At 42.3% G+C, this 288,358-nt stretch overlaps 1 pseudogene; it reads left to right on the top strand.

Annotated features, from left to right (window-relative positions):
* The first annotated feature begins 19,307 nt into the window (after positions 1-19,307).
* On the top strand, positions 19,308-19,425 carry LOC126425045 (5S ribosomal RNA; annotated as a pseudogene).
* The last annotated feature ends 268,933 nt before the right edge of the window (positions 19,426-288,358 follow it).

Here is a 288,358-nt window from a genome sequence, read left to right as displayed (position 1 = left end):
GTGTGAGAATGTTCACGTGACCACTGATGCCAGTACCATTGTACAACTGGCGCAGTACGTCCAACTTGTGTTCTGCGAAAGGACCATTACACCATTCGGAAGGCAAGATTTTGGCCTCTTTCAAACTCGCTCGTTTGGCTCTGGGAGGCACAAGTGCATCTCCTTGGCAAGATCGCCTACCTGGCTCACGATTTTGCATAACACTGAGCCTTTTGGCTGTGAGCATACCCTATTAAAGGGTAGACACAGATGGTAGACATAGATGGCGCTCTGGTAGCTGTTGGCGGACGATATAGAAACTATTATCTGTATATCTGTTATCCCATACCGGCATCGGATAAAAATCGACATCATCTTTGCAGATGAACTAATTTTGTTTTCTGGCAGTGTATAATAACGGTACTACATTGTAAGGTACACTACTGGCCATTAAAACTGCTACACCACGAAGATGACATGATACACACGCGAAATTTAACCGATAGCAAGAAGATGCTGTGATATGCAAATGATTAGCTTTTCAGAGCATTTACACAAGGTGGCGACACCTACAACGTGCTGACATGAGACAAGTTTCCAGCCAATTTCTCATACACAAACAGCAGTTGACCGGCGTTGCCTGGCGAAACGTTGTGTGTCTCGTGTAAGGAGGAGAAATGTGTACCATCACGTTTCCGACTTTGATATAGATCGGATTGTAGCCTATGACGATTGTGGTTTATCGTGTCGCGACAATGCTGCTCGCGTTGGTCGAGATCCAATGACTGTTAGCTGAATATAGAATCGGTGGGTTCAGGAGGGTAATGCGGAACGCCGAGCTGGATCCCAACGGCCTCGTATCACTAGCAGTCGAGAAGACAGCCATCTTATCCGCCTGGCTGTAACGGATCGTGCAGCCACGTCTCGATCCATGAGTCAACAGATGGGGACGTTTGCAAGACAACAACCATCTGCACGAACAGTTCGACGACGTTTGCAGCAGGTTCGGTTTACAGCATCATGATGGTCGCATCCGTGTTTGGCGACATCGCGGTGAACGCACATTGGAAGAGTGTATTCGTCATCGCCATACTGGCGTATCACCCGGCGTGATGGTACGGGGTGCCATTGGTTACACGTCTCGGTCACCTCTTGTTCGCATTGACGGCACTTTGAACAGTGGACGTTACATTTCAGATATGTTACGACCCGTGGCTCTACCCCTCATTCGATCCCTGCGAAACCCTACATTTCAGCAGGATAATGTACGAGCGCATGTTGCAGGTCCTGTACGGGCCTTTCTCGATACAGAAAATTTTCGACTGCTGCCCTGGCCAGCACATCCTCCAGATACCTCAGCAATTGAAAACGTCTGGTCGATGGTGGCCGAACAACTTGCTCGTCACAATACGCCAGTCACTACTCTTGATGAACTGTGGTATTGTGTTGAAGCTGCATGGGCAGCTGTACCTGTACACGCCATCCAAGCTCTGTTTGACTCAATGCCCAGGCGTATCAAGGGCGTTATTACGACCAGAGGTTGTTGTTCTCGGTACTGATTTCTCAGGATCTATGCACCCAAATTGCGTAAAAATGTAATCACATGTCAGTTCTAGTATACTATATTTGTCCAATGATTACCATTTTATCATCTGCATTTCTTCTTGGTGTAGGAATTTTAATGGTCAGTAGTGTATTTTGCAGTAAAATAACTCTAAGAGGGACCGATGACCGTAGCGGTCTGGTCCCTTCAGTTGCACAAAGCAACCAACCAACTCTAAGGCTTTCGTGTACAAAATTTATCGAAAAAGCTGTAACAACTAGGTCCAGTGCCCAGCAAAGTTTCAACTTCTACAGCCACGTCTAGATGGATTCTCTGCAAATCACACTTAAGTGCGTGGCAGAGGGTTCATCGAATTACTTTCAAAATAATTCTCTACTATTCCAATCTGGAATAGCGCGCGGAAAAAACGAACACCTATACCTTCCGGTGCGAGCTCTGATTTCCCTTATTTTATTATGATGAACGTTTCTCCCTCTGCAGGTCGGTGTCAACAAAATATTTTCGCATTCGGAGGAGAAAGCTGGCGACTGAAATTTCGTGAGAAGATTCCGCCGCAACGAAAAACGCCTTGGTGTGCTCCCCAAGTCCTCTATCATGTCAGTGGGACCCTCTATTTCGCGATAATACAAATCGTGCTGCTCTTCTTTGAACTTTCTCGATGTACTCTATTAATCCTATCTCGTAAGCATCCCACACAGCACAGCAGTACTCCAAAAGAGGACGGACAAGCGTAGTGTAGCGGTCTGCTTGGTAGGTAAATTGTTCGTAATTGTAATTCCTAGGTATTTAGTTGAATTTTCGACCTTTAGGTTTAACTAATTTATCGTGTAGCCGACGTGTAGCGGATTCCTTGATGCACGTATTTGGATGACCTCACACTTTCAATTTTTTAGGCTCAATTGTCAATTTTCGGCCGGCCGGAGTGGCTGAGCGGTTCTAGGCACTTCAGTCCGGCACCGCGCGACCGCTAAGGTCGCAGGCTCGAATCCTGCCTCGGGTATGGATGTGTGTGTCGTCCTTAGGTTAGTTAGGTTCAAGTAGTTAAAAGTTCTAGGGGACTGATGACCTCAGATGTTAATTCCCATAGTGTTTAGAGCCATTTGAACCATTTTTGTCAATTTTCGCACCAAACAGATATCTTTCCTAAATCGTTTTGCGATTTGTTTTCATCTTATGATGTCTTTACTAGTCGATAAACGACAGAATCATCTGCAAACAACGGCTGCTCAGATTGTCTTCTAAATAACTGAAAAAAAAAAAAATGTTACAATTGGGCCTGGTCTCCCCTACAGTTTTAATTTGTCACGAATGTCCGTTGCACTGTGTACTCTATCAACTAAAGAGTAAGAGCTTGTCATCTCAGACATAAACTGTTCTTCAACGTGTGGCAAACACGACGGAGAAGAAGAGTTTTGAAGAAGTGAATTCATTACGGTGTATTGAAGGGCTCGACAGCTGCAGCAGATGCTGCTTGGTGAGTCTCCTTGTGTTTGTGTGTGTGTGAGTGTGTGTGTCTGAGAGAGAGAGAGAGAGGGAGAGAGAGGATGGGCGGGAGTGTGTGTGTTTGTATTTGTGTGTGTGTGTGTGTGTGTGCGTGTGTGAGAGAGCACGGCTGTGTTTAGCCGCGGAGAAGGACGCGGGGTTGGCGGCCAGGTTTGTTATGAATAGCAGCTCATTACGAGAAGAGCGCGGGAGAAAGGACGCGGACAGAAATTTAAATTAAGCGTCGCAGCAGGTACGCCCCGACCGGCTTCACATATTTCGCCCAACTTTAATAACACGGCTCTTTCGGGTCGGAGCCCTAGAAGGTGGACCATTAAAAATGTAGATCCCAGAAGCTTTGTTCAAATTGGAGCCTCGTTCTTGCGCCGGTTAATAAAATTTCAGGGAACCGGCACGTTTTCTCCTACACTTTTTTTAGAATTTTTTTTATTTAAAAAAAAAAGAAAAAAAAGTTCGCGCGCGTAAGCACTGACGCACACGCGTACCCATTCGCGTCGGCGATAAAATTAGCAGGCAGAATGCAGGAGGCAGCAAATGCGCGGTATTAATGTCCACTTTACATTAAAACAATGTAACGGCGGCGGCGCGGCCGGTGGAGCAGAAAGCGCCCGGGCCTAACGCGATTATCAGAACAAATGTCGCTGCCGACTCGCATTTGCTGCTCGAAACGCTAATTTATAGAGAGGGCCCTAGTTTGTAGCGCCGTAATCGAGTTCGCACCAACTGCGCAGCCGTCAGATGGCGTCACGGTTTTATGTAAACATGAATGAACACTAAAAACTCACCAACTTGTATAAATTCCAAAGTATGTGTATATAATCAGGCACGGATGGTGAGGCAAGTGATGATGCATCTGTAGTTTCATCGCATGACTGATGAATGATGTGCTTTTGGGTTTCCAGCCAAGTTAGTGATACCATTTTTTTTTTTTCCTGACGTTTCGTTAAGCGACACAACGATCTTGTTCAGGTGTTGTGCGTAACGCTATTGTGTAATCGACTGCCTGAAGTCCAACGAGACTTAGTTACTGTTGGTGTTCATAGCTAAGCTCGATTCCAGGTGTTCGCTAAGCTTTTGCCTTTGTACCTCATTTCTTGCTCTTTTCTTTTTTCAAAGCCCACTCTGTTATTCCATGAAAGACACATTGTTTAAGCCATTTGCAACTCTGACGCATGAGTGCCGGATCCCAAGCGATGCTTAGACTGAGACCTGCGTAGTGACAAGGTTTTCTGCTATCTTATTGCCAGCCGTTGTGGTCGAGCGGTTCTAGATGCTTCAGTCTGGAACCGCGCGACTGCTACGGTCGCAGGTTCGAATCCTGGCTCGGGCATGGATGTGTGTGGTGTCCTTAGGTTAGTTAGGTTTAAGTAGTTTGAAGTTCTAGGGGACTGATGACCTCAGACGTTAAGTCCCAAAGTGCTCAGAGCCATTTGAACCATTTTGCTATCTTCTTTTCCATTGTCTCGTTAGTTGCGTTGTCCCAGGAAATTGACCTTTATACCACGACACTGGTCTTGTCCCCTAGACGGAGAATATTTCTGTACGATTATATTATATGATATTATTGAAATTCTCCCTTTTTTGCTCAATAGCGGCGTCAAATATTTACTTTGGTTTGAGAGTGGATTAAAAACTGTTACAACGTATGAACAAATTTAACTTCACATAAATTATTAAGAAAATTGAAGATGAACGAGATAAACCATCCAGAGATCTATTTTTCGCATTGATGGTCTAACGTGTGATACTCGTACATTAACGGAAATGATTTTCCTTACGTTTGCTGTTTGAAGGAGTGTTTTCTCTGTAAATCGTCTAATAGGTAAGCTTAGAGAATTTAATCACCCAACGTGTCGAGCTTTTATGGATTATGAAATGGTGTTCGACCGGTTGATAATATTTAAGTTTTGGGAAATTATAGGGGTTGTGGCGTCTCCTGGAAGCCTATCAAATGTATGACGCGATTTATTCAACTGCTATGAATGAAATCTAAAAAGAGAACATAAGGCCTGTGATATTATAAGTCATTCTGTCGAGTCCAATAATAACCTGTGACAAATATTGTAAATATTTCCCATTAATCGCAAAGATAAAGGATACTGTATTTCAATACGTTCCATGAAAGCATGGAATTTCAAGCGTAATATATATATATATATACATAAGAGCCATGTGTTTCGCCCCTGTTTGTTCTCTGTTTTTCGTCCGTTTTGTTCTCGCTCTTCTGTGGGACCATGTGTGTATAAAGCGCTGCCTGTATTTTAATGTTACAATATATTGTTAATTGAAAGTATCTTATGTTTCCTTTCAAAAATACCTCTCCCTCCACGTGAAATTTATTTAAAGATAATAATAATATTGCTGTCGATTGCCCATCTGGCTTCGACTGATTCGGTGGCGCTGAGTCCGCCATTCGTGTATTGAAAGATATTTCAGTGTATGCCAGCTTCACTCGCAAAGAAAAATAATTCTAGCGGCGTGTTGATTTCATAAAGTCAGTTTCGAATATTAAAGTTAGTTAATATTTTTGATTATGTAACTTATTCAGAGATTTAACACGGCAAGGCTTAGGTGAGGCTTCACCTCAGGTTTAAAATATTTTAGTTAATTCAAAGGATTAAAGTTAACTCAATTCCTAAAGACATGAAATTAAGGTAATTCTTTGCAATTATTTCCATAAAACGCAGGTGTTTGTACCATTCTTTCTTTCTGTGTAACAATAGATTAATTTATTGCTGTCATCTCAACGTTGTTAACTATATCAACAAAGAAAACTAGAGTTATGTCTTTTAGTGGAAAGACCCTCTTAGAACTAAATCAACAACAAAATATTTGAGCAAGTCCGTATTATAGAGTATTCAACTACCTAGGCTCTGATCTTTGTTCTACATAACATAACGATGCTGAAAAGAAACTGGATACGTGGAATACTTGCACGTGTTAGGTACAGTTAATAGAAAGCTCCTGAACAAAACCAGGAAATCATTTATATTCTATGACTGCGCCGTTACTGCTCTATGGGCCCAAAGTATAGACTTCAGAAATGAAAGTTCTAAGACGTTTGGCCGGTTACTACGTGTGGATCAAAGCCAGGTAAAAGGAAACCTATAACTACAGATCCAGGGATGGAAGAAAGATAGGAGGACCACGAAGAAGATGGTGCATAGTCAAATGAAAACGATACAGATGAAAAAAAGTAAGTAAAGTATTTATTGTTTCAAAACTAATCGTCGTTACTGTTAGCACATTTATCGCACTGTAAGACAAGACTGCCAATGCCTCTTTGTGAAAATGTTTGCGGTCTCCTGTGGAAACACGATTACACCCACCCGTGCGCCTCTTCGTCTGAAGCAAATCGACGGTGACGAATGTCTTACTTCAGGGCTCCTAAAATATGGATTCGCATGACGAGAGATCGGGACTGTATGGAGGACGTGTAATGACTTCCAGGCAAACTTGTTCAGTGTACCCAGAACAACCTTGGTGACATTTGAGCCCTCTGGAAAGCCCTTACAACCCTCCATACAGTCCCGAGGTCTCCCCATATTTTTGTACCCCTGAAGAAAGAGATTCGTGGCCTTCGATTTGCTTTGGACGAAGAAGTGCACGCCTGGATACAGTCTTGGTACTGTAGGAGACCGGAAACATTTTTGCATAATGATATTGACCGCCTTGTATCATAGTGCGATAAATACGTTAACTTCGTAGAAGCTCTCCTGCGAACGTTGCTGAACTACTACTCCTGGAAGCAAGGATATTTCATTCTGGAACAGCTCCTATCCTCAAGTATCTTCAGTCACACTAGGGAATCACAGAAAGCTGTTTATAAAAGAAATTGTGTATTTACGATCCAAATTTAGTTTGAATAAAACAAAGAACAGTTTATCCCTCCTGGGTGCTGTTATACAAAATCATGCACACAAGCGTTAGCGTTCACGCTTCCCACGCCCGGGTTCCCGGGTTCGATTCCCGGCGGGGTCAGAGATTTTCTCTGCCTCGTGATGACTGGGTGTTGTGTGATGTCCTTAGGTTAGTTAGGTTTAAGTAGTTCTAAGTCCTAGGGGACTGATGACCTCAGATGCTAAGTCCCATGGTGCTCAGAGCCATTTGAACCATTTGAACCATGCACACAAGAACACACAATACATACATGAGTCCTAAATGCGGAACAACTTGCCCAAGTGCGCATTTTGCATAGTTCTCGATAAAATAAAACATCCATCCATCACGTATGTCCTCAATACACTCTCTCACTCTCTTCACATAATCCACACAACGAAACGTAACTGAATAATAAATTTCAAAGTGGTTACTATTAGGTCAGCAGCTACTGTAATGAATACAAAGTCTAGAAAAATAACGTGTGTGAACTGAATCCTGTTCATTCCTAATGATATAGTAAATGAACGCATTACAATCCGTAACTCAGTTTTATTACACCCGAGAAGTTATTAAGCGTTGTAGGTAGTTTTTTATATCTCAGAAAGTGTTGAAGATACTGATCTGAGATTTTTACGGTATAGTTGAATCATTAATGCAAATCTGTATGTGAAATATGAAAACTATCCAATAAAATTTAATACTATTACTTTAGATTCTTAGGGAGTGTGCGTAATGTATGGTACGCACGTGGTACATCTACATCTACATAGATACGTTGCAAATCGCACTTAAGTGCCTGGCAGAGGGTTCATCGAACAAACACTTATATCTTTCTGTGCGAGCTCTGAACTCCCTTATAATATTATGGTGATCATCTCTCGCTATACAGGTCGGCGTCAACAACACATTTTCGCATTCGGAGGAGAAAACTGGTAACTGAATTTTCCTGAGAAGATTCCGCCGCAACGAAAAACGCCTTTCTTTTAATGATGTCCATCCCAAATCCTGTATCATTTCAGTGACTATTTCGCGATAATACAAAACATGCTGCCCTTTTTTGAACTTCCTCGACGTACTCCATCAGTCCCATCTGGTAAGGATCCGACGACGTGCAGCAGTATTCTGAAAGCGGGCGGATAAGCGTGGTGTAGGCAGTCTATGCATTTTCTAAGTGTCCTGCCTTCCCCACAACATTTTATACGCATTCCTTCCAATTTAAGTTGTTTGTAATTGTAATTCCTTGGTATTTAGTTGAATTTACGACCCTTAGATTTGAGTGATATTTTGTGTAACCGAAGTTTAACGCATTTCTTTTAGCACTCATGTGGACGGCGTCCCACTTTTCGTTATTAAGTAACCTCAGACGGCTGCTCAGGTTGTCTCCCAAATCGTTTATATAGACAAGGAACAACAAAGGGCCTCTAGTACTAACTTGGGCGACGCCAGAATTAATTTCTGTTTTGCTCGATGTCATTCCGTCAGTTACTACAAACTGTGACCTCTCTGACAGGATATCACAAATACTGTCATATAATTGAGACGATATTCCGTAAGCACGCAATTTCACTACAAGCCACTTGTGTGGTACAGTGTCAAAAGCCTTCTGGAAATCTAGAAATAAGGAATCAGTTGCAAATCCCTCGTCACTAGCACTCACCACTTTTTGTGAGTAAAGAGCTAGTTGTGTTTCACAAGAACGATGTTTTCTAAATCTGTGTTGACTGTGCGTCTCTAGACCGTTTTCTTCGAGGTAATTCATAACGTTCGAACACAATATGTGTTCCAAAATCCTGCTGCATATCGACGTTAATGATATGGTCGTGTAATTTAGTGTAATACTCCCACTACCTTTCTTGAACATTGGTGTGACCTGTGCATATTTCCTGTCTTTGAGTACGGATCTTTCGTCGAGCGAGCGGTTGTATATCATTGTTACACTACTGGCCATTAAAATTGGTACACCAAGAAGAAATGCAGATTATAAACGCGTATTCATTGGACAAATATATTATACTAGAACTGACATGTGATTACATTTTCACGCACTTTGGGTGCGTAGGTCCTGAGAAATCAGTACCCCGAACAACCACCTCTGGCCGTAATAACGGCCTTGATACGCCTGGGTATTGAGTCAAACAGAGCGTGGATGGCGTGTACAGGTACAGCTGCCCATGCAGCTTCAATACGATACCACAGTTCATCAAGAGTAGTGCCTGGCGTATTGTGACGAGCCAGTTGCTCGGCTACCATTGACCAGACGTTTTCAATTGGTGAGAGATCTGGAGAATGTGCTGGTCAGGGCAGCAGTCGAACATTTTCTGTAACCAGAATGGCCCGTAAACGACCTGCAACATGGGCTCGTGCATTTATCCTGCTGATATGTACGGTTTCGCAGGGATCGAATGAAGGGTAGAGCCACGGGTCGTAACACATCTGAAATCTAACATCCACTGTTCAGAGTGCAGTCAGTGCGAACAACAGGTGACCGAGACGTGTAACCAAACGCACCCCACACCATCACGCCGGGTGATACGCCAGTATGGCGATGACGAATACACGCTTCCAATGTGCGTTCACCGCGAAGTCGCCAAACACGGATGCGACCATCATGATGCTGTAAGCAGAACCTGGATTCATCCGAAAAAATGACATTTTGCCATTCGTGCAACCAGGTTCGTCGTTGAGTACACCACCGCAGGCGCTTCTGTCTGTGATGCAGCGTCAAGGGTAACCGCATCCATGGTCTCCGAGCTGATAGTCCATGCTGCTGCAAACGTCGTCGAACTGTTCGTGCAGATGGTTGTTGTCTTGCAAACGTCCCCATCTGTTCACTCAGGGATCGAGATGAGGCTGCACGATCCATTACAGCCATGCGGATAAGATTCCTGTCATCTCGACTGCTAGTGATACGAGGCCTTTGGGATCCAGCACGGCGTTGCGTATTACCCTCCTGAACCCACCGATTCCATATTTTGCCAACAGTCATTGGATCTCGACCAACGTGAGCAGCAATGTCGGGATACGATAAACCAATAGGCTACAATCCGATCTTTATCAAAGTCGGAAACGTGATGTTACGCATTTCTCCTCCTTACACGAGGCATCACAACAACATTTCACCAGGCAACGCCGGTCAACTGCTGTTAGCGTATGAGAAATCCGTTGGAAACTTTCCTCATGTCAGCACGTTGTAGGTGTCGCCACCGGCGCCAACCTTGTGTGAATGCTCTGAGAAGCTAATCATTTGCGTATCACAGCATCTTCTTCCTGTCGGTTAAATTTCGCGTCTGTAGCACGTCATCTTCGTGGTGTAGCAATTTTAATGGCCTGTAGTGTAAATATGGAGCTATTGTATTAGCACACTCTGAAAGGAACCTAACTGGTATACAGTCTGGGCAGGAAGACTTTGTGTGATTTAAGTTGCTTCACTACACCGACGATATAGACTTCTGCGTTATTCATGTTGGCAGCTGTTCTCGGTTCTAAATATGGAATATTTACTTCGTCTTGTTTGGTGAACAAATTTCGACAAGAAAAAAAATTCATTTGCTCTTTTCCCGGCTACATGGCAAGACACTTTTCCCAAGATCGCTTACTTCACTGCAAGGTGGAAAGACTCGGAAGAATTTGCAGCACACAGAGGCTATAAGCCACGATGGTGTACTCGGTACGGCAACAGGCTTAGCATTAAGGCTACACTCACGGAAGCTACAGTACCATCGTGCAGCTGGATACACCGGACTGCGCTAGACCCGGTTAATGCGGGGGCAATCTCCCGCACTCGGCGACCTCTGGAACACCACGGACTGGAGACCACAGACGGCGCTGAGGCCTGTCCAGATTACTGCGGACAGAGCCGGGCGCCAGAGGCAGCTCTCAGTTAATGGTGCGGACGCTGAACGCCGATGACGCGGGGCGTGGCTGGTTGGCGCAGTAATTATCCCCCACCCTTCTCCCGTCTTCCCACTGCAGACTGCAGCTGCGCGGCGCTACAGACGTCCGACATCTTAGCTCCGCCTGTTCCTCTCACACAGTCCTGGGGAGCTCCCGTCGAAGGCATAGCTACAAACTCCCTCGCTTTCTGCAGGCTTTGTCGGAGTGTGCTGCAACAGCTTCTCCAACTTTTATTAACTGGGTTAATGGTAAGGTTATGAATGGGGGACGTACATGAAACACGCGATATTACAGATGAGGAAGTAAAATTTTATGTGTTGGTTCGTAATGGGCTAATACAATTTCAAATTCAGTTTTCAAAAATTTTATCCGAGTTTACAAACTGTTATAAAAGTATAAATTTCGTTCCTATTCGTTATACACTGCTGAAGCAATCCCTGCCAAAATGAGATTTTCACTCTGCAGCGGAGTGTGCGCTGGTATGGAACCTCCTGGTAGACTCGACCGAGACTCGAGACCGAGACTCGAACTCGGGACCTTTGCGTTTCTACATCTACATCTACATCCATACACCGCAAGCCACCTGACGGGGTGTGGCGGAGGGCACCTTGAGTACCTCTATCGGTTCTCCCTTCTATTCCAGTCTCGTATTGTTCGTGGAAAGAAGGATAGTCGGTATGCCTCTGTGTGGGCTCTAATCTCCCTGATTTTATCCTTTTATCCTCACGGTCTCTTCGCGAGATATACGTAGGAGGGAGCAATATACTGCTCGACTCCTCGGTGAAGGTATGTGCTCAAAACTTCAACCAAAGCCCGTACCGAGCTACTGAGCGTCTCTCCTGCAGAGTCTTCCACTGGAGTTCCGTAACGCTTTCGCGATTACTAAATGATCGTGTAACGAAGCGCGCTGCTCTCCGTTGGATCTTCTCTATCTCTTCTATCAACCCTATCTGGTACGGATCCTACACTGCTGAGCAGTATTCAAGCAGTGGGCGAACAAGCGTACTGTAACCTACTTCCTTTGTTTTTGGATTGCTTTTCCATAGGATTCTTCCAATGAAGCTCAGTCTGGCATCTGCTTTACCGACGATCAACTTTATATGTTCATTCCATTTTAAATCACTCCTAATGTGTACTCCCAGATAATTTATGGAATTAACTGCTTCCAGTTGCTGACCTGCTATATTGTAGCTAAATGATAAGGGCAAGTGCTCTACCAACTATTTTTTTGATCTTATTTTGTTCGTGATTTTTCATTCTATTTGTTCGGGGCTGACGTCCCACGACGCTTGTTCAAGTTCATCGTAGTTCCATTAACAGTTTTTTTTTATTTTTTATTTTTTTTTATTAGAGAGGGCGGCTAACCCTCTGACCGAACACGCTGAGCTACCGTGCCGGCCTCAACTGAGATACCCAAGCACGACTCACAAACCGTGTTCACAGCTTCAATTTTGCCAGTACCTCGTCTCCTACCTTCCAAACTTCACAGAAGCTGTCCTGCGAGCCTTACAGAACCAGCACTCCCCGCCAAAGTTTATCTGTCTCTTGTCTACATGAGTATAAACAAGTGTTCCCAAGCAATTTTGAATGTTTTTGACAAAAATATTTCGTCGTATGTTACATCTATTTGCTAGGACTTCGTGTGGGAGTCTGAGCACCTTCATCTACATGTCTCAGCTTAAACAAAGCTTTTCACAATTTGGCTCTGCATATTTGTTTGTTGTACTGCGAGAAATGAATGGGTCAAATGTTAAGGCACTGTATTACAAATGTCATGAGAAAAAACGCGCAGTGTTACAAAGTGCAATTTCTGGGAACATGTATTTATGTTTACAGGTGGTGATATTCAGCCGCCAAATAATTGTCAAAATTCATGGTGAAACCTTCAACTGCCACTTATTTTGCACAATTAGCTACTAGTTTTGGCCAGTGAGCATTATCAAACCTAGTTGGCATAAACTACAATGTGGACAAAAGTAGTTTATTCTTTTAAGCCCATCATAGTACGTAGCCGGCCGAAGTGGCCGTGCGGTTCTAGGCGCTGCAGTCTGGAACCGCGAAGCCGCTACGGTCGCAGGTTCGAATCCTGCCTCGGGCATGGATGTGTGTGATGTCCTTAGGTTAGTTAGGTTTAACTAGTTCTAAGTTCTAGGGGACTAATTACCTTAGAAGTTGAGTCCCATAGTGCTCAGAGCCATTTGAACCATAGTACGTAAAAATTTCTCACAATAATAACTGTACGATAATTATCATCAAGAAGCAAGTTCACAATGACAGCTAGTAACACACTGACATCTGTGGTGGGATTAAAAGAGCAAATTACTTTTGTTCAAATTATGGAATAATTTTCCTGCCGTTTATGCCAGCTAAGCTTGATAATGGTCATTAGCAGAAATTGTAGCGAATTATGCAAAATAAATGACAGCTGAAGTTTTCTGGCAAAATGAATTAAGTGGCTGAACTTCCATTTTCTACATTTATACCTTCTCGGAATGCTCCGGGACTGCACTCAAGATCTTCTTTATCCTCAAGACTTCTAACTTCTTTTCTTTTGTCTTTGCTAGGTCCAGAAGAGAAGTTTCAACTCTAAGCATAGGTAAACGACGGCGGTAAATTTCGTTCGAATAGGTTGAATGTAGCAGCCTTGAAGAGTAAACACTGTAACACTTCTGCTCTCCCTGTTTCCACCATTAAAAACGATTACAGTATCATATGTTGCATATTTTAAGCTTTAGATGATCAAAAGTTGACTTGGGGCAACGTTTCCAAATAATAGCATTCAGAGACTCATTTGGAGTTTGAGATTTGCCATGAATACACTTCCTTAGTAGGTCAAGATTTTCCATGCCCCTAAATGTGGTCCTGCCAGCAGTCATTAAATATTCAGAAACGCATTACCTGCGGGTCCGTCGGCACAGCTGCAAATGTAAGTGTCGCCGGAAGACATTGAACAACATAGACTTTTTTTCATCACGTCCCAGGCGATTTCGAAAATGAAACTTTGGGAAACAGTCGTCAGTAAATTTTGCGACTGAATGCAAACAAACTTGGAAAACTAAATTTTTTGTCACTTTTGCACTCGTCCTCCATTAATTATGAGCTTATAGGGTAGCAACTTTGTGTTTCAGAAGAAATATAACGGTCGACATACAAAGGTTTAATTACTCCCCGCGAAAAAGTTAATTTCAAATTGTTACTGAGTGATGGGAGAAGGGCAGCAACTGCAGAAAATTCTTTTTTGTAATAATTTTTGAAGAACTTTGTTTCACATTCTCTTCTAAGAACGTCCGAGCCACCACTGATCTCCACGATAGGAATGCAGTGGGAGCCCGTGACAATGCTCTAAGAGGCATGGGATCCACAGCACGCTATTGAATATGCAACATAACTATAAACCGGTAATAATCGGTCATTGTATTGTATTCCTTTTGGAGTGACATATATAGAATTGCAACAGAGCCATTCAAGTTATCACTGACTGTTAGGAAGTTGTTTCTATGAGGTCCAATGCCTGTAATATTTCAAATATACATTTTAGTTCAGTGATCGGTGGTTTATTTTGCTTACTAAACTGATGTGATATGAAATTCTCCATAATTTTAAGGAGTGTGCAGTTTTCTTTTGAAGTCGTTACGTGAAGATGAGACAATACTTACTCTTTGTTTTAACATTTGGCATTCATTTTTTTTTAGCGGCAGCACATTTTTTTTAAATACAGTCAGATGTGTAAAATTAATAGTAGGGAGCCATCACAGCAAGGGGTTTCAAGGATTTAAATATGTGTCTAGCATCATATCGGGAGACGAAACAAGTAACTGGGAAATACAACAGCGAGTAGACCATGGGAAAGCAACAATCCAACAGCTGAATCCTCTGTTAGGGTCTTCTAAGACAGTTTGGAAAGTAAAGAAGCTGCTCTATAGAATCACTGTAGAGCCCATAGAGACCATGGACGCGAGTGCTGGGAGCTTACTGGAAAAAAATAAAAACAAATTGAGAACTGCAGAAACGGACTATCTAAGAAGATCGTGTAGAATAATCTCGGCGAGATCAGGTAAGAATTTAGTAGGCAAATGACTTAGACTCAATAACACATCGCAGATAGAGTAGTATCTGGTGGATGGTATAGAGGTACAATGAGAAAGACAGATATGACAGAGAACACTTGGCCAAAGGAGATCTTGGTGTACCGTCCTCATGGAAGAAGGAGACAAAGAAGGCTGAAGGTTTTCTCGTTAAATGGGGTAAACGAGGTTATGAGAAGAAGAGGAACAAAAGCCGAGGTAGTATTGGGAAGTAGAAACCGACGGTGACAGATATGTGGGATGCAGTGACATCTATAGGAGCTATACAGAAGATAGAGAGAGAGAGAGAGGGAGAGAGAGACAGAAAGGAAGAGAGAGAGAGACAGCAAGGAAGGAAGAAAGCGAGCGAGCGAGAGAGAGAGAGAGAGAGAGAGAGAGAGGGGGGGGGGGGGAGACAGAAAGGAAGAGAGAGAGAGAGACAGGAAGGAAGGAAGAGAGCGAGCGAGAGAGAGAGAGAGAGAGAGTAAATTAAATTTTCCAGGGGATGTTTTAGGCCTGTTATAGCGCTTATTCACTCCAGACAAACTGTAATAACTAAATTATTATTGCTCCTGAGGGTATTTTTGTTTCGTCGTTACAAGCATAAGAAAATGGGTTTCGTTTTATTGAAATAAATCATTGTCAGTGGTCTGTAATTAAAGACATTTCCAATTTTATTTGTTTTCTAGATCGAAAACCGGTTGGTTAAAAATTTTCGGTTTTTACTTATTGCTTTCTTTATTCGTCACGCACTGATAATTGTGGTCTAATATTACGCTGCTTTGAAGTAATATGCATTTTTCACGTTTTACACAGCATACTTTTTCGTATAGCAATATTTACTGTTTATTTGTATACTTGTAAATGTGTATTAGAGTACAATTATCAGTGCCTAAAAAAGAAAGATATGAAAGACGTGTTGTTAGACTGCATCTTCTGATGCAGGCGAAAATTTGCAGAAATTTCCATAAGTAAAAACCAACAATATTTATCGAAATGTTTTTAGATCTAGAAAACAACTAAAACTGTAAATATCTTTAATTACAGACCACTGATGATGCTTTACCTCAATAAAGCGAAACGCCCCTGATGAAAAAACCAGCATTTTCTTGTAGTTGTAACGACGGAACAAAAATACTGTCAGGAATTATAAGGCAGCAACGGACTATGAGGCCACACACATAAAGAAATTAAATTATTATTGAACTATAAGTCTCTGAACTGAATAACATTTAACTAACTTCAAGACCCCATTTTTAAGATGGGAGCCGCCACAGAATATCTAATAATTTTGATTTGACTCAGCTTTTCTGAATAACGATACCTAAACGTTTCATTTGAATTTAATTCAAAATAGCCACATCTCCCATAAGGTGACGTGTCCAAATATCTATACATAAACATAATATGTCTTCGTTAAATTTCAGTACTGGCTGGTAACTGCACGGAACACACGGGACACAATGATCTCAGTCACCCGCGTTCTCACGTGCGCCGTTACAAGAAGGCTGTCAGTCATGCTTGCACTCAAAGTCTGTGGGCTAGTACTACATAATAAATATTAAAATGTTAACTTCTAAGCGTGGTGTTAGATCGACCTTCCAAAACAGAACGCGTAGTGAAGTTTCAAACTGAAAGGCTTGGTCGTCTGAAGGAAAGGAACTTAAAATTTCTCAAGTGACCACTAGGCTACCAGAATGAAAAAAACTAGGCAAAAATCGTAAATCACTCACATGCAAAGCCAAACCTCAGAATGAATCGATGCAGCAGCATTTTGTCTAAAGAACGCGGACTATCGATGTGTTAAATTTCATAGCCAAAATGCAGGGTGAACAAGAATTCCACAGACAAACTGAGAGCATGGACCGCGTGGTATTATGGCGTGGACAGAAATAAGAAAAAAAGAGTCTAGTAAACATGGACTCTTAAGTTCATACCTTAGGAGCTGTGAGTATTCGTTCACCTTCAATACAGTGAAACACATCGCTTCTACTATCATGATTTGGGAGGAGATTGTACGGAGTAAAACAAGAAAAATACGTTCCTTACAATCGGACCTAAAACGCGTAGCTCAAGATCTATGAGTTCGTGTTTAGTACAAAAGATGTTTTTCACAGAAGCGAAGATGAAAGAGTTCTCATAGCTCATAGTTCTCTAGAGCCTATGTTTACTGGACACGTTTTCTTGTCTTGGTCCATAATACCACCTCTGAAGAGCTGTCGGTGGAGTTCTGGTGCACCCTGTGTATACAGGGGATAGGCAAAGTAATGTGAACATCTGTACTTTCTTGGGAATGGTTTATTAATAATGGGTTTGACTCCCATTTGCCCCAAATACAGGTGGGATTCTTCTTGGAATACTGCCAGTCTCCAGTAGAATGTTATGCCTCTCTTTGATCAGAACCTCTTCTAACCCCTATAGTGACGAGGAAGGCTGAAATCTGCTCCGGAGTCTGCGCTCCAATACTACCCACATGGATCGATGATGTTCAAGTCTGGGGACTGTGCTGGACAGGGAAGACGTTGCAGTCCAGTTGCATGCGCCTCATAACACGACTGTGCTGTCCTGGCTGTGTGAATAGGTGCATTATCGTCCTGAAATATGGCACCATTTTTGGGGAACAATGTTTGGATCATGGGGTGAACCTGGATCACCTAAAATGTTTACATAATGGTTGGCTGCAACACTGCCTTTGGGAGTAATGATGGGACCAGCAGAATTCCCATGATATGGCTGTCAACACCATCACACTTCCGCCTCCATACTTAACCGTTGGAATCAAGCAATGAGGATTGTAGGCTTCTTTTGGCGTTCTCCTGGTGTAAACATATCCTGATGTTGGAAATAACGAAAACGTTGACTCGTCGAACCTTAAGACGTGTTTCCGCTGATCAGCCGTCAAGGATTTATGCTACTGACATCATGTTTTACGCTTCTTTTAGTTGGCTGCCGTCACTCATAGTTTTGGTATAGCAGGTCGTTCATGAATATTGCTTTATGGAGTTCTCGGCGGACAGTATCGATAGATACAGGATCTCGAAGATGGCTATTGAGCTCTACAGTCACTTTAGCCGCGGTACTTGTGTGTTGTTTCAACGCAATTCGTGTTACTGTACGACGATCTCTGTCATTTAGTTTTGATTTGCGCCCACTATTACGTTTGCACAATGATGTCTTTCCATGTTTTATGTGGGCTGTCACGACTGTTGAAACAGTTGCTCTTGAAACGTTCAATAAGTTGACTACCTTGGCTACTGATGCTCCAGCTAATCGCGCCCCCACAATCTGCCCTCTTTGGAACTCTGTTAGGTCTTTCATTGCACGTCGACCTCGGCCTCTGAAAGTAAATACGAAGTGTGCACTACTCGTAAACAAAATGGGTCAAATGGCTCTGAGCACTGTGGTCATCAGTCCCCTAGAACTTAGAACTACTTAAACCTAACTAACCTAAGGACATCACACACATCCATGCCCGAGGCAGGATTCGAACCTGCGACCGTAGCGGTCACGCGGTTCCAGACTGAAGCACCTAGAACCGCACGGCGACGCCGGCCGGCTACTCGTAAACAACTTGCACTGATGCCTAATCCATGCTGAACACACATTGTCCAGCGCAACACGTGCCTTACCTGCGTTGTTGACCGTCAAACACAACCATTCCATTACTACCACTGTTCACATTATTTTGCCTATCCCCCGTACATTTTCACTCAACAGAAGTCACTAAATGACCGATACGTAACTTAATGTATATGTGTGCTGCACTAAAATGTGTTACTAACCACTAATTGTTTCAAACAGCACAGTCTCCAAATTGCGTTCAAATTTGTAAAAATACTTTTCGAACACTGGGCAAAACATTTTTATAGAACGTTACTAGACTCATTCGTCTGCTGTGCGGGGTGCTTACGTAAGAGCGTGCAAAAATATAACTGGACACATAGGATGCTCCCCTGAACAATTTGAGGAAGGACACATGGGTTCAGAGAAGCCAGCTTAAGCAGATAATAGGAATGAAATCACAGAACGGTGTACTTTTTTATTTACATTAGTTTCAGTTAACTGCAAATACCATCACTGACACAATGAACGCACCGTTTGTACTATACCATACAAAATACGCTGAAACTGACGGCCATCAACCTCAATTCTAACATGACTTCGGCGAACAAAATTCTGACGCACCCTGACTAATATCCCTGGGTGCTTCGAATCACATCACAGGTAGCTATAGTTCTGGCAACTAATTCCTCGGCTGTCCCGGCGGAGGTTCGAGTCCTCCCTCGGGCATGGGTGTGTGTGTGTGTGTCCTTAGGATAATTTAGGTTAGGTAGTGTGTAAGCTTAGGGACTGATGACCTTAGCAGTTAAGTCCCATAAGATTTCACACACATTTTAACATTTTTGAACTAATTTCATCTCGGCAACGGCCTTGATGCAGTGGATACACCGGTTCCCGTCAGATCACCGAAGTTAAGCGCTGTCGGGCGTGGCCGGCATTTGGATGGGTGACCATCTGGGCCGCCATGCGCTGTTGCCGTTGTTCGGAGTGCACTCAGCCTCTTGATGCTAATTCAGGAGCTACTCGACCGAATAGTAGCGGCTCCGGTCAAAGAAAACCATCATAACGACTGGGAGAGCGGTGTGCTGACCACACGCCCCTCCTATCCACTTCGCCAGCTGAGGTTGACACGGCGGTCGAATGGCCCCGATGGGCCACTTGTGGTCTGAAGACGGAGTGCGTTTTAAGTCCATCTCTGTACCCACTGGGATCTCAAACACAAGTGACTTTAGATATCCCATAGAAAATAATCGAGGGGATTCAGGTCAGGTGACCTCGCAGGTCATTGAATAGGACTTCCCCTTCCAGTCCAGCGACCAGGAAATACTTCCTAGTAACCAGGCTCGTTCTCCTCTTTTCCTTGCAAGAAGTGAAGAATGTACATGTAAATAAACAGAGCCGGCCGCTGTGGCCGACCGGTTCTAGGCGCTTCAGTCCGAAACCGCGCTGCTGCTACGGTCGAGGTTCGAATCCTGCCTCGGACATGGACGTGCGTGATATCCTTAGGTTAGTTAGATTCATGTAGTTCTAAGTCTAGTGGACTGATGACCTCAGATGTTAAGTCCCATAGTGCTTAGAGCAATTTCAAATTAACAGCATGGCACGTGTAATATTGTACGCGTGTTAGTTCTAAATAATCTAGAAAACAGTAATGCTAGACAAAACGGTACACAAGTTGAAATCCATATCTCCCAAGTCGGCTTCTCCGACTACACGTTCCTTACGTCAAATCGCTCAGTGGAACGTATCCTATGTCCTGTTACATTTTTGGACGATCTTACGGAAACACCCCGTATACCCAACCAGTGAGCCATAGTAAACATTAGCTATTTTCGCAATCCACTTCGTGTACTTTCAACCCAATAACGTATCGTCACCACAGCAAGGATTGTTGGCTACCACATCGTAAATTGACTTTTTGTGCTAAGGACAACCTTAATGTGGAACAAAGGATGTCACTTTCACTTTTGGCATTGTAATTATGTACATTATTGTTTCTTTTGTACTGCAGTGCTTCATTTACTAGCTTCATGAGAGCAAATATGATAAGCTGTACTCAAAATTCCTAAAAGAAATTTCTTCAGGGACATGATGTTTATGAAGAATACGATATACTATTTTTACCGCGGTTTTAAGCACCGAAAACTTTCTTTCTTAAAGATGAGTTGCACCAGAACATTATTCCATATTATGTTATTTAATCAAAATCTGTAAAATTTGCTGACTTATCGATTTGTGTCTCCTCAAAATTTGAACTGTTCAGAAATCCAGATGTGGCTGAACTAAGGTGTTTTAGTTCGAATTTATATTTCGGTTGAAATTTTCAGTATGGACACCAAAAAAGTTTTGAAGTTTCCTGTTAGTTTCTCACCGTCTGCTACATTTAGCATTCGTGTAGTATCTCCGTATGTGTAGAGCTGAATGTGCCGAGTATTTTTGTTATTGAGAGTGAGACTACAGGGTATTTGTAAAATTCCACTAAGTGATGCTTTTCAGACCATTACTTACCTTTTCTTCTTTTGGCGTATGTATATTTTGATGATTGTAATACTAGAACTAGTTCTGCTCGTTGTATGTTAGACAGAAGGTCAAATCGTTTACATACACTACTGGCCATTAAAATTGCTACACCAAGCAGAAATGCAGATGATAAACGGGTATTCATTGGACAAATATATTATATTGGAAAATAACGGCCTTGATGCGCCTGGGCATTGAGTCACACAGCGCTTGGATGGCATGTACAGGTACAGCTGCCCATGCAGCTTCAACACGATACCACAGTTAATCAAGAGTAGTGACTGGTGTATTAATACGAGCCAGTTGCTCGGCCACCATTGACCAGACGTTTTCAATTGGTGAGAGATCTGGAGAATGTGCTGGCCAGGGCAGCAGTCGAACATTTTACGTATCCATAAAGGCCCGCACAGGACCTGCAACATGCAGTCGTGCATTATCCTGCTGAAATGTAGGGCTTCGCAGGGATCGAATGAAGGGTAGAGCCATGGGTGTGTGTGTGAAATCTTATGGGACTTAACTGCTAAGGTCATCAGTCCCTAAGCTTACACACTACTTAACATAAATTGTCCTAAGGACAAACACACAAACCCATGGCCAAGGGAGCACTCGAACCTCCGCCGGGACCAGCCGCACAGTCCATGACTGCAGCGCCTTGTAGAGCCACGGATCGTAAGACGTCTGAAATGTAACGTGCACTGTTCAAAGTGCCGTCAATGCGAACAAGAGGTGACAGAAACGTGTAACCAATGGCACTCCATACCATCAAGCCGGGTGATACGCCAGTATGGCGATGACGAATACACGCTTCCAATGTGCGTTCACCGCGATGTTGCCAAACACGGATGCGACCATCATGATGCTGTAAACATAACCTGGATTCATCCGAAAAAATGACATTTTGCCATTTGTGCACCCAGGTTCGTCATTGAGTACACCATCGCAGGCGCTCCTGTCTGTGATCCAGCGTCAAGGGTAACCTCAGCCATGGTCTTCAATCCGATAGTCCATGCTGCTGCAAACGTCGTCGAACTGTTCGTGCAGGTGGTTGTTGTCTTGCAAACGCCCCTGTTTGTTGTCTCAGGGATCGAGACGTGGCTGCACGATCCGTTACAGCCATGCGGATAAGATGCCTGTCATCTCGACTGCTAGTGATACGAGGCCGTTGGGATCCAGCATGGTGTTTCGTATTACCCTCCTGAACCCACCGATTCCATATTCTGCTAACAGTCATTGGATCTTGGCCAACGCGAGCAGCGATGTCACGATACGATAAACCACAATAGCGATAGGCTACAATCCGATTTTTATGAAAGTCGGAAACATGATGGTACGCATTTCTCCACCTTACACGAGGCCCGCCGTCTGCTGTTTGTGTATGAGAAATCGATTGGAAACTTTCCTCATGTGAGCACGTTGTAGGTGTCGCCACCGGCGCCAACCTTGTGTGAATGCTCTGAAAAGCTAATCATTTGCATATCACAGCATCTTCTTCTTGTCAGTTAAGTTTCGCGTCTGTAGCACGTCATCTTCGTGGTGTAGCAATTTTAATGGCCAGTTGTGTATATGGGAAACAATAGTGGTTCTAATATTAAACCTGGTGGAACGCCGTATCTCATTTCTTCCCAGTCAGAGTAATCTCTCGTGGCTACATCAGTTGAATTACTATGTAAAACATTCTCTTTTATCTCAATATTATTCACAGCAGTCACCAGATCCCATCAGGCCATGACTGCAATTCCTAAGAATGCCACCGTGCAGCTGATAAACTGCAAAACGACATTTGGAGGAGAGGTGTTTATCTTTGCCTCAATTTGTTATTCCCTTTGGCGACTGCACGATCCCGGTAGCGAAAGAGAAAGAGGGGAAAAAAATATACATCGAAGAGACGGAGTGGCAGATAGACGGAACTAGGAGGCCAAGTCAGGCGCGCTTCCTTTTGTTCCACTGTGCCCAGCCCCTCCCTCCGTGCCCTCGGTGCAATTTAAATGAGTTCCTTGAGGAAACAGGGCACGTCTCGCAAATGAGAGCGGGGCCGCTCCTCGCAGGCGACGGCTGGGACTGCGACGCAAGGCGGGCAGCGGCGGCGCGAGCGAGCTAACGAATTTCTAATTTCTGTTTTCCCTGGCGCCCGCCGGCAGCTGCACTCTACGTGCGCAGCGACCCAAGAATCGGTCGCGCGTTCGCACTCCGCCGTGACCTACACAAGGGACGGCGAAATAACGTCGCCCTGGCAAAAGTTGTTCTCCTTTTCTTTGTTTTTATAGCGCCGCGAGTTCGAGGAAAGAAAAGTAGCTCTCGGGGATTACTTTTTCTTCTGTGGAATCATGAATTTCTCTTCACATTTCCGTCCACAGCGTTACCCCGCACCCTACTCTCTTTCAAAAAAATCTATCTATTGCAGTCGAGATGGATACGAACCAACCATAGTGGATGATATTTTTAAAAATAAAACCAATAATAGAATCACTACTCGTGGCACTTCTCTTAATAACGGACGCCATGAAAAATTTTTTTTCCTTCTATTCCGTCTTTAGGGCCTGTATCTCGCAGAATTTAGAGTCTTCCCCAAAAAAAGTACGACTGAAAAGTAACATTTTCTACTAACAATGGCTCAAAAATATAATAGTATTCAAAATTTCAAACTAATGGATTCTCCCTTACAAAACACAAATTTCTATAAAATTAGCTGTGAACCACATCCAGCTTATTATACATGAAGGTGATAAGTCATGGGGTAGGGATATGCACACATACAGATAGCAGTAGTATCGGGTACACAAGGTACAAACTGACGGAGGTACCCAGGTGATCCACGTGAAAGATTTCCGACGTAATCATAGCCAAACGACGGGAACTGATAGACTTTGAATCCGGAATGGTAGTTGGAGTTAGACGCTTGGGACATTCAGTTCCGGAAATCGTTATGGAATTCAATATTTCGAGATCCCTAGCGTCAAGAGTGTGCGGAGAATACAAAATTTCAGGTGTTACCTCTCACTATGGACGACGCAGTGGCCGACAGCCTTCACATAACAACCGAGAGCAACAGCGCTTCCGTAGAGTTTTCAGTGCTAATAGACAAGCAAGACTGCATGAAATACCAGCAGAAATTAATATGGGACGTACGACAGCATAGACCAGCGAAATATGGCGTTAATGGACCGTGGTAGCAGACGATCGACGAGAATGCCTTTGCTAACAGCACAACATCGCCTGCAGCGCCTCTCCTGGGCTCATGACCATGTCGGTTGGACCCTAGACGACTGTAAAGCAGTGGTCTGTTGAGATGAGTCACAATTACAGTTGGGAAGAGTGGGTGGTAGGATTCGAGTGTAGCGCAGACCCTACGAAGCTATGGACCCAAGTTGTCAACAAGTCACTGTCAAGCTGGTGGTTGCTCCATACTGGTGAGTGCTGTGTTTACGTCGACTGGGTCCTCTAGTCCAACTGAACAGATAGTTTATGTTCGGCTACCTGTAGACCATATGCAGCCATTTGCGATGTAATTTTTATGGACGACAAGCGCCATTTCACCGGGCCACAATTATGTCCGTTTCATTTGAAGAACATTCTGGACAATTCGAGCGAATGATTTGGCTACTCAGATCGCCTGACAGGAATCCCATCAGACATTTATGGGGCATGATCGAGAGGTCTGTTTGTGTACAAAATCCTCTACTGCGATCAATTTCGCAATTGTGGACGGCTCAAATGGTTCAAATGGCTCTGAGCACTATGGGACTTAACATCTGAGGTCATGAGTCCCCTAGAATTTAGAACTACTTAAACCTACCTAACCCTGCCCGAGGCAGAATTCGAACCTGCGACCGTAGCGGTCGAGCAGTTCCAAACTGAAGCGCCTAGAACCGCTCGGTCACACCGATCGGCAATTGTGGACGGCTATACAGGCAACGTGGCTCAGTATTTCTGCAGGGGATTTCCAATGACTTCTCGAGTTTGTGCCAAGTTCAGCTGCCGCTCTATGACGAGCAAAAGGAGGTCCGACACGATATTAGGAGGTGTTTCACGACTTTTGCCACCTTAGTGTACAGGACAAGCAGAACGAATGATTGCTGTTATATAAAGTGAAGGAGGTACAAATATATATAACTCGTCCTTTGCCGACGATTTATTACTTACATGCCGTAAACCTATAGAAGTTCATTACGTCAGTAGCCTGCACTCATAGTGGAATCGCTTAAGTCTTGGTATCCTTGGAGAACCGGAAACTTTCAAATACCTTCCTCTTAATGACGGTTTAATTCTGAATGAACAGTTCTAGTTACGTAATAAAACTTCTTCAGGGGTATAAAGCCCTTACTTAGAAATGCCTAAAGTTGGCTCCTCTTCATCCTCGGGGAAGACTCTAAAATGTCGTCTTCCTCTCTCCCTTTTAATTATCACATTGTGACCGTTTTCATACAAAATGTACAAAATAGTTGCTATTGCAATGTCCTGTATAAATTTCAGTTGTCATAATACTGGCTATTGACTTGTGGGATGAATACTTATATGCTGTTTAATATAATTTTTGCAATTTAAGTAGCTGATTTCTTCGATTGTTAATAGATGGTGCGATTTTTTTCGTGTCCACAAGTTAGACCCGAGAGCCTGTTAGTCAGACGCCACATGTAGTGCTTGTTTGATCTTACAGCCTTTAGCGGCCTACAGTGTGCTACGCTCGGTAGTTATAATTTAACTGACAACTAACAACTTTATGTCACTTACATTGTCTGTAATTTTATATGGTTTAAATATTTTGTGTGAAGTATTTTATATGAGTAAAACATTTTGCTTTTAAATTTGTTCATCTGTTACTACATCTGAGCACTGTCACTACATATACAGGGTGTTACAAAAAGGTACGGCCAAACTTTCAGGAAACATTCCTCACACACAAAGAAAGAAAATATGTCATGTGGACATGTGTCCGGAAACGCTTACTTTCCATGTTAGAGCTCGTTTTATTACTTCTGTTCGAATCACATTAATCATGGAATGGAAACATACAGCAACAGAACGTACCAGCATGACTTCAAACACTTTGTTACAGGAAATGTTCAAAATGTCCTCCGTTAGCGAGGATACATGCATCCACCCTTGGTCGCATGGAATCCCTGATGCGCTGATCCAGTCCTGGAGAATGACGTATTGTATCACAGCCGTCCACAATAAGAGCACGAAGAGTCTGTACATTTGGTACCGGGGTTGCGTAGACAAGAGCTTTCAAATGCCCCCATAAATGAAAGTCAAGAGGGTTGAGGTCAGGAGAGCGTGGAGGCCATGGAATTGGTCCGCCTCTACCAATCTAAAATGAGCTCTAACATGGAAATTAAGCGTTTCCGGACACATGTCCACATAGAATCTTTTCTTTATTTGTGTGTGAGGAATGTTTCCTGAAAGTTTGGCCGTACCTTTTTGTAACACCCTGTATATGTTCGGTATAATAAGCGTTTATTCTTGACGTTTCCGTGTGTTAATGGTTCTGAAACCTGGGGGATGTTTCCAGAATGAGATTTTCACTCTGCAGCGGAGTGTGCGCTGATATGAAACTTCCCGGCAGATTAAAACTGTGTGCCGGACTGAGACTCGAATTTGGGACCTATGCCTTAGCAGGCAAGTGCTCTACCATCTGAGCTACCCAAGCACGACTCGCGCCTCGTCCTCACAGCTTTACTTCTGCCAGTACCTCGTCTCCTACCTTCCAAACTTTACAGAAGCTCTCCTGCGAATTCACATTTTGGAAACATCCCCCAGGCTGTGGCTAAGCCATGTCTCCGCAATAGCCTTTCTTTCAGGAGTGCTAATTCTGCACGGTTCGCAGAAGAGCTTCTGTAAAGTTTAGAAGGTAGGAGACGAGGAACTGGCAGAAGTACAGCTGTGAGGACGGGGCGTGAGTCGTGCTTGGGTAGCTCAGTTGGTAGAGCACTTGCCCGTGAAAGGCATAAGTCCTGAGATCGAGTCTCGGTCTGGCACACAGTTTTAATATTGTAACCTCCCCACGAAAATATAAAATAAATAATATGAATAATGATTCTAATTTAGTGTAACCCCAAAACAAATTTCATTTACATTTAATCTCCCCACAAAATTCGTTCCCATTTAATGTAAGCTCAAAATTCATTCACATTTAGCGTAATCTCAAAACAGAAAAATTCCTAAACCTCTCAACAGTAAAAATTATAATTATGTCGTTCACATTCAGTATAACATCCCAATAAAAAAATAAATTCAATAACCTGGTAATAAAACAATGTAACTAACCTCTCAATTAAATTGTCACTCACTTATGACTTTTCAATAATTCACTGTGAATTTAACCTGGTAAATATTGGACGACAGCAGTGCTGCGTCATGGCCCTGAAAGATCATTCTGAATAAAAAAAGGAAAAATTCTTGCCTCAATGAAGTCGCCGGATATATCTGCTCTTACAATAAATTTTTCCGGCACAGCTCTGTGCAATGCTGGCCGACCTATCTGTCATTTATGAAAGGAAGTAACTGATTTTTCTATTGCAATAATCGGGATGATCATGGATGGGAGAAATTAGTAAATTCTTTAAATTGAAATGAATGGTTGTTAAAAGTTACTTTTTATGAGGAAGATTATTATTACGAGAGTTTTAAAACATTTACATGCGACTTGAGATAACATTACTACATATGCGCGAGGCTGCTTTTTACCTTGTACAATAATACTCAGGCTCCGGCATCGCTGCACCGCGACCAGGCCAGCCAACACGATACACCATACCAGACCAGAGCAGACTCCAGACTAGCAACAACTTACTGCTACAGCTACACAGTTCCTACTGCAGTCAACACTGCTCTCTGGTCAGAGACCTTGCATTTCTTTGACGTTCCTGACATGGGCGTCATCCTTAGACGCTGAAGGGAGTCGTGGACGAGGGTCATCTTTAACTTGCGTCCGGCCATTTTTAAACAGTGTAAACCATTCGAACGCCGAATACGACTTAAGCACTCATCTCCGTAGGCTTCCTGCATCATTTGATGTGTCTCTCTAAAGGTTTTCTTGAGTTTCACAGAAAAGTTAATGGAGACGCGTTGCTCCTCTAAGTCTTGACTTGCTTGACCTATTTCCTGTTCTTCCTGTAGGATCATAGGGTAGCAGTGAAGACCTTCCGTCTGGTTCTGTTGGCAGCCAAACATTTCACTTCTCTCCATGTCTTACCTGCTTTCAGACTTCTTCCTTCACCGTTCTTTTCCATGTCTTTTTCGGGCGGCCACGTCTACGTGTTTCTTGTGTGTTCCAATCCAGTGCTGCTTTTTCAACAGCTCCTTGTTGTTTGCGTATTGTGTGACCAGTCCACCTTCATTTTATTTCCTTTTCTTGTTCATGGCTTGGTCGCTGGTTTGTCATCTCCCACAATTCGTCATTTGATGTAACATCTGGCCACCTGACATTTATAATCTGCCGAAGACACCGGTTTATGAAGAGTTTCAGCTGGTTTACAATCCTGTTTGTTACCTTCCATGTTTTACAACTATACAGGGGGACTGACTTTACACTGCTATTGAACAAACGCAGCTTGGTTCGTCTAGAGATGTTCTTATTACACCGGACAGGATACAGTTGTACAAAGGCTCCATTTGCCTTCTGTATCCGACTCTTTACATCCTCCTCAGCCCCTTATCTTTACAGACGGTACTTCCTAGATATACAAAAGAATCTACTTGTTCCAATTCCTTTCCATACACTGTTAGCTTCGCTTGTTTTTCAGATCTCATTCTCATTTCCTTAGTTTTCTGAACATGTATTTTAAGTCCTGCATTTTCTGCTTAAGTCAAGGTCTTCAAGCCTGTCTTGCATTCCCCACTGAATACCTCTTCTCCTGCCATCAACAACGCTTTTCATTACGCTCTTCAGTACCAACAAGAACAAGGCTGGTGACAGAATACATCCCTGCCTCACCCCAACATTTGTTTGGATACATTCAGTAAGTTTTCCTTTGTGTAGCACCCTACATTCATATCCATCGTACATGGCTTTAATAGTATTTATTATCTTTGATGGTATTCCATATTATTTCAAGGCATGCCTCATAACTCTTCTATTAAGAGAGTCAAATGTCTTTTCAAAATCAATAGATGTAAGATAGAGTGTGTGCTGCCGTTCTGCACTCTGCTAAAGTATTATACGCAGTGTGTTGATGAGATCGACACAACTTCTGTGCTCTCTAAACCCAGCGTGCGCTTTTCTCAGTCGTGCCTCGACTGAGTCCTTGATACGAGTTAGCATTAATCTATAGATTACTATACTTGGTACAGATAGGAGGATGATGCCTCGCCGGTTACTACATTTGGTAGTATCCCTTTTCTTTGTCAACTTAATAATCATCCCTTCTTTCCAATCCTTTGGTAATTTCTCTTCTGACCATTATCTTCTCAAACAATGGATGTACTAGATTTACGGTGGTGTCAGTGTCTGCTTTTAGCACCTCAGGTGCAATATTATCCATTCCTGGAGCCTTCCCGTTCTTTATCTGTTTGAGAGCTATTTTAATTTCAATCTTAGTCGGTGTGTTTACATTGATTCTGTCACTGGCATCTGGAAAATTACATTGGCTCTCCCTTTCTTCAGATTGCTCTCTGTTTAAGACTTCAGAAAAATGTTCTCCCCATCTTCTGAGTTGGTCTTCTTCTGTCGTCAACAGTCGACCCTCCTTGCTTTTCACAGGTCTGTTCTTGCTGAAACCTGTTTTGGACATCATTTTGGTGATGCGGTTCAGTTCTTTTCAATCACCCCTTGCTGCTGCTGCCTTTGCTACCAGAGGTTGCTCATCCATCCGCTTTCTCTTGTGATTCCTCACACTCCTCTTTATTTGAGAGTCAGTAGCTGCATACTCAGCTGATCAAATTCCATGTACGCTCAGACATCCAATCTTTCTTCAAATGGTTTTTAAAGCCAAGAACTTTTTTGCTCACATTGCAATAGACGTCCTTAACCTGAGTCCATGTATCATCAACACTATTTTCATCATTTTCCTGTGCTTCTCGGTGGCCTCGTAGCGGTTCCTTAGCTCAATACAGAAGGCTTCTTATTTTGCTGTTATTCTAAGTTTTCACACATCATATTTTTTGTTCGTTCGAACTTTCTATTTGTAGCCATGATTTTTAGTCTAAAATTTGCAACAGTAAGATGGTGATCACTGCCAACATAAGCCCCATGTTTATTTCTCACGTTCATCAGCGACCTTCTAAATTTTTTGCTTAGCGTTATGTGATCAATTTGGTTTTCCGTTCTGTGATCAGGCGATACTCATGTAACCTTATGGCAAATGTCGTGTGGGAATAATGTACCTCCAATCACCTCTAAGTCTGCTATACCGAAATTTGCAAACTGTGAGACACAACGTTCTACTCAACACAGCACTGAACAATGATTGGCAGACATACAACAATGAAACTTCCGGTAGTTACACATTAAACACAGGCGTGAGTAAAGATGCCAAGCGCATCTCGCTGCGACACACCACTGGCGCGAAATTACGAATTTCGGAATTTTTTGAACAGATCTCGTGTTGCGCAGCATGTTAGGACACACATTTTTAAAATATCAGTGTTGTTGTTCTTCTTGTCTTCAGCACGAAGACTGGTATCATGCAGGTCTGCATGCTAGTCTGCCCTGTGCAAACCTTCCCCTCCCTGCATAACGACTGCAACCTACAGGAGGTGGACAAAAATATGTGAACACCGCGAGAGTTGCTTGCCTGACCGGAAATTCGGATGCTGGCCACGCCTGCAGGTTGCTCTGCTTCACCACGAAAGACACCTCTACAATGCCCTCAATACACTACAAGTGTCAGTCGTGGCCAGAACTGTGTTCTGTGTTGTTGTGAGTGCACTGGGGAAATTGTTGGTGATCGTATGGTGGCTGCTTCCGTAACCAAGGGAGTCAAAGAGTTCGGTGTTTCAAGAGGCACCATATCGAAGATCTATACCGCGTACGGGGAAAGCGGGTAAACGTCATCCGCTGAGTCACAACACAGAAGGAAGTGTTAGTTGAGGACTATGATGGAAACATAGCAGGGCGACAGCTGCAAAAGTCACTGCGCGGCTGAATTTCGTATTCGCGAACCCACGTCAGCACCAAAATAACAAGAATGGAGCTCGAGAAGCAGGTACTTGCACGGCGAGATGGGATTCGAAAACTATTCTTCAGATACAAAACCTAGCAGGTGTTGTTGCGCAGCTGTCCTCCTGTGATGTATTTGCCACTGCAGATATGTGCTGAGGACAGTGATTTCAAAACCGCTTAGCGAAGGATTGCTCTTCGCCACCTACCTGATAAGATACATTTGGAGCTCTACGCTGTTCATTTTCATCTTCAACTAGTTTACCAATATGGAAGCATATTGTCAATAAATGTTACTGTGCGATAATTTTTCCTGTATATTACGCGAGACACAGACAGAATTTTGGAATACGGCTTAGGTTGTAGTGTTAACAACATGTCGTCTTTTTTGACTTAGTATTTTACCATTCTATTCGTATGTTCTTTACGTTTTTAGAAAATATTTTTTAGATTCTACTTCGTACCAACATAATTTTGTAATTTTATACCAGTTGCCACATTTTTATTATAATTACATATTTATATTTGCAACTGACGACGACAGCAACACATAAGCTGTCTCTCAATATCGTCGTTTAACAAATTTCGGGTGTGCAAGCATTTTGTCAGTAAACCTTACTGTTGGATTATTTTCATTTACATCTGACGTTGTACAAAGATAGAATTTTGAAGTACGACTTTGGCTGTAGTGTTGACGACATGTTGCTTTTTTCAACTTACCGTTCTATCTCCATATTGTTACGTATGTCCTTTTGTTTGTAGACAATGTTTTAGCTTCTACCTGCTACAAAAAAAAATTATAATTGTACACCAGTTATCACATTTGTATTAAAATTACATATTTCTGAAATATATATTGGAATCTATTTTAAACTACATATTTAGCGGCACTAAATCTCAGTACATTCTCTAGTAACTTCGGCTATTTTTCAGTTCAGCGGCGCTCTTGGATGAATGATGCTCTACTCTGCGATCTGTAATAAGTGACGGATGCACGAGGTAAAACAGTTTTTAAATACTGGTTTTAACTTTGAACATATTGTATATATTGGTTTAACTATGACATGCCATTGCATCTTATGTCAACTTTCCGGTAATTAAAATTTATGGTTCAAACTGGTCACATGTATTAACCTACACAGACGTTTGTGTAATAATAATTCAGTCTATGTTTTATATTAATGACATGTACGCTACGTTTCATAACGTAGTATGTTTGACAATTTATGTACACTGTTCACAGATCAGATGATGTTAAATCCATATAGCGAAACCAGTCATCTTAAATAAAGGTTTCACAACTGCGATCTTGGTTGAAAAGTTGTCCTTTAAATTGAAAGCTCATTTGGTTGGATGAGTCGTGTTGCACACTGTTTCTAATATCTGGCCAAGTTTACTTTCCAAGAGTGAAATATGGCGGGGTTTCGGTGATCATTTAAGTTGGTATACCGTGGTATTCCATGGGCTCCATACTTGCTCTGGAATGTCGCATTACTGCCAAGGATATGGGTCCATTTTGTATGATCAGCTCCATTTCATGGTATAGTGTTTGTTCCCAAATGGGGATGCTGTGTCCAAAGAAGACAGGGCCCTTTTCACACATCTCGCATCGTCCAGGACTGGTTTTGTGAGCACAAGGATATATTGTCCCATCACCCATGTCCACCAGTCACCAGATCACAATATTATTTATCCTTTGTGGTCTACTTTAGAGATAAGGTTGCATCATCACTATCCAAAACACCGTGTTAGACGCGGTAATGTGTTGTGTTTTTGGTATTTCCCTATTTTTACCCATTGCCTGCATATCTTTTTGAACCGGTTCTCTACATTCAAGTCTTGATCTCCCTCTACAATTTATCAACAACTATTCCTTCCATAACAAAAATGACAAATCCTCGTCAGACTCCGAATGTGTTGTATCAACCATCTGCTTCTTTTAATCAGGTGATGCTATTTTTTTCCCAATTCGATTCAGTATCTACTACTTGCTAATTAGAAATACCCATCTAACTTTCAACATACATTTTTAGCACCACACTTCAAAAGCCTCTGTTCTCTTCTTGTCTCAATTATTTATCGTCCACCTGTCCGTACAAAGTTGCTCTCGATACAAATCCCTTCAGAAAAGACTTTCTATTATTTACATTTATACTCGATATTAACAAACTTCTCTCTTTCAGAAAAGCTTCTTATACTGTTGCCAGTCTTCATTCAGCATTCTTTCTGCTTCGATCATCGTCCAGCATATTGCTGCCCTAGTAGAAAAACTCATCCACTACCTTGTCAGATTTCCTAATCTAAAGCCACGTTTCCGTGGGCATGACTTTCTTACACTTGCATACCCCCACCACTAGCGCATAAGTTAACTTACATGTAGAAACACCCAACCTATACACTATTGTGCCAACTTACACGTAAGTTACAAACGTTGAAAAGCATTCTGATTTCTTGTACGATGTCGCTTTCCCCACCATGGCTCACGAGCTTCAACAGTAGTCAGTGCGTGGATCTGCTCTCATTTCGCTCTTGACAGAGATCAAAAATCGTTTGTTTATGTACGTGGGTCCCCAGATTAAATGCCTTAGTCTTCAGGTAAGTAAATAAATTCTTTCTGTAGTGGCAAGGTGTTCTTAAACCGTGCGACAGGAATAAGATCCTAGCATTCACCAACTCCTTATATTCACTATTTGTAACAGAGTAACACACCATCGTCTGAAGTAACGAAATTGATTCAAAGTACTGAAATTGAGTGTGTGAAGTTGCCGGGATATTTTTTATTTCAGTATAATTATAATAATTTTTTCTTTGGACTTTGAGTGTAATTATTACTGTGAAATGGAAATTTATATGTGGCTTTGGAGATTTAAGATAATTACTCTCGACTCTCATTAAAACTCTGTGTAAATATAAGTTTCCTGTCGTCGCTATCATTGAATAATGATTGTTCTGCAGAGTACTGAAATGTTTAGTTAGAAAGTTAAGTACCACACCGATTAAAGAACGTGTATTTATAGGCTCTGTGACCGTTTAGGACCTTGTCTACCTTGCAAATAAAAACAACTGTTGAGACAAAAACCTTAGTTTACGGTGTACCTTCAGTGTATTGTAGATGACATCAAAATTTAGAACTAGTGCGCTTCAGGATGCAATACTTATATCACAGTGATTCAAGTCACCATATATATCAGTGTTACTTGTAATTTAATGAGAGCTGGTGCTTCATCTCCCATACGTGTATTGGACGTCTGTACAGTTCCGGAAATGGGGCTCAAAAAGATTTCAATATTGATTTTATTCATTCGAAAATGGTTTTGGAACGAAACAGCGTCCTCGTAAGATTACACTTCATTAGCGTCTTTGATGTTCCCAAACGGGTCCTACGAGATGCTGATTTCCATATCCAATATCTGTGGGTACGTTTTTTCTTCGTTAACGTCACTATAAGCCTTTCGCCCACAATTCCCGTGTGAACAGTCCGACTTTCTGCCATCTTGAATGTCGTGTAAGAAGCGGTTCCATCTCCGGCAAATGGAAATCTGTGCGTGTAAGGGTTGTGGTCATTAGATGAACGTTTAAGAAATTCATGTCTGTGGAAACCCTGCTTAGTCAGCATCAGCCGCTTTAATTCGGCGACATTCCATTACCGTTGTTGCACTTTTGTTGATATTCAACTCATGAACTCTTTTTCCAAGGCCCTATCCATTTCGTTCAGCTACTCTTGCAAGCCTTTTCCTGTTTCTGACAGGAGTTAAATGTTATTAGCAAACCGCAAAATTATTATTGCTTCTTGATGAGTTGTAATTCCTTTGTCAAATTTGTCCTTAGTTCCCATCATTGATTGTACAGGTTGAATGGCATCGGCGAGAGATCACAACAGTTTCTCGCTTCCTTTTCAGCTCCTGCTTCCCTCTCACTCTACACGACTGTCATAAATTCAGTCTGGTTTCCATACAAGTTGTAGATAACTTTTCACCTTCCGTGTTTTGTCCTTGCTACATCCGCAATTTTAAACAGTGTATTTCAGTCAACATTACGAAATGCTTTCTCCGAATCTACAAACGCCATAAACATAGATTTGCCTTTCTTCAACGTATCTTCTAACATAAGTAGCTAGGCCAGCATAGCCTCACGTGTTCCTACATTTCTTCGAATCCCAAAGTGACCTTCATATGGGACGACTGCTGCCAGTTTCTCCATTCTCCTGTAAATAATTCGTGTCAGTATTTTACAGCATGGTTTATTAAACTGATGGTTCGGTGATATTCACAACGATTATCACCTGCCCTCTTTGCAACTTGACCTGTCACACTCCTCCTGAAGTCTGATGGTATTTTGTCTGTCTCATATACCTTCCATACAGTGTGGATCAGGTTTGTCGTGGGTGGTTCTCCTTAGGATCTCAGTGATTCTCGGAGAATATCTTCTACCACCAGTCACGATGTTCTGACAATTCTCCAAAGATAAGGCAAACTTCCTTTATACGAGGTTCACTCCAAAAGAAATGCACACTATTTTTTTTTTTTTTTTGAAAATACAGTTTTCATTTTGCATGTGTGAAAGTTTCGCAGTACGTAGATACATCCTTCCCGCTTGTTTCCAAACTTACTTCAATCTGTTCCCGTACGTGGCGCCGTCAAAGCATGGTTTCAAGATGGCTGCTGCACTTGACGTTCGTCAGAAGCAATGTGCTATCATAGAATTCCTGTGCTGTGAAAAAGAGACAGTGGGAAATATCCACAAGATGTTGAAAAAGGTGTATGGAGATGCTGCTGTCGATCGCAGTACAGTTAGTCGGTGGGCAAACAGGTTACATGATGAAAGCAGGCACGGCAGTATTGAGGATTGCCCTCGCAGCGGCAGGCCTCGTACTGCACACACTCCAGACAATGTGCAGACAGTTAACGAATTGGTGACTGCTGACAGACGCATCACAGTGAACGAATTGTCACGCTACGTTGGGATATGGAAGGAAGTGATTGCAGAATACTTAAAGTGTTGGCGTTAAAAAAGGTTTGTGCCAGGTGGGTTCCCAGGATGTTGACAGTGGCTCACAAAGAAACAAGAAAAACGGTATGCAGCGAACTTTTGGAACAGTAAGAGAATGGTGGAGATGACTTTCTTGGAAGAGTTGTGACAGGTGATGAAACATGGCTCCATCATTTTTCACCAGAGACGAAGAGGCAATCAATGGAGTGGCATCATGCAAATTCACCCATGGAAAAAAAATTCAAAACCACACCTTCTGCTGGAAAAGTTATGGCATCGGTGATTTCCAATTCTGAAGGACTCTTGCTTGTGGACATCGTGGCAAGTGGAACCACCATAAATTCTGATGCATATATGACGACATTAAAAAAACTTCAAGCTCGACTGAATCGTGTTCGACCACATCGGCAAAAGCAGGATGTTTTGCTGTTGCACGACAATACGCGGTCACATGTCAGTCAGGAAACCATGGAAGCGAGCACAAAACTCAGATGGACAACACTGAAACACCCGCCTTACAGTCCTGACCTGGCTCCATGTGACTATCATCTCTTTGGGAAACTGAAAGACTCTCTTCGTGGAACAAGGTTTGAAGATGTTGACTCCCTTGTGCACGCTGCCAAACAGTGGCTCCAACAGGTTGTTCCAGAATTTTACCGTGCGGGTATACAGGTGCTGGTTCCAAGGTGGCGTAAGGCAGTTGAGAGGGATGGAAATTATGTGGAGAAATGAAAATATTGTTTCTAAAGGATGTATCTACACACTGTAAAACTTTCAAACATGTAGAATAATAGACGGATTAAAAAAAATAGTGTGCATTTCTTTTGGAGTGACCCTCCTAGCACTCGTTGTCCATTAAATATTTTTACAGTTTCAAAAATTTACTAGAACTGGAACTGATGAAATAACTTCATCTGATTTGTACTGTGCACTTAGCGCTTATTGGAGATTTTCATCATGTTGTATTTATGTGCATCAAGAACACTATTAATGGATCAGATACTGTGAAATGCATTCCATACAAAGTGGTTACTCAGCAGTTACGGGCCAGACATACAAGGATCAACCAGAACATTATGACCGCCTACATAATAGCCAGTATGTCCACCTTTGGTACGGATAACAACGACGATGCGTACTAGCAAGGGACGAATGAGACTTTGGTAGGTCGCTGGAGGAAGTTGGCACTACATCTGCACACAAAAGTCACTTAATTCCCATAAATTTTGGGGATCGAGGCAATGAGCTCTGACGCCACGTTCTATCACATCCCAGATGTGCTCGATCGGGTTCAGATCTGGCAAGTTGGAGGCCTCGCACATCAACTGGAACTCGCCATTGTGTTCTTTGAACCACACCATCACACTCATGACCGTGTGAAAAATACCACTGGCGTCCGGAGACATGGTCATCAGGAAGGGATGTACGAGATTTCAGACAGATGGATATCCTCGTGAATATTCCCTGAGGCATAACGGAGACGTCGCCAGTCTGTCTCCGTCCCACATTACAGGTGTCAAGGATGGTTGGTGGGTTGGTTGGGGAAGGAGACCAGACAGCATGGTCATCGGTCTCATCGAATTAGCGAAGGATGGGGAAGGAAGTCGGCCGTGCCTTTTCAGAGGAACCATCCCGGCATTTACCTGGAGTGATTTAGGGAAATCACGGAAAACCTAAATCAGGATGGCCAGACGCGGGATTGAACCGTCGTCCTCCAGAATGCTAGTCCAGTGTCTAACCACTGCGCCACCTCGCTCGGTAGGTGTCAAGGAGTTGTTCCTCCTGAAGACGACGGATTCGCACCGTCCACTGTCATGATGAAGAAGGCATCGGGATTCATCAGACCATGCAAACGCTTGAGTTTCTAAATGAAAAATTTCGTGACTGGTGGATTGGAATGGTTGGCCCAATTCTCTGGCCACATCTTTTACCAGATACCATTCTTCTAAAATTCTTTCTCTCGGATTGTGTTAAAGATATCGAAGAACAGTACAGGATATAATTGCCCTCAAACATAGAGTTACTGATTCCATTGCCGCTAATGATGAGTGTCTGCAAGCTTCATGCAGCTATGTTGACCACATAGAGGGGTCTTAATTAGGACAAAAACACTCATTTTGCAATAAATTTTACTAACGTGGCTGTCCATTTAACTACGTAGTAAATTTTTGAATTTGCAAGGAGCTTTGCAGGTGAAAAGTTTCTCAGTAGCTCAGTAACTGTTTTGGGAAACTTCAGTACCAGCTACTCGTGCAAAAGTGAATAGTTATCTCCAAAGTATCTTGGCTGTAATCCGCGCTGTCCTAGAGATTATAGACAGAATTCATGTAGATTGCAGACTGGTACTGCAGGAAACATTTTCTCGCTTGAAATTGCGTTTTGGGAATCACTTTGTTATTTTATTGATGATCTTTCAGTGCACAAAATGTGGTCATCTAAACATTTACAGTAGTGAATGGCCAAGTTCACGCCAACCGAAGACCGAAGATATCAGCCACAAATTTTACGTAGTCTGTTATGTGGATGTACACAGCTTATCTCTATCTCCTCACAATGACAAGTAGTTACCACCATAAGTTGTTGCTTGCTTCTAGTATTCCACTGAAAGGAACATGTCGTTTCTGGCAACAGGGGACAACTCTTGAGTGACGTTATGCTTATCTCAACGCAAAATCAGACAGATGGCTAAACAAGATGATGAAAGTATTTTAATACATTTTCAATTGAATTTTTAGACACACTCAACTGACGGAGAGAAGTTTTAACAGCGTATGTGATAAAAATGACTAATTAATGATTCTAGGACGCTACCAATGGAAAAGAAAGTTTATCTTTATTCTCAGTACTCCAAAGAAGTTACTTGTTACCTAATTCAGTGTGGAGCTTGTGGGTACAATAGCGTATCGAAAAGAACCCAGTACCAGTTACATATGGGTATACTCACGGCAGAAGGCGAGTGTCGTGTGATGGATGCATTGTCCGACAGGCGTGGCAACAACATGACAGACTCTTGTACATATTTGATTAATGGGGTAGCGATGTGTCGTTTGCTCTCACAGATACGCACCCACCCCATTGCGGATCGTGAGCCGCCAGGACGACAGTTTGCTGCCAGAACTATTGCTCTATAGACTTGAAGCCGCTAGACGGAATTTCACTGACTAATATGTCTTACTGAGTAGCGTTAAAAGGATACGATTGCGGAATATGAAGTCAAAGCAGCAGGAAGACTCTGAACAGAAGTGCCATCTGTTCTTGTCTTTTTCTCATTTCCTCATCAGTGCACATATACTATAGACAATTTTCTCGACAAACCCTTCTGTATATTCTAAACTTCTCCGCCGCATCATATCAATCACATACTCTTCCACCCCATGCTAAGTTAACTGTTCCTGAATGGTTTAGAAATGACGAGATTAACTTGTACGTTCTTCTCATTCTCTCATTAACTTCCGACATTACGTGTTGGCTTATTTTTTGGAAATTTTCCGTGGCAGTATTTTTCAATTATTTAGTTGTTCTCGACTTTTCTGAAGTGCACGTTTCATTTCCATTCAATGTTGTGCTACAGATATACCGTTTTTTTTTTTTGTCATCAGTCTACTGACTGGTTTGATGCGGCCCGCCACGAATTCCTTTCCTGTGCTAACCTCTTCATCTCAGAGTAGCACTTGCAACCTACGTCCTCAATTATTTGCTTGACGTATTCCAATCTCTGTCTTCCTCTACAGTTTTTGCCCTCTACAGCTCCCTCTAGTACCATGGAAGTCATTCCCTCATGTCTTAGCAGATGTCCTATCATCCTGTCCCTTCTCCTTATCAGTGTTTTCCACATATTCCTTTCCTCTCCGATTCTGCGTAGAACCTCCTCATTCCTTACCTTATCAGTCCGCCTAATTTTCAATATTCGTCTATAGCACCACATCTCAAATGCTTCAATTCTCTTCTGTTCCGGTTTTCCCACAGTCCATGTTTCACTACCATACAATGCTGTACTCCAGACGTCCATCCTCAGAAATTTCTTCCTCAAATTAAGGCCTGTATTTGATATTAGTAGACTTCTCTTGGCCAGAAATGCCTTTTTTGCCATAGCGAGTCTGCTTTTGATGTCCTCCTTGCTCCGTCCGTCATTGGTTATTTTACTGCCTAGGTAGCAGAATTCCTTAACTTCATTGACTTCGTGACCATCAATCCTGATGTTAAGTTTCTCGCTGTTCTCATTTCTACTACTTCTCATTACCCTCGTATTTCTCCGATTTACTCTCAAACCATACTGTGTACTCATTAGACTGTTTAGCAGATCATTTAATTCTTCTTCACTTTCACTCAGGATAGCAATGTCATCAGCGAATCGTATCATTGATATCCTTTCACCTTGTATTTTAATTCCACTCCTGAACCTTTCTTTTATTTCCGTCACTGCTTCCTCGATTAACAGATTGAAGAGTAGGGGCGAAAGGCTACAGCCTTGTCTTACACCCTTCTTAATACGAACACTTCGTTCTTGATCGTCCACTCTTATTATTCCCTCTTGGTTGTTGTACATATCCTATGAAAGTGTCTTGATTTTTCTTCATCCTTGCTCCCATTATTAGCCGTAACGTCAGAATTGCCTCTCTCGTCCCTTTGCTTTTCCTAAAGCCAAACTGATCGTCACCTAGCGCATTCTCAATTTTCTTTTCCATTCTTCTGTATATTATTCTTGTAAGCAGCTTCGATGCATGAGCTGTTAAGCTGATTGTGCGATAATTCTCGCACTTGTCAGCTCTTGCCGTCTTCGGAATTGTGTGGATGATGCTTTTCCGAAAGTCAGATGGTATATCGCCAGACTCATATATTCTACACACCAACGTGAATAGTCGTTTTGTTGCCACTTTCCCCAATGATTTTAGAAATTCTGATGGAATGTTATCTATCCCTTCTGCCTTATTTGACCGTACGTCCTCCAAAGCTCTTTTAAATTCCGATTCTAATACTGGATCCCCTATCTCTTCTAAATCGACTCCTGTTTCTTCTTCTACCACATCAGACAAATCTTCACCCTCATAGAGGCTTTCAGTGTATTCTTTCCACCTATCTGCTCCCTCCTCTGCTTTTAACAGTGAAATTCCCGTTGCACTCTTAATGTTACCACCGTTGCTTTTAATGTCACCAAAGGCTGTTTTGACTTTCCTGTATGCTGTGTCTGTCCTTCCGACAATCATATCTTTTTCGCTGTCTTCACATTTTTCCTGCAGCCATTTCGTCTTAGCTTCCCTGCACTTCCTATTTATTTCATTCCTCAGCGACTTGTATTTCTGTATTCCTGATTTTCCCGGAACGTGTTTGTACTTCCTCCTTTCATCAATCAACTGAAGTATTTCATCTGTTACCCATGGTTTCTTCGCAGCTACCTTCTTTGTACCTATGTTTTCCTTCCCAACTTCTGTGATGGCCCTTTTTAGAGATGTCCATTCCTCTTCAACTGTACTGCCTACTGCGCTATTCCTTATTGCTGTATCTATAGCGTTAGAGAACTTCAAACGTATCTCGTCATTCCTTAGTACTTCCGTATCCCACTTCTTTGCGTATTGATTCTTCCTGACTAATGTCTTGAACTTCAGCCTACTCTTCATCACTACTATATTGTGATCTGAGTCTATATCTGCTCCTGGGTACGCCTTACAATCAAATATCTGATTTCGGAGTCTCTGTCTGACCATGATGTAATCTAATTGAAATCTTCCCGTATCTCCCGGCCTTTTCCAAGTATACCTCCTCCTCTTTTGATTCTTGAACAGGGCATTCGCTATTACTAGCTGAAACTTGTTACAGAACTCAATTAGTCTTTCTCCTCTTTCATTCCTTGTCCCAAGCCCATATTCTCCTGTAACCTTTTCTTCTACTCCTTCCCCTACAACTGCATTCAAGTCGCCCATGACTATTAGATTTTCGTCCCCCTTTACATACTGCATTACCCTTTCAAGATCCTCATACACTTTCTCTATCTTTTCATCTTCAGCTTGCGACGTCGGCATGTATACCTGAACTATCGTTGTCGGTGTTGGTCTGCTGTCGATTCTGATTAGAACAACCCGGCCACTGAACGGTTCACAGTAACACACCCTCTGCCCTACCTTCCTATTCATAACGAATCCTACACATGTTATACCATTTTCCGCTGCTGTTGATATTACCCGATACTCATCTGACCAGATATCCTTGTCTTCCTTCCACTTCACTTCACTGACCCTTACTATATCTAGATTGAGCCTTTGCATTTCCCTTTTCAGATTTTCTACTTTCCCTACCACGTTCAAGCTTCTAATATTCCACGCCCCGACTCGTAGAACGTTATCCTTTCGTTGATTATTCAATCTTTTTCTCAGGGTAACCTCCCCCTTGGCAGTCCCCTCCCGGAGATCCGAATGGGGGACTATTCCGGAATCTTTTGCCAATGGAGAGATCATCATGACACTTCTTCAAATACAGGCCACATGTCCTGTGGATACACGTTACGTGTCTTTAATGCAGTGGTTTCAATTGCCTTCTGCATCCTCATGTCGTTGATCATTGCTGATTCTTCCGCCTTTAGGGGCAATTTCCCACCCCTAGGACAAGAGAGTGCCCTGAACCTCTATCTGCTCCTCCGCCCTCTTTGACAAGGCCGTTGGCAGAATGAGGCTGACTTCTTATGCCGGAAGTCTTCGGCCGCCAATGCTGAGTATTTATCAAAATTTAAGCAGTGGCGGGGATCGAACCCGGGACCGAAGACGTTTACGAAACTTAATTTTCATGTCACTGTTTGGTAGCAGTGGACATGTTTTGTTGGAGAACCCTTTCATCAAATGCATTAATCGATTTCTCATGTCTCCATAGGTGTACTCTCCTTCAGTAATCATCCTTACTAAACACATTACCTGTAATGCGTTTTCCACAATTTCTATGTTTGGTAAGTAACTATATTCGTTTCTGCGTCTCTTCGTCATATTGGTCTTTGTTACATTTACAGAATTATTCAGGCTGTAATGGCCACTAGTTCACATATTGCCTGTAGGCTTCTGTCTCTGGTTCTTCAGCCGACGTTTGTTTCACGATTTTTCTGACTTTTCACCAGCACCAGTGGCTGGCATTGTCAAAGTTTTTCTGGCAATTTGCATAGTCCATCCTTTGCTATGTTTTCCTTGATTTTAGTAATTGCATAGTCTTTTTATATTCTCAAAATTCTACCTGCTCTGTTCACTCACTCATGTATTCATTTCTCAAATACCACCATTGTTGGAGTCCAGCCAAGGTCCAGAGATTATACAGGTTCTAACGGATATAAGTGTAGATATTTCTGTGCAGTCAATGTTACCCACAGATGTATTAGAATTAATAGCATTAGACTGGACTCTTGTTGAGAACATTGGGAGGTTTCTGCAATATTCTAGTAGCAGCTGATATTCTTTTTGAATTCATTAAATTATACCCAATGAGAAAGCCACTGGTGAAACTGTGCATGATATGATGATTAAGAATGATTTTGTAAAAATAAGCAAACCACGGTATCTTATAACGGTTCTACTTATTTCCAGGAAATGGAAAACTAGTACAGAAGTGCAAGGAATCGGACTAAAATACATTGCCACTTACAATATAGGTAGTAATCCAGCAGCAGGGCCTCCTGCAAGGGAGGGTAAGCCTGACAAATGTCAGTGGGTCCTGTGTTTTGGGGAACGTGTGGAAACAATTATATCTCTGTATATATTTTTCTTCCTTATTCAAATGAGATTTCTTTGCAGATTGAAAATTTTACTGAACTCTTTATGCTGGGCTATCGAACAAGCATATACGGTCAGCCAACAAAACCCAACATCCAATGTTTGGCGTGTTTGTCAGTGACAAACAATGATAACTTTTCAAAAGATCAACTTGCACAATGTCAAGGAGAGAATATACTTTGTGTCCACCTTTAGAAAATGTTGTAATCTAGTCAGTTATTATGTATTTAAAAATATTTATTGCTTTTAATTAATTTTTCTACCATATTCCATATCTGTTGCAGATTTTTCAGTTAAACTTAATCCAAAATTTAAGTCTCAACAGCAGATGCTGCTTACTCTAGTGATTGTCGTAATCAGTATTTCCAGGTTCACGATCTTACTTACGAGTCGGTATCTTTTTGAAGTCAACAACGATGAACAAAATTTAAATTTTAATTTTTTTGTGATACGTACACAGTTGGTACTAGACCCTACATGTTACTGAAAGTGCCTAAATATTGCTAAGTGTGTGCTAAAAGGTATTTTTAGATTTTGAACTCTACTTACACATCAGTACCTCTTTAAAAGTGTGTTAATACAATTCAACAAAAAGATTTTCATTTTTTAAATTCGTTTTGGGTGGGTATAAAGTACACCCCCTCCTAGTAAAGAAAGTTATGGAAAATGCCTTGGTATTGCTGGGGTTAAATAAGCATTTATATATGGATTGGGAGACTTTGTAAAACTCCTTTGGTGACAAGAATAAAGTTTACAACATCGATAAATGGCCTACTGTACCTTAGAGACTGTAGCATTGTGATTGTGCTGTTTTCATAGAGACTGCATTGACAACAATACCGACGAGCGTTTTCCCTCTTGGCTCCACTGCCAGGGTCCTGGTGTTTTATGTACAGTGTGTTTCAAATTTAAGTGCTGCTCTTATTTTCATTTATTCAGTTGATGCTGAGAGTGACGGCAGTGTGCAAGATATTTTCGTGGAAATTAGCCTTCCTTTCTCGTGCAGGCACTACAGGTATCCCGAATCTACCCAGTAATTATATTTATGTTAATTTTAATTTAAGGTAGTTTCCAACACTAATTTAGTACCACTAATTTCACGGTTATTTAAAGTTTTCGTTATTCGTGTAAACATATTTTAGTAAGTATCTTAGCTATTTATTTCCAGGATAATGATGGGTGACGTGCGTAAATCTGGTACACGAAAGCGATCAGAAAAAACATAAACGCCATGAAAAATTTGTGAAACAGGTAAAGAAAATTAAAAAAAACTAATAGGTAGCTCCTTTTCTTTCAGAAAGATAATCCAGTGTCGAATGTCGAATCAGCAGAACCGGAAACTTGTTATGAGGAATTAAACTAACAGCATCTGATATAGGCATTTTGCCACTAGACGATGGAGAGGTAAGCGATGTGGTGACTGAGTGTAATCCAACTGATCCTAGGCAAATCCTAGGCAACGGTCATATCCATAAAATAATAGTGATAGAGACAGAATTGTTAGGAAGGGCTTTTCAAATATTGACCTTAGAACAGTTCAACATTTAGTAGACAAAGTAGAAAATTTACAAAGCAACACTTGTATTCTAAATGTTCTAACAACAAATTTGGAGTAAGAAGAGATTAGTTAGAATGGAATGAGAGCTAGAAACTACTCTTCTGTTGGCCACACATATTACTTCAGAATGATCCCGAAAAGCTTGCTATGTCTAGGTTAGCTAAAGTAGATGAATAATTTGAACACACGGATACAAAGTGGAAAGAGCTATACTCCATTTTTCCTGATCACGAGGGTAATTTGTTGAATAAAAATAATTATTCATCATGGAAATATTATGAATAAAGCCTAATAGGATGTAGGGTACATTTCACGTTTCAGGAACTATGGCTCAAAGAAAGAGGCTTTTGATGTGAGCTGTTAAAAAGAATTGTAGGTGTTACTATCTTCTTACCCTAGTGAATTCTGCCTTTTGGGGGAGTAACTACCAGTTAGGAGAGCCAGATAATGGTAACTTACTACAGTTAATTGGGCTATTGACTAAATACAACCCATTCAAAACAGAATATATAATTTATGTTTAAAGTTGTCACGTGAAACATGAAAAGATAAACCACTGTTTATCTTGGAAAACACAAAATGAGCTTTTATCTTAGTCATAGAAGAAAGTCACGAAGTTCTGTTCCTTCATTTATTTGCGATGTTACTCGTGATGTATCTAAGATTGAACAGAATACGAGGGCAGTTCAATAAGTAATGCAACACATTTTTTTTCTGAAACAGGGGTTGTTTTATTCAGCATTGAAATACACCAGGTTATTCCCCAATCTTTTAGCTACACAACACTATTTTTCAACGTAATCTCCATTCAATGCTACGGCCTTACGCCACCTTGAAATGAGGGCCTGTATGCCTGCACGGTACCATTCCACTGGTCGATGTCGGAGCCAACGTGGTACTGCATCAATAACTTCTTCATCATCCGCGTAGTGCCTCCCACGGATTGCGTCCTTCATTGGGCCAAACGTATGGAAATCCGACGGTGCGAGATCGGGGCTGTAGGGTGCATGAGGAAGAACAGTCCACTGAAGTTTTGTGAGCTCCTCTCGGGTGCGAAGACTTGTGTGAGGTCTTGCGTTGTCATGAAGAAGGAGAAGTTCGTTCAGATTTTTGTGCCTACGAACACGCTGAAGTCGTTTCTTCAATTTCTGAAGAGTAGCACAATACACTTCAGAGTTGATCGTTTGACCATGGGGAAGGACATCGAACAGAATAACCCCTTCAGCGTCCCAGAAGACTGTAACCATGACTTTACCGGCTGAGGGTATGGCTTTAAACTTTTTCTTGGTAGGGGAGTGGGTGTGGCGCCACTCCATTGATTGCCGTTTCGTTTCAGGTTCGAAGTGATGAACCCATGTTTCATCGCCTGTAACAATCTTTGACAAGAAATTGTCACCCTCAGCCACATGACGAGCAAGCAATTCCGCACAGATGGTTCTCCTTTGCTCTTTATGGTGTTCGGTTAGACAACGAGGGACCCAGCGGGAACAAATCTTTGAATATCCCAACTGGTGAACAATTGTGACAGCACTACCAACAGAGATGTCAAGTTGAGCACTGAGTTGTTTGATGGTGATCCGTCGATCATCTCGAACGAGTGTGTTCGCACACTCCGCCATTGCAGGAGTCACAGCTGTGCACGGCCGGCCCGCACGCGGGAGATCAGACAGTCTTGCTTGACCTTGCGGCGATGATGATACACGCTTTGCCCAACGACTCACCGTGCTTTTGTCCACTGCCAGATCACCGTAGACATTCTGCAAGCGCCTATGAATATCTGAGATGCCCTGGTTTTCCGCCAAAAGAAACTCGATCACTGGCCGTTGTTTGCAACACACATCCGTTACAGACGCCATTTTAACAGCTCCGTACAGCGCTGCCACCTGTCGGAAGTCAATGAAACTATACGAGACGAAGCGGGAATGTTTGAAAATATTCCACGAGAAATTTCCGGTATTTTCAACCAAAATTGGCCGAGAAAAAAAATGTGTTGCATTACTTATTGAACTGCTCTCGCACTTTGGTTTGGTGGTATTTTCTTTTTAACAAGTAGGAAAATAAAGAGCAAATTCATAAGAGGTTTCTGGAATATTTTGATTTGAGAAAAAGACAGGTTTTGCAATTAGTAATGCTAACATACATGTCATTAACAAACATGAATTTTATTTACAGCACTGTCTTAGTGATTTGATAATGGATTAAATATGGCTGGGCAAATGAAAGGTCAGCAAGCAAAAATTAGGGACAGTTATCCACAGGAAACATTTTCTACTTGTGGATCTCATACTCTGAAATTAGTAGGATCAGATGCTAGAAGAAGTAATGAAGTAGTAGCTATACACTTCAGCTGTCTGAACCAGACATACAATTTCTTCAGTGCAATCCCACTAAGGTGGGAAGGGTTATTAAACTACAGTGGTGGTCGATCTCTTCATGGCCTTTCTGAAACAATATGGAATGCAAGAATTGAGGCAATGAAGCCCATAGCAGAAAAATTACTAGAAGTAATAAAAGCTTTAAAATACAAAAAGTCAATGCAGTTTGTTCCATAATAGAACAGCCAAAGTAAATGGACTGATAATTATTTCTTCAAGTTTGAAGCACTGATTATTTTGAATTTTTGGAAGGAAATTTCAGACCATATAAATGAGAAAGTTCGAATCAGCAGTCAAAATTTTTCCCTTGTTACTGGAATGAAAAATACTGATGATATTACTGTTGCCATAGTTAAAGATGTAAGAGCTCTATGAGCTGAATTCTTAAGCAGAGCTTAAAAAAGGGTTACTGAATTGGGACTGAGGTAGATTTTTTAAAAAAAGAAGATGGGAAAGGAAGGTTTTCTTTGATGAATCTGATTGGGATATTAGACCATTCACTTCTGAAACTCAAGCAAGATCAATAACTTTAAAAAGAGATTTATGACATAGTCATAAACAAGATTGTTTCACAGATGAATTCTTGGTATGAGGAAATGAGAAATATTTGTACGACTTTTGAAGCCACTCTCAGAATAAATAGAAATTTTGATGATAGTGGATTAAGATATCAATTATAACTTATCCTAATCATCTAAGTGGCAATCTTACCACAGAAATACAGATGATCAAGTCAGTGAGTGCAGCTAATTTTCCAGACTTCACAAGGCAGCAGAAAACAAAAGGCTTCCATTTCTTCTTCTAAATGAAATTTGTATTCTTCCTCACCTTAGCATTACACTCAGGATTTTCATTCTCCTTCTCTGTGGCCGTTGCTTCAGTGGAGAGAGGATTTAGTGAATTAATGTTCGTCAAAAATCATTTTAAGACTAACTTTGGGTCAAGAGAAACTTACTCATCTAACATGTTAACAACAGACCATGAAATTGCTTCTAAAATAAGCTTCTGTGACGGAGTCGATAACTTCACCAGCTGCAAGAATAGAGATTCAGGGTGCCATCTCCCGTGGTTCATAGCAGTTTAAATGGCACTCAAAGTTTCAACCAGACTTTTGAAATAAAGATAACGAAGTTTGCTGCATAGTTATCTTACTAAATCTTAGGTGTGTCTCTTTTAGAGCATTCTTTTTAATACTGTGCTTTTTATTATTACTGTGTAGACTAACATTTGCATTTATTCACATACGGAACATAGAAGTAATAAATAGATAATTCACTGTGTACACACCATTTATTTACCGCTCAAGTGTAAAACAAAGTACTGGAGAATCAATATTTGTCATAACTAAGTCCTATTTGCTGAGAAGGTTTGGTGGCCCTCACAGACGTCGGTATAGGGGCCCATGAAATGTATGGGCAGCCCTGCCTGCAGAACCTTATTTGGGAGGGAATAAGAGGCTTTTCTGGACATTTTACCATTGGGGAAGATATGTTCGAGTAATTTAAAGTATATTACGTAATTTTTCTGTTGGTTATTCAATCTTTTTCTCATTGTTACCTCCCACTTTGCCATCACCATTCAGAACCTGAATAGGGGACTAGACCTGAGAATTTCGCCAATGGAGAGATCAGCATAACACTTTTTCATTTACGGACATGTCCTGTGGATACACATTATGTGTCCTTAATTCAGTGGTTTCCATTGCCTTCTATATGCTCATGTCATTGATCGTTGATGATTCTTCCATCTTTAGGGGCAGTATCCCACCCAAAGGCAAAGAGAGTGCCCTGAACATCTGTCTGCTCCTTTGCCCTCTTTGACAAGGTCGTTAACTGACTTCTTGTGCCAGAGCTCTTCAGCTGCCATTGCCCGTGACTTTTATTCAGATATAAGCAGTGGTAGGGTTCGAACCTGTGACCGAAGATGTTTTCATTACTATTCAAAGACAAAGGATGTTGGGCTTGAGAGTACAGGAATTACACCTATTAAAATTTTGAAAGGAATAAAAGAGCCTGACGTTAAACAAGAGAACATTAAGAGTGACATCTCACTAACAGCAAAGAAATGGCTTGACTGGGAGCTTTATAACCAGAAAGAAAATACATGATGAAAAGGGAAAACTAAAGTACAAGTAGGGGATCGCATGTTGGTGAAGTTAGTTAGTTAGTTCGTTGTGTGTTCCATTGATCAATCGCACGGTACGGTAGCCATTGTGATGTAAAACATGTCAAGTGCACAAGAAATGCACATATGAAACTAGATTTTTTAATATATATATATTACAATACAGAGCTACCTTGAATGGCACAAAATGCATATACTATATTTATAGATTTTCTGCTTCACTGTGATGTGGGGCAGGAATTCTTCGTTCGATCTGCCGCCATACTCACGACAGCCAAGGAAACTGACTCTGGTCTAGGCATTCTCCACTAAAGACCGCACAGGCTCTGCACCAAACCAACTTTAAAATAAATGACCGATGGAAAGAGGAATGAGAGAGCGTTTCTGGATGAGGTATCGAATATATTGCTTCCCCCTACTTATACCTCCCGAGGAGATCACGAATGTAAAATTAGAGAGATTAGAGCGCGCACGGAGGCTTTCAGACAGTCATTCTTCCAGCGAACCATACGCGACTGGAACAGGAAAGGGAGGTAATGACAGTGGCATCTAAAGTGCCCTCCACCACACACCGTTGGGTGGCTTGCGGAGTATAAATGTAGATGTAGATGTAGAACAGCAGTAAACTGCCACAGTATGCCATGCATCTTTAGTAAACCAAAAGGATTTGATTGCCCTCGCAAAGTTTGGTCAACTCTTAATTGCATCAGAACCAACTGTGGGAGATGCACAGATGGGGAAAACTTCCTTCGGCCGCTTTCGTCTGTGGCGCTGAGAGACAGACGGTCAAACACATCGTGCAGGAATGCCCACTAAGGGCATATGAGGGTGACCCACAGGATTTCCTAATGGCGACCCAAGAGGCAATCGACTATATATTATCTAAGCTGGATGTCTGCTTGTGATTGCTCTTCTGTTAGTGTAAATTTACAATTGGTGGTGTCCTTATATACAAACTGTTATTTATTGCTCTGTTTATACATATGTAATTTTTTTTAAATTGTGTTGTATCTGTAATTTTTACTGTGATGTTATGAGCCATGCGGTAAATAAATAAATAAATAGATTTTCTTATTCCTATTCAAGAATTCATCTATGGTATAGAAGGAGTTCTCAAGGAGATATGATTTCAATTTATTTTTGAAGCTATTACTGCTGTCTGTCAGACCTTTTATTTCATCTGGTAATTTGTCGAAAATTTTTATAGCAGAATATTTTTCACCTTTCTGTGCCAAAGATAGGTTTAGTAAAGGATAGTGTAAGTTTTTCTTCTTTCTGGTATTATAATCATGAATGTCGCTGTTGTTTTTAAAGTGGTGCATGTTGTTAAGAACAAATTTCATTGGTGAGTAAATGTACTGTGAAGCTGTTGTAGGACTTCCCAATCTTTTAAGAAATTCCTACAAGATGTGCGACTATAAACCCCACACATTATTCTAACCACTTTGTTTTGAGCAGTGAATACTTTTGTCTAAATGTTGAGTTACCCCAAAATATTATTCTGTATGACATCAGAGAGTGAAAGTATGTGCAGTAGGTTAGGTTACTAATTTCTATATCCTCAAAATTGGCAAATATTCTGACTACAAAAGTTGCTGAACCTAGTCGCCTTTAGAAGATCTAAAATATGAATTTTCCAATTAAGATTCTCATCTATGTGTACACCCAAAAATTTAGTAAGATCTATTCTGTCAACTGACTTATGTTGTTGTGTTATATCAACTGAAGTTACTGTACTTTTTCCAGCAGAAAATTGGATGTACTGCGTTTTTTCAAACTTTAAAGCAAGCCCATTTGCAGAAAACCCATTAATGACTTTTTCAAAGACCTCATTTGTATCATTTTCAATTGAAATCTCTTTTACTGGATTAATAATGATGCTCATATCATCAGCAAACAGTGTCAGTTCAGCTTTCTGTTTCAGATAGGAAGGGAGGTCATTCACATATATCAAGAACCCATGATTGAACCCTGTGGAACACCTAATGCAATTTCACCCCTGTTAGATGAAGTGGCAAACATATTTAAATCACTTGACCGATATAAGGAAAGTTTTTGCTTCCTGTTCTGTAGGTACAACTTAAACAGCTCATATGCTATTCCATTTATACCATAGAACTGTAATTTCTGTAACATAATGTCATGGTTCACACAATCAAATACTTTGGACAAGTCAAAGAAAATTCCTATTGATGACATTTTACTATTTAAAGACTATTATGTGGGCAATGAAATTACATATTGCTGTCTCAGTGGAACAGCACTATTGAAATCCGAACTGTGATTTACTAAGTATCCTCTTACTGTTGAGATGGCTAACCACTCTTGAGTACATTACTTTCTCAAAGATTTTTGAAAATGCTGATAGAAAGGATACTGGCCGATAATTATTGACATATGTGGTGTCGCCCTTTTGTAGAGTGGGCAGACAATGGCATACTTTAACCTGTCTGGGAAAATACATTGAGTAATGATTCATTACATATGTGACTCAATACATCAGCTGTAATTCCTCACATTGTTTTAATATCTTATCAGAGATGTCATCTACACCAACAGGAAAGATTGAATAATTGGCTCTGAGCACTATGGGACTTAACTTCTGTGGTCATCAGTCCCCTAGAACTTAGAACTACTTAAACCTAACTAACCTAAGGACATCACACACATCCATGTTCGAGGCAGGATTCGAACCTGCGACCGTAGCGGTCGCGCGGTTCCAGACTGAAGCGCTTAGAACCGCTTGGCCACCAGCGGCCAGCTTGAATAATTTTCCTTATTTCACAATAGGTTGTTAGGTGAAACTTAATCTGACTAATTTTTTTTCAAAATACTCTCTTCCCTGTACTGGCTGGCTTTTTGTTTCAAACTGTTCTCACCAATTTTTTCTCCTACACTTCGGAAATCGTTGTTAAATACATTAGCTACTTGTGAACTGTTGGTTAGGATGGTCTCGTTCTCCTTAATAGTAATACTACCTATCCCAGTGGTTACTTTTCCTGTCTCCCTTCTAACAACATTCCATACTGACTTTATTTTACTGCCAGAGTTGTTAATTTCTTCTCTATCATACATATTTCTTACAACGTTTCTCATATGTTACAATAATTTTTATAGTGTAAAACTACTTCTGGATGTTTACTAGTTTTTGCTGTCTCATAAAGTTTTCTTTTTCTTTCTGAAGACACTTTAATACCTGTAGTAATCCAAGGTTTCTTTGAAAAGTGTGTGGTGTTACATTTAGTAATTTTCTTTGGGAAACAATGTTCAAAACAGGATATAAATTTATCAAGAAATAAGTTGCATTTATCATCAGCATTTGGCTCATTATATACATCTCCCCAATTAACATTTCTTAATCTTTCTTTGAAGTACGCTATAGATACCGGGTTGAGCGACTTACAGTTTTACTTAATTGTTTCCAAACTGTACACCCAGTTAGGTTTTGTAAGTTAATCATTTGTGCATCATGGTCTGACAATCCAGGGAAAGCATGTTTTTGTTTTACAACCTCTTTCTGTACAAATACTTTATCTATTACTATGCTATTGTCTTGAGCTATATGTGTAGGGAAATTGATCACTGATTCTAAATTATATGTTGTTAATAACACTTCTAGTTCACTTTTCCTCTCAGAATTATTTAGAAAGCTTACATTGAAATCACCACACATTAATAACTTCTTCTTTTTGTCTGACAGGCAGCATAATAGAGAGTCAACCTTTTTTTTATGAATAGCTCCCAGTCTCCTAATGGGGACCTGTACACTGTTGCTAATATCAATACTACATTATCTAGCTGAAGTGCACATGTACAAACCTCAAAGTGCTGATCAACACAAAATTTGCTTACTTCAACAGTTTTGCATTTATACCCTTGTTTTATGAAAATGGCAACTCCTCCTTTATCCATCCTAGATTTACAAGTGTTAGATGGTAATTTATACCCACTTATACTGACACTATCCATGCCCAGAGTTACATGGTGTTCAGACAGACAGAGTAAATTAAAATAAATTACCTCTGAAATTTGTAACTCTTTTCATAGGTGGCTGATATACCTCATCCCAATGTCTGTTGGCGGATTGTGCCTAAATGCAAAACAACATGTAAAGTAAGAAATATATGGGACTTAAAACAATATAAGAAATGAATACATGAGCAAGTCAATATAGTAGGTACAATTTTGTGAATATAAAGAGACTATATACATATTAAAATAGAGAAACTGTAAAGACAGTACTGTGCAAATAGCCATAAAAGATGTAGGACAATGTTGTAAAAAATTGACTGTGGTTATTCAATCATAAAACGATAACAAAAGCTTATTCTCAGTATCAGAATTTTTTAAAATTTAGTAAAGTACAATCAGGGTATTACTAAACAAGAGGAACTGTGAGAAACTCAGTTTAGAATCTAGGGTTGACTGTATAGTTATTAAGATATATTGTATATATTGTCTTTATAATGGTAGGATTTCAAGTACATGTTCTTTGTCTATTTTATACCTCTCGTGTTAATTTTTAACACCATTGATGGAATGGAGGGGAATATGTAACAATACAAATACTGCCAACTCCATAAAATTCTAAAAATCGCTTTTAATTTCTGGGTCTCTGTCTGAATGCAAATGTGAAGTGGCTACTAGCTTTGTGCATGTTTACACCATCTAGTGGCAACTGTGAGAGTTAATGACTGAACTGTACAGTGCTACCACCTAGTGACAAATACTATAAATAACTAGATGCATAGATTATCATGTTTCAAGTAGTATTTATTTATAAGAAAAATGTTTCATACTTAATCGACATTGTGTGTAAAATAAATAATAAATGTTATTATTAAAGTATAAATGTAAAGGCTGTAGGGAGAACAGCAGTGTATGTCAGTGAAGCACCCATAGATAACGAGTTACTATAGCACCTTTAAAGCCTTCTTTGTGACTCTTCCTCATGAAGTTGCCAACTGTGCTTGTCAGTGAGCAGAAATGGACTCAGCCTCTGATGTATCATATGAAAAATGATATTGATGCTCTTCGGTTAGGTTGCACCAGAAGGCCAACGTCGTTTCTATAGTGGTTTAACTAAACTCAGATAATGATGAAATGAATATCACAATTTGCAGATTACATGAAATATGAGTTTATTGTATACAGATAGACATCTAGCCTACTGTAGGTATCTCAATTAGATAACATCTACAACAGAGACACCATGCTGGTCATTGACATGACGACAAGTCTGAAGCATATTTATCACAAGTCTTGTGCAAACAGTGAATTTAGCCACAGCCATTCAGAGTTAAGTGTTTTACTTTGTGGAGTCTAGCTCTCACAATTGTGAAGTGTTTTTTGTAGTATTTAATGCCCTTGGTTTTACATATTTCACTCAGTAGATAGTGAATGATTCTCAAACAAGTATTCTATGTGCTTAAGTCAGTTCACATTTCACAGCAGAAGCTGGTACCAGATAAATTAACACATCCAGTATCTGAGAAATGCAATGGATGTTTGATGTAAATAATAAACGAGTTTTAGGTGACAAATGTACAATATGCTGTGAAAGAGGCAACAAAGCTAACTTCAAATGGTAACAAGATGAATTCATCATTATTCAGTAGATGTGCTGTGTTGAATTAATTACATTGAAAACAGTTTCTTTCACTACATGTGACGTGGTTTGAATATTAATTGCACAAAGTTTACATTTCAGTTACACATTCAGTTATCTTTTGGTTTTCATGTTAATTACTGTAAAGTAAACTATTCAAAACCACGATTTTCAAATTGAAATGTTGCGCACATAAATACTCAGATGACATGCTACCACAATGTGTATTGTACTTTTTGTGCAATGCAGCTTGCTCATATATTTAATCATAGAATATTTTTATATAAATGTTCTTCATTATTATGTGCTTTACATGTTAACATCACCTGTTAATGTACATGCTTATGGGCTGAATTATTCCAGTTAGTGTGTCCCATTTGTAGTGTTTTTTCCCCGTTTCCAGTGATCTCGAACTTAGAATAAAAATCTCAGTAAAGTTAGCATCCTATTCACTCACTGTAGTTTCAGTATATCATTTCAAATGTAATAAATATCATATACAATCTCATTATTATGCCTATAGTGCAACATTGATTATCGAGTAGCTTCCACATGCATTCGTTACCACTTCAGTCTGGTGACCCATGGTTAAAAAAAGTAATTTGTAATTGAGAAAGGACTAATTAAGTGAAACAAAATAATAGTGCTATCTGACCATTCGTATATGTCGTAACCTGAAGGTAGCTCGATCTACTACAACTAAGATGAGCTACCTGGATGAGAAAGCGTTTTGGAGTTTCTTTTATCTCTACAGTAGGAGTCTAGTCAGACACAACCAGCTTCTGTGGCTACGTTGAGATTACTACACTTACCGAGTGTCAAAGAGATGTTAGGTGTGTAGCTCAGTTCTAATACAGTTCCTCTGTTTAAAATGTTGTTTTTCATTGACAACTACATGTTCGCCAATAAATCACATACTCATTAAGACACGAAGATACTTTTAAAATACATTTATTAGAAAACTGATATGAATTTACCACTTACAGAACTGATTGGAGACTGGTGTACTGTGACCTCTGCCACACTTGTATTTATGCTTCACATTTTCAATATTCTTGAAGTGATACGTAATTAAAATTGCAAACAAAATTGACTAGTTTTCTTAGTTGTCAATACAAAATATGCACTCACATATTTTAGTGACAGTTTTAAAATATCCGACATATTGAAATAAATCGATTATCAAATCGACATTTTATGAAATACGTACTGTAAACAATTGAGTAATTACATTCTTTAATTTATTTGGAATTAGGTTACGACTTTCGGTGTTTTTTGGGGTCTTGAGATCGAGTACTGTCAGTGTTACTACTGCTTTCCGCATGCTGTGCTCACAAATAATAATATTAGTGTGTATTTACAGTTGGTCTAACATAGTTTGAATTTACAGTGCAACATTTGCATGAGTTAATTAAATTTGTGCATTATATGCCTAATTTCATCACAAGCTAATCAGCTTTAATAAATGTGCCAAGTGTAAAGGAATAAAATTTAATTTTTGTACGTACAAGGGCGTGATGAAAACCAGAGCCTCCGAATTCTTTATTGCTTCATATTTCATGTCATGCATATTACTCGGTCGACTCCCCACTTTGCTGCTGCAAGTTTCAGCCCTCTGCCGCTAAAGGGATGTGGATTACAATGCCCAACATGGTGGTGTATAACGTAACTACGTCGGCGCGTTTCTAATCGCAGATAACGTGCCCGAAATTGAAATCCGTGGAAGAACGAAAACTGTGTACGTGACGATTGTATAGAAATCGCTAATGTGTGGCATTGGGTTGTTCGTGCTCACTGTCATCAATCATCTTGCGTACTTGGTCCCATCGGGTTTTCGTCTGTTTCCATAACTTGAAGAACAACTTCGAGGTCGAAGCGGTGAAAGCAGAAGTAGGGCTGTGGCTCCTTCGGCAGAGTAAACATCCTACCGTGACGGTATCAACAAACTGGTCCCTCGTTGGGAGAAATCTGTTAGTCAAGAGGGTGACTATGTTGAGAAACAAAGACGTAGAATTTTAGTAAAATTTGTGTTATTTAAAAACGTTAAGATCTTTCAGATAAAAAAGATTCGGAGGTATTAATTTTCAGCACACACTCTTATACAGGCTTAGTCACGTAAGACGTAACACCCATTTTGCTTCCTGATATCGAAATGAGATTTTCAGCATTTGATAATATGCTGAGCGGCACACAATGTTTAGTATGGATGATGCTCTGAATTTTGATATCAACCGCGATACTGAAACAAGTATGCTTTGGTTTTTTACAGTAACCGTATGCTTTTCGTAACTTCGTTCAGTAGGTATTAGAAAGATGATTACAGCGATACAGCGCTCGTCAATATTGACGTCGAAACCTTTTGCAAAAAGAGTCTCAGAAAGGTACTGAAATTGGAAAACAATGCGGGCAGAGTCTGCTGCTGCGCCAAGCAGAGATGTAAAGCGAAGCTCTGTCATTCTATGCAAGACAGGCATACACTACTAACAAGGAACTCGTTGAGTGCGAGGTCGCAAGTTCAATCTACAGTAAGACTCATTTGAAACTGTTGTGTTAACAGCTGTAACAGGAAAAATATTAGCTGTTAATGATTCACGATGTGGATCAGGAGGACGACAGAATATGAGTGTCCGTGAGTGTCTGGAGGGTGGGAGGGGGAGGTGGTAGGTAAGGTGGGGGGGGGGGGGGGTGTTGCAGATATCAGCCGTGGATGTACGTATTAAACTTCAGAAAATTGACATCATCGACATTCAAGAAATGTTCATAACAGACAATTAACTTGCATCATGAGCGCCGAATGCAAAATGAAGCGTCCCAATGATCACAAAGGTTCCCACCATCAAGTCGAAGGCGATTCCTTGGGAGCTACAAGCCATGTAGGACGTTCAACTAGGTATCCACTCTTAAAGAATGCATATATAATCATACTGGTGTAACGGGGTGATGAGAACTGATGGGATATGATGGCATGCAACCGAATGCGAAACACTCTGTCGTTGAGCTTATCGTGACACTGGCTATCTTTTTAAGGCGTAGCTGCGGATAGTGCGATGATACATTTCACAGGCGCCGAAAAAACGAACATCCTGAGGCTGTATCTGGCCAGTGGTACAAGCTGGTATGAGCTTCCATGTCACACACTTTTCAGGAGGGGTTATACGCAGACAAGGAATCAAGCAAAAGCAAATTGTTTTGACTAGCTGTTGGCCAAAAGCAGTGCTCCTACCATAATAGTATTTCTCTTATACCCATTTACCCACACTTACTTGGAGTGATGTTATAATTCCCTATTGCTCTTGCAAGATCATGGACATGAAAAAGAATTAAAGGGGGCAGAGCACCTCCACCTTCTCGAACCACAGTAAATAACTTTTACCATCCACATTAATAGTCGGCATAATTTTATATGAATGCATAGGTTGATCCTGGTACAACTCTCTTAATACCGCTAATTTCCAGGGTTCCTTTCATACGCATTTCCTCTTCAAATCCTGATTAACTGGAGTTGAAAATAAATTCTTCAAATTCTGTAGCACTTCTTGAAGTTGTGCAGGCGTCCACTGCTCCCCGTGAAACGACTGTAATCTATGCCACGCGCAGTTTGATGAGCATAACGTAGTAGGTCACTATCATGCACATCCCGTACATTGTACCGAGCATCCTTGAAACGCGCAACACTTTTCGCAACAAGGGCGACTTGTCCTCCGTTGAATATCCGTACATTTTCTTATGCGGAATTACACTAAAGAACTGCATCTTCAGGCCACAAGTGGCACAGCGGGACCATCCGACCGCCATGTCATCCTTAGATGAGGATGCGGATAGGATGGGCGTGTGGTCAGCACACCACTCTCCTGGTCGTTATGATGGTTTTCCTTTACCAGAGCCGCTATTATTCGGTCGAGTAGCTCCTCAATTGGCATCACGAGGCTGAGCCCACCCCAGAAAATGGCAATAGCGCATGGCGGCCCAGAAGGTCACCCATCCAAGTACCGGCCACGTGCTTAACTTCAGTGATCTGACGGGAACCGGTGTATACACTGCTGCAAGGCCGTTACAGGAATTATTCGAAATTGTTCATAATTTTTTTTACTGTGCTGCGGAATATCTTCTATGTGTGTAATTATGTTTGATACCCGCTCCTTGGACAACGACTGTCCTTTACCACGTTTCACTGCAGACGGTAGTAGTGGTTCCCTCCTCCGACAAGCAGTCGAGCACATACGAGACCACACATCCGACTGACTCGTCTTGTAGATTGCCATTCGTATCAACGCTGTAGCACTGTTGTGAGTTACTCGTCGACCAAGCAGTTCAACTACACTCCATAGCCTCATACTGTGCTCACCATTGGGTACCTCCGTCCCCCCCCCCCCCTCCCCCCTCCTACTTCCTCCTTTTGCCATTAGCTGCGAATATTGTGCTTGCACGGTAGACAACATGTGGGGCGTCGAATGTTCTAATTTTCATTGACCTTTTGCGACCTCGCACTCAAGGGGTTTCCTATAAGGTAGAACCTCAGTTCCAATACGTCGTAGATACAGGGTCAGCTGTGGCTTCTGTACTTGTATCTATGGCATATATTAGCTTCTGGCGCATCAGGTGGGGCTTAGGAGAACTACTTCAGATGTGCATACGCTTCCAGATTTCTGTGGAAACAACTGTAGTTTCACCAGGAAGTTTTCCATTACCATTTCGACAGCATTTGTTTCACATTCGCAGTATAAAAGTAGCATGTTTAACTTCTTGTCAGTGGTGCACACAAGTAAAAGGTCTAAAGGCTTCAAACAACAGCCTAGCCTGGCATGAGTGTGTTTACAACGCAACGGTCGATTTCGATTTTAAAATGTTTTTTGGATACTTTTGCGAAGAATTTCGACTTCAAAATTAACAAGCATTGCATCACTATACTCGTCTTTTCAAGCACTTTCAGATGCATTTAAAAAAAGTACATAATTCTATTTAAGGAACTCATACTTTCTTCAATACCTCGATCGATAGAAAAGTCATGATTCTCTGTCAGATAACAAATTACATGCCCCTCCGTAACATCATCTGCTGGAAACCTCGTTTCGATGTATGGAACCGTTCATCAAATAAGAGGGGTGTGATGTGCTACTTGACTCACCATGTATAACATCGCGTAGTAATGTCGCAGTTTTGGCATAGATCTGTTCATTACGTGCTGTTCCATTCCGCTACATTGCACGAAAATCAAGTGACGTCAGATTCGTTTTAAATGGGTTTGAAATTTAAACGCAGGTGTTTCACAATGTGTGATGTGAAGTTTCTATGAAACTGTACACTGAAGTGACCAAAGTCGTATGATACCTCCTAATATCGTATCGGACCCCTTTTACACGGCGTAGTGTAGCAATTCGATGTAGCATGGACTCAACAAGTCGTTGGAAGTTTCCAGATATGCTGCCTCTCTAGCCGTCCATAGCTGCGAAAATGTCGTCCGTGTAAGATTTTGTGCACCAGCTAGGCTCTCTATTACGTCCTACAATTGTTCGATGGGTGCCCAAATCATTCGCTCGAACTGTCCAGAATATTATCCAAACCATGAGATAACAGCTATACCCCGGTGACATGGCGCATCGTCACCCATAAAAATGTCATCGTTGCTTGGGAAGATGAAGTTCATGAATGCCTGCGTGTGGTCTCCACGCAAACGAACATAACCATTTTCAGTCAATGATCGTTCCAGCTGGACCAAAAGACCGAGTCCATTCCATGGAACCACACCCCGCACCATTACGGAGACACCACCAGCTAGCACACTGCCTTGTTGACAGCTTGGGTCCAAGACTTGGTTGGGTCTGCACAGCAGTCGAACCCTACCGTCTGCTCTTACCAATTGAAAGCAGATCTCATCTGACCAGACCATGATTTTGCAGTCTTGTAGGGTCCAACAGAAATGGTCACGAGTCCATGTGAGGCGCTGCAGGTGATTTAGTGGTAGCAAAGGTATTCACGTCGGTCGTCTGCTGCCATAGCCATTTAACGCCAAAATTCGCCACACTGTCCTAACAGAGTCGTTGGTCCTACGTCCGGTATCAATTCAGGCTGGTATTTCACGCAGTGTTGCTTGTCTATTGCTTGTCTATTAGCACTGACAAATCTACGCGAACACTGCTGCTGTCGGTCGTCAAGTGAAGCCCGTCGGCCACTGCGTTATCCTTGGTGAGAGGTGATACCTGAAATTTGATATTCTCGGCGCACTCTTGCCACTGTGGATCTTGGAGTATTGAATTCCCTAACGATTTCCGAAATGGAATCTCCGATGCATCTAGCTGCAACTACCATTTCGCGTTCGGAGGCTTTTGATTCCCGTTGTGCGGCCTTAATCACGTGACAGACCTTTTAACATGAATCACCTGAACACAAATGATAGCTCAGTCCTTCGCACTACCCTTTATAACGGATCTTTTATGTTGAGATAAATTTATTTACTTTTTGTTAGATGTTTTCGTTAAATAACTGAATTAATTGTAATTACGATTAATTTAATTAAGCAAAGTAGAAAAGATAAAGTCAAAGAGATGTTCATTGGGCGGACACTGTCGTAATGTAACGTCATTGCGTTGTTCGGTTGTTAAAACAAGTCGTTTGTGTTCTGCTGATCGGTCGTGCGCGTATCTGAAAGGAATTAATTCGGGGACTATAATAAACTTTCGCATAATAGTTACGATTCGTTGTTCCGACAAAAGGAGTAAACGTCAGTGTTAATTTGAAGTAAGGGTGACGGGATTACTTTTGACAGATACGTGAAAACGGACGTAACGAAAATTGTCCGCATATCATCCTTGAAAGTGACTTTTTATTTAATTAACGATTGCGGGCTCAGTAAAAGCTATTATGCTTCGGATCAATCCCTCTTTCCTCCTAGATAGTGATCATTCATGTCATTTATGACATAAGAAAAATGATTATTAATAAAAGTGATGTTAAATGACAATTACGTGTTATTCCGTTAGTGTGGAACCGACGTAATATCTCTGAAATGACATTGACATAGAATATGTGTTAAATACTGAACTGAGATAGGAAGTAAATTGACATTAGTGAACATTTGATACTGAGACTATAGAAGCAGAAGCGCTTAAGGTTTCTCTTCTCTAAAATGGCAAAATAGGTACGAACTTTAACTCAATAGTCGACATTAAGTATTGCAAAGACATTAGCATTTCATATTTATTTTGACGACGCGCTGTTAAACAAAGGAACGTTGAGTCTCTGTACTTGTAATAAAATTAAAACTAAAAACATAATTAATAACGGCGAACTCCGCTTTAACAAACTGTATTGCGTGTCGTCATCGGGCAATAACTGCTCAACCTTGGAGACTTGTGTAGTGAAATTAGAAGTCGAGCATATAAAACAAACTTAAAAATCCATTCAAGCTACAGTGGAGTGTGGACAACACGACGTGGGCAGTTACACCTTTTATACCTCGCACAGGCGATTCTGCCGCCATCTGCATATGTGCATATCGCTTTTATGACCTCAGTGTAGTTATTATTATTGATTTATTATTGCAGTTCGTAATTCTGTTGATGGTATGATCTGTAGCCTGCGTCTGGGGTAGTAGACAGTCCATTAGAATGCAGTCTCCTGAAAAGTTTCGGTGCAAAGCGAAATGCGAAGTGCACTCCACTCTCCAGCACAGTAATTGCTCGGTTCACGACGGCCGCAGGTAATTACCTCCCCTTTGCAAGAGCCGCGGCGCTTGCAGAAGCAATCACCTCGCCATCCTCTCTCTATCTCTCTCTCTCTCTCTCTCCATAGAAACTGCGTGTTAAACGTAAACAGGGCGAGGTCGCCTGGAAACATAAAGGGAGGTGAGCGGCCTTCGGGTGCTGCGGTGTCTCGAAGAAGACGGAGGGGGGGCAGCGACGGAAGAGCAGAAAACAAAGGGCTGCTGCAAGTTGCTCCTATTCCAGGGGGCGAGCAATAAAGCGAGTGGGCTGCAGCCGAAGTAGTGGGGTGGGGGAGGAGGGGCGTTGCAGCTGCAGTGGGGATGGGGGCGGCGTCGAAGCGGGGAGAACAAACGGGCGCGGCCTTCTTTTGTTCCCCGGGACGGCGCGGGGCGTGATTAAGACTCGCCGGCGTGGATAATTGTCCCTGAACGACGCTTATTCCTGCCCAGGAGGAGCTCCGCGGCAACTTCAACTTCCCGGTGCAGGGAAGCGTAGTCTCTCGCCGGCTGTTTCCCCAACACGAGCCGGCGACCAAACTGCGAGTGCCATCCGAATACTTTGCGAGCATACGAAATTTCTAGAACTTATTATGTACATCATCATCATTATCTTTAGAGAACTAGGCCTTACCGTCAGTTGCAATCTCAGAAGTCGGTTGACCACCCCACAGGCTGTCCGACATTTCTCTCTTCCTCTTTTGTTACTTGCTACTGGATCTTACAGTACTGCAACACTGCAGTCTCTGATCAGTTCTAGAAGGCAGTTATGGACCGTCAGTTCACAGCTATCTGCGTGTTACTCTCGGCTAAGATGTGAACTAAAATGATGGTGAAGAGTTCGTTTTAAAACAGGCAATACAAAAAAAATCACCTGATGAAACAAAAAAAGTTGACATGATTATGTAAAAATTGCTGCCAGCCGAAGTGGCCGAGTGGTTCTAGCCACTATAGTCTGGAACCACTACGATCGCAGGTTCGAATCCTGCCTCGGGCATGGATGTGTGTGATATCATTAGGTTAGTTAGGTTTAAGTAATTCTAAGTTCTAGGGGACTGATGACCTTAGCAGTGAAGTCCCATAGTGCTCAGAGCCATTTGTAAAAATTGCTACGAAGATAAACTTAAATGCGAGCTCTTTTAAGACTAAGACACGAGAATGCAACGGATATGAAAGTATTGTTCCATGTAATATTGGATATTTCTGATGTGTTTTGCAGTTCACGTAAATTAATTACATACAGAATTTACTTTCTACAAACTAGGAAAATTCAGTTTCATCTACAACAAATATGAAACATTCATCCACGTTATCAACACAAACTGGAGCTGTTCACTTTCTTGTAATACATACGAAATTTTCATTTTGGGACTACGCCAGTAGCCAGTGTTGCCTGTATATGAATTTATTTCAGTCTTCCTAGTAAACCTTCTACTGCCCCCTCTCCCATTCCATCTTCTCCTCCCACTCTCTGTCCATCTCCTCCTCCTCTCTCTCCCTCTCACTACCTGCACCTTCTCCCTCTCACTCTTCATTTCTCCCTTCCCTCTGTCTATATACATCTCTTGATCTTTCCTTTCTCTGTTCATCTCTCGTCCCACCTCTGACTACCCACTTCTTTCCCCTCTTTGTATCTCCTCCTAATACTCTAAGTCGATTGCCCACTCTCCCTTATAAGCATTTCTCCTTCTAGCCTTCCTTCTGTCCAACCCCTCCTTCTTTTCTCTCTGTCAATCTCCTTCCATCCAATCCTCCTCTCTGCCTATCTCCTTCCCCACTTCCCCTTGTCCATCTCCTCCTACTCTCTCTCTATCTCCATTTCCTTCTCTTCCATCTGTCCATCTCCCCTCCCCCATTTTGCTCCTTTCAGCTCTATCCCCTCATCCCCCAGGGGGATCACAGTTCTTTCGTGAGTTTGTGCTTGGGACATTTGGGCCCCGAGCAATTGCAGCCCATTCTTTATTCCCTGGCTGCATTTCCTTCACCCTGCACCCTCCCTCCCTATCCTCACTGCTTCCCCATTGCCACCTCCTTCCCCCTCTCGGTTTTCTATGTCGACCTGGCTATCCACCTGGCTTCTTGTATTGGTTGCAATTTTGTTCCTTCTCCATGTGCTTTCATCCTCTTTTGCATTTAAGTCCCCACTTAAGGTTTGACCTCCGCTTCAAAATTTCCTGATTTTAGTGTGAACCATATGTGGAAGAACCCCCTTCCAAGCATCTATGGTTTGGATTCCTCTGCCCCCTTCCTTCTCCTCTCCCTTTCCCACTGTAGCCCCCTCCCATCCTGCTCGGTCACCAGAATGTGTAGCTAGTCCTTGTGGTGTGGCTGTTACATACCCATGTGGCTGAGCTCCCTGACAACACAGGGATCACACTACTGATATCTGAGCTGTTGCCTCCTCATGTACGCCAAGGAGTGGATGCTTATCTTCTTGAAGCAGATGGCAGTACCAGATGGCCCTTGCTGTGGCTGGGTGGCACCCATGGGGAGAGCTCCTGGTCGGAGTGGTTGGGTATCAGGTCAGATGCTTGGTGCATGAATCGTATCAAGCTGCAAAAATCGTGCCGTTCTCAAACAGCTGTCTCTTCAAATGGTGAAGGACCCTCGACTCCTGCTTCATATGGCCTGGCAAACTACTCTTCCCTAGCTACACTACCGAGCGAGGTGGCGCAGTGGTTAGCACACTGGACTCGCATTCGGGAGGACGACGGTTCAATCCCGTCTCCGGCCATTCTGATTTAGGTTTTCCGTGAATTTCCTAAATCGTTTCAGGCGAATGCCGAGATGGTTCCTTTGAAAGGGCACGGCCGATTTCCTTCCCAATCCTTCCCTAACCCGAGCTTGCGCTCCGTCTCTAATGACCTCGTTGTCGACGGGACGTTAAACACTAACCACCACCACCACCTAGCTACACTATGTGAGGAGGGCCAGGCTCGCCTCTTGGGATGTAAACCTTTCCCCATTACCTCTTCTGTACTAGGACAGATGGGGACACATCATCACAAAAAAGCCATTGCTTTTCGTGGAAAATACTGAGGACGAGTTTGGTGAAGTGGAATCTCTCAGTAAGATGCGGTTGGATTCCCTGTTAACCAAAGCTTCTTCTGCCATGCAATCTGCAGGTCTTCACGCCAGTGATCACCCTAGCAATGTCCCGGTGTCTATCACTCCTCACCAATCTCTGAATATGGTTCGGGGAGTAATTTTTCATAGGGACCTTATCCTGCAAACTGATGAACTCCAGGCTAATCTGGAGTAGCATGACAGTCATTTTGTTTGATGTATGCAGAAGGGTTGCAAAGACAACTGCACCGACACTGGCACCTTTATTCTGGCTTTCTAGGGTTATACCATCCCAGAAAAGGTCAAGGTTATGTGCTACAGATGTGACATGATGCCATATGTCCCTCCACCTATGCAGTGCTTGCTGTTTGCGCATATGTCTTCCCGCTACACAGTCCTCTCCAACTTTTCGTGGTTATTGGGGATTGTGTTGGATCCGTGCTGGTTCTGGGAAAGCATCTGGTGGGGTCTGCACTACGGTTCACTCTGATGTCATTAGTGACTGGATCACCCTACATACCAACTTGGAAATGACAGTGGTTCGGGTACAAATGAGTCTGGCAGTCACCATTTTCAATGTCTACCTCCCTCCAGGTAGGCCACCTCCTTTTTGTGGCGGACCCTTTGTGTTGTGACTGTGGCCACCAAATCTATGAGGGAAGCCCACGTGTTCTGCCACCTGTGTGTGTCAATTCTGCTGACCACCACTCCCCTAGCTCACTGGATTAACTGGCTTACAAGAGAGAAAAAGAAGATCCAAGAACACAAGTCCCTGGATCACCTGACTTAGGTTGAAGCTCGCCAAAAGTATGAGAGACTCCATCCAGTGTCCTATGTTCAACTTTTGCCCCTATTACTTCATTTCCTCCTCCTCCCTTGTTCTTACCCCAGTCCCATCCCTCCCTCCCCTCTCCCTCCCCTGCAGTTCCCATGGCCTCTAATCAGGGAGCCACTCCCGCTCCCAGCCGAAGGAGTGCCCCCCTTCTTCAGCATCTGCTGGTGATCAGCTCCCTCCCAGGGCCCGCCTCTCAGGCCAGAAGACTGTTACCACCACTCAGCCATGAGGTGTGCATCTGTGTACCCCAAGGTCGCCAGCTCTCTTTTGGTTCCAGATCTTGCAGAAGCCTGTCCTCCCCCTGTGCACTGTCCTCCTCCTCCTCCTCCCAGGGCCCGCCACTCAGGCCAGAAGACTGTTACCACCACTCAGCCATGAAGTGTGCATCTGTGTACCCCAAGGTCGCCAGCTCTCTTTTGGTTCCAGATCTTGCAGAAGCCTATCCTCCCCCTGTGCACTGTCCTCCTCCTCCTGCAAAAACATAAATCCCTAGGTAAGGCGGTCCTGATGCCCCTGGAGGTGCCGTCCCCCGCTTACAATCTGAGTCTCAGATCTTATTTATGGATGTTACCTCATCCTTGTTGGTGATGTCTACTGACTGAGTGGCCTTTGGATTCTTCAGGACTACCTAGGACTCTCGCCACACGATCATCCAGTGGCACTGCAACAGATGCTATCGTCACTTACTGAGAAGGCAATGTCTTGTCTCCACCTGTTCTGTGTTGTGTCTTGTTCTTCAAGAAACCCATTTCTGTGATGACCACTCGCCAACTTTTCATGGTTATCATGCATTCTTTCTGTCAGAACAGTGCTGGCCCCAGGGTAGCATCTGGTGGGGTCTGCACTTTGCTTCACTCCGATGTCAGTATTGACTGGATCCCCCTACATACCAACTTGGAAGCGATAGTGATTTGGGTACAAACGACTCTGGCAATCATCATTTACTATGTCTATCTCCCTCCAGGTAAGCCACTTCCTTACATTGCATTGTCTACCTTAATCCAACCATTCCCACACCCATTTATCCTCCTCGGGCACTTCAGTGCCACCACCCTCTAGGGAGGTGTCACTTCAACAGGTAGGGGTATCCTAATGGACCAACTTGTCATGGAAATCGATTTGTGTCTACTCAATGATGGTTCCCCTACCCACTTTAGTGCCACTCATAGCACCTTCTCTGCTATCGATCTCACGATCTCCTCCCCTGCCCTCGTGGCTTCCCTAAATTTATCGTCCCATGATGACATATGTAACAGTGACCACTTTCTGGTGGTTCTGTCGTTCCCCTGCTGCTGCCAGGCAGACAGGCCCCCACGTTGGGCATTCTGCAGGGCGAATTGGCCTTATATTTGTCTACTGTCCACTTTGACACCACCTTCTCCAATTCCATTGATGTTGTCATGCAAGGCATCTCTGCAACTATTCTTCATGCTAATGGCACTGCTGTTCTCCTACCTACTGGTCCACCTCGTTGTCGGCCAGTACCATGGTGGACCAAGGATGTCACAGTTGCTCACCAGGACAGCCAACGGGTGCTGCAGCAATTTAAGTGACACCCTTCACAGGCCAACGTCCTCACTTTTAAGTGTCACTGTGCTGAGGGTCATTATGTTACTAAGCGGAGTAAAAAGGAATGCTGGGAGTGCTGTGTTTCCTCCCTGAGGATGTTGCCCCTTCATCACAGGTTTGGTTCAAGCACTGTAGCCTTCTGGGCTGCCAGCAACGGTCAAATATTCAGGGTCTGAACCTCCAAGGTGCTCTATACACTGATCCGTTGCTTCTCACAGATCAGCTCATGACACACTTTGTGACAGCATCGTCGTCCTCTTCATACCCTGCTGCCTTTCTCTCCCAGAAACGCAGAGTTGAACAGACACCCCTCTGTTTCATCTCACACCACATTGAGCACTATAATGCACCCTTCACTGAATAGGAATTGGTGCTGGCTCTTAGCTCACCATGAGACACTGCCCTAGGCCCAGATTCCATCCACAACCAGATGATCCAACACTTCGACATTCCCCAGAGGCAACAGCTCCTCAGAGTTTTCAACCACATTTGGCTCATGGGTGCTTTTCCATGACAGTGGCGAGACAGTATAGTTATTCTCATCTTTAAGCCCAGGAAAAACCCAACGTCTCTCAACAGCTACCGCCCAATTAGCCTGACAAATGTACTTTGTAAGATGCTTGAAGGGATGGGCAGCTTCAGATTATGTTGGATACTCGAATCTCAGGGCCTTTTGTCCCCATATCAGCGTGGCTTCCAAGTAGGGTGATCTCCAAATGACCATTTACTCCGACTGGAATCAGCCATCCGATGGGCTTTTGCTCACCAGCGGCACATTGTTGTGGTCTTCTTTGACCCACGTAAGGCGTATGATGTAGCTTGGCGCCATCACATTTTAGTTTCCCTCCATGAGTTGGGTTTCCATGGTCCTCTTCCGATTTTTATCCGCTAGTTTTTATCTCACTGGCTCTTCTGGGTTCGAATTGGCACTTCACTTAGCGCCCTTCCGATTCAGGAGACAGGCATACCACAGGGTTCTGTGCTAAGTGTGACATTCTTCCTCATTGCCACCAATGGGCTTGTAACTTCCGATGGGCCTCTGGTCACCCTGGCATTGAATATCGACGATTTTTGGATCCGGTGCAGCTCCCACTCGGTAATGTCTGCTGAGCGCCAGCTCTAAGGTGCCATCAGACGGGCCTCTGCGTGAGCCACCACCCATAGCTTCCAGTTTTCTCCCTCCAAAACGCGGGGTACGCATTCTTCTCGACGACCCAAGTACACCCCAATCCAGAACTTCATTTAGGCAACCAGCTCCTCGATGATGTATCACAGTCTCGTTTCTTAGGCCTTAGTTTTGATAACAAGCTCACATGGGTGCCCTACATTCGCCACCTAAAGGCTACATGTATGCTGAAGCTTAATGCTTTCCATCTCCTGGCCCACACACCTTGGGTTGCTGTTCATCATTGTAGGGTGCATCTGGCTATTGATGCCTTTCGCACTAGTCCTGTTGATAGTCTCGTCATAGAAGTGGGGATTCCCTTCTAGACATCTGACATAGCTAACTCCTTGTTTCTTATGCAGTCGCCATTTGCCAATTCCCTGACTATCCTGTGTACCCTGTGCTCTTCGCCAATGAGCGATGTCTCCCTCCTAACACCTGCCCATGTGTGGGGTTGCTGCTTGCCAACTGTTGAGCCTGAGAGGTTCTAGGTGCTTCAGTCTGGAACCACACTGCTGCTATGGTCGCAGGTTCGAATCCTGCCTCAGGCATGGTTGTGTGTGATGTCCTTACGTTAGTTAGCTTTAAATAGTTCTAAGTCTAGGGGACTGATGACCTTAGATTTTAAGTCCCATAGTTCTTAGAGCCATTTGAACCATTTTTGATTGCCGCTTGGCAAGCATCTCACTTCCTTCTGTTGGTATCTCCATCTCCACTCACTGGACTGCACCCCGTGTCTTTCATCCCATACCCCTCCCCCCCCTCCCCAGACGATGGATTAGGACTGATCTATTCCAGGGTCCTAAGGTCTGTGTTGCTCCCATGGTTTTCCAGCGTCTTGTATGTGCCATTTTTGTAGAGTTCCAGGGTGCCACCATCTTTTATGCTGATGATTCTAAGGCAGTCGATAAGGTGTTATATGCTTTCACATCTCCTACTGGCTTTAAACACCATTTACTGCCAGGTTCATGTAGTGTGTTCACAACAAAGTTTCTAGCCATTCACAGGACTCTCCTTTTTGTTTCTAAAGCCTCCCTCCACAGTGTTTTAATTTGTTCAGACTCCATGAGCAGCCAGCAGGCTAGCGACTGACGCTACTCTCGTCACCCTTTGATCTCTGCTATCCATGACCTTCTCTCTGCTTATGAGCGTGCTGTCTGTTCATTTGTCTTTCTGTGGGTCCCAAAGCATGTGGGCATCCCAGGGAATGAACTGGCTGACCTTTTGACGAGAGGAGCAGATACTTACCCCCCATTTCCTTTCATGATTCCAGATGTGGACGTGCGGATCTACGTCAAATGTCTCTTTGCTCAAAAGTGGAATGCCAATTGGAGCACTTCTGCTCATAGCAGTAAACTCAGCATAATCAAGGAGTCTACTGCAGTTTGGCACTCTTCCTTCCATTCCTCTCGGAAGAATGTCACTCTTTTTATGCCATTTATGTATTGGTAATACCTGGCTCACCCATTGTTTCCTCCTACATAATGACCCACCCCACAATTATTTCCACATATATGGTTCTCCTTTAGTCTTGGAGCAGGGCAGGCTGGTTGTGGTTGGTACTTCTTTTACAGTCTTCTCGGTATGCGACTCCATGACTGCTGCCCTTTTTTCCAGTTTTTAGATTTGGTCTCACCTTTTGTGCCTTTACTGTGTGTGTTTAATGTTCATTATTTTATAATTAGACTCCCCTGACTGGTTCTGTCCACTTATAGCAGACCTTCTTTCTGCTGTGACTCACTTCAGAATTGCGGGACTGGTGAGCGCGCTGTTTAGTCCCATAGCCCCTCTCAATCAATCAAACATCTCGTCCATCACCTCCTCCTCCAGGTCCATATCCTCCTCCTTCTCTCTCTCTCTGTTCATCTCCTCCTCTAACCTCTCTCTGTCCATGTCTTCCTCTTCCCTCTCTCTACCCACCTCCTCCTTCTCCTTTCTTTCTCTGTCTATCTCCTCCTATCTATGTACATCTCATTTTCTAACTATTTCCCACTGCCCCTTCTCTATCCCTCTCCTCTCCCCCTTATCCATCTCCTCCATCATCTACTCTGTCCTCCTCCTCCAACCCCCTTCTCTCACCACGTTGTCACCATACCAAAATAGCGGGTTACCAGTTCTTACACACAAAGCACATCTCTCCAGCTGGTAAGCAGTATATGTACGACATCTGGTTGAAATCGATCAAGAGGCTTATGAGGGATTTTTACCTGTGGCTTTGCCCATGTACAGATGTACTGAACTATGTGTCGTACAGTGATCTAATTTTGTAAGTACATTGTGAAGGCATATGTGGATACTGCCTGCAAAAAATATTGCGAATAGTATTAATAGCAAATTAGTAATAAATATAAATGTCATGGTTGATGTGCAGTTTTCACATATCTCAATATGTATGACATGAAATATCCTGAACTATGTGTCATACAATGATATAATTTTGCAGATACATTCATTACATCCATACTGTAGGCAAGAAGAGCCACAAAAGAATAATAAAACAAATAATAATATTAATAAAAAGAATAATAAAACATCATGCTTGATGCCGAATTTTAATGCATGAACAGCGAAAATGTAGTAATCGTAGAATTTTTTCGGTTTATAATTATTTGGGGTTGTCAGAGAGCAAAAATTTCGTAAACGGTTGAAATTATATGTAAAGTTTATTGCAAGTCTCTAGGTGCTCTCATTCTCAAATGTAGGATGAATATAATCCGAGTATTTGCACATTATGGGCTACAATACTTTTTCAGCCCCACACCTACCTCCTTCACAGATATGGAGTTCTTACCCCTACAGCGATTCTTTCCAGGCAGTATGAGATGTGCATACCAAGTTTGGTTGAAATTGACCCAATGGTTTACCAGGAGATGTGGAACATCTATACACACATACATCAATTGTTATAATATATATGAATAATAAATATTCTATCGCAGCTGCTGAAACTCTGCTATTTAATTTATCTGATTCACTGTGGAAGCCCTTCCAAACGATATATAAACAGAGCCCAAAATCATTTCAAGAAGAAATTAAAATCAGTTTGTGTTGCTTAAAATAAAAATTATGTTCTTATTAATTCAAGGTGTGCAGTAGCTTTGCCACTTATTTTTTATTCTTTTATACATATATATTTTTTTAATTTTTTGCTTAATGACAAATTTGTTCCAAGTTGTTAACGAATATGTCAGCTATGGTTCCAACAACGCTACATCCCACCGCGAGTCCATCTTTTTCTGTATATATTGTATATGTATTGTATTACTCGATGTAATTCTGGTGTAAGATAAGTTTTGTTGGTTGTAAAATTTCTGTAGAGTCTCGTATTGAGATTTTTCGGTATTTGATTAGGCTTTGCTCTATGATATCTATTGTTTCCTGGATAGGGATGTTCGTGTATAGGGTTTTGTAATGTCGAAAGATACACATCTTCCATTTGGGGGTATTTATACGTCTTTGATATTGTCGCAGAGAAACTGAGCAAACACAGTAAACGTTGTGTAGTGGTTATGACACTAGACTACTGCATGGCGGGTCACCTGAACTATAAAATTAATTTCTATATGCGGTTCGAGTACATTCTAGAAGTATTCAAAAATGTCAAGAATCATCGTACTGGAATGTTCTGTAACTGTGTACAGGGTGGTCCATTGATAGTGACCACGAAATAAGCATCAGACAAAAAAAAAAAAAAAAAAAAAAAAAAAAAAGACTGCAAAGAACGAAACTCGTATAGCTTGAAGGGGGAAACCAGATGGCGCTATGGTCGCCCCGCTAGATGGCGCTGCCATAGGTCAAACGGATATCAACTGCGTTTTTTAAATAGGAACCCTCATTTTTATTACATATTCGTGTAGTACGTAAAGAAATATGAATGATTTAGTTGGACCACTTTTTTCGCTTTGTGATAGATGACGCTGTAATAGTCACAAACGTATAAGTATGTGGTATCACGTAACATTCCACCAGTGTGGACGGTATTTGCTTCGTGATACATTACCCGTGTTAAAATGGACTGTTTACCAATTGCGAGAAAGGTCGATATCGTGTTGATGTATGGCTATTGTGATCAAAATGCCCAATGGGCGTGTGCTATGTATGCTGCTCGGTATCCTGGACGACGTCATCCAAGTGTCCGGACCGTTCGCCGGATAGTAACGTTATTTAAGGAGAGACCCGGGCCCCTATCTCGACCATGTTAATTCACCAGTGTTAATGACCCATGATCTCAGAGACTGTTGTAGATACGGATTTGAAATTTCTGCCATATATTAACTACTGATTCTTTATTCTACTGATCTACGTTGGAAGGTTTTGCATCAAAAGAAAATGTTTAAAAAAATTTTTACACACTGCCTGTATTTTTTCAAAAATTTTGTTGCCATATACATAAAAATAGCAGAGCTGAACGTATTTTCTTGTTTGTAGATCCATGGCTTACTGGGTAGTTGTGCAGGACGCTGTAAAAATTTCAGTGCAATAGCATGAGTAGTTTCTGAGGAAACGGGGCATTTGTAGTGAAAAATGTATAAACTGAGAAAAGGACGTTTAAAGTTTTCGTATGAAACGTCTTACCTTTATTGTTACGTGAAGTTATTAAAAACACCCTGCTCCATATTCTAGGTCATCTTCACCACCGGTTCTATTAAGTAACAGCTGCCTTCTCCTTCTCCTTACCTCTTTGGTCACATTTTTTGCTGAAACCTCAGTTTTTTCACTCTTCCGATGTCCACTTTGTGAAGACCTTCCACCGTATGCTTCCCCAAAATCTCACCCAGCTTCTCAAGTACTCTGTCTGCCACTATATCCATTATTAAATGTGATTACAGTGTCTACGTTCCTAACTGTAGGGTCTTCATCCCAACAAATACACTTTTTGGTATGCCAGTCCAGAGAAGATTATTGAAAGATTCGTTGACGTTTTGTGTTTTCCCATGAAAACACCTTTTCAACAGAACTGGATGGGTCAGATTTCTAAATATAGGCTTCAGAGCCTCCATTACTGCTTGAAGCACACTGTTTTTATGATTAAAATCTGCCAAAGATACTTCAGTTTAAGATTTTCTATATTTGCACCATGTCTCAGGAGGAGGAGGACACAAACAATGTCTGGGGTTGTTATCAGTTGAAATTTTATGATAGTAGATAGCCCACACCGCTATCACCATCTTGTGCAAATCATTGGTGTTGTCCCTGATAGCTTTGCCGTAATAATCTTGAAACTGATCTATCACCTTGTTAGTCAGTCTGCCAGGACCTTTTATTGTTCTACCATCTGATAGCTTTGCGTTGACAAGTTTTATTTTCAACTTTCTGAGACGTGCACTCACGCTCTTTTTCACATGGCCTACTACCTCTAGTTTAGTTATGGGCACACTGTAAGGTTTACTGTCCACTACTGCTTTGAAAGACTTGCTGTCTCCATCTCCCAAGAACTGAATGTACCTAACTCCCCTTTCTTCCTCAGATCGCTGAAAAATATTTACTGCAACAGCCACTTCAATCCCTCCACTTGTTCCCTCATAATTTTTTCCACAGTTTGGTTTATGGGCTTCTACTCTCTCACTATCCACGCCAGCACATGTGCATCCTTGACAACATTTTGTCAAAATCTCAAGATCTAGGACTTTTCCTGTGTCAACACTTGTTGCAATTGCAACTCCATTCTTAGATTTGTGTCCTCGTCTCTGCCAGGAATCATCAAAGGCAATACTGATATCAGTGCAACCATAATTTGCTTCCACTGCTTCTCTTGTTGCAGATACCATGGAATCTGTAGCCACTTCCTTTACACAATCACCAATGACATTTGTGTAGTGTTCATACTCTGTAGGAGGATCTGGCAAATTCATGATGCTGCACAACATTTTCCCAGCTGCCCGACCCTTCCAAATGCACCTTAGTCCATATACTAATCTTACGTTATTAGTATACAAGTTGTTTTTGCACTTGCTTGATGTGCAAAACGCTTTAAAGAATTCGCAGTTCTGACAGGAAATACGTAAATGACAAACAATTCCTTTCCTATCTGATTCATCTTCAGACAGTGTTACTGCACCACCACAAAGAGAGCAACTCACTGCTTCACTTAGAACACGAGCCAAAATATCGAACTCCACAATTATCTTTGTATCCATGTCTTTTTCTACACTGAGCTCTTCATAAACTCTAAAGTCAACTTTCCTTTTTGAAGCACTGGGGGGAGAGGGTGTAGGCACTGCACTTTTATTATCACTGCTGTCGCTGGTAGTTCCCTATGATATACTCAAACAAGCTTCATCAGCTACACATTTTCGGTAAAACCTGTTACCTTTGTTTCTTCGCTTCTTGAATATGCCGTGTGGTTTTGTCATTTTTCTTCTGCAAAATGCTGTCAATGTGTGCTTCGTGCACGAACTAAAACCCACTAAACAGAACGTTTTTCACGAAACAATTTGCGCCATTCAAACAAAGAGCTTCAGAAACAATACACTGTGTAGAGCAGAGTGTCAACTACAAAACAACAAAACCACATCCTTCTATAGTAAATAGTTTCGGAAACATGACCATTCAAATGAGTCACTGTAAGTCGCGAGGAGGAAAACTGACAAAGCAGATGTACAGTAAAGGACGATAATAGCAACAAGATAATATTTACACCAAATAAATAATATATCAGAATGTTCAGGAGATTCTGTAGATTTTAACGAAACAAAAAAATTATAATTAATTTTTTTTCGATTTTTTGCCCCAGGTCTCCCCTTAAGGAAACAGGAAGTGTTCAGTCACATGTGAAAAGTCAACCACGACGTGCAACAAATGATGATAATCAAGTAGGTGTTTTAGCTGCTGTCGCGGCTAATCCGCACATCAGTAGCAGACAAATTGCGCGAGAATCGGGAATCTCCAAAACGTCGATGTTGACAATGCTACAACATCGATTGCACCCGTACCATATTTCTATGCGCCAGGAATTGCATGGCGACGACTTTGAACGTCGTCTACAGTTCTGCCACTGGGCACAAGAGAAATTACGGGACGATGACAGATTTTTTGCACTCGTTCTATTTAGCGACGAAGCGTCATTCAGCAACAGCGGTAAGTTAAACCGGCATAATATGCACTATTGGGCAACGGAAAATCCACGATGGCTGCGACAAGTGGAACATCAGCGACCTAGGCGGGTTAATGTGTGGTGCGGAATTATGGGAGGAAGGATAATTGGCCCCCATTTTTCGATGGCAATCTAAATGGTGCAATATATGCTGATTTCCCACGTAACGTTCTACCGATGTTACTACAAGATGTTTCACTGCATGAAAGAATGGCGATGTACTCCCAACACGATGGATGTCCGGCACATAGCTCGCGTGCGGTTGAAGCGGCATTGAATAGCATATTTCATGACAGGTGGATTGGTTGTCGAAGCACCATACCATGGCCCGCACGTTTACCGGATCTGACGTCCCCGGATTTCTTTGTGTGGGGAAAGTTGAAGGATATTTGCTATCGCGATCCATCGACAACGCCTGACAACATGCGTCAGCGCATTGTCAATGCATGTGCGAACATTACGGAAGGCGAACTACTTGCTGTTGAAAGGAATGTCGTTACACGTATTGCCAAATGCATTCAGGTTGACGGGCTTCATTTGGAGCGTTTATTGCATTGATGTGGTATTTACAGGCAATCACGCTGTAACAGCATGCGTTCTCAGAAATGATAAGTTCACAAAGGTACATGTATCACATTGGAACAACCGAAATAAAATGTTCAAACGTACCTACGTTCTGTATTTTAATTTAAAAAACCTACCTGTTACCAACTGTTCGTCTAAAATTGTGATCCATATGTTTGTGACTATTACAGCGCTATCTATCACAAAGCGAAAAACGTGATCCAACTAAAATATTCATATTTCTTTACGTACTACACAAATATGTAATAAAAATGGGGGTTCCTATTTAAAAAAACGCAGTTGATATCCGTTTTACCTATGGCAGCGCCATCTAGCGGGCCAATCATAGCGCCATCTGGTTTCCCACTTTAAGCTAGGCAAGTTTCGTTCTTTGTAGTTTTTTCGTTTGACGCTTATTTCGTGAGATATTTGGCCCGGTCACGATAAATGGACCACCCTGTATATACCGTATGTGTTCTGGCCAGAGGCAGTTCGTTCCGCGCTTTTGTATACGCAAGTGCTGATGGACCTTCCTTAAGTGAAGTTAGTGGTCGTCATTCATCTGATTATATCTTTTTCTACGAGACAATATTCTTAGCTAATATTCTAGAATGCCTTATTGTATATTTTTTTTGTATTTGTAAAACTTATTAAGGTGGTTGTTTAATGTCTTGTTTATGTAATATGTGGGACTGTTAATATTTTCTACTGCAGGACATATAGGAATGAATTGTTTGTGTATCTTAGGGTGTCCACGGAGCTTTGGTGTCATTAAAAGACGCATTTTGCACTGCTGGCCCCAAAGCACAAAAGTTCTTGCTAAATGAAAATATTTAAAAGGTTGTTTGAGAACGGCAAACCTTTGAATCAGCATTTACAGAACGTTTCCATTAACCGTATTATACTACTACAGCAACATTAACACGTTCACGTAAAAGAAGTGTTTCGGTAGTAAATAGCCAAACCACTGACTCAGATTTCACGGGTTCGGTGCCAAAAACTGTAGAATTTTCATGTGCTACTTATCACTACGCCCACCTTTGGGTGTGTTTGTTATCCCTAGGATGCATGGTGCCGAAAACACACATGAATGCATATGCAGGGCCTCCAAGGCCCTGTCCTAATTTAAAATTTTCCTCTTTTCATATAATCATTCTTTGGAGTTAAATTTATTTCTGTCAAATTTATTGTCATATTGAAAGATTCCTAAGATACAGTAACAGGATCTGGTGGGCCTCATTAACATATTATTAATTTTTTTAAAAAACTCTAAGAGTGAATTTTTATTAGTTACATCCATTTACATACAACATATACTAATAGTTTTATTAATTCACTTATAAGTTGCAGTTTACATTTTATAACATTTATTACAACTAATTTCTTCAATGAAAATATACTCATTATTCACAATATTATGTATACAGGCAATATTTTGACAAAAAGTTATTATTCATTGTTCACATGAAATTGCATTTTTATTAGTTTTCAACATGTGACAAACAAGAAGCACAAAGAATGCCATTATGTTCCTTGCAAATGTTGGTTTTACATTTAACGCATGTCATAACAATTTTACTGTGTTTATTATATGACAATAATTGCAGCTTCTTCTTTTTCCTGAAACAGATAGTTGGTTCGGCAATATGACATCTTTTTGAACACCACATCTTTGCATGGCATCAACGATTTTCTTTACAAGATTAGGGACCTGAATACGAAGTTCCATTAGTGGTCCTCTGCTAAATCTCTTAGGAACAAACACCTTTTATCACTTCTTCCACTACGGTAAGTCAGATGTTGGGCGTAAAATAAAATTTCACTGTTCATTGCTGCGATGTCCATCATATTCATCGATAATGCAGGTGGCCATCTTCTTGTTTGTCTCTTGTAAGTGTAATAACGAATTTTCTGGTCCATTTGATCTACTCCACCCTTTGTAGAATTATAGAACTTCATTATATCTGGTTTCTTTTTTGCATGAGTTTCATCAATGTTCCTGTCGTGATGCACTGTTGTAATGAGAAATACAGACTTTTTCTTTTTGGGAACATAACTCACCATTGTAATATCACCTCTAAATGCAATCAAAGAGGAATGAATTGCTCTTGCGGCAGATGGTTTCATCTCATTAGGAATTTGTGGTATATTTTTTTTTTTTTTATTGTTCCCACCACTGTAATTTGCTTCTGAAGCATCTCTTCTGCCAGCTGCACACTAGTAAAGAAGTTGTCAACAGTAATATTTTTTGAAGATCCTTCAATGCTTTTAGCAAGATCTTTCACCACATTCAATTCAAGATTTTTCTGAATAGGTTCGTGGGGCTTCTTTCCCGTGTAAACAATTCCGTCTAAAGCATATGCAGATGTGGCATCACATAACCAAAATATTTTTATGCCATACTTGGCTGGTTTAGAGGGCGTATACTGGGTGAAGCTGCATCTTCCACGGAATGGGATTAGCTGTCCGTCAACTGTGAGCGAATCGTTGGGAATCATTCTACTTCTACACTTGTCAGGAAATAGTTCCCATACATAGCGAACAGCTGCAAGTTTGTCATCTGCAGGTCGAGCTTCACAGTTACGCCTGTCATCAAATCTAATCATTGTCCTTATGTCCCCGAATCTATTTACTGACATGGTGGCCTTATATGTAGGATTTGCCTTTTCATCCAAGAATAATTCTCTAATAGGGACATCCCAACTCTTCTCAACACCAGAAAGCAGTAAAAGGCCAAGAAAACCCTCCATTTCAGCAAGCAAAACGTTTTTCCACGTTTCACCACGTAAAGCAGCCACTGTTCTGCCTTCAGTATTTGTGCAGTTGATGATTTCCTCTAGTATTTCCTTGGAGGTGAAATAGTCTCAGGCATCCTTAGGTTTACAGGTTTTCAAACCACAGGCTAGACCAGGTACCTTCTTTACGACATTATGCACAGCCGTATGAAAAGTTGCAGGAGGATCTAATTTCCAATGTGTGGTCTTCTATACCTTTTTGTGGTGGTTCTTCATTTTCAGACTCTGATGAAGTAACATTATTGGAAGGACTGTCATCTGCCTCAATATTCACATCTGCAGGTTCATTGGCTGATTCTTCACTACTTGCACCTTCAAAAATATTTCCTTCCTCGCAAGAATCATCTTCTTGAAACCACTGAGCCACAACACTTTCAAAATTGGCTGCATTTGAACGTACTGGCTCTTTTCCTTTGCGTGTCGAAGCCATAGCAAAAGGTTTGCCTCTCGAACAGGAGCTTGTGCAGCGCTAAACGAGTCATACTCGTAACAATATGGACCTTGCAGCAACAAACAAACTACAGTAACAATGAGGCTGACAAGAGCAGCACAGGATAACAATACTATGCAATAATAAAACATTTGATAGCAAAAAGATCAATAATACACCTACATCGCCAATATGTGAAAGTAGTGTGTATTATTTTTTAGTTATACTATTACTACTACAGCTACTGCTGCTGTTGGCACTCCTGTTGCTGGAAATACCTCTACAGTTATTGTTGAATTAATAACTGCTCCCAAACAAATGTTGAAGACAATATAGGCTAAAGAGCATTTATAAATGTGTGAGGGATTCTGAAGCCCTGCTTATGCATTCACGGTGTATGGGTAAACGTATTGAATTATACAAAAAACTTAAAAAGGTATTTCGTTCATTCGTGATACGAGAAATGTCACAGTGTTAGTGAAAGAGTACTGGAAAGCAGGTTGAAAGCAAACAAAAAATTGCAGAATTTTTTTTAAAAAATGAAGACATACAAAGGCCTTGGAGGCCCTGTATATGCATCCTAGGGTTAACAAGAAGAAAATGCGGTGTTGTGTGGTTCATACTTACATTAGAACATAGGTCCTCCTCTAGCTGGCTAGTAAGACAATTCAAAAGGAAATCAATAACAGACCATCGCCAGCAAAACATTGGCTAGTAAAGCATTGAAGCGTTCTATGCAATCTTTGGGCTAATGAAAGCTTTCCTTTTTACTAATATTGTGCTGCATTCTTTTAGTATGGATCTCTCATTTGTAGCTGTACAGTGTAATTCGTTGATCGCCTTTGAGGTTTACTGGTTAATGCTGGTGGCTACTGGTACGGGACTGCTAGCTGGTGTTCCTGGTGACTATCATTTTTTGTCTTTATATGATCTCAAATAGGATTCAGTTATCCAACTGAATTCCACTGAGAATCTGTTTGGTTTGACAAACAGCAACACTGTCAGTTAAGTTGCCAAGAGACATCAAGTGGTACGGCATACAATTGTTGCACAGCTTGATGGCATATAATTACTGCTCAGAATGGTCTACAACATCGATTCTATTTTGAATTCGACATTAATATCGTGACTGACAAGTCTATCTAATCTTGTGCAACATTTTGCATACCACAGAACTCCAGAAATGACTAAACAAATAATTATTTTCAGTGTTGACTTTCTCTGGAATCAGGAACAGAATAGTGGCCTATCTCGATGTTATTTAGTCATCATATCGACAAAGTTGTGGTGGAAACCACTACATATCATGAGAGGCTGCTACTATGCAGGCATAGCCACTCATACTGCCACCGAAGGCACCAAACCACAATGTGTCATGGACACACACATACACACACACACACAGTTCCACTCCAGCGATTAGCCAGTTCACACCAGCCATTAGACAACACCATTCAGTGCTTGCAGTTAGCGCAGACAGTACTCTATAGATTGTCTTCCAATGCAGCCATCGCTATTTATGGAGAGCTATGATTAGTGACAGAGTGTATGAAACTATCACTATCAGCAATACAATGTCATAGACTGCCAAGAGACAGTAAAGTTAGTTTGATACCACTATATTGAGTATAGGGCATCAAGTGCCATTTATCAAACTGTATCAAAGCAGCATTTGTAACACAGTCTTAATGATTGAATTACAAATTGTTGAAAGCAAATAAGTAAAAATTTTCAATTTTCGTTTTTTTTTTTCACTGAATAGTACATTTAAGAGTATAGCCTATCGTTTGATGTTGAAATGAAACACGTCATGCTTATTTCGTTTCAACATATGCTGCTCGTTCGCGCGCAAAATCTGTCTTCCACCAATACTCCACATTGTTGGTAAAATCATCCACTTTCTTTGTTGTGGCACTGTCACTATTAATGTTATTTGAGCTGCGATTGGTTGTATCAGTGGCGCCGACTTAGGGGGGGCAACGTACTTTGTGTCCCCCCCCCCCCCCCAAGAGTTAAAACTAGGGGCCTCGCCCCCTCCCCGCCCCAATATTCAAACATGCATTTCCCATCGCTCTCTCCCCCTTCCTCATCCTTTGCTGGGAAATTTGTTAAAACTTGCACATACATTTTTGCATAATAGTATGTAATGATTATGTAGGAAAAAAAATACCGATTTTACGAGCTATTACGTATTCTTTTCTGCTACTCCTCCAACCCCTGCGTATGACGAACTGTTGTGACAGGGTATGTCCCCTGCATCTGTACTATTCGCACACTTTTACTGTACGGAGGTATGCGGGGAACGAAGGCTCACCCCGCGCTTTGGCTGCTAGGACAAACTCCACTTCCTGCCACAGCAGCCTGCTGGCAGCTTGTAAAGGAAACTAATGGGCATTAGTGACACCGAATTTGGTGGCGATCGCTAGAAGGACTAGGTAACGTTAAAGACTCTTCATTCATTTTTGTAAATTCTATTGACAATCACTAGGTACAACACCACACAAATCAGCACCGGCTCCAGCCCGTGCGAACATGTCTAGCGCCCCCCCCCCCCCCCCCCCCCCCAACGTCCCTTTTTCCACAGAGTCAACATTTCCCACAATATATTTTATGCATGACGCCTTATTTTCACATATCACACTCATTCGTCTCTTTGTTGTGAATATGTCTTTAAGACTAAAGCAGCAGCCAGTGATACGTTTACAATGCAATACATTTTAAGCCATTTTTCTTGGAGGAAACGTTTCTTTCGTAAATCGGAGCACACTGTTTCTGCACCATAGATAAGTTTCAGTAAGACCCTTGATTTTATGAATAATTTATATTTCCAATTTATTCTCACATTCCTTCATTTACACAAGATGGATTTGCCGCTCCCAAAAATCTGCCGTCCTAGGCAATGGCACGGTTCGCCCCTCGCCCCCTCCCCGCCCCCTCCCTAGAGCCGGACCTGACAATAATCAACACTATTGTTACATGGCTACTTCTTGCTAGGCGCACAGTACTGTTACGCAGGCCGCAGCTAATGTTGGCAACGAACGCAAATATTCCGCAGCTGGGCATCGCCAGTGGTCAGTTAGTCTTACTGTGACTTGGTTCAGTTGTAAATCTTACGTCCCTTACTGTCCAGTTTAAAATGGACAAGTTTATAAGCAGGAAGATATGTGACAATGTGGCTAGTGTTGGCGATGGTGAAGCTAGACCCAGTGTTAGTGGTGCTGCGTGTGACAACAAAGACACAGATAGTGACGGAACTGTGGCGGTGACAAAAAACAAACACTGTTCACGGAAAAAAACAACGCTGTTATCAGCCCTCTTGGAAACAGCAATTTGTATGGATCGATTACAATAAGGCAAAAGATGTTATTTTTAGCAAAATTTGCAGACAAATGTTTGAAGAAAATCGTTTTCAGTTTTCTCACAAAATGGAAAAAACTTTCATGGAAACTGGTTTTTCGAACTGGAAGAGAAAGGGGTAGAAAAGTTGAAAGCACATGAAGCATCGGGCTGCCACGGAAAAACTGTACTGAAATTCAAATCCTTAAAATCGAACGTCAATGTATCTAGCCAGATTTCCGAAGAAAAATTGACACAAATGAAAGAAAACCGAGCTTGTTTACTAAAAATCAAATCTTCACTCCGTTATTTAGCAGTGCAGGGGCTTGCAATACGTGGGTATACTGATGAAACAAGTGACTTTGACAATTTATTACGCCTTCGATGTGAAGATAACCAGCTACTTTTGATATGGCGCGAAACTTACAAATGGACATTCCATGACGTACAAAACGATATTTTGGCCATTTTAAATCATACACTTCTTAGAAAATTATTGGAGGATATCAAGAGTGCAAATTATTTTGCAATAATAGCAGACGAAACAACAGACATAGCCACCAAAGAGCAATTTAGTATATGTATAAGATATGTTGATGGTTCGATAGAGATAGAAGAATATTTTTTTAGGGTTATACTCAATACAAAGTTTGATATTATTATCGACATTTTAAGACGATTTGACTTGCCTACATCTAATTGTAGGGGCCATTCACTGAAGTAGGTGACAAATATAGAAGATTGTATTATGAAACAATGGATACATCCATCAGCTTCTTGGAATCACGGTTCAAAACTCAATCATTCATATTTGTAAATCAAATTGAACAATTTCTTCTTGGTGACAACAAACATTCATTCGATATTTTATCTTTCTACGAATTAGATATAGACAAAGAACGCTTGCTTCTCCACCGAAGCATGTTTCATGAGATTATCCAAAGTAGTGATTCTTCGAATATTAGTTCGATGGATGACATAATGAAATATCTAAAACAGGAAAATCACCTGTTTGTCCTACTGCCTGAACTAGTGAAATTCATACGTGTAGTGCTGACGATTCCGGTAACGTCCTGCACCGCTGAACGATCGTTTTCGTGTCTGCGGAGGGTGAAAACGTATTTTCGTTCTATAATGAGGCAGGATCGTCTTAATGCCATCGCCCTTATCAACGCCCATAGAGATGAGTCGATGAAAATCCGCCTTGATGCCATATGTGACGAGTTAATATGCAGGAATGATCTGAGGTGGAATACATTTGCCATCAAAAATTAAGGTATGTTTCTTCAACTTTATTTATGTATTTGTTTTGTACCACTACTGACCTATACTCCGACTGAAATGACATTGTGATTGACGTTTTAGCCAGTCGAGGGATAGGGGCTAGTCGCCAGCCAATCGTAGTTTGCATGATTTTCAGCTGTTTGCGTTTTTCATTATCCTCACAATCTTTTTTTGTTTCTTGAAAGTTGTTATGCTGTGAGGGGAATTTCCCAAGAATACGATAACTCAAAAGGGAAAGTATGCGTGCATAATACACCTCTCTCCTTCAGCACTTGTGTTATTCCATAAAATTCTCAATGCATAGATCATTTTAGATAGCTTAGAGTTTAAGAATGTGATGTGTGAATTCCATTTCAGATTGTCTTGTAAGTAAACAAAGCAATTTTGTTTCAGTGACACTTAATTTTTTGGTTTTCCAAAAAAATATTCGGTTTTAATGGATTTTTAATTTTGCGGTGTGTGGAATTGTATAGTGGCGGTTTTTTAAAGGATTAATCAGTTGCTTATTCCTCACAAACCACTCTGAAATCTTTTCATTTGTGACCACAGCATACAGCCTAAGAGCCTTTCTACCTCCACCTTCAATAAATACACTGGTGTCATCTGCAAATAGGACTGGTTTGGAGTGTCGAACATGTAGATGGAAACGCAAAGTTATCTGTCAAATGTAGCACCTAATAAAATGATTCTTGCCCCCCCCCCCCCTCCCCAAAACATTTTCAAGTCGGCGCCTCTGGGTTGTATTACTATGACTCCAAAAAGGAAGAATAATACTGCAGATTATGATAGAAATAGGGTGAAGACAGCTCGTACCAAAGGAGTGCCTTATCGAAATTACAGAGGCGATTATGTTTCAAGGAAAGCAGTTAGAGAATCTTCCAGGTAAATCTCAGTCTTTCTCCGAAGAACAGTAGAAAATATTTGTAATAATTAATTTCCTTTCAGCTGAAGAATGAAATGTTTTGACTCCACTGACGTAATTCAGCATTATAATATTTTGGCAAAATTATTTGATCTCCCTACCAAAGATGCCCAGGACTTACATCTGCAGAGTCTTATCGAACAAAGGAAGTAAAGCAGAGGCGTCCTCAGAAATCTGATCCAGAATGTTGTGAAAACTGTAGGGATGCAACATTTCCATATAATGCTTGGATGTGAAAGGAAACTAGTTTGCAAGAAAGATTTCCTGCATATAAATGCACTGAGGAATTCGGGCGTGTTTCGAATCTGTAAATTGCTACTTAAGCGAATTATACCTGTTGATAAGCGGGGGAAAAACCCGAAGACCAAGCAGACACCAGACAGTACCTTTGCACTCATTCACGACCATTGAAAATCTTTCTCAACAAAAACCTCACATTATTCGCAAAAATATGCAACATATTTAAACTCTGAACTAAATGCGTCGATAATGCACAGTATGTACAATGACAAATAAGCAGATTGAAATGTAAAATATGATGTTTGTCGTAATTATTATCGGGAAAATTTTAATTATTCCTTTCGTACACGCCAAGTGGACGTCTGTTGTAAATTTGAAGAGCTTGAACTCAAACTGAAAAGCCCACATTTAAATGAAAGGGCCAAGCTTGTCATCAGAGTGAAATCAAATGTTCATAAGCGTCGCAGTCCTAAATTTTACAACTCACTTTGGGATGGCAAAAGAAGAGCCCAGTCTATTGATAATGTGGGAGCCATAGTTTTTGATTATATGCAAAACTTGTCGCTTCCACATAGCACGATCCAACAGATATTCTATCTGCGCGAACTGTGAGTGTACTGTTTCAGCATACATGATTTGAAAACTGAACACTCCACTGTGTACTTGTACCATAAGGGCCTTGGAAAGAAAGATGCAAACGAAGTAGGAGTGTGATCGTGACTTTGGACAATATAAGAGGAAAATAGAAACTCATGGCCTCATTTTCACCCCTTGCGAATTCGTGGAACTGATAATAAGCACTAAAAGGAATGTTACAGTAAAATCAGTTAATGTAGAGGAAATACTAGATTTCGACAACTAGTGGCCAAAATATTTTAGAAAAAAGTGTTGTTTCGTATGAGACAGTGACAGAACAACACAACAACAAAAAATATTCTTCGCTCCTAGTAGCTTCAGAGAAATACAATACCTTGGTAGAGGAGAGATGATTGGCCTTCTGTATATCGATGGATTAGTGAGACGTACTTTCCACTTGAGAGAAAGTCATGTGCCGATCATTCCAGCATTAATGGACAGCATTCCAATGGCCTACCCAACATACCAAGTACCTATTTCGAGAATGAAGATGGAACATGTGTAGAAAGTAATTGAATATGAGCCTGTTGCAGAGAGACCATCCTACGAAGAAGTGCTTTCTTGGCCAATGATTGACTAAAATTATAGCAAATGTACAGCTAATCATTATTGCTGTTGAAATAATTCAGTTTGTTCTATTTTGTAAGATCATGCTAATGTACTATGAAGTGTTCATACAGTTAAATCCTGAAAAAGCAAAAAGTTTGTTCATAAACTGCTGAAACAAAATAAGTCAAAAACTCTGAAATAATTAAATATTGAAATTATATACCCTGAGTTAATTATTTCTGTCTCAATAAAAGCAAAGTGTAACCACTTCCAGTTTAGAAAAATTCCAGTAATGTGGCAATAAAACATTTGGGAGTATTCAGTTTTTTGTTTCTCCTGAAAAGTGTAAAAAAATGACTTATTTGGTTTCAGCAATTGCCGATTCAAATGTTGTTTGTTATTTCTCAGTGTTATAGTGAAGCCCTGTAGACAAATGATCAATAATCACAGCATGAACGACCTCCTTAAGAACTGTAGTAGGTTAACATTTTCCTGGACTGAATTAAGTGCAACGTTCACTTACATTGGTCACAACCGAACCCATGGAAACTTATAAGAAAGGAATTAAAGTCCAAGGAAAATAAATAATAATAATTAGTGCGTCTATGACATTGTGATTGTGTCAAGAGATGGTGAAGGACTTGGGGAAGCAGTTGAGTGGAATCGATGGTGTCTTGAAAGGAGGTTGTAAGATGAATATGAAAAAAATTAAACATAAGTAATGGTAAATGGGATATGGATTAAGAACGTGTGTTATGTAGATGACACAGTCTTAATTGCTGATGATATGAAGGACGTATAACACCTTGTTACTGTAGTGTGAGAATACAGCAGGAATACGGGCCTCAGTATCAACATCAAAAAGACAAAATTTATTCTAGTCACTCGCAGTTCAAAGGAATATCAAAATGTAGAACTAATGCATAACAATCAATCCCTAGAAAGGGACAATAGATTCAACTACTAATACGTACATTAAATGTACACTACTGGCCATTAAAATTGCTACACCACGAAGATGACGTGTTACAGACTCTAAATTTAACCGACAGGAAGAAGATGCTGTGATATGCAAATGATTAGCTTTTAGGGCATTCACACAAGGTTGGGGCCGGTGTCGACACCTACAACGTGCTGACATGAGGAAAGTTTCCAACCGCTTTCTCATACACAAACAGCAGTTGACCGGCGTTGCCTGGTGAAACGTTGTTGTGATGCCTCGTGTAAGGAGGAGAAATGCGTACCATACGTTTCCGACTTTGACAAAGGTCGGATTACAGCCTATCGCGATTGCAGTTTATCGTATAGCGACATTGCTGCTCACGTTGGTCGAGATCCAATGACTGTTGCCAGAATATGGAATCGGTGGGTTCAGGAGGTTAATACGGAACGCCGTGCTGGATCCCAAAGGCCTCGTATTACTAGCAGTCAAGATGACAGGCATCTTATCCGCACAGCTGTAACGGATCGTGCAGCCACGTCTCGATCCCTGAGCCAACAGATGGGGGCGTTTGCAAGACAACAACCATCTGCACGAACAGTTCGACGACGTTTGCAGCAGCATGGACTATCAGCTCGGAGACCATGGCTGCGGTTACCCTTGACGCTGCATCACAGACAGGAGCGCCTGCGATGGTGTACTCAACGACGAACCTGGGTGCACGAATGGCAAAACGTCATTTTTTCGGTTGAATCCAGGTTCTGTTTACAGCATCATGATGGTCGCATCCGTGTTTGGCGACATTGCGGTGAACGCACATTGGGAGTGTGTATTCGTCATCGCCATACTGGCGTATCACCCGGCGTGATGGTATGGGGTGCCATTGGTTACACGTCTCTGTCACCTCTTGTTCGCATTGACGGCACTTTGAACAGTGGACGTTACATTTCAGATGTGTGACGATACGTGGATCTACCCTTCATTCGATCCCTGCGAAACCCTACATATCTGCAGGAAAATGCACGACCACATGTTGCAGGGCCTGTACGGGCCTTTCTGGACACAGAAAATATTCGACTGCTGCCCTGGCCAGCAGATTCTCCAGATCTCTCACCAATTGAAAACATCTGGTCAGTGGTGGTCGAGCAACTGGCTCATCACAATACGCCAGTCACTACTCTTGATGAACTGTGGTATCGTGTTGAAGCTTCATTGGCAGCTGTACCTGTACACGCCATCCAAGCTCTGTTTGACTCAATGCCCAGACGTATCAAGGCTGTTATTACGGCCAGAGGTGGTTGTTGTGGGTACTGATTTCTCAGGAGCTATGCACCCAAATTGCGTGAATATGTAGTCACATGTCAGTTCTAGTACAATATATTTGTCCAATGAATACCCGTTGATCATCGTCATTTCTTCTTGGTGTACCAATTTTTATGGCCAGTAGTGTATGTGAACTAAATCGCAGTTTAATTTTAGTTTAATAAAAGAATGATAAGTCCCGAAGATATGCAGCAATCCGAGCAATGCCATCATTTCACACGTTGTAATTTCTTCCTCTGGAATACTGTACACTTACCTTCTTACTATTCCAGCAATAATTTCCAGGCTAAGTATTGTCCATATAGCCTCTGTTTCACATTTAACCCCTCTGGCAACACGTTTACAGCTAGAATATATTTTTGCAACATTCTTTATTTTTGTTGATGTGATTAAATTAGCACATATTTTATTCCATTTAAATGTTTTAACCCTACCAATGAAAATATCACCACTGGAGAGGGACTGTTCTTGTTAAGAGTGTGAATTGTGATCCCTTGGTTTGATAAGTTCCTGGTTTTCCTCAGAGTCACAATGTCTGATATGGTTTTGAACCCTGGATCTTCGTTGAGTAGTCACACAAGCCTGTTGTGAGTCAGCTTTGATCTCGCCCAGCACAGAGAGACAAGAACCTGCTTGTTACATGTCATATTTTGTAACGACATAAAAATGCAGGTGTTATTACTTACACCACAGGGCGTATTGCGTATTTTGTACAAGCAGAGTTAATATCCGGTTAGCTGTAGTGTCTGACGTCACAGCGACCATGAGTCTTGAGTAGCCGGGCGATACGCCATTGTTAAGGGAGACGTGGCACGGAGGCTGAACCGGAAGGAGATGTGACAAGTGTCGCTCCGTCTTTATTGCTCAGTAAGCTTTGCTAATGCTCCTTCTGGGCTAGTAAAGTGCCTAGCCGGCCGTTGTGGCCGAGCGGTTTTAGGCGCTACAGTTTGGAACCGCGCGACCGCTACGGTCGCAGATTCGAATCCTGCCTCGGACATGGATATGTGTGATATCCTTAGGTTAGTTAGGTTTAAGCAGTTCTAAGTTCTCGGGGACTGATGACATCAGATGTTAAGTCCCATAGTGCTCAGAGCCATTTGAACCATTTAAAAGTTGCCTAAGGAAACTGATTTATGAGTGTATTTAAAGTATGTATATTTGTGCTGGCAGAAAACAGCTGAAACTTAGACGCAATTAATTAATGGTCAAAGCTGATATATGATGATGATGTTTGGATTGTGGGGTACTCAACTGCGCGGTTATCAGAGCCCGTAAAAATTCCCAACCTTTGCTCAGCACAGTCTCTCCACTTTCATGAATGTTGATGAAATGACTATTACGACACAAACACGCAGTCATCTTGAGGTGAGTGAAAATCCCTGACCGCGCCGGGAATCGAACCCGGGACCCCGATCTCGGGAAGCGAGAACGCTACTGCGAGACCACGAGCAAAGCTTATCTGTGTGTGTGGCACATCACTCCCAAGTATGAAGGAAGGTTGTATGCCGCGTACTACTAAGCTGTTAACTACTCAACGGATGCCTTGTATTTTAGTGAAATATTGACAGACTGGATATTGTATCACAGACACAGTCCCTTTGACTGTTCATAGATGTCACTAAACCTATCCAAAGATGTAAACAATCATGCATGAGAAGCGCCTTTTAGAAGGAGGGGGTCTGACAGCCGAACAACTCCTGTCATTCCACCTGGAAGGAAGTACACGGTTTGTGTGGTCTGCAGTTCAACCAAGTCTAGACGGTCGATACCGCGGTTCGATAGCGTCTGCATTGTTACTTTGTGCCAGGAAGGGCTCTCAAGAAGGGAAGTGTCCAGGTTTCTCGGAGTGAACCAAAGCGATGTTGTCCGGATGTGGAGGAGATACATAGATACAGGAACTGTCGATGACATAACTCGTTAAGGCCGCCCATGGTCTCCTATTGCAGTGGATGGCCGCTACCTACGGCTCATGACTCTGAAGAACCCTGACAGGAACGCCATCAGGTTGAATAATGCTTTTCATTCGGCCACAGGACGTAGTGTTACGACTCAAATTGTGGGCAATAGGCTGCATGATGGGCAACTTCACTCCCGACGTCCATGGGGAGGTCCATCTTTGGAAACAAGACAATTCAGCGCGGTACAGTTGGGCGCAACAACATGCGGAATGGACCGCTGAGGATTGGCATCACGTTCTCTTGACCGAAGAGTGTCGCATATGCCTTCAACCAGTCAATCGTCGGAGACGTGTTTGGACGCAACCCGGTCAGGCTAAACGCCTTAGACACACTGTCCAGCGAGTGCAGCAAGGTGGAGGTTCCCTGCTGTTTTGGGGTGGTATTACGTGGGGCCGACGTACTCCGCTGGTGTTCATGGAAGGCGCCGTAACGGCTGTACGGTACGTGAATGTCATCCTCCGACCGATAGTGCAACCATTTCGGCAGTATGTTGGCGAGGCATTAGTCTTCATGGGCGACAATGCGCGCCTCCATTGTGCACATCTTTTGAATGACTCCCTTCAGGATAACGACATCGCTCGACTAAAGTGGCCATATGTTCTCCAGATATGATCCCTTTCGAACATGCCAGGGATAGATTGAAAAGGGCTGTTTATGGACGACGTGACCCACCAACCATTCTTAGGGATCTTCGCTGAATCGCCGTTGAGGAGTGCATCTGGGCCAACAGTGCCTTGATGAACTTGTGGATAGTGTGCCACGCCGGTTACAGGCATGCAGCAATGCAAGAGGACGTGCTACTGGGAATTAGAGTGCCGGTGTCTACAGCAATCTGGACCACCACCTCTGAAGGCCACGCTGTATGGTGGTACAACATTCCATATGTGGTTTTCATGAATCATAAAAATGGCGGAAATGATGTTAATGTTGATCTCTATTCCAATTTTCTGTACAGCGTCCAGAACTCTCGGAACCGAGGTGATTCAAAACTTTTTTTGATGTGTGTATTTTCGTTCTGTTTGTCACCAGCCCAATGGTTATATTTAGAGTAAGAATTAATCTGGCCACTACAGGCTATCAGATATAACACATTCTGACTTGACGTGAAGGAGGCCTCTGCTTCCGCTAGACGGGCAAAGAGATTACAGGACGCTTTTGACTTCGTATCGAAGCGCCTCATTGGTCACGAGTGTTACTTCCTTCATCAGCTGATGTTGCTTCAGCACAAATTAAGGTATATATTTCTGTGTACTTGTACTATACATTTTAAGCTTTGTTTTTAATGTCCTATTATGTACAGTAATTATACATCCACTGTATTATCTATCGACGGTGGTAGTTTCAGAACGACTTAAAAATAACCTGAATGAGAACGTCGGAAATGGCCGTCGAGTTAAATAAATTACATATCAGTAACGGAAGGGGCGTTTCTTTAGTAACACACTAGTGTTCAGTATTGGTGAGATTAATGCCTTATAGTAGAAAACTTTGCTGCCTCAAGAGTGGTCCGCCTGCACGATCGTTGGTGCTTATCGGGCGAGAGAGATCGGGTTCCTTTAATTTGGCTTATTTCTGCAGTTCAAAGGGTCTCCACCAGTAGCTCTCTTTGTGCTCTGCAGAGCCAAGTCCTCTGCAGGCGTGCCTTTAATTAAATGCGGTAAGTCAAATATATTCGTTTCAATGCATGTACTGAAAGAAAGAGGTTTATACGAAAATTCGTTTTTAAATGAATATTTCAAAGCATTTTATTCGTGAAATTTATATCCTCGGCAGCCCTGTTCGCTCATCAATCATTCTTTTATCACGATGTTACTCGGTTATTAGAAGTCACTACATTATTCACAGAAAGCTGATAAAAATGGTGAAGTGCAAACAAAAATAAATAAATTGGCATGAGGTATGCGATGGCATTTTATGTTATTGCTTAGTCCACCGTGGGTTATTTTGCATCCAGTGCATCAGAATTCCTTAACTTAATCTACTTCGTGATCACCAATTCTGATGTTAAGTTTGTTGGTACTTTTATTATGCATTACCTTGACTTCTCTCACTCGACCTCGGCAACATAATTTCGTTTGCTACTCTTGTACAGGATCTGATAGGCATATTACTCCAGTTTGAACCTAAATGTTATCAATCTTGCCCACGGATCTGATGTACTATCTACCCATGTTAGGGGTTTATGGTCAACACATATCAGGGACTTTCTTCCAAATACAAAAGGTCTAAAATATTTTACTCCACTATAAATGGCCAACATCTCCCTCCAAACTGTATTGCATCCTCTTTCTGCGTATTTCACTGTCCTCGAGGCGTACACGTGAGGTAAGTGGCTTCCGATTTTTCCCTGATCTGAAACCGCCTAAATAGTTGGCTCGTTAGTGTCCGTGGTAATTATGAAGTCCTTTCTCATGTCCTGGTACTGTGTAGAGGTGGATTGATTAGCTTCTCTTTCAAATGCTGGAGAGCGTTTTCTTGCTCGACACTCCAGCTATAAGACACTTTGTTCCTTAATAATTCATGCAGCGGATTCGCGATTTTGCTGAAGTTGCTTACAAAACGCTGGTAGAATCCAACAAGGCCTAAATAAGCCTTTAATTGCTTCGTTGTGTTGTGTTTTGGATACTTCTTTATCACCTTGATCTTCCGTGAATCTGGCCTCAAGTGCTGGGCTGATAACATATCACCCAATTACACTACAGGAGATTAAAATTGCTGAACTACGAAGATGACATGATACAGACGCGAAATTTAACCGACAGGAAGAAGATGCTGTGATATGCAAGTGATTAGCTTTTCAGAGCATTCACACAAGGTTGGCGCCGGTGACGACACCTACAACGTGCTGACATGAGGAAAGTTTCCAACCAATTTCTCATTCACAAACAGCAGTTGACAGGCGTTGCCTGGTGAAACGTTGTTGTGATGCCTCGTGTAAGGCGGAGAAATGCGTACCATCACGTTTCCGACTTTGATAAAGGTCGGATTGTAGCCTATCGCGATTGCGGTTTATCGTATCGCAACATTGCTGCTCGCGTTGGTCGAGATCCAATGACTGTTAGCAGAATATAGAATCGGTGGGTTCAGGAGGGTAATAAGGAACGCCGTGCTGGATCCCAACGGCCTCGTATTACTAGCAGCCGAGATGACAGGCATCTTATCTGCATGGGTGCAACGGATCGGCAGCCACGTCTCGATCCCTGAGTCAAAAGATGGGGACGTTTGCAAGACAACAACCATCTGCACGAACAGTTTGACAACGTTTATAGCAGCATGGACTATCAGCTCGGAGACCATGGCTGCCGTTACCCTTGACGCTGCATCACAGACAGGAGCGCCTGCGATGGTGTACTCAACGACGAACCTGGGTGCACGAATGACAAAAAGTCATTTTTTCGGATGAATCCAGGTTCTGTTTACAGCATCATGATGGTCGCATCTGTGTTTGGCGACATCGCGGTGAACGCACATTGGGAGTGTGTACTCGTCATCACCGTACTGGCGTGATGGTATGGGTGCCATTGGTTACATGTCTCGGTCACCTCTTGTTCGCATTGACGGCACTCTGAACAGTGGACGTTATATTTCAGATATGTTACGAGCCGTGACTCTACCCTTCATTCGATCCCCGTGAAACCCTACATTTCAGCAGGATAATGCACGACCACATGTTGCAGGTCCTGTACGGGTCTTTCTGGATACAGAAAATATTCGACTGCTGCCCTGGCCCACACATTCTCCAGATCTCTCACCAATTGAAAACGTCTGGTCAATGGTGGCCAAGCAACTGGCTCGTCACAATATGGCAGTCACTCCTGGTGAACTGTGGTACCGTGTTGAAGCTTACGGATGAATCCAGGTGCTGTTTACAGCATCATGATGGTCGCATCCTTGTTTGGCGACATCGCGGTGAACGCACATTGGAAGCGTGTGTTCGTCTTCGCCATACTGGCGCATCACCCGGCGTGATGGTATGGGGTGCCATTGGTTACACGTCTCAGTCACCTCTTGTTCGCTTTGATGGCAAAAAACCCTACATATCAGCAGGATAATGCAGGACCGCATGTAGCAGGTCCTGTACGGGCCTTTCTGGATACAGAAAATGTTCGACTGCTGCCCTGGCCAGCACATTCTCCAGATCTCTCACCAATTGAAAACGTCTGGTCAATGGTGGCCGAGCAACTGGCTCGTCACAAACGCCAGTCACTGCTCTAGATGAACTGTGGTAGCGTGTTGAAGTTGCATGGGCAGCTGTAGCTGTACACGCCATCCAAGCTCTGTTTGACTCAATGCCCAGGCTTATCAAGGCCGTTATTATGGCCAGAGGTGGTTGTTCTGGGTACTGATTTCTCAGGAGCTATGCACCCAAATAGTGTGAAAATGTAATCACATGTCAGTTATAGTATAATATATTTGTCCATGAATACTCGTTTATCATCTGCATTTGTTCTTGGTGTAGCAATTTTAATGGCCAGTAGTGTAATACTTCATTTGTCATGAATTCCAAGGTAAAAGAATACGTGAAAACATGTCACTCCTCGGTAAAATCTTGGATGAAACAGCAGACAGGCATCAGACCCGGACCATGCACGATCATTAATACATTTCCAAAACACAGTCAGAAGATGAGCCCGGACAGCACGTGACAATTCACGTATGATAGTGTAAGACCATCGTCAAAATCAACGGGAAAAACAAAGAATGAAAAGACACACAATATATAGACATGCATGAAATAGAACTACACGTTACAGCACTAGCCAAGCAATCTTATAACTTGTGGCATGATAATTGCACGCTAATTCCACGACTTAACCCACATATGACTCCAGACAAAAAGAGAAACTAGGCGTCACCACCAGCAAGCGGTCTAGACGCTCATTGACAACGGAGACTGAAGAAAGTCCGTCCAGTCAGCAAACATCTAGATGGCTAACTGAAAGTTCGAATGAGTTATGGGATTCTGCCCGGAAATAATCGAACAAAGACAGGACTTGAATAACTACATTCTTTAACTGCTCGTCTGAGCGAGGATTGGATAATGACTTGAACTCATAATTCTGTATAACGTTTTAGGAGAACAGCCTCTTACTGTGATAAAATTATTTAAAAGCAGCCTTGATCACAGCCGATGTTAACTTCTGACTATTTTAGGCCTTTTAATTATGGACCATCATCAGAGTTTGCACTGTCTCAATGACGGCAATTCAGATGGTGCAAACTCTGATGATGGGAATAATTAAAAGTCAGGAAACAGTCATAAGTTAACATTGGCTGCAATAAAGACTGCCTTCAAATAATTTTAAGGACATGAACGACTGCAATATCCCGTGGAGGGAGGTATGTGGCTAAGGATGACCACGAACATTGCCAGTGCGAACACTACAAGTCCAGACCCTGGGCCCGACCTAGACAGACATCACTCAGGGTCTACTGATTGTCTGTACTGAATTCCCTCAAGGGCTGCGCCACCCCCACCTTTTACGTGTGTGGCAGACTACGTCGCCCCTTTCACATTGGCGGCTCTGGCCACCACCATTTGGGGGCTCAATGTGACCATATATGGTTCCCGTCAATGCCTTGCCGCACCTCGAGATGATACTTCATGAGTACACGTAACATTGCTGGCCAACGTCCAAGCCAACGCCTTTCCTGTGGCATCGCCTTTGTACTATGAGTACTTGCTAGAAAAAACGTATTCTTTCTGGTGTATGTTCGTGATATTTTCTACATATGCGACAGGAGGGTCCGTGATCACGGCGTATTCTCGTCTTCACCTTGTTGATGATGGTCTCTGGTAACAAGGAATTGGCTTTACATTCTTCGATGACACAGTAGGTGGAGACTGTGTTTGCACATCAGCTGATGGACTGAGATGTGGAGAAGTGTCAGTAATCTGGTAATTTTCTTTCTATTGGATCTGATAGTGCAAACTTCTGTTCTCCAGATTCATTTGTATAGAGCAGGAAAATACCACTCATTTCTAACACAGATAGGTGATTTTGCATTGTTGCTGTTCTGTTATATGCAAATCCGAACATCTGAGCAATTTGATACTGGGTTGCCACTGCCGGCCGTGGTGGCCGTGCGGTTCTGGCGCTGCAGTCCGGAACCGCGGGTTCGAATCCTGCCTCGGGCATGGGTATGTGTGATGTCCTTAGGTTAGTTAGGTTTAAGTAGTTCTAAGTTCTAGGGGACTTATGACCTAAGATGTTGAGTCCCATAGTGCTCAGAGCCATTTGAACCATTTTTTTTGGGTTGCCACTGTTCCTAGATGCCTAGTGAGCCATGTCTTACTTTCCTGGTCGTATAAAGAGCTTAATGGTCCCACCTGAAATGAAAATATGCCTCTTCAATAAGGGATTATTAATCAGATTATTAATGAGAAAAATAATCTAAAAACTGGCCCAAAATAATTGTAAATTCTATATGCAATTATTAAATTACAGTTATTAAAACGTTTTCATATAGTTAGCGTACCATTAAAAGCATATAATGGTTACGTCACGCGTATAAGTTACATGTCATGAAGTCATGGGGTGGTATCAGATAGTCCCAGTTATTCGTACGTTACCTGTAAAATTCTTTCTGCATAAAAAATAAGGTGGAGAATCGTTTTACGCGGCATATCTTCATAAAGACTGCTAAAAGTCCTATTCATTGTATCACTAGTGTCAGCCTGTAAGGCGACGGTATAAGTTCCTCATAGAACACGAAATAGCACCAACCAAGATACACCACTACAAAAATTCCACAATTTCCTCAACAACAGCTCGTCTGACTCTACCAAACCTCATAGTATTACTGAAGTTGCCGGTTATCTACATGGTCAAAGACCCAAAAACTTTGTTAGTAAGTCATATAGATGGTTCCTGGTTAGCCCCTTACCCGATTAAACCCCAGTTTCCCCTACATAGCCAAACAAAGTTTTATTATAATATTTAATGAATTCTAGAAAAACTGAACTGGTGCTGCCCTTGCAACAAGCAAATTGGGTTCTTGTATTAGATGTTGAAAAATAAACAAGTAACTGAAGACATCACTACTATTAGCACTTTACAAGTTACTGAATTTGATGAGGAAAATGAGAAATAAAAAATAAATAAAAAATAAAAGGAACTGATTACTCTGATATATGTCACTGATGAGGAATGTTAATAAAAGGTTTATTGTGCTTCTTCTTGTGATGTACTTTTTGTAGCACCCGTAACAGCTCTTCCACAGACCATATATGAGGCTGACAGAAACTCCTTGGCAAGCTTCATGACATCTCTGTATTTCTCAGATTTAACAGCCAGCGCACTTTATAATGCTTTTCCTTTGGAAAAGTCACTGTAGTTGAGGCTTTCTGAATGACCAACAACATGATGGATAAGTTACATTAATGATGCACTACAGCGAACTACATCCATGTACGCAGTTGAGTGTCCTCAAAGAACCAGTTCTTTGAAAAAAATAAAGCTTTTATCACCTCTCCTGATTTTAGCCCGAAAGAGCTCTTTGTGTGGAACAAGAAAAATAGATCTTGTGTAACATTGAGTACAGTGAACGCCTTGGATAAACCCCCCCCCCCTCCCCCCCAACATCCGACGTCGACAAGTCTATTCCCTTTGTTATTCTGGATTGTTCCCATGGCCAAGTCTCACTCTTGCACCGCACGACAGAGCAATTTTCAGACAACGCAGTGGCAGTAAATTCCCATTTTAGGCAAAGAATGGACATACCTAGTTAATGCCACCAATGCCGTATTCTTTTCACACCTCCGTAATGAAGGATTTTCGGATCCATGTTCATATGAACTTCTTCTAATTTTTTTATGTCAAGAATAAATCCATAAACTTCCTGACATGTTTTTACACACTCTGCATATAAACAAGTTGTATGCTCTAAATAATAAAAGAGCCACCACTGCGTATGATCAGAGCATTACACCACACTAAAAGGAAACGTGACATTCATCGTTCAACAGTTTGAACTCAGAAATAAATTTAGTTTTTGTCCTTTGCCTCTGAGAAAAATCATTATGAAAGGAAATTATTCCACAGCTAGTTGTCCCCCAGAGTGAAAGGTGCCGACTTCCGCAGTTTTGTTATTAAAATTAAGGAGGCAGTACAACGTCTGGAGTGGGAGCAGCCGAGATTTACCGAGACAGGCCGCTGCGGAGGACCCAGAAGTTTATCCGTCTAATATTTGCGCAGCGCAGGCGGAGACTGTGGAGGCGGCGGAGCAACGAACTCCAGATAAAGGCGACACCGTGGCGCCGCGAAGCTGACTCGCCTTCTTGGCGCTTTCTCTGCAGAGGTCTTCTCAGGCCGCAGTGCAGAGCTCCCCTTCGTGATTCCTCGATTTCTGCGCTTGAGTGTTCAGTTAGTGACTCGCGTCTCACTACTGGTGAAAAGCAACGTTGTGCACACATGTACTGGTAGGCTCGAGTGAGTCACTTGATCGGAAGACGCTTGCCGATTACTGAGCAGTGATGTGGATGGTTGAGTTTACGTTGTCAGTGTACTTGTTACGCTTAAGGCTATTTGGAGCCATCAAGGGCACACCATGGTAGAAAATCAGAGACACAATGCAGAGAGCAGGAAATAGTGTTAGCGTTTAGGTTACTGGAGTTAAATAGTAATACTAGAGCATTGGAAATTGCTCTGTGTCTGTCCCAAGGGAGATGTTTCACTTCAGAGAATTAACTGGTAACTCCATCCATCGCCTAGACGCTGTCGTAAGGCGTCATTGTAGAAGACGGCCACGAAAAGGCATGTCTTAGCAGAGGCGTCAAGCTTCACGCTTGCTACTGAGAACTCAGTCAGTGGGTTTACAAAGGTTAGAGTGCTACTACAGCAGCCCCACCCACAGAAGGGCGGAGGGCGATCCAAGTGACGTAAAACACTGTTGTTGCTGGCAATAATACAGGGTGGCGCACGAAATGTGTTACCATTTTGTTTTTGAATATAAACTTTATTGTCAATACAATCTGAAAGGAACGTATACTACAATGAAGAGCCGTCCATGGAGATTTGTTCTAACTCAGCACTTGCTCAGTATGTCCACCATTTCGTTTCCTAACTTCCTTCAAACGAACACTGAAGTTAGTGATTACCATACGGCACATGTATTCCGTAATTTCACTGCAAACTTGAAGAATAAGTCTTCTGAGCTCCATTAAATCACGTGGACGTTTCGGGAAAATTTTTTCCTTTAGGTACCCCCAAAGAAAAAAGTCATATAGATTGAGGTCTGGACTACTGGGGGGCCAGTTTTGTCCGTCATTGAAGCGACCTGGAAACCTGAGTGAAATGGTCCGCATGTCGAAATGCTCGTTTAAAAACTCCAACACAGTGTTTTCAGTATGTATTCTTGCTCCATCTTGCATGAACCACTGCGTGTTGAAGGGCAAGGCAGTAGCAAGAAGCTGTGGAATGAATCTATTGCGAAGCAGGCTCAAATAACGCTCGCTGTTCATAGTTTGTTCAAAGAAAAAGGGTCCAATAAGTCAGTGACTGGAAATTGCTGCCCACGCTGTAATCCTCGGAGCATAATGTTGTCGTTCATGAAGCACTTGTGGCTTTTCAGTGGCCCAAAGGCGTACATCTTGTTTGTTAACCACACCGTCTAAATGAAAATGCGCCTCGTCTGAAAACCAAACGTTGTTGAGAGTTTCTTCCCTATCCTCCGCCCACTGAGCAAACAGTAGTCTCTGCTGCTTGTGTTCTTCAGTGAGCTTCTGTGCACAGATCATCTTGTAGGGGTACATATGGAGGTCACTTTTAAGAATGCGTTGAACGGAGCGTCTGGATATTCCCAGTTGCACTGCTGCCTTTCTACACAATTTCCCGGGACTTCTCTGTACAGCAACTCGCACCGCTTCAATATTCTCCGGCGAACAAACAGGCTTAGGCCGAGGTCGCTTCGCTTCCAATACTGTTCCTTCCTGTACAAATTTATCGTACAACCTGTGGATGCTCTTCTTGCAAGGGACCCATCGTGTGTTAAACTGTTGTCGAAAACGCCTCTGAGTCACAACAGGGCTTTTCGTTTCATGAAAAAGTAACAATTGCCGATCGTTGCTGTGTCGTCAGTCTTCCATTATCAGCCATTGCTACTTACTAGTCTTCTAGCGGCAGTATCGTGAATTACACATTTCGTAACTCATTTCTTTTTCCAAGCTCTGCTGGTACTGATGTAGAGATCCCAGCGGGATATCTAATGTGCGTCGTAAATTGTGAAAGAAACAATTTATAACACATTTCGTGCGCCACCCTGTAGGAGTGGCAGTGAAGTTCAACTTTCAGCTGAACGCTGTTGATACCAAACTTGGAATTTGTTTTAAGCATTCCTACCTACCGAGTAGGAGTAGAGGAGGAGTTTAAATGTGGTTGGCCAGATGCGCGCTGGAGGTGGAGAATAACTCGCCAGATTGGCCGAAGCTTGTCAGGATGCAGTACATCGGTGGGTCGACTTTGAGAAGGGATAAATCGTGCGCCGCCACGATTCTTTAAACGCCCATGTTTTTGTTGTGGTGTCACCGCCAGACACCACACTTGCTAGGTGGTAGCCTTTAAATCGGCCGCGGTCCGTTAGTATACGTCGGACCCGCGTGTCGCCACTGTTAGTGATTGCAGACCGAGCGCCACCACGCGGCAGGTCTAGAGAGACTTACTAGCACTCGCCCCAGTTGTACAGCCGACTTAGCCAGAGATGGATCACTGACAACTACGCTCTCATTTGCCGAGACGATAGTTAGCATAGCCTTCAGCTACGTCATTTGCTACGACCTAGCAAGGCGCCATAGCATTTGATATTGAGATTATAACATGTACCGTCAAGAGCGATGTACACCAATTGTGGATTAAAGTTAAGTATTATATCAACTACGTACTTTATTTGCTACTATTAATTCCCTTAACTGTTCCAGACCTCATGCCAGTCAGCGTGTAATTAAACGCGTGCATTTCGGCCTCCTCTAGCAACACAGTGTTGGCTCTTCTGCCAACACTTCATTTGTATTCAGAGGGGGAGGTCGCAGTCAGATCGTTGCATTACCGACACCGTGTCGGTCGTGGCCAGACTCGGTATTCTCCAACAAGTCTGGTTAGAGCGCTGCTCTAAGTTTGTACCTAACGTTCTGCTGGTGTTCGCTAATTCCGTTAGCACCAGCCCACTTTGCTTCAGGCGCTGACTTCCGCTCTGCAACCAGTTGCCCCCTTTCCTTTTCCTAATGGTCGAATTAGCCTTGAGTATAGCAGTTAGTGTGGTCACAAACAGTGCTAATCAGACCCCTGGATTCCGTGAATCTCCTGCTGCCAGCACCCTGCCGAGTCCTAGAATCTGCATCTCTATTAGGCGCCCTGTGACAGTATTTGGTGCTGATTCAAGTCATCATTCTGCCTTCACTGGGAATTTGTCTTTCTGTATTTGCTTCGCCCCTCTCGGAAATTGTAGACTGACATTAAACACTCTGCATTCCCCCCATCCTGTGTCAGGACACGACAACTTACCACTTCAGTAGACAATAGATTACTTCCAGTTTCATTCGCGTATGCCTCTGTAAAGATGACTTATCACGACCTACGGCAGGTCAAAATTGTGTGCTGGACCGACCCTCGAACATGGGACCTTTGCTTCTCGAGTTAGGTGTGCTACCAGCTGAGTTACGGGCGGTAGTAGGCAAAGTTCCTGGGTTCGAGTCCCTGTCCAACACACGGGTTTAATCTGCCAGGAAGTTTCTTATCCTGCAAAAGTCTGGAAACTTCACTAACGTGTGAGGCGTTAGAGGAATATACTAACTCCTCACTTCACACACGTTAGTGACGTTTTCAGTCAGTTAAGAACCTTCCTGGCAGATTAAGACGGTGTGTTAGACTGGGACTCGAACCCGGGAACTTTGCCTGCTAGCGCCGGTAGCTCAGCTGGTAGAGTACCTAACCCGAGAAGCAAAGGTCCCACGTTCGAATCCTAGTGCAGCACACAATTCTGATCTGCCAGAAATTTTCATATCAGTGCACACTCCGTTGCAGAGCGAAAATTGGAAATTTTCGCGGTGTAGTTTGCGTCTGTCGTCAAACGTCAGCCGGTTATGTTTTTTCCAATATTCTGGAACCATCCACAGTACATCAAATAAATCTGTGGCCATTGGTGATGTCCCTCTCTGTATCCTATTTGGTATTCATCCCACACAGATGAGCAATATTCGAGGAAGAGTCACACGCGTGTTATGTAAGCAATCTCCTTTATGGGCTGAATACTTTTCCCAGTAACCCACTGATGAACGGAATTCTGTCACTTGTTTCACATAAGAATGAACCTACAGCATCACTCCATTTCATATCCCTACAAACTGTTACATTCAAGTATTTGTACGAGCTGATCGATTCTAATTGTAAAGCACTGATATTGTAATCTTTTGATGTGCTATTTCTGCCTTTTGGTAAGCGCATAATTTTACATTTGTGAACACTTACAGCAAGTAGCCAGTTTTGACCACTCTGAATTCTTATTAAAATACGATTGAATATGGTTGTAGATATTTTCAGTCCGTACTTCATTGTTAATTAATGTATTATTTTAATAATCTGTAGCTGCTCTTGGTATTGCCTGGCAAGTCATTAATATGCAACAGGAACAGAAAAGCTCCCAAGAATGTCCCTGCGGCACACTAAAAGTTATTTCCACAGCTGTTGATGACGTTCCATCCACAATAACATGCTGTATCCTCACTAACAAAACATCCTCCATCTGACCACAAATAAGAGTTCGTGTCCCTGAATTACATCTCACGAGGAGAAACACAGTTACGTAGCGAACGAGCTGGCGCAGTGGTTAGCGCACTGGGCTCGCATTCGGGAGGGCGACGGTTCCAACCCGCGTCTGGCCACCCTGATTGAGGTTTTCCGAGCTTCCCCTAAATCGCTTCAGGTAAATATCGGGCTGGTTCTTGTGAAACGGCACGGCCGACTTCCTTCCCCGTCCTTCCCTAATCGGATGGGACCGATTAGATCGGTGTTTGGCACCCCCCCCCCCTACCCCCCCCCCCCCCGAACCAACCAACCAACCACAGTTCCGTAACTGATAAATGAACGTGTGTTTCACGTGATCCGTACTAGGCAGTTCACCAGAAAAAACATGTGATGTAGTTTGGAGGTAAGCAATTTTGCTATGATAACCGGATTTCTAATATACATTATATACACTGAAGCGCCAAAGAAACTGGTATAGGCATGCATATTCAGATACAGAGTATGTAAACAGGCAGAATAAGGCGCTACGGTCGGCAACGCCCGTGTAAGACAATAGGTGTCTGGCGCAGTTGTTAGATTGGTTATTGCTGCTACAATCCAGATTATCAAGATTTAAGTGAGTTTGAATATGGTGTTATAGGCGGCGCACGAGCGCTGGAACACAATGTCTCCGAGGTAGCGATGAAGTGGGGATTTTCCCGTACGACCATTTCACTATTGTAAGGTGAATATCAGGAATCCGGTAAAACATCAAATCTCCGACATCGCTCTCGCCGGAAAAAGATCCTGCAACAACGGGACTAACGACGACTGAAGAGTAAAGTTCAACGGGATAGAAGTGCAACTCTTCCGCAAATTGCTGCAGATTTCAATACTGGGCCATCAGCAAGCGTCAGCGTGCGAACCATTCAACGAAACATCATCGATATGGGCTTTCGGAGCCGAAGGCCCACTCGTGTACCCTTGAGTGCACGACGACACAAAGCTTTACGCCTCGCCTGTGCCCGTCAACATCGATATTGGATTGTTCGTGACTGAAAATATGTTGCTTGGCCGGACGAGTCTCGTTTAAAATTGTATCGAGTGGATGGACGCATACGGGAATGGAAACAAGCTCATGAATCCATGAACACTGCATATCAGCAGGGGACTGTTCAAGCTGGTGGAGTCTGTAATGGTGTGGATCGCTTGGAGTGGGAGTGGTATGGGACCCCCGATAAGTATAGATACGACTCTGACACGTGAAACGTGCGTAAGCATCCTGTCTCATCACTTGCATCCACTCATGTCCACTGTACATTCCGACTGACTCGGGAAATTCCAGCAGGAAAACGCGACACTGCACTCGTCAATAACTGCTATAGAACGGCTACATGAACACTGTTCTGATTTAAGTTAAATGAGCAGTCGAGATAGCAATAATATTTGTGTATTAGCGCGGCTGGTCCCGGCGGAGGTTCGAGTCCTTCCTCGGGCATGGGTGTGTGTGTTTGTCCTTAGGATAATTTAGGTTAAGTAGTGTGTAAGCTTAGGGACTGATGACCTTAGCAGTTAAGTCCCATAAGATTTCACACACATTTGAATATTTTTTGTTTATTAACCGGTTTCGGCTTACGTACAAGCTGTCTTCAGAATTTTTGACCCCCTATGGCTGGTTCTAGCGGCTCCTCGGATTCCTCGCGATACCACGTATGCCGAAACCGGTTAATAAATATTATTGCGATCTCGACTGTTCATTTAACTTAAATATAGCATGAGGCTGCTGCTCTCCGTAGACTCAGACATGAACATTATTGACCGTATCTGAGATGCCTTGCAACGTGCTATTCAGAAGAGATCTCTTACCCCTCATACTCTTACGGATTTATGGACAGCCCTGCACGATTCATGGTGACAGTTACTTCCTGCATTACTTCAGACATTAGTCGAGACCATGCCACGTCGTGTTGCGACATTTCTGTGTGCTTGTGGGGACCCTACACTATTTTGGGCAGGTGTACCAAGTTGTTTGGCTCATCAGTGTATAAAAATATGTCCACGGAAAAAGATCATACTGAAATCCCTGGGCTAGTAGGACAGAGCGGATGAGGTTATATTTGTGGAAAGGGGCCAAAATAAGTTACTGTCAGTTCCACTCAACATACAGATTTCATTAGCTAAAACACACAATCACACAAGCAAGAATCAAAAACTCTCAAGCTTTTAACGAAAGACCTCCTTTGATTTAATTTAGATCGGCTGAAGGCCCCATTGAAAATCGAAGGCACAAGGCCTAACCAAGGAATTGAGGTACAGGAGTTCTTCTGGAGGTTTCACTTCTTTAGAAAAAAAAATTATCTTCAGTATAAATAGGCTGAAACCCTTAGCTTAAACTTTTCCCGTACAACTAAGCTGAAGGCCACACATTAATCAAGAACAGTGTCACGGCTTAAGACCGAGACCGAGACCGAGGCTGAAAACTCTGCTGAAGGCCGCATGTTAACAAAACAATTTAACGGCTTAAGGCCTAGGAAGAAGAGCTCTCAATTTGAAAAGGCTGAAGGCCTTATCTTAAAATATTTCGTGTAAAACTCGGCTGAAGGCCTCATACTAAGGAATAACAATCTTATGACTTAAGGGCAAGTCAAAGAATTTGAATTTTTAATTTAAGAGAGATTAAAACTCGCATGAAGGCCACACAAAATGCAGAAAACAATTTTACGGGTTAAGGCCTAAAGCGTAGAGCTTCTCATTTTCAATTAAAATAGGCTAAAGGCTTTATCCTAAAATGTTTCACATAAACTCGGCTGAAGGCCATACATGCAACCCTAACAATCTCATGCCTTAAAGCCCAGACAAAGAAATTTCCAATTTTTAATTTAAGCTGGAAAACTCGGCTGAAGCCCACATACAAACTAGGAAATATTTCTTACAGCTTAAGGTCTAGACAAAATTTTTCAACTTTTGATTTGAATAGGTTGAAATCTCGGCTGAAGGCCACATACCAACTTAAAACAAATTTACGGCCTAAGGTCTAGACATAAGAAATTTTCAATTTTAATCTTGAGAGGCTGAAACTCGGCTGAAGGCCACATACAAAACAAGAAACAATTTTTTTTATGGCCTAGGGCCTAAGAAGAAGCTTTGCAATTTTAATAAGCTAAAACTCGGCCGAAGGCCACACAGAGTACTTAAGACTAAAAAGGAAATCACTATGTAAAGCACAAGGAGCAGCGCTTAGAAGGTTCCAGGGGTCGGCCTTTGAAGGTAACACTAACACACGTTTAGGTGAGACCGGCAACCAGACTGACAGCCTCTTAACCGGAAAGCAACCCAACCAAAAGCTAGCTGATGAACCAACCAACAAGATCAGTTCTCCTCTGCCCGAGCAGCAAAACGACAACAAGATGTCACTAGCACAACGTTCTGGATACTGGTGCTCAATCAGCCAAGTTAGATTACACGCCCAAAACTACCAACAACACCTCAGCTGTCGAACTACACGTGGTGCTGGATAGCATCAACACGACGAGGAAAATACGCTGCCGGAAACTATGTCAACGACCAAGGCAGGTAATCGGAACGTCAATAGCCACAGGGCAGAAGATACGGCTGTACACTTCATTAATGAAGGAATTAATTAAATTAAGTTAAACACCACACAGGAAGGCAGCTGCAATTCTAGCTGACTTCAATGCACACACGTTGTTGGTCGCGGGAATCTCCCCGAAAGCGACATCCAGGATCAAACAAAGAGATGTGATAGCGGTTGAGGCTTGACAGTAGGTTTAGTGAGCACTCAACTTTAGTGTCCACGACCGGTGGGCGATGAATTTCTCCTCACAGCTCCAACTGTGCGTGCACGCCGCCAGCGGCACCAGCCTGACCACGCACCACAGACTTCCTTGCTGCTCTGCCCCAACCGACCGACAGCCTAGGCCCGGAAACGGTCAAAGGACCAAATACACGTCGGCTGATGAGACCACCGACCGAACGACCAACCAACGGTCGTTCCCGCTTCATAAATTCACTGTAGCTCCATTCATTGACATATGGTCACGACACACTACAGATACGTAGAAAAACTCATAAAGTTTTGTTCGGCTGAAGCCGCACTTCAGGTTTCTGCCGCCAGAGCGCTGGAGAGCGCAGTGAGACAAAATGCGACAGGAGCCGAGAAAGCGTATGTCGTGCTTGAAATGCACTCACAGCAGTCAGTCATAACTGTGCAACGACACTTCAGGACGAAGTTCAACAAAGATCCACCAACTGCTAACTCCATTCGGCGATGGTATGCGCAGTTTAAAGCTTCTGGATGCCTCTGTAAGGGGACATCAATGGGTCAGCCTGCAGTGAGCGAAGAAACGGTTGAACGCGTGCAGGCAAGTTTCACGCGTAGCCCGCGGAAGTAGACGAATAAAGCAAACAGGGAGCTACACGTACCACAGCCGACGGTTTGGAAAATCTTACGGAAAAGGCTAAAGCAGAAGCCTCACCGTTTGCAATTGCTACAAGCCCTGACACCCGATGACAAAGTCAAACGCTTTGAATTTTCGGCGCGGTTGCAACAGCTCATGGAAGAGGATGCGTTCAGTGCGAAACTTGTTTTCAGTGATGAAGCAACATTTTTTCTTAATGGTGAAGTGAACAGACACAATGTGCGAATCTGGGCGGTAGAGAATCCTCACGCATTCGTGCAGCAAATTCGCAATTCACCAAAAGTTAACGTGTTTTGTGCAATCTCACGGTTTAAAGTTTACGGCCCGTTTTTCTTCTGGGAAAAAAACGTTACAGGACACGTGTATCTGGACATGCTGGAAAATTGGCTCATGCTACAACTGGAGATCGACAGCGCCGACTTCATCTTTCAACAGGATGGTGCTCCACCGCACTTCCATCATGATGTTCGGCATTTCTTAAACAGGAAATTGGAAAACCGATGGATCGGTCGTGGTGGAGATCATGATCAGCAATTCATGTCATGGCCTCCACGCTCTCCCGACTTAACCCCATGCGATTTCTTTCTGTGGGGTTATGTGAAAGATGCAGTGTTTACACTTCGTCTACCAAGAAACGTGCCAGAACTGCGAGCTCGCATCAACGATGCTTTCGAACTCATTGATGGGGACATGTTGCGCCGAGTGTGGGAGGAACTTGATTATCGGCTTGATGTCTGCCGAATCACTAAAGGGGCACATATCGACCATTTGTGAATGCCTAAAAACCATTTTGAGTTTTTGTATGTGTGTGCAAAGCATTGTGAAAATATCTCAAATAATAAAGTTATTGTAGAGCTGTGAAATCGCTTCAATCATTTGTAATAACCCTGTATCAGTCGCTCCAGAGATGGTACGATAGTGCAGTTATCGATAAGCGCTGCTGCTGCCACTTACGGCAGATAAGGCAGGAATTTAGTGACGCCAGTAAATGGAATAAGAAAAGGAGACATCAGTACCCTAAGAAAAGATGACAAACAATAAATGGCATGAACACGAGCCGAACACGGTTCACTTACGTGCCTGGACTTGCAGTGTGTGACAACATTCTATGAGTGATTGTTATTGATATTGTAACCTGTGCCATTTCTCTGGGGCGTTGCGTTCCGGTACTATCGATAGCGGCTTGTATTTCTGTTTCCGTCTGGTTCGGCCTGCGCAGACGCTGAGGCGGCTACTGCCCTCTGGAGCGTTTTTGGCGGGGGGCCGCGCGCGCTCGGCTCTGCAGTTGGATTCGCACCGAGCTAGTGGTACCTTGCCTTCCGCCCCGGCACGGAGGTGTGATCTCGTAATTGGCGGGCCTCGTTGATTTGGGCGTTGGGTAGTGTGGCGTGTTGATAATGTGGTGTAGTGGACAACTGATGGATCCTCGCACGCGATCGAACGAGGTTCTCCGCCTCTGAAAAGGGTTGTAAGGACTGCAGGGCAGGCTTTCTGTGTGTTTGCTCTGTCCGGTCTGCGTGGCGGGGTTTGTTTCACCTTACTTCAGCTGTTGTTTATATTTTCTGCGTGATTCCGTTTTAGCCGGAGTCTGGGCTTCGAGTTTTCTGCTCGTGTGTACCCGGTCGTCGCCCCCGTTTTCCCACCCGGGGGCAGCCGTATCTGTTGGTGGGAATTATTTGGCAGTGTGTGTTTTGCGTGGACCGGGTGTGCTCACGCGCCCTGATTCTCAGTTGAAATTACTGTGGTCAGGCTGGCTCGGTTGCTGGAGTGTGTGTTATTGGTTTTCTGGCTTGCTGGGGACTGCATGCGCGCCTGTTCCGTTTGTGATGTGGCCGCAGTCTGATATTTTTATGTGTGCAAGTTAAGTTGCTAGCAATTGCTTTTAGCCTTGTGCTTACTTATTTTTATTTAAATTGCTGGGAATTGCCATTTACCTGTTCTTTTACCATTATTTATTTGTAGCGTCAATTAAGCCTAAGACGATGTCCAAGGTAGCAACTGACTTTAGCCTCGTGTGTATTTAATCCTATTTAAATTCTTGGGCATTGGCGTTTGATTTTTCTTTTACTCTTATTTATTTGTTGTGCCAGTTAGCCCTAAGATGATGTCAGACCTTGGTATCTGTCAACCTTATTTTGGCTACAAGAGCTCAGGTGCAATATTACCGGGCCTATCCCGGATTTGTCATTAATTGAGAGCCTTTTATACTGTATTTTTAGTAGTAGGTTTGGCAAGTGCACTTGCGTATGGCATTTATTGGTACCCCCCCCCCCCCTCCCACCCCTTCTTCCTCTTTCGTGTAAACTGATTTTGGCAAGATTGCTAGGTGGCTTGTGTTATTACCTATGTAAGTTTGTCCGCTGCTGTAGTCGTAACATGTATTGACCGACAAGTGGCCCATGTTGGCGAGAGTTTGAATGTATTTTGCGCTGTTGATGTTGGGCTTTGCCGTACATATATTTAGTCATGTACGTGTTGTTGTGTTAAGGATTTTAGGGCAATTTTAATTGAGATACCTGTTGGAAATTTTATCACTCCTTTAAAGAAGGTATAGGGAGTAACTTCAACTGAAAATTTAATTGTAAATTATACATTTGTGCTTCACATTTAAAAATTTAACTGTATTAGGTGAAAGTATGTAGTTTAATGCACAATGATTATTTGTTAATGTATCAAATTGTAAACAATTTTGAAGTTTCCCTGACTACCTGTGGTGTATAACATTTTTATTACCTCATATTGTAAGCAGTTTGATTTGTTTGTGTCACTGTAATTTGTAAGCCACAGTGTAATTTATTACAATTAATTAATTGTTTTACGGAAATAAACCTTGAGTTGTATGTCCCATCTTCATTAACCGAATCCCATCCAAATCGTCCGCTCATAACCTATAGTACGTTTTACGCATGACGGCAATTCAGTGGCAGTATTGCTCGAAAACAAATGTATGGGGCGAGAGAGATGGATTATTGGCTCTGAGCACTATGGGACTTAACATCTGAGGTCATCAGTCCCCTAGACTTAGAACTACTTAAACCTAACTAACCTAAGGACATCACACACATCCATGCCCGAGGCAGGATTCGAACCTGCGACCGTAGCGGTCGCGTGGTTCCAGACTGAAGCGCCTAGAACCGCTCGGCCACCCCGGCCGGCTAGAGGTGATATAGTGACGAACTAGAGAGAGAGAGAGAGAGGGAGATACTTTACACACACTGCGCAGCAATATTAGTCACGCTTTTGAAACTCCATAACTGTCTCTTACAGCGATGGAGAAGTTTAAAATTTGTCTCAAAGGAGCCTACGACTGTCTTCTGTATTGGCGCATAAGTTTGGCTCCCTGCGATGTCACTTTCTGGTTTGGAGACACTTCAAACAGTCAGGTGTGGACACATGCGAAAGAACCACTAAACTTCACAACAGTACTACCCATCTCGCCACTGATGTTCACACCTGGTAGAGGGGAGGGGGGGAGGGGGGGGGGGGAGGAAAACATTTCAGAATTCACAGTAAAAGGCCTAAGGTGGTGACAGGGAACCCACCCGTTCTCTTCGGGCGTGCGTTTGCACACATTTTGCTGCCTAAAGCGGCAGTCTGCAGTGTTCTGTGCAACAAAACGACGTTCTTGAGCGACTCTGACACAGCTGACACCCTACAGACGTTTCAACTTCTGCCTGAAGACATCCTGGGGCTGCAACCCACTGAAAGTCATCATTCCTCTGGAGTGTAGCGCGCCTCGATTGTTGCTCAGGTATACAGAGTGTAACAACTAAGGACCGTCCAAAACCATTCGAAGAAATTTGAACGTTATTCTTTTTCAGCACCCCTGTTTGGGCACCTCACACGACAGTCTAAGCTTTGATATTTTCTTTTTCGAATATGTTGACATCTTGATGTTCGAATACACAGGAAGGCTGTAGGCACCTTAGAGGGAAATTTCAGACTTATGAATCGCAATGAGAGACAGTTACGGAATTAAAATAATTGACCTTTTCATTTTGTTGTGCAGTGTGTATGAGATTGATCAATGGTGGTATTGACGCTAATTAGCTGAGAGCTCGTTACGGCAAGGTTTTATCTGTCTTCTGTTTGCTGTGGCTGAAGTACACTGCACGGTGCTGTTGTAGGACGGTTTCAGTACTACCAATATCTGTCTCGTGGCATAATTATACCCAGGTGCAAATACAAAAGGTCTGCATGCACTGCACGTTAAATCTGCGGTGATGAATGTCACATTTGATTTTCAGATTGAGTTTTTAGACCATATTTTGATTGGTGGGGCATTTAATAAAAGTAATTAATATGGCTTCCGTAACATTTAAGGAAAAAAAGAACAATTTCAGAATTGTTCCACTAATAAATATGTTTTCATATCCGTGATTACCACAAAAATATAAAACAAAAATAGTCAATTGAAAAAAATAAAAGTGAGTCACAAAGATAATTGTTTTAAGTTCTCCTTGATATCTTAAACAGCTGCTGTTTCCAAATAAGTGCCCAACGTGAAAGACAGAAGGTGAAATTAATTAATTAAAATGACGATCAAAGCACATGGATAATATCCATAATGCTTTGCCTTGACGAAATCAGATTTTGTGTCAGCAGCTCGTATTGTAGTTAGGGTTGCTGAATCCCCACGGGGCGCCGGTTTCGGTTCCCGGCCGGGCCCGATATTTCCTCCACTCGGGATTGGGTGTGTGCGCATGTTATCATAATTTCAACAACATCGACGTGCAAGTCACTGAAGTGGCGTCAAGAAAACACTTACGTCAGACAGCCGAACGTCTCACATGGACCGATGATCTCACAGTTTGGTCGCTTCCCGCCCTCCTTTAAACCAATGAAGCAAGCAACCATCCCAGATGTGGTCTCTTGGCCAGTAATGTCATATGCGGATTTCACATTTCGTTGCAGTTTTCTGTACTCGCGTAATAAATCGCAACCGTCTAGTGTACGTAACAACATCCTATTCAAATTTTATTTAGTATATTTGTAATAATTAGGTTTTTTTCTTTTTTTTTAGCTGTTCAGTCGTCGTGAAACCCGGTACGATTGACGTATTGTAAATACGATTCGCATCTAAACAGAACTAAGAAAGTACAAAATTTTCCGTCTAATTGGCTTTCAGTACAATTTGAAATTCTGCTCGCGTAGGCTGTATGCCCTGCAGGAACATTTTTGTTTTGTTTAATCCAATCTTTATGTTGTTCATAAATTGCTACGCTTATAAGCTTTTCACGCTAATTAAAGCCATATAAACATAGTCTTTTCCGAATTTACTTGTGAGCAAAAGGTGATTCTGGTAGCTGGAGTCAAAAGTGTTTGTTAATTACTCCTTTCGCGTTCTTATGGAGATATTTCCTAAGCAGCTGTCATCGCCTACAAAAATTTCTTTATATCTAACAGGGAAGTGAAATACCAATTTTTATAAATTTAGCTTTAAATTGTTTCAATTTAACGAAATATTTTCTTAAAGCGTTTCATGCCCTACTGAACGCCCCTATGGGTTGAATTTCTGGAAACAGTGAAACGCATTTTTTTCTTATTTGTAAGAGAGAATTCAAATCTACATCTACGTCTGAATGATTACTCTGGTATTCACAATAAAGTGCCTGGCAGAGGATTCAAGGAACCACTTCCAAGCCGCCTCTACCGTTCCACTCTGGAAAAACGAGCACTTACATTTTTCTGTGCGAGCCCTGATTTCTCTTATTTTATCGTGATGATCATTTCTCCCTATGTAGGTGTGTGGCAACAGAATGTTTTCGCAATCGGAGGAGAAAACTGATGAGTGAAATTTCATGAGAAGATCCTGTCGCAACGAAAAACGTCTTTAGTTTATTGATTACCACTCCAATTCACGTATCAGTCCTCTATTTCGCGATAATACAAAACGAGCTGCCCTTCTTTGATCTTTTTTGGTGTCATCCGTCACCCCCATCTGATGCAGATTCCACACCGCACAACAATACTCCGGAGCAGGGCGGACAAGCGTGGTGTAAGCAGTTTCTTTAGTAGACCTGTTGCTCCTTTTTTGTGTTCTGCCAATGAATCGCAGTCTTTGGTTTGCTCCACCCACAGCATTATCTAAGCGATCGTTCAAATTTCGTTTATTTGTAATTGTAATTCCTAACTATTTAGTTGAATTTAAAGCCTTCAGATTTGTGTGACTTATCGCAAATCGATATTTACAGAATTTCTTTTAGTGCTCATGTGATTAACTTCACAATTTTCTTTATTTAGCGTCAATTACCACTTTTCGCACCATACAGATATCTTATCTAGATCATTTTGCAATTCGTTTTGGTCATCTGATGACTTTACAAGACGTTAAATTACAGCATCATCTGCAAGCAATCTAAGTGGGCGACTCAGATTGTCTCCTACGTCGTTAATATACGCCAGGAACAACAGAGGGCCAATAACACTTCCTTGGGGAACGCCGGATATTAGTTTTGTTTTACTTGATGACTTTCCGTATGTTACTACGAACTGTGACTTTTCTGACAGAAAATCACGAATCCAATGACACAGCTGAGGCGATACTCCACAGGCAAGCAGTTTTGTTAGAATACGCTTGTGTGGAACGGTGTCAAAAGCCTTCTGGAAATCTAAAAATATAGAATCAGTTTGGCATCCCCTGTCAATAGCTCTCATTACTTCATGAGTATATAGAGCTAGTTGTGATTCACAAGAACTATATTTTCCGAATCAGTGCTGACTATGTGTCAATAAATTGTTTGCTTCGAGGTACTTCATAATATTGGAACACAATATATGTTCCAAAACTCTACTGCAAATCGAGGTTAGTGATATGGGCTTATAATTCAGCGGTTTACTGCTCTTTCCCTTTTTGGGTATTGGTGTGACTTGAGCAATTTTCCAGTCTTTAGGTACGGATCTTACTGTGAGCAAGAAAACGCGGCTTACTAACCTTGTTTTGTCTGTCAACATTCCAGGATCGTTTAAACAGTAAGCTTACCCTGAGACGAAAGAAGTCATGGGACAGTGATATCCACAAATACAGTTGGCGGTAGTACCGCTCACACAAGGTATAAAAATGCAGTGCATGACAATTGTCACAGATGTAGCCTTAAAAGTCATTTATTACTTCTTTAGTAACTATTTATTTTTAAAAACAATTTCACCCACTATATTATCCCCTTAGTCGCTGAATTTCCAAAACTGCTGAAACACGATCTTTTATTTTCTGACAGAGAAACCAAGTACCAATTTTTGTACTTCTAGCTTCATAATTCCCTTAACAGCTACATACTTTCAAAAAGCCTTCCATCCTCTATTTCACCACATTAGGAGTGGAATTTCGGACAATTCCTTTTTAAACGCTGCGTGCTGTGTAAGATCCACACCCTCTGCTATTTCCAAGTTTCTATCGTAATCGACTGGGACTAAGCGAAGATGAATCAGACCTTCGGGGTTGAATTTCCAAAACCAGTGAAATATGTGTTTTTTCTTCTGTAAACGAGAAACCAAACACCAACCCGTTAGGAGTTAAATTTCCAAAAACACTGACATGCGTATGTTTTATTTCTAACAGAGGAGCCAAATACAAATTTTCATACATTTAGCTTCAAGAATGCTTGCACAATGAAATATTTTCATAATAAGGTCTCAGCCACTAGTTCATTCGAAAGGGGACGAATTTCTATACAAAGTGAAAAGCTTTTTTTTTAATTTTTAACTGAGACGCCAAATTTAAATTTTCATACATTTGGCATAAAAAATGCTTTCATAATAAAATATATTCGTAAAAGTCTCTTCCCCTATTTCATGCCCTTAGGGGTTCAATTCACCCTGAAACAAGTATTTAATTTTTATTTATGACCCAGAAGTCAATTTGAAATTTTCATAGATTTAACTTTAAAAATGCTTTCATAATAAAATATTTCCATAAAAACTTTCATCCGTTTCGCCTCGATAGGGGGTTGAATTTCCAAAAACTGTGAAATAAGTATTTTTTTAATTTCTTACTCAGAAGCCAAATTAAAATTTTTATAGGTTTAGTTTTAAAAATGCTTTCATAATAAAACATTTTCATAAAAAGTTTCATCCCCTGTTTCACCCTTAGGGGTTCAATTTCCAAAAGACCGAAAGGTCATATACCAATGTTCATAGACGTATGTTTAATAATACTTTAGTAGTTTTTTAATAATGATATATTTTCAAAAAAAGCTTTCACCCTGTATTTCACCTCCATACGGTTAAATTTCTAAAACTGCTGAACCGCGCAGTTCCTTATTTCTGACCGAGAAAACAAACACCAATTTTAGTATGTCTAGCTTCAAAACCACCTTATTAGCAAAACAAAGAAGGTTAATCTCCTCTTTCACCCCTTAGGGCTGTAATTTCGAAAAATCCATTCTTAAACGACGCCTACAGCACAAGATGCAGACCATCCCCAAATTTCAAGTTTCTGTCATTGGCAGTTTGGGCTGGGCGCTGATGAATGAGTCAGTCAGTTAGTCATTGCCTCTTCTGTGCAGAGATCTGAATCAAAAGACATTTTGTAATTACAGTGTACGGGTTGGCTGATGCCTTAAGAACTCCGTCACAAGCCGTCTTCAGTAAAGGACATGACTCGGCTGATGGGGGACAGCTGCTGACAGTACCAGCAGAGTGGCATGCAGTGGTTGGTCTGGCAGCGTGCGTCTGGAACTGTTTCCGTAATGAATAATGCTGCAGTAGGAGCACTGACTTTGGTCCTTCTCAAGTCCTATAGATGGTGTTTCTGCGCTAGATGTTGGTGACAAACAAACATTCCGTAAAGCGTTCGTTCGATATTCAGTTCTTAATATAATCCCAGACATCAAAGGAAGCCGTGAACTCGTAACCCTAGACGAAACGACATGAGCTAAAAGTAGTGCCTACCAGAGTTATTGATCTGAGTATCTACTGATGGTGGTCTCGATTATATGCCAGAAAATAATTATAGCTAGATCTCAATGTAACTGACAATAGTGTTTGTGCTATTCACCGTTTCTTAGCCAGTTTCCGAAATATTTAAGACTGAAACATCAGACTACAAATAAAAGAATGTTCTTACAGAGAAAATATTAATTCTAATAACTAATCGTTTCTAGTGAAATAAACTCCTAACCGAAGTAAGGACATATAGTATGTCTATAATGAAAGTGAAGCTTAAGAGCGAGTTGTTTCTGGCGAAATACACTAGCGACATTATTTAATACAGTTATTAGCGGAATTTAAAGACTCTCAGTTCTTCTGACGACAGCTGCATTATTCCTAAAGATTAAAAAAATAAATAAAAAATAAACGAGAAAAAAGGGGCAAATCGCACATTCGCAAAAGAATGTCTATTTAAAAAACACAGTAACAGATTTCACTTGGTTTTGTAAGAAACATGATTTACATGGCTGAGAAAGGACGTAGATTTGTGTTTTATTTCGTATTACGTCCAGCACTTATATGAAACTTTCGCTTCGAGGTGATTCTAGCACTTCTCCGTTTTCTTTTTGCGAGTAGCCATTCAGAACATCATCTACCATGCCTCTCTCTCTCTCTCTCTCTCTCCCCCCCCCCCCCCCCTCCCTCCCTCCGTTCTGTCCTCTAGCTGTCAAATGAACAGAACCCTTCAACCTATTGTCAGACAGAGTAAACGAATGGCGGAAAGACACAGTGGCTTATCGAAACTTGTCACGTTCCGCTACTGTAACCAGACAGAAGTTGCCACGTGCATGCAGTAAGTAACAGTCCAGTTGTTCCCATTTTATGCTGCACCAGTAGCAGGGGACGCGGAACATTCGTGCAAACAACCAGAAAAATTGCAAGTACTTCTGCACCGGTCGGACGAGGTCTGATTCGCTAACGAAACGGACGAGGAATCTGCAGTCTGTGCACACGGAGCAGGCAGCACAGACGGACTACGTTATCCTGCGTCCTTGGTAGGTTATGCACCGTCAGTTTGCGGCATGTTTTGGTAAACTAGACACTGTCGCTGGGGCCTCGCAAATAGCGTCTATCGTGCAGAGGAATCGGTTAGCAGGGTAGTCAATATTTAATCAAAGTGATGTTTGCCCTGCTTTCGCGCTACGTTTTCAGATTTCAGAATTTCACGACGCGCCTTCTGGTTTTACGGGTAGGTCGAAAAGTAATCTTGAGGTACCGCCGTTAGTGCAGCTTGTCCATATAGTAATAAATGCACAGCCAAGAGACGGGCGTAACGTAGCAGCTACGTTACGGTAATGCGTAAATGTTTTCCCTCTATTTTTCAGTTTCAATTTCATTTAAAAACTTCAAGAATAATATTTATAATAATGAAAGCATCAGGACTTCACCCGTAGTTGAACTGACACAATTCACGCCACCCATTAGGCATCGTGAAATACACTTCTGTAAATGGAAAAAAGAACACATTGACACCGGTGTGTCAGACCCACCATACTTGCTCCGGACACTGCGAGAGGGCTGTACAAGCAATGATCACACGCACGGCACAGCGGACACACCAGGAACCGCGGTGTTGGCCGTCGAATAGCGCTAGCTGCGCAGCATTTGTGCACCGCCGCCATCAGTGTCAGCCAGTTTGCCGTGGCATACGGAGCTCCATCGCAGTCTTTAACACTGGTAGCATGCCGCGACAGCGTGGACGTGAACCGTATGTGCAGTTGACGGACTTTGAGCGAGGGCGTATAGTGGGCATGCGGGAGGCCGGGTGGACGTACCGCCGAATTGCTCAACACGTGGGGCGTGAGGTCTCCACAGTACATCGATGTTGTCGCCAGTGGTCGGCGGAAGGTGCACGTGCCCGTCGACCTGGGACCGGACCGCAGCGACGCACGGATGCACGCCAAGACCGTAGGATCCTACGCAGTGCCGTAGGGGACCGCACCGCCACTTCCCAGCAAATTAGGGACACTATTGCTCCTGGGGTATCGGCGAGGACCATTCGCAACCGTCTCCATGAAGCTGGGCTACGGTCCCGCACACCGTTAGGCCGTCTTCCGCTCACGCCCCAACATTGTGCAGCCCGCCTCCACTGGTGTCGCGACAGGCGTGAATGGAGGGACGAATGGAGACGTGTCGTCTTCAGCGATGAGAGTCGCTTCTGCCTTGGTGCCAATGATGGTCGTATGCGTGTTTGGCGCCGTGCAGGTGAGCGCCACAATCAGGACTGCATACGACCGAGGCACACAGGGCCAACACCCGGCATCATGGTGTGGGGAGCGATCTCCTACACTGGCCGTACACCACTGGTGATCGTCGAGGGGACACTGAATAGTGCACGGTACATCCAAACCGTCATCGAACCCATCGTTCTACCATTCCTAGACCGGCAAGGGAACTTTCCAACAGGACAATGCACGTCCGCATGTATCCCGTGCCACCTAACGTGCTCTATAAGGTGTAAGTCAACTACCCTGGCCAGCAAGATCTCCGGATCTGTCCCCCATTGAGCATGTTTGGGACTGGATGAAGCGTCGTCTCACGCGATCTGCACGTCCAGCACGAACGCTGGTCCAACTGAGGCGCCAGGTGGAAATGGCATGGCAAGCCGTTCCACAGGACTACATCCAGCATCTCTACGATCGTCTCCATGGGAGAATAGCAGCCTGCATTGCTGCGAAAAGTGGATATACACTGTACAAGTGCCGACATTGTGCATGCTCTGTTGCCTGTGTCTATGTGCCTGTGGTTCTGTCAGTGTGATCATGTGATGTATCTGACCCCAGGAATGTGTCAATAAAGTTTCCCCTTCCTGGGACAATGAATTCACGGTGTTCTTATTTCAATTTCCAGGAGTGTATTTTATTTGCTTTATTCTCCAAACAAACGTTTCATTTTGAATGTGCAGGCGAGCGAGTGCAACTGTAGTTTCATTATTAAAAGAGCCCAGCGTGGCAGTGCAAAATTAACCGTTTACGAATACTCTGAGTGAAATCGGTATCCAAATTTTATGTATTCCCAGCATAGAAGTATTGTTCTACAAGTCGTTAAAGTATATCATATTTATCTAAGCAGTAGGGCCTGATTTACAGTGTACAATAATATAAACATGAATGGTGGAGTGTCATCATATAGCGCGGACCTGACGTTACTCTCATATCTGACGTTAGTCTCATATCTGAAAAAATAAAAGTGTGAAGTTATTTACATGAGTACTATAAGAAATCAGCTAAATTTCGATTATGTGATAAGTCACACAAATCTGAAGGCTGTAAATTCAGCTAATACATAGGGATTACGATTGCAAATAACCTAAATTGGAACGATTACATAGATAATATTGTGGATAGAGCAAACCAAAGACTGCGATTCATCAGCAGAACACTCAGAAGGTGCAACAGGTCTACTAAAGAGACTGCTTACTCCACGCTTGTCCGCCCTATTCTGGAGTATTGCTGTGCGGTGTGGGATCTGCATCAGGTGGGACTGATGGATGACTAAGAAGGGCAACTCGTTTTGTATTACCGCAAAATAGGGGAGATAGTGTCACAGACATGATACGTGAATTGGAGTGGCAATCATTAAAACACAGGCGTTTTTCGTTGCGACGGGATCTACTCATGAAATTTCAACCAGCAGTTTTCTCCTCCGATTGCAAAAACATTCTGTTGGCACCCATCTACATAGGGAGAAATGATCATCACGATAAAATAAGAGAAATCAGGGTCGCACAGAAAAATTTAAGTGCTCGTTTTTCCCACGTGCCGTTCGAGAGTGGAACGGTAGAGAGACAGCTTGAAGGTGGTTCATTGAACCCTCTGCCAGGCACTTTATCGTGAATAGCAGAGTAATGACGTAGTTGCAGATGTACTCTGCTATTCGCGTGCTCTGGGATCCAACAACAGTCGCCCAGTTCTACAGTAATAGCAATCCCTAACACATGTAAGATGTGCTTTCTTAGTGGACAATGCGCCTGTCAATTACATTTTCGTAGTCGTGGCAGATCCGTATTCTTATTTACAACGAACCTTTTCATATCCAAAATTACTTTGTTTATTGTTTCTTCCCACAATAGATTAGAGTAAGTGCGTCGAGAGCGGAAGAGCGCGACTACCTATGAGAGCAACATCTCTTCGTGAAGTATAAAGGTCGTGGTCTGTGGTGCTCGCGACACTTAAAAAGACCGTAGGTGGCCGTTGGCCGGCTGCGTGCCCTAACTAGTGTAATTTGTTTGGCACCCCTGCTCTCAAGTGATTAACCACTGGAACCGATACAGAGCAACAAAAATCAAAATTATTTTCATTACATTGCAGCATTTGATTTAGTCACTATGGTAGCCAGGTGGAATGAATCTCAGAGAGACTAACATTTCCACCGAGCCTGTTAACTTCCAAAGCGACGGGTTCTTTAGATGATTTAGGGCGGGTTTTAAACCTCCAGAAACTTAAGACCTCCACCTTTCTTCTTAATGCGTGCCTTTTATATGAACGTGTGGTGTATGTTCTTTCGGACATGTCTAAAAGAATAGACACCACGCGGAATCTGCGACTGTGATACACAATATTTACATTGCAGGGATGAATGAGCTACCGTTAGAAAGGTTTTTTAACTGTCTTCTTACGTTTCGTACCAATTTTGCTCTAAAACTTGTAACCTACCCCTACCTAATCGGCCTACTGGATTGCGATATAACTGACCGTGATCGCATGTGCCTAATGAAACTTTACAGTGAGTAAGGCTATCGTTACCGAAGGAAAATAACACCGGTTAGTTAGACGAGAGTGTACAACACTCTTCTGAAGGAAGAATCTATTCTAAACCAAAGCTAAATACTGAAGATAATTTTGAAATGGGTGGAATGCAGTGCAATCTCTCGCGAACCGCACAGTGGGAAAAAAGAGTACCACGTAATATTTACTACAAAAATCACTGAAAACACAAAGAAAGCACTGATTACCTAAAAGGGGGATAATTAAACGGTCGCCAGCCTGCTAGAGCAATGGATTTCCAGAACCTCGAGAAAGGTAGTGGCAAAAAATTTAAGCAAATAATCACTGGCGTCGCAACAGAAGGATGTCACGCCTGTCCACAGCTACAACAGTCCCAGAGAAAATAAATGAATCAGAAAGCATTGAGTTTTGCAGTTAATCTGAAATACTAAATTTTGAATGTAAAGTTAAATGGAGTTACTGGTTAAATGAATGACTGGCTTAACATAAACTCTGTTATATAAAAAAATGACTTTCAGTATCCTCAGTACAACAGAATGCAAAATTTAAGAAAGGGTAAGCAATTTACTTCTGATTATTGAAAGACTGAATTTAATTTACTTTAAGAAATTGAGCAACTGATTTTACTTTTAAAATAACAACAATAAAATACAGCAGACGTCACTCGCTAAGTTACAGAATAAATGAAATTGTGCACTCTTAATTTGTGCTGTACCTTTAGTTATTAGGGTTGCCAGTAAAATTTTACTTTACTTTAAGCAGCCTATGTTATGCAATACAAGAATGAACAATTACTGAGACAGAAAATTTTAAAGGGACCCTGCTTGGTAATAATCTCTGAGGATAATGACAACACAGGTGCTCTACAAGTTTTAACTATTGCACGTTATTATTCTGCTTAACTATACTTTGTGAAGGAAATGTTGCTGCGTAATGCCTACGTAAGTTTAAAATTTTGCACTTAACAGCCTTACGATTTTGTAGGTGTGCGGACGAAGAAGAATACAGTCGGCGCCAATGCTGAACTGCCGCTGTTGCTGCTGCTCCTGCTGTTCGATGAGAAGAACCGCGAGTCGTCTCCAGATCAATGGACACTTACGGGATAGGCAATAGCTGGAATCGCAGCTTCCTCCGCCGCTGCTCTGCATCCTCTCTGCTCACAACGCGTCAGTGTGTCTCTATACGCAAAGATAAACAACGGCACAGCTACTGCCATTTTGTCGATGCTATCAATACATTTAAACAAAGTTCCTTTGGCTATTGTCAGCAATTTACAATATTTTCATTATAATTACAGAAATGGTCAGAAATAAATACAGTATCACATCGGTTTCTTATGAAATATAGTTTCTATAATACAGCTTACAGGTTCACAATCAGAAGTAAAATACAAGTTATCGAAGTATATTAAACGGCGAAAAATTTTGAATGGTGCAAAAGATATTTTATCTGCATTTTTCGTTGTTACAAACATACCATTTGTGGAGAATTTTGACATAAAAGAGGTTTGTAACTACGTATCGTAGGCGAAAGGGCATCATGTATGTGCAGCTTCATACCCATATTTTACTAAGGTAAGTTATTAAACGCGATACTCCATTTTCGACGGCCGGGGTGGCCGAGCGGTTCCAGGCGCTTCAGTCTGGAACCGTGCGACCGCCATGGGCATGGGGGTGTGTGATGTCCTTAGGTTAGGTAGGTTTAAGTAGTTCTAAGTTCTAGGGGACTGATGACCTCAGCTGTTAAGTCCCATAGTGCTCAGAGCTATTTGAACCACTTTTGATCTCCATTTTCATATTACCTTGTTAGTATATGCTTTGTGTACCTTGGAGGATCAGCACCATCGCTTGTTGATTTATTTGGTGTATAACCTTCAACTGCCGTGGAGACACTTTCTTCAATGTAAACCACGTCATGTCTAAGATTAGAAGGAATTGGGATTGCTTCTTAGGAAAGTGTCAAGACAATTTTTATCTATTTTTATTCAGAGTTTGTGAGTAAAATTTATCTTTCCAGGTGAGGCGTTTCAGGGGCTTAACTCCATTTTGCTGTATCTCCAGCTACTGGAGAATCTTGTGGCTCATAGGCTGAACTTGCGGTGCGGGATGTATTAGAGGAAGTTTCTTGATAAATAAACATCCCCTTCCCCTCAAAAGAAAGTTAAACCAATTTTCAAACTAAATGTGTACAACTATGCATTGAAGGTTTGTTTTTTTAACTATGCACAATTTTACTATGCAATTGTACGATTTAAGTAGCTGATAAGTTTTTAAAAAATCAAAAGAACTAAAATCATTGGTGTATTCGCACGATTTATTTTTCATCTATACTCCGCAAGCTGCCTTACGGTGTGTGGCGGAGGATGCTTTGTATAACCCTGTAACTCCCCCCCCCCCCCCCCCCACCCTCCTCTTCCAGTCGCGAATAACTCGCAGGAAGAACGGTCACCGTTAAGCCTCCGTGCGGGCTGGAAACTCTCTAATTTTATCTTCGTTGTCTCTTCGTGGGATATACACAGGAGGAAGCAACATACTGGCTGACTATTCCATGAACGTACGCTCTCGGAAATTTAACAGTAAACCATACAGTGATGAAAACGCCTTTCTTGCAGTGTCTGCCACTGCAGTTGTTTGATCATTTAAGTGACGCTTTCGTGTTTGCTAAATGAACCTGTAACTAAACGTTCCGCTCTTGTTTGGATATTCTCTACTTCTTTTTTCAGTTCTATTTGGTACAGGTCCCAGACTGACGAGCAATGTTCAAGTATTGCTAGAACGAGTGTTTTGTAACCAACTTCCTTTGTTGATGGACTACTTTTTCTGAGAATTCTTCCCATGAAGCTCAGACTGGCACTTGAATTAGTTCCCATTCGCGTGGTCATTTCACATTAAATCGGTCCGTACATATACTTCTAGATATGTTATGTAATTAACTGCTTCCAGAGATTTTTCCGCATCTGTGTAAACCATACAATAAAGGCTCTTTCTGTCTAGTATTCGCAGTACAGCTCTCCCCTGGGGCACATCCGAAGCTACATTTACGTCTGAAGTCTTCTCTTAGTTGAGAATGGCATGCAGTGTCCTGTATGCTAGAGACTCTTCAATCCAATCACAAAATTGGTCTGATATTCCATACAGTCGATTTTTGTTCATTAGGCGGCAGTGCTGAACTGTATCGAGTGATTTCCGGAAGTCAAAGAACACGGGTCTACCTGGGCGCTGGTATCTGATTATTTTTGGGTCTCGTGGACGAACAGAACGGTCTATGCCTCACACGATCGTTGTTTTCGGAATCCATGTTGGTTTAACATCACTATGAAGAGTGTGCAAGATGTATGAGAGGCGAAATATCCTCAGGCTAGAAGAAGAATGTAGTATTTCCAATTACAATTCCAAAAACAAGCAGTTGCTGACAGTTGTGAAAACTACCGAACTATCAGTTTAATACCAACATGAACTCTGTACAGAAGAATGGAAAAACTGGTAGAAGCCGACGTATGGGAAGATCAGTTAGGATTCTAGAGAAATGTTGGAACACGCGATGTAATACTGACCCTACGACTTATCTTACAAGACAGAGCAAGGAAAGACAAACCTTTGTTTATAGCATTTGTACCCTCTGAGAGAGTCTTTGACAATTTTGAGTGGAAACAGAAACCAGAGGGCAGTTTTAAGAGTAGACAGGCATGAAAGTGGTTTTGAATGGAGTGAGACTGGGTTGCAGCTTATACCCGTTGTTGTGCATTATGTGTATTGAGCAAGCAGTAAAGGAAAAAAAAATTTGGAGCAAGAATTAAATTCCAGGTAGAAGATTTAAAAAGTTTGAGGTTTGCCGATGACTTTGTAATTTTGTCAGAGACAGCAAAGGACTTGGAAGAGCAGTTGAAGCGGAATGATAGAAGGATATAAGATGAACATCAATAAAGCACAACAAAGCCAATGAAATGTAGTAGTATTAAATCAGGTGATGCTAAGGGGATTAGATTATGAAACTAGACACTTATAGCAGTGGACGAGTTTTGCTATTTTGGCAGAAAAGTAACTGATGATAGCCAAAGTAGAGAGGATACAAAGTGTGGAATGGAAATGGCAGGAAAACATTTCTGAGTAAGAGACATTAGTTTTACATACAATATAGATTTATGTGTTAGGAAGTCTTTTCTAAAGATGTTTGTCTGGAGAGTAGGCAAGCATGGAAGTCAAACATGAACTTTAAAAGTTTGAACAAAAAGAGAATAGAAGCTATCTAAATGTGGTGCTACAGATGAATGTTGAAGATCAGATGGCTGAAATGGCTCTAAGCACTATGGGACTTAACATGTGAGGTCATCAGTCCCCTAGACTTAGAACTACTTAAACCAAACTAACCTAAGGACATCACACACATCCATGCCCGAGGCAGGATTCTAACCTGCGACCGTAGCGGTCGCGCGGTTCCAGACTGAAGCGCGTAGAACCGCTCGACCACTATGGCCGGGTCGAAGATCAGGTGGGTCGATCACGTAACTGACGAGGAGGTACTGAATAGAGTTGGGGGAGACAAGAAATTTGTGGGACAACTTGACCAAAAGAAGGGGCCAGTTGATAGGACACATTCCGAGACACCAAGGGATCAGCAACTTAGTACTCGAGGGAAGTGTGGGGAATAAAAATCGTAGTGGGAGACCAAGAGAGGAATACAGTAAACCGACTGAGAAGTATGTAGGTTGCAGTAGTTATTCGAAGATGAAGAGGCTCACATTGGATAGACTATCATGGAGAGCTGGATCAAAGCAGTCTTCGGAGCGAAAACCACAACAACAACAATAACAAAAACAACAACATGAAACCCTAAATACCTGTTTGTCCAGACACAAATTACAAAATGTTTCAAGCAAATGTTCTTTAGCCATCATGGGGACACCAACCAGCATGATTTCCTTCGTTGTAGCTTTTTTTGCAGAGATATGAACAGCGGTATGACTTTTTTAAATAGCACCCTGTAATTTTTATTTGATAATTCATTTCCTCTCCTAAAAGACCTATTCAAAAATGTACCACAGCGTACCATTCACTGAAACATAACATTTTTAATCACGTAACATTGACGTTGACGCTCTCAGTGCTTAGTGCAGACACTCGGGGCAATGGAACGCATCCAAGTGCTGTCGTTGACAGAGGACAAATATAATCATTCCGTCAACCATCGTCAGTTGAAGAGCTGCGGTGTGGAATGTACACCAACGAAGAGAAGGTAGAAATGCTACTCATCTATGGGGAATGTAAATGAGCAAACAGTAATTGCAATAATGTTTCCTTATGTACAGGTACGTTTAGTACAGTAGTTTAGTCCTTTTAAATACTGTTGTGTAGAGTAGGCAAACACTAAAGGGTGTGCTTCGCACCAACTGCATCGACATAACGTTTCTTTTATTGTTGAAGTTAGGCGAAATGCTACGCAGGTTGCAGAACTGTCCAGAGAGCGATATCATGACCAGAACCCACCTTCCTGACGGATGTTTTCTCGTCTTGATGCAACGCTTCAAGAAACGGGAAGTTTCAGTCCACGACACTGCAATCGTCGTAGCACTCGCAGAGACGAAACTGGCGAAGTTACTGTATTCGCTTCCGTTGCTATGAATCCACACGACAGCATGAACACGAGATTAGCATTCCTAAAACCAGCGTACATCGTATTCTTACACGTCACCGGTTCCATCCTTACCACGTGCACCTACATCAAGAATAGCATGGGAATGATTTCCAGGATCGAGTACAGTTCTGTCAGTGGGCGCAGCAGTGAATCGTGGCCAGCCCGAACTTCTTCTCCAATGTTCTATTTATCGATGGACGTTCCTTCTCAAGCAAAGGACAGGTAAATACAAGGAACATCCATTATTGGCCCAGCTACAGCCCACGATGGCTTAGAAAAGTGGAACATCAGCGTCAATGGAGAGTTAACGCCTGCTATGGGATGCTTGGTACTACAATTATTGGCCTTTATTTCATTAATGGTAGTCTAAACGACACAGAGTGTGCCAACTTCCTCAGACGAATTCTCCCTGCTCTTTTGGATGAAGTGCCGCTAAGAACCAGAATGATTATGTGGTACAACACGATGGATGTCCAGCAAATAATGCCTTGCGTGCACGTCGTGTTCTGAAACGAAGTTATTCTGCCAGATGAATTGTTCGAGGAGGAACAGTTACTTGACCTACTAGGTCTCCTGATTTAAATCCTCTGGACTTTTTTGTTTGGAGATGCATTAAAGACGTTGTCTATCGCGATACTCCAACAACTCTAGAGGACATGCAGGAACATATCGTGCTTGCTTGTAATTCTATTGAGCAGGCAACACTGGAAGCAGCAAATAATTCTTTCATTCAACGAGTGCACCAATGTATGGGTGTCCAGAGTCACCAATTTGAGCACCTATGAATGCTCTACTCATGGACAATGGTACAGGAGAGTCAAAGTCAATTTTGTGTTATGTTTTTACTTGGTTTTCATTTGTTTTCTGACAACTCCAGCAAGTGGACGAGTTTGTGAGCCAGGCCTCAAAGTCATTATTGTGTTATGTAATTAATAACGTTGTGTTTCAGTGAGTAGTACACTATGGTACATTTTTGAATAGGTCTTTAGGAGTGGAAATGAATTACCTATTAAAAAATACAGGGTGCCATTTAAGAAAAGTCATACCGCTGTTCATATCTTTGTAAAAAATCTTTGTAAAAACCAAAGCTACAACGAAGGCAATCATGCTGATTGATGTCCCTCTGACGGCTAAAGAACATTTGCTTGAAACATTTTGTAATTTGCATCTGGACAAACAGTTATTTAGGTTGGTCAAGATAAGAAAATAAAAGGGCCCTAATATCTATATTCATTCCAAGCAAAACTCAGTGTTTCAGCTTTAAAAATGAGGTGAAACCGTAAGCAGATAGTAGAAGCGTAATTATTTTGACAATTTTTTTTTTTTTTGTAAAAATACAGTCATTTGCCTTACTTTAGCAGGTGTTTCCACTTACCAGCAGTTGGTTGTTCTGAGACGCCACAGACTTCCATCCTGCAAGTCTTCTTCCGACACAGCTGTCCTTTCCACGGCTTTGGCTACAGTTCCCACTCCACTTTGCCTTCAGCCTCCCTCGGCTCCTTCTCCCTGGCAGAGACCAGTTGAGTAAACAAATACTGCAGCCACCACTGTAGTTCCATCCGTCGGACACGTCGGCAGCTTCTCAGTGCTCTAACGTCAATCCTATCTGTGACCGGTTCTACCACAGCTATCCCCATAAATGCACCCGTAGTTAAAAAAAGGTTTTCCAATTTCCTGCTATAACGCTCATGGGGATAGCGTGACATTGCAGTGAAGTGACGCGTCAGTAAGTTGATAGACGTTATGGGTCTGAAGGCAACTTCAGCACTTAACGTTTTCCTAGTGTCTTGTCAACAACTAAGGTTTTTTTTTTCTTTTTTCTTTTTGGTAAAGGCTTTCCCCAGATTCAAGAAATAAAGTATCCAAGTCTGCAGACGGGAAGAAACAAATATTGGGGGTCCTGCTTTGGATGAAATAACGAGTGGAATAAATCGGGTCCTCCCGAAATCGGTAGCAATTTAGGCAAAAAAATTGTTCAAATGGTTCTGAGCACTATGGGACTCAACTGCTGAGGTCATAAGTCCCCTAGAACTTAGAACTACTTAAACCTAACTAACCTAAGGACAACACACACATCCATGCCCGAGGCAGGATTCGAACCTGCGACCGTAGCGGTCACGCGGTTCCAGACTATAGCGCCAGAACCGCTCGGCCACCACCGGCCGGCCAATTTAGGCAACTGGGCCACTGAAAGTGACGCCGTCTCCCTTGCCATCCAGTACTGCAAAGAATCGAACCATCGTGTATAACTCAGATTCAGACGTCGGATTTTAGAAAGGAGTAAATGAGTAAAATATTTAAAGTTAAGCATGTCAGACCTTTCAGACTGAAGACGACGTTAATTATGATGGTTTTATTAGTTTCGAATTATTTACCCATACACTAAAGAATAATTTGAAATTATATTTGAAGTGTAACCATAGCCGACTTATTCGTATTAAGTTGCGTTTCATTGAGTGTATGTGTGTGTGAGTGTGTGTGTGTGTGTGTGTGTGTGTGTGGGTTGGGGGGGGGGGGTATGTTCTTTATTATGATAAAGGACATTTGGCCGATAGCTTTGTTTGACGGTCTTTTTGTTGTGTCTATCAGCGACTCAACATCTCCGCTATATGGTGAGTAGCCATTATCCTTTTCGTAACATTATTATTCTATCCTGGTTTTTCCATTGTTTGATTCTACACAATTTTAAATTAGATGGCATGTTTCCATCACTCAGGATCATCTTCAGCGCTAAGTGGACGCAACTATTTACATCTGAAGATGATCCTGAGCGATCGAAACATTTAATCCAATCAAAAATTGTGCAACTGAGGCGGAACAGAAAATGAGAATTGTCTTAAATATTGAAAGTGGTTGGGATTCCGCTACTGGTCACATCTTCAAACTCTGGGATAGTGTCGTCTGGGTAATTTGCGTTTCGTTTTAAGGAAAGCTAGTTTTTGACTCATCCCAACGTCTATGAAGTCAAATATCCGGATCTATGCGTCGTACGATAACATTTTTGCCTGTGCATAAGTGATGTATGTGAATAATATCTGTGAAACGTGTTGCTAGTACAGCTAGTGGTAAAGAAGTGTTATATTAAAATGCCATGTATGGTGCTGAAGCACGAACAGCAGTAGTAAACGGTGAAATCTTTTCCTTTCATTATTTTGTGTCTATGAGTATGGGGAAGTGGTGGCTTCAGCGATAGAAGGGCTTCGTAAAATCTTGAAATTATATGTAAAGTTTGCCGCAAGTCACTAAGTGTCCTCATTCTCAACTACTGGATGAATATAGTTAGAATAGTTTGAGCACCAAGAGTTATGTTGCCTCATGACATATGCACTGTTTCTGACTTTCATACTAATTGTGTCAAATATGTAACGTAACGTTGTACCTCCTCATGACTAGGTCAAAAAATTGTAAATTTGTGGTAAGATCTTATGGGACCAAACTGCTTAGGTCATCGGTCCCTAAGCTTACACATTACTTAAACTAACTTACGCTATGGACGACACACACACCCATGCCAGAGGGAGGACTCGAACCTCCGACGGGGGTAGCCTCGCGGATCGTGACAAGACCCTTAAGACCGCTTGGCTACTCCTCGAGGCGACTAGGTCATGACAGCATTTTAAATTTTTAATTCTTTGTAGCCGGCGCTGATAATTGTGTTTCTTGCTGTGGGGCGGCGTGCATATTCACAATTTCCTTCATCTGGTGGCGCTGCTCTTCGTGTTTCTCGTGGTGGGGTGGCGTTCGTATTTAAACACCTTTCTACTCTGAAAGTGGCATAGAGCCATTCTTTTAAAACAATGAAACATCACGTAAAATAGTTTTGCACCACATTAATCACAGATCATGTGATATCTCATTTATTCAAAAATCTCTCTCGTCGAAGGTTCACACAAAATTGCATTCGAAGCTGTTTGTTGCCCCTAGCTGATAGCTTGATACCTAACACATCATGCGTTTGTGTACTGCTGGTAGCATAATTGGAAGTTTCGAGCGTAAGTAGTACACGCCCGTGTGAACGTGTTGAATTAGGTCAATTATCTTATAAAATACTGAAAATAAAACTTTGTTGCTCTTGAAAGACGTTAGCTAGGCAACCTCTACCAGTAACTGCATGAGCTTGATCGTTTAAGCATTTTAATAACATGTATCAGCAGTCCACTAATTCAGCCGCGTAATGCTACATGCAGACATCTACAGGGTGTTACAAAAAGGTACGGCCAAACTTTCAGGAAACATTCCTCACACACAAATAAAGAAAAGATGGACATGTGTCCGGAAACGCTTAATTTCCCTGTTAGAGCTCATTTTAGTTTCGTCAGTGTGTACTGTACTTCCTCGATTCACCCCCAGTTGGCCCAATTCAAGGAAAGTAATGTTGACTTCGGTGTTTGTGTTGACTTGCGACTCATTGCTCTACAGTACTAGTATCAAGCACATCAGTACGTAGCATCAACAGGTTAGTGCTCATCACGAACGTGGTTTTGCAGTCAGTGCAATGTTTACAAATGCAGAGTTGGCAGATGCCCATTTGATGTATGGATTAGCACGGGGCAATAGCCGTGGCGCGGTACATTTGTATCGAGACAGATTTCCAGAACAAAGGTGTCCCGACAGGAAGACTTTCGAAGCAATTGATCGGCGTCTTAGGGAGCACGGAACATTCCAGCCTATGACTCGCGGCTGGGGAAGACCTAGAGCGACGAGGACACCTGCAATGGACGAGGCAATTCTTCGTGCAGTTGACGATAACCCTAATGTCAGCGTCAGAGAAGTTGCTGCTGCACAAGATAACGTTGACCACGTCACTGTATGGAGAGTGCTACGGGAGAACCCGTTGTTTCCGTACCATGTACAGCGTGTGCAGGCACTATCAGTAGCTGATTGGCCTCCACGGGTACACTTCTGCGAATGGTTCATCCAGCAATGTGTCAATCCTCATTTCAGTGCAAATGTTCTCTTTACGGATGAGGCTTCGTTCCAACGTGATCAAATTGTAAATTTCCACAATCAGCATGTGTGGGCTGACGAGAAACCGCACGCAATTGTCCAATCACGTCATCAACACAGATTTTCTATGAACGTTTGGGCAGGCATTGTTGGTGATGTCTTGATTGGGCCCCATGTTCTTCCACCTACGCTCAATGGAGCACGTTATCATGATTTCATACGGGATACTATACCCGTGCTGCTAGAACATGTGCCTTTACAAGTACGACACAACATGTGGTTCATGCACGATGGAGCTCCTGCACATTTCAGTCGAAGTGTTCGTACGCTTCTCAACAACAGATTCGGTGACCGATGGATTGGTAGAGGAGGACCTATTCCATGGCCTCCACGCTCTCCTGACCTCAACCCTCTTGACTTTCATTTATGGGGGCATTTGAAAGCTCTTGTCTACGCAACCCCGGTACCAAATGTAGAGACTCTTCGTGCTCGTATTGTGGATGGCTGTGATACAATACGCCATTCTCCAGGGCTGCATCAGCGCATCAGGGATTCCACGCGACGGAGGGTGGATGCATGTATCCTAGCTAACGGAGGACATTTTGAACATCTCCTGCAACAAAGTGTTAGAAGTCACGCTGGTACGTTCTGTTGCTGTGTGTTTCCATTCCATGATTAATGTGATTTGAAGAGAAGTAATAAAATGAGCTCTAACATGGAAAGTAAGCGTTTCCGGACACATGTCCACATAACATACTTTTATATCTTTTACAGTCCCAAAGGCCCGGGTCTCACTACTGAACCATAAATTTGGTATTTTGGATTTTTGTGGTGCGGGCTCCTAGGCTTGCAGCTTAGACAGCCTGCACATAAATACGGCGCTGCCGGCATCAGCGGATGTGGAGGGCGGTGTCTGGAGTGAGCTGTGCTGTCGACTGTGCCTGAGCACGTACGCCCGGTCTCGGCTCTTTCATCCGAGTTAACGCTAGTGGACGGCGGAGCGCGGGCCGATGCCTCTCCACTGGGGCCAATTCCGAACGCCGCACCGCAGAGCACATACTGTATATCCCGGTCTGGCGACGCCGATGCGACAGCCCGTGCGCCACACGCCGTATTGGAGGGCGGTCCTCAGAACTACCGCACTTAATGGGATCGGCGAGGGAGGAATCTCAGGATGCATGCCGCGGTAGTTGCGGAACCAGTCGGGAAACGAGATTGCAAAGACGTGCCTGCACTGCGTCTCAAAAGCCCCTTGCTAATTTCTTCAGCAAGTGGACTGATAAGATAACAAATGAAAAAGTTGTGCGCAGAATCGTCTAGGAACGGAGTGCGTGGAAAATTACTCGGAGAAAGAAGAAGGATATATGTGTTAAGTCACAAGGGAGTAACTTCGGTGGTACTAGATTGAGCTGTAGAGTGAAATTGTGGTACTAAGCTAGAAGATAGAGATGCACAGTAAACAACTGAAGACGTCTAGTGCATATGCTATCCTCAAACGAAGCTATCAGCACCGACAGAAACCGTACATCATAAAAAGTTTCAGTTTTGGTTTGTGAGTTCACTTGAGTACTACTGGTAACATGAAGGAGAGTACTGGACTTGTTTTGCAAGACAGGACTAGATACTTAGAGACAAATATTCCGTAACCAACTCTTCGAATTCCTCACTTCAGCTTCGGTATAGTTATTGTAAAGTTAATATCTAGTGATGTTGCAGTAAAACGTTTGTCGAGGCCTGACAACGGTTCTACGAAAGGGGGAACTCACCATGTGTAGAGTAGATTCGTTTCCATAAACGTAAATTCAGTTTTTAGGTCCAGAATTAATGTTTCATTCTCCAGCGGAGCGAAACTGTAGTGAACTTTCTGACAGATTAAAATTGTGTCCTGGACCCTTTCCGTTCCTTGACAGTGCTATCCATGCATGACTCATATACGAGGGTTGGAGCTTATATAGTGGGAACTATTTATTCACAACCGATCTAAAAGAGTTATATGTTTGCACACATTCCTGTCCTTCTAAGTAGTCATCAGCGTTGTGTAGAACCCGTTGCCAGCGATGTGGAATGCGTAGTATACCGATGATAAAATCTTCTCGGGTTGACAGCTGGGTCAATGTGTTGTTCCCCAGCAACGTTTTAGCAAGTTTCTTACTTGCCATCTTCAGGCGAACAACCGGAGAATCGCTGAGAAAGCCAGCATTCTGATATAGCGTAGTCTACCGTTAGCAGAGCCTGTTCTGTTGTTGATGCGAATGGAGCAGTCTACTACCTGTCGAATCTCTGGAACAATTCTGAAGAGAATTCCACCAAGTGGTTCCTTCAACTCCGGAATCAAATCAAAGTTCGGGGAGTATGGTGGATGGTACAGTACTTCCCAGTCCCATCGACCGAACAGAGCAGCCACGGCTTGCGCTGTATGCGCCCGCGCATTGTTGTGCAAAATGATTGGTGGGTTGCGCAGGAAGTGTCACCGCTTCTTTCGCAAAGTTGGTCGCAGGTGATACTCCAAAAACGAACAGTAATACTGTGGATTGACGGTCTGCCGTGGAGGAACGTAACGCATTAGGATAACACCATGACAGTCGTACACGAGAATCACCATAACTTTCACCATACTGGGGCTCTGCCGAACTTTAGACTTTCGCGGCAACTCGTAATGACGCGATTCGTTGGATTAGCGTTTCAGTTTTGGCTTCGTGACATTCGCTTCAGAACTGTTCCAGAGATTCGACAGGCAGTAGACCACTCCATTCGCACTATCAATAGGACAGGCTCTGCTAACGGTATACTACGCCTTCCACATCGCTGGCAACGGGTTCTACACAACACTGGCGAGTACTTTGAAGGACTGTAACAGGTGCAAACATGTAACTCTTTTGTATTGGTTGCGAATACATAGTTGCCGCTATTTAAGTTCCAACCCTGGACAACACTCACAGATTCACTTCTGACAATACTTCTCTCCTACGTTCCAAACTTCATAGAATTTCTGCTGCATACGTTGCGGAATTTGCATGTCTGGTAATATGAATAGCATGCGAAAATGGTATAGCCCAGGGGATTGTTCCCAGAAAGGACATTTTGTGAAGCTCAGGAGGTAGGAGATAAGGAACTGGCGGAAGTGAAGCTGTGAGAGTGGGTCGTGAGTCCAGCCTGGATAGCTCAGTGGGTAAGACCATTGCCACCAAAGGTAAGGTTGTGGGCTTTAGTCCTTGTCCGGCACACAGATTTAATCTACATCTACATTGATACTCCGCAAGCCACCCAACGGTGTGTGGCGGAGGGCACTTTACGTGCCACTGTCATTACCTCCCTTTCCTGTTCCAGTCGCGTATGGTTCGCGGGAAGAACGACTGTCTGAAAGCCTCCGTGCGCGCTCTAATCTCTCTAATTTTACATTCGTGATCTCCTCGGGGAGTATAAGTAGGGGGAAGCAATATATTCGATACCTCATCCAGAAACGCACCCTCTCGAAACCTGGCGAGCAAGCTACACCGCGATGCAGAGCGCCTCTCTTGCAGAGTCTGCCACTTGAGTTTATTAAACATCTCCGTAACGCTATCACGGTTACCAAATAACCCAGTGACGAAACGCGCCGCTCTTCTTTGGATCTTCTCTATCTCCTCCGTCAACCCGACCTGGTACGGATCCCACACTGATGAGCAATACTCAAGTATAGGTCGAACGAGTGTTTTGTAAGCCACCTCCTTTGTTGATGGACTACATTTTCTAAGCACTCTCCCAATGAATCTCAACCTGGTACCCGCCTTACCAACAATTAGTTTTATATGATCATTCCACTTCAAATCGTTCCGTACGCATACTCCCAGATATTTTACAGAAGTAACTGCTACCAGTGTTTGTTCCGCTATCATATAATCATACAATAAAGGATCCTTCTTTCTATGTATTCGCAATACATTACATTTGTCTATGTTAAGGGTCAGTTGCCACTCCCTGCACCAAGTGCCTATCCGCTGCAGATCTTCCTGTATTTCGCTACAATTTTCTAATGCAGCAACTTCTCTGTATACTACAGCATCATCCGCGAAAAGCCGCATGGAACTTCCGACACTATCTACTAAGTCATTTATATATATTGTGAAAAGCAATGGTCCCATAACACTCCCCTGTGGCACGCCAGAGGTTACTTTAACGTCTGTAGACGCCTCTCCATTGATAACAACATGCTGTGTTCTGTTCGCTAAAAACTCTTCAATCCAGCCACACAGCTGGTCTGATATTCCGTAGGCTCTTACTTTGTTTATCAGGCGACAGTGCGGAACTGTATCGAACGCCTTCCGGAAGTCAAGAAAAATAGCATCTACCTGGGAGCCTGTATCTAATATTTTCTGGGTCTCATGAACAAATAAGGCGAGTTGGGTCTCACACGATCGCTGTTTCCGGAATCCATGTTGATTCCTACATAGTAGATTCTGGGTTTCCAGAAATAACATGATACGCGAGCAAAAAACATGTTCTAAAATTCTACAAGAGATCGACGTAAGAGATATAGGTCTATAGTTTTGCGCATCTGCTCGACGACCCTTCTTGAAGACTGGGACTATCTGTGCTCTTTTCCAATCATTTGGAACCCTCCGTTCCTCTAGAGACTTGCGGTACACGGCTGTTAGAAGGGGGGCAAGTTCTTTCGCGTACTCTGTGTAGAATCGAATTGGTATCCCGTCAGGTCCAGTGGACTTTCCTCTATTGAGTGATTCCAGTTGCTTTTCTATTCCTTGGACACTTATTTCGATGTCAGCCATTTTTTCGTTTGTGCGAGGATTTAGAGAAGGAACTGCAGTGCGGTCTTCCTCTGTGAAACAGCTTTGGAAAAAGGTGTTTAGTATTTCAGCTTTACGCGTGTCATCCTCTGTTTCAATGCCATCATCATCCCGTAGTGTCTGGATATGCTGTTTCGAGCCACTTACTGATTTAACGTAAGACCAGAACTTCCTAGGATTTTCTGTCAAGTCGGTACATAGAATTTTACTTTCGAATTCAATGAACGCTTCACGCATAGCCCTCCTTACGCTAACTTTGACATCGTTTAGCTTCAGTTTGTCTGAGAGGTTTTGGCTGCGTTTAAACTTGGAGTGGAGCTCTCTTTGCTTTCGCAGTAGTTTCCTAACTTTGTTGTTGTACCACGGTGGGTTTTTCCCGTCCCTCACAGTTTTACTCGGCACGTACCTGTCTAAAACGCATTTTACGATTGCCTTGAACTTTTTCCATAAACACTCAACATTGTCAGTGTCTGAACAGAAATTTTCGTTTTGATCTGTTAGGTAGTCTGAAATCTGCCTTCTATTACTCTTGCTAAACAGATAAACCTTCCTCCCTTTTTTTATATTCCTATTAACTTCCATATTCAGGGATGCTGCAACGGCCTTATGATCACTGATTCCCTGTTCTGTACATACAGATTCGAAAAGTTCGGGTCTGTTTGTTATCAGTAGGTCCAAGATGTTATCTCCACGAGTCGGTTCTCTGTTTAACTGCTCGAGGTAATTTTCGGATAGTGCACTCAGTATAATGTCACTCGATGCTCTGTCCCTACCACCCGTCCTAAACATCTGAGTGTCCCAGTCTATATCTGGTAAATTGAAATCTCCACCTAAGACTATAACATGCTGAGAAAATTTATGTGAAATGTATTCCAAATTTTCTCTCAGTTGTTCTGCCACTAATGCTGCTGAGTCGGGAGGTCGGTAAAAGGAGCCAATTATTAACCTAGTTCGGTTGTTTAGTGTAACCTCCACCCATAATAATTCACAGGAACTATCCACTTCTACTTCACAACAGGATAAACTACTACTAACAGCAATGAACACTCCACCACCGGTTGCATGCAATCTATCCTTTCTAAACATCGTGTGTACCTTTGTAAAAATTTCGGCAGAATTTATCTCTGGCTTAAGCCAGCTTTCTGTACCTATAACGATTTCAGCTTCGGTGCTTTCTATCAGCGCTTGAAGTTCCGGTACTTTACCAACGCAGCTTCGACAGTTGACAATTACAATACCGATTGCTGCTTGGTCCCCGCATGTCCTGACTTTGCCCCGCACCCGTTGAGGCTGTTGCCCTTTCTGTACTTGCCCAAGGCCATCTAACCTAAAAAACCGCCCAGCCCACGCCACACAACCCCTGCTACCCGTGTAGCCGCTTGTTGCGTGTAGTGGACTCCTGACCTATCCAGCGGAACCCGAAACCCCACCACCCTATGGCGCAAGTCGAGGAATCTGCAGCCCACACGGTCGCAGAACCGTCTCAGCCTCTGATTCAGACCCTCCACTCGGCTCTGTACCAAAGGTCCGCAGTCAGTCCTGTCGACGATGCTGCAGATGGTGAGCTCTGCTTTCATCCCGCTAGTGAGACTGGCAGTCTTCACCAAATCAGATAGCCGCCGGAAGCCAGAGAGGATTTCCTCCGATCCATAGCGACACACATCATTGGTGCCGACATGAGCGACCACCTGCAGATGGGTGCACCCTGTACCCTTCATGGCATCCGGAAGGACCCTTTCCACATCTGGAATGACTCCCCCCGGTATGCACACGGAGTGCACATTGGTTTTCTTCCCCTCTCTTGCTGCCATTTCCCTAAGGGGCCCCATTACGCGCCTGACGTTGGAGCTCCCAACTACCAGTAAGCCCACCCTCTGCGACTGCCCGGATCTTGCAGACTGAGGGGCAACCTCTGGAACAGGACAAGCAGCCATGTCAGGCCGAAGATCAGTATCAGCCTGAGACAGAGCCTGAAACCGGTTCGTCAGACAAACTGGAGAGGCTTTCCGTTCAGCCCTCCGGAATGTCTTTCGCCCCCTGCCACACCTTGAAACGACCTCCCACTCTACCACAGGTGAGGGATCAGCCTCAATGCGGGCAGTATCCCGGGCAACCACAGTCGTAGTCCGATCAGGGGATGCGTGGGACGAGCTGGCCGTCCCCGACAAACCCCCATCCCGACCCCCACAGTGATGCCCATTGGCAACAGCCTCAAGCTGTGTGACCGAAGCCAACACTGCCTGAAGCTGGGAGCGAAGGGATGCCAACTCAGCCTGCATCCGAACACAGCAGTTGCAGTTCCTAGCCATGCTAAAAACTGTTTTGCTAAGAACGTCTGAACTAATCTACAGAGAGCGCAAACAAATCGACAAAATTTAAACGGTTATTAAAATACAAGATTGCCTAGTAAATGCAGTTATGCTGCTACTTGCGCACTGCTGACACTGCTCGGCGGCGGAAGGAGACTAAGCGAAATTACACTATTCAGGTACTAAAACACGATGCTACACTCTCAAATACTATAACACTCCCGAAATTTATGAATTAAACAATGCAAGAACCAAAAACACGCAAAGAAATTAAGAGTTAAACTATGTAACAAATGAGTGAGCTAGGAGTATACGACTTGCTGCTCAGCTGCTTATCCAACGGCGGCAGGGAGCACACTGACTGCGACCAACCGACACTGGCCGTTCAAAACAAAACAGTAGACAAACGACTACGCGAATTTACACTATTCAGGTACTAAAACGCGATGCTACAACTCTCAAATACTATAATACGCTCGAAATTTATGAATTAAACAATGCAAGTACCAAAAACACGCAAAGAAATTAAGAATTAAACTATGTAACAAATGAGTGAGCTAGGAGTATACGACTTGCTGCTCAGCTGCTTATCCAACGGCGGCAGGGAGCACACTGACTGCGACCAACCGACACTGGCCGTTCAAAACAAAACAGTAGACAAACGACTACGCGAATTTACACTATTCAGGTACTAAAACGCGATGCTACAACTCTCAAATACTATAATACGCTCGAAATTTATGAATTAAACAATGCAGGTACCAAAAACACGCAAAGAAATTAAGAATTAAACTATGTAACAAATGAGTGAGCTAGGAGTATACGACTTGCTGCTGCAGCTGCTTATCCAACGGCGGCAGGGAGCACATCTGATAGGCAGTTCGAGCTTCTAGGCTTCTATTGTATGGATAAAGTCATGTAAGCCTCCGAATAAGAGCAGAAACTTATCATTGTAGCTCCAGGTGCTGCAGTAATTCTGATCCATCATATACCTGAACATCTCTCATTAGTAAGAAGCAATAGTAATTTTCTACATTGAAAGGTGGCTACACTGAGCCAGAGCGCCAGAGATTGCGCCAAAGAGTATTATTCAGCCGCCTCCACTGGCAGTACTTGTCGAGATGTGGCAGTAGTCAGTGCTTGTTGAGAAGTAGTAGGAGTCAAGTCGTTGTTGAGATGTCGTCGTAGTGAGTGCTTGTGCAGATCTTGCTGAGAGGATATTGATAGCTGTGCTATTTGTGGCCATGTTGTATGCAGTTGTTTGATGGGCTAGACAGCAGATGTTGTTCGAATGGAGATATTGTAATGATCAGAGTGCTTTTCGTCAATATATATGAAGGTAAAAAAAATTCCCTTTTTTTCATTATGTCTTAAACAATGCCTCATCACAGGTTCAGTCAACAAAGCATCTGGCTCGTGTTCTTGTATTAGAGTGTAATTCTGGTTTTCTCGCGCAATTATAGTATTTCTATTTTTTTTAATTACTTCAGTATAAATGGTATTTAAAATGTCTTATTGAAGAAGATCCGTGCCAGATGTGTACGTTGAATCACACTTCCACACACAGAACAGTTACACTTGTGCTTTGGTTTCGTAGGTTTTATAGTTGCTGGGGACTTAATTAATTAATTGTATTAACTGAAATTTTCTTTCATTCTTTGTTGTTATTCTATGCAGTCAGATTGCGTACTAAAACTAGTCAGGGCCAACCGTTTACGAGACTTCGTAATCAGACATACAGCGACTAAAAAAAATTAAAAAATATTTGCATTTTTAATTTAATTAAGCCCCCATGCACGTGGCGACCGCTGCTTCGGATCGTCCCGTGGAATTCTTCTGATAGTAAAAATAGCAGACAGTAGTATTGTTGTAGTAATTTGTAGTTTAGTAATTGTAGTCTATATTGCATGTGTAGATTTGGTAATTGTAATTCTTCTAATGGTATTTCTTGCAGAATTTAATTTTTGTTGTCTTGTACACGGGTTTGACAATTTTGTGCAGTTATGAAGATTTCAATTGTTCGTTAATCCTGTTTGAGGGAAGCATTTCGTGTGAATGGTATTGTTGGTGATAACGTGTTATATTCTCTGTAATTTTCGTATTGTGACGAGTTTTGTATGTTTTGTAAATGATTACGCAATCGATGAAAAAGGCGAGAATGATGAATAGTGAGAATGACGAAATTGTTAACATGGCGAACTCGCCAAGACAGGAGAACAGTATGATGAAGTAGAAAATAATTTAATAAGCAGGGAAAATAGTCCGGAACCAATTCAAAATTTTTCACTACCACAACATTTTCAGAATACGAGATTAACGATAGAAGACTCTGGAATAGTATCGAACACAGATAGCTTTACGGCTATGATGAAGGAAGTTAGTTTTACGGGACATGTTAGGAGCGAAAAGAATTTTGAATCAGTTAACATGGGGCAGTTGATGGGTGCAGTATTAAATTTGGGATCACAAATAGGAACAATTAAAACTGATATGGGAACAATGGAAACACGGTTAAGATCTGAATTAAAAACAGAGATGGGAACTTTGGCAACACGGTTAGAAACTGATATGGGAACAATGGAAACATGGTTAGACTCACTGGGATCACAGTTGGGATCTGAATTAAAAACAGTGGGATCACAAATAGGAACAATTAAAACAGAGATGGAAACAATGGAAACACGGTTAGATTCACGAATAGGGACATGTTTCAGAAACATGAAAGATGAATTAAAGAAAGAAATTAGAGAAGAAGTACAACCGATTTTGAATTCTCACAATAATAGATTAATTGCAGTAGAGATTAGACAAAAGGAACTGGATAGAGATCAGGAGGAAAGAGATCGTGTGATAGTACAGAAATTTTCAGAGTTAAATTTACAACGTGCGCACGATAAGGAAGAAATATTTGAGAGAATCGAGGAATCCGTACCAAATGACAGTTTAAAGAACCTAACACAACAGTATGAACAGTCAACTACTAAATGTGTTAATACTGAAACCCGAGTCGCGACACTTACGGAAGACGTAAATAAACAGAAAGAACAATTAGGTGACTTATCGGAAAGAGTTGAGGAGATTTCAGATAAATTGACAAGTCTTAGCTTAAATGGGGACAGAGATTCGGATGATAGAGCTCCATTACCATTTGCAGAAACTGAAGAGTACCAGAACATAAATAAACATGTTGAAAATCAGGGAAAATTTAATGAACGCGTTAAAAGGGAAGTTGAGGCATTACGAAAGCAAGTCAAACAAATTGAAGGCGAAATCGTAGGAAGAGATAGCAGAAGAAATTTAGAATCACAGATAGCAGAGGGGTTTGAAGAAAATAATTTATTTCATTTACGGGATGCAACAAGAGAGCGCCAGGCGCGCGAACTTGACAATAATCGACATTCGGACTGGGACAGACGCGGTAGGTCTTTGTCGCCACGAGGCGAAAACTTTGACTACAAACATTTTTTGACTGTTCGGAAATTTAAGATCTTTCGCAATTCTAAGAATGACATACATCCATGTTCATGGATAGATCAATTTATGTACGCACTTCCACGAAACTGGCCACTAAGTCACAAACTGGAAATTATGTGCGGCTATTAAAGTCCTCAGGGGATTCACTACACTAAGTGAATATGTGCCGTAGCGTGCACAGGGCCCCGAACTGTAGTGGTGCTATTTCCCTTTTAGTTTTCTGCACCGCTGCCTACTCTTCTACTATTCTTTGTATCTATCAAAATAACTCTTCAACTATCAATCTATCTATAGAATTGGTAAAGAATAACCGGATATGACTGTTTTACCCAAAAGTGATTTCGGAAATTACCGTTTGGATTTATTGTATCTTATGCAGCATTCATTCGTAGTTTAAACGAAATTTTACCTGTTTATCTTCGTGACAATATGACTTCATATGTTGACGATATTCTTATTGCTAAACGTTCTTGGAGTGAGCACAACAAAATTTTGGATTCATTATTATGTATTTTTGCAAGAGTTGGCATTACAGTGAACTTGGAAAAATCTGAATTTGGTCGCTCTCAGGTGAAATTTCTCGGTCACATTATTTCTACAGAAGGTATTCTTCCTGATCCAGAGAAACTAGACGCTATCCGTAATTATGCTGTTCCTACCACAAAACGTGATGTTCGTAGTTTCCTTGGTGTCTGTAATTTTCTTAGACGCTTTGTTAGATTGGACAATTTGGCCACACCTCGTTTATGTGAACTATCTGGAAAGAATTCTAATTGGTGTTGGGATGAGGAAGCTCAATCAGAATTTGAACAGCTTCGTGATGCTTTAGTTGCTGCTCCACTTCTTTCACATCCGGATTTATCTAAAGATTTTTGTTTGGCGACGGACTCATCATACAAAGGCCTAGGTGCACATTTATTTCAAAAGATAGAAGAAAACGGCGTTGTAGTACAGAAGACTATTGCATTTGGAAGTCGTGTTCTCTCTAAATCAGAGAAGAATTATTCGACTACGGAACTTGAAGCTTTGGCTGTTGTTTGGGCTTTCACAAAATTTCGCATATTTTTGTATGGCAGGCATACTAAGGTTTACACCGATCATCGAGCTCTGGAAGTTCCTATGTCAACAAAATTAACACATGGAAGATTGTCACGATGGGCGTTGTATCTACAGGAATTTGACTTTAGTATTGTTTACATACAATGTTCTTCAAATATCATTGCTGATGCTTTATCACATGCACCTATGGGTTTGAAACAAAGTGATGAAGAGTACTGCAAAGAAAACAATTATTTTTTGATGTATATTCAAGGTGTTGCGTTTGAGAATTTTATTTCGTCTTCGCTCCAGGACATCGCTAAGGAGCAAAATAAGGATCCAATCTGGAAGGACATTAAAGAGAAGTGGAGGAGAAAGGAAAGCGTAGCGATTAGACAGTATTATTTAGTTCGCAATGATATTCTTTTAAACGAAAATCGGTGGACAACTCTGTTTGGTTAGTTTGTATTCCTGATGAGTGGGTCAATAAATTGATTTGGTATACACATTTCAGTTATGCACACTTTGGTCCCAGAAAATGCTTTCATAAATTACGAGAAAATTGCTACTTCAGTAATATGGAAAAACGTATTCTATCTGTTCTTTCCAAATGCAAATTATGTCAAAAGGCTAAGCCGCCAACTATTTCTCACAGAGCACCGTTGTTTCCTGTCATTCCAGCGAAATTAAAGGAGATGGCTGCAGTCGATTTGTTTGGTCCAGTGGTTCGTTCTACTAGTGGTTTTGCGTGTATTTTGGTAGCAGTGGAATTGACATCAAAATATGTGTGTTTTACACCTTTATGCAGAGCAACAGCTCGTGCAGTATCTAACGCTTTCATCAAACATTTTCTTAAAGAAGTGGGGCATGTTGATAAGGTTATATCAGATAATGGATCACAGTTTCACTCTAAAATTTGGCTTCGTACTCTATGGCGTCGGAAGATTAAACCAATTTTCGTTTCACTTTTTCACCCTCAGTCTAACGCTTCAGAAAGATGGATGAAGGAAACCAATAAATTGTGTCGTCTTTATTGTCATCAGAATCACAGAACTTGGGATCAGTATCTTCATATTTTTCAAAACATTCTGAATGAACTTCCTAATGATTCAACTTCTTTACCGCCTATATTGATATTAAAAAATAAAGCACCGACAAATCGCATTTCTGAAATCGTTCCTTTTCCGCCTACACGGAAACAGCGGCATTCTGAAGTTGTCAACCTGGCTCTACGAAATATTGCATCTGCGGCTGCTAGAAGAGAGAAATCAGCTAAACGTCCTGGTCGTTTAAAAACCTTGTCAGTTGGTCAAAAGGTATTAATTAAGTCTCATCGTTTGTCTCAGAAGGGAAAAGGCTTGTGTCGCAAATTTTTTCTTCTTTATAACGGTCCATATAGAGTTCGCAAAATTATTCATGATAACACCGTCGAAGTAGAAACTCTCAAATCTCGACGCTCTAAGGGAATACATCATATATCAAACGTTAAAATTTTTGTGGAGTGACATACTTTTGAGACATCAGCAGTTATACGTAAACACACGGAGAGTATAAGGATACCGCGCCGTGTTTTGGCGGCGGCACATACTCAAAGCAACAGTCAAGTCTGCGCGCCGCACAAGGCAGTCGTTGACCGCAAACAATTACTTCCTACGTCACGCGCCTACAGCTGATCGAGCGCTCAGTGCGAATGCACTGACAGCCGTAAACAAATACACAGTTTAATTTCTCTGATTAAATTCAGTATAAAGCTAGAGTGACTTGATGAATTATGTTATTAACGTTCAGTATTTTTCAGGATACGGTTGTATAAAATATTTAAGAACTTCAGGTAAATTCTGTGTGTGTCCGACGTTAAGAGGACTTGCTATCGAGAAATTTTCAGGAAGAATGTAATTTCGAAGAAGAAACTAATAAACTAAAAAGGTAACAATTAATTGAGTTTATTTTTCAGGTAACATATTTCCACTTAGGTACGTACTTTAGACGTAATTTGCTGCTCCCGATTACGTGATTCATACTTTGTGCTAAATTTCATGTTCTATGAATATACTCGTGAAGCGACGTGCTTGCGTACGTTAACTGATTTTGACATTGATTGATTAATGAACAGGGTTGTTACTTGTGTATATTATGCATCGCTTGGCTGCACTGCTTTTTCACTGATGTCATATTTTTCTATTATGTGTCTGTTGTGCTTATTTATTTACATTATAATTGTCACCTGATTAGTTGTGCTGATATGGTTATGTATGTAAGTTATACTTTGTGATTTATCTGCTTGCGCCTTCATGTTTACTTATTAAGATTACATATGAACATTTATTTGCTTATGCTGAAATGACGCTAATGACCTGTTTATTATGTAAGATACATATTTGCTGCTTTGCGTATGGATTGCATATTTATACATTTCTGTTTTGTTGTCATAACTACTCTTTAATTTGGTATATAGAAATGCTGATATATGGTGTACAAACATAGAGTTTAGGTTACACTATGGTATTAATTATAGATTGTTTGCTTGGCAGAGCCTCGTTGTAGGGATTGTGCTACATCCACTTGTTGACATTCTGTTCTCTACTGGTATATTTACTCGCTGTTGCATGTTTTGCTTACGCTCAGTGCCTTATATTTTAAGATAAGAAAATGAACTGCTATAATTCTGCGAATGACATTGGTACAAGAAACTTCTTTGAAGTCACATGAGCTGAAGGTTTTATGGAAGCTGTATAAATTTATGCTAATAGAAAGGAAGCTAACGACATGACATACCAAAATTAGGTTTAGACCATTGACAGTTATTACACTGCATTCTTCGTGAGCAATTGAAATAGCTAGTGACACTTGACACAAGAAATACTCCAGATGTTTGCTTCGGTTTTGCCATGATTCTTGAAGTGGTGAACACACTGTGAAATATTACGATCATTAACACTCCGTAATCGTACTTACTTACTGAAAGTTATTCGAACTAAAGGCTGTTAGAGGTCATGTATGTATTTCTTTTGTTTAATGATGGACAAGGTAACCAAAATGTATCTTATAATTCATAATGAGTAGAAGATTTTGGTCAGATGGATTACAAAGAGGTTGTGTGTGGACATTGTGTCTTCGGATTGTATGGGATGATGAATTAAAGTTTGCACTAGAATTTTATCTGTACTTGTTCGAGGAGACTGACTAGAGGAAAGAGTTGTTACGGAAGTGAAATGATATTGATGATAAGGTTTATATGTATCGACATAAGAGGTATTATTGAAGTATTAAGATTATGTGATGCTGATGATTTTTGGAGTTTTGGTGGATAAGAAGTAAAGTAAGTGAGGAGCATATTTTTTTTGTTGGTTTATATGGAACAAGGAGGATGAAGATGGCAGACTAGAACACTCAAGTGGAAGGAAGATTGTCTACACACACACTTTGTTAAATCACTAAGCAGTATATACACTCCTGGAAATTGAAATAAGAACACCGTGAATTCATTGTCCCAGGAAGGGGAAACTTTATTGACACATTCCTGGGGTCAGATACATCACATGATCACACTGACAGAACCACAGGCACATAGACACAGGCAACAGAGCATGCACAATGTCGGCACTAGTACAGTGTATATCCACCTTTCGCAGCAATGCAGGCTGCTATTCTCCCATGGAGACGATCGTAGAGATGCTGGATGTAGTCCTGTGGAACGGCTTGCCATGCCATTTCCACCTGGCGCCTCAGTTGGACCAGCGTTCGTGCTGGACGTGCAGACCGCGTGAGACGACGCTTCATCCAGTCCCAAAGATGCTCAATGGGGGACAGATCCGGAGATCTTGCTGGCCAGGGTAGTTGACTTACACCTTCTAGAGCACGTTGGGTGGCACGGGATACATGCGGACGTGCATTGTCCTGTTGGAACAGCAAGTTCCCTTGCCGGTCTAGGTATGGTAGAACGATGGGTTCGATGACGGTTTGGATGTACCGTGCACTATTCAGTGTCCCCTCGACGATCACCAGTGGTGTACGGCCAGTGTAGGAGATCGCTCCCCACACCATGATGCCGGGTGTTGGCCCTGTGTGCCTCGGTCGTATGCAGTCCTGATTGTGGCGCTCACCTGCACGGCGCCAAACACGCATACGACCATCATTGGCACCAAGGCAGAATCTACTCTCATCGCTGAAGACGACACGTCTCCATTCGTCCCTCGATTCACGCCTGTCGCGACACCACTGGAGGCGGGCTGCACGAAGTTGGGGCGTGAGCGGAAGACGGCCTAACGGTGTGCGGGACCGTAGCCCAGCTTCATGGAGACGGTTGCGAATGGTCCTCGCCGATACCCCAGGAGCAACAGTGTTCCTAATTTGCTGGGAAGTGGCGGTGCGGTCCCCTACGGCACTGCGTAGGATCCTACGGTCTTGGCGTGCATCCGTGCGTCGCTGCGGTCCGGTCCCAGGTCGACGGGCACGTGCACCTTCCGCCGACCACTGGCGACAACATCGATGTACTGTGGAGACCTCACGCCCCACGTGTTGAGCAATTCGGCGGTACGTCCACCCGGCCTCCCGCATGCCCACTATAGGCCCTCGCTCAAAGTCAGTCAACTGCACATACGAATCACGTCCACGCTGTCGCGGCATGCTACCAGTGTTAAAGACTGCGATGGAGCTCCGTATGCCACGGCAAACTGGCTGACACTGACGGCGGCGGTGCACAAATGCTGCGCAGCTAGCGCCAGTCGACGGCCAACACCGCGGTTCCTGGTGTGTCCGCTGTGCTGTGCGTGTGATCATTGCTTGTACAGCCCTCTCGCAGTGTCCGGAGCAAGTATGGTGGGTCTGACACACCGGTGTCAATGTGTTCTTTTTTCCATTTCCAGGAGTGTACTTTTCTTTTTGGAGAGAGGAAGCATTTGCATATCTTGGCACACTGACAGTTGTTCAGCAACCGTACATTTTGATTTGGCTTGGCAAACATTGGTCTTGACATGTTGAGTATGACGTTGACTAACTATTATTGACTGTTATACATTGCTGCCACTACTACTTGATACACAGGTTGAACATCAAATCTTTGACAGAATTGCATTTACACAGTTAACACTATTCAATTACACAGTAGTACTTAATGTGGATGAAAGATGAGTGAATGTATTTTGTGTGTTTTCCTTTCCTAATCCCAAATAATTGGTACCGTCCTATCCCCTAAATATTATCTTACTTGTTTGTTGTGGCTTGCACTGACACCCATAAATATTATAGGTTTACTGTTATTTGTGTATTGTAATAGTTAATATGACAATTATCTGATATCAATTGTGTGTTTATCATGATTTGTATGTTAAGTGTAAGAGCATTGATAATAATTTTGTAAAAGCAATTGCGTGTGCATTCAAACTGTTGTTCATACCTGCACTTGTTCAACATTGATGTGTTCCACTTAGAAATGTATAATTTCTGCTGATAAACTCTGATGAACAGTGTGATTAGTGATAGTGAATATTATGGACTGCTGTCTGCACCTGTTCAACATTACTGGGTGCCACAGATGGGACTGCTTCTACTGACATAATGTCACTTGTTGGTGTCTGCACCTGCTCAACACTGCTGGGTACCACTGATGGAACTGCTTCTACTGAATGATGTTACTTGTTGCTGTCTGCACCTGCTCAACATTGCTGGGTGCCACTGATGGAACTGCTTCTACTGAAATGATGTCACTTGTTGGTGTCTGCACCTGCTCAACATTACTGGGTGCCACTGATGGACTGCTTCTACTGAAATAATGTCGCTTGTTGGTGTCTGCACCTGTTCAACATTACTGGGTGCCACTGATGAACTGCTTCTACTGAAATAATGTCACTTGTTGGTGTCTGTACCTGCTCAACATTCCTGGGTGTCATTGATTGAATAATACTTATGTAAACTATTATGTAAAATCATATGTATGAAAGCATTTGTATTCCTTACTGTATTTTATATATTAGGTTATTGAAGAGTCAGTGCAAAGCCAAAATTTATTTAGTGAAGTGACATTTACTTATTAATATTATCTTTCAATTTTTGTCTGTATTTTTTGGACGAATGTGGTGGTATTTTCACCATCAATGCTGGCAAAAATACCATCAAATTCTGGCCCGTGGAGGAGGGGCATATGAAAGGTGGCTACACTGAGCCACAGCGCCAGAGATTGCGCCAAAGAGTATTATTCAGCCGCCTCCACTGGCAGTGCTTGTCGAGATGTGGCAGTAGTCAGTGCTTGTTGAGAAGTAGTAGGAGTCAAGTCGTTGTTGAGATGTCGTCGTAGTGAGTGCTTGTGCAGATCTTGCTGAGAGGATATTGATAGCTGTGCTATTTGTGGCCATGTTGTATGCAGTTGTTTGATGGGCTAGACAGCAGATGTTGTAATGATCAGAGTGCTTTTCGTCAATATATATGAAGGTAAAAAAAATTCCTTTTTTTCATTATGTCTTAAACAATGCCTCGTCACAGGTTCAGTCAACAAAGCATCTGGCTCATGTTCTTGTATTAGAGTGTAATTCTGGTTTTCTTGCGCAATTATAGTATTTCTATTTTTTTTAATTACTTCAGTATAAATGGTATTTAAAATGTCTTATTGAAGAAGATCCGTGCCAGATGTGTACGTTGAATCACACTTCCACACACAGAACAGTTACACTTGTGCTTTGGTTTCGTAGGTTTTATAGTTGCTGGGGACTTAATTAATTAATTGTATTAACTGAAATTTTCTTCCATTCTTTGTTGTTATTCTGTGCAGTCAGATTGCGTACTAAAACTAGTCAGGGCCAACCGTTTACGAGACTTCGTAATCGGACATACAGCGACTAAAAAAAATTAAAAAATATTTGCATTTTTAATTTAATTAAGCCCGCATGTAACATCTTTAGAGAAACGTTAACTGATTATTCAGCAAAACTGTTTGCAGAACGTATTGTAAGTGTATTTCAAAATGGGCACAACAGACGTAACCTATTGTAATTTTTACTTCCTAAGTTAGCTACCTAACTAGTAACGTTTATTTCAGCGTAATCTGCAAATAACCTTCTATAACTAAACACTATTAAAGGACAGGTATAATAGAAACGTTTTGAAGTGCATCTTTAGCATAAACAACAGTTATTTTAGCACCTAATGTGTCTGTGAGGGAAATAAAACTTACGAATTATAATTACTTAGCACTTAGACTCTTTTTTGACATCTTGGACATTGTTTTCTTGCAATGTTTGGTCCCTTTGTCTTAGGTCCCAAGTCTTTTGATTGAGGTAGTGAAAAGGCAATGTTTCATTGATTTGTTCGACATTTATTTTGCTTTCAAAAACGATTTCTAAAAAACGTCGTGGGGTATAGAACAACAACGGTCACATGCCGCATACAGTTGAAGTACAAATTCGTGTTTTCCTATTTGACGCGCTTTGAGTCTTTATATACGTTGTTGTTTAGTATGTGATATATTTGGAAAATTGTAGTTTTCTAATTACAATGCTTTGAAAAATTAATTTTCCCACTTTATTTATTTTTTGAACTTACTGTTTTAGTTTCCCAAAATAGTGGAATTTATACTTATAATTAAGTGCACTATCGAAAATGCGAGATGTGGTAGGTTTGTTTGCATGTCAGTTTTTATAAATTTTTCTTTTTATAAGATACAGGGTGTTTCAAAAATGACCGGTATATTTGAAACGGTAATAAAAACTAAACGATCAGCGATAGAAATACACCGTTTGTTGCAATATGCTTGGGACAACAGTACATTTTCAGGCAGACAAACTTTCGAAATTACAGTAGTTACAATTGTCAACAACAGATGGCGCTGCGGTCTGGAAAACTCTATAGTACGATATGTTCCACATATCCACCATGCGTAGCAATAATATGGCGTAGTCTCTGAATGAAATTACCCGAAACCTTTGACAACGTGTCTGGCGGAATGGCTTCACATGCAGATGAGATGTACTGCTTCAGCTGTTCAATTGTTTCTGGATTCAGGCGGTACACCTGGTCTTTCAAGTGTCCCCACAGAAAGAAGTCACAGGGGTTCATGTCTGGCGAATAGGGAGGCCAATCCACGCCGCCTCCTGTGTGTTTCGGATAGCCCAAAGCAATCACACGATCATCGAAATATTCATTCAGGAAATTAAAGACGTCGGCCGTGCGATGTGGCCGGGCACCATCTTGCATAAACCACGAGGTGTTCGCAGTGTCGTCTAAGGCAGTTTGTACTGCCACAAATTCACAAAGAATGTCCAGATAGCGTGATGCAGTAATCGTTTCGGATCTGAAAAATGGGCCAATGATTCCTTTGGAAGAAATGGCGGTCCAGACCAGTACTTTTTGAGGATGCAGGGACGATGGGACTGCAACATGGGGCTTTTCGGTTCCCCATATGCGCCAGTTCTGTTTATTGACGAAGCCGTCCAGGTAAAAATAAGCTTCGTCAGTAAACCAAATGCTGCCCACATGCATATCGCCGTCATCAATCCTGTGCAATATATCGTTAGCGAATGTCTCTCGTGCAGCAATGGTAGCGGCGCTGAGGGGTTGCCGCGTTTGAATTTTGTATGGATAGAGGTGTAAACTCTGGTGCATGAGACGATACGTGGACGTTGGCGTCATTTGGACTGCAGCTGCAACATGGCGAACGGAAACCCGAGGCCGCTGTTGGATCACCTGCTGCACTAGCTGCGCGTTGCCCTCTGTGGTTGCCGTACGCGGTCGCCCTACCTTTCCAGCACATTCATCCGTCACGTTCCCAGTCCGTTGAAATTTTTCAAACAGATCCTTTATTGTATCGCTTTTCGGTCCTTTGGTTACATTAAACCTCCGTTGAAAACTTCGTCTTGTTGCAACAACACTGTGTTCTAGGCGGTGGAATCCCAACACCAGAAAAATCCTCTGTTCTAAGGAATAAACCATGTTGTCCACAGCACACTTGCACGTTGTGAACAGCACACTCTTACAGCAGAAAGACGACGTACAGAATGGCGCACCCACAGACTGCGAAATCTTCTATATCTTTCACATCACTTGCAGCGCCATCTGTTGTTGAAAATAGTAACTACTGTAATTTCGAAAGTTTGTCCGCCTGAAAATGTACTGTTGTCCCAAGCATATTGCAACAAACGGTGTATTTCTATCGCTGCTCGTTTAGTTTTTATTGCCGTTTCAAATATACCGGTCATTTTTGGAACACCCTGTATGTATCACGAAAGTGACTGTATTAACTAGGTAACGCACGCAAAACGTTTCAATAACAAATCGTTTATGATTTTGGATTTTGCGATTAATTTTGATTCAAGATGTTCAACAACAGAAAATTCTGTTCTGTAAACGAACAGTTGTGTTCAAGATAATGACATCATTTGTACTTCTTCCTTCCAAAATGGAGTAATTATGAGATGATGAACTTTTTGTGGAACATAATATACTTACGTAATGCGAAACCAATAACTAAATGGAATGCTTACGGTAACTATTGTCAACTCAGAATGACGTGTTTAATTTACGTGGGCAAATGTATCGTGAAATACTAATACCATACTATATCGAATATTAAACTAAATTTCCGGTTTCAAAGACTTCTTAAATAGACTTTTACCTATTCAATGATACTTTTCACTATGTAGACAATGACGAATCCTCCGGGGAAAATCTGCTACGTATACGGAGCGACGATTCGACAAGTTCCTTGTTTGTTATTTTGTGGCAAAGTGTTTGGGTCCAGTGTGTAGATACTGCCGCTTATTCGTTTGTGGTTGTAGCTTTCATCACTCTGTGCGGCAGATTCGAGCGCTCGAAAATGAGAGAACCAAAGGTAGAATGAAAGTTGGGGGAGGGTGGAAGAGTGAGGTGGTGGGGGAAAGGCCCAGCATCAATGCCCGGGACCGACGGTCCGTACAGTCTGCTTCTGGCCCTCTGACGAACTTTTGGTAATACATTGCGATACAGTTCCAACGCCGACTGTGGTCATGCTGGATCCAGCAGCCACGCAGCACGCACGCTGAGCTACGACTCCAGCGGCCCTGGACTGCGAGCGCCTGCGGCAGCCTCTCACCAGTTTCGCTCCTGGAGCCAGTTCGCTATGGGACGATAGAAAATACAAGTTAAGTAAATCTTCTGTTTTTTGTTGAAAGTTAGCTTATTATAATTATACCATTATTGATGTTTATTAAAGGTTTTACTTGCTGGCAGAGTAAGCTATCTGTAAGCTTACGTAAACTTTCATCATAGAACTTTGAACATACGAATTCGTCTGCGAGAATGCGTTGTAAAATCTGAGAATACCCATTCTTCAGAAACACAGTCTGCAGGTGCTCCAGTTCCGTTTGCAAACTATCGGTGTCAGAGATGATGTGGACTCGGTGAATCAAGGTCTTCAAAACACCCATCATTTGTGCCGGATGGTGCCAACTGGTGGCTTGCAAGTAAAAGTCTGTGTGAGTGGACATTCTGTATACTGAATGACCAAATGCGCCACAATCACATTTTCTTTAAGGGATACTTGAAGAATGTTGTTTGTGTCACCAAACCTTCAACCCTAGGGCATCGAGGTAGCTTGTCGTTCCTTGACACCAGCAACTTTCTATACTTTTCCTCATATACTTTTGCAGGTAATTAGGAAGACATCTCGAGTTGCGGATTCAGGAAAAAGCGCTATATTTCAAACTTCTCACTTTAATGAACTTTCCGCTACCACAACAGCTAATAGAGCATGCTGCATCCATGCCTGAAATTTGAAGCCTTTCTAACTTGCTAACGAAAAGTGCTAGAAATTTGATTTAAAGTATTTTCTACACAGATGGATTAAATACACTCATGTTCACAAGAAACAGAACACTTTGAACAACTAGAGACAGTTTGACGTTCATATCAACATGACATGCACATTAGTATGTTCTGCAGAAATGATTAGCATTTCAGTCACCTCTATTCAGCATGTGTCCTGTCACCTAGTAAGTATGGGGTGCGCCATGGGGCCTGATGACTTGTTCCATGCGTGATGGCATCGACGGGTATAAGGCGCGAATGGCGTCCTGTGGTATCCATGCTGCATTCACCTGGCTTCAAAGTTCATCTCTGGTGGTTGGCATGGGTTACAGTGTTGCACCTGTCATTTCACCATATCCCGGACATTTTCGATTGGTCACAAGTCTGGTGATCCGGCGGGCCAAAACAAAAGGCTGACTTCCTGCGACACCAAGAACGCACGTGTTACTACAGCGATGTGTGGTCGTGCATTGTCTTGCTCAAAAATGGCGTCTGGGGTGTTGTGCTTAAAGGGTATCACTATAGACCGTAGAATGACATTCAGGTACATCTCACTGGTCACAGTGCCCTGGTCACGCACCAGCTGTGACTTGTGGCTGTACCCAATAACATCCCACATCATAAGGCTTTGATTATGTCTTGTGCGAATGTAGCCACTGTGATGCCGCTCCCCCTGTCTGAGGCGAACCAAAATGCGGCCATCATTTTCAAACAAACAGAACCTAGATTCGTCAGAAAACTCTGTCTGAGGCCATTTATGTCCGCAGTGACGTCATTCTATACACCATTGCCACCTAGCAGGTTTCTTAACATTCGTCAAAGGTAGGCAGAGAAGTGGACGATGTGCATGTAACCCATTACTTAATAAACTGTGACGGACTGTCACCCCTGATGCTGTAGGATGTGTTACGCTATTCCACTGCTGCACCAGAGCCGAGGAGGATGCGTATCTGTCCTGCAATGCCATTCGGATGAGGTGTCGATCTTCTCGGGGCGGGGGAGGGGGCAGTCTGGGTGGTGGGTCGGATGGTCCCGATGGGCCACTTGTGGCCTGAAGACGGAGTACTACCTCTAGTCGTTCAAGGTATTCTGTTGTTTCTGATCCTGAATGAACATCTCGTCGTTTTCTACGGCCTTCCGTGAACCACCGTGTACGTACCCGTCACACTGCCGAAACACTTCCTTCCACACGGGAAGCAATTTCCAGGGTTAATACATCATATTCTCTCAGGCCAATAATGCGCTCTCTTACAGACTCACTGATTTGAAGGTACGGTTGGAACATACGACTGCGAGGCATCCTGCACGCATGCTCAAGTCACACTGATCCAGTACCTTTGGTCTATATCGGCAACGAGAGCCGTAGGTAATTTTTACCGGTGGGTGGTGTTACACCGCGATGTCGATGTTGAACTTGAACCCGCAAGCCGACTGGTTCAGATTCTAATCATTTTTGCAGAACATACTAATGTACATACTTGGTGAATATGAACGTCCTACCTCTAGTCGTCTTGCCGCAGTGGATACACCGGTTCCCGTCAGATCACCGAAGTTAAGCGCTGTCGGGCGGGACCGGCACTTGAATGGGTGACCATCCAGGCCGCCATACGCTGTTGCCATTTTTCGGGCTACACTCAGCCTCGTGATGCCAATTGAGGAGCTACTCGACCGAATAGTAGCGGCTCCGATCAAAGAAAACCGACCGGGAGAGCGGTGTGCTGACCACACGCCTCTCCTATCCGCATCCTCAACTGAGGATGACACGGCGGTCGGATGGTCCCGATGGGCCACTTGTGGCCTGAAGACGGAGTACTACCTCTAGTCGTTCAAGGTATTCTGTTGTTTCTGATCCTGAATGAACATCAGCTACGTGATACAAAAATAATGTACTATTTGAAAAATAATAGCTTGTTGCAGTAATTTTCTGGAAAATAATTAAATATACTGTGTTCATATATGTCAGAAAGATTAACGTTTCTTATGTTTACCTATCAAGATAAATATTCCTTTCTCTTATTACTTTTGTAGGTTAAAGAATTATTTGAAAATTGTAGATGTAGCTGTGGACGAGATAGTCCATCGTGCAAACTCACTGCTGTGCGTCGCTTAACCATCAGTATACGGGATGAACCAGAACTCCACCGACAAACTTTTAAGGGTTTTTCAGGGTACCTTCTGACAGTTCTGGTGTGAGGAGCCACGGTCTCCGGCGGTTCGTCACAGAGTTTCTGCGTTTCGTTTGGACAACAAATGATTGGTCGCGGAGGACATGTTATGTGGTCAGCTCTGACGTTGGACGTGACAGCAGTCTGGGAGCATATGAACAGCCTAATTTAAGAGACACCGGTCGATAATCCCACCGACCATCGCAGCTGCAGAAGTATAGTGCCAAACTCCTGAAAGTCTTTCGCGTGTGAGACAGTCGATAGTACGTCACTGCACATTCTACTCTGATCGTGTTGGTCGACAATTTGAACAATACGTCGAAAGGAGCAGTTACGTCAGTATTGTGTGCTGTACTGTACACCGACTGAACAGACTGACCACACTGTGATAAAAGTATACGTGTTTCGTGCGAGGATAGTTCCATTACGCTGTGTTGTGTGTTGCACGTTAAGGTTATTGCCTATTACACTCTTCTTCGCTGTAGTGAAGGTGATTTCACAGAAACGAGGGTGATCTCAGTAACAATCCGAATAAATCGGAATTGTATTGTTACCTTGTAACGAGCTGACCGAGACCGTGTATCACTCATACCGAAATACTCAAAAGGTATCCGGAACAACATACGAAAGTTTGTTGATGGAGTTCTGGTTCAGCCAGTATATGTATCTACAGGGTTACAATTATTGAACTGTATGAAAAAAACGTAAATTAATTAAAAATTACTGCGCGCTCTCACTTCATTCAACATGTCACTACAGATGTTCGGATTTAGGTTATGACATGTTGAATATCCCTGCTGTCTTTGGCGATGATAAGGCGCAGACGATTAGCGAAATTTTGCATGACCCGCTGATGTGTCGGAACATCGATGCTGATGATGATCTCCTGAATGGCTTTTTTCAGCTCAGAAATTACTTTACATTTACTGCGGTAGACCATGTCTTTCATATAGCCCCACAATAAGGAGTAGCATGTGTTCAGACACGGAGAATATGACGGCCAATCGAGGCCCTTGCCAGTGGCCTCTGGGTACCCCAGGGCCAGAATGCGGTCCCTAAAGTGCTCCTCCAGGACATCAAACACTCTCCTGTTTCTATGGGGTCGAGATCCGTCTTGCATGAACCGCATATAGTCGAAATCAGAGTCACTTTGGATTATGGGAATGAAATATCTTCCAAAACCTTCACGTACCGTTCGACAGTCACTGTGCCAAGGAATATCGCATCAGTTATTCCGTGACTGGACACTGCACAGCACAAAGTCCCCGTTGAGGGTGAAGAGACTTCTCGATCGCGAAATGCGGATTCTCAGTCCCCCAAATGCGCCAATTTTGCTTATTGATGAACCCATCCAAATGAAAGTGGGCTTCAACAACAAGACGCGTGCGCATGTGCATACTAATTCCCATAATGCCCTGCGGTCAACAATGCAGTTTGAACGTCCTAACGCAAACCGTTCAGAAGCTATGACGATTTTATTTCATATACAAGGCATAGGTAAAATAATGTGAACAGTGGTATTAATGGGATGGTTGTGTTTGACGGTGAACAACCAGGAAATGCACGTGTCGCGCTGGACTGTGCGTGTGCAGTACGGACTAGGCATCAGTGTAGGTTGTTGATGAGTAGTGCACACTTCGTATTTGCATTTAGAGGCCGAGGTCGACGTGCGGTGAAAGACCTAACAGAGTTCCAATGAGGGTAGATTGTGGGGGCGCGATTAGCTGGAGCATCAGTTACCAAGACAGCCGACTTATTGGATGCTTCAAGAGCAACTGTTTCAACAGTCATGACAGCCTACACAAGACATGGAAAGACATCATCGTGTAAACGTAATAGTGGGCACAAATCAAAACTAAATGACAGCGATCGTCGTACGCTGACACGAATTGTATCGAAACAACACAAAACTACGCCGGCTAAAGTGACTTCAGAGCTCAATAACCATCTTCGAGACTCCGTATCTTTCGACACTGTCCGCCGAGAACTCCATAAAGCGAATGTTCACCGACGAGCTGCTATACCGAAACCATTAGTGACGGCAACCAAAACAAAAAAGCTTAAAACATGGTGCCAGGAGCACAAATCCAGGACGGCTGATCAGTGGAAACGCGTCATTAGGTCCGACGAGTCAACGTTTTCGTTATTTCCAACATCGGACCTGGTTTACGTTTGGAGAACAGCAAAAGAAGTCTACATTGCTTGATTCCAACGATTAAGCATTGACGTGTAAGTGTGATAGTGTGAGCAGACATATCACGGTATTCCGCTGGTCCCACCATTACTCTCAAGGGCCGTGTTACAGCCAACGATTATGTGACGGTTTTAAGTGATCAGGTACACCCCATGATTCAAATGTTGTTCCCTAACAATAATGCACCCATTCACACAGCCAGGACAGTAGAATCGTGGTATAAGGAGCATGCAACTGAACTGTAGCGTCTTTCCTGGCTAGCACAGTCTGCCGATGTGAACATTATCGAACCCTTGTGGGCAGTATTGGAGAGCAGACTCCGGAGCAGACTTCCGCCTCCCCGGTCACTACAGGAATTAGAAGACGTTGTGACCAAGGAGTGCCGTAACATTACACTGGAGACTCTACAATCATTATATGCCAGTATTCCAAGAAGAATCGCAGCTGTATTACGGGCAAATTGAAGTCCAAACCCTTATTAATAAACCATTCCCAAGTAAGAATAAGTTAAGTGTTCACAATATTTTGCTTACCCCCTGTAGTTCAATAATGGTCCCCCTGTAACTTAACAGTGATATGAAGCGGCAACGGTGCGTAGTTCGTCTACATCTACATCTGCATGGATACTCTGCAAATAACATTTAAGTGCCTGGCAAAGGGTTCATCGAACCACCTTCACCATTCTCTATTATTCCAATCTCGTATAGCGCGCGGAAATAATGAACACCTATATCTTTCCGTACGAACTCTGATTTCCCTTATTTTATCGTGCTGATCCTTCCTCCCTATGTAGGTCAGTCTCAACAAAATATTTTCGCATTCGGAGGAGAAAACTGGTGATTGGAATTTCGTGAGAAGATTCCGTCGCAACGGAAAACGCCTCTCCCATATTTCGCGATAATACAAAACGTGCTGCCTTTTTTTGAACTTTTTCAATATACTCCGTCAGTTCTATCTGGTAAGGAACCCACACCGCGCAGCAGTATTCTAAAAGAGGACGGACAAGCGTAGTGTAGGCAGTCTCCTTAAAAGGTCTGTTACATTTTCTAAGTGTCCTGCCAATAAAACGCAGTCTTTGGTTAGCCTTCCCCACAACATTTTCTATGTGTTCCTTCCAATTTAAATTGTTCGTAATCGTAATATCTAGGTATTTAGTTGAATTTACGGCTTTTAGATTAGATTTATTTATCGTGTAACCGAAGTTTAACCTTTTAGCACTCATGTGGATGACCTCACACTTTTCGTTATTTAGCGTCAACTGTCACTTTTCGCACCATTCAGACTTCTTTTCTAAATCGTTTTGCAGTTTGTTTTGATCTTCTAATGACTTTATTAGTCAATAAACGGCAGTATCATCTGCAAACAACCGAAGACGGCTGCTCAGATGGTCTCCCAAATCGTTTATATAGATAAGGAACAGCAAAGGGCCCATAACACTGCCTTGGGGAACGCCATAAATCACTTCTGTTGTATTCGATGACTTTCCGTCAATTACTACTAACTGTGACCTCTCTGACAGGAAATCACAAATCCAGTCACATAACTGAGACGATATGCCATAAGCACGCAATTTCACTACAAGCCGCTTGTGTGGTACAGTGTCAAAAGCCTTCCGAAAAACCAGAAATACGGAATCTATCTGAAATCCCTTGCCAATAGCCCTCAAAACTTCATCTGAATAAAGAGCAAGTTGTGTTTCACAAGAACGATCTTTTCTAAACCCATGTTGACTGTGTGTCAATAGACCGTTTTCTTCGAGGTAATTCATAATGTTCGAACACAATATATGTTCTAAAATCCTACTGGATATCGATGTTAACGATATGGGCCTGTAATTTAGTGGATTACTCCTACTACCTTTCCTGAATAATGGTGTGACCGGTGCAAATTTCCAGTCTTTGGGTACGGATCTTTCGTGGAGCGAACGGTTGTATATGATTGTTAAGTATGGAGCTAATGCATCAGCATACTCCGAAAAGAACTTAATTGGTTTGCAGTGTGGACCAGAAAACTTGCTTTTATTGAGTGATTTAAGTTGCTTCATTACTCCGAGGATATTTAATTCTACGTTACTCATGTTGGCAACTGTTCTCGATTCGAATTATGGAATAATATCTTCGTCTTCTTTTGTCAAGGCATTTCGGAAGGCTGTGTTTAGTAACCCTGCTTTGACAGCAGTGTCTTCGATAGTATCTCAATTGCTATGATGCAGAGAAGGCATTGACTCTTTCTTGCCGCTAACGTACTTCACATACGACCAGAATCTCTTTCGATTTTCTGTCAGGTTTCGAGATAAAGTTTCGTTGTGGAAACTGTTATAGGCATCTCGCATTGAAGTCCGCGCTAAATTTCGAGCTTCTGTAATAGATCGCCATTCTTTGGGATTTTCCACCTGTTTAAATTTGGCATGTTTGTTTCGTTGTTTCTGCGAAAGTGTTCTAACCCGTTTTGTGTACCAAGGAGGATCAGCTTCGTCGTTTGTTAATTTATTTTGTATAAATCTCTCAAATGATGCCTATACTATTTCTTTGAATTTAAGCTCCATCTGGTCTACACTTATATTATTAATGTGGAATGAGTGGAGATTGTGTCTTAGGAAGGCGTCAAGGCACAAACACAGAGACTCTTACCAGAAACACGTCAAAATCCGACCGCATGTAGATCACAGCTGAACAGGTTCAGAAATGAAGTGCCTCATGCTCTCTTTACTGACGACGAGTTGCAATGAACTTTTATAACATCTCGCATATTTTGCCCTCATGAGACACTGTAACTCAGATACTTCGGACACACTTAGATTCATGTGCCAAGTCCAATTCGCCGTCGTGCTAGCAGTGATATCTTTCCAATACAGCCGTTACGTCTTACTGCTTTAGCATAGCTTACTAGTTGCTAGCACAAAAAGAAACTTAGTGCACCTGTATTGATAGCTAGTGTAATGTTCTTCAGAACGTTTCGTATTTAGTCCGGATGTTTGTAAAGCGATGAACGTATTCCCTGCCAGTCCAGCGATCGATAACACACTGTAAACCTCTTCTGTCAGGAAGAGAGTAATACAGGGGCTTGTAGCAATTCGCAGCACAGCTTGTTCTGACGTCAAACTGGGGCGACTCAGATCAAGTGATTTTTTAGATTTGTTTGTCATATGCATATAGAAACGAGGTTTTGCACTCACATTTTATGGAAAATAATTCGAATAGCGAACGCTGAAAAAAATGTTTTCCGGGGATGCAGGTCGTCAATAAAAAACGAGTGATGTTTGCAGTGCAGTAACTAGAATTACGAGGCTGCTAGCGGCAACACCGCTTGCCAGCATTTCTCTGTCTGTTGATTAGAGTTCGTGTGTGTGTTTGTGTGTGTGTGTGTGTGTGTGTGTGTGTGTGTGTGTGTGTGTTTGTGTTTGTGTGTTGCGCACATGCCTGGGAATTTCATGCATAACTTTTAATTCCTCTCTAGCTAATTGGCTGCTTATTGGGTGGATGTTATAACAACAAATCTCGGACAGAACCCAGTGGGCACCGAAAATTGAAAATAAATATTTACGGCTTTTGATATATGTGTTAGCACAGAGTGGTAAAGCGCAGTCACTCCAGTAGCTCTTCTCTGTTATCAATGTACTATACTATGCTAATTCTTTGGCTTTAAGATGTTGTGTGGAGATACTTATGCGAACAATTTATGGGAGAGTATCAACATACCAACCAAAAATGAAGTTGCTTCACAAAACTGCTTTTTACGTCACTTTTATTCTATTGTAGAGACTTGTTTGGCACTAAGCAGTCCCTTGGCACGTAAATTCTATTTCTACCGCCATGGTACTTCATTTTCCGTAGGAGACCACTATCGGCACGTGACCAACTGTGTGATATGTGTGATATCAGAAATTTAATCCACGCTACTGCTTCGATGTCACTGAAAGCTTATGTTGAATGTGCCTCTTCGTATTGGAAGTGAACATACACAAATAACAATCTGTAAAGAAATACTTGTAATGAAATTCGTCGACCTATCTGCATCATCTTGTCGATAAACTGAAACGGAATCATGATACGGCGCTATTTCATTTGCAACAGAGAAAAATGAAATCAGAAAAATAAAATCCATAAATGATCACTCTGACAGTAATAAAGTTATATTTACCTATTAGACAGCTTTCATTCTGGATACAAAGATAAAAACTAAAATTGTTGTGGTAATAGCTTTATGACCTCGTGTCAGGACTATTACGTACAGTGCAGCCATTCATAGAGACATATAATCAAAACATAATAAAGCTGAATTGTGTTACATACTCACTTTTCCATCAGCTGTGTCAGACATGCAGTGCTGGCAACCATCGCATCTGAAATTCTGAGAACCTATCCTAAGAAATAGCAACTGATTTTCATACTTAGCTTACAGCAAATGTCCATTGCAAATCGACTGCAAAAGTAACAATTTGCTAAACATTTCGGTAAGCTGAAGCTCAGATCACTCAAACACGACAGTAGTTGACATCAAATAACATTCAACGGCAGCGGCAACAACAATATTAAAGCTACTTTTATGAGACCGCATTATTACTTTGTAAAGCATGTGCACTGCTGCCGATGGACTGGCGATTTTAGCTCATTCAAAACGACAAAACCAAGAAGCAATGATGAAATCGATGTATAACAGGGTGAAATAGATATCGATAAGTGAAACAATGGACCGTCCGAAATCTGGAATAGAAAAGAATCGAAGCTTCTGAGATGTGCTACAGAAGAATGTTGAAAATTACGAGGACTGACGAGATAAGGAATGAAGAGATTCTCCGCAGAACTGGCGAGGAAAGGAACTTATGAAAAACACTGTCAAGAAAAAGAAAGAGGATGACAGAATACGTGTTAAGACATCATTCAAAAACTTGCATGTTACGGTACATGAGGGAGCAGTAGAGGGTAATAGGTATAGGAGAAGACAGACTGAAATACTTCCAACAAATAATTGAGGACGTAAAATACACTGATAAAAAAACTAAGGATGATACTTACAGAAAACTTCAGGAAGAGTGAGACTAACAAGGAGACCCAGCGGATCGATCCTCTTCGAATTTCTTCACACTTGTAGAATTCGAAGCTTTGTGTCTGGGCATCACTTTCCTGCATCAGTGTAACTCAGCTCTCAAAAACACTCGAAAAAATACACAATGGAAATCAAAAGATTTACTAGCACTGCTAATTTTAAAACATTTCTTATTTGTTCACATTGTCACCATTAGCTGAGTGCATAGCGTAAGGACTGTAGTCATGAATTCACTAGTAGTAACTTTTTAATACCCTTAATTTAAATTCCAATGTTATTAAAAAATTGGAAATGCGAATCAACAAATATTAAATGTGATTTTTAAAAGAAAAAGTACACTTCTTTATTTTTAATTACCAGTCATGTGAAAATGTGAGTAGAAACAAGTTAAAATTTGGTGTAATGAAGCGAAACATCAAGCAAATAAAATACTTTTTATTTCCAGCAATTGAGCTATATTATTACCGTGTATGATTTTTCATTTAACAATAATTTTTAGTTCATTTTTATAAGACCAGTATTTAAAATAATAAGATATTTTTATCTAAATTATCGTTCAGTATCTGTTAATTAATATTTATGTTTGTCAATAAATATAAAAATTTATTAAAAATCAAAGAGGGTGTGCCTCCACAGAGTTTCTAATAAGCACCTTTACGATTAAAAGACTTTCATCTTATGTCCTTTCTCTCATTTTTATTATGTTGAATTTTTTCCTGGCCTCCACACCAACACTTTCAGCCTGACCTTGCACTCACGAATTATACCTTCATTGGCGAGACTATCGGCAGTAATTTTTTTCCTCGTAAGTGCTTTTAATGCTTATTATTTTAGCACTTTTCTAATGTCCTTGCTCTTTAAACAGTGTTAATAAACCAATGAAACATTTCTTCATGACGCAGTTTAAAAGTGCCAGAACCTATCTGAAACTAATATCATTCTTCTCTACGGAGTGATAGATTTACTATGAAAGGAAATGAAATTTTTTGTTCACAGTAAATAAATTAAATGGTTCTTCCCTTCCACTGAAGCAAGGTACTTCATTTGTATCAGGTATCAGTTTGAAACAACGATAACGAAAAAATATCATTTTATTGACAGATAAGGCTAATAACTGCATGACTTAAAATAAGTAACATCCATCGAATTAAAATACTAAAAGAACTACAAACCAGTTTCTGATCCTGTTATTCTTAGGATATTTGCGAATTTTTCTTTTTACTTTTTGCTCTTATCTAGCGTATTATGTTGTGTAGTGAGACCTGTATAGTAATCTTCTTTGATTTTGTTTCTCTCTCTCTTAAGTAAAAAGTAGTGTGTTCTTTAATCCAATTAGTTGATTTCCTATTTTGCGTTTAGAAATTGCATCTTGTCTGGATTTAGTACGTCTTTTGGCTTTGTAGTGATCAGGGATGTTATACTGATGTAGGTGATATTTTATCTGATGGAGTGCCTTATTACTTCCACATTTTTGCGTTACTGTGCTCTTCACTATCTGTTAAATTACATATGAAACACATCGGTGAGTTCGCTAGATGTAAGCTGTGTAGTTTTGAGCTATTTTATCAGGTAGATGGAACTTTCTGTTGTTCGCCATGGTGGTTGGTGGTTTCCAAATTGACGGATAATCAAAATTTGGTTATTTATCATCGGTTATATTGCTTTACTTGCATCCCATTAGATTCATAACTACCTCTCCACTTTGCTCCTTTCCTTTTTTGAATTTTTAGTTGGACATAGCTACATTCTATCAAAAATATTTGAGGTGAAACGTTTCATTGCGCAATTGGTGAACATTAGTAGGGGCATGAGGTTGCCAGGAAATACCTCTTAGAGCGTGTGGGCGTTATGCTGTTTGGTGTCTTTTTCCACTTTCTGTAGATTTGGCAAATATATATCGCTCATGACCTATTAAATAAACCAGTAAGGTTTAGTTCTTCTTTATTGGCAGGGTATTAGTCAACCATTTTATACCTTAAAAACCTTGTCTCCTGTCACGAAGCAGTCTTTTATCAGAATGACTCCTTTCGCTGTGCTCTGTGATAGTGGTAGGACTTGTGCTACATAATTAATTTTTGATGCCATGTATACATTAACAATGATTGGCTTTTGGATTTCATCTAGTCTGTCACCACTGTGCCCTTGTATACACTCTCATATGTCCTACAATTAGCAGTGATGCTGTGCTGTATGTTACTAAATCTACACCTGCGCACTTCAGTTTTGACAGTTTTTTTGATTGTCCTTTTACTATGTATTTCAAGCTTTCTCCGGTACTGATTGTCCCTGACTACTTTTTCGTTTCAGATGTGAGTTCACACTTCGACGTAATCTCTAGAGCTGCTCGCACTCCTCTTCGCTATGGATCAAGAAGTCTATCGTCAGCATACACATTACACACAAATTTTCCTCACTGATAAGCGAGCCTTATAATTTTTCGTCTGTGTGACGAGTAAAGTTTCGACAACAATGGTGAAGATTGCCATAAAGAGCGAGCGTTTCTGTCTCGCGAAGTTATTTATTTTGATCTCTGAAAGAAGGTTTACAGGGCACAGTGCAGATGGGGTGAAAGAACCCAGTCCAGTTTGAGGGTAGACAGAATTTATATTTATGTATAAAAAAAAATTATGAAACAATACACAGTGTACACATACTCTCATTTCCAACTGCAATTTTATAAATGAATACCTATAAAATGTTCTGGCCTCACTGCCATTAAAAGTTAGAGTTAACATGCAGACAAAGAGTAGCAAGAAAACTTAACCTTGCCGGCTGCTGTGACCGAGCGGTTCTAGGCGCTGCTTCTACGGTAACAGGTTCGAATGCGGTCTCGCTCATGGATGTGTGTGATGTTCTTAGGTTAGTTAGGTTTAATTAGTTCTACGTCTAGGGGACTGATGACCTCAGATGTTAAGTTCCATAGTGCTTAGAGCCATTTGAACCAACTAACTTTAGAACAAATGCAGCAAGTTTAATTTAAATTTGGTTACCAAAAACCGTTAAAAATTGACAGGAATCAAACTTCAACACCATGAAAATTTAACTCCAATATTTTGTTTGAATTTATTTAACAAGTTAGCCAAAACACGTACATCTTCCTTCAGATTTATTGCAACTGACAAGACTTACTGGCAACAACTTAGTTAAAAAATTTACAGTCAACATGGATCACAGAGTTGTTGAGCCTGGCCTACTAACAGCATAAGCCGTTTAAGTAACTCGGTCACGTGACCTGACGCAACGTCATAAGCAGTATAGTTAGACTATCACCAGCTTGATTTAAAACACAGGAAAATGATATTAGTACAAGGCATCCATTACTGCATAAGAGCAGTAACTGACATTTTGACACAAGCCTTAAAACCTGTTATCAACAGAATACTTATAAAGAAATTCACTGGATAACTTATCACAACCATAACTAGCAACATATCTTTCAGACTTCCCCTTAAGTGAACGGAGAACCCCTAACTTTAGACATGATTTCAAAATTCTAATTAGTAAACATACATAAACTTACAAAGGTTATATCTTGGTAGTATTGCCTATTATGACAGTGCTTTTCTTCCCACTTGATACAACCACTGGTAATCTTAATATTGAAAAATAACTCGAAACCTTGATTTAATATCAAAACCTATTTCCTTTAAAAAATGACGCTCGTGTACTTATGCTATAACGCTTGTAACGAATCGACTCAAATAATTTCATGGAGGTCTCACAACGAAAGACATACCTGCCTTTAGCACATTATTGAAAGCCTTTAACGTAACTGACAGATTTCTACCAAATCTTCTGTATCCTCATGATTCGTAACACAACCAATATTTTAAACCATACAAGAGGAACATTCAAATAACACCCAGGTCACTGGCAAAGCAATACAGCGAGCCTGGACGAGGCACAAAGCCAGAAACACAACTAGTGATTTCAACACCATAAACAGCACACTGGCAAAGCAATAAAGCGAGCCTGGACGAGGCACAAAGCCAGAAACACAACTAGTGATTTCAACACCATAAACAGCACGAAGCACTAATCCACTTGAAGTTCAGATCTGCAGTAGGGAGGCAGCTCACCATTTAACACAATCTTGAGTAGATAGCAGCAGAGGCACCGCACAATCCCCAGGACAGGCTACTGCGGGCACAGGCAGGCAGAAACAGCTTCAAAATGGTTCAAATGGCTCTGAGCACTATGGGACTTAACATCTGAGGTCATAAGTCCCCTAGACTTAGAACTACTTAAACCTAACTAACCTAAGGATATCACACGCATCCATGCCTGAGGCAGGATTCGAACCTGCTACCGCAGCAGCCGCGTAGTTCCAGACTGTAGCGCCTAGAACCACTCGGCCACCGCGGCCGGCGCAGAAACAGGCCTCAAACAGCGACTGCGTCTGCCTTGCTTCCGCTGCCAAATTCCAGTTCCGTTACGAGGAAGACCCCACATAACGCTGTCCAATACAGCGGCGCCGCCAATGCTCTTCCCCTATGGCAACACTCTGCAATAACGCACCTTATCAGCTCACCCCATCCCCCTCGCAGCCTGTCACCGCTCTCTCCAAACCGCGGCCAACCAATCCCAGCGCCTCTCGCCAGACTCCTCAGCGTTTGGGCAGATAAACCCAAGGCGAGACAAGAAGACAAGATGTTGCGGATCAGTCTCTTTGCTTAGCTGTACATTGATCATTATTTTGGTTACACAATTACCTAATATATTTTATATTACACTGCTGAGTCGGTGTAGGAATCCCACTGCATGCACGGTGATAAGCAAATATTGGTGGTTTATTCTGCCAAATGCGTTCTTCAGAGCTAGGGACATCATTGTGCACTTTATTTTCAAGCTCCTGTGAACGATATTACGTCCCTGTAGTCGCATGTACCGTGGAGCATTATCATATATTTTCCGAAGTTCGTTTTATACCGTTCGATTTTTGTGTCAATCGTAGTTGTTAGTCTTTTCTCAGAGATGCACGTTATTACTTTATGGTTGCCTTTTCTTCGGGGGGGAGAGGATCTAAGACTGTCATTTCTTACGAGAGCTTCTTCGGAATTACACTTATCAGATTTATTATCACATTTAAAATTATTTGCAGTAGTTTGGTCTTTATTTCTAGTCTGAGTACTTCGTAATACTCCATGGGATACTGTACGGTCCACGTGATTTGTTTTTTGGACTTTGTAAAATAGCCTCTACGACCTCATCTTCATCCATTTCCCTCAGCACTGAGTTTTCCTAACGCTTGTTGCTAATTCCTACTGAGCGTATTCATTGATGGGTAGAATATTCATCAGTTCTGTGAAATGGTTAAACGTTACTGTCCTAATTTATCTTTATTTCGTGAAGGTTGTCCTATCCTTTACCTTAAGTTCAATGAATATTTTTGGATCTGCCCTATTACTCTCTCATATGAAATGATATATCGAAGCTTCCATTCCACTTTTTGTGTTGTGCACTTCAGATCTTATTTTGTTTGTTGCCCCGTCAGTGTTTTTAGTTGTACTGTAATTTGTTTTACCTTGTCATATTTTCTGTCACTCGTTCGTCTCATCTGGTATTTGTGTTTCGATTCCGTCAAACTATTCTAGAAAACTTCGTGGCAATCTGTGTCTTGCTGGTGTATGACGTAGGCATGAATACGGTAACGAGGGTCGAATGGATGTCATTTGCAGCTATTACTCAATGGTGAGGAGGTCTGCACAGGTGAGACTAATGTTGAGAGATGAATAAACAGTCTTTGGACTGAAGACTTGAAAACAACAACAGCAACAAGGAACTGATATTTTCCATATTGAAAATTACTTGGAAACTACATATTATTAGTTAGTCGTCATAATAACTACGTATTGGACCCCCCTTCCGCCCCCCTCCATTGTATTTTTCATTATGATGCGGGAGTAAACATTGTGTTCTGTTACCGCTCAATTTCTTACTACACCCAGATTTTCTGCTTACACATTCTTTGTATTCGCAAACTCAACCCCGAACTGTCACATTCCAACCTAATCTAGACCTCGGGCTGCACTACAGATCTGTCTGTCATCACAAACAAGATTTCAGGTGGGGGGGTTTGTCCAATACGTAGATTTAGCCCTTAAGTGTTTCAGTATAAATTAACACAATTTTCTTCTGAAAGCTTCACCAGGGAGAAACATTACATTCCCACTCTACAAGGACCGGACGGCCCAGCCTACTCCGCGATGGAGAAGGCAGAGCTTATGGCCACAACACTTGCAGCGTCTTTCATGCCGAATCTGGTTCCCTCAGACACAGTATTCACACTTTAAACGGACCAGGAGGTTACACGACTTGTAGCTCAGCCCTCACGCAACGAAATTAGACGCACTAGCACAAATGAAATCACGTGGGCTATCAAGCACACCAACGCTAGGAAACCCCTGGGCCTGATGGCATTCAAAACCGTGTCCTCCAGGAGTTCACGGATAAAGCCGAGAATACCTTACACACTTAACGAATGCCATCCTGAAACACCAACACTTCCCTGACTTTTAGAAGGCGGCCAAGATCCTGATGTTCAGGAAGCCAGGGAAAGACCACTCCCTCCCACAAAATTAGCGACCCATCAGTCGGCTGTGTTCGCTCAGTAAGATTGTTGAGAAGGTAATATTAAAACCTATCACTAGGCACTGCATCGCCAATGACACCCTAAGACCGGAGCAATTCGGTTTTAGGAATCACCACTCGACAACACAACAACTCCTCCGCCTAGTCGAACATATAACACACGGCTACAACAGGAACAAAGCCACAGGGACCGTGTTCCTGGACATCGAAAAGGCTTTCGACCGTCTCTGGCACAATGGCCTCATACGCAAACTAACGAAGCTGGTTTCCCAGACGGACTCGTACGTCTCATACACTTATATCTCACGAACAGGTGTTTCAACACTAACGTGCAGAATAAACAATCAACACAATATGGTATCCAAGGCGGAGTACCGCAAGGAAGCATCCTAGGGCCCATCTTGTTCAACCTGTACATTAACGACTTCCCAGCAACACAAAACACGACGTTAGCCATCTACGCGGATGACACCGCCATCCTTGTGCAAGATTGGAAACCGTCGAATATAGACAGCACTCAGAACAGCTGAGCCTTGGTTGGAGCGATTGAGTATTAAAGTAAACGTCGACAATTGCGAAGCAGTTATGTATACACGTAGACCGAAACTACTGCGGAAACATACACACAGTAGACCGATAACACTACGTACACGCCCAATACGTTTCCGAGAGAAAGTCAGACACCTAGATGTCTGTCTGGACCGGAAACTTACATGGGGGGACCACATCGAGTACGTTGCCAACAGAGAGCACGCGAGGCTCCACCAGGTTCCACCGTGACAGTTCTAGAATCATTCAAAGGGAGTCTACATTCTGTGTCGCAGAAGTACCGGGATCATGCTATATTAGTCGGAGGCGACTTAACCTACCTAGTATAGACTGGTATGTCTACGGATTCATTACAGGCGGTACAGACAAGCCGTCGTATGAATTACTTTTGAACACATTATCCGAAAACTGTCTTGAGCAGCTACGCGTAATGGAAATATTTTAGATCTGGTAGCCACGAACAGACCAGACCTCATCGGCGGTGTCAGAGTTGAGACAGGGATTAGTGATCATGATGTTGTCATTACGACTATGGTTATGGAATTTAAAAAGTCGGTCAAGAAGGCTACGAGGGTATTCTTACTAGAAAGGGCAGATAAGCAGTTGTTAGCATCCCACTTAGTGAATGCATCGACTTCATTTACGTCCAGTACGATGGACGTGGAAGAATTATGGGCAAATTTTAAACACATTGTAAATCACGCATTGGTCAAGTATGTGCCGAAAAAGTGGGTTACGGACGGAAAAGACTCACCGTGGTTTAACAGCGCAAACCGGAGAATGCTAAGGAAGCAAAGGCAGTTGCACTCGCGGTACAAGAAAGATCGGGAGAATGAGGACAGGCAAAAGTTAGTAGAGATTCGTGCTGCTGTAAAAAGAGCGATGAGCGAAGCATTCAACCACTACCACCGTCATACCTTAGCAAAAGATCTTGCTGAAAATCCAATGAAATTCTGGTCTTACGTAAAATCGGTAAGCGGGTCGAAGGCTTCCATCCAATCACTCACTGATCAGTCCGGCCTGACAACGGAAGACATAAAACGAAAACTGAAATTTTAAATTTAGCACTTGAGAAATCTTTCACCCAGGAGGATCGTACAAACATACCGCCCTTTGAGCTTGTACAGTTTCCCGTATGTAGGACATAGTGATAGACATCCCTGGGGTTGTGAAGCAGCTGAATGGGTTGAAAATAAATAAATCGTCAGGTCCTGATGGGATTCCAATTCGGTTTTACAGACAGTACTCTACTGCATTGGCTCCTTATAGCTTGCATTTATAGCGAATCTCTTGCCCAACGTAAAGTCCCGAGCGACTGGAAAAAAGCGCAGATGACGCCTGTATATAAGAGGGGTAGAAGGACGGATCCTCAAAATTACAGACCAATATGCTTAACATCAGTTTGTTGCAGGATTCTCGAACATATTCTCAGTTCGAATATAATGAATTTCCTCGAGACAGAGAAGTTGCTGTCCATGCATCAGCATGGGTTTAGAAAGCATCGCTCCTGCGAAACGCAACTCGCCCTTTTTTCGCATGATATCTTGCGAACCATGGATGAAGGGTATCAGACGGATGCCATATTCCTTGACTTACGGAAAGCGTTTGACTCGCTGCCCCACTGCAGACTCCTAAATAAGGTACGAGCATATGGGATTGGTTCCCAAGTATGTGAGTGGCTCGAGGATTACTTGAGTAATAGAACCCAGTACGTTGTCCTCGATGGTGAGTGTTCATCGGAGGTAAGATATCACCTGGAGTGCCCTAGGGAAGTGTGGTAAGTCCGCTGTTGTTTTCTATCTAGATAAATGATCTTTTGGATATGGTGGATAGCAATGTGCGGCTGTTTGCTGATGATGCTGTCGTGTACGGGAAGGTGTCGTCGTTGAGTGACTGTAGGAGGATACAAGATGACTTGGACAGGATTTGTGATTGGTGTAAAGAATGGCAGCTAACTCTAAATATAGATAAATGTAAATTAATGCAGATGAATAGGAAAAAGAATCCTGTAATGTTTGAATACACCATTAGTAGTGTAGCGATTGACACAGTCACGTCGATTAAATATTTGGGCGTAACATTGCAGAGCGATATGAAGTGGGACAAGCATGTAATGGCAGTTGTGGGGAAGGCGGGTAGTCGTCTTCGGTTCATTGGTAGAATCTTGGGAAGATGTGGTTCATCTGTAAAGGAGACCGCTTATAAAACACTAATACGACCTATTCTTGAGTACTGCTCGAGCATTTGGGTTCCCTATCAGGTCGGATTGAGGGAGGACATAGAAGCAATTCAGAGGCGGGCTGCCAACTGGTAGGTTTGATCATCACGCGAGTGTTACGGAAATGCTTCAAGAACTCGGGTGGGAGTCTCTAGAGGAAAGGAGGCGTTCTTTCCGTGAATCGCTACTGAGGAAATTTAGAGAACCAGCATTTGAGGCTGACTGCAGTACAATTTTACTGCCACCAACATACATTTCGCGGAAAGACCACACAGATAAGATAAGAGAGATTAGGGCTCGTACGGAGGCATATAGGCAGTCAGTTTCCCACGTTCTGTTTGGGAGTGGAACAGGGAGAGAAGATGCTAGTTGTAGTACGAGGTACCCTCCGCCACACACCGTATGGTGGATTGCGGAGTATGTATGTAGATGTAGATGAAGTGTAGATGTAGATGTAGATCGGACAGGTTTGCGCGACCTTGTTGCGATGATGACAGATACCTCACCCAACGATTCACTGTAGGCTTGTTCACTACCAGGTCCTCGCAGACATTCTGCAAACGCCTATGAATATCTGAGATGATCTATCTGGTTTTATGCTAAAACAAGCTCAGCAACAGCTCACTGCTTGGAACGCATCTACGTTACCGACGCCACTTTGAAGGCCACGTTTGGCGCCGCTACCTATCGGAACTTCATGAAACTGTAGGGGCTGAAGCAGTAATATCCCACGATATCCCACAACAGATTCCTCATTTTTTCAACTAAAACTGACGGAGAAATAAATGTGTAGCAATACTTATTGAACGCAACAGACATTAACGTTGAAAGCGGTAATGTGTTTTTCTGCTTACATGAGAACTTGTATGATAAATAGCATTTGAACCATTTTTTCATTAGTCGTTGTGGTCTATGAAGATGTTTACCATGTAAGTCGGCTGGTGTTTTAACTTCACTCAGCGATTCCTTGAAGGGTTTTACTCGCTGATAGATAATTTAATGAAATGTCGTGATGCACACTGCATTTCTGGGCAAGTCTGCTCTCTCTAGTCTCACTTGCTACACATAAGGATGTTCACGTAATCCACTAACCGTCTGGCCACGCCATGTTTGTGTAGTTGCAGGCGATGGCGCTCCTTCACAGTTTAAGGAGTCATCAGAGTGGAGTTCTCAATCTGTCTCTTTATGGTAAGGGAAACGTAGGAAAACATCATAAGTGATATTGACCACATTCACTAATTTCGAGATCCATTAGAGTGCATTACTACTCGCTCCGTCTCTCTTCTTTTCCTGTTAAACTTCCTACTTGTCCAAATGCCAGTTTAAATATGTGGTTGTTGACTTCACAGTTATGCTGCTACCACACAATAACAACTGCATTACTTGTGTTAATTCGTAAATCTGAATATTTTCGTTCAACTTAGGAGGCTTCATTCTCACAAACTAAAAATGTGGTATGAGAACTGAAAGGAAATTGAGGAACAACCTGAGTAGTTTCCACTATTAAAGGATTATTAGATTACGGATAATTACACTAAAATACTGCAGGAAAAGTCAGAATCATTTTTTGGTATTACTGAAAAATTTTGTCGTATATCCATAAGACTAATAGTACCCGATCGTTTCTCTATGTAGCTATAAATATCTATCTATTACATATAGTACACTTGATCATTTTTCTGTACTGGTTTCTCACTTAGAAAGTCGAACTCCATATATAAAAAAATGACTCAGCTGATTAATAGATATTAATCGTTATTTCGTTGGTCAATACGACATCTTGCAAGTTTCTCTAATTTTATTTTAGAAACCCACTTAGAATATCTCATAACGAACAACTGTGGTATCATACAAACATAATACCTGTTAGAATTTGTTTTCTTCTATCGCAAGCAAAAGTAAGTAATATTTAACGTGAGCTTGTAACGAATTTTAACGTTTCTGTAGGTCGTGTTTTGATTTCTTATAGTGTGTGAAAATGGCAGAATTTTGCGTATATTATGAGAATTAATTTTAGAATGTTGAAACATTTTATATCTTTATTTCAGTTGTTGTGAATGAGACTGGTGGGTATTTGAACTAAGTTCTTTAACTTATCACTAATTCGTACCTGAATTGACTGTTTCAGCAAGACTTCATTTCGCTCCCTCTACGAACAAAATTTATGATGGATCGTAAAAGCTGCCTTTAATTATTCGTGACGCCGCACCATCTTTCGTGGCAGGCTTTGTCTGTTCAGATGAGTTCGTTACTCGAAAATGAGATGTTAACGAGAACTCGCATTAGCTCTGGCAGAAGGTGAGTTTAGAGGTAATCCCGGCGGAGCGAGATGAGAATAAAGGGTCTCAGAATGGGTTTCCCCCTGCCAGGCACCCTGAAGGCGCGACGCCAGAGATTCGAAGCTCTTGAAGGACTCCTCGTCTACCTGGTCACTCTTGGATTCTCGCTGTTTGAAATCCAATCATCATTTTCGAAGATCATATACAGAAAATGCCATTTACCTTGATCAGCATTAATAACTTTTTACCCAGAAAAAAATATCATAAAGACACAGAATCATCAAAAACATCTGGGAAACAGAAAAGCCACCTGAAGAATGGAAATCAGAGCTAATATACGCTATCCACAAAAAAGAGGCAAACCTCATAACTACAGAGCAATTTCACTACTGCCTCTGACACACAAAATTCTATAAAAAGCGATGTTAAATCGAATAGAGAATCAAACAGATCCACAGATACGAAAATACCAATGTCGGTTCAGAAAGGGAAGGGCATGCAGCGAACAGATCTGTTGCCTGAGAACAAGAAAGTTTAGGAACACCACAAAAATTTCGTCGACTTCAAAAAGGCTTACGACTCCAAAGACAGAGAAACACTCTTCAACACAAAGGAAGAAATGAAGGTGGACAACGACGCCAGAAAACTAATCCAGGACACATTAACAAATACAACGTCCAAAGTGAGGTTTGTGAGACAGATCTCGTAACCATTCGAAATCAGAACAGGAGTTAGCTTGGCTGTCACCAAATTTATTTATTTCAGTTTTGGAAAAAATAATCAGGACATGGGATAAAGGAGTCAGTGAGGTAAACATAGGGAGACAATGATAGAAAAATCAACACAACATAAAATGTCTGGCCATCGCCGATGATAAAGCCATCACAAAAAATAACAGAAGAGAAGCCAAGGAAACTGTAGAGACACTACGCAAAATCTCAGTCAAAACAGGACTACAAATCTCATATGAAAGAACTCAGTACATGGACATAAAATCTACTGGTTACACAGTGTGGAAAGATAACACAATTAGAATATTTCAAATACCTCGGAGAGATTATACTGAAAGCGGGACTGAAGTCGTCATTCAATGATGAAAGGATCACAAAAAAAGCATACCAATCTAATTGGAACATTACAACAAAAGTATTTCCATCAATGCCCAATTAAGACAATACAGTACAGTAGTCATACCAATGGCTAGTAAACATAAACAACAGTGATCAAGGGAATAACGAAAATGCAGGAGTTGTAAAAAGAAGAGAGGAAAACACTGTGAAATATTTACGTGACATTTCAGAAAGAGGGGATGTGGATAAAGAGATCGACAAAAGAACTGTACATACAGACAAAGACGATTACAAATATCATCGGGAAAATAAGGGTAAAGTTATACGGACACATATAAGGACTGAACGAAAATACTTTGATCAAGAAAATTTTTAACATAGAGACAACCAATACAGTGATAGCCAGTTGGGTAAAGGAAACCATGGAAGACCTCAAGAAACTGATCATCCCCACAGGAAACATGACAGACGAGGAGAAATATAGAGAAAATATCAGAAAACAGAAATTTCAGCAAACACTCAAGGAAAGAAAATGGGAAAGAAGAGAAAGAAGTAGAAAGAAGACAGGAGGAAGAAACACATTGAATACAATAGAGGCTTTTGTGAAGAAAAAAGGAAACACAAAAAAAGGCCATGGAAATTGGTTGTATGTAAGCCCTCTCCTTAAGGGGTATTTAGCAATAATAATAATAATAATAATATAGAACAAATGTTTTGTAGCTGCTAGTGGGACATTAAACATCAAGAGTGGGCTTCTTGCAACTTTATTAGCTGCGAAGGTGTGAACAGCAATACGTCTTGTTTAAATAACAGCCTATATTTTTAATCAGTTGTCCACGTTCTCTCCTTTAGGGCCTCCGGAAAGCCCTATCTTTCCAATGTTAAAATAGCGCTTATAAATTATATGCATTCTCATAAAGTTTTTGTGCTAGGAAGTTAAGATTTTTACAAGTTGTTTATTGGAGTAGTGGTTACAACTTAACATAGGGATTTAAAAAAAATTGAGTTGAGTTGGTAGAGATTAATTTTTTCTACTGTAATTAAAATTCACTACTTTTAAGTGCCATTTTTTGTTTATAAATTATACAAGTTACACAGAGGGGTCATCCCAGAAAATTTTAAGCAAATTGGTTTGGTAGATTCTGAGGAAACTTGTAATTTCTTTAAAAAAATTAAACTTTTGGGAATCGAGTGACAAATTTTGGATTACTTTTTAGTGCATTCCAGGTCCATAGGATGAATTATCTTAATATTTTGCAAACTCCTCCTCAAGCTTCCTCTTTGTCCTCCTCCTGCTTACTCTGGCTTGCATATCTAGGCTATTTACAACCCTGAAGTTCCTTGTCTAAAGCAAGCATCGATCGTACCATGTTGAAACCCATCTTCACTTCACCACTTAGCAATCCCCTGCTGGACTTACACCAACTGTTTTGTCCTTTGGCACACTTAGTGATGGGGACTTTCATCGGTTGAAAAAGTACGAAAAAAAAAGAACCCCAAACAGCCTTCTTCATTTCATCGACTTTGTGTGTGTTTTGCCTACTAAAATTGCAACCAAGTCTTTTTTTACCAATACTTTACCATCATTGAGATTTTGTTTTTGTACAAAGCTTTCAGTCGCTGAAGTCTTGACCCCATTTGTTTCTGCACGTGTCCAATACACGCAAATTTCTGACACTACAACATCATCACCATAGGGCTTCAGTTCTTGAATATGTCTAAAACTTTTAGAACTACCATCACCAAGGTAATTCAAATATCGCACTTTATCACATATAGCAGAACATTGTAATCTACTAGCAACACCAGGCACTTCCATTCCTCCACTACTGCCACTATGTGCAGTTGTTTTCATGTGTATCTTTATTTTTTGTGGATACGTACAATAATTAGATATTATGGCTACATATAAAACTTTGCCTGTATACATATTGGTGGCACACACTTCACCATGAACAGATGTGTGCCCCCGTTTATGCCAGGTACTATCGAAAGCTACAGTCAAGTCTCTGTTACCACTGTTTTCTATTACTGTCTCTTCCACAGCTTTCTTCATAGATTGTATGGATACATCTTTTATTTTAGCCCCTATAAATCTATTAAAGTTTGTGAACTTGGTTGGGGATTTGGAAGATTCGTCATGCCACAGAAAACTGCACCTGCAGTAGTACCCTTACCAATTGCACGCAAAACATAAGCAAATCTAACGTTGTGTTCATAGATTTTGCTACCACTTTCTTCATTGGACTTACTGCAACACTATTCCAAAAGGTGGTCATGTATGAACACTTACCACATTTCAGATATATTTCACTGGCATGTCCTACATGATTTTTTATAGAGAGTTCCAGACCGACATCACTACACTGAATACATCTTATAAAGGTTGCAAAAATTCCGATGAGAATTGACATATTACTAACTGAACCAACCTTCTTCTGCGAAATACTTTCTTTCTCATTTTTGTTGCACTGGGGAGGTATACTAGCAATGTTAGATTCACACACCTTATTGTTTTCGATAGTAAACATATGATTTCTGGCCACTTTACGTTTATCGATGACTATCCTTCAATAAAACAGAGACTTCAATAAATCGAATGCACTACAAAAAATTTCAGGATTACAAAAGAGTAAATAAACATGAGACACACGACAATAGAGCAAGCGATATATGTCAAAATATCACAAGTTAGCCACAACATTTATTTTGTAACACTTATTTTTTCCTCACATCACTAAAACGTACATGATTAGCGTTTAGATTCATGAGTATAACACTTGACAGCAGTTTAACAGCGCCACAGCGCGTCACGCCCATGTAGAACATATTCAAAAATATTTTGAAAACAGTTGTAGTCTTCTGAAGTGAATAAATCATATATGAAGGTAGTTTTTAAAATGCAAAAAACTAAAAACTGAACATTTCATGATTTTGAACTTTTCCCGAGCCACTTAATACCTATTGTAACACCTGTCACAGTGCACCACTCACGTAAACGTGATGTTATGATTTTATTAAATACATGCCACAAAGCTGACTTTGATTCTCTTATATTACAATGCAATGCACATTCATTGGGCGGAGCTGACGCAAACAAATGGGAACACAAGAAACATATGCCGGTCATTCAGTCAACCGTCTTGAGATGAAGATTTGTGTGAATGCAATATGTAACAACGAAGAGAAGGCAGGAGTACTACTTGGCGATAGAGAATGTGAATTTGCATTTTCCTTGCGTTTCCACCTGTTTACTCTTACCTGTAGCTTGTAGTAGAATTACGCTACCCTAATACAGTAGAGTTCAAGTTAATTTTTGGTTACGCTTTCAATAATGTGAATAGTATACTGTGATACAATATAAAGATATACGAATAAAAGATATATGCTACTATCTAAAAACGACGTACTGCTGTTCATATCTTCGTAAGGAAGAACTTTACAAGAATGGTTGCTAGCATGAGTAGCTTAGAAGTACATCCTCTGAGCAGTGAAGCAACTTAAATCACGTAACAAAAGCAAGACTTCAGGTTCAGATTGTACACTAGAGTATGCTGATGCAATATCTCCAATCTTAACAGTCACGTACGACCGCTCGCTCGACGATAGATCCGTATCCAAAGACTGCAAAGTTGCACAGCTCACACCAATATTCAAGAAAGGCAATAGGATTAATCTACTAAATTACAGGCCCATATCATTAACGTCGATATATAGCTGGATTTTGGGACATATATTGTGTTCGAACATTATGAATTACCTCCGAAGAGAACGGTCGATTGGCGTGTAGCCAACACGAATTTAGGAAACATCGTTCTTGTGAAACGCAGCTAGTTCTTCCTTCACACTACGTGTTAAGTGCTATCGAGAAAGTGTTTCAAATTGATTCCGTATTTCTAGATTTCCAGAAGGCTTTTGACACCGTACCTCACAAGCGGCTTGAAATCAAATTACGTGGACATGGAATGTCGTCTCAGTTATGTGACTGGATTCGAGATTTCCTGTCAGAGAGGTCACAGTTCGTGGTAACTGACGGGAAGTCATCGAGTAAAACAGAAGTGATATCTGGCGTTCCCCAGGGTAATGTTGTAGTCCCTCTGGTGTTCCTTATCTACATAAAAGATTTAGGACACAATATGAGCAGCTGTCTTACGTTGCAGATTATGCTGTCGTTTATCATCTAGTAAAGTCATCAGAAGATCTAAACCTGTTGCAAAACGACTTAGATAAAATATCTGTGTGGTGCGAAAATTGGTAATTGACCCTAAATAATGGAAACTGTGAAGTCTTTTACATGAGAGCTAAAGGGAACACGCTCAACTTCGGTTACACGATAAATCAATCAAATCTAAAGGCAGTAAATTCAACTATACACCTAGGACTTACAATTACAAACAACTTAAATTGGAACGAAAACATGGAAAATGTGGTTTGGAAAGGCGAACGAAAGACAGCGTTTTATTGGCAGAACACTTATAAAATGTAACACATTTAAAAAAGAGACTGCCTACACTAAGCTTGTGCGTCCTCTTTTGAACTACTGCTGCGCGATGAGGCATCTTCACAAGATGAGATTATCGGAGTACATCGAGAGACATCGAAGAAGAGCAGAATGTTTTGTATTATCCAAACGTAGGGGAGAGAGTTTCACGGACAGGATGCAGGATTTGGGGTGGACCTCACCAAAAAAAGGCGTTTCTCGTTGGCGTGGTACCTTCTCATGAAATATTAGTCACCCACTTCCTTCTCCGAATGCGACAATAATTTGTTGATTCCGACCTACGTAGGGAGAAACGATCATCATAATAAAATAAGGGAAATAAGGGCTCACACGAAAAGATATAGATGTTCGTTTTTCCGCGCGCTGTTCTAGAGTGGAATAACAGAGAATTATTATGAACGTGGTTCGATGAACCCTCTACCAGGCACTTAAGTGTGATTCGCAGAGTAGCCATGTAGATGTAGATGTAGATGAAAGACAGTTAATGTCACCCTGGCAGCTAAACAACATCTGTGAGGCACATTTATACTCGTATATCAGTTTCTGTACCTTTACTACTCTGTGGTTCCGAAGTATGGAATTAAGGACAAAAGAATTTTAGAGAGTAGAAGAGGCAGAAACTAGACTTGTAAAACCCTTGGAAGCAAAAACTATGGCTCACGTGTCAAGGGATATGTGCAATATAGCTCTCGAATAATACTAGTCAAACTTGAAACTAAACCAAAGACCACTGTGTTGATACAAATGTACATGTCAACATCCAAAGGAAGCTGCAGTCGTTGACGAAATACACGAAGAAATAAGTAGTGCTATGAGACATGTTAAGGGAGATGAAAAACTGATTGCCATGGGCGACTGGAACGCGATTGTGGGTGAAGAACCGGAGGAAGGAATTGTTGGAAAATATGGACTTGGAAGAAGAAAATGAAAGAGGAGATCGACTAATCGAGTTCTGCTCGATGCACCAATTAGTTGCTGCAAACACACTTTTCCAACATCACAAACGAAGATACGCATGGAAGGCTCCTGGAGACCTGAGGAGGCAACAGTTTGATTACATTCTAGTGAAAGCATGTTTTAGGAACCAGGTAAAAGGTTGCATTAGCTATCCATCTGCAGACATAGGCAGTGACCATAACCTGGTCCTGATAAAAGTTCGCTCAGATTCAAACATTTGAAGAAAAAGCCAGTAAAACTTAAATGGGAACTAGAAAAACTGAAAACTGAGGGACTGGCAATGCGCTGTGCTCATGAAAGAGACAAACTAGCTAAAAATTTTCAACATGGTGGAATAAACGAATACTGGGATCAAATTAAATCTGGTATATACAAAGCAGAAGAAAAGATAGTTCGAAAAACTGAACCCAAAACCAAGAGGAAATGGATTACAGCAGATATTATTGAGCTTATGGAAAACGCAGATTATACAAAAATGCAACTGATGAACAAGGAAAAGCTGAATACAGCAGACTAAGGAATTTAGTTAACATAGAAGCTAGAAAAGCAGAAGAAAATTTCCTTCATGACTTGTACCGGGAAGTGGAAGAAAATATGCAAAACGGAAGAACTTATTTAGCCTACAGAACAGCAAATCAATTTTTTTAACAAACGTAAAACAACACTCTCAGGCACAATAGAAAATAAAGAGGGGAAAATGCTGTTTTGTGAAGACATGGTGAAGAGATGGAAAGAATGCATAGAGGAGTTGTATGCCGGAACACCTCTTTCGGATGAAGTAATAGGAAGAGAAGAGCAAGTAGACGAAGATGACAAGGGAGATGACATTCTGCATTAAGAATTTGACAGAGCTCTAAAAGAACTACGGGATAACAAAGCAACGCGTATTTATGACGTCCGTGCAGAACTAATAAAGAATGCTGGTGACAGCATGAACACGATGCTGCTTAAACTTATTCATCTACATCTATATCTGCATGGATACTGCGCAAACCACATTTAAGGGCCTCGCAGAGGGTTCATCCAACCACCTTCACAATTCTCTATTATTTCAGTCTCGTATAGCGCACGGGAAGAACGAACATCTATATCTTTCCGTACGAGCTCTTATTTTCCTTATTTTATCGTGGTGATCGTTCCTCCCTATGTAGGTCCGTGTCAACAAAATATTTTCGCATTCGGAGGAGAAAGTTTGTGATTGGAATTTCGTGAGAAGATTCCATGGCAACGAAAAACGCCTTTATTAAAATGATGTTCAGCCCAAATCCTGTATCGTTTCAGTGACACTCTCTCCCATATTTCGCGATAATACAAAATGTGCTGCCCGTCTCTGAACTTTTTCGATGCGCTCCATCAGTCCTATCTAGTAAGAATGCCACACCGCGCAGCAGTATTCAAAAAGAGGACGGACAAGGGTAGTGTAGGCAGTCTCCTTAATAGATCTGTTTAGTTAGCCTTCCCTACAACATTTCCTTTGTGTTCCTTCCAATTTAAGTTTTTCGTAATTGTAATACCTAGATATTTAATTGAATTTATGGCTTTTAGTTTTGACTAATTTATCGTGTGGCACAAGTTTAACGGATTCCTTTTAGGAGTCATGTCAATGACCTCCCACTTTTCGTTACTTAGGGTCAATTTCCAATTTTCGCACCATACAGATATATCTTTTGTAAATAGTTTTGCAATTTATTTTGATCTTATGATGACTTTACTAGTCGAGAAACGACAGCGTCATTTACAAACAACCTAAGACAGCTGCTCAGATTGCCTCCCAAATCGTTTATATAGATAAGGAACAGCACACTACCTTGTGGAACGCCAGAAATCACTTCTGTTTTACTCGACGACTTTCCGTCAATTAATACGAATTGTGACTTCTCTGACAGGAAACTCCGGCCGAAGTGGCCGAGCGGTTCTAGGCGCTTCAGTCTGGAACCGCGCGACCGCTACGGTCGCAGGTTCGAATCCTTCCTGGGGCATGGATGTGTGTGATGTTCTTAGGTTAGTTAGCTTTAAGTAGCTTTAAGTTCTAGGGGACTGATGACCTCAGGTGTTAAGTCCCATAGTGCTCAGAGCCATTTGAACCATTTCTGACAGGAAATCACAAATCCAGTCACATAACTGAGATGATATTCCATAAGGTGCTTGTGTGGTACAGTGTCAAAAGCCTTCCGGAAATCCAGAAATACGGAATCTATCTGAAATCCCTTCTCAGTAGCACACTTATTAGATCCATCTGTAACACAGGAGAGATACCGACAGACTTCCAGAAATGTATCATTGTTCCTATACCAAAGAAGACAGCAGCTACAAAATGTGAACAGTAGCAAACTCTAAGCCAAATATCACATGCTCTTGAAGAGAATTGAAGGGAAGATGGAGGATATGCTGAGTAAATATGAGTTTGGTTACAGAAGGGGTTGGGAACAAGAAAGGCAATTCTGGCACTGAGACTCCTTATCGAAAAGCAATTACAGAAAAATAAACCAACTTATAAATCGTTTGTAGACATGGAAAAGGCATTTGATAACGTTATCTGGCAAGAGATGTTCAGAGTGCTGAGGAAAATTGGAATAGAGTACAAAGACATCCGTGTGAAACTCAGTGTCTATAAGAACGAGGTGGCAGTGATTAGGGACTGTCACCAGGAACAAGATGTGCTCTCTCTCCTCTTATATTCAATGCTTACATCCAGGAAGCTATAGACCAAGTTTGAGAAATTACTGAGGTGGTGATCAAAATTAATGGGCAGAAGATAGACATGCTACGTTATATAAGTGATATTGCTATAGTCTCGGAGACAAAAAAAGATCTAGAGGAAGTCCTCAGAACAATGGAAAAAATTCCATGCAATCAGTATGGAATGAGAATAAACAAGAAACGCACTAAAGTGATGGTATGCAGTACAGGAGCAGAATATGAACCTCCGAGAATGAGAATTGGATGAGAGGAGCTGGAAGTGATAGAGGAATTTACTTACCTGGGAAGCAAAATCACAAGGGATGGTAGAAGCCGGAAAGAAATTGCGACCAGAATACAAAAGGCCAAAATTGCATTTAATCGGAGGAGGAACTTACTCACCAGCAACAACATCAGTCTGAAAATAAGGAAACGTATCATGAAAGGTTTCGTTTGCAGTGTGGTCCTATACGGACGTGAAACTTGGATAATTGGAAGAGAAGAGAGAAGACGGCTAGCTGCCAAGGAGATGTGGTGCTGTAGAAGGTTGATGAAGATCAGCTGGAGAGCCAAAGTAACAAATGAAGACGTGCTTAGAAGAGTACAGGAAACCAGATCTCTGTGGAGGCACATCCAAACAAGAAGAGACAAACTTGTAGGGCACATCCTACGGCACAACATCATTAGAACAACAGCAGAAGGAGCTATTGAGGGAAGGAATCGGCGGGGGCGATCAAGGATATAATACATGCAACAGATCATGAGTGACGTAGGACGTAACACATACGTGGAAATGAAGAGGAAGGCAGACAGAAGAGAGGAATGGCGCTCTGCTGAAAACCAACCTCAGGGTTGAACACTAAAAGAAAGAAGATTTTCTTTATTTTCTTCATATACAGAGATGCCATGATGCAGTAAAATTAGCAATATCACACTTTTGTTTTTGACAGCCACATAAAGTATAATTGTGAAAGTGTCTTTGAAACCAAAGTGATTATATCGAACTTTCTCTGGACGTGGACGCCATCATTTTTGGTTACATTTCCTTTTTGCGTTGTTACACTACTATTTAATGGAGCAGGAGGAATTTTCATGATATTATGAACGCATATTGTGCTAGTTGGTGGCACTAAGTTACTCTATTCAGCTCCGTCATGAACGATAAGGAAAGCACCAAAATGTAATCTGTATCATCTAATTCTTCGCTGCTTACTCTACTTGAGACATCAAAAGACGCGAATTGATTATTCTGGGGGCCATCGGTTTCTGAATATCTGCTATCTTCCTGACCAAAGAGAGCTCCATCTTCAAGTCTTTCAGTAATAGTTGAATAAAAATTTTGATCACTTGTTCTGAATTTAGATGCTATTCTTTTGTATCTTGCAGGTAGTATTGTTTGCCTGTTCTACGTAACGAATAAAAATATAATCACACTGTTTATGAAACTAAACTTACGCTCTTATGAAAGTATTTTGGCATTGAGCAACGCACGTAGCTTCAAAAGAACACTCAGACGTAGTTTTTTCCGTACTTCAGAACTCTCTAGAGAGAATATGACTGTGTGGAAGTTGTAACTATTATCGATAACGTATTACAAATAAAACAGTTTCTGCGACATTCACTCGTTTATTTTACCACTACGCGTTTCGATGTTTCAAGCCATCATCTTCTAGTGGAGAATTGTTTATTTACGAGGCTTGTGTTGGTGAAGAGTACAGCCTTTTTACAGTTGCAGACCAAGGGCAGTCTACGTTATTTTGCGTCTTTTAAGGTACAGTAGAGTTTTAAAAAGTCTGCATACTCGTCATTTTTTCTGTTTTCCATTTTTCCTTAGTTGCTTTAAAATTCGCGGACTTACGTTCCGTCTATGCATCTAACTGAAGGCATTGACGGGAAATGCCTGACAAGGCTGTACTTTCGTCATTTTTTCTGTTTCCCGTCTTTCCCTAGTTCCTTTAAAATTCCTGAATTGTGTTCCGTCTATGCAACTAATTGAAGTCCTTTAATTAGTTGCATAGACGAAACATACCTCTACAAAGTCTGCGCACTGTTGCAAAGTAACCTACAATGCCCGTGGTCTGCAACTGTGGAAAGACGTCTGTACTTTTCACCAACGCCAGCTGTGTAAATAAACAATTCTCCACCTGAAGCTGATGGTCAAAATAAACAATTGACTGACACAAAAACTGTTTTATTTGTCTTCATCAACAGTCTCACCCTCATAATGGCGTCCCTTATGGACGAAGTGGATGAAATATTCAACCTGACTTGCGACTTTAAAACGCCATCCAGATTAGTGACAGATAAACTGCTGAAAGACGGCTTGTTTCATAAGGGGACTGAAAGACATTGTCATCATTAGACGTACTGGAATATAAAATTCATAAAATGAAATCAGTTATTTGCCTTACAACAAATAATGCGTTTTCCAAAGAAAATAAATTGTATTTTCAACGATTATACTGTATTTCAGCAAAACTAAACTAATTTTAAGGTTATTTATTGAGTAAATAAATAACTGACGGGTATAAAACACCCCTGTTATGCATCCAAAGGCTAACTGGTTAGACTCATCTTGTTAGGTTTTTTTTATTATTATTAGAAATATCGCTTTCAATGAATAATCAACTGGATCACTTCACTCGTTTGGTGAGGCTGCTGTACGGTCGGCCGCTAGCGCCCTTAGCACCGGAACGGTGTCAGTACTGTTGCACAGCGCAGTAATTTGCAGATCAGTGGATGTCGGCGCGGCGCTGTCAACCTCCTCCCCCGTCTGCTGTCAGCAACGCAACTGCGCGGCCCTCCCGCGGCTGGTGCAGGCAGCTGCTAGCTACTGTGCGGGCAGTTGGATCCATTAACGCCGGCGAGCAGGCAACCCGCCAAACTGTGGACAGTCGGACGGGGCTCCATAACAAGCATTGGCGTGGGGAGGCAAGGGGAGGAACACTGCCCGGCTTTTGTGATCGGCCCGTTAGTGGGGGGAGGGGGGGGAGGAGGTGGGGGGCGGGGAAGGATAGAGGGACGGCATAAATCCCAGTGGAGCGCACCCGCTAGAAAGCCATTATCCTCTGGTCGAGTAAATTGCCCGCGCCGCTAGAGGCGAAATGAGCGCTGCGGCAGGGCTGGAAAAGGAGAGAAAGGAGGCGAAGGACGGTAGCGGTTTTAAATGGGCGGCGGCGGCTGCGGGGGCGAATAAAAAGTGCCGAAGAGGCTCAACCCGGCTAACCACTTGCGGGAACACTTCCGTTTCGCCGTTATCCCCACCCCAGCGGCAGGTATCGGCGGAGACACGTTCGTTAAATGTAGCGTCCGTCCACGAGCAGACGCCGTGGAGCCCACTCGCTATATATGCATACAGTACTTCGCTTGCCTGCACGCATTCGAAAAGGATGCACAAGATACTAAACCAATCGAGAAAGGAAATTTTACGTGGGCCGTGTAATTCGAAATTATTGCCACGACTTCTGGAATTAGTTTTTGTTAACATGATTAGACAAACTGAAAAAAAAGTCGTCATAGTCTGAAATTCTAATAATACGTTTATTGAAGTCAAATGGTCATACAAGGTCAAAGTACAATTATTATAACACACGAAATTAGAAATTTTACTTGTTGTTGCTTGCGCACTTACTTATTGACCGCGTCCTTTTGATCCAGAGTTCTCTCCCTCTTACTAATCGGCCTATCGTGCTTGCGATATAAAATATGACCATGGATCTCAGGTATACCTAATAGATTGTTTCTAGTTGGATAAGGCTATCTTTCCCAAAGTAGTGATACCGATAAGTAGGAGGAAAGTGTACAACCGACCCTTCTGATGGAAAGTCTACTAAAAATAAAAAAGTAATTAAACTGAACAGAGCTATAATTTGGAAAATGAAGGTTATTTTGTGCATTCACTCACGAACAACACTGGACAGAAAAGGGGTACTACAGATCATGAATCCAAAAGTTACACTAATGAACGAAAAGGAACTAATTAACGGTCACCAGCCCACTAGGGCAATTTACATCCAAAATCCTGTACAAGATGATGGGAAAGAAAAACATGTATTATTAAACACTGACGTGGGATATGAAGGTTGTCACGTTTATTGACATTAATTTTAAATCAGCATGTAATGATGAATAAAACTGAGAAGTCACTCTTACGTTATGTTTGGCATTAAATTTTGAAAAAGGCAATCGAGTAATGATTTGAAAATATGTAATTAAACTGTATGTTAGTATTGAACTTCGTTACGTGAACAATGACTTTCAGTGACCTCAACATAACGTCGTCAAAGAAATTTAGAAGAAAAAGCAAGCACTTTTTACTTTTCCGTTACTTATTTTGCAAATTGGATTTCATATTACTGTCTGAACAACTGAGCCTTTTTTCATTGACTTGAACAGAATTAAATACTAGAATACGTAGCAAACCAAACAGCCATGAGCTCCAAGCTATATGTAAAAGAAATAAAACTTCCGTACTCTTAATTTGTGCATTTTCTTTAGAACTGGATTTTTTCCAGTGATAGATTCTCAAACTTGATAAACTAAATTGCTTTACTTTAGTCATATACTGAAGCTTCTGTTGTACAACAGTTAATTGAAAGTAGACTGCCCTAGAACTCTTGAAAGTAAAATTATTCATTAATAAACTAGATGTAACTATTCAATTTGTTTCTTATGACACTCGGTTAGCATATAAGGGAAAAAAGGAACAAGGACTAATAAACCGGCTGTAACTATTCAGTTTGTTTCTTATGACACTTGGTTAGCATATAAGGGAAAAAAGGAACAAGGATCCTCCTTGGTAATAATGTCTGGGGGCAATGAGGACACACTCGCCTGAGTTTAACAGATTATTATTTAAATAAATTTTATCGATCAAATCACATTCAGTTGTGCTGATGGGTTAGCCGTTAATACTGTCTACCAATGAACAACCTTACTTCAGTGCTGTGCATACGACGAAACTCGGAGCCGACTACGAAACTGTGTTGCTGGAACTGCTGCTGTTGTTGAAGACGGTAGCATCTTGCGGAGCCACAGCTAATTACAGGAACGGACAATCGTAATTAATACAGACTCTTCCGCCCGTCCACTGTCCGTACTCCTGCTCTAGACACCTGGCCGGCGCGCGTACATGATGCCGCAGGAAATGGTGCTCTCTGCTGCGAGAGTGTCAACACCACACTTCCACACACTACAAGCTGTGGAACCCGTCTCTCTCTCTCTCTCTCTCTCTCTCTCTCTCTCTCTCTCCCTACACAAAGATTTTACAACGCACAAGCACTGCTATTATCGTTGCTAGCCGATGCAAATAACAATTCCTTTGGATTTTTCCCAGAGCTTTTATGTTTCACAGGAAGACACAGATAAATACAATGAAACGTCAACAGACTTCTATCTAAATTTACACATACAGTGAAGCAATGTCCTTACTTATTAAAAGAAAGCATTTAAATTACAAATATTTACATACAATTCATAAAAAATTATATATCGGTAGCAAATGTCATGCATCATGCATTTTCGGTGTTACAACTTCACCCTCTCACATTGAAGCTGATTCATGGTATTGAGGCGTTACTTTCGTTTTGCCTCGGGTTACAGTAGCAAGTAATTATGTTTTCTATATCGAGATATAAGTTTTTCTTTGATTGCTAGCAGCTTCAATACTTCGCTGGCTGAAAGGAATATTTGACGCATTTGTTTATTTCTCATCATTTCACAAAGAGGTCACACGCCGTTTATATGTAGCTCCTTGTTCCATCCTGTATGAGTGTGCATGGGTATGAATGGAAGTCAAGTGTAGCGGGAGAATGGAACAGAGGGAACAGTTTAAGGGAATAGCAGTCATTGCCAACATTACAAGAATAACGACAGGTAGGCCAGAGCAGCAAACAAAGGTGACAACAGGCACGAGGGTAGGTTACAAAGTTGGTGCGGGGGTGAGGTGAGTCTCCCCACCACCACGTTTGAATAGGAACGTTGGTCGGATTTCGGTGCGTGGAGAGCACTGTGGGGCCAGCCATGAGACGGACCGGACGCGGGAGCACAGCAGCTCGCAGATTTGGTGAGATAGAAATGAGGTAATATGGCTAAAAATTCACGACAGGGTATGCTCATAGCACGCATTCAACATACCTTCATCGGTACAGGTTACGGTTTTAATTTATTTGCACTAGCTTCTCTGAAATGTGTTTGTGAAATTTTGCTTTGTGGTAGTGAGCATGCAACAGGAACCATCAGTTCATGTAGCTGTTTCCCGAGTTATAAGCTTCACTTTTAGCTCAATGAGTGCAGATTGCGTATCGGATGGTAGATCGAGAAATTTCTGTCGCGAAATTTAATTATTTTTGGTACTTTCTTTGTGAGTTCACTTCGCACTTCATTTTGGTGCCAATAGTACATCATTTTTGCCCAGAATCTTTCCTCTGATAGAGGTTATCTACCTTCAGCAGTGGCCTACCTTAAATTTCCAGTGGTGTAATTCATGCATGACGATAAGTGAGTCTTAAGGAATGAATGACGATTTTCCCGCTAAAGAAGGTGTGTGTGGCCCACTTATGTATTTTGTGTATTATTATGAAATTGTGTGTCATATATTTTTTGTGTTATTATGAAATTATGTGTCATATATGAAATTATTCGTGTAGCGTTTTCGTTTTGTCATTGTCCTACCCATGAGAGGTAACGCTGATTCAGACAAGTTTTGTAACTATTGAAAAATTGTAATGTGTCGGCTTCTAAAGTTTACATCAAAGTAGAAAATAAATCTATTAAATGAGAGTCAGCATTTCATTTAAGAAATATTCCCTCAGACACCTGACACATAAAATGAGTAGGATGTATCTTATTCAGTCCGATTTTCTGAAGTTAATGAAAGACAGAAATAATCTGAAATGTGAATTTAGATAGGCTACCAGCTGCTATAGTGACGACTTTAAGAACAACCACCCCAGAACGCGTTATCTTAGAGAAACTCGCACCAGTTTCCGTTGCGCTCATTTCTGAAATAATTAATTTGTTTTCCAAATCAATCAAGTAAGGGTCAAAATATAGATACCATTTATGGGCCTGGTATATTAGCAGCCAGGACGCAAAGTCGAGAAAAATTCTCTAAGGTAACGCGAGGAGATGGTCACACAGGTTCAATATAAATTTAAAATATATAAAGAACCAGAATACAGCAGACGAGAAGTCATATAGCAATATGAGGTGGTTCAAATGGCTCTGAGCACTATGGGACTCAACTGCTGAGGTCATTAGTCCCCTAGAACTTAGAACTAGTTAAACCTAACTAACCTAAGGACATCACAAACATCCATGCCCGAGGCAGGATTCGAACCTGCGACCATAGCGGTCTTGCGGTTCCAGACTGCAGCGCCTTTAACCGCACGGCCACTTCGGCCGGCCAATATGAGGTGTTGCTGCAAGTAAGGTAGTGAAAATCATGGACTGCCATTCTGGTGATTATGTGTCTCATTTCGAAAATTTCCTTTGTCCACGTTCGGTCAATGTGGCATTTTTATCCTGCTTGGTTTGGAACACAATAATACGAGAGAGACAAATGAGGAAATGCTGTCCCTTGGCTGACAGAGGAGTAGAAATCTCTGGTCTATATGCAAAATTCTTTTGAATGCACTGTACATATTGAAAGAGTACATGGAGAATCTATAGATTTCCACTCCGATAAAGAAATAGTGCCTTGTTAGATCGCCTGTTGAAGCAAATATCTCCGGTAACGATTCAAAAACGAAACGAAGGAAGGAAGGAAGGAAAGGAACGTAGTTTAACAATCCATTGACAGTACAGTCATGCGAGTCCAGTGTCCTAACCATTGTGTCACCTCAGTCAATGCGTGAGACAGTTAAGCTAATCGACGTCATATGGAGCGTATCACAGGTCAGTTCAGTGACTAGGTGCCATAGCACAAGGTCAGTTATTCAGTATATCCAGAGGATGTATTCAGTGTGCTAACGTTGTAGACGACACTTCCAGCGCCTCTGAAAGGTGAAGTTGGGACCAATCACAATGCTCAAAGGGCTTCTGGGGGTACAAACAAGACAGGAAAGAAAGGGCAAGTGATGTCATGGTTGCCCAACTGTTACACCTGGCAGCTCCAGTCCGTTATGGATTAAATGTCAAGAGTGCTGTCATTTGGTAAACACCAGCCACCTACGAGAACGAAGCCCTTTGTGGTGGCACTGATATGTAAAACATTTGCGGTTTTATTGACACGTCAATACTGTTTGATGAAACAGAAATTTTGACCCATGCCTCCACATACTGGGATCCTGTTATTATGGAGGCTGTTGAAATAAGAATGAGAGAGAAGAACTTTAACCGTGATAGCGAATATTATCTGAGTGGTGCATGGAAAGGAGCGCTCGATGCAGAGAAGCAGCAAAGATATTCCTTGCAGTGTTTACATTCCCACGGAAGCGGTAGCGCTACCAGCGACAGCAGTACGTAATCGCCGACCAACCACAAGCCGGCCAACCACAAGCCAGCCAACCACGAGCCGGCCAACCACAAGCTGGCCAACCACAAGCCAGCCAGCCACAAGCTGGCCAACCACAAGCTGGCCAACCTCAAGCTGGCCAACCACAAGCCAGCCAACCACAAGCCGGCCAACCACAAGTCTGCCAACCACAAGCCGGCCAACCACAAGCTGGCCAACCACAAGCCGGCCAACCACAAGCCTGCCAACCACAAGCCTGCCAACCACAAGACAGCCAACCACAAGTCGGCCAACCAGAAGCCGGCCAACCACAAGCCGGCCAACCACAATCTGGCCAACCACAAGCTGGCCAACTGCAAGCTGGCCAACCACAAGCTGGCCAACCACAAGCCAGCCAACTACAAGCCGGCCAACCACAAGCCGGCCAACCACAAGCCTGCCAACCACAAGCCTGCCAACCACAAGCCGGCCAACCACAAGCCGACCAATCACAAGCCATCCACGGGCTGTAAGGGCCACCACAGCAGCAGTGAAGACATTTAGTTGCTCCTGATGATGACGATCGAGGCTATTGTAAAAGCTCGACATTTTATCCCGAAATGATTTGGTAAGAAAACCGAGAATGTTTTATATACAAGCCTAATTTAAACTCTCAGACATCATCAGTTTCTAGTCATTAGGAGGAGGTCCTCACGCATCTGCCACCGTAGTTGAATCAGCACACTGCGTCCAGACTGACATCATAGCTGCAGGCCACTGCCTGTGCTGAAAGCGATACTGCCAGCTCGGCAATTTCGCCCCATTGGGTCACCAACTGGGTGATTGCGGCCTCTTGATGGCCCTCATCCTTGTGACCTTTGAGTTCGAGCCTGGTCTGGACCATTTGCCTGCCCAGCCATCAGTGCCCATACAGGGTGAACACCGATGCTGTTCATCTCCCATGTGGTCATACACCTTTGCTTCCTCTCACCGTCAGGTGCAGGCACATGACACAAACATATTAAACTCTGGACCTCACTGTTTGATTCCTCATATCCCCGCACACGCCAAGCTGACCAATGAGTTAAGGTCACTACACCTCATCTGGTGCCACCCATGAGCAGCACACCCTGTTGGCAGCTGATACGGCCGTAGCAAGGTCACCACACATCGTCCTTCTGCATCTACATGGTTATTCTGCAAATCACACTTGAATGCCTGGAAGAGGGCTTATCGTACCACCCCACAATAATTCTCTATTATTCTATTCCCAAGCAGCACGCGGAAAAAAAGCCTATATCTATCCGTGCAAGCCCAGATATTCCTATGCCGGTCGGCGTCAACAAAGTATTTTCGCACTCGGATTAGAAAGTTAGTGATTGAAATTTCGTGAGAAGATCCCGTCGCGTCGAGAAACTCCTTTGTTTCAGTGATTTCCACCCCAGACACTGTACTACGTCCGTGACGCTCTCTCCCATATTTCTCGATAATACAAAACGCGCTGCCCCTCTTTGAATATTCTCCATGTAAACCGTTAGTCCTATATGGTAAAGATCCCATACTGCACAGCAGTACCCCAAAAGAGGACGGACAAGGGTAGTGTAAGTAGTCTCTTTAGTAGGTCTGCTGCATTTTCTAAGTGTCCTGTCAATAAAACGCAGTCCTTTGTTCGCCTTCCCCGTAACATTTTGTGTGTGTTCTTTCCAATGTAAGTAGCTCATAATTATAATTCCTTGGTATTTAGTTGACTTTACGGTCTTTAATTTTGATTGACTTATCGTGTAACCGAAGTTTAACGGATCCTTTTAGCACTCATGTAATGACTTGACACTTTACCTTATTTAGAGTGACTTGCCATTTTTTGCACTGTTCGGATATCTTATCTAGATCGTTTTACAGCTGGTTTTGATCTTCTGGAGGCTTTACTAGATGGTAAACTACAGCATCATTTGCAAACAACCTAAGACGGGTACTCAGATTGCTTCCTAAATCGTTTACTTAGTTAAGGAACAGCAGAGGGCCTATAATGCTACCGTGGGAATTCCAGAGATCACTTCTGTTTTACTTGTTGACTTCCCGTCAATTACTAAAAACTGTGACCCCTCTGACTTCCTGCAGACTACTTCTGACGCTTGCACGCTTTTCCTCTCCAACTGCGTCTGGACTAATGCAGTTGTTATGGAATAAAAAACTTATACATCCAGTATGGTTTCCATGAGGGATCACTGCCCGACACAAGCTACCACACGACTACAGCCACGCACTGGAAGGTAAACTGCTATACATACTGACCTATCACAGCCAGCTTCATGTGGCACTGGAGAGGTCGCACACCCTGACTTCTACAGTCTTGAAACTGCTTGTATCACCATCGTATACTTTCAACTGTTGGGGGTGAACTGCCGTTCTCTCGACGAAAATCACGTGGCTCAGTTGTGACCGAGTGTCACATGTTGAAACGGAAAACGCAGAATGCCTTTTCTTCCACTAACAATCAATTTCAGATCATAATTATCGTTACCATGTGTGACTCGTCACATGTTGTGCAGTCAAGTGCTGTTGTAATCCTGTCTATTACATTTAAAGTTTTGTACGTCCTTCTTTCCCCTAATTTCTAGAAAATGTCGTTACGTAATTTCTATAATTATCGCCGTGGATAGATCAGCACTAATTGTAACTTGTTACTAGCATACGTTACAGAAGCAGCCTGAAGTGGCTTCCTTTGCTGTTAATGTATACACATATTCGACGACTCTATTGCCGGATAGTGTTTACACAACATGACGTACATAGAAACGAACGAATGAGCCAATGCATTTTTGGAATTCAAAGCCTTTTAGATTCTCCAAAACGGAGATTATGTACATTCTCTGAACTTTATCATAAGTGTTACGTTTGTAATGTGATATGCAAAGTCAATTTAAATCGTTTGTACAATTTCCGATCCAGTTTTAAAAAGCAGGGAGGACGAAGAACGTCAAACGGTAAAAGATTATTTAGTTATTTATCATGTTTCATTGAGAGTCCACCATTTCTGTCGATACAGCGTGGAAGTGGACAAGTTTTATAACTACTTACAGGTGATTTGTTTGTGATTATGTGAAACAGCATTTTAACGGAAAGTAAACAGCTTTGTCTACTACAGCACGCAAACTACCATAGTTTTTTACATATTTGTCTGTAGAATAGGAGTTTCGCAGAAGGAATGATTAAGATTAGATTTAAATTTTTGCTGTGCTGCTTCTCAGACCTTCTGAATTATTTCGGTAAATGTCTCAAGTTTTTATGAGTGCGTCTTCAACTCATTTCCGAATGTGAGCAGTAGACGACCCCTGATACAAAACGTGAAGGAAAATATCTTTGTTACTCGAGACAGATCTTTTCTTAGCTTTGTAGCTATGGACGCTTCTGTTCTTCTGCTGGACCTAAAACGCTGCGCACCCTCAAAGGAGGAAACCAAATGAAACTTCATGGGTTGAGAGGGTACGTGCTGTTATTTCAGTGATTACAGTATTGAGTCAAATGTCTCACACGTAGTACAGGGGGTAAATCTGGGAATATTGGTGGCCACGCAACATCAGGGAGTCCTGAGAGCACAGGACGTCCGTCACGTGCCCTTACAGCGTCAAGAGTCCTTTAGTCACTATTAGCCACCGATCGAGGTGGCGCAGTGGGTAGTCGTTTTCGGGAGGACGACGGTTCAAACTCGCGTCCGGCCATCCTGATTTAGGTTTTCCATGATTGTCCTAAATTGCTTCAGGCAAATGCCTGGATGGTTTCTTTGAAAAGGCATGGGCGATTTCCTTCTCCATTCTTCCGTCATTCGATGGGACCGATAACCTCGCCGTTTGGTCCCCTCCTCCAAATCAACTAACCAACCAACCAAACCACTATCAGCCATGAGCTAAAATATTTCCCGATACTTATACGCACCATGACTGAAGGAGTATCCGCGCTGTGCCTCACCAAAGCAGTGGAAAAACGGGGCCTCTCCCCAGCTTCCAACCGAACACGCCGACCACGGTCATCCGGCGAAGAGCAAAACCCCTAATCTTGGCTGAACACCGTGCGGCTCCATACGTCAGCTGTCCATGTTTCTCACTACTTTAAACGCAGCCGTCTCCGTTGTGGTGTTTACAGCAGCCTACGCGTGGGATGATAGTTATGTAGTCTAGCTACAGCCGGTGTCAGACCTACGGTTTGGGATGAGACTTAATACTGCAGGGAGTCCGTTATTTGCTCCTGGATAGCAGGCCCAAAGGTGGAGGGGTTCTGATATGCTTAGTGCACTATACTGCGAGCATCCCTTGTGATGGGCAGACTTGGCCGACCGGTAACTTTACGACGCTTATGCCTGTCCTTAATCTTCCACGCAATCCAACATCGGGGTATAATAACATTCGAATGCCCCAAAAATCTGGTTAATTGGAGACCAAACAATGAGGCCCCCTTCAAACCGTGACCGGTGCTGACAGCCCAGTCTCCGTGGTAGATGGCACCTCTGTGGCTTTTAGAGTGATCACACTATATCTGACACTGTCCACGCCCCTTACGTACCGTACCAGGGCTGGTAACAACACTAAACACGAACAACAGTGATACAATCTGGTGTCTGTTCAACGTGTCACAGAGAGCGGTAACTCTTAATCAACTACACACACGCCGTGTGTTCTTGTGAGAATTTATGTTGATACCCGACCATATATTCTGGGTGCTTCACGTTTCTTGTTAAGCACTGTATATTCGGATGTTTATTTGACACCACTAACGGTCATCAAGCCACAGTCACTAAAACAATGCCGGCTGCGGTGGTCTCGCGGTTAAGGTGCTCAGTCCGGAACCGCGCGACTGCTACGGTCGCAGGTTCGAATCCTGCCTCGGGCATGGATGAGTGTGATGTCCTTAGGTTATTTAGGTTTAAGTAGTTCTAAGTTCTAGGGGACTGATGACCACAGAAGTTAAGTCCCATAGTGCTCAGAGCCATTTGAACCATTTGAACTAAAACAATGAAATTTTAAAATGTTACATAATTAGTTTCGAAACTCTCAGTCGTCGTTTTCAAACCTAGAACATTGCAATAATAATTCCAACCACACTTCTTTCAAATATTACGAAAAATACACTAAAATCAGTAAACAGAAACAAAGGCTCCAGTTGTCTGGTTGCACAAACGGGATTTAATGGGATTTTATGTGCAAACAGGCAATCGAAGCGATGTCATGCTTGCAGATTAGTCTTGTGTTAGCCCCAAATGAGAGAGCATCGTCTTTGCAATATTTCATTAGCAGAACATGGTTTGATTATGTGCAATGTTCTCATTTTGGGCGCGGTCCGCGCGGCTCTCCCCCCCTCCGTCCTCCCCCTCCCCCCCCCCCTACCCCTCCGCGGGCATGGGTGTGTGTGTTGTCCTTAGCGTAAGTTATTTTAAGTTAGATTAGGTAATGCGTAAGCCTCGGGACCCATGACCTCAGCAGTTTGGTTCCATAGTCCTTACCACAAATTTACAATTTCCATTTTCTAATTTTGGGCTTGCTGCGCGTTATAAGATTACGATGCATGAGCCTTTATTTGCAAAATGATCGTTGCATCACTGCGGGACGTAATGCAAGAGTATATAAAATCTTTCATCCCGATGCAGTTGTCATCTACGCTGCATTAAGGTGTGAAATGACGGATCAACCAAAAATTGTCATTACGTCTTGTGGCATGTTTCTGCTGCCTTAGCTTCAGTTTATTGGTTTTAGAGTACTTTTCGTAATATTTGAAAGAAATATGGTTGAGTTTATTGACGCAGTTTTCTGGGTTTGTGATTACATATGAGAATGACGATTGGGTGCTTCGAAACTAGCTATGTAACCTTTTAAAAATTTCATTGCATTTGTGAGTGTGGCTTGACCACCGTTTTGATGTCAAACTTTTCAAATTTCATTCAGTCACACTCCTTTATAGCAATTATGTCGAAATACAAAATCAGCGTTGCTCCTCGAAAAGCTTCGTGTAAGGTAACTTTGGGTGATCACGCCGTACTGTGGTGGAAAATAGTCTCCAGTTTTGTCCTGCTCCATTCGAAAGAGTAAACTGACGTTTTTTTTGGGGGCGTTAAATCTGCTTCAGTTCATCACTGAGCGGTAAATGAGACGTAGTTATCAGTTTGATACTTAAAAAATTGACGAACAGACGAGATAACGGAAATAAATATTGTCACTTATTGCCTTCGTTGATCACGATACATTCGTCTTCTATGTCGGATAAATGTTGCGCAATTATGATTTGTAAGAATATTGTGTCGTTATTAAATTCTGAGTACCGGTACATGTAAGAACGTCAACATAATTTATCTCTTATAATTTATAATTAAGGATCCATAAAATTTTACTAAACGCTCTATAACTTTATTTTAATAACGAGTTAACAAGGGTAACACTTTGTGCAAAGGTTAATCCATGGGCAAAAAGAACATATTTAAATTTATCTCTGTTATATGGAATCGTTTGAGGATTGCGACTGTATTGCAAATGTATGAAATAACTTCTACTGCTTCAGTCAATTTTTAATAATATTTAACTAGCACAACGCATATTGGCAACATGCTGCCATCACCAGATACTTATACATTCCAGTTACCTATATTACCCTGAAGTGAGATTAGTTTCATTTGCTGTGTGTCGCATTGAGGTTATGCGACGAAATAGAACCCTGTATAGTAACAGACTTTTTGCATTGTTAGATCATTTCATTGGTGCTTTTATTTACATTTTTGTTGGAACTTTAGTTATGCGGCAAGCAGGGCACCGTAACAAACACGTTACACCTTACAACTTTCGCTTACAGATATCAATATCATTCCAAATAATCGTAATTGCTAAGATGAACTAGTTTAGATTACTAAGATAGGTGAAACCTTTAGTATTTAAATGCATATAAATGAACAGTTAATGATCAAGTTTCCTCTCAGCGAGTACATCACGTCGCTTATGAAATGACCAAATGCCTCACCACAAGGATAAAGGAATCAGCGTACTTGGCTTGCACTTCTGATCTAAATAGTTTTCGACACAAAGACTGAAGGTCTTGAATAACAGCGTAAATAATGAATAGATCCCGAGGAATTGTCGGGTACTACAAAGATTTCGACATAGCTCAGCTTCAAAATCTGAAAGACTCATACAAAGACGCTAATCGTTTTGCTGGTTAACGTAAATATTGACTGTGCAGGGAGCTCGTATTGAATAAGCACGATTGCTGAAGACAAATAATCAGAACAGAATTTTTATTGCAGTTTGATTTGCATCATAAATGAACACATGACATACTAAATCGTAAAATTTCAGCCATTAGCTTAATAGTGGTGTGTCAAATAAATGGTTATTTCAACTCAGAACACAGCTGATAGCACATGGAAGAACACAATTATTTCTTCAAGAACCCAATGGAGGTCTGCACCACTTTATAAAAAGGAATTTACCCAGAAAGTATTAAGAAAACCCATGAAAATACCGATAACATACGAGGGAAGTCTCATTGCAAGCTTGCACATCAATCTTCTTAAGGAACGTTCCAGGACAAAGCTTCCACATACAAGCCGAAGTAATAACCGCCACCCAGCCTCTTTCATCCAACTTCCACACTACAACTCGCTTGTTCCCTCCAGACTAGATAAAGACTACTTTGTCTCGATCTCAACGCGGACCAAGTCGTACCGGCCACAGTTGCGCTTATGTCCAATTGCCACAATCGTTACTTACCAAAGATCGCCGCTCAGACTAACCATCTCGACTGAGTAAAGACTTCATCTCAGACGTCGACTACTGGGCACAGAATAAGTGAGAAACGTTCTCGCTAGTCAGAAAACAGAGAGAACAGTGAAGGATGAAAGCTGAAATTTGTGACAAACCACTTCCATCTTACACTTTAATTATGTACTACATTATTAGAATGTAACGCTTCAATTTGTGGTTCTCGGTTGGTTGTATAGTAAGAGCAAAGGTTACATTATTATCGTTACGTATCGTGTGAAGTAATTGTAAAAGTACCAGGGTGAGTCATTAAACTAGTCACGAACGGCGGTAGAGACATTAGAGTAGCGTGTACGAGCCTGAAAGTTGTTTTTCTTTTCAACATACTCCCCCTGTAAACAACTTATCATAACGTTCGACAAGGAGTCAAAAGACTGCAGCGTAGAAGTCTTGTGGCAGTTTTTGCATCCAACGAGTGACCTCTCAGCGTATAACAGGTTCATTTGGTTCCTTAAACTGCTGCAACCCACATGGCCGGTGTGTCCTGGGGGCAACGAAACACCCCTAGACGGGAAAACGAGGTGCCATCACTGGATAACCAGGGCAGCGAGGATTTTTTTCTTGTCCTTTGGCGAATTCCTGTTCCAACTGAACACACATTTATATGAAATACCGTTCTGACCACATATCAGACGAATTTCACTATGGAAGTGCTCTGCGGGTAATTTATCGGCTCACAAAAATTGCGCTGTTCTGTTTGGGCACACACTCCTAACACACCTGCAGATTATTAACCACTGGCCACCGAATACAGTGTACGGCTAGATGCGAAGCGACATGTGCTGCCACCTTCTAATTACGTACAGGCACGAAATTTAGGAAGTATGCGACATTATGCCGTTTGCGGCTTATGTATTGACTCACCCTTTCAATATTTCACTTTTATTTTTTTGAATTGCTGTAGTTTTTTTAATCCGTGACGTTGACAGAATCGCAAATCAAACGCTTTCATTAGAGTGGAGGTGGGTGGGAGGTTGTTCTACCACTTTACAGATTTCAGCGCCTCTGGAGACCCTGTAACAGAAGTTTACTACAGTTTCTTATTTCATTTTGACAAGACAGCATTCATATTACGTGTGCTGCAGTCTTTTCCTGAAATCAAGAAATGTACTCTGGAAAAGTGATGTTCCAAATGTGAAAAAATTACGTTGTCATCTACTTAAGAACTAAAATTGTATTCAAATTTAAATGTGTTGTAATCGAGAAAATATTGTGAATACTGTATTCAATAGTCCACGCGTTACATTATGACTCTACTGCATAAGCAGCAATCAATAAGTGAAATCAAATTAGGAAATAATATCAGAAATAAAATTTTAATATATTTCGAAATAAGAGCTATTGGCAACTGACCTAAATTTCTGTTTTTCAGACGGGAAAAGTAGTTAAGACGTTAAAGAAACTCAATTTCTTTACGATTACCACACATTCTACGGTGGAAGGCCCTTTTCTGTTTCAAGGTTCAGGCCTACGCACCACTAACGAAATATGAGTTAACTGTCCAGTAGTTATGTAACGCGTCTTACAAATATACGGTATTTTACTTTCTATAAAACGTTAAACCTAAAGAATTAACACTACATTCCTAATTACTTTAATATATTATGCAGCACATTAAGGTGTAATCCGAGAATTATTTACTACGGTTGTCTCTAGTGCCAATTACTTCGTGTGATTCTAAAAGGAATCACTATACTGTAGTACCAAGCAAAAGAAACGTCTTGTGTTCCTAGATATACTATCCTCCGGGTGCCACAGTCTCCAGTACAGTGATAAACATGCTATATGATTTGAAGCGTAAGTCTGAACGTGGAACTTTTTCACGGACACGGAAGACGACGTTTTAATGGCCAAATGAGGGTAATAAGACAATCTAATGTTTGTAACCACGACATTCCTTGTTGCAAAAGTTACCGTTTCAGAGTTGGAGCGATTCTAGCGCTCCAAGCGGCGAGAAACCACAGTCACGAGCGCGACAAGGGCGATGTTTGTTTTCATTCTTTTTCTAAGTGATTTGTGAAAGATACATTTTATGTTTTTTGCCTCTAAAAGTTTGTGTAATATTAGGAGACACGGAATGATTGGCTAATAATTGTAAAATCAGCCGAATCTTACTGATTCAGTGACATGAGCTACAACTGACCCATGAAGAAATACTTGTGTATGTGTATAACTGCTGCCTACTCCGCTGAAGGCAAGAGGATATAAAGACTTTCCTGCACGAGAAACATATTTTAGTTGTCTGTTTTTATCATGATATGGACTTTTCGTGAGACGTAAAAATTATGGGATCTAATGATTCGTCCGTTCTTACACTTCAGTCGATCTCCAAATATACGAATATTTTGGTCAATTTAATTACTTTTGCTTCACAAGTGAGTGTGTTGAAGAATCTTTGCACTTGTGGGTCAGATGTAGCAACTGTGAAATTGTTTTCTGTATTGGAATACAGTTTTCTTGCTTTTGATTCGTTATCGCCATGTCTGTCTGATTTTCCCTCCAGCTACAGGTATGGTGGTTAATTGGAACGCTAAATAACGTAGGTATTAGTTCCATACATGTGTTCTACGTTCCAAATTCACTAATTTGCCTGAAAGTATAGAAAACAAAACTTCTCGTTGTTGCGTGGATGTACAACGTCTTTCTGAAAAATGTCAATTTTTCTGTTGTTTACTAGCAATTGTTATGAAAGATCATAAAATGACGAATGTGGTATCATCTTTTAGTTAGAGTCGATTTTTATTGAACAAGCTCCCTATTACAGAAACTATGTAACAAATCAATATAAACCATACTATTCACATTAATCCGGTATCTTCTTCCCAAATGTCGCTTGCTGGCCTGTAGTTCTGCGGGCGCAATGTGTAACACAGAAAAACTGCCGGTATGTCGTGACTTATGTTAGAGTGTGATAATATACAACAGAATTTACTATTTTCTTATTATGTTTCTCGTCAGATGTTTTTCCTTTTGCATAAAACCAACAACTATGTCGTTCATTTAATACTTAATGATAAGCCGAAGCAGATGTACCGCATAAAAAAATCCGAATAGGACTCATCCACAGAGCGTTCCGTACAAAATCGGTTGTGTGTATAGAAAGCTCATTCAAATTCAACCCTGGAATCGAGATTCTCGACGATTTTTGTTTGTTACCGGTATCGATATTTCCAAGTCAGATGTGTACCTGTTCCTGACAAAAATAGGAACCGTACCACACGAACAAAACGACAGTTGGATAACAAATGACTATATACACATTGTTATTATTTATGTTATGTCTTTGAAGAGCGCATTTACACTAAACTTCATGTCCATTTCCCTGTTGTTTTCTCTTTGCGTTCTGTCCAAGCTTCCCTCATGCCTTTGCTGTGTTTCTGCTTCGATTCTTCGGTCCACTTTAGGGTCTGTGTACTCTTCGGCTTCTCTTTTTTCTTGTTCGCCCAGTGTTCCTTCATCCTCTGGTTGTGTTCTTGTCTCTGTACAGTCCACTGTGTTCGTTTGTTGTGTGGTGTCTCTTGTAGTTTGTTTCTTCTGATCTAGTTCCTAAGGAGTGTTTCGTTTTGTATTGTTTCCTGTGCGATGTTGAGTTCTTCCATGTCATTTCTTACTTCATTCTTCCATTTGTTGTTTTTCCTTGTTCTAAACCAGTCCAAGATATGCCTCGTTATCCTATGTGGTGCCATTCTGCTGAGGTGTCCGTAAAACTGTAATCTTCGTTTCCTGATTTGGTCTGTTATTTTCTCTGTGTGTTCGTATAAGTCTTCAGCTGACCTCTTTATCCATGCGCTGTCTTTTTGCATCGCCCCGAATATTTTCCTGAGTATTTTTCATTCCGTCTTCTCTATCAGTTTGATTCGTGTCTGGCCTTGTACTACTGTGGTCTCGGCTGCGTATATTGCTTCTGGTTGCACCAACGCATTGTAGAGTCGTATTTTGACCTTTCGTGAGATGGCTTTCTTATTGTAGTGATTCCTAGTCGGATTGTAGTCATTCTCTAGCTTCGCTCTTCTCTCTTCACTAGATACCTTATTTTCTCCTGTAATCCGTATTATTTCTCCTATGTACTTAAAATTTTCTGTTCTGTGTATTGTCCCATATTTTTGGTGCAGTGATGGGCGTTTTGGGTGCTCATGAACTGTGTTTTCTCGTATGATATCTGTAGACCGGTCTTGGCTGCGATTTCGTGTATTTCCTCTATGGCCCTGATTGCTTCCATTTCTCGTACCGTAACGATGGCTAAATCGTCAGCAAACGGTACGAACTTGACTAGTACTTTTCCTTACAGGGCTCCTTTCTGTGTCTTTTCCAATTCCTTCACTATTTTATCCAGTACTACATTAAAGAGCAATGACTCCTGTTCTGATTTCGAATTGTTCTGAGAGCTCTCCACAGAACTTCACTTTAGATGTCATGTTTCTTAGTGTTTGCTGAATTATAGTTAGTGTCTCCCTATCTACTCTGTATTCTTTCAGGATATTAAAGAGGGTTTATTGAGTCGAACGCCTTTTTGAAGTCGATGAAGGTGATGGTTATGTTCTGTTTGTGTTGCAATATCATGTTAAGGATCCATATCTGTTCAGCACACGACCTGTGTTTACGAAACCCAGCCCAGCATTCGCCAGTCAGATGGTCTGTTTACTTCTGTAATCTATTTAGCAGCGCTTTCTGAAGTATGTTATGTGATAGGGAACAGTGAGATACCCCCATAGTTGTTTGGGCTCTATTAGTAGTACAGCAACAAGGACGTCACCCCACTCTCCATTGTTGCCAAATTTATTGAAGATGGCGGATCCAAGATGGTGGCATAGATATGGCAACGTCGCAAGGACGTCATGGCGGGAAGTTCAAATTTTGGCGGGAAGATTGGTCAATTGGGCTACCTCCACTAACCTAACCCCTTCTTCCCCCTCCCCTCCCCAGGAAATGGCGGGAATTTCAAATACCATCAGGACAATGTAACACACCACGGCTACCTCCAGCAACCTAAGAAAATGGTGGGAAAATAGTTCAGTTTGGCTACCTTCACTAACCTAAATCATCCAAATGCCACATCTTCCCAGGAATTTTCTGGGAAAGGACTCAGCCTGTGCTGGATAGGATGGACGTAAGTCTTATTTTCAGGCTTTATTTTAAAAACTTAATGCAGTAGCTCCATGCAGTGTGTTCACCATGAGTTCCAGAATCAAACTGACCTAGTACACAGTACTGTCAACCGAGGGTACTGTCATCATTTCTGAGACGTAATCCAAGATGATGGTGTGGAGGGGGGGGGGGGGGGGGGAATAGTGAGAACCAATAGGAACCTTTAATCCTGTCATGTGTTAGACTTCAGCCAGTAGGATGGCGGTATCTGGTAATGTCATTGGAGGAGATTATGCTCAGCAGCTCTGGGACCTCAGTCCTGCTGAGTCAGTTAGCAGCAGCAGCAGCAGAAGAAGAAGAAGAAGAAGAAGACGACGAACCATGTAGTGTCAACAGCAGTCGCAATCCAGCACAGCCCTGCAGAACGGGAAGAAGTGAAAAAGTAAGTATCTCATATCACATCTTTCTCTGTGGTTAGCATTATCATTATTATTGATTGTTTTCACATCTTGGTCCTTGTCTATGTGTAACAGTAGCCCTTGATGCATCCATCCCTCAGGGTCGAGCGCCAACACGCCGATCTCTGTCGCGTCCAGACCTGTAGTAACCTCAGCTGCCATCTTGTTGAGACCTGCACCGACTTCTGGACCTGTGGCAGCAACAACCTCCAGCATGTCTGAACCTGTAGCGACCACATGGGATCCTATAGATCACATAGCCCACTTGCTGGAGCAGGACAAGGAGCTGTTGTCGCCTGTCCCACTCATCGATTTGTGTGATGAAGACACGCGATCTGCTCCCAACACATCGAACGCTGCTGGTGGTCAAAAATTACAGAAAAGAGTATGAACTACATGTTGGACCTACTGAACGATCTATGTGAGTTATTGCATGGGAAGAAGTTAAAACATAGTCCTCTTTATCTACAGGCCAATGGTAGAAAGGAACAGTACGTGAACAACTGGGAAGATGTTAAGTTACTATGTGAATGTACATCATAGTGACTGGAATACAAACTAAGATGTGTCATATCAAAATAAAATTTGAAAGTATGCAAGATGGAGGACAGTACTGGTCATCAACATACGACCCAACCCAGCAGAACATCCCTGTGCTAGTGCAGCCCCAGAATGCAGATGCCATGGATACGAAGGCATTGAGTGTACCGATGCATTTCAGTTCTACATACAATTTAACTCCCAGTGGAACGAAAAGTGTAAACTTTGGGATAGAAGCACATCATGTCTGGGGTTTGCATGCGAGAATAGAAATTGAAAACGCATCGAAGGGTGTTAAAGCGCCAATTTCCGAGTTCAGCTGGAACGAAATATGTCGTGCAGAGCTCTACAGATGACTACAGAGTATTATCCAACTCGTTCTCCCCCAGACATTTGCCTTACTGGTGGGACGTTATCTATTACAACAGTGCATGATGACTTTGCACTATGCATGAAATCGGGTGACAGCTGTGTTTATCTAAGGCACGCCTCATTTATGAAATTAAATGGCTTTATGTCTTGCTCTGGAGAGACGCAACCGTTGCTTGCCGAGCATAGACTCGGCATACAATGTTGTTGTAAACTTCCTACGTGTGCACAGTGTACATGTTGATGATTTGAAGCAGTACCTTGTACTATATTGTTCTGTATTGTATGTTAACCGGGGATCTAGAAATGACGGAGAGGGTCCGACCCCACCGCAGCCGCAGTGGTCCACAACCCCACGACGGCAACGCAGTCCACTTCACCCCTCCGCCGCCCCACACCGAACCCAGGGTTATTGTGCGGTTCGGCCCCCGTTGGAGCCGCCCCCCCCCCCCCCCCCCCCCCCAGGAACGTCTCACACCAGACGGGTGTAACCCCTACGTTTGCGTGGTAGAGTAACGGCGGAATAAGGGGAACCAGCCCGCATTCGCCGAGGCAGATGGAAAACTGCCTAAAAACCATCAACAGACTGGCCAGTTCACCGGAGCTCGACACAAATCCGCCGGGCGGATTCGTGCCGGGGACCAGGCGCTCCTTCCCGCCCGGAAAGCCGTACGTTAGACCGCACGGCCAGCCCGGCGGACTGTAAGCAGTACCTTAGTTTGCACATCAACGCTGAACCGAAAGAGATACAGATTAAATGTGTTTGTGAAAAACCTAAGTACTGTGAGGCATCCATTGGCTTGAGGGAGATAAACGCTGAATTTATTGCGTGTCAAAAAGCTTTGTTTGGGAAATACTGTACAAGTGCGAAGAAGAGGATAAAGAGTCTGATGATTTTCTTGAAATACTGCATCCTATGTATGATATTTAAATAAATAAATAATGTTTGTAAATATAATCTCCAACTGTGTTTGTGTTTTGTTTCATTTCATACCTCTCTCATTATAGTAAGAGTATTACGTTTATTAATATCATCATTCTTCAATGCTACACCAGTTTTTGACAATGAATGATCGAGTTACTCTTCATGGGTGATTTCTCTGTGTAGCCAATATAGCTCAGTCGGTTAAGTGACGGATTTATAGTAGTTACACATACTATTATCATCCCATCAAGTGTATCTTTCTATATATTTCAACTACTTCTCAGTACCTGGCATAGTCAGTATCATGGTGGAGTGGGTGAAACATCCTCATTACAAGAATTTTTTAGTCGGTGACTGATCCTGTGAAGATGCAAAAGAAGACCTGAAGAAGAAGAAGAAGAGAGTTCTCTTCCCTGATGATATACGAGTTATTATTGTAGGTCCATCCAATTGTGGCAGGGCTAATTCTTCATGACGCTGCTGACCCATGTAGAAGTCGTCCGACTCGAACATGTTTCCGTATTCTCAAAAACACAGTTTCAACACAAGTATTAGCTATTACAGGAGATATTGAGCAGCGTAGATGGTGTTACATACACGACATTCAGTGAAAGCGGTGATATCTCTCCACCTGAAAAAGCAAAGCCAAACACTGTCTTCATATTTGACGATGTTGCTGTGGAAAACCAAGACCAAATTCGAAAATATTTCTGTTCCGGTCGTCATATGGGCGCTAATGTATTTCATCTAAGCGAAAAATAATTCAGAATCCCGAAACAGTTGGTTAGGGTTAATGCAAAGCTCAATGTAGCCTCCAAACAAGAAAGTCTGAATCTGAAACACATTTACCAGGCACATGTAGGAACTGACATGTCGTTCAATGATTTTGTTAAGATATGTACCGATTGCTGGAGTCATTCACAGTATGGGTTTCTTGTTTTTGATAAAACAAGAAATTTGAGCGATGGTAGGTATACTTGGAAAAGGCTGGGAGATACAGGAAGATTTCAATTAGATTACATCATAGTCAGACAGAGATTCCGAAATCAGATACTGGATTGTAAGGCGTACCCAGGAGCAGATATATACTCAGATCACAATATAGTAGTGATGAAGAGTAGGCTGAAGTTCAAGACATTAGTCAGGAAGAATCAATACGCAAAGAAGTGGGATACGGAAGTACTAAGGAATGACGAGATACGTTTCAAGTTCTCTAACGCTATAGATACAGCAATAAGGAATAGCGCAGTAGGCAGTACAGTAGAAGAGGAATGGACACCTCTAAAAAGGGCCATCACAGAAGTTGGGAAGGAAAACATAGGTACAAAGAAGGTAGCTGCGAAGGAACCATGGGTAACAGAAGAAATACTTCAGTTGATTGATGAAAGGAGGAAGTACAAACACGTTACTGGAAAATCAGGAATACAGAAATACAAGTCGCTCAGGAATGAAATAAATAGGAAGTGTAGGGAAGCTAAGACGAAATGGCTGCAGGAAAAATGTGAATACATCGAAAAAGACATGAGTGTCGGAAGGACAGACTCAGCATACAGGAAAGTCAAAACAACCTTTGGTGACATTAAAAGCAACGGTGGTAACATTAAGAGTGCAACGGGAATTCCACTGTTAAATGCAGAGGAGAGAGCAGATAGGTGGAAAGAATACATTGAAAGCCTCTATGAGGGTGAAGATTTGTCTGATGTGATAGAAGAAGAAACAGGAGTCGATTTAGAAGACATAGGGGATCCAGTATTAGACTCGGAATTTAAAAGAGCTTTGGAGGACTTACGGTCAAATTAGGCAGAAGGGATAGATAACATTCCATCAGAATTTCTAAAATCATTGGGAGAAGTGGCAACAAAACGACTATTCACGTTGGTGTGTAGAATATATGAGTCTGGCGATATACCATCTGACTTTCGGAAAAGCATCATCCACACAATTCCGAAGACGGCAAGAGCTGACAAGTGCGAGAATTATCGCACAATCAGCTTAACAGCTCATGCATCGAAGCTGCTTACAAGAATAATGCACAGAAGAATGGAAAAGAAAATTGAGAATGCGCTAGGTGACGATCAGTTTGGCTTTAGGAAAAGTAAAGGGGCGAGAGAGGCAATTCTGACGTTACGGCTAATAATGGAAGCAAGGCTAAAGAAAAATCAACACACTTTCATAGGATTTGTCGACCTGGAAAAAGCGTTCGATAATATAAAATTGTGCAAGCTGTTCGAGATTCTGAAAAAAGTAGGGGTAAGCTATGGGGAGACACGGGTCATATACAATATGTACAACAACCAAGAGGGAATAATAAGAGTGGACGATCAAGAACGAAGTGCTCGTATTAAGAAGGGTGTAAGACAAGGCTGCAGCCTTTCGCCCCTACTCTTCAATCTGTACATCGAGGAAGCAATGATGGAAATAAAATAAAGGTTCAGGAGTGGAATTAAAATACAAGTTGAAAGGATATCAATGATACGATTCGCTGATGACATTGCTATCCTGAGTGAAAGTGAAGAAGAATTAAATGATCTGCTGAACGGCATGAACAGTCTAATGAGTACACAGTATGGTTTGAGAGTAAATGGGAGAAAGACGAAGGCAAAGAGAAGTAGTAGAAATGAGAACAGCGAGAAACTTAACATCAGGATTGATGGTCACGAAGTCAATGAAGTTAAGGAATTCTGCTACCTAGGCAGTAAAATAACCAATGGCGGACGGAGCAAGGAGGACATCAAAAGCAGACTCGCTATGGCAAAAAAGGCGTTTCTGGCCAAAAGAAGTCTACTAATATCAAATACCGGCCTTAATTCGAGGAAGAAATTTCTGAGGATGTACGTCTGGAGTACAGCATTGTATGGTAGTGAAACATGGACTGTGGGAAAACCGGAACAGAAGAGAATCGAAGCATTTGAGATGTGGTGCTATAGACGAATGTTGAAAATTAGGTGGACTGGTAAGGTAAGGAATGAGGAGGTTCTACGCAGAATCGGAGAGGAATGGAATATGTGGAAAACACTGATAAGGAGAAGGGACAGGATGATAGGACATCTGCTAAGACATGAGGGAATGACTTCCTTGGTACTAGAGGGAGCTGTAGAGGGCAAAAACTGTAGAGGAAGACAGAGATTGGAATACGTCAAGCAAATAATTGAGGACGTAGGTTGCAAGTGCTACTCTGAGATGAAGAGGTGAACACAGGAAAGGAATTCGTGGCGGGCCGCATCGAACCAGTCAGTAGACTGACGATAAAAAAAAAAATGGTACAGGCGAAACTTTCAAGAGTATCTGCATACATAGCACGGTAAGAGAGGTTAGTACATCAGTATACGCTGCACCATGGACAAATTCGCGCACATGTCTAGCTCTCAACCCGAGAGAATGGGTGTACACAGACAGAACATTCGCCTGTACATGGATGCGAAAATTCAGGCTATTGTGCATAAAGTTGGAGGTATGCGATACGAACTAGAGAGGTATTACCAGCCTCTTCTGAGAACGCTGAATGCATTAAATGAGTTAGTAATGAAATAGGTAAGAAAGTAACCGACTCAACTGAGAAGTCGAGGCTGTTGAGGGGACAATAGATGTAGAGTTTCTTGTTGCAGAGAAGGGGGAGCGGGTACACAGTAAGAGAAAGAAGAAGAGTGTATATATAAAGCCTCCCGCTGCGCAGATGTCTGATTAGTATACACCGGGATGTCAGCGAAGCAGCGCGGAAAGCAGTTCGAGAGAAATTACGGTTGCTGAAGTTAGGGCGTAGGGATCGACAGCAAACACTAAGAGAGAGCTTTAAGCCGGTTACTGAATCTCTCAGTCAGCTCTCAGCAAAAACAAAAACGAGCGATAACGATGGTATTACCATTAACGAATTCACTATCCGTCCGTCCCTTGTCAGATAGACAGAACTTGGGCGTTAGCAGGGGAATATCGTACATGCTGGGCATACATCCTATAATTATAACTGATGACACAACTCAGATTAGTGATAGGCGGTTTGAGAGAACACCTGGCCTAATAAACCTTATTTTCCTAAGACCTACCAAAAAACCTATAAATTATTTGGTTAATGATAGGGAAACGTACCGTGAAATACTGCACATGACTGTTGTACATAAGAGCGCGAAAAGCCTGAGCAACAAGAAATATAAAACCAATACTTGATGGCGGAAACAACAACAGCAGCAGCAGCAGAAGCGGTGATATTATTGACATTGAGCATAAAGCAGTGAACATTCGATTCCCACAGTATATATATACTAGGACGACCCCAACGAGCTAATAGATCGACTACGGTTGCTCATGGCATCAGCTGCTGCAGGTAATACAGCTCATTCGAATGTGGCTGTCTCAGTAATCTCTGAGCTAAGAGAGAGACGTATCAGTGACTAAGTGAGGAGACAGTAATTCGAGAACTGCACAAACGAGCAAGCAAAACATACCCTCGTAGGTTGTTGTTGTTGTTGTGGTCTTCAGTCCTGAGACTGGTTTGATGCAGCTCTCCATGCTACTTTATCCTGTGCAAGCTTCTTCATCTCCCAGTACCTACTGCAACCTACATCCTTCTGAATCTGTTTAGTGTATTCATCTCTCGGTCTCCCTCTACGATTTTCACCCTCCACGCTGCCCTCCAATACTAAATTGGTGATCCCTTGATGCCTCAGAACATGTCCTACCAACCGATCCCTTCTTCTAGTCAAGTTGTGCCACAAACTTCTCTTCTCCCCAACCCTATTCAATACCTCCTCATTAGTTACGTGATCTACCCACCTTATCTTCAGCATTCTTCTGTAGCACCACATTTCGAAAGCTTCTATTCTCTTCTTGTCCAAACTAGTTATCGTCCATGTTTCACTTCCATACTGTTTCACTTCCATACATGCCTACACTCCACACAAATACTTTCAGAAACGACTTCCTGACACTTAAATCTATAACAAATTTCTCTTCTTCAGAAACGATTTCATTGCCATTGCCAGTCTACATTTTATATCCTCTCTACTTCGACCATCATCAGTTATTTTACTCCCTAAATAGCAAAACTCCTTTACTACTTTAACTGTCTCATTTCCTAATCTAATTCCCTCAGCATCACCCGATTTAATTTGACTACATTCCATTATCCTCGTTTTGCTTTTGTTGATGTTCATCTTATATCCTCCTTTCAAGACACTGTCCTTTCCGTTCAACTGCTCTTCCAAGTCCTTTGCTGTCTCTGACAGAATTACAATGTCATCGGCGAACCTCAAAGTTTTCACTTCTTCTCCATGAATTTTTCTTTTGTTTCCTTTACTGCTTGCTCAATATACAGATTGAATAACATCGGCGAGAGGCTACAACCCTGTCTCACTCCTTTCCCAACCACTCCTTCCCTTTCATGCCCCTCGACTCTTATAACTCCATCTGATTTCTGTACAAATTGCAAATAGCCTTTCGCTCCCTGTATTTTACCCCTGCCACCTTCAGAATTTGAAAGAGTGTATTCCTGTTAACATTGTCAAAAGCTTTCTCTAAGTCTACAAATGCTAGAAACGTAGGTTAGCCTTTTCTTAATCTTTCTTCTAAGATAAGTCGTAAGGTTAGTATTGCCTCACGTGTTCCAGCATTTCTACGGAACCCAAACTGATCTTCCCCGAGGTCCGCTTCTACCAGTTTTTCCATTCGTCTGTAAAGAATTCGCGTTAGTATTTTGCAGCTGTGACTTATTAAACTGATAGTTCGGTAATTTTCACATCTGTCAACACCTGCTTTCTTTGGGATTGGAATTATTATATTCTTCTTGAAGTCTGAGGGTATTTCGCCTGTCTCATACATCTTGCTCACCAGATGGTAGAGTTCTGTCAGGACTGGCTCTCCCAAGGCCATCAGTAGTTCTACTGGAATGTTGGCCAACCTCGGGGCCTTGTTTCGACTCAGGTCTTTCAGTGCTCTGTCAAACTCTTCACGCAGTATCTTATCTCCCATTTCGTCTTCATCTACATCCTCTTCCATTTCCATAATATTGTTCTCAAGTACATCTAATGGTTTGGTTGACTCATGGCAAGCTGACCTTGAAGATATGAGGGAATATTCACATGGAAATAATGGATTAAAATATATTTTAATAATTATTGATACATATTCCAAATCTGCCTGGGTGTTACGTGATAAAACAAAAACGGGTAGAAATGTCGCGGATGGTTTTGAGCGTTTGCTATAGACAGGGACGAATCGATGCCCAGACAACCACCAAACCGATCACGGCGGAGAGGTTTACGATAGGTATTTCAAGACTGTGATGCAGTTGTACGTAATACATCGCTACTCAACATTCACTCACCTGAAGGCAAGTGTCGTGGAGCGTCTGAACAGAACAATAAAAAGTCGAATGCGGGTGCGTTTTTAACTTGCTGCTCATAGAAATGGATAGATATCCTCCCAGAAATAATTGCTCAGTATAATAGAGCCAAACAAACCACAATAAAAGTGAGACCATTCGACGTTCGTGATATTGGACTCATGGATACGGCGTACTATCGCATTAAAATGCTGGATCCACGCAGACAGAAATTTATTATAGGTGTACTATAGGCCTACCCCCATGGACCATGGACCTTGCCGTTGGTGGGGAGGCTTGCGTGCCTCAGCGATACAGATGACCGTACCGTAGGTGCAACCACAACGGAGGGGTATCTGATGAGAGGCCAGACAAACGTGTGGTTCCTGAAGAGGGGCAGCAGCCTTTTCAGTAGTTGCAGGGGCAACAGTCTGGATGATTGACTGATCTGGCCTTGCAACACTAACCAAAACGACCTTGCTGTGCTGGTACTGCGAACGGCAGAAAGCAAGGGGAAACTACAGCCGTAATTTTTCCCGAGGGCATGCAGCTTTACTGTATGGTTAAATGATGATGGTGTCCTCTTGGGTAAAATATTCCGGAGGTAAAATAGTCCCCCATTCGGATCTCCGGGTGGGGACTACTCAAGAGGACATCGTTATCAGGAGAAAGAAAACTGGCGTTCTACGGATCGGAGCGTGGAATGTCAGATCCCTTAATCGGGCAGGTAGGTTAGAAAATTTAAAATGGGAAACGGAGAGGTTGAAGTTAGATATAGTGGAAATTAGTGAAGTTCGGTGGCAGGAGGAACAAGACTTTTGGTCAGGTGAATACAGGGTTAAAAATACAAAATCAAATATGGGTGATGCAGGAGTAGCTTTAATAATGAATAAAAAAAATAGGAGCGCGGGTACGCTACTACAAACAGCATAGTGAACGCATTATTGTGGCCAAGGTAGACACGAAGTCCACGCCTACTACAGTAGTACAAGTTTATATGCAAACTAGCTCTGCAGATGATGAAGAAATTGATGAAAAATGGTTCAACTGGCTCTGAGCACTATGGGACTTAACATCTGTGGTCATCAGTCCCCTAGAACTTAGAACTACTTAAACCTAACTAACCTAAGGACATCACACACATCCATGCCCGAGGCAGGATTCGAACCTGCGACCGTAGCAGTCGCGCGGCTCCGGACTGAGCGCCTACAACCGCGGCCGGCGAAATTGATGAAATGTATGATTAGATAAAAGAAATTATTCAGGAAGTGAAGGGAGACGAAAATTTAATAGTCATGTGTGACTGGAATTCGAGAATAGGAAAAGGGAGAGAAGGAAACATAGTGGGTGAATATGGATTGGGGGAGAGAAATGAAAGAGGAAGCCGTCTGGTAGAATTTTGCACAGAGCATAACTTAATCATAGTTAACACTTGGTTCAAGAATCGTAAAAGAAGGTTGTATACATGGAAGAATACTTGAGATACAAGAAGGTATCAGATAGATTATATAATGGTAAGACAGAGATTTAGGAACCAGGTTTTAAATTGTAAGGCATTTCCAGGGTCGGATGTGGACACTAACCACAATCTATTGGTTATGAACTGTAGATTAAAACTGAAGAAACTGCAAAAAAGTGGGAATTTAAGGAGATGGGAGTTGGATAAACTGACTAAACTAGAGTTTGTACAGAGTTTCAGGGAGAGCATAAGGGAACAATTGACAGGAATGGGGGAAAGAAACACAGTAGAAGAAGAATGGGTAGCTCTGAGGGATGAAGTAGTGAAGGCAGCAGAGGATCAAGTAGGTAAAAAGACGAGGGCTAGTAGAAATCCTTGGATAACAGAAGATATATTGAATTTAATTGATGAAAAGAGAAAATATAAAATTGCAGTAAATGAAGCAGGCAAAAAAGAATACGAACGTCTCAAAAATGAGATCGACAGGAAGTGCAAAATGTCTAAGCAGGGATGGCTGGAGGACAAATGTAAGGATGTAGAGGCTTATCTCACTAGGGGTAAGATAGATACTGCCTACAGGAAAATTAAAGAGACCTTTGGAGAAAGGAGAGCCACTTGTACGAATATCAAGAGCTCAGATGGAAACCCAGTTCTAAGCAATGAAGGGAAAGCAGAAAGGTGGAAGGAGTATATAGAGGGTCTATACAAGGGCGATGTACTTGAGGACAATATTATGGAAATGGAAGAGGATGTAGATGAAGATGAAATGGGAGATACGATACTGCGTGAAGAGTTTGACAGAGCACTGTAAGACCTGAGTCGAAACAAGGCCCCAGGAGTAGACAACATTCCATTAGAACTACTGACAGCCTTGGGAAAGCCACTCCTGACAAAACTCTACCATCTGGTGAGCAAGATGTATGAGACAGGCGAAATACCCTCAGACTTCAAGAAGAATATTATAATTCCAATCCCAAAGAAAGCAGGTGTTGACAGATGTGAAAATTACAGAACTATCAGTTTAATAAGTCACAGCTGCAAAATACTAACGCGAATTCTTTACAGACGAATGGAAAGACTGGCAGAAGCCGACCTCGGCGAAGATCAGTTTGGATTCCGCAGAATTGTTGGAACACGTGAGGCAATACTGACCCTACGACTTATCTTAGAAAATAGATTAAAGAAAGGTAAACCTACATGTCTAGCATTTGTAGACTTAGAGAAAGCTTTTGACAATGTTGACTGGAATCCTCTGTTTAAAATTCTAAAGGTGGCAGGGGTAAAATACAGGGAGCGAAAGGCTATTTACAATTTGTACAGAAACCAGATGGCAGTTATGAGTCAAGTGACATGAAAGGGAAGCAGCGGTTGGGAAGGGAGTGAGACAGAGTTGTAGCATCTCCCCGATGTTATTCAATCTGTATATTGAGCAAGCAGTAAAGGAAGCAAAAGAAAAATTCGGAGTAGGTATTAAAGTCCGTGGAGAAGAAATAAAAACTTTGAGGTTCGCCGATGACATTGTAATTCTGTCAGAGACAGCAAAGGACTTGGAAGAGCTGTTGAACGGAATGGACAGTGTCTTGAAAGGAGGATATAAGATGAACATCAACAAAAGCAAAACGAGGATAATGGAATGTAGTCGAATTAAGTCGGGTGATGCTGAGGGAATTAGATTAGGAAATGAGACAGTTAAAGTAATAAAGGAGTTATGCTATTTGGGGAGCAATGTAACTGATGATGGTCGAAGTAGAGAGGATATAAAATGTAGACTGGCAATGGAAAGGAAAGCGTTTCTGAAGAAGAGAAATTTGTTAACATCGGGTATAGATATAAGTGTGAGGAAGTCGTTTCTGAAAGTATTTGTATGGAGTGTAGCCATGTATGGAAGTGAAACATGGACGATAAATAGTTTGGATAAGAAGAGAATAGAAGCTTTCGAAATGTGGTGCTACAGAAGAATACTGAAAATTAGATGGGTAGATCACATAACGAATGAGGAGGTATTGAATAGGATTGGGGAAAAGAGGAGTTTGTGGCACAACTTGACAAGAAGATGGGACCGGTTGGTAGGACATGTTATGAGCTATCAAGGGATCACAAATTTAGCATCGGAGGGCAGCGTGGAGGGTAAAAATCGTAGAGGGAGACCAAGAGACGAATACACTAAGCAGATTCAAAAGGATGTAAGTAATGGGAGATGAAGAAGCTTGCACAGGATAGAGTAGCATGGAGAGCTGCATCAAACCAGTCTCAGGACTGAAGACAACAACAACAACGTACTATAGGCATTAGAGAAATCATACCTGCCGAACTGGTGAACAGAGATATTTACAGTTTCAAAGGTGCAAAGAACGATTCATAGAACTTACCTACTGAAGGATACTAAAGGTGAAGAAATTGCAGGCTGCTTCTACACCGAGGAGTTGCGGAAAAGCTCAGAACCGGATGTGTTTCTCGTGGAGAGAGTCGTAAGACTTCGGGGAAATAAACACTATTAAATGGCTTGGTTTTCCTGCTGCACGAAAAAGCTGGACTGATGCTAACGATATGCTATATAATGGGGACCCGCAGTTCACAACCACCGCAGCGGCGTAACATGCGTGCTATGAGACGCATTAGAGGAGGTGCTGGTATCCTGGACAAACTACCAGTGGAATTACACATCCCTTGGTATAAATACTGTGGACCTGGGACAAAGAGCTACAGAAACGCTTGGCATCAGGTGATAAGGGGGTTAAACTGCTCGATGAAGCGTGTATGGAACATGAAATTGCATACACTGCAACTAAAGATGTATCAAGTCGTCACATTGCAGATAGGATTTTAGCTGATAAGGCTAAGGCGATACAGTGAAGAAAGGATATTGGTACAAGTCGACGCATCGCAGCATTTGCAGTTGATAAAACCATGCGAGGAAAAATTAAGTTCAATTTAGGAGTGATGAATTTCAAGCGAGTTATGAATGCTGCACGTTGTGCATTAAACATGAAGTACAAGGGCGGAACGCAGAGCTGTTTGAAGAACTGTATCCTGACAGCGATGTATGCAGCTAAAAACGTACTGAAGCAGGAAGGTGCGGGGAGAAGAAGAGGATCGGTTAAACACCTCGAGTTCTACCAACGCCCAAGACATCCGGCGGTTTTCTTCCGTTTCTCATCCCGGGCCTCTCGACGCTCTCGTCGGTATGGTCCCTCACTGGTGGTGCTGCAGCTATTGCTCTAACAGTCAAGAACGCACAAAACTCCCAAGCGCAGATAGAAGAGACAAGAAGATATAACCGCATGAGGGAAGCCGCAGCCATCGGAAAACGACTATACTTGAAACCGTACCGGAAAGGTCTTGGTTTATTCATAAATAAAAAAGCCCATTAGCGGTCCTACCAGATCGACCACTTACAAATACTGATCATCTTAAGTTTTTTAGAAACAAATTCAACTTTCCAAGATTCCGTGGTATGTTTATGCGGGATACATTATTGAAGACTATGTGGAAAACTGGTGAATGTGGCATTATGAATTTAGATGTTGCTGCAGGCCCCGGCACCCACTGTGTTCTACAATTATCGGAGCTATCAGGACTTTAATACGCACCTCTGTGGACATCTGTGCATTATATTCCTCTTGACGTTTACAAAGAAGAAGATGGTTCAAATGGCTCTGAGCACTATGGGACTTAACTTCTGAGGTTATCAGCCCCTAGAACTTAGAACTATTTAAACGTAACTAACCTAAGGACATCACACACATCCATGCCCGAGGCAGGATTAGAACCTGCGACCATATCGGTCGCGCGGTTCCAGACTGTATTGCCTAGAACCGCTTGGCCACCCCGGCCGGCCAAAGAAGAAGAAGCATGCTTACTATATAAGGAGGAGCTTTAAACATCCCTTCATCAGTTGAGCTTCAGATGCAATGTCGTACACTTTGTCGTTAAAAGAACGATAATTTGTATTGCGTGCAAGTTACACCCCGCTATTGATTTGAGCGTTGGTGAATGAAGTATTGCATTGATTGGGCTGGAGGTGTACAATGCAGCATCCCTAATATCACTGAGACTGACAACAAATTGTATCTGGATATTAATGGTTAAAAAGACATTGTGGAAACAGAACTGGGTGCGTACGATATCGATGATTAAACGAAGTCTTAAAACAGTCAGGAAAAGAAATTGAGCTACGTGCAAACATCAATACACTTAAATCTGAAATAAGGACTGTAAATGCAACGATTGACTTTAACCAGAAATGTTCAATAGGGTACCTACGGGGTTTCACAAAAGGACAAGTTTTGAAAAAGGATCCAAGCAAATGTTACAAGCCAGATCAGACAGTGGATATATTTCCCGTCAGCACAATCCGATTTGAGTGTAACATTACAGCGAACTCCTACCTCAACGACAATCTGATTTGTACTATTTACGGATTCTTCCCCTCAATTGCAACGGGGTATGAGATTGTTGAGACCCCTGCCAATGCAATATACCTTCCAGTGACAGCTCACACACTGGACTATTTGGAGCTGCGTATTGTGGACTAGAATAAGCAACTTGTTGACTTTAGTGATGAGGAAATCATTGTGCGATTACATCTAACGCACGATGAGCGTACGGTTTAAAACAAATGCACGCAATCCACAGCACGCCACTTCGCTACCGAACAGCAAATTGATAACACGTGCGAACAACGAGTTTCTTAAATCAGTTGACTTGAAACCGCGCTTTGACGTCCTCACTCTATATAACCAGTCCAGTGGAGTATAATGAGACATTTATATGTCAGGAATACTTCTCTCTTAAACCTTACGAATCAACCACATTTAACAAGAACGATGAAATTAGGATTGTAATCCAGCACCAAGATGCACTGACGCTTCCATGCAAGAGTTTCATGTATCTAGAGGGGTCATTCAAGAAAACCGACGGCAGCGATACAGTGGGATCTAAGCTTACACGTAACACTTAAGCTTTCCTGTCCCAAGAGATACGCTATCAGCTCAGTGGGTCTGAGATCGACCGTACACACAATGTCGGCATAACATCTACCCTTCGAACATACGTCTCTGCATCACCAGCGGATTTGCACAGTTTAGAAAATTCGGGGTGGTTTATAGAGGATCTGGAGGATGGAACCGTTGCAGTATATATATATATATATATATATATATATATATATATATATATATATATATATATATTAGGATGGAAACATTGCGGAATTCTGGAAGCTACAAAACTCGGATCTCACAGAACACATACACATCATGAGACAGATATGGGAAACAGAAGAGATTTCGAAAGAATGGCGCACAGCACTGATACAGCCATAGTCGAAGATTAAAATTCAATTCGCACATCTATAAAAAGTGGTTCAAATGGCTTTAAACGTATAATTTTCGCAGCATGTCGAGGGTAGATTGAAGTCACCTCCCATTATAATTATGTGAGTGGGGCACCTATTTGAAATGAGACTCAGGATTTCATTCTACTGTTCAGCAACTATAACTTCTGGGTCGGTAAGACGATCCAATCAATAGTTTAGTCTGATTGTTCAAATGGTTCAAATGGCTCTGAGCACTATGCGACTTAACATCTGAGCTCATCAGTCCCCTATAAGCCCAAGGACATCACACACATCCATGCCCGATGCAGGATTCGAACCTGCGATCGTAGCGGTCGCGCGGTTCCAGACTGAAGCGCGTAGAACCGCTCGGCCACAACGCCCGGCAGTCCTATTGTCAAGTGTATATATATATATATATATATATATATATATATATATATATATATATATATATATTTTATTTATTGCCAAATTATAGACCTGTTACCTGATGTTGTCCGCCCCCGTAGCTGAGTGGTCAGCGTGACGGATTGCCGTCCTCTGGGCCCGGGTTCGATTCCCGGCTGGGTCGGAGATTTTCTCCGCTCAGGGACTGGGTGTTGTGTTGTGTTCATCATCATTTCATCCCCATCCGGCGTGCAGGTCGCCCAATGTGGCGCCGACTGTAATAAGACCTGCGATATGGCGGCCGGACCTGCCCCGCGAGGGGCCTCCCGGCCAATGACGCCAAACGCTCATTTCATTACCTGATGTTTAAAACAGGTCGTACATCTTACAATTTTCGTTTTTCATCTTTTTACAGTTTTCTTTCCTTTTGTTTTATCTACAAAATTTACAAAGAATGATTCAAAATAACAATAATTTGAGGTTGAAATATAAATAAAATTTTGTTGTTTTTAAGAAGAATATAAAAAGAAGATAGGATAGATGAGAGATTTGTTAGTACTATCATTTCGGAACACTGTTAGATAGTTTGAAAAAATTTCGGCTGAACTATTTTCCGGCGTTAGCCAGCTTTCCGCACCTACAACTATTTGAGCTTCAGTTTTTTCTATTAGGGCTTGGAGCCGTGGTTCTTTCCGAACACATCTACGACAATTTACAATAGCAATCGTTTCTACAACTACCTTATTGTGTTTTACCTGCTCCCTTTTAGACGGACGTCCTTTCTGTGGTTTCCTGGGACCCTCTAACCTAAAAAACCATCCCGTTCCTTCCACACAGCCCCCGTTACCCGTGTAGCCGCTTCCTGTGTGCAGTGGACTCCTGACCTATTAACCGGAACCCGGAAACCCACCACCCCATGGCGCAAGTCAAGGAATCTGCAGCCTGTACGGTCACAGAACTGCCAGTGCCTCTGATTCAGACTTTCCACTCTGCTCTGCACCAAAGCACCACAGTCGTTTCTATCGACGATGCCGCAGATGGTGAGCTCCGCCTTAATCTCGAAAGCAAGACTGGCAGTCTTTACCATTTCCGCTAGCCGCCCGAAACCAGACAGAATCTGCTCCGATCCAAAGCGACACGCGTCATAGGTAACGACATGAGCCACCACGCAGTTGGCCGCACCCTGTACTCTTCATGGCATCCGGAAGCACCCTTTCCACATCCGGAATGACTCCCCCCGGAATGCACACAGAGTGCACACTGGCTTCAAAAAAATGGCTCTGAGCACTATGGGACTTAACATCTATGGTCATCAGTCCCCTAGAACTTAGAACTACTTAAACCTAACTAACCTAATGACATCACACAACACCCAGTCATCACGAGGCAGAGAAAATCCCTGACTCCGCCAGGACACACTGGCTTTCTTCCCCTCCTTGGCAGCCATGTCCCTGAGGGTCCCCATTACACGCCTAACGTTGGAACTCCCCACTACCAGCAAACCCACCTTGTGTGAATTCCTAGACCTTAAGGGCCGAGAGCGTCCTCTGGAACAGGGTGGACGACTGCATCCAGCTCATAGCTTCATCAGCCACAGATAACGCCCGAAACCTGTATGTCAAACGAACCAGGGAGGCTCTATGATCGGTCCCTCGGTAAGCCTTCTGCTGCCTGCCAGACTTTGTAATGATCTCCCACTCGACCACAGGTGAGGGGTCAAACTCAGTGCAGGCAGTACCCAGGCAGCCATGGCCGTGGACCGATCGGGAGACACTTGGGACGTGCTCGATGTCCCTCACATGCCCCTCACAGTGATGCCCCTCGGCAGCAGCCTCAAGCTGTGTAACGGAAGCCAACACAGCCTGGAGCTGTGAGTGAAGGGTCAGCATCTCAGCTGGCATATGTACACAGCAATCACAGTTCGTATCGATTGCTGAAGTCGCTCCTGTTTGAAGCTCGTAAAAATATATGTACTCGGCTTATTAGCAGGAGGAATTCAGGGTGCTGCGTCACTGACTTTGTAACCGACACTGAGCTACACTAACGAAAACAACCCCTGTGTACGTCCATGCCACTTTGTGAGCATCGTTTGCCCACGAGTGCGGGCACCACTTGGTGGTGAGATGGGGGAGAGCCCCCGTCGGTTCGCCGCCATCACGCCGCCGGCCCTGATGGCGCCCGCGTCAATACGCGCCACTGGAGGCCGCTGGAGAGAGGGGCTGTCCAGGCCTGGAAGGCAGCCAGCAGCCGGCGCTGAGTCAGCAGTCCGCAGCCAGCGACCACGACACGGCTGGCGGTTCCAACACCCGCGTAGTCTGTCGTTAGTTGCTTGTTCTGTCGATTATATTCGTGATCAACGTAATGACGGGGATCGTGTTAACATAACGAACGTTGACCACACAAGGGACCAAGTCAACTATTATTACCAGTCATTGCTTATTTCCGCATTTCGAAGTAAACCCTAACCCTTTCACTGATGTGGCCGTATATACAAGTCCTGCTAAGACATTTCACAGGTGTTATGGAAGTGTACACGCACGCCGTTTGGATTTTCCCACGGTGCTGTGGACGTCTGAACTTGTCCTGAGCTGCCACTCTCTCACTGCTGCAGACGAATTACTTCCATTTCCTGGCAAATAAAAAGGCTTCGAGTATTTATCATGCAGCATATGAACCACATTGCGTTCTATCATTTGCAAAATAACACCCGTTTCGATATCTTGAATTTATTACGAGATATGACGATTATTATGGCCTCACGACACGCGATTTTCAAGGGCGTCAATGGGCGCATCGTGTGTGACCAATCTTCTGATATAAAACCCAATAACTCTAGAACGAAATGAGATATCCATATGCACTCCGTTTCCAATCAAATCTCGATATTTTACCTTCATTCGATTTACTGCAATGTATGACCTAAAATCAACCATACACAAAGTTTATGGAAAACATTTTTTCTTCTGGGAACTTAATGTGAGGCAGCGCAATAAGTATGATGTGAGGCAGCGCAATAAGTATGATGTGAGGCAGCGCAATAAGTATGACGGACAACGAAAAGAAAATCAGTTCTTTTTTGAATAAAGACATCAGACTGTAAGATACGTGAAACCCAAATTTTTTCACCTAACAGTGTTTGAAAAATACGGTAATAAACATTTCATATCGTTCAGAACGCCTTCTCTCAACACACGCACCAGAATTTCGCGAGCAGTACAGCCGTAACAAAAACCGCCTCAGCACAGAATGCAAAGAGCTCGAATGTGGCAGCGAAAGGATTAAACATCCATCAGTTAGATTAGTGTGGAATTAGTACAAGTGAGGGCTGCGTCAAGACTTTGGCGTAAGCTGTGACGCTGTCTAGCAGATAAAAACAAAACACAATTTCACTATGTGGCTTATAGATTTGCGAAGGTCTTTGAGAGAATGAACATAAATATAAAGGTGGAAGTAAAATGAAAATATCTTTAGTGGTCACGGGCGTCCTTTCCTTTCCGTGATATGTCATATACACCTGCAGGGTTTTCTGACACCGACGGAACAAAGATGGCGTATTGACTATAATAAGGGTACTGATAGTTCACATGTCATTTTAACGTCAAGTGCAATATCGACAACCTTATAATCGGCTATCGACTTTATGACAAAGAAAAACATGAATGTTATTTCTCCTCGATTCACTCGCAGCAATTTAAGTGGTTCTCTCAGATTCCTGCCTAACCATACGCTCGGAAGTCGCTACATAATCGGAAATAAAGACCCAAATATTTGTAGAAGGAAGAATATCAATTCCACTGTTGCTCGTTTCATTCATAGTAATTTAAACTGTCCTCTTAGGTTCCTGCCTAACGACATGCCCCCAAATCGCTAAATATTTATTTCCTCCTTCGTTTTCAGATCAGACTGAGAGTAAATAATATCCAATACTGGAGAACAAACTTTAATTACATTCATAAGAAAGTAACTGTGGTGTCACCGCCAGACACCACACTTGCTAGGTGGTAGCCTTTAAATCGGCCGCGGTCCGTTAGTATACGTCGGACCCGCGTGTCGCCACTATCAGTGATTGCAGACCGAGCGCCGCCACACGGCAGGTCTAGAGAGACTTCCTAGCACTCGCCCCAGTCGTACAGTCGACTTTGCTAGCGATGGCTCACTGACAAATTACGCTCTCATTTGCCGAGACGATAGGTAGTATAGCCTTCAGCTACGTCATTTGCTACGACCTAGCAAGGCGCCATTACCAGTTACTATTGATGCTGTAAAACATGTACCGTCAAGAGCGATGTTCACCATTTATGGATTAAAGTTAAGTATTCCAGCAGCTACGTACGTTTTTTGCTAGTATAATTTCCTTGACCTGTTCCAGACCTCACGCCAGGCTGCGTGAGCTAAAAAGCGTGCCTTTCGGCTTCCTCTCATAGTGGGTTGGCTGTCTTGCCAATCCACGACAGTAACAAAATGTGTTATCAACGGTAACATGAAAAAAAATTGTAAGTAATGGAATTCGAACCAACAAGTTTTGGACTCCAGAAACTACGTTGTTATTCAATACGCTAGGACTTAACCATGCAATGTTTAACTCCGGTCTTGGTTATCATGTTCTATCTCGAAGGCTTGTATTGTTGATGCATTATTAAGTGACATTTAATGATAATGGTGCTGTGTTTGTAATGAATTTCTGTGCTCCCTTACATTGAAACGGCACAGTGCAAATCAAAAAACAAATGAGTTTCATTCTTAATTGGTAAATTATTGGAGATAATAACTCAATCCTAAGAGAGCAGTCTTATATGAAAGTGTTAAACGTAGATAAATCATTACTTGACATTTTATTATAGCAATAATTGTAATAAATTTTTCGAAGAATGACTTGTTTTTGTACATCCCCAGTATGCATTCATGAAATCTTGTGAGAGGCCCGTATCGAATGCTATCTAAAGCCGATAGCCGATCATGCGGTTGTCGATATTGTGTGTGACGTCAAACTGACGTCATATTTGTGGGATTGTTTGTGAAGTGAGCGTTACCCCTATAGTAAGTGCACAGAACATATAGCAAAGAAAAAATCACAAATTAGGAGCAAGTGTCAAAGCACTGTCGAGATCTTTGGTTGCATAGATGATCAAAAATGCAAATTACAGTTGACAGGAAACTTGTTACTTCATTCCACAGCAGTGAGAAACACAGCAAAGTTTTGATATTCAAAGAACTTAGAACACATATATCTCTAAAAAAGATGAAAAATATTACAGCCTTTTTCTATAAAAATGACTTTCTACTTCTCTTCAAAAAGAGTCTTTGTTATAGAAGGAATTGTTAAGGAGGAACGTATGTAATCTAAATTTGAAGACATTTCTTACATCTGAAAGACAATTTATTGCTATGGATAGCCTGTCAAAAACTTGGATTCGCTACCCCTTTCTGTGGAAAAATCAGATTCATTAAAGAGTTAACCAAATTTTCTTTGCTTATGCTTTTGCTCTTGTGAATACCTGTGTCACTCTCAAACTCAAATGTATTCTTCGTAACAAATTTCATAACCGAATAAATGTAGCGTGACAGTATTGTTAGTATTCCAAAGTCAATGCTTTTAGTCCCAACAATATAAAAGTAAACTGAACTTTAAAATTTTTCACAACATTATCCTCTATCAACATAGTAAGCAACGAATGCTGGAAGAAATTGACGAAAGGTAAGCAATAAATTATTGTAAGAAGGTAGTTTCAATTTTATATACAATTTTATTTTATTTTTTCAAAAAATTAACCTTTATTGTCCTAGTAAGCAGCGAATACGAGAAGAAATTGGCAAAAAGTAAACAATGTTTTAAGAAGGTGGTTTAAAATGAAATGACAGTTTAAGAGGCTTTACTGGTCTCATATAGGTATGATTTTATGTATATAGACTGAAGCGGGGAGGGAAAATTCAGGGTCTCAGCAGTTCTGTACGTTTTTGCGGAGGAATTGCAAGTAGACTGGGGACGGCAGTGAGAATTCGGATCGAGGAGGGAGGTGTGCCAGGGTAATTCGCGCAGCTGTGTGAACTTCTTCTCCGTCTGTGACTGGACTTGTATTTGCGTGAAATCTTTTTTCATTTATTGTGAAACTTCTTGCCTTTCTGGTGACTTATTGACTCGGAAGTTGTGACGGATTCAGAGCTTGTATGATCTTGATCTCTTCGCTCTGTTATAATTCACAACAGATCTTCTCTGAGCTTTTCAAATTGATTCTTCGTTTTCGCTTCTATTCTCATGATGCGAGTATCATACCTCTTGAAATCCGCTTTCGTGATGCGTTTCTGCAGCACACTGCCTTCAACTATTTGTCGTGCTTTACCCGCTGTTTGGCGTGAAATTGCGTTAATCTATTTGGTTAACTTTGCAATTCCACAGTGAGTTTCGTCACGTAATGCTTTATTGTCATTATGTAATGTTTAAACGTCACGCAACGTTTTTATTTCTGTCTGGATATAATCTCACAACGTCTGCACGTCCACTTGAACCTTGTCAGTATCTGTTCTTAATTCCGTGTGACCTGTTAATAAATTTTCAATTACCTCTTCCTCAATGTGACGTAATTGTTCTTTGAACTCTATGTCTCGTTTTTTAATTTCACGCAATTGTTTAATTGTTTCTGAGTTTTGATCACGTATTTGTTGCAGTTGTTTCGCTGTTCCCACACTCTACTCCCTCTGCTCACATATTTATTGTTTTATGTTTTTGTTTTATGTGATTATGGTGCGGGTCCTATCATCTCTTCTTCCAATGCACTTCGTTGTGTGTTTACGTTCTCGCGTCTGTCTACAACTGATTGCAGTGAACTATGCGGTGACATATTTCGACTGGCACTGCCAGTACTCGGTTGTGAGGGAGGTCGTATTACAGGTACTATGGGTTCTACGTATTCAAGACGGTGCCCATCTTCCTGCACGTCTGCATTGTGTTGATCGCCCCTTTCGGCGCCCTGTTGTACGGTATTTACCTCCTGCTGCACCCCCTAACCTATTTCTCGTGGCATTGTGTCGTCTATTGTTCTGTTCTGAGGTTCCCGTACGTTATCTTTCTGGGTATCAAACTCAATTCGGTCAAGGTCTCGATCTGCCATTGCTAACCTCTCTGATTCCCGTCTTTGCAATTTTAATTGACATGTCTTACTTCGTGTAATCATGGATCATTCGACCTTACTCGCTGTATAAAATTATTATCTTCAGCCTCTCTCTACTGTTCCTAGTTGCCTTGACACAATAACAACACTCTATGACCGTCAAATACCAGTTGGGACAGAACCAAATTATCAACGCTGTGTCGGCCACCTGTGCGCTTGCAAGAAAAACTTAAAGCTAACAATGGCGTTACAACTATACTGTGGGTTCAAAAATGGTTCAAATGGCTCTGAGCACTATGGGACTTAACTTCTAAGGTCATCAGTCCCCTAGAACTTAGAACTACTTAAACCTAACTAACCTAAGGACATCACACACACCCATGCCCGAGGCAGGATTCGAACCTGCGACCGTAGCGGCCGTGCGGTTCCAGACTGTAGCGCCTTTAACAGCTCAGCCACCATGGCTGGGATACTGTGGGGATACTGCGTACACTACTCAGTGCATTGCAAGTCTCTGGCTTCCTACTGACTTGTCAGACACAACAAAAAAATTTAATACCCAGATTATTTTTAGAGTACATTTTACAAGTCTGATAATTACATATGGCCGACCACTTTACCATGGTTTTACCATCCTGGCAGGGTCGCCATTATTTAGCATATGTGAGACTGGTTCTGATCTATCTCCCTACCACAGCTGCACAAGGATGCTCTGTGAATGTTTTAGGAATTTGTACCTATGGCCTGCAAGATGGGAATACACCAGCTCACCATGCGGAGTTCAGAAGAGTACACCAGTATGGACAGTGATGTAATCAGGTAACGATCTCAGTGTTGCTTCTACTACACTCCCTGTAAAGGAAATGTTATCGTTAACAGAAGTTAGCGTACAGGTTCAGGCGAAACTATATGTTAGCAAAAAATGGAAATATTAGATTTTCCTTAGTATGTAAGGTGTCAGGCAAATCCAACACCTTCCATGAAAACCCTGACATGATAGCAAATCCGGCAGTATGTCACATAGCTCCGAATTCTGACATTAAATTAACCAAAGTAATACGATCAACAAGTGAGCAAATGGAATACCCCAGACTAACACAAGAACGCCTAAATGCATGTCTTTTTCCCACCGTGAAACAGACGCAGTTCCGTGGGGAGAAACGAGAACAGAAGCCGAGAGCAGAGTCATGTAAGCGAGAAGGCCCTACAATAAGGAACGGACACCCACGTCGCCAGCCAACCGCCAAGATCACCCCCGCCCATGTTAAAAGATAGAGCCCTCCAGTCCCTGTTAAAAGATAGAGCCCTCCAGAAGAACAGTATAGATCTTACGATAACACTAAAAGGGCCACACCAGCTGCAAGTTTTAGCGTGAGACTATACGCATCTCTGTTATGTTGCAAACATTAAAAACATTGCCCCACCACGAAAAGTATAACGTTTCTCATTAGATAGAGAGAATTTTTGTAGGTGGGGTTTAAGGTTAACATTGAGACCCTGATTGGCCAGTTGAAAACACAGTCAGATAGCTTTTTTTAAACCAACTTCGGTAAATTGTAGTAAGGAGAAGTTAGAAAGGGTTGCTTCGAGACGGCGAGATGTGTGGAGCTGCGCCGCCCGCTGCCCCCTGACGCTGCCTAAACGCCGACAAGGTAATGAACGCATGTGATGCCGCATTTTTGAGCGCATAAGGCTTCACTCAGAACTGCAGAAGTCTCATCTGTTACATACCCTTTTTACGTAATACTAGTGTCGATCGTCAATTAAATCCCATGGTATTCACATTTGCTACTTGAAGTAAAAAATCTGAAATGTGATGATTTTTCTGTTATATAATTATTGAGAAGCCACATCATTTCTGTAATTTACGACAATTTAGATAAGTAATTAAAGATAATTGAGGGTCACTGTAGACCATTTTGATAGTTTTCTCTTTTATGAAACTTAAATCTAGATTATAGATGTGATATGGCATAGGTCATCCTTCGAACCATTGTAGAACTTGGAAACCCATTCAGGGAATATTCGTTCACATTTTTGTTGAACGCAGTTGGTTTTTATCACCCTGTATTCAAATATTTCCTGTTATCAATAGTGCAATTTATAAACAATGTTTTGTGAATAGAATAAAATTTCCAATGGTAGACTTAACTGCTTTTTCGGCCTTGAACCCCTTCCACTAAATTTAGTTAGTATTAAGATTCTTTTACAGGGAGTGCAGTGGAGCTGACGCTGAAATCATTAAGTATTTGATTATATCATCGCTAGTCTCACTGAACTCTTCTGAATTCTACATGTCATGTGTGATCTCGCGTCTCCTTACCAGCAACAGGTCCTAGGTTCAAACTAGTCAATTCCCTAAAAAACACGCTCAGAGCGTCGTTGCGCGAAAGTGGTAGGGAGACACGACTTAGAACAGTCACCACGCAGAATGTTAGAAGTAAGGTTTATTCTTGCTCTAAGTATGACTTCATGACATAAAATTATAAGATATATGGGAGAGTAAAATATTGATATGAGGTGTTCACAACTGTGAAGGGAAATTCCTAACTATTGTAAGGGTGTTTAATAGTAAGGTGGTTGATGATATGTCTGGGGGTCGAAAAAATACAAACAAATAATACAGTTGGGGCCAGACAGATTAATTAAGCTAAAAATGCACAATTAAAATAACCAAAAAGAAGTACACAGTTAAAACAATTTAATAACTTCAGGGGTATGAAGCACTCTACAGTGGCTCATCAATTCTTTTCGTTGAATTGGATATTTCGCGTTTCTGCTTCAGTTAAGTCCGACAATAGTTAATACGTTTAACTACAGGTCATGGCTGAATGTACAAAAAAGAATAGAAGAGACGGAGACGATCGCAGTTCTGGGTGTCAATTGAATATCACTTGCTGGTGTATCGCGAGCGCGCATGTTTACTTTTCGTTGGCGGCGGCAGTGGTTGCTGTCGGAGCGAACAGTGAATCTGAGAATCTACTCTAAATCTTCTCCTCTGTTAAACACCAGTCTGATACATTTCCTCGGTCTTCGGTGAAGGTGAGACTCCTAGTTGTTCCCTAGCTACGTTAATTAGCATTGTAAAGCTATTTAGAAGGGAATAGCACATACGTAATTGCCCTCAAATCGCTTGCAAGCGTTAAATGTCAGTGCTCGGCGTAATTATCCATACTTGCAATTTAACTCCTTACGAGTTAAGACTAGCCTGTGAACAAGTGTTCGCATAATGTCTCTCGCAATCGTCTCAGCATGGTGCGAGTTACCTTGCTCAAACATTCGACAATTTGCTACAAAAGAAAGAGCGAATTCTTCTCTCTACATTTGCGTATATGAAAGCTGGTTGCCATGCATTGTCTTTCTGGACAATCAGAGCACTTGTACTTGTTATAACTCCAGGCACTACAATTTTATAGTCTGTCACAGGGACCATTTTTTCGTAGGGCCGAGTTTAACTTCTGCTACGCAATACTGAGATAAACAGCTGTTTCTTTCATGTGAGTTTTAACACAGTTGGGTACAAGAGTGACCAATGTTTTGAATTGGGTTTCTCCAGGCGCTTTATCTGCCATCTCTGGCCGTGTTCCTGTAGAAAGGCTTTCTGAAGGGTCGTCGTTAAAAGCAGGGACAAGGCTGGCTTTTGCCACCGCCGGTCTGCGCAGTGGCTCTGCCATCTCATTCTGTCCGCTAGATGTTCTGCTGTGACGTTTTCGGTCTATATGCGATGGGTTGCTGTCGCAAAATTCTCCTTCCCTCAGAACTGCGTCTCGTATCTCTGGTCTGGGAAATTACTTGCATTCAATTACTAGTGTGAGTGTTAGTGGTTTTTATTCACAAAATGCTGGCTTGTTTATTCGCTTTGTCTATCAATAATTCACTCAGGCTGGACGGATCGTTTGCAATGCCAATGTAGTGTCAGCAGTTGGGGACGTAGGTGGCAAACAAGGAGCTGCAGAGGCCCACTCCACAGGATGAGATCCTTGCAACTCAGGTCGACACAAAAGAGTAGGTTCAAGCGCCACATCATCTGGGTCAACTGGTGCAATTTCATGGCCACGAATCTGGTCCATTGGGTACACAATAGTCGGGAGTTCTGTCATCAACTGAATTGTTGACAGCAAGGGAATAGGATCAAATGGTTCAAATGGCTCTAAGCACTATGGGACTTAACATCCGAGGACTTAGAACTACTTATACCTAACTGACTTAAGGACAGCACAAACACCCATGTCCGAGGCAGGATTCGAACCTGCGACCGTAAGCAGCAGCGCGGTTCCAGACCGAAGCGCCTAGAACCACTCGGCCACAGCGGCCGGCGCAGAGAATAGGTAATTTTACGGGATTCTCAATTTGGTGCTGCTGAATCGTTGGAACATCGGAAGGCTCAACAATTTCCCCACCCATTGGTGATTCCAGAGGTGTTACTTCAGCTGCAGGAGGAACCCTAGGAGATACACTAGAACTCAGCAGCTGCTTTTGGGCTATCGACCGCATCAGAAATGCAGGGCTCGGCTCCAGAAGACACAAAGGGAAGGATGGATGAGAAATAAATGTACCTGTTCCTCACCACTCTGGGTACTACATCTCTTATGTTGCACTGCAGATGCTACCCGTCTGGCAATAATAATTTCAGGCTAATGCTGCGAGAGAGCAGTACAGTATGCATCCCTCTGTTGCACCTGGAGAAGATGTGACATGAATTTTGTAAGCAGTAGAAACGAGATCAGCTTATATGAATTTTCTATGTGTTCACACTTCTGTGGGCAATTAGATCTAAGATGGCCGCTTCCACTGCAGAGAAAGCATGTCCACTACACGTCATACGTCTGCGGCTACCACATACCTGTAGATTAGAAGGTATGTTACGCTTAACGTCCATTTTCACTGAATAAATTCCTCTATAATATTGCAATCGGTGTCGAGTGGACTAGATCCGCATCATGTACCCTTCACTTCACGGAGCAATACTTTCTTCAGTAAAACGTCATCAACTTATGGCGTGAGGCTGAAAACTCGGACATTGATATAATCCAGTTCCATGTTAGCAAGAGGCGCCATTCTTGCGAAACCATCAGGATGCTTCGAGGGAACTTGAGAACCATGACGCAAAATCAACATATCTAGTTGTAGTGGATTCAAAAACTTTACGAAAGAGACATATCAGAATTAAAATAGACAGTATGAACCTGATCAAACGATACATGAATTGTATGAACGAGCCAACCATGACTCTACAAAGATCAGAGCTGCACGGAACGCGTGGATTTATCGAAACTAAAGCTGACTGTACCTTTTCACAGAACGCACTTGGAACTCATGGTGGACACTATGAGTGGACTATACTGCTGTTAACGGACACACACAACAACTAACACTACGGACCACACAACAATGCGAGACACCCAAAGACACAAACAAGAATGAGGAAAAGCGCTCCAGGCACGCCCACTCGGCGCTCGAGGCGGAACTGACCACATCTACATGGGTACTCTGTAATTCACGCTTAAGTACCTGGCCGAGGGTTCATCGAACCATTTTCATACTATTACTCTACCTTCCACTCTCGAATGGCGAGTGGGAAAAAGGAACACCTAAATCTTTCCGTTCGAGCTCTGATTTCTCTTATTTTATTATGATGATTATTTCTCCCTACGTAGGTGGATGTCAAAAAATATTTACGCATTCGAAAGAGAAAGTTGGTGATTGAAATTTCGTAAATAGACCTCGCCGCAAAGAAAACCGCCTTTGTTTAGTGACTGCCACCGCAACTCGCGTGTCATATCAGTGACACTCTCACCCCCATTGCGCGATGACACGAAACGTGCTGCCCTTCTTTACACTTTTTCGATGTCCTCCGTCAATTCTACCTGGTAAGGATCCCATACCGCGCAGCAGTATTCCAGCAGAGGACGGACAAGTGTAATCTAGGCTGTCCCTTTAGTGGGTTTGTCGCATCTTCTGAGTGTTCTGCCAACAAAGAGCAGTATTTGTTTCGCCTTACCCTCAATATTATCTATGTGGTCTTTCCAATTTAAGTCGCTCGTAATTGTAATTCCTAGGTACTTAGTCGAATTGACAGACCTTAGATTTGTGTGATTTATCGTATACCCTAAATTTATCGGATTTCTATTAGTACCCATGTGGATGACCTCGGACTTTTCTTTGTTTAGCGCCAATTGCCACTTTTCGCATCATACAGAAATTCTCTCTAGATCATTTTGTAATTGAAATTGATCTTCTGGTGATTTTACTAGACGGTAGATTACTGCGTCATCTGGAAACAATCTAAGGGGGCTGCTCACATTATCACCTAGATCATTTATGTAAATCAGGAGCAGCAGAGGGGGGACTATGATACTACCTTGCGGAAAGCCAGATATCACTTCCGTTTGTAAGTAGGCTGTTTAGGTTTTTTTTATTGGTAACGCCACGTAGCGCTCTGTACGAAAATCACTGGCTGTGCTGTGTGCAGTCTGTGGCTGGTTTGCATTGTTGTTGGCTATTGTAGTGTTGGGCAGTTGGCTGTTAACAGCGCTAGCTTTGCGCAGTTGGAGGTGAGCCGCCAACAGTGGTGGATGTGGGGAAGTGAGATGGAGGAGTTTTGAGAATGGATAATCTGGAGGTGTGTCCATCAGAAACAGTAGATTTGTAAGAATGGATGTCATGAACTGCTATATAAATTATGACTATTAACGTAAATACATTGTTTGTTCTCTATTACGATCTTTCATTTGCTAACTATGCCTATCAGTTGTTAGTGCCTTCCGTAGTTTGAATCTTTTATTTAGCTGGCAGTAGTGGCGCTCGCTGTATTGCAGTAGTTCGAGTAACGAAGATTTTTGTGAGGTAAGTGATTTGTGAAAGGTATAGGTTAATGTTAGTCAGGGCCATTCTTTTGTAGGAATTATTAAAAGTCAGATTGCGTTGCGCTAAAAATATTGTGTGTCAGTTTAAGCACAGTCATTTATAATTTTTCTAAGGGGATATTTCATATGTTCTACTCGCTGATTTACCGTCTGTTACTACGAACTGTGACCTCGCTGAGAGGAAATCACGAATCCAGTCACACAACTGAGGCGATACTCCATATGCACGCAATTTGATTAATTGGTGAACTACTGTACAACCACGTTGTTGTTTTTTGGTTACTCGTTATTGCAAAGTTTTGGTCTCAGTGGTGCGAAATATTGTTATTGGATGCTGTGTATTAGTTATGATCTTCTGATTCTGTATGTTTGTTTGGGAACCTTTTTCCAAAGTTATGGAGTATTATTTTATTGTACAAGGTATCAAGTCCGTTTGATACACTGGGCGATAGTTCCTGATTTGTGTTTTCTCATCCATGCTCTCTGTATTCAGATTGTTTAGTAAAACTGATCCATGCCTATACAACCCACAGCCCCTTTCTACTGTTTGCTGCCACGCAGCCTAAGGGCCGGAAAACTTATATACCTTTGCATTTGATACTGGACTCAAATGAAACGAAGGTGTAACAGGGTATAAATCAGGTCAGTGAAAAATTAATAAAGAATTAGGCAGTTGGAGCTATAAATGCAGAGATAAAAATGTGATAAACCTTTAAAAAACACAGTGAGTTCGACAAGAATTACTTCAAGAGAAGGTGAAAAAAACACATAAGAACTATCTAATATAACGAATACACATCTCGTAAAGGCGGTAGCACACACACATACGCACACACACACACACACACACGCACAACCCACACACACACATACACACACACACACACACACACACACACATTAACACACACACAGGGCCAAATATATGCACGTGCTGAGAGCGGTAAACACTGTTACTGTTTAATGCTCTACATACGTATTCGTATATCTTCACTGCTTTTGGAGCCCTTTTGCAACGCAAAGCCTAGCTTTGATGTTGTCAATAATTTAAATGGGGCCCACAGTGTAAAGTCAATTAATGTTTCATTGTAGGACGTTACCTCATTTTCATTCAGATATTATTTTGTCTGGAAAGGCTGTTGAAAATAACAATGTAATTCTTTTGAGTCAGACACTGTGTTGATGCCATTCATTTTACAGTTTATACGTGAGCGCCTATTACGGAACTTCAAGTTTCCAAACACTGTACTTCCCTCATTACAGCCCGCTATTTACACGAGTCACAAGTTTTCTCTTAAAGTGGCATCTCCAACGAAGCAGTCTCTTTATTTGTCTGCTCGCCTCAACAACTTTACTTTCAGATCTCGACCATTAAAAAGTTTTTAACTATATTGCGCCCCTAGTCCTTAACTTCATTATGTCTCGTTACTGCAGCCTGAGAAAATTGATGTCTGCGTCTGCTTTAATAAGCGGCATCAGTTCCTTCACGGCTCTGTATTCTGTTGCCCCGGTTCCCGCTTATTCACTCCAGGAAAAAGAAAGGCCATCGGCACCAGTTTTTCCATCAGCACAGTCTGCACACTGTGCCTCTTGTGTGGTCTATTTAGTGCTTCAAGTAGAAATTAATGTTAAGTCATGGGATACCTTCTGATAGTGCGATGTAACGACTGAAATTTACTATTCTCGCCGCAATCTTGCGCTGTGGATATCGGAGTATTGAAATCCTGTTGTTGTGATGTTCTGGTCTTCAGTCCTGAGACTGGTTTGGTGCAGCCCTCCATGCTACTCTCTCCTGTGCAAGCTGATTCATCTCCCAGTACGTACTGCAGCCTACATGCTTCTGCATCTGCTTAGTGTGTTCATCTCTTGGTCTCCCTCTACAATTTTTACCCTCCACGCTGCCCTCCAATACCAAATTGGTGATCCCTTCATGCCTCAGAACATGTCCTACCAACCGATCCCTTCTTCTAGTCAAGTTGTGCCACAAATTCGTCTTCTCCCCAATTCTATTCAATACCTCCTCATTAGTTATGTGATCTACCCAAAAATGGTTCAAATGGCTCTGAGCACTATGGGACTCAACTGCTGTGGTCATAAGTCCCCTAGAACTTAGAACTACTTAAACCTAACTAACCTAACGACATCACACCCATCCATGCCCGAGGCAGGATTCGAACCTGCGACCGTAGCAGTCGTGCGGTTCCAGACTGTAGCGCCTTGAACCGCTCGGCCACTCCGGCCGGCTATGTGATCTACCCATCTAATCTTCAGCATTCTTCTGTGGCACCACATTTCGAAAGCTTCTATTCTCCTCTTGTCCAAACTATTTATCGTCCATGCTTCACTTCCATACATGGCTACACTCCATACAGATACTTTCAGAAACGACTTCCTGACACGTAAATCTATACTCGATGTTAACAAATTTCTCTTCTTCAGAAACGCTTTCCTTGCCATTGCCAGTCTACATTCTATATCCTCTCCACTTCGACCATCATCAGTTGTTTTGCTCCCCAAATAGCAAAACTCCTTTACTACTTTAAGTGTGTCATTTGACAATCTAAATCCCTCAGCATCACCCGATGTAATTCGACTACATTCCATTATCCTCGTTTTGCTTTTGTTGATGTTCATCTTATATCCTCCTTTCAAGACACTGTCCATTCCGTTCAATTGCTCTTCCAAGTCCTTTGCTGTCTCTGGCAGAATTACAAAGTCGTCGGCGAACCTCAAAGTTTTTATTTCTTCTCCATGAATTTAATACTTACTCCGAATTTTTCTTTTGTTTCCTTTACTGCTTCCTCAGTATACAGGTTGAATAACATCGGGGAGTGGCTAAAACTCTGTCTCACTCCCTTCCCAACCACTGCTTCCCTTTCATGTCAGTTGACTCATAACTGCCATCTGGTTTCTGTACAAATTGTAAGTAGCCTTTCGCTCCCTGTATTTTACCCTTGTCACCTTCAGAATTTGAAAGAGAGTATTCCAGTCAACATTCTCAAAAGCTTTCTCTAAATCTACAAATGCTAGAAACGTAGGTTTGCCTTTTTTTAATCTAGCTACTAAGATAAGTCGTAGGGTCAGTATTGCCTCAAGTGTTCCAATATTTCTACGGAATCCATATTGATCTTCCCCGAGGTCGGCTTCCACCAGTTTTTCCATTCGTCTGTATGGAATTCGCGTTAGTATTTTGCAGCTGTGACTTATTAAACTGATAGTTCGGTAATTTTCACATCCTTCAACACCTGCTTTCAACGATTTACAATATCGAATGCGTGTAGCTCCAGTCACCATTCAGTTCTCAGTCTGTTAATTCTTGTCGTGCGGCCATAAATGAGAGCAAATGATAACTGCGTAATGCACTGCCCTTTTATATCACGGGTACGTGAACTACCCCCGTCTGTATAACACGCGCTGCCGGTATAACATGATTTTGTCGCCTCTGTGGATAAATGGAGCACGACGGAACACAGACAGTAACCTAGCTTGCTGAGTGTAGATTGCCATGAAAGGTGGATATCGTCGTCTTATTCATCCATTAAAAACATTGGGTTTACTTCGAAATTAATTCGCTGACTGTGAATATTTCGGTATCAGCTGTATTAGGTACTGATATTGTGCCAGATCGATCATCACGAGTGGCTGCCTTAGCCACTTCAGCTATCCGCAGTGTGACGTAATGAAGTTTGACAGTAACCTACACGATAAGTTGTTAAGGCGACCACTGGCGAAAAGCGTGAAATCCCGGTTCGAGCCCTGCCTGTCACAACTTGTCATACGTCACTATTGGACTGTGTGTAAAACAACCGGTATCAGGGAACTGGTAGTCAGCGAATTAATTTTGAAATATTTCGTACAGCCGTGATCGTCAAGAGTGCCTGTTCCTTCAGTCGCGGATGTAAATACTGGGCTTATTCCCATTCTGCGGCAACACAAAGTGGTCATTCTGTCGAGACGATATACACTTCTGAAAAAAAAATAATTGGTACACTCTTTTAGATGTTTCCAATTCACTCAAGAGTTATTGGTGCAACAGTGCATGTGGAGTACGTGAAATGATTAAATTTTCAGATGAGCAGCCCAAGCGGTTCTGAGGTACCAGGCATCGATCCACGCTGAAACACTCATGTTAGCTTGCGGTGTAGCCTCCACAGTCAGCAATGCAACCGATGGCTCTGGCATCCTGTCGATTGCCCTGGGATACGTTATGCCACGCCTGCTGAACCTGTTCACGTAGTTCTGTAAGAGTTGTTGGTTGATGCGTCGCACGAGTCACTTCACGTCGACACAAGACCAGAGATTCTGCTGGCCGGGTAACAGGAAAGTTTCTGCACGTCTTGCAGATAACGTTGAATTTCACACTCCGTGAGTGAGAGAGCATTGCCGTGTTGGAATAACATATCAGCTTCCTGTTGCAAAAACGGCAGAACGGGTCTAAACTGGTCTAACAACACTCTGCACGTACCGAGCGCTGGTTATCGTCACCTTGAGAAACATCGAAGGTGAACGTAAGTTTTAGCTTATCGCGCACCATACCATGAGGCCTGGGGTGCGGCCGGTGTGATTTGGACGAATATACTCTTTGAGACAGTACTCACCAGAATGAGATTTTCACTCTGCAGTGGAGTGCACTTGCCCGCGAAAGGCAAAGGTCCCGAGTTCGAGTCTCGGTCCGGCACACAGTTTTAATTTGCCAGGCAGTTAGTGCTCACCAGGTCTACGACGTATGTGCAGACGACCGTCACTTGCGTGCTTTCATCGCTGAAGACCCGGCACGCCATTCCAAGTGATCTCTTACAGCAGCAGAAGAATCGTGCACGTCGATACTGTGGCGTGAGAGGAAGACGAGACAGAGATGCAAAAGCCCGTATTCCCACCACTAACACCCGGTTCCCAACAGTTCGAGTTGACACGTCTGGGCTTGCAAGCCCTCTTATCTGTGCTGTGACAGCTGTACGATCTGCCACTGCTGTCCTTACAGTACGAAGATCCAGGCGGGCGTCTGTGCCGTGCAGGCGTCCAGAACCTCTTCTATGGATGTTGACGTGAACACTGATGCCTGCATCGTTACACAGGTGACGCAGCACGTCCAATTTGTGTGGAAGTTCTCCGAAAGGACCATCCCACCTCTCGGAAGGCCACAATTTGACGCCTTTCAAACTCGCTCAGTTGGCTGTTGGAAGCACCAGTGCGTCTCCGTATTATGGTTGCCTGATTGCTTCACACTTTTGCACCACACCGAGCCTTCGGGCTGTGAGCACTCCCTGTTAAAGGGCAGAGAAAGACGGCGCTCTGGTAGCTATTCGACTACACTGTATGTTGACAGAGGAGTTGAACTCATTATCAGTGCATCTACTATCCCCCAGGTGGCATATTCCGTCAACAGATCAAAATTGACGTCGCCTTTCCAAGTGTGCTAATATTTCTTTCCGGCAGTGTAGTCGACAGTCTCTCCTTCATGGAGGACAGTATTAATGTTCTGTATTTGGTGACATATCTCCTGTGTCCCGACGTATTAGTGATATGTTGGTTGCTCGTTAATTGGTTCTTTTAGTTCTTATTTGCTACATAGCATTGTTTTATAATATTTCCACTTTTTAGTTTGTTCATTAGTAATATTTTGACTTTTCACTTTTTTCATTAAGGTTAAAGGACTTGTGGAATCCTTTCCGTAGAGAGTCGCTACGGTATTTGTTTTTAAAGATGGACCATACCGCTATTTAGCAAATGGTCATAATGTTTTCGCCCATCAATGTAAATTTTCACCAGTACCCTGTAGCTAATGTTTCTTTATTACATAGTTTTTAACTGTTTTTATCATTATTTTACGATCATTCACATTTGCTGACATCAGAATAAAACTTGGGAGGCATAAAAAGCGAGAAAAATTTTAATTAATCATCTGGGAAAATGGATAAAATCAAATCCTATTCTTGTGGCATATATAGAGCGTGACTCGGTGGCTTAGAGTTCGGTGAAGTTTCAGATGAAAAAGTCTGAGATTCTAGTACTTTTATCCGTCACCTACCATTTCGTTCACCTTTGGCAAAGTTCGTTAATGCGAAAAATTCCGAGATGCGTTCTGGGTGGGAGCCCACGTAAATGTGTATCTCCCCCTAATTCCTGCGGATATAGCCATGAATTGCCCCATCATTATGACAGCATGTAACAGATGCTACGTTGGCATGAACTGTACTGCAGGCTTGGGTACGGAAATGATTAATATTTCAGGGCGACAGCAGAGGTAGGATTAACGGCATGTACAGCCGCTGAAACAATGTCTGTGACAGCTGGCGGCTGCGTTGCCAATGCTACTATGCGGCTGTTTGTTGTTAGGCCTTGTCGGTCGCCTGTCCGCAAATATCACAGCACAGAATTTTAGAGGTACGCCTCGGAAGCTTGGTGGTCGGTGCTAACCAAAGGGGACCGGATTCGATTCCTGGACGGATCGGAATTTTTCTCCGCTAGGGGAATAGGTGCTGTGTTGTTTTTACGTTCTAATCCTCGTAACTGACATGGAAATCATCTCCAAAGCGCTGACGTATGGTCTTCTCACTACTGTGACGGCTACATTGGCATCGACAGAAAGCCAATAAATCGAAATAAAAAAACGATTATAGAGCGGTTGCAATGGAGTAGTACTAAAGCATGAAAAAACGCTAATAACCTGGAGGGATCGAAACGAAATCTCATCGTAGTTAAAAAAAATTTGATATACACTACTGGCCATTAAAACTACTACACCACGAAGATGACGTGCTACAGACGTGAAATTTAACCGACAGGAATCAGATGCTGTGATATGCAAATGATTAGCTTTTCAGAGCATTCACACAAGGTTGGCGCCGGTGGCGACATCTACAACTTGCTGACATTAGGAAAGTTTCCAACCGATTTCTCATACAAAAACAGCAGTTGACCGGCGTTGCCTGGTGAAACGTTGTGATGATGCCTCGTGTAAGGAGGAGAAATGCGTACCATCACGCTTCCGACTTTGATAAAGGTCGGATTGTAGCCTATCGCGATTGCGGTTTATCGTATCGCGACATTGCTGCTCGCGTTGGTCGAGATACAATGACTGTTGCAGAATATGGAATCGGTGGGTTCAGGAGGGTAATACGGAACGCCGTGCTGGATGCCAACGGCCTCGTATCACTAACAGTCGAGATGACAGGCATCTTATCCGCATGGATGTAACGGATCGTGCAGCCACATCTCTGTCCCTGAGTCAACAGATGTGGACGTCTGCAAAACAACAACCTTCTACACGAACAGTTAGACGACGTTTGCAACAGCATGGACAATCAGCTCGGAGATCATGGCTGCGTTTACCCTTGACGCTGCATCACAGACAGGAGCGCCTGCTGTGGTGTACTCAACGACGAACCTGGGTACACGAGTGGCAAAACGTCATTTTCTCCGATGAATCCACCTTCTGCTTACAGCATCATGATGGTCGCATCCGTGTTTGGCGTCATCGCGGTGAATGCACATTGGAAGCGTGTATTCGTCAACGCCATACTGGTGTATCACCCGATGTGATGGTATGGGGTGCCACTGGTTACACGTCTCGGTCACCTCTTGTTCGCATTGACGGCACTTTGAACAGTGGACGTTAAATTTCAGATGTGTTACGACCCGTGGCTCTACCCTTAATTCGATCCCTGAGAAACCCTACATTTAAGCAGGATAATGCAGGACCACATGTTGCAGGTCCTGTACGGGCCTTTCTGGATACAGAAAATGTTCGACTGCTGCCATGGCCAGCGCATTCTCCAGATCTCTCACCAATTGAAAACGTCTGGTCAATGGTGATCGAGCAACTGGCTCATCAAAATACGCCAGTCACTACTCTTGATGAACTGTGGTATCGTGTTGAAGCTGCATGTGCAGCTGTATCTGTACACGCCATCCAAGCTCTGTTTGACTCAATGTCCAGGCGTATCAAGGCCGTTATTACAGTCCGAGGTGGTTGTTCTGGGTACTGACTTCTCGGGATCTATGCACCCAAATTGGGTGAAAATGTAATCACGTATCAGTTCTAGTACAATATATTTGTCCAATGAATACCCGTTTATCATCTCCATTTCTTCTTGGTGTAGCAATTTTAATGGCGAGTACTGTACTAGGGATAACGATGTTTCAAGATTTTAATTCATATTTTAAGCCATGGATTCATCTCTTACCAACATTTTACGGAAGAGAGCAAACTCCACAGTCCTCAAAGGGTGCGTCGTCATTACGCTGTCTTCTCCTAATCCTACTATTACGTCTTGCCCCTTGTTATGCCTCTTCCAAAATATACCACGTATAATTGACAGCATTGTTCTGTTTTGTGGTAGTACGTACTCCCCAGTGCCTTAGCACTACAAATTCGACGTATTTTAATGTGAAACCCTTACTTCTCTCTTTGGAGCACATAATTTCACTTGAGAACACACGAGCTGTATTGCATTGAGATGGTAGAGATATGGTGGCAGGCCCAGCACTGTGTGACCCTTTTCTGCTACATTTCTGGAATTTCGTAAACGTTTTAATGTGATTCGTGCTCTTTCAAGGCTTCCAGAAGTGCTGACTATCTAGCTTCCCTATCAGATAAATCTATGTCATTCTTCTCCAGCCAATGCACTACGTCACTCTTCCTGCTGCTGCACCTAAGTGCTTTGCTTAACTGAGTGGAGTGATATGGTGCATTACCGGATATTACAGTGGAGTACTTTAGTATGTTTGGATGCAAAAAGTATGTGCACCACTCTTTCAATTTCGTTGCCGTTATTTTCTAGTGGTAATCCCCAGATTTATTTGACGTAATCAGCAACAAAGAGTTTGGTGCAAGGCCACCGATTGTACCAGCCTATAAAGGAATGAGCCAACTGACCTTTGCGCGTGGAGCTTTCATTGTTCAGTCCCCGCAGCCGGTGTAGAATGACCAACATTTACTCACATTTCACGAAGCAAACAATTTCGAGAGGTTAAGACTTGAATACTGCCCTCAAAACACTGCATCTCCGCACAACGATATGCTCTCGTTCAGGCAGACTTGTTCTTGCAGAAAAACGGTTTCCATCGAAAATCTAACTTCTTTAATGCATCTGAAAAACTGGTTTTATCTCCGAAAAACAACTCACTGTCTCATAGTGAGAGAAGCAGCTTCTACAAAGTGAGACATTTTTTCCGCGCACAGTAGTCATGGACTGTATATGTCTCCGAGTTGCGTCCACTTGAAAATGATCGACTTCTGTCGTTTCAGTAGAGCGGCTTCTGCTGGAGTCTAATGAGAAGCACTTGGTTCCTGTAAATCTCCAGAACACACCTCCGCCACTGTTTTCTTCAGAGAGGTCGTTGCAGAATTCAGAGCTGTAGCAACTCATTCAACTACTTTCGACCACTGTATATTTATTTATTTTTCATAATTACAGCCTGTTATCTGAAAAGCTAAAATAGGCCATACAAATCAAAATTCCTTGGATAGTAACAAATTATATATTAATTACTTATTTCTGGTACTGAATTTAAAAAAAAAAGAGATATAAGTACTACTACTACGAAACTAAAATGAACCATTAACAAAATGGCTCTGAGCACTATGGGACTTAACATCTGAGGTCATCAGTCCCCTTGAACGTAGAACTACTTAAACCTACCTAACCTAAGGACATCACACACATCCATGCCCGAGGCAGGATTCGAACCTGCGGCCGTAGCGACCATTAACAAATTACCCAACTACTAATCTCTACTACAAACACTACAGAATTTGTACTGTGTTTGTTCATTAAAGTAATACGCAAATTGTTCTTGTTTCCGCTTCTGGATCCGCCCTCATACTACCACGGTCAACACCCATTGTCTGCTAGATTCCTTGGGCGTTGGGCAACATGTCAGCAACGTTTCCACAGTAGCGAATAATTCCAGCCATCACTGTTACTTCTTTGTCCAAACTTCCACGATCACTTGCACCGACGCAATGTACATTGTTAGGACAATATTTCATTCGGTGGTCGCCGACCTCTGTTATTTATCTCTTTATCTACAGAGCGTGTTGTCTAGCTTGAATGGCTGCACGATGACGTATGGTTGAATGCATCGTGAGGTCTTCCTTGGCTTCCTGGATACTGCGTTTGCAGTATAGTCCAAGATGCGCCAGATCGACTCGCCCCTTAGTGCTGCTGTGGAATCCAACATCCTTAACACCTGACGTCCATTACTCGCTCCGTCTTTGTAGAGCACAAAGTGTGTTCTGGTGTGTCCACACTGCCACAGGTGCAGCTATCGTTCAGCAATCTTCTGATATTATACAGCCGGTCGGAGTGGCCGAGCGGTTCTAGGCGCTTCAGTCTGGAACCGCGCGACCGCTACGGTTGCAGGTTCGAATCCTGTCTCGGGCATGGATGTGTGTGATGTCCTTAGGTTAGTTAGGTTTAAGTAGTTCTAAGTTCAAGGGGACTGATGACCTCAGATGTTAAGCCCTATAGTCCTCAGAGCCATATGAACCATTTTGATATTATACAGATACCTAGTATCAGTCCATTCGACGGTATATGAGGCCCCTCTTATTCCTCAAGGAACCCCTCGACCCCCCCCCCCCATTCCGCAGCCCTCACCCGCTTTTCTGTGGCTAGCAAAAGAGGCCACATCACATACAATTGAAATTGGACGCTCTTTACAACGCACCATTAACACGAACTGACTCGGTAAGTCACGATCCGCGATAAATGGCGACCATGCAACAGATGCTTTGCAGCCACTGAGAAAGCATGGTACACACGCCATCTTGAGTGGTAAAGGTGGCAACGCGGCACCGTCACCATGGCAACGTTCACGAATTCCAGAGCTCGAATTGGCGCTAGAGTGTCCCCTCCACATTATGTGATTCGCGCGTGAAGTGTCAAGGACGTTCTTTTAGGGGCCTGCATTAAGCAACGAGCTTCTCTTTCAGAAACCGTACTTGAATGTGAGTTGTCTATGAGGAGATCGCGTCACAACTCTAAGTTTGTCTGAATACGGAGTGGATGAGCTCAGGATAGCCATAGTCATCATCACCCTCGAACCCAGTGATTCTAGGTGATTAGCGGCACTCAGCAGTGCAGGAAACTGCAGCCACGGCATGGACAGTGAGTCAGGAAAGGGTCTAATTTTCAGGATGACAAGTTATCCACGTGCAAAATGCATCGACGTCTGGGGTATTACTGACTAATAGCAGCACGGCGACCAGAGTCAAGTATCTCTTTAAACCTTCGTACTAATATAACATCTGAAATAATATACTGTATTGATTCTTTAAATTACTTTTGTTTGGTCCGAGGAGGCTGAGTACCGAAACGCGTAATCAGAAATAATAAAGTGCGTCCAAGACAGAAAGAAAGCTGTGTTTATGTGGATAACAACTTTATTAGCGTGAGGTGTGGCGGCTGTATGTGTCAAACTGGTCTGGAAATATATACCTCAGGCGTACTGCGCGGGGTTTGTGTGGAGTGTGATTCGCACTGGCGCTGTGCAGGTTGTGCCTATAAAAGCACTATCTGAGTACTCTGCATTCTGCTCTTCCATTACTCGAGCTGCTTCTTTCCCTTCTCCGCCTCCTCCTTCAGCTCCTCTCTGTTTATCTCCTCCTCTCGACTTTCTTTATCAATCTGCTCCTCACACCTCTAATTCCATTCCCTCCCCTCCCCTTTCACTGTCCATCATCTCCTCTCCCTCTAATTCCATCCACTCCTCTCCCCTCTCTTTGTCCATCTCCTCCTCCAACCCATCTTTGCCCAGGTCTTCCTTCTCTCTTACTGTCTTTTCATGTCCTCCTGCCCCCTTCTCTCTCCACATTATCATTCTGTACCAGGCTAGGCTGAAATTGTTCCGTGGGTTTAGGATGACTTTGCCCACGTACGCACGTCAAATATAGGTCACATATTTAACACGTTCAACTATTTCATGCGTATTTGTATAAATATTTCACCTATACCTGTAGCAAATTTCGCCCTACAGTTTCACTTTCATGGAGCTCAATTTTTATGACATCATACCTCTTGAACTATGTGTCATAGAGTGATATAATTTTTCTAGCATATGCAGTGGTATATGTAAATACGGTATGCAAAATCTGTCGCCAATACGGTTAAGTAGTAAAGAAGTAACAAATTAAAACGTCATGATTTATGTAGCAGTTTTACTACGTGAATACCGAAAATATAGTAAGCTTTAATTTTTTTCCTTTCACCTTTTGGTGGGGTCGTAAGCCAGAAAAAGTGTCGTAAAGGTTTTAAATAATGAGGAAAGTGTGTTGCAAATCTCTAAGTGCTCTCTTTCTCAAATACTAGATGATCGAGGTGAGGGTATTCGCCCGCGAACATAGTGGGCTACACTGTTTTCTGATCCCCATCACTTTGATAGGTAGGTGGTTCCTTTCCCCATAGCAATGTGTATCAAGTTTGGTTGAAATCGGTCCTGTGGTTTGGGACGAGATGTGGAACACGCATACATATATGAATGTATACGTAAACCCGTTTTTATAAGATGTGTGGATTTATTAACTCTCTAATGCTGACTGAAGCGAATTTGAATCGTAACAAATTTAGTAAATGGAAGAGAAATTGTTTTTTAGTGCCTCTGACGGTAGGTATAGAATCTACACGAAGGTGCCAAGCCTTTTCCTGGGTGTTATTGGTACATATAGAGCGACTTACTATCGTTACTGTCGGTGCCATTGTTTACGATACGCACGTACACACACACACACACACACACACACACACACACACACACACACACACACACACGGACTTAGATCATGTTCGAGAGGACCTGGAACTAGTTTCCCTGTAGTTCTCTACACGAATCACAAATTGAAATATTTGGGTTTGAGAGATTTAATTAATTTTACTATTGTATGTTTAGAATAATGATGGAAGCTAAGAAATGAATTACAATTTTCGCCACAGCTGGAACTCGAACCCACGTCGCCTTCATTACTACGCAGGAATGCTTCAATTCACATCTTCAGATTCTTGAATTGATGTTTGTGTTGGAGAGGACATTGGACTCGGGTTGTCCGCTCAGCAATGTCAACTGTAGTGGTGGTGTAATGGTCAGCGTTATTATTGAGTAAGCCAGGACAATTGGGCATAAGTCCTGGCCGTGGCACGAATTTGAATTCATTTCTTCAGTTTCCATCATTATCGTAGATAAAGGTGAAACCCGAAAGTCTCGAAGAAAATTTAATTATGAGATCTATTGTATATTTATTTATTTTGCTTCAGTGTATGGAGAATTACGGCCTTGTCGCATTGGTAACAGCGGTTCCGGTCAGATCAGCGAAGTTAAGTGCTGTCGGGCTGGGCTAGCACTTGGATGGGTGACTGCCGAGCGCTCTTGGCAACCTGGGTGCACTCAGCCCTTGTGAGGCAACCTGAGGAGCTACTTGATTGAGAAGTAGCGGCTTCGGTCCCTGAAACTGACATACGGCCGGGAGAGCGGTGTGCTGACCACATGCCCCTCTATATCCGCATCCAGTGACGCCTGTGGGCTGAGGATGACACGGTGGCCAGTCGGTACCATTGGGCCTTCCAAGGCCTATTCGGATGGAGTTTTGTTTAGTTTGATATTGAGAATTACAGCTAGATACCGATGTTTTAAAAATTAGTTATTTGTTCTTAGTGATGTAAATCACATTTTGATTTAACAAATTAGTTGCATGTGCAAGTCGATTCGAAAGTACTAGTTCTCTGAAACAAGCACCAATAGGCGTTTGTGTACCTTTGTAGCTGGATAAAAGAGATGATATCAAGTGAACGGTGTACTGCTTTGATTAAATACAGCTAATATTTACGTCGAGAAATCCGATTATTAGCAGACTGTAACCGCTTACAGAGAGACACGCTGATGGAATTTTGTCCGTCATATACGATGGGCGACTTTCATTCTTTTTATTGTTCCTATGCACTTTTTCCCTAATCAGCCATTCAGTAAACCGGTTGCTGTTGGACACCATTGCTCTACAAGCTCACTTAATGTTATTGTCGTACTGAGTATAATAACATATGATCAGAACAAGTGTCAATATAATAACATACTATCAAGAAGAGTGCAAAGGCTGATGTAACGTGTTACTTTGAAAACAAATAATAACTCTAAGACAAAAAATTTAGTTATTCAGTGTACTCATTTCTGAGTTGTAGTAACCTAGATTACGGTATTATTAGTGTGCTCACTCACTGCGAAGTGGAAATTCGAAGGACTCGCTAATACTCTGACGTTTTAGTTTTCATGCCGATGACTCCCTGAGGTCTTATGTTTCACTAAATGTAAATGCACATTTCAAAACTTGTGTAAAAAGGCCTTTGCCTCTGCTATGGTGTATACTTAACTTACGCAAATATTTTATTCTGAGTCACATGTTATAATTTTATGTTGCCAAGACCCTTTACCAGTGGGTATTTATTCTGAAGTAAGCTGAATGTAATTTGGCTGCTGTCTAAAGCCATGGCATGTGATAATTCTTGTTTTTATGTCAATTTTATATACAAGAGCCGCTCGTCCGCCGTTGTTATCATCCAATGGTGGAAGACTTGTACAAATCTTCTCCAGCACCGGAATCAATGTGTCATTCATTTTCACGCCCTCCTCCTTTCTTCTGAAATTCATGGGGTGTTTTACAATCTCTATGGTCTCTCTGTACAGCGTTTCATGGTATCCGCTTGTGGCTTCCAGTACGTGAATCCCATTGAAAAATATATATGGTGGTCTTCTGGGTGAAAAGTATGTTCTATTAATGTGCTCTCTTCTGCAATTGCCCTTGGGCTCTTCTAGTAGTTTTTTAACCGTTCTTTTTGGGTATTACAAAAAGAACAGTCAAGTAACAACTAGAAGCGTTGTGGAATGTACAATTACAGGACTACAAGAACTGTAATGAGAAGCAAAGTATACTGGCTGAAATGGCTACATTTTTTAACATCTCCACAGCAGAAATTTACCAGAACATCCACAATTCAAGGAATCAGGCAAAGTAGTTTTACAGTATAGATTTATTAACACAGAGAAACAAGTGAATTTATGTTTGAAAATAATCATTTTGGAACTCGGAAATGTGCCATTTAACTGTAAGTAATACACATGTACCGTATCTATAATTTTACGTGCGTGGTGTTTGTTGATTATATTATACTGAATGTTGAAGAACAGATCTTCAGGAATTTACGAGTGGTTTCTTAAGTCAATACAAGTAAAATCCTTAAAATAAATGAATGCCCAGAAACGCTTTATTTATCAGATTTTTGTCCTGTTAGGCTTTTGAACTTCTATGGTTGTCAAGCTGAAATTGGTGTAGTTATTTCATCGTAATTGCTATTTTTCCTGATATTAAGGAGAATAAAAGTAGCTGATGTTAGAAATGTTAGTGTGACAACCAGTCTTGTCTATAATATTAATGGATTTACGAGTAGTAGTATCTGCAATGTTGGGTCTAGTTTTTTGTAAATATTAAGTGGGGTCCCTACACGTCCATACTTGCAAGGTGACCTTTCAAAAAGATCTATTGTCACCTCTGCTTTTGGTAGTATCTAAAACGAATTCCGTCAAAAATGCAGCGATTTATTTTTGCCTGGTTTATTAACCATTTATAAGTTTCAGAGAAGTGTCATGAGTGGCGAATTTTCAGTGAAACCTACACATTACTCTGGTTACCATGACAAAATTTGCTTGTTTTACTGAAACGCAGCGGAATTTACACTGTCTCACCTCACCAACATGTTGTGAAAACACAATTGGGAGAGAATTATGAAACAGTTGTTTATTAAGTTTATTAAGTGAGGAAGTGAGGAGAAGTAAAGTCAGTAGCTTATGAAAAAGCACAAAGAGTGTGCACACATGTATTTCCAAAACCCACAGCATTTCTCGTTTCATCAGCTGTGGATGGCCCTTAAAAATTACATTCTTTCACTGAAGTCTGTAGTTACTGGAATAACACGGTAGATAATGAAGTTTCAAATAATAACGGTATGATAAAATACTGTCCTCTTTGCGTGTTGGCATTTGCTAAATCCTCATTTCTATATCTGGAACTGTTTACAAAATATGAGATATGTTGTGTATACATCAGTCTGCCTTTACCATTGGCGCAGTGAGATGGCAAGTGAGTGCACAACGTCAGATCAATCGGTGACATATAGAGACCTCTACTCTAGTCTACGGAAAAATTCAATTTGTTAACTAAATTATATACGCAAAGACGTATTATGTAATATGCACCAAATGCAACATCATAGTGACCTCAATTTTTCATTTCACACTTTCCACGCAGTGTCTTACTTTCACGTAAATATCACAATAACTATGACCGTTAAGGAAATGATGTGCACATCATCATGAACCTGACATATAAAGCTTTAAGTAAAGCAAAAATGAAATTTTTTACCAAATAATTTCTATAAAATCCCGTTCGATTGAAGGGCGTGCGGGTCGATTCTGTCACCGCCGACCGGCCGAAAGGTAGCAAAAGCTTGTCGGCCTCTCCTTCTGAACAAGCGAATGAACTTGCTCTGCGCTCTGGACGAAAACTGGTCACTGCACATTGGCCACTGTTTCCTGCGCGGGCTATAGCCATGTGCATCCTCTCGCGATGCGACCGGAATCCCAATGTGATGACTCTGTACACATCTGGTTCCAAAGTCATGGAGGTCAGAACATGCTGCTAGCTAAGAGGATGGCAGTCTCCACAACAGTTTCCATCAACTATCCGAAACCGTCAGTTTCATTACCTAGGTGATGGGCCTCGAACATTAGAATATAATCTCCACAGGCAACTCAACATTTTACACAGAGGCGACAGTAGTCATGGGATAGCGATATGCACATATATAGGTGGTGACAGTATAGCGTACACAAGATGTGAAAGGGCAGTGCATTGGCAGAGCTGTCGTTTACTCAGGCGATTTATGTGAAAAGGTTTCCCACGCGATTGTGGCTGCAGGTTGGGAATTAACAGACATTTAACGTGGAATGGTAGTTGGAGCTAGGCACATGGGACGTTCCATTTCGGAAAGCGTTAGGGAATTCAATATGCCGAGATCTACAGTGTCAAGAGTGTGCCGAGAATACCAAATTACAGGTATTGCCTCTCGCCACGGACAAGGAAGTGGTCGACGGCTTTCACTTAACGATCGAGAACAGTGGTCGGTGCTAATAGACGAGCGACACAGCACGAAATAACCCCAGCAATCAATGTGGAACACACGACGAACGTATCTAATGGGACAGTGCGGCGAAATTTGACGTTAATGGGCTTTGGAAACAGACGACGATGCAAGTGCCTTCGCTAATAGCGCGACATAACCTGCAGCGCCTCTCTTGGGCTCGTGACCGTATCGGTTGGACCCTAGATAAGTGACGAAAGTGGTCTGGTCAGATGAGTTCCGATCTGAGTCAGTAAGAGTTGTTAAATAGGATGCGAGCTGGTGGTAGCGCCATAGTGGTACGGGCTGTGTTTACATGGAACAGACTAGATCCTCTGGTCCAAATGAACCAATAGGTTATTATTTTGGCTACTTGGAGACTATTTCCTGCCATTCATGGCTTTCATGTTCCAAAACAAAGATGGAGTTTTTGTAGATGAGAATGCAACCTGTCAGCGGGCAGCAATTGTTTACAGGTGGTTTGAAGATCGTTGTCGACAGTGCTAACGAACAATTTGGCCACCCAGATCGCCCGACATGAATTCCATCAAACACTTAAGAGACGTAATCGAGAGGTCGGGTCGCGCATAAACTCTTGTTCTGGCACCAATTTCGCAATTACAGACAGCTATAGAGGCAGCATGCCTCAATATTTCTTCAGGGGACATCCAATGTTTTTTGAATCCAAGCCACGTTGAGCTTGCTACTCTACGACGGGAAGAATGAGGCCCCACACGATATTTGGAGGTATCCCATGAGTCTTATCACCTCAGTGTATATGAGTTGAATAATTATGCGGCTGAAAGCAAGGGGAAACTACAGCCGTAATTTTTCCCGAGGGCATGCAGCTTTAATGATTAAATGATGATGGCGTCCTCTTGGGTAAAATATTCCAGAGGTAAAATAGTCCCCCATTCGAATGTCCGAGAGGGGACTACTTAGGAGGACGTCGTTATCAGGAGAAAGAAAACTGGCGTTCTACGGATAGGAGCGTGGAATGTTAGATCCCTTAATCGAGCAGGTAGGTTAGAAAATTTAAAAAGGGAAATGAATAGGTTAAACTTAGATATAGTGGGAATTAGTGAAGTTCGGTGGCAGGAGGAACAAGACTTTTGGTGAAGTGAATACAGGGCTATAAATACAAAATCCAATAGGGGTAAAGCAGGGGTAGGTTTAATAATGAATAAAAAAATAGGAGTGCGGGTAAGCTATTACAAACAGCATAGTGAACACATTATTGTGGCCAACATAGACACGAAGCCCACGCCTACTACAGTAGTACAAGTTTATATGCCAACTAGCTCTGCAGATGATGAAGAAATTGATGAAATGTATGATGAGATAAAAGAAATTATGCAGGTAGTGAAGGGAGATGAAAATTTAGTAGTCATGGATGACTGGAATTCGACATTAGGAAAAGGAAGAGAAGGAAACGTAGTAGGTGAATATGGATTGGGGCTAATAAATGAAAGAGGAAGCCGCCTGGTAAAATTTTGCACAGAGCATAACCTAATCATAGCTAACATTTGCTTAAGATTCCTGAAAGACGGCTGTATACATTGAAGAACCCTGGAGATACTAGAAGGTTTCAGATAGATTATATAATGGTAAGACAGAGATTTAGGAACCACGTTTTAAATTGTAAGACTTTTCCAGGGGCAGATGTGGACTCTGACCACAATCTATTGGTTATGAACTGCAGATTAAAACTGAAGAAACTGCAAAAAGGTGGGAATTTAAGGATATGGGACGTGGATAAACTGAAAGAACCAGAGGTTGTACAGAGTTTCAGGGAGAGCATAGGGGAACAATTGACAGGAATGGAGGAAAGAAATACAGTAGAAGAAGAATGGGTAGCTTTGAGGAATGAAATAGTGAAGGCAGCAGAGGATCAAGTAGGTAAAAAGACGAGGACTAGTAGAAATCCTTAGGTAACAGAAGCGATACTGAATTTCATTGAAGAAAGGAGAAAATACAAAAATGCAGTAAGTGAAGCAGGCAAAAAGGAATACAAACTTCTCAAAAATGAGATCGACAGGAAGTGCAAAATGGATAAGCAGGGATGGCTAGAGGATAAATGTAAGGATGTAGAGGCTCATCTCACTAGGGGTAAAATAGATACTGCCTACGGGAAAATTAAAGAGACCTTTGGAGAAAAAGAGAACCACTTGCATGAATATCAAGAGCTCAAATGGAAACCCAGTTCTATGCAATGAAGGGAAAGCAGAAAGGTGGAAGGAGTATTAGAGGGTCTATACAGGGGCGATGCTCTTGAGGACAATATTATGGAATTGGAAGAGAATGTAGATGAAGATTAAATGGGAGATATGATACTGTGTGAAGAGTTTGACAGAGCACTGAAAGACCTGAGTCGAAACAAGGCCCCGAGGTTGGCCAACATTCCAGTAGAACTACTTACCGCCTTGGGAGAGCCAGTCCCGACAAAACTCTACCAACTGGTAAGCAAGATGTATGAAACAGGCGAAATTCCCTCAGACTTCAAGAAGAATATAATAATTCCAATCCCAAAAATGCAGGTGTTGACAGATGTGAAAATTAGCGAACTATCATTTTAATAAGTCACAGCTGCAAATTCTAACGCGAATTCTTTACAGACGAATGGAAAAACTAGTAGAAGCTGACCTCGGGGAAGATCAGTTTGGATTCCGTAGAAATGTTGGAACAGGTGAGGCAATACTGACCCTACGACTTATCTTAGAAGAGAGATTAAGGAAAGGCAAACCTAAGTTTCTAGCATTTGTAGACTTAGAGAAAGCTTTTGACAATGTTGACTGGAATACTCTCTTTCAAATTCTGAAGTTGGCAGGGGTAAAATACAGGGAGCGAAAGGCTATTTACAATTTGTACAGAAACAAGATGGCAGTTATAAGAGTCGAGGGGTATGAAAGAGAAGCAGTGGTTGGGAAGGGAGTGAGACAGGGTTGTAGCCTCTCCCCGATGTTATTCAATCTGTATATTGAGCAAGCAGTGAAGGAAACAAAAGAAAAATTCAGAGTGGGTATTAAAATCCATGGAGAAGAAATAAAAACTTTGAGGTTCGCCGATGACATCGTAATTCTGTCAGAGACAGCAAAGGACTTGGAAGAGCAGTTGAACGGAATGGACAGTGTCTTGAAAGGAGGGTATAAGATGAACATCAACAACAGCAAAACGAGGATAATGGAATGTAGTCGAATTAAGTCGGGTGATGCTGAGGGAATTAGATTAGTTAATGAGACATGTAGTAAAGGAGTTTTGTTATTTGGGGAGCAAAATATCTGATGATGGTCGAAGTAGAGAGGATATAAAATGTAGATTGGCAATGGCAAGGAAAGCGTTTCTAAAGAAGAGAAATTTGTTAACATCGAGTATTGATTTAAGTGCCAGGAAGTCGTTTCTGAAGGTATTTGTATGGAGTGTAGCCATGTATGGAAGTGAAACATGGACGATAAATAGTTTAGACAAGAAGAGAACAGAAGCTTTCGAAATGTGGTGCTACAGAAGAAAGCTGAAGATTAGATTGGTAGATCACATAAGTAATGAGAAGGTATTAAATAGAATTGGGGAGAAGAGGAGTTTGTGGCACAACTTGACTGGAACAAGGGATCGGTTGGTAGGACATGTTCTGAGGCATCAAGGGATCACCAATTTAGCATTGGAGGGCAGCGTGAAGGGTAAAAATCGTAGAGGGAGACCAAGAGAGGAATACCCTAAGCAGATTCAAAAGGATGTAGGCTGCAGTAGGTACTGGGAGATGAAGAAGCTTGCACAGGATAGAGTAGCATGGAGAGCTGCATCCAACCAGTCTCTGGACTGAAGACCACAACAACAACAATTATGCAGTGTGGCGAGAGTGTTCCATGTTGTAGTAACTATGAAAAAGGTTACTTACAAGTTGTGGTTCATGACAGACTAGACTGAGAATTGTTGCATATTAAATTGCTTCTCTATTTGTTAGAATCGATTTATTTTCTAACTGATATAATTGGAGTCACTTTGCAATGTCACAGCGCTAATCAGAAAAAATTAATCTCTTGTTTTGTCAGTGAGTGCTTGTCGGCATCTCTCATAGCATACAGAATCTTTCAGTCTCTACTGCAACAAGCAGGAGAGGGTTTCATTAGATTTCTGTGTAGACAGATTAGGGTCAGTGTAGCAGCAGGAATCGTTTCTAATGCTTGGAGGACAGGGATGCTTCTTTTGATTCCAAAGCAGGGAGAATTAATCACGCTTAGGATATGAGACTGATCAATCTGTCTTCCTTTCTTCTAAAGACAAGCATTGCAAACAAGGGAAACTCCAGTATTGGTCGTATAGATTTGAAACCGTTTTTTATTACTGCAGGTCTATTTCAGCCACAGAGTGATAGTCTTCAGTGCTAAAACAACATGAAGACACACACAAAGTCAAACCTAAAAGAAAACTGTACTAAAATATGTGTCTATTTATGATAGAGGACACTGAGTTTTAAAGAATAAAATACTTACCAAGAGTAAGTGCAGTGGACTTACATAACCATGCAAAAAATATAGCTTCGTACGTAGTTGTTTACAGTGAACTAGCAGGTAAGATTCAAACTGAGCCACCTGCTTACAAAAATCTAGGCAAGTAAGCTCTATGTTTGTTTTCGACTTCAACTGCGTCCTCTTCATTGATTACATTTTCGATACACAGTATTTGTTAGTACAGTAGAACACAACTACTTGTACAGAGATTTATATTTATAAAATATATAATTAAAGAATTAAAAATATATTGCCATAAAAACACAGTGCACGATAATGCGAACACTACTAATACAAACTAGGACGTTGAAAGGAGTTACAAGTAATTTTTCTAGACATATACACTACTGGCCATTAAAATAGCAACACCACGATGATGACGTGCTGCAGACGCGAAATTTAACCGACAGGAAGAAGATGCAGTGATATGCAAATGATTAGCTTTTCAGAGCATTCACATAAGGTTGGCGCCGGTGGCGACACCTACAACGTGCTGACATAAGGAAAGTTTCCGACCGATTTTTCATACAAACAGCAGTTGACCGGCGTTGCCTGGTGAATCGTTGTTGTGATGCCTCGTGTAAGGAGGAGAAATGCGTATCATCACGTTTCCGACTTTGATAAAGGTCGGATTGTAGCCTCTCGCGATTGCGGTTTATCGTATCGCGACATTGCTGCTCGCGTTGGTAGAGATCGAATGACTGTTAGCAGAATATGGAATCGGTGGGTTCGGGAGGGTAATACGGAACGCCGTGCTGCATGCCAACCGTCTCGTATCACTAGCAGTCGAGATGACAGGCATCTTATCCGCACGGTTGCAACGGATCTTGCAGCCACGTCTCGATCCCTGAGTCAACAGACGGGGACGTTTGCAAGACAACAACCATCTGCATGAACAGTTCGACGACGTTTGCAGCAGCATGGACTATCAGCTCGGAGACCATGGCTGCCGTTACCCTTGACGCTGTATCACAGACAGGAGCGCCTGCGATGGTGTACTCAACGACGAACCTGGGTACACGAGTGGCAAAACGTCATTTTCTCCGATGAATCCACGTTCTGCTTACAGCATCATGATGGTCGCATCCGTGTTTGGCGACATCACGGTGAACGCACATTGGAAGCGTGTATTCGTCATCGCCATACTGGTGTATCACCCGATGTGATGGTATGGGGTGCCATTGGTTACACGTCTCGGTTACCTCTTGTTCGCACTGACGGCACTTTTAACAGTGGACATTACATTTCAGATGTGTTACGACCCGTGGCGCTACCCTTCATTCGATCCCTGCGAAATCCTACTTTTCAGCAGGATAATGCACGACCACATGTTGCAGGTCCTGTACGGGTCTTTCTGGATACAGAAAATGTTCGACTGCTGCCCTGGCCAGCACATTCTCCAGATCTCTCACCAATTGAAAACGTCTGGTCAATGGTGATCGAGCAACTGGCTCGTCACAATACGCCAGTCAGTACTCTTGATGAACTGTGGTATCATGTTGAAGCTGCATGGGCAGCTGTACCTGTACACGCCATCCAAGATCTGTTTGACTCAATGTCCAGTCGTATCAAGCCCGTTATTTCGGCCCGAGGAGGTTGTTCTGGGTACTGATTTCTTAGGACCTATGCACCCAAATTGCGTGAAAATGTAATCACACGTCAGTTCTAGTATAATATACTTGTCCAATGAATACCCGTTTATCATCTGCATTTCTTCTTGGTGTAACAATTTTAATGGCCAGTAGTGTATGTTAATGACAACATGGCATCTTCAACACCACTGTAGCAGACATTTAAAAATACGTATGTTTATTATTAAGATATTTTGTCTACCTGGAATATAATACGTTAAACTGTAGCGTACACGTATCAGCTGAACTGCTTGATACCCAGGCCCACGAGTCTTGTGCTCAGAAACTGATCTGATTACAACGTCAGCTGATCGATACCATCTGTAGAGGGTCATGATCTGTGACTGGATTTTATATCTATTGAATAATTCTGTGGTGTTTTTTTTTTTTTTGTAAGTGTAGGACTCAACGTTCGCTAAGACCTTTCTAAGTGTGTGTGAAACATCTAGGACCGGTCTCAGGGTTGTATGTACTGGTAGGAGATGGCAGGGTGGGTGTGGGGTCGGGACGCCCTGCAGGGTCGGCAGGCGGCCTCACAAAGGAACTCGTTACGCCGCGCGTAATTGGCTCGCGTCCTCGGCTCTGGGCTGTGGATGTGGATGGTGCGGATAGGCTGTCCCCCGCCAGCGGTCGGGCTTCGTCAGCTCCTTCCTTTGCCTACATAGTCACCACCGCAGGGCTCCGGTATGAAATACGCTTCCTATTTTCCCCTCGAGCTCTGTTTTAGCTCCCGGTATTGCCAAAACGCCGAGAGGGTTCCGCGAAGCAGGCAGCATGCGTCACCTTTCCGTTCCACAGAGCATCTGTCTCCAACTCACAAGTAACTTGGCGCGTAAGGCGTTCTACTATCAATGGTGGTGACGTAGTCAATCATTGCTGGTCCTCTGCAACATCTGGAGCCGAAGGCAGCGGGAGGTATAGTCTTGCTGATACGTTCGACAATGACCCATCTCCACCGCTCGCCCTCCCTTATGCGAGACGAAGGCAGTAATCATTTACGCTTCGCGTGCAACGGTCGTTTTCAGTCGAATCGCATAAATTTTTTCTCAGTGGGTTGTGGCAATACTTTGATGTTCCACAATCGAAATACAGAAGCGAAATATCAACGCCAGACAGTTTAGAGGAAGAAGACGGGTCGTCTGTGATTCGCTGGCGCTTCAGAAGAAATGTGTAGGCGGAGTAATATGTGGTAACTGACAGCGGTGCTTGGGAGGCATGTTGAAATGGGATGTTCAGTACTAAGGAAATTGGATAATTTTTTATTTCGTCCGTCTCTGTTGCATAAGCTGTAGCCGTAGTGGTTACCTACTTCGGGCTGACAACCCATTTTCAAACCACACACCTAGAAATTACCAAGTATATGACTTACAATAATGTGTAAGAACAGTGTGTATGTCCGTATTATAGGTACACATATGCTTATAGACATAATTTGCTATTAACCGTAATCATTCATACAATACAGTGTCAAAAGGCACAACAGAATATACAGTGGGCAAAAATCACCTTCACTGATCTTGGACCATGTGACTGTTGCTACTGGCTGACTGACACAGGGAAACTGAGAAACATTACCTACAGTAGTCAACAGGACACCTTTGTAGGTGTCATCCTCAAAAATATGCCCATGGTCATGTGGCTGCCTATTGTCTCCATTATGCATTGTGTTGTATTAAACTAGGGACCTAGAAACGACGGAGAAGCCTTGTCCTGCTGTAGCCCTCAGTGGTTCACAACCCCACAACAGGCCACAGCAGTACACCTACCCCACCACCACCCCACACCGAACACCGAACCCAGGGTTATTGTGCGGTTTGGCCCCCAGTGGACGCCCCCCCCCGCCCCCCTTCCCCCCCCCCCCCCGCCCCACCTCCCGCCCCCCCCCCCCCCTTGCGGGAACGTCTCGGTCGGGAAGCAGTGTGTTACACCACGCGGATAGCTGGGTGGGCTGGCTGCCTATTAGTTTTTATGGTGCTGCCAAAGACATTGTCTTTTATTGATAAGATTTTAAAAATAGAAAAAAATATCAAATCCCTATTGTAGAAAACGCTGGAATTTTGTTTCACAAAACGACGTGGCATTCAAATGAAAAATATTATATTACAGGAAATGTTAATTATTTACAAAATAATGTAGCCTTCAAATGGTAGATATAAAACCAGGAGGCAACGTATTTTCGTAGCAGGGTACAGTACCAAGCATTACTGGGAGTCGATACTAAATCCTAAAATATGCTGTTCATTATAATAATCGTAGGTAACATAACACTGTAAAAGAACATGTTACAACTATTATGCATCCTTATCAGGGGTGCAGTTTTGGTCATAAACATTTGCACAAGTGTATCAAACACTTATGTGTGCACTTACCCAAACTGCAATAGTAATATAACAACATATGCTTTTCGCTCAGAAAGAGATTAACCATAAGTACTACTGACACATACAGCACAGCACATTTTTGTGTGACCAATGCGTACTGTATAATAGAATTCCTGGGTTGTGTAATGGAACCCGTTACCATCTTCTCTATAATGCATTAAAATTTTCTTATTAAAACAGAATCTCTTGTTTATTATAAGGTGTCATGAATAAAATATGAGTGTTTTGAAAAAATTTACTTCTTACCTACAGTTACATCGTATGTGATACCTTCTCAAGTTTCAATACTTAAATAGTTATTATTTGCTAATTTCGATGTATATTAGTTTTAACGTGGCGCCTTATATTACAGCACTTTCAAATGCATTAACTTAGTTATTTCTAGTGTAAAATAGTCTACTGTATGGCGGTCATCTGCCCTAACACTCATTACATTTGGACTTAGACTCCCAACCTCTTATACATCTGCTGCTGGCTACTATGTATCAGGAATATTAAACATCACTTGTTGTTTACACGCCATTGTGAATGCATTTTCAATTATAAGTTGATACCTATGGCGATACTACTCGGCATTAATAACCGAAACTACCTAACATATCAAATTTCATCCAGACATGAAAGCATGTATGCGCTGTGGACAGTGGTACACTTATTTGAGATCATAATGACAGTTGAAGTTCTAGTTAAGTGCCAAGGCATGAACGGCTAGTTACAGTCATGAACTCCATATCACACAAATATGGCGCCTACACAAACAGTCATATTTGTTTGTTCCGACCAAATTAAAAATTCTTACACTGTCGTACCGGTTGCCTCGCAATTCGCGGTGTTGATTACTATATCATACAGCATTGCTTACGGGGCTTCGACGTCAACTCCTAAGCATATAATAATAACGTTACATATATATAAAGTATTTACAACTACTCATTACCTAAGTGCTACACATCTTATCTACATCATATCCTCAGACATGTGCATGTACTGGGCGCAAACCTTGTACTACCTCTAACGGTCCTAATACCTTGAAACTTCACGCTCAAAACACGCCAGTGTGTAGTAAGCATCACATTTTAAATAACAGCACATTCCCTTACTTCAGTATCAGAACCACATACTTCATACATTGTAATATATTTTTTTTAAAAATTAAAAAGTCTATTATATTTAAATTCTGCCTGCTCATTTAGCAGTTTTTCAGGTTCTTTGACCTCCACCCTGTATATTTCCAGTTCTTCGAGGATATATAATTTCGACCCTTTTTTGCCTTGTGTAAAATGCTCATCGTGTTCACCATGGCACCTGGAGCATGGGACTAAATTCTTAGATGTTGCCCTGATACATAGTAGCTAGCAGTAGACATATAAGTGGTAACGGGTTTGAGTCCAAAACTCGGGTTCGATTCTCAGCCCGGCACGCAGTTTTAATCTGCCAGGAAGTTTCATGTCAGCGCACACCGCTGCAGAGTGAAAATCTCATTATAATAACTGTTTATGTATCGAAACTTAAGAAGGTATCACACACGATGTGACTCTCGGTATGAAGTAATTTTTTTTCAATACGTTCATATTTTCTTCATGACACCTTATAAGGAACAAGAGATTTTGTTTTAATAAGAAAATTTTAATGCATGATACGAAGGACGATACCGGGTCCGATTCCACAACCCAGGCATCGTATGCAGCAATGCACATTAGTCACACAAAAATGGGCTGTGCTGTGTGTATCAGCAGCACTTACAGTTATTCCCTTCCTGAGCGAAAAACGAATGTTGTTGTACTGCTATCGTGCTTAGAGTTCGCGCACACACAAGTGTTTGATACACTTGTTCAAATGTGTATGAACAAAATTTGCGCGTCTCGTAATGACGCATAACAATTGTACCAATCTCTTTTGTAATGGAGTCTTATGAAATATTATATTACCGTCATTTTATTTAATACGATTGCCTACGATTATTTTTATATGATCAATGCACAAATGTTTGACTTTGAATGCGGCCTTTGCGCCATGAGTAATGATTGGGTTGGATGATGTTCAGTATGATGATGTGTATTTAATGCGTTATTGCGGGTTTGCTGCCAAAGGTTACACTAGTAAAGTAATGTGTAAAACTGTAACTGTCTTATTTCTTTTGCTTTATTTTATTTTGGGGAGCATTTGGCTGAAAAGCAATAATGATTAGCATATTTAAGGTTTTAGCATTGACTCTGTGTAATGCTTGGTACTGTATACTCCTAAAAAAAAAAAAAAAAAAAAAGTACGGGGTTGTATGCAGGAGGGTGCGGTATGTCGTCGTCTTTTATGTTCCATTTGGACGCTACTTTATTTTGTAAATAATTGTTGACATTTCCGGTAGCATTTTTTTTTTCATTTGAATGCCACGTTATTTTATAAAACAAAATTTCAGCGTTTTCTATGATGTAAACATTGTACTTTTTTACTTTTAAGCTCCTGATTAGCCGAGCGTTCCATGGCGCTGCAGTCATGGACTGTACGGCTGGTCCCGGCGGAGGTTCGAGTCTTCCCTCGGGCATGGGTGTGTGTGTTTGTCCCTAGGATAATTTTAGTTGAGTAGTGTGTAAGCTTAGGGACTGATGACCTTAGCAGTTAAGTCCCATAATATTTCACATACATTTGAGCATTTTTACTTTTTAAAATCTTATCAATATAAAGACAATGGTTGCGGCAGCACCTTAGAAACTAATACGAAACCACTTTGGTATGCACATACGAGGGTTATTCCAAAAGTAAGGTCCGATTCGCCGTAACTATTGAAATTTGGCGCCAATGACAAAACACGCATGCGCGCCGACTCCCGGCAAGCCTTGCGCGTCAAACGCCGCCATTCGCTTTGTTACTGTTGCTGAGTGTAGTTCACAGTGTCACTTTACAATGTTTAAGACAATTGATCAGCCCGCCGATTGTGAAGTAAGGGCAGTGATACGGTTTTTGTCTGCAAGAAACAATTCAGCGGCGGAAATCCATCGGCAGATTACTGAAGTGTACGGTCCTAACATAATGAGTGACAGTAAAGTGCGCAAGTGGGTGCGAGCTTTTAATGAAGGACGGGATAATGTGCACGATGAACCACGGTGTGGCCGACCATCAGTGATTTCAGACGATTTGGTCAATGCGGTTGACAAAAAAATTCGTGAAGATCGCCGATTCACTATTACAGACGTAGACATGCATTTTCCGAATGTGAGTAGAACAACTTTGTACAGAATTGTGTCTGAACATTTGAAGTTTCACAAATTGTGTGCCCGTTGGGTTCCCAGGCTGCTTACTGAGCCCCAACGAATGAAAAGAATGGCTTTTGCTCTTGATTTTTTGGAGCGATATCATAAGGAAGGTGACAGTCTTTTAGACAATGTTGTCACAGGGGATGAGACATGGGTTTCTCACATCACTCCAGAGTCTAAACGTCAGTCAATGCAATGGCGTCACACGTCATCGCCAGTCAAGGTCAAGGCAAAGCAGACAATCTCAACACATAAGGTTATGGCGACTGTGTTCTGGGATAGACGTGGAGTATTGTTAGTCGACTTTATGGAGAGAGGAACAACGATTAATAAAGCCGCCTACTGCGCTACCCTGACTAAACTTCGACGTGCAATCCAGAATAAGCGACGTGGTCTTTTGTCGTCTGGAATCTTGTTGTTGCATGACAATGCCAGACCCCACACTGCAAATGAAACGCAAGCTCTGATCAAGAAATTTGGATGGGAACAGATGGACCATCCTCCTTACAGTCCGGACCTGGCGCCAAGTGATTTCCACCTGTTCCGTTACTTAAAGGAGTTTCTCGGCGGCAAGCGCTTCGACACAGATGATGAAGTGAAAGAAGCAGTTAAGGACTGGTTATCGTCACAGGCGGCCGATTTCTATAACATGGGCATTCAAAAGCTTGTTGAACGATGTGACAAATGTTTAAATAAGTATGGAAGTTATGTAGAAAAATAGATAAAGATGTAAGGAATGTAAATAAAACAATTGTTTTGAAAAAACATTTTAGTTTTGATTTTTTTTTTATAACCAGACCTTACTTTTGGAATAACCCTCGTATGTATGAGGACGATAGCTGCAAAGGTGTTCTGTTGACTGCTGCTAGTAATATTTATCAGTTTGTTTGCGTCAGTCGGACAGCAGCAACGGTCGCATGGTCTACATCAATGAAGGTTCTTGTGCCCCACTATACAGTGTGGTCCATTGATCGTGACCGGTCCAAATAGCACACAAAATAAGCGTCAAACGAAAAAACTACAAAGAACAAAACTTGTCTAGCTTGAAGGGGGAAACCAGATGGCACTATGGTTGGTCCGCTAGATGGCGCTGCCATAGGTCAAACGGATATCAACTGCGTTTTTTTTTTTTAAAGAGGAAACCCCATTTTATTACATATTCATGTAGTACGTAAAGAAATATGAATGTTTTAGTTGGACCACTTTCTTCGCTTTGTGATAGATGGCTCTATAATAGTCACAAACTTATGGCTCACAGTTTTAGACGAACAGTTGGTAACAGATAGGTTTTTAAATTAAAATACACAACGTAGGTACGTTTAAACATTTTATTTCGGTTGTTCCAATGCGATACATGTACCTTTGTGAACTTATTATTTCTGAGAGCGCATGCTGTTACAGCGTGATTACCTGTAAATACCACATTAATGCGATAAATGCTCAAAATGATGTCCGTCAATCTCAATGCATTTGGCAATACGTGTAACGGCATTCCTCTCAACAGCGAGTAATTCGCCTTCCGTAATGTTCGCACATGCATTGACAATGAGCTGACGCATGTTGTCAGGCGCTGTCGGTGGATCACGATAGCAAATATCCTTCAACTTTCCCCACAGAAAGAAATCCGGGGACGTCAGGTGCGATGAACGTGCGGGCCATCATCATTTGTTGCAGGTCGTTCAAAAATGGCTCTGAACACTATGGGACTTAACATCGTAGGTCATCAGACCCCTAGAACTTAGAACTACTTTAACCTAAGTAGCCTAAGGACATCACACACATCCATGCCCGAGGCAGGATTCGAACCTGCGACCGTAGCAGTCCCGAGGTTCCGGACTGCAGCGCCTAGAACCGCACGGCCACCGCGGCCGGCCTGCAGGTAGGAAATCAGCATTCATTGCACCATTTAGATTGCCATCGATAAAATGGGGGCCAATTATCCTTCCTCCCACAATGCCGCATCATAACCCGCCAAGGTCGCTGATGTTCCACTTGTCGCAGCCATCGTGGATTTTCCGCTGCCCAGTAGTGCATATTATGCCAGTTTACGTTACCACTTTTGGTGAATGACGCTTCGTCGCTAAATAGAACGCGTGCAAAAAATCTGTCATCGTCCCGTAATTTCTCTTGTGCCCAGTGGCAGATCTGTACACCATATTCAAAGTCGTCGCCATGCAATTCCTGGTGCATAAAAATATGGTACGGGTGCAATCGATGTTGATTTAGCATTTGCAACACCGACATTTTTGAGATTACCAATTCTCGCGCAATTTGTCTGCTATTGATGTGCGGATTAACCGCGACAGCAGCTAAAACACCTACTTGGGCATCATCATTTGTTGCAGGTCGTGGTTGACGTTTCACATGTGGAACACTTCCTGTTTCCTTAAATAACGTAACCATCCGGCGAGTGGTCCGTACACTTGGATACCGAGCAGCATACATAGCACACGCCCGTTGGGCATTTTGATCACAATAGCTATACATCAACACGATATCGACCTTTTCCGCAATTGGTAAACGGTCCATTTTAACATGGGTAATGTATCACGAAGCAAATAACGTCCGCATTGGCGGAATGTTACGTTATACCACGTACTTACGCGTTTGTGACTATTACAGCGCCATCTATGACAAAGCGAAAAAGTGGTCCAACTGAAAAATTCATATTTCTTTACTTACTACACGAATATGTAATAAAAAATGGGGATTCCTATTTTAAAAAACGCAGTTGTTATCCGTTTGACCTATGGCAGCGCCATCAAGCGGGCCAACCATAGCGCCATTTGGTTTCCCCCTTCAAGCCAGGCGAGTTTCGTTCTTTGTAGTTTTTTCGTTTGATGCTTGTTTAGTGAGATATTTGGCCCGGTCACTATCAATGGACCACCCTGTATATTTGCTGTGCCTTTTGACATCATATTGTATGATTAACTACAGTTAATAGCAAGACATATGACTACGTAAATACTCGTCTGGACATACACACTGTTTGGACGCGTTACCGTAATACATGTAGTTCGGAATTTCCAGATTGTGGTTTGAAAATGGGCATGCCATGCCGCAACCGTTAGCACTGTAGCTGAATTTTGTTTCTATAGAACTGACACGGACGAAATAAATTATCAACTTCCCTCACAACTGGCAGTGGTGCTGTAACTCTTTTCTTCCAATGGTGTAAACGCCATTTGTACACTGAGACGACGAAAGTTATGGGGTAGCGGCATTCACGGATACACGAGGCTATAGTACCGCGTACACAAGGTAGAAACGTGCTGTACAGTGGCACAAATGTAATTTGTACACAGTTGATTCATGTTAAAAGATTTCCGACGTGATTATAGCCGCACGACGAGAATTACCAGAGTTTGAATACGGGATTTTCATTCGAGCCAGATGCATGGGACATCGAATTTCAGAAATGGTTAGTGAATTCAATATCCCAACATCGACAGTGTCAAAGGGGGGCCGATTTCAGGGATTGGCTCTCACCACGGACAACGCCGTGGTCGACGGTCTTCACTTAACGAGCGAGGGCAGTGGCGTTTGCGTAGAGTTGTCAGTGCTAACAGTCATGTAACACTGTGTGAAATAACCACAGAAATCAATGTGGAGCGTAAGACGAACGTATCTGTCAGAACGGTACGGCGAAATCTGACGTTAATGAGCTATGGCAGCAGACGACTGCCTCGAGTGGCTTTGCTAAGAGCTCGACATCGCTTGCAGTGTGTCTCTTGCACTCGTGAACATATCGGTTGGACCCTATACGACTGGTTAACCGTGGCCTGGTCGGGTGAGTCTCGAGTTCAGTTGGCAAGAGCTGACGGTAGGATTCGATTGTGGGACAGGCCCCAGGAAGCCATGGACACAAATTGCCAACAAGACAATGTACAAGCTGGTGGTGGCTCCATAGTGGAGTGGGCTGTGTCTAGAATGGTCCACCTGAAATGATTTCGGCTACTTATAGACCATTTGCAGCTGTTCATGTACTTGAGGTCCATGGTGACGACGGAATTTTTATTGGTTCAAATGGCTCTGAGCACTATGGCACTATGGGACTTAACATCTGAGGTCATCAGTCCCCTAGAAAAAAGTGGTTCAAATGGCTCTGAGCACTATGGGACTTAACATCTGAGGTCATCAGTCCCCTAGAACTTAGAACTTCTTAAACCTAACTAACCTAAGGACATCACACACATCCATGCCCGAGGCGGGATTCGAACCTGCGACCGTAGCAGTCGCGCGGTATCGGACTGTAGCGCCTAGAACCGCTCGGCCACCGCAGCCGGCTTTTATTGGTGGGATTGCGCTATGTCTCTGGCCCAAAGTTGTTTACAGTTGGTTTGAACATCTCTCTGGAGAACTGAAGGGTCTGATTTGGCCACACACGCTGCCCAACGAAAATCCCATCGAACATTTATGGAACATCATCCAGTGGTCAGTTCGTGCACAAAATTCTGTACCGGCAACAATTTTGACATTATGGACGCCTATGAAGGCAACGAGGCTCAGTATCGAGAGTGAAATTTTCACTCTGCAGCGTAGTGTGCGCTGATATGAAACTTTCTGGCAGGTTACAACTGTGTGCCGGACCGAGACTCGAACTCGGGACCTTTGCCTTTTTCGGGTAAGTGCTCTACCAATTAAGCTACCTAAGTACGACTCACGCCCCGTCTCCTGCAAGGTATGCAGGAGAGCTTCTGCGAAGTTTGGAAGGTAGGAGACGAGGTACTGGTGGAATTAAAGCTGTGAGGATGGGGCGTGAGTCGTGCTTGGGTAGCTCAGTTGGTAGAGCACTTGCCCAAGAAAGGCAAAGGTCCCGAGTTTGAGTCTAGTTCTGACACACAGTTTTAATCTGCCAGGAAGTTTCATATAAGGCACAGTATTCTTGCAGGGGACTTCCAATGACTTGTTGAGTCCATGCCACGTCCAATGACTGTACTGTGCTGACCAATAGGAAGTCGGACACGATGTTAGGACGTATTCCATGACATTTGTCACCTCAGTGTCCTTCAGCTATTGATGACAGTGTTTGTGCGTTTATTTGGTATGAAGCATATTTGTTCTTACTAACAACATGGTAAACATTCTGCAGTTTTGTGATACTGTGTTAGTTTTTTGCTGGTGATCTAGTAAACGTAGATATATCCACATAAAATAAAAACTAGAAATTCTGCCCAAACTGTCCTTGAAGGCTCAATGGTACCGACCGGCCGCCCTGTCATCCTCAGCCCACAGGCGTCACCGGATGCGGTTGTGGACGGGTATGTGTTCAGCACAACACTCTCCCGGCTGTATGTCATTTTACAAGACAGGAGTCGCTACTTCTCAATCAAGTAGCTCCTTAGTTTGCCTCAAAAGGGCTGAGTGTACCCTTCAACTTTTATAGTCCTGTCTTCCTCAGTTGCGTGTAATATTACGGTATATTAATAATTTTTACTTATGGACCGTCTGACAGCAACTGAATAAAACACAATTTTAGTGCCATACCCGTTTCGCCTTTATTTTCTGCAAGGCATCATCAGTGGCAGGTTGCGTGGACAATTTCTTACATATTACGCTCCTGTTGCGTTTTTGGTGTTGTTCTTCTTCTTATGAACGCCAATTTGCGGTTTTTTCCCCCATTCCACAACACTATGCACTGTACGCCAAGCGTTCAGCCAAGCGTGTTTAAAACAAGCGTTCAGTGCATAGTGTTGTGGAATGGGGAAAAAACCGCAAATTAGCGTTCGTATGAAGAAGAACAACACCAAAAATGCAACAGGAGTGTAATATGTAGGAAATTGTCCACGCAACCTGCCACTGATGATGCCTTGCAGAAAATAAAGGCGAAACGCGTATGGCACTAAAATTGTGTTTTATTCAGTTGCTGTCAGACGGTCGATAAGTAAAAATTATTAATACACCGTAATGAGTGTACCCTGTTTGCCAACTGCGCTCCGCTGACTGGGTGGTCACCCATCCGACTTCTAGCCCAGCCCGACAGCGCTTAACTTCACTGATCTGACGGGAACCGGTGTTACCACTGCGGCAAGGCCGTTGGCATATACATAAACTGGCTAAGAAAAATAAAGCACCCTGAAGAAATGTTCAGATGTAAATGTAACTTCGTGCAGGTACACACCATCAGTTTGTATGTACGTTATCAGAGCTGCTAGTATCTGTGATATGTCGAATGACCACCAGAGAGCATTAGTGTTAGGGTATATCAGTGGCATGAACAGCGTCAGGTGTTGAGTGATCGATGTGAAGGATACGGAGGTATCGCATACAGCGTTATCAGCACCTGACAGCGTTTTGAAGGGGCCTTCTTGTGAGTCTCCATTTGGTCAGTTGGCTGAATGATGCGGTTATCAATTTTGTGAGGCATTCAGATGTTCCAGTGGCCCCAAGTCGACCTGCATGGAGATGTGACGCCAGGCATACACGCTGTTAAGGTTCCAGCCAAACAGTGCGCAGCTCGTGGTCTCGCAGTCGCGTTCTCTCTTCCCGAGCACGGGGTCTTGGGTTCGATTCCCGGCGGGGCCAGGGATTTTCACCTGCCTCGAGATGACTGGGTGTTTGTGTTGTCCTCATAATTTCATCGTCATTCATGAAAGTAGCGAAATTGGACAGAGCAAAGTCTGGGAATTTGAACAGGCGCTGATAACTGCGCAGTTGAGCGCCCGACAAATCAAACATCATCAAACATCATCATCATCATCCAGCCAAACACGTCTGACCACTATCAGGGAGGATCGCCATATTGTGCACCAAGCGCATTGTAACTCTTTACATCTAAACCTGTAACATTCTGTGTCATTCCACATCAACGATCGGAGACTAGCAGTAGTAGAACTAGGGAATAACCATCCTATGAACAGACTGCCGCTGTTAACACCACAACACTAATGGCTGTGTTTGGAGTGGTGATGTGACTGGGAAGCAAGGACTGCTGATGAGTGTTGTCACATTGTTGGTCAGTGTAACGTTTCGCATATTTGAGTGCGCTCATAAGCCACCTAGAAGTGCTACGAGGTAAGAAGTAGTTGATGTATGGCTGAACGCTAGCACCCTTGGGGCTCGGGGCAGACCACAGCATACACTCTAGTCCAGCCTTCGGCCAAGACTGAATGTGTGTAAATCTATACAGAGTGGAGCTGGACAAAGGTCGCTTGCTTAGCAGAATGCGGAATGACCACCAATGACTGGCTCTGAGACAAACTGAGAGATGGCTTCTTACTGCTCTTCAAGAGCCTATAAGAACTTACAACCAAATATTACTGTAAATATGAATACATCAGTAATCCCAGAAAAATGAAGAGCATCCAATGAAAAAACACTATTACAATATCTTAAAAACTACAAAAGTTCATATTTCGCAGTAAACAAACATTCAGGCAAGCTGATATGGCCGAGCGCTTCTAGGCGCTTCAGTCTGGAACCGTGCGAGCGCTACGGTCGCAGGTCCGACTCCTGCCTCGGGCATGGGTGTGTGTGATGTCCTTAGGTTAGTTAGGTTTAAGTAGTTCTAAGTGCTAGGGGACTGATGACCTCTGATGTTAAGTCCCATAGTGCTCAGAGCCATTTGAACCGTTTACACAATGAATCTCTGAATTAACAACTTTTAAACGCTTCATGCGACAACATACAACATCTCGGTGATAGCGTTAGACTATAGTTATCATCCCTGAAAGCTACGTATCAGTGTCTATTTTATTTATTGATTTACGATGTTTTTTATTTCTTTTTCATTATGCTAATATTTGTCACAAGATCATATTATCCACATTTACACAGCTAACGAATACAGTATGAATACCTCACATATTGTTGCACTTCTCTTTTTATTTAATGGACAGTTTACTATTTTCCCAGTAAATTTATTTAAATGTTGACTGCAGATGCTATTAAACAAAAGTGTGATAATTTAAAAGTAGTGAATTGCATTTGTAAGCTGACGCCACAGTTGAAAAGAGAACTTCTGTCAAGAAGGTATAAATAATTGTTTAGATAATATATAACGACATCCGTTGTCATTTATCGTGAGTGCACGTGCGCAAAAATACTGGCTTATTTATGGACAAACCTTTATTTAAAAGTATTGTAAATTATCTGAGTGTGAGAGAATGTTTATAACAGTTTTATTTACATATTGTTCTAATAGTTCAGTACAGGAGAGTGGTCAAGTTTAAATAAATCCTATCTGCAGAGCTTAAGAACGATTTATTTTTGGTGGGGACAGCATTCAACCAATGGAGCATCTGGCAGTAACACAAAACTACGGGAGTCAAGTGGAGACTGGGACTTTTCGAGTGAAGAGCTGAAGGTGCTCCTTTACGATTGTTCTTGAAGAAGGCAGACCTGCCTGTGACTTAGTGCTTTATTCAGTTGTGTGGCTGATAGATTCTGGGTGGTGAACAGCCACTACGGGACTGTAACTTTTACATTACATCTCGAGGATGTAGGGAACTTTATGTTGAGTTATTGAAGAAGGCAGACCTGCCTGAGGTAACGTGTATGATTCAGTCATATAGGTGTTGGATTGTCGTTGGTAACTGGCCATTTCCATACCTTAACTTCTGAAGGGACTTTGTATTTCGAGACGTCTGAAAGTGCTCCAGAGTAGGACTAGCTTTTTCCGCTTGTACTACAGAACTGGGGATAGAAACAGTATGGGTGAGTATTCTTTGCATTGTGTAGGTTAATTTGCAAATCATCATGTTGAACTCTGAACTATTGTGCGCTGGTGAATACTACGTGTCTTTTGATTGGGAAATGATCCAAATTCTTGCGTATCTTTGATGACTATTTAATTTGGGGATTTTTCTACCTTTCTCTTAAAGCTCACAGCGTAACTTTACTGCATTTCATAAGGGTATTTCCTGTGTGTGTATTTTAAATCAATTTCATAGGACCACTTTCTGTTTATTCGAGATGTCCTTTTTTGTTTATTCGGGATGTCCTTTTTTGAACGAGCATTATTCGACACAGTTCTCTGTCGTCTATGTCAAATACAGGTGTTAGAGTAGAGCCCTTGTTATTAAATTATTCATTCAAGTTTTATTTTGTGTTTTTATGTATAATTCGCAATTCTAGCCAATGCATAGACTATTTGACCACAGGATCACAGCTAGTTGTAATTATTCACAGTAAATTAGCTGCAAGGCATGAAAGCAGGCACGTGTGGCTCAACCCTATGACTACATGGAGCTATTCTTTTTACAGTGCCATGCATAGCCAAAGTACCTAAAGTACGAGTAACTTGTGTGCGTGTATTGGATGCTGGATGGAAGAGCAACTAAACCTGCCGTAACCGTTAGGTACCGTCACATCAGGGATTACTAACTGAGCTACAGTCAGGGGCAGCCCAAGTCGTAATGACTGTTAATAAAGTGTCACATTGTGCCCAGTGATGAATGCTGGTTCTACATTATCCGACAAGACCGTCGGCGACGGTTATGGCGGCGACCTGGGCGTATATCCCACTCGTCCTATGTTTTGGAGAGACACAGCGATGTTATTCTACGCGTCATGATGTGACGAGGCATGAGGTATGACTTCAGGTCACGGATGATAGTGGTTCGGCGCCCAACAATACATCACCGGCATCCTGCATCCACATCTGCAACAGTGTAATGTGCTGCGAATACATAGAAAGATAGATCCCTTATCATTTAGCTACAAAATAGCAGGTCAGCAAATGGAAGCAGTTAATTCCATAAATTATCTGGGAGTACGCATTAGGAGTGATTTAAAATGGAATGATCATATAAAGTTGATCGTCGGTAAAGCAGATGCCAGACTGAGATTCATTGGAAGAATCCTAAGGAAATGCAATCCGAAAACAAATGAAGTAGGTTACAGTACGCTTGTTCGCCCACTGCTTGAATACTGCTCAGCAGTGTGGGATCCGTACCACATAGGGTTGATAGAAGAGATAGAGAAGATCCAACGGAGAGCAGCGCGCTTCGTTACAGGATCATTTAGAAATCGCGAAAGCGTTACGGAGATGATAGATAAACTCCAGTGGAAGACTCTGCAGGAGAGACGCTCAGTAGCTCGGTACGGGCTTTTGTTAAAGTTTCGAGAACATACCTTCACCGAAGAGTCAAGCAGTATATTTCTCCTTCCTACGTATATCTCGCGAAGAGACCATGAGGATAAAATCAGAGAGATTAGAGCCCACACAGAAGCATACCGACAATCCTTCTTTCCACGAACAGTTCGAGACTGGAATAAAAGGGAGAACCGATAGAGGTACTCAGGGTACCCTCCGTCACACACCGACATGTGGCTTGCGGAGTATGGATGTAGATGTAGATGTAGATCATTCGATATTATTATGGCGCAATTTTTCAACTGGATAATGCTCGACCACACAGCCAAGTGTGTGTATGTGAACTGTCTGCTTGTTGTTGAGGTACTCCTAAGAACTGCAAGATTACCAGATCTCTCCCCAGTAGAACATGTGTGAGAGGTGCTGTCTTTTTTCCAGTATCCAGGATATCAAGAACCAGTTAGAACAGTTGTGGTGGATCTGGCCTTAGGAGAGGATTTTTTTTTTAATAATCAGTCTTCTGACTGGTTTGATGCGGCTGGCCACGAATTCCTCTTTTGTGCCCTTAAAACACACGTCCTAAACAATTTAGTGGATGTATTCCAATCTCTGTCTTCCTCTACAGTTTTTTTTTTGCCCTCTACAGCTCCCTTTAGTACCATGGAAGTCAGTCCCTGATCTTTTAACACATGTCCTATCATCCTGTCCCTTCTCCTTGTCAGTGTTTTCCACATATTTCTTTCTTCTCTGATTCTGCGCAGAACCTCCTCATTACAATGTTGTGCTCCAAACGTACACCCTCAGAAACTTCTTCCTCAAATTAAGGCCTATGATTGATACTAGTAGACTTTTCTTGGCCAGGAATGCTCATTTTCCCAGTGATAGTCTGCTTTTAATGGCTTCCTTGCTCCGTCCGTCATTGGTTATGTTGCTGTCTAAGTAGCAGAATTCCTTGACTTCATCTACTTCGTAACCTTCAATACTGATGTTAAGTTTATCACTGTTCTCATTTCTACTACTTCCCATTACTCTCGTTTTTCTCCGATTCACTCTTACCTGTGCGATAATTCTCGCACTTGTCAGCTGTTGCAGCCTTCGGAATTGGGCGCCTGATACTTTTCCGAAAGTCAGATACTATGTGGCCAGAGTCATACATTCTACACACCAAAGTAAATAGTAGTTTTGCTGCAACTTCCCCCAATGATTTTAGAAATTCTGATGGAATGTTATCTATTCTTTCTGCCTTATTTTAAGTCCTCCAAAGCTCTCTTAAATTCTAATTCTAATACTGGATTCCCTGTATCTTCTTCTATAGTACCAGACAAATCTTCCCCTTTGTAGAAGCCTTCAATGTGCTATTTCCACCTATCCTCTCTCTCCTCTGGATTTAACAGTGAGACTTCCATTGCACTCTTAATGTTACCATTCTTGCTCTTAATTTCACCGAAGGTTGTTTTCAATTTCCTATATGCTGAGTCAGTTCATTTGACAATCATTTCTTTTGCAGTTTTTTCAGATTTTACATGCAGCCATTTCACCTTAGCTAATTATTTCATTCCTCAATGACTAGTATTTCTGTACTTCTGAATTTCGCGAAACATTTCTGTAAGATGCGTCGACTTTATGAAAGTCTTCGCCAATGAATGAATGCATCCAGGGGGGCAGTTAACAGGGACACTTTGCACCGGGGTATCAATCTGTCCACGTCAGTCAAACGCCTGCGTGCACTGTGCCTGGGATGACGTCAGAGCTAGGCACCTATCAAAAGCGTTTTCAATAAAAGTAGGAAGAGAACTCTAAAGGACTTAACACCGTGCTGGATCGCTTAGATTTCATGGAACTAGCTGTCTGTGTGCCGACCGTAATATCGACAACACTGTGTGGCACGTAAAGAGATTATTTTTCATTTTCAAGGAAAGCAATTAGCTTATGGTGATTTGAAGTCAGGGAGATTGACCATTTTACCTGGAACTTCCCGTAGAGGTCGCCTCTGTACTGTTAATAGTGCTGTTTCTGTTTATTAGGAATAATATTGTATTTTGTGCGTGTGAACATTTACTGTATATACCAAGGAATGAAAACTCAAAACTTTTATTCATACTCATTGTTCCTGATCCCGCCGATAAAACAGAAAGTACACTCCTGGAAATGGAAAAAAGAACACATTGACACCGGTGTGTCAGACCCACCATACTTGCTCCGGACACTGCGAGAGGGCTGTACAAGCAATGATCACACGCACGGCACAGCGGACACACCAGGAACCGCGGTGCTGGCCGTCGAATGGCGCTAGCTGCGCAGCATTTGTGCACCGCCGCCGTCAGTGTCAGCCAGTTTGCCGTGGCATACGGAGCTCCATCGCAGTCTTTAACACTGGTAGCATGCCGCGACAGCGTGGACGTGAACCGTATGTGCAGTTGACGGACTTTGAGCGAGGGCGTATAGTGGGCATGCGGGAGGCCGGGTGGACGTACCGCCGAATTGCTCAACACGTGGGGCGTGAGGTCTCCACAGTACATCGATGTTGTCGCCAGTGGTCGGCGGAAGGTGCACGTGCCCGTCGACCTGGGACCGGACCGCAGCGACGCACGGATGCACGCCAAGACCGTAGGATCCTACGCAGTGCCGTAGGGGACCGCACCGCCACTTCCCAGCAAATTAGGGACACTGTTGCTCCTGTGGTATCGGCGAGGACCATTCGCAACCGTCTCCATGAAGCTGGGCTACGGTCCCGCACACCGTTAGGCCGTCTTCCGCTCACGCCCCAACATCGTGCAGCCCGCCTCCAGTGGTCTCGCGACAGGCGCGAATGGAGGGACGAATGGAGACGTGTCGTCTTCAGCGATGAGAGTCGCTTCTGCCTTGGTGCCAATGATGGTCGTATGCGTGTTTGGCGCCGTGCAGGTGAGCGCCACAATCAGGACTGCATACGACCGAGGCACACAGGGCCAACACCCGGCATCATGGTGTGGGGAGCGATCTCCTACACTGGCCGTACACCACTGGTGATCGTCGAGGGGACACTGAATAGTGCACGGTACATCCAAACCGTCATCGAACCCATCGTTCTACCATTCCTAGACCGGCAAGGGAACTTGCTGTTCCAACAGGACAATGCACGTCCGCATGTATCCCGTGCCACCCAACGTGCTCTAGAAGGTGTAAGTCAACTACCCTGGCCAGCAAGATCTCCGGATCTGTCCCCCATTGAGCATGTTTGGGACTGGATGAAGCGTCGTCTCACGCGGTCTGCACGTCCAGCACGAACGCTGGTCCAACTGAGGCGCCAGGTGGAAATGGCATGGCAAGCCGTTCCACAGGACTACATCCAGTATCTCTACGATCGTCTCCATGGGAGAATAGCAGCCTGCATTGCTGCGAAAGGTGGATATACACTGTACTAGTGCCGACATTGTGCATGCTCTGTTGCCTGTGTCTATGCGCCTGTGGTTCTGTCAGTGTGATCATGTGATGAATCTGACCCCAGGAATGTGTCAATAAAGTTTCCCCTTCCTGGGACAATGAATTCACGGTGTTCTTATTTCAATTTCCAGGAGTGTATTAACATTTTCTTTCACTGAGCATAATGAGTAATGTGGACTTGCAGACTGAAAATTATGGTCAGTATGTAGTCCATCGCTTGCTGGCTGAAAGTAAAAATAGTTTTCAGGCTCTTATAAACGGTGAAAGTAGGTGTAAAGCAATCACAGACAACTTAAGTGTTTTCATTAATGACATAACAGAAGTAACAACCGTCTGATTATTTACCTGTCGCCTCAAATGTGAAGTTCCTTGTACGTTTCGTCCTCTCCTTCTGGTTGCTCCACTTTCTTTGTCAGACTGTGTATTTTCGGCTAACTTCGTCTCGCTGCGTGTCAGATGTTACTTTCACACGCCAATCTAGATACAACAGTTTATAATCAGGCAGAAAATTTTTCTCACCAAAAATAGAAACTTTATAAATGACAACGACGTAATTTGAGAGACTGAGTTACTAATTATTGGAACTGTAGAGGTACAGAGGAGTCAGGCTCAGCAACGGCGTTGGGAAATGCGTCTTATAGTATTCCAACGTAAACGAAGTGCAAGGGCAGTATCATGTGCAGGAAAGCAAACAGTCAACACAAGCATCTCTTTCGCTGTGTCTATAAGTAAATGCCCGTCTTCGTTTTTTGCGTAGCTTACATACGGCTGGCAGGAGGACTCTCACATACTTATGAGCTGAAAAGTAAAACTCGCTGATATTTTCCGTGTTTTTTTTTCTCTTTTTCCCGAGAAAAGCAGTGTTTGTAGTTCTAGTCGAAATAACGAAGTATCAAAAGGAAAACCAGCCATCTCCTGCAAAGAGCAACTCCGAGCGTTGAATAAACAGCTGGAAATCTCTGCTGAGGGCAACGAAAAGACGACACTGTGCTTGCGTGTTTTCTACTGCACTTAAGCACGAAACGGGGACCTTGTAAAGGAAAGAGAAAAAGTGAAGGGCACTTAGGCAGAACAGAACCACGTTGTGTGAAGAAACCTAAATGGACGCAAAGTGTCCACGGTTGAAAATTACTGTAATGAGCGAGCATTACGACAGAAAGTTACGTGAGTCCAAATCATTACCTATGATAGTTAGGTTTGGCGTCCAGTGACGATGACGAACTATGATACTGCATAAAATAAGGATTGTTATAATTTCATAATACAGTCTCTGTTGTTATATAAATTGAAGCATAATACAGGGTGTTTATAAATTGGTTGTACAAAAGTATCCGTTCATTGTGAGAAGGATAAAAACTCAGGGAACTGTTTTATACAGCACTGTTAATTCCTAACGTTCCAGCTAGGCGGCATGCGCGAATGAGTTGTATAATGAAGAGCCAAAGAAACTGGTAGATCTGCCTGTTATCGTGTAGGGCCCCCTCGAGCATGCAGTAGTGCAGCAACACGACGTGGCATGGACTCGACTAACATCTGAAGTAGCGCTGGAAAGAACTGACACCATGAATCCTCCAGGGCTGTCCATAAATCAGTAAGAATACGAGAGGGTGGAGATCTCTTCTGAACAGCATGTTGCAAGGCACCCCAGATATGTTCAATAACGTTCACGTCTGGGGAGTTTGGTGACCAGGGTAAGTGTTAAAACTCAGAAAAGTGTTTATCAAGCCACTCTGTAGCAATTCTGGACGTGTAGAGTGTGTCATTGTCCTGCTGGACATGCTAAAGACCGTCGGAATGCACAATGGACATGAATGGATGCAGGTGATCAGACAGGATGCTTACGAACGTGTCATCTATCAGAGTCGTATCTAGAGGTATCTGGGATGCCATATTAATCCAACTGCATACGTCTCACATCTTTACAGAGCCTCCACCAGCTTGAACATTCCCGTACTGCAAGCACGTTCCATGGATTCATGAGATTGTCTACATGCCCGTAAAAGTCCATCCGCTCGACATCCATCCGCTCGATACAACTTGAAAAGAGACTTGTCCGACTAGGCAACATGTTTCCAGTCATCAACAGACCAATGTCGGTGTTGACGGGCCCAGGCGAGGCGAGAAGCTTTGTGTCGCGCTATCATGGGTACACGAGTGGGCCTTCAGCTCCGAAAGCCCATATCGATGACGTTTCGTTGACTGCTTTGCACGCTGGCACTTGTTGATGGCCCATTATTGAAATCTGCAGCAGTTTGCCAAAGGATTACACTTCCGTCAAGTTCAAAGATTCTCCTCCAGTTCTTGCAGGATCTTTTTCCGGGTGCAGCGATGTCGGAAATATTATGTTTTACCAGATTCCTGATATTCACGGTACACTCGTGAAATAGCCGTACTGGAAAATCCGCATTTCATATCTACCTCAGAGGTGCTGTGTCCCATCGCTCATGTGAAGATTGTAACACCACATTCATATATCACCTAAATCTTGCTAACCTTCCATTATAGCAGCAGTAACTGACCTAACAAATGCGTTGTCAACCGCAGCACCGTGTTCTATCTTTACATATCTCTGTACTTGAATACGTATACCTATGCTAGTTTGTTTGGTGCTTCAGTATATAACGTTGCAGAGCTCACGTAGCATTGTTTATGGTTTCATGAATCCAAATCCTCTACTACAGATCAGAGAAAATTCAGGACTAAATATCGCAAGCCACAAAATCAAAGACGAACTGTTACTAATCGGTAAAATCATTTCACGAAAACCAGCTGCATATCGCATAGCACGCCGGTACAGCGTCGGCCAGCAGTATTGGATGCAGCAATTGAACCAGTTCGGCAGACTTACATTCTTAGTCCGGGTAAATCAAAGAGACGTGGATGGTATTACAGAAACGCCTGTCATTCAAACCCTTCAAATTGGATCTATTGCAAGCCTTAAGAGAAAATTACAAAGAAAAACGAGATAGGTTTTGTGTAGAAATTATTGACAAAATGCAGACTGAAGATGATTTAGTTAATAAAATTGTGTTTAGTGACGAAGCCGCCTTCCATACCTACGGTAAAATGAATCGGCATCGAGTTCAGGTATGGGGTGAGCAGAAACAACTTCACGCAATCGATCATATGCGAGACTCGCCTAAGGTAATATTTTTTTGTGCTGTAATCTTTATCAAGATGTACCGTCCTTCTTTTTTGCCGAGTCATCCGTAACTCTTATATCGTTCTTGGACATGATTAAACATTATCTAAAGTCTGAGTTACAACGTGATACAAACTTATTTCAAGGCAAGAAGACGTGTCACCACATTATCATCGAGAGGTTGTCGCGCATTTCTGTAGGCATGTGTCGATTTGATTGGACGTGATGGGACAATGCCATAGCCTCCATGATCAGGTGATTTAACCCGAATGGACTTCTGAGTATGGGATAACATTAAAGACAATATTCCTTCACTTCTGGAAAACGTCGACTAGCCGCGACGACGGATAACACAAGCAGTTCCCACAGTACTTCTAGATTTGCGTCACAGGATTTGGCGGGAAGTTGATTACAGATGAGACATTTTTCGTGTTACAAAAGGTAGCCACACTGATCATTGGTAAATGAAACTTGAAGATGTATCAAAAAATTTCTTTAAGTTATTTACCTTTTTCAGAACTGAAGGTTACTTTTGTACAACTAATTTACAAACACCCTGTAATTTACTCGTGTGTAGTCGATGAGGCATAACTGCGAGTTGCGATGAGGCAGCTGCCCATGTGGGAGGGGGATATGGCGTGCGACCCTGCTACTGCCCATCTTAGAAATGTTATGATGTCAAAGAGCACAGACCTCTGTTTAAGACTATAGTGTGTTCAAAACTGCTTTAGGATTCAGACGTACGGAGCAAGTAGTAGGATGAGAATCGCGGAGTAGACACGGCACAACACGCATTGAGTCACTCAGAAGAGGCCTGTTACCGCAACAACCACTCGCGGTCCACCACCACCACAACTCTTGCCGCTTGATGTGCTGTGGGACTGTCCGTTGCGCACTGATGTTTTCTTTTCATTTCTTATAACAGAGGGTCTAATAAACTCATGCACAAAAATTAAGGACACAAGTAATTTACATTACTGGATTAGGCAAATAATTGCGATCTTCAAAGGATATCATGTGACGATATGTACATTCGCTATGTTAAATGACATTATTATGTTGAAAGTGCTTAACTGTGTTTGTTTGTCTGTACGAATGTCTTTGTACATTAAGCACATCTGAAGATAGAATTATTTGCCGAAACCAGCAATGTGAATATTTTTTATGTCTCTAAGGCATCAATGACGTAATAAATTGTTACACAATCGTAACGTACGTCGTATACTTACATTTGGCAATATGTCTTCATTACGGTGTTGTTGATGAGTGACCTGCCACGGGAAACCTCTCTCCAGACAATTCTCAATCCATATCATGAACCCAGCATTCCATTTAACACGTCATGTAATTTTTCTTATCTTTGACTAAGGATGGCAGAGTCATCAGCAAATCTTATAATTCATATCATTTCACCCTGAATTGCAATTGTACTCTTGAATCTTCTTTTCCGACCTTGTTTCTTCGGTATATAGACTAAACACTAGGGAGGAAAGATTGCACCCCTGTCACACTTTCCTTAATCTTATTTTTCCGTCTTGGTTCCTGTAGATACTGTACTTTATCACTCTTTCCCAGTAGCTTACAATACTGTTCTTGAGACTGTGGAACATCTTACACAATTTTAATCTATCGGTATTTAGACAACTATAGAAGGGAATGACTGTTGCCTCTAGGAATAGTTGACACTTTGTTTTCGAGTCGGTGTTTATAAGCAGTATTCCTTGTTGTTGTTCGCTCATGTGGAAGACGAGCAGGGCTCGGATGAAAAAGCTGCTCATCTGGGAGGAGGCGGCTCCCAGGGGCGTGAATCTTTAATGCTGCGTCACGAGGCGGTCTGAGGGGGCGGGATGGGGGGGGGGGGGGGAGAGGGGGAGTGCCTGCTCTAAAGGTCACACAGCGCTGACGCGGCGAGCAGCGCGCCCGGCGTTGAATTTAGCCTGCACCACGTCATCGTCATAGGCCGAGCGAGTCTGCAGCACCTCAACCACAACAGGTAGCGACTACAGCAACATAGCTTGCACCAAGAACTACGAATTTATGATTCTATCCATACAACGGTGTTTCGATTCTTTGCAGGCGCAAAACTGACGTTCCCATCTTCGATGATGATTCAGTTCTCACGTTTCCCGCAAAATGTGGACTAGCTGTTGCACTCTTCCCACACTATGTTGCTTACACTATATTGTTTGTGGTGTCCGCCCCCGGTAGCTGAGTAGTCAGCGCGACAGAATGTCAATCATAAGGGCCGGGTTCGATTCCCGGCTGGGTCGGAGATTTTCTCCGCTCACGGACTGGGTGTTGTGTTGTCCTAATCATCATCATTTCCTCCCCAACGACGCGTAAGTCGCCGAAGTGGCGTCAAATCGAAAGACTTGCACCAGGCGAACGGTCTACCCGACGGGAGGCCCTAGTTACACGAATTTGGTTTTATTTTGGTGCTGTACTTGTGCAATGTGTGCAAATGTTGCTTCTAGTTGCCTCCACCCTTCACAACCACGGGCGTCCTTCGAAGGGTGGAATACAAGACAAAAGTGTCTGATAAAGACATCCTTTCCAGGGAACTGGGGAAATGTATAATCCACGTTCTACGAAAATAGATGCTTTCTAGGCAGGCCAGTCCATTTCAGGGATTGTATTGTCTACAACCATCGTCTCGCAGATATTCCTTTATTACAGGATGCATTGTCTGGCTGATACAATTAGTCATCTTCTTTGAACTAAACCTCTACCACATTCATTACAAAATGCTATACAATGTGTTTTTACCTCTAATAATTTAGAGTTTTCTGAAGCTCAACAAGAGGATCTAACCGTAACTACGACAAGCACCGCTATACCACAGCACCACCTACTCTGAATTTCATTGTAGGAGCTGCGCCACTCGGCAAACACAAATGCTTTCATCCGACTGCCACAGAGTACAGCGTGGCTCGTCACTCCCTATCATGCACTGTTCAGTGCGTCACTCTTTATATCACTTCAAGCGTCATTTAGCAGACTACATCTACATCTACGTGATTACTCTGCTATTAACAATAAAGTGCCTCGCAGAGGGTTCAGTGAAACACCTTCATGCTGTCTCTCTACCGTTCCACTCTCGAACGGCACTCGGGAAAAACGAGCACTTAAGTTTTTTTGTGCGAGTCCGGATTTCTCTCATTTTATCGTGATGATCATTTCTCCCTGTGTAGGTGGGTGCCAACCTAATGTTTTCGCAATCGGAGGAGAAAACCGGTGATTGACATTTCGTGAGAAGATCCCGTCGCAACGAAAAACACCTTTGTTTAAATGATTGCCACTCCAATTCACGTATCATGTCTGTGACACTATCTCCCCTATTTCGCGATAATACGAAACGAGCTGCCCTTCTTTGTACTTTTACTCCAGAATAGGGCTGACAAGCGTAGTGTAAGCAGTCTCTTTGGCAGACCTGTTGCATCTTCTACGTGTTTTGCCAATGAATCGCAGTCTTTGGTTTGCTCTACCCGCAATATTACCCATGTCATCGTTCTACTTCAGGTTATTTGTAATTGTAATCCCTAAGCATTTAGTTCAATTTACAGCCCACAGATTTGTGTGACTTATTGTGTAATCGAAATTTAGCTGATTTCTTTTAGTACTCATGTGAATAACTTCACACTTTTCTTTATTCAGGGTTAACTGCCACTTTCGCAGCATACATATATCTTATCTAAATCATTTAGCAAGTCGTATTGATCATCTGATGACTTTACAAGACGGTAAATGACAACATCATTTATAAATATGTGCCGCGCGGGATTAGCTGAGCGGTCTAGGGGCGCTGCAGTCATGGACTGTACGGCTGGTCCCGGCGGAGGTTCGAGTCCTCCCTCGGGCATGTGTGTGTGTGTTTGTTCTTAGGATAATTTAGGTTAAATTGTGTGTAAACTTACGGACTGATGACCTTAGCAGTTAAGTCCCATAATATTTCACACACGTGTGAACATTTTTTTTTTTTTTTTTTTTTTTTTTTTTTTTTTTTTTTTTTTTTTGCAAATGTGTGGCTTATGAGAGATTATTCGAGGTTTTAATTATTAGTTTGGTTGGTTGGCTGGAGAACGCCGCAGCTGTTTTGTTGTAAGAAATTCGGTTTGTTTGTAATTATTCTCTGCAGAACGCCTCGACACACCCGCTACCAGCACAACATAACCGTCAGGCGGGTCCCGGATTGAGTAGGGGCCAGTCTGGCGGACATCGAGAAGAAACCAAGCCAAGTCGGCAGCCACCATGAGGCGTGAGATACGCCGCTAGAGGTCCGACGTACACGAACTAGATTATTACACACAGATACCTGACTTAAAACAGTGCGTCAAGCATTTTGCCGCGGGCAGCCCATTTGAGGCCGCGTACAGACTACAGAAGGCAATCTTCACCAAGTAATCCACTGGGCCAGACGCTGAGAACAAAAGCTGTTCCACAATCGCAGCTTATTACGGTGCATCCAGGAAGATGTGTCGTAGCCCACCGCCAGATACGTCACCGAGTCGTCCTCCCGGGAGAACCGCAACGCTCCAGACCATTAGCAGTCGACATGTGGCCTACGACGCCGTGTCAAGAGTTTGGACTAGTAATTAATGCTGTTTATTAACTTTGGCTACACTCGTCGAACTCAATATCTGCGATTGGTGTTCAGAAACAGTAATTGGCTTGCTTGTCAGTATCTGAGAATACCTTGACAGCCGTTAACCTAATTTCTATTGTTTTAATTTTTTTTCAATGCCGGCCTTCCACCACCACTCATCAATTGATGTAATAACTGTTGTTGTTATTAAAACTGGCTTCCTACCAAACGTTATTTTGTGGTCTGGGCATTTAGACAGAAATGATATGTTCTTGTTGTTGCTAGCTCACAAGAAGGGTTGGGTTAATATTAAGGAAAAACGCATCGAAGATGAATGTTCAAATGTGTCTAAGCACTATGGGACTTAACATCTGAGGTCATCAGTCCCATAGACTTAGAAAAAACTTAAACCTAACTAACCTAAGGACATCACACACATCCACGCCCGAGGCAGGATCCGAACCTGCGATCGTAGCAGCAGCGCGGTTCCCAACTGAAGGTGACCCACATATTTCGTCATTTGTCATTTCATGAAATACATTTTATTGCTTAACAATAATAGTTACGATTACAAATTAAAAAACTTGTAAAAATGAGTGACAACGCTCACAATAATTTAAGGAACTTGAACATGATCGATTCATTAGTAAAAAACTTTGACAATTTTTACCATTACAGGGCTTAAATCCAGGAATACACGTAAGTCACTAAATACGAGTAAGAAGTCACAACAACTAGGTTTGACTGCAAGCTGATTCAACAAACAAGTTATACCAGAAAAATAAATTACAAATGACTTCCACTAAAAGTACTAACATTTCCCAAGAATGGATAAAACTTTAAAGAAATAGACAACACCCACTCAAAATACAGAAACGATAAAGAGTTACGCCACTGATGTGGCTGTTGGAAATCTCTTAACGAATTATAAACTTAATAAAATCCTATAAGAAATGCAATACATAGTCTTCCTAAATACAAGAAAAGCTGCGAAGGTATACAACTTAAATGTGACTCCCAGTTGGTATACACCAGCACACGTTCCAGAACTAGCTAATAGGGTCTGAAGTTTAAACGGTAGTAAAGGGCAAATAAATTCACAAGGAACTTCGAACTTGCGGAACACTCATTAAGGCTTGTGTGCTTTCTCAACTCTCAATATTTGAATAGGTCAAAGGTTCCGGAATTAATTGGCCGATGTTCCGCCGTGTCACGTACAAAAACGATCGAATTTTTTACTTAACTGGCGATAACGTGAGGCAGCTGACAGAGGTGCCTGGTTGTGGGCAAACTTTGACGC

The sequence above is a fragment of the Schistocerca serialis genome, chromosome 1 (assembly GCF_023864345.2).
Source record: "Schistocerca serialis cubense isolate TAMUIC-IGC-003099 chromosome 1, iqSchSeri2.2, whole genome shotgun sequence".
In the NCBI taxonomy this organism is placed as follows: domain Eukaryota; kingdom Metazoa; phylum Arthropoda; class Insecta; order Orthoptera; family Acrididae; genus Schistocerca; species Schistocerca serialis.
The sequence above is the reverse complement of the archived record's forward strand: the minus strand, read 5'-3'. Positions and strand labels throughout refer to the sequence as shown.